Source organism: Idiotropiscis lumnitzeri, chromosome 16 (assembly GCF_059441095.1).
Source record: "Idiotropiscis lumnitzeri isolate Australia: NSW breed Sydney's pygmy pipehorse chromosome 16, RoL_Ilum_1.0, whole genome shotgun sequence".
NCBI lineage: Eukaryota > Metazoa > Chordata > Actinopteri > Syngnathiformes > Syngnathidae > Idiotropiscis > Idiotropiscis lumnitzeri.
The window spans coordinates 3,391,527-3,599,612 of NC_142406.1; the positions used below are offsets into that span (position 1 = coordinate 3,391,527).

At 41.0% G+C, this 208,086-nt stretch overlaps 13 protein-coding genes and 4 long non-coding RNA genes across 28 annotated transcripts; 7 read left to right on the forward strand and 10 right to left on the reverse strand.

The window, feature by feature from the left end:
- Window positions 1-2,102: 2,102 nt before the first annotated feature.
- LOC148320872 (uncharacterized) lies at window positions 2,103-3,624 on the reverse strand. Its single transcript, XR_015846976.1, has 4 exons — window positions 2,859-3,624; window positions 2,676-2,716; window positions 2,477-2,604; window positions 2,103-2,413 (listed from the first exon to the last, which is right to left on the reverse strand). It is a non-coding gene; the product is annotated as an uncharacterized LOC148320872 (long non-coding RNA).
- Window positions 3,625-3,660: 36 nt separating this feature from the next.
- LOC148320873 (uncharacterized) lies at window positions 3,661-5,836 on the reverse strand. Of its 2 annotated transcripts, none has more exons than XR_015846975.1 (3): window positions 4,268-5,836; window positions 3,803-4,187; window positions 3,661-3,721 (listed from the first exon to the last, which is right to left on the reverse strand). It is a non-coding gene; the product is annotated as an uncharacterized LOC148320873 (long non-coding RNA). The 2 variants fall into 2 exon arrangements; XR_015846974.1 differs by having other exon boundaries at window positions 4,257-5,836.
- Window positions 5,837-9,194: 3,358 nt separating this feature from the next.
- Window positions 9,195-12,245, forward strand: btd (biotinidase). 2 transcript variants are annotated; one of them, XM_088318202.1, is made up of 6 exons: window positions 9,195-9,522; window positions 9,828-9,977; window positions 10,054-10,205; window positions 10,273-10,450; window positions 10,662-11,072; window positions 11,784-12,245. In XM_088318202.1, exons 1-6 carry the CDS (start codon window positions 9,298-9,300, stop codon window positions 12,054-12,056), a joined length of 1,389 nt encoding a protein of 462 aa, XP_088174328.1. In that variant the 5' UTR covers window positions 9,195-9,297; the 3' UTR covers window positions 12,057-12,245. The 2 variants fall into 2 exon arrangements, with proteins under 2 accessions (XP_088174328.1, XP_088174327.1); XM_088318201.1 differs by having other exon boundaries at window positions 10,662-11,198; window positions 11,784-12,243.
- LOC148320875 (serine/threonine-protein phosphatase 6 regulatory ankyrin repeat subunit A-like) lies at window positions 12,146-27,261 on the reverse strand. Of its 2 annotated transcripts, none has more exons than XM_088318199.1 (29): window positions 27,050-27,261; window positions 21,407-21,490; window positions 20,662-20,740; window positions 19,914-19,984; window positions 19,614-19,814; window positions 19,451-19,538; window positions 18,804-18,946; window positions 18,629-18,736; window positions 18,435-18,539; window positions 17,914-17,992; window positions 17,727-17,841; window positions 17,503-17,585; window positions 17,357-17,420; window positions 17,208-17,276; window positions 16,998-17,138; window positions 16,804-16,915; window positions 16,634-16,660; window positions 16,296-16,370; window positions 15,814-16,015; window positions 15,574-15,661; window positions 15,351-15,468; window positions 15,013-15,232; window positions 14,842-14,929; window positions 14,677-14,760; window positions 14,301-14,449; window positions 14,149-14,231; window positions 13,375-13,457; window positions 13,205-13,296; window positions 12,146-13,145 (listed from the first exon to the last, which is right to left on the reverse strand). In XM_088318199.1, the coding sequence occupies exons 1-29, from the start codon at window positions 27,074-27,076 to the stop codon at window positions 12,847-12,849; spliced, it is 3,177 nt and encodes a 1,058-aa protein (XP_088174325.1). In that variant the 5' UTR covers window positions 27,077-27,261; the 3' UTR covers window positions 12,146-12,846. The 2 variants fall into 2 exon arrangements, with proteins under 2 accessions (XP_088174325.1, XP_088174326.1); XM_088318200.1 differs by lacking the exon at window positions 27,050-27,261 and adding an exon at window positions 22,861-23,409.
- Window positions 27,262-29,643: 2,382 nt separating this feature from the next.
- LOC148320876 (uncharacterized) lies at window positions 29,644-31,971 on the reverse strand. Its single transcript, XM_088318207.1, has 7 exons — window positions 31,472-31,971; window positions 30,724-30,828; window positions 30,573-30,608; window positions 30,410-30,498; window positions 30,227-30,327; window positions 30,107-30,147; window positions 29,644-29,676 (listed from the first exon to the last, which is right to left on the reverse strand). The coding sequence occupies exons 1-4, from the start codon at window positions 31,695-31,697 to the stop codon at window positions 30,410-30,412; spliced, it is 456 nt and encodes a 151-aa protein (XP_088174333.1). The 5' UTR covers window positions 31,698-31,971; the 3' UTR covers window positions 29,644-29,676; window positions 30,107-30,147; window positions 30,227-30,327.
- Window positions 31,972-31,973: 2 nt separating this feature from the next.
- Window positions 31,974-33,578, reverse strand: LOC148320877 (progranulin-like). Of its 2 annotated transcripts, none has more exons than XM_088318206.1 (5): window positions 33,199-33,578; window positions 32,953-33,117; window positions 32,685-32,867; window positions 32,404-32,550; window positions 31,974-32,216 (listed from the first exon to the last, which is right to left on the reverse strand). In XM_088318206.1, the coding sequence occupies exons 2-5, from the start codon at window positions 33,088-33,090 to the stop codon at window positions 32,079-32,081; spliced, it is 606 nt and encodes a 201-aa protein (XP_088174332.1). In that variant the 5' UTR covers window positions 33,091-33,117; window positions 33,199-33,578; the 3' UTR covers window positions 31,974-32,078. The 2 variants fall into 2 exon arrangements, with proteins under 2 accessions (XP_088174332.1, XP_088174331.1); XM_088318205.1 differs by having other exon boundaries at window positions 32,953-33,090; window positions 33,199-33,570.
- Window positions 33,579-33,937: 359 nt separating this feature from the next.
- fam133b (family with sequence similarity 133 member B) lies at window positions 33,938-37,478 on the reverse strand. Of its 2 annotated transcripts, none has more exons than XM_088318204.1 (11): window positions 37,321-37,478; window positions 36,575-36,672; window positions 36,289-36,367; window positions 36,010-36,123; window positions 35,903-35,932; window positions 35,718-35,792; window positions 35,459-35,557; window positions 35,301-35,339; window positions 35,111-35,182; window positions 34,542-34,592; window positions 33,938-34,452 (listed from the first exon to the last, which is right to left on the reverse strand). In XM_088318204.1, the coding sequence occupies exons 1-11, from the start codon at window positions 37,342-37,344 to the stop codon at window positions 34,357-34,359; spliced, it is 777 nt and encodes a 258-aa protein (XP_088174330.1). In that variant the 5' UTR covers window positions 37,345-37,478; the 3' UTR covers window positions 33,938-34,356. The 2 variants fall into 2 exon arrangements, with proteins under 2 accessions (XP_088174330.1, XP_088174329.1); XM_088318203.1 differs by having other exon boundaries at window positions 35,301-35,342.
- A 2,996-nt stretch (window positions 37,479-40,474) lies between these two features.
- cdk6 (cyclin dependent kinase 6) lies at window positions 40,475-60,306 on the reverse strand. Its single transcript, XM_088318241.1, has 8 exons — window positions 59,684-60,306; window positions 58,530-58,875; window positions 55,727-55,862; window positions 51,932-52,099; window positions 45,634-45,743; window positions 41,326-41,376; window positions 41,109-41,244; window positions 40,475-40,873 (listed from the first exon to the last, which is right to left on the reverse strand). The coding sequence occupies exons 2-8, from the start codon at window positions 58,751-58,753 to the stop codon at window positions 40,721-40,723; spliced, it is 978 nt and encodes a 325-aa protein (XP_088174367.1). The 5' UTR covers window positions 58,754-58,875; window positions 59,684-60,306; the 3' UTR covers window positions 40,475-40,720.
- Window positions 59,988-77,495, forward strand: hepacam2 (HEPACAM family member 2). 5 transcript variants are annotated; one of them, XM_088318228.1, is made up of 11 exons: window positions 59,988-60,643; window positions 63,136-63,220; window positions 71,141-71,228; window positions 74,263-74,622; window positions 74,698-74,985; window positions 75,144-75,443; window positions 76,063-76,188; window positions 76,275-76,296; window positions 76,369-76,421; window positions 76,607-76,680; window positions 76,781-77,495. In XM_088318228.1, the coding sequence occupies exons 3-11, from the start codon at window positions 71,171-71,173 to the stop codon at window positions 76,889-76,891; spliced, it is 1,392 nt and encodes a 463-aa protein (XP_088174354.1). In that variant the 5' UTR covers window positions 59,988-60,643; window positions 63,136-63,220; window positions 71,141-71,170; the 3' UTR covers window positions 76,892-77,495. The 5 variants fall into 5 exon arrangements, with proteins under 5 accessions (XP_088174354.1, XP_088174352.1, XP_088174355.1 ...); XM_088318226.1 differs by having other exon boundaries at window positions 59,989-60,643; window positions 70,969-71,228; XM_088318229.1 differs by lacking the exons at window positions 59,988-60,643; window positions 63,136-63,220 and adding exons at window positions 70,066-70,540; window positions 70,626-70,721 and having other exon boundaries at window positions 70,969-71,228; window positions 76,387-76,421.
- A 1,179-nt stretch (window positions 77,496-78,674) lies between these two features.
- Window positions 78,675-125,704, forward strand: vps50 (VPS50 EARP/GARPII complex subunit). Of its 3 annotated transcripts, XM_088319341.1 has the most exons (29): window positions 78,675-78,844; window positions 79,257-79,325; window positions 83,689-83,811; window positions 84,555-84,626; window positions 86,865-86,918; window positions 90,120-90,190; window positions 90,960-91,077; window positions 91,428-91,463; window positions 91,857-91,939; window positions 95,454-95,496; window positions 96,347-96,445; window positions 98,061-98,201; window positions 101,026-101,158; window positions 104,031-104,122; window positions 104,197-104,291; window positions 104,737-104,835; window positions 105,118-105,208; window positions 105,448-105,633; window positions 107,048-107,166; window positions 109,364-109,470; window positions 110,194-110,315; window positions 112,204-112,281; window positions 112,732-112,812; window positions 118,955-119,103; window positions 119,278-119,374; window positions 120,162-120,320; window positions 122,104-122,225; window positions 124,356-124,545; window positions 124,786-125,704. In XM_088319341.1, the coding sequence occupies exons 1-29, from the start codon at window positions 78,812-78,814 to the stop codon at window positions 124,903-124,905; spliced, it is 2,982 nt and encodes a 993-aa protein (XP_088175467.1). In that variant the 5' UTR covers window positions 78,675-78,811; the 3' UTR covers window positions 124,906-125,704. The 3 variants fall into 3 exon arrangements, with proteins under 3 accessions (XP_088175467.1, XP_088175469.1, XP_088175470.1); XM_088319343.1 differs by lacking the exon at window positions 112,204-112,281; XM_088319344.1 differs by lacking the exons at window positions 112,204-112,281; window positions 112,732-112,812.
- A 2,474-nt stretch (window positions 125,705-128,178) lies between these two features.
- Window positions 128,179-135,202, forward strand: LOC148320882 (uncharacterized). Its single transcript, XR_015846756.1, has 6 exons — window positions 128,179-128,350; window positions 131,022-131,171; window positions 133,789-133,856; window positions 134,292-134,371; window positions 134,459-134,615; window positions 134,706-135,202. It is a non-coding gene; the product is annotated as an uncharacterized LOC148320882 (long non-coding RNA).
- On the reverse strand, window positions 133,969-162,905 carry calcr (calcitonin receptor). Its single transcript, XM_088318192.1, has 22 exons — window positions 162,571-162,905; window positions 147,212-147,276; window positions 145,899-146,040; window positions 145,397-145,498; window positions 144,887-144,972; window positions 144,652-144,781; window positions 144,456-144,566; window positions 144,258-144,370; window positions 143,699-143,771; window positions 143,513-143,623; window positions 142,721-142,833; window positions 141,756-141,915; window positions 141,556-141,666; window positions 141,378-141,490; window positions 140,766-140,857; window positions 139,646-139,772; window positions 137,595-137,748; window positions 137,185-137,245; window positions 137,001-137,067; window positions 136,639-136,857; window positions 136,144-136,185; window positions 133,969-134,900 (listed from the first exon to the last, which is right to left on the reverse strand). The coding sequence occupies exons 2-22, from the start codon at window positions 147,257-147,259 to the stop codon at window positions 134,682-134,684; spliced, it is 2,394 nt and encodes a 797-aa protein (XP_088174318.1). The 5' UTR covers window positions 147,260-147,276; window positions 162,571-162,905; the 3' UTR covers window positions 133,969-134,681.
- A 6,738-nt stretch (window positions 162,906-169,643) lies between these two features.
- Window positions 169,644-171,294, reverse strand: tfpi2 (tissue factor pathway inhibitor 2). The gene is made up of 5 exons (XM_088318193.1): window positions 171,135-171,294; window positions 170,862-171,032; window positions 170,271-170,450; window positions 170,022-170,195; window positions 169,644-169,902 (listed from the first exon to the last, which is right to left on the reverse strand). Exons 1-5 carry the CDS (start codon window positions 171,205-171,207, stop codon window positions 169,832-169,834), a joined length of 669 nt encoding a protein of 222 aa, XP_088174319.1. The 5' UTR covers window positions 171,208-171,294; the 3' UTR covers window positions 169,644-169,831.
- A 1,322-nt stretch (window positions 171,295-172,616) lies between these two features.
- Window positions 172,617-173,501, forward strand: gngt1 (guanine nucleotide binding protein (G protein), gamma transducing activity polypeptide 1). The gene is made up of 3 exons (XM_088318194.1): window positions 172,617-172,686; window positions 172,784-172,882; window positions 173,060-173,501. The coding sequence occupies exons 2-3, from the start codon at window positions 172,787-172,789 to the stop codon at window positions 173,183-173,185; spliced, it is 222 nt and encodes a 73-aa protein (XP_088174320.1). The 5' UTR covers window positions 172,617-172,686; window positions 172,784-172,786; the 3' UTR covers window positions 173,186-173,501.
- A 601-nt stretch (window positions 173,502-174,102) lies between these two features.
- On the forward strand, window positions 174,103-186,159 carry LOC148320886 (putative acyl-CoA dehydrogenase 6). The gene is made up of 9 exons (XM_088319447.1): window positions 174,103-174,324; window positions 179,229-179,349; window positions 183,066-183,195; window positions 183,890-183,996; window positions 184,072-184,239; window positions 184,318-184,491; window positions 184,938-185,099; window positions 185,185-185,335; window positions 185,872-186,159. Exons 1-9 carry the CDS (start codon window positions 174,103-174,105, stop codon window positions 185,960-185,962), a joined length of 1,326 nt encoding a protein of 441 aa, XP_088175573.1. The 3' UTR covers window positions 185,963-186,159.
- Window positions 186,160-186,634: 475 nt separating this feature from the next.
- bet1 (Bet1 golgi vesicular membrane trafficking protein) lies at window positions 186,635-188,255 on the reverse strand. Its single transcript, XM_088319448.1, has 4 exons — window positions 188,058-188,255; window positions 187,743-187,849; window positions 187,586-187,642; window positions 186,635-186,864 (listed from the first exon to the last, which is right to left on the reverse strand). Exons 1-4 carry the CDS (start codon window positions 188,074-188,076, stop codon window positions 186,709-186,711), a joined length of 339 nt encoding a protein of 112 aa, XP_088175574.1. The 5' UTR covers window positions 188,077-188,255; the 3' UTR covers window positions 186,635-186,708.
- A 4,035-nt stretch (window positions 188,256-192,290) lies between these two features.
- On the forward strand, window positions 192,291-199,364 carry LOC148320888 (uncharacterized). The gene is made up of 3 exons (XR_015846826.1): window positions 192,291-192,451; window positions 194,974-195,079; window positions 199,239-199,364. It is a non-coding gene; the product is annotated as an uncharacterized LOC148320888 (long non-coding RNA).
- Window positions 199,365-208,086: the final 8,722 nt, after the last annotated feature.

Below are 208,086 nucleotides of genomic sequence, written 5' to 3' on the forward strand. Positions count from 1 at the left end.
GCGCTTTTGTCTTTTGCAAGCTGACAAAGGTCGCATGTTTAAAGATACATGGACAAGCAGTGGCAGTTACTCCCAGGTCCCAGCTGGCTTAGCAGATAGAGCTGTGGGTTTGTTCACCTGAGATCCAGGGTTCAAACCCCATTAATACCAATGTCATGTATAACTTCATGTAATGTCTGCAACTAACCCTAACCAAGCTGTTCTCTCCAATGTATCTATCACTGTTCAACGTGTGTGAGCTAGAAACAGAATAAGAAGTCTACAGTACATCAATAAGCGGTATGCTTGAAGATCCTTGCAAGTGTAAGGAATGATTTGTTTTATTCCTCTTTGCCATTTAATTAACCCAAACCCCCCAATGTAAAGATTTAAGGTCTCTGCTCTCGCGGGAGATCGAGTGACGTCTCGGGCAGCCAAAACGGATCGTTTGTTTGGAGCATCGACTTTTATATGAACGGACTACCAATTGGACCCTCGCGGCTGAAGCCAGAGGGGCGCCATCTTACGTTGCCACTGCTACTGCCGTTCATTGGCCGATATCGACGATACTCGGAAAATGTCATCGCAATGACTGGGGGCGTTGGAGAGGAGGGACTCATTTCAATTTCTTCCCTGCGCTCCATTTGTTTACCGATTGATGCCCTCTGCGGGCGACACGGTGGCCGACTGGTTAGCACGATGGCCTCACAGTGAGAGATAGCATCGGGCGTGGGTTGTATCCCGGCTCCGGCCATCCTGTGTGGAGTTTGCATGTTCTCCCCGTGCTTGCGTGGGTTTCCTCCCACATTCCAAAAACATGCATGGCAGGCCGATTGAACACTCGAAATTGCCCCTAGGTGTGAGTGTGAGTGCGGATGGTTGTTCGTCTCTGTGTGCCCTGCAATTGGCTGGCAACCAGTTCAGGGTGTCCCCCGCCGACAGCCCGAAGATAGCTGGGATAGGCTCCAGCACCCCCCGCGACCCTAGTGAGGAGAAGCGGTACAGATGATGGATGGATGCCCTCTGCTCTCACGGCGCGTCGAGTGACGTGGATCGACTTTTATATGAACGGACTAGCAATCGGCCCCTCTCGGCTGACGCCAGAGGGGAGCCATCGTGCCTTGCCACTGCTACTGCCGTTCATTTGTCACTGAATACACTTCTCAGTGCGTTTCATGCTACAATCCCCGTCACCGGTAATGAGAGCCTCTCAGAGAACAAATTTGACATCAACCGTTCATATAATCAGTATTGCAAATTATGAGTGACAAAGTTTAGGTTTGCATAGGAGAGGGGATTTGTCCCAAACGATTTTGTTGGGAGTTGCGATATGCAAATCTTGAAAAGGCACAGAGAGAACATTTTTAAATGGTTTTACCGATGGACTGTGCTTATAGCGCTCCTACCATATTTATCGGTCCCGTCAGAGGTCAGCAATTCCATTATGTTAAGAGACGCGCAACTCAATTGCGGGGTGTGTATATATACATACAAATATAGATACATAAAAATAGAGCTGTATCGTATGGCTTTTTTTTCTTAAGCTCATGTAAAGTAACTTTTCTTTTTCAGGAGACTACTTATAGTAAAGTTTTTTTTTTTTTTTTTTTTTTTTAATACGACCAGTCAAGTGATCCATGATGACTGCACGATAATGAATGACAGAGACAACAAAAAAGAAATGATTGTATTTTAAACGGATAGTGACCTTTACAACATATTGCACTTACATCAACTGCAAAAAACAAAAAAAAACTGTCAAATGTAAAATGATTTTTCACCATCAGCTGACTTATTTGTTTTTCAGCCTTCCAACATTTTCCTTTTCGTATAGCACACGTGGTCATTTCTGTTCAAAGCTTCCATCGGCCCGTTTACTTCTTACTACTCATGCTTTATAAAGACGCTACTATCAGTATCAACAATTTAACAAGTCAATTATATTTACAACAAAAAAAGATCATTTTACTATGAATGCCCAACAAGTGTCAATATTGTTACACGTGATTTAAAGCGTAATTAAACATCCTTCAAATGTTTACGTCAATGCCATTTTTGTTAGACAACACATGTACTGGCTGTGCCCAGTTGAAGTACCGATCACTTGAAATCACTTCACAATTTTAATTCAAGGACAAAGGCACATCTGGAACATACAAAAAGGAAGCTTGACATTTCACTTCCAACAAAATCAAATACAAACATCTCAAAATCTTTCGGAGCGCATGGGACTCAAATGAAGCATCGTTGCTTTCATGCACAGCTCAGTCCAAAATGGCCATCATGCAGTCAGTGTTGTCCAAACACACCCAGTGAGTTAGTGACAGAACGGAGACAAAGACACCAAGTGGAAGCACAAAGAAAAAAAAAAATACTCTCCCCGTCGAGTTGGCGTTTTCCACTCCAAGAATCTGCACCTCTTGTGGGGAGAACCCTGCAAAAAGGAAAGCCTCATCTTAACATCCCGTGTCATCCATGTTCAAACTTTGACACTCACCTCAAGAGCCAGGGAGCTGTCGACCTCGTAGCGTCATTTGACGGGAGCGATCCTTCCTCGTCCTCATGATGTATTTGCCATGCGTTTTGTTACCTTTGTCCATTCCTTCCGGCTCCTCTTCTACCCTGCTAAAAAAGCACATGAACGCAGACCATTACTTTTGGGACCGGCGCTTGGAATTTTCATTTGTACTTCGGACCTTGTTCTGGGATTCATGTCCCAACCGCTTCATTCTGCAACCTGCAACAACAAACGTCAGAATCAGAAAGCGCTTTATTGTCATTGCATACAGTGTACAACGAGATTGAGAGCTTCCTTCTCCAGTGCAGATTAACAAAACTAAATTTACGATAAAATAAAAAATAAATATGAAATTAATTACAAAAAACATTATGTTGCAGTTCCTCAAGGTAGAGGTAGTTGAGTGCGAGAGTTCAGCATGAAGATGGCTCTCGGGAAGAAACTGTTTTTCAGTCTGTTAGTCTTTGTTTGGCTGCAACAGGTCAAAGAGGAGTGAGCTCAGGTGAGTATCATCTTTGGTGAGCTCTGCTGAGGCACCGGGTGGCGTAGACGTCCGACAAGGAGGGGAGAGGGCAGCCGATAATCCTCTGCGCTGTTGGGACTGTCCTCTGGAGCCTCACTCTGTCTGCCTCAGTGCAGCCGCCGTACCAGGGAGAGACACAGTCAGTCAGCAGGCTCTCGATGGACGAGTGGTGGAAGGCCAGCAGCAGTTTCCTGTTCAGGTTGAATTTCTTGAGGACCCTCAGATGTGCAGATGCTGATGGACCTTCATCACTGCTGTGGTGTTGTGTGTCCAGGAGATGTCATCGGGGATCTGTTGACTGACTGTCACCATCTTATTTTCGGGTCTTTCGTCCAATGAGACTCATGGTCCATCCTGCAAAACACATTCAGTACAATCAGTTGGACGCGTCTCACTTGGTGTGATTACGACTGTTGTCCAGTGGTTCTTTGTACCGCTTGGGCCGTCCCACTCCACTGGCACCCTGTTAGAAAGGCAAAGTAGAAACAGTGGCAGAAGAAGGCACAAGAAAACAGCAACTCGACTTCTCCCGATCATGCAGTCAGTGCACACCCGTGAGTTTGTGACAGAGTGGAGACAAACATCAAGTGGGAGGGGGGGGAAAAAAAAAAAAAAAAAAAAAAAAAAAAAAGAGATACTCTCCTTGCCAAGGTAGCGCTTTGCTCTCCAAGTACCGGAGCATCTTCTCTCGTCCGAGAACGCTATGGAAAAGAGACTTGTCTTAACATGCGCTGTCATCAATTTGATTGCTAAAAGCCAACAAGATGTTCATCTTGCAGTGCCTTCATTGGACGGCTGCAATCCTTCCTCTTCCCATCCATCTTTGAGGCCAGCGATACACATCGTCATCGTGCACCGCTTGTTGATTTATCTGGCATGCATTTCGTGACCCCGCCTCCACCCTGCAAAACAAGCACACCATTCCTTTGGTGATTGTCGCTTTGCTTCGTCTTCTGAAGATGCAAGTCGACTGCAGGCTCCCTGATGGCCGCTCGCACGCAGCAGCTCCATGTTGGTGATCGCCGCCCGTTAGAGACCTCAACATTTGTGAACATCACTCGGGTCAATGGCGAGGACGGCGCCGACAAAAGCGGTCCAGGAGTCGTAGAAGGCGACTGGAGGTGGGACCCGACTCAGCTGGACAGGAAATTTGGCGAGTACGATGCGCTGCAGTTTAGACAAAAACAAAAATAAATTGGTATGTTTTGGCCACATGACATTTATTTGATTTCTTGCCATTTGTCGACCTTCCAGAGTTTTCCAACCGACTCTTTGTCAACTGCAAAAGGACACTTGCTTTGTCTTCTGACTCATGGTGCTGGTCCAAGTTGCTCTCGGTCGCTGGTCCAGTGCCTCCACAACGCTGAAACACAAATGTTTACGTGTGAGAACATGATAGACTCCGCCCTCGACGCCTGCCGACACCGTCGCCCAAAAACCAGCTTTCCAACCGACATCCTCAATCAACAAAAAGCGGCTCCGCATCCAGACGAGCCAAACAACGAGCTGACCATCTCCAACAATCCTTGCCAAAGAGCACTCAACCACAACCACACCATCGGCTCCAAAAACATTGTTCACGACTGCCCTCTTTGGCATCAGACCTTTCCTGCTCCTCCAACAACTCCAACAAGCCTCCTTCGCTACGCTCAACCGAGGCAAACCACAAAGCTCACAACTCTGTCTCCTCCTGCGCATCGTTTACAAGCACACCTCAAACAGATTATACTTATTTGTGTGCCGCTTGATTCTTCATTTGCGGAACGGCTCCTCTTCCTCATCCCATCCAGCTCATGCCGAGTCCTGCAACCCAGAAAGAAATTAATTGTGCCTGTCGCATATCAATTTGCAGCCTTTCCATCCATCAGGCTCCTCTTCCGCCCGACAAATGTGCTTTTGTGCACGTTTCGTCTTGACACTACACACCGCAGTTCTCGATGTCTCAATTGTTTCACTCGCACGTCTTTGTTGGTTTTCTTTCCCTCGTCTGGTGGCTCGTGATGCCTCTCGCTCATCCCACACCAACGCCACCTTGTAACATAACGTGCAAGAGGACTATTAAAACTTATATTTGCACAGGAAACAAAAAAAAATAAAATACCAAAAGTAGACTCAGTGGCCATGCGTTTCGTGATCTTCGTCCGGCCCCTCTTCCACCCTACAAAAACAATTTCATCTTTTGTGCATTTGCACTTATTACGCTGCTGTGGTGCAACATGGGCGCCGGCTCCTCCTCCACCCTGCAACAAGTACATTTGTAGAGCCCTTTATTCACAAAAGAGTCTCAAAATCTAAACAGTCGACGAAAGGTCGGCGACGTCCCCTACAGAAGAAAACCTGAAATTGAAAGATCAATCCCCTTCCAGGACGGCCAGGCTGCAACGGAGGCCGAGTGGGCAACATTTCACACGCCGTGTTATATATACAAGGAAGAAAACAACACGAGACTTCATTTCATGAGTCAAAACATAGCAGGTCGTCGGCAGAGAAGCGGTTCTGGCCCGGTCGCTCGGTGCACAAGCCACACAGCAACAAAGTCATGTGACGTGTCACCGACTTGATTGGAGAGTCGACTGTCTGTTGGGTGCACTCGCCCGTCCTTTTGAGCACCGTGCAAAACGCATAATGTTAGCAAAATTAGTCGTGTGCTGCTCACGTCATTGTGCGCATGAATAATTCTAACCCTCGTCCGGTGGTTCTTGATGCCTCTCGGAACATCACACTCCGCCGCCGCCCGACAACCTGCAAGTCAAAAACATGGACCGGGGGTGGGGGGTGGGAACAATGACAAGTCATTAAAACAGACTGTAAACAACAAAATGGGTGGATGAGTCATATGCTGATTTATTTTTGGCTGAATGGCCAAACTCAAAATGTCTCAATACCAGCGGAGACAACAAAGTGCAAAGAAATACTCTCCGTCGTTGGCGCTTTGCTCTCCAAGGGCCGTAGCATCTGCTCCTCTCGTCGTCGTGTGTCACTTGCTCATGTTCGTGCTACGAGTTTTGTTACTTCTGTCCAGTCTTTCATTCTGATCCTCCATCCTGCAAACACAAGCACATAAACGCAGACAATTACTTTTGAGACTGTCACTTGGATTGTTTTACTTTAATACGTGTACTTATGACCCGGTTCTGGTTCTCCAAGGTGCCTCCTGTCCCAACCGGCTTCCTCTTCACCCTGCAACAAGTCAAGGACGGAGGCATCGTGGTCAACATTTAACACAATACCGTGTTATATAATAAACCAGATGAGACTTGAACTCGTCAAAACACGGCAGGTCGTCGTCAGAGAAGCGGTTCTGGCCCGGTCGCTCGGTGCAGAATCCACACAGCAAAAGCGTCACAGTCATGTGACGTGTCACCGACTTGATTGGAGCGCCGACTTTGGTGGGAGCACTCGTCCGTCCTTATTAAAACACCACAAAAATCAGTTATGACTTCTCGGCCATATTTCTTCACCCTCCACTTATTTTATTGACGTGCACGTACTTTCTTTACCAAGTCTTTTGTCACCCCAAAACACACTTGTGTATGTCCTCATTAGCCTGGTCCAGGTCCTCTTGGTTCCCCTCAGCAAATCAGGTGCCTCCACAACCCTGAAACGCAGAGAGGGGTTGGGGTGGATGGTATATCAAATATTAGTTATTGATATGATATTATTAGGGGATGTTAGTGTCGATCAATATGCTGAGTCCACCCTCAAAGCCGACACTGCACACTCTGGCCTTCAATTGCCATCCTCTCACAAGTAAACAACTGCTCTGGATCCAGGCAAACAACTAAAGACCATCTCATGCAAGACCACCAGACTCCAACAATCAGCCCACCAAACACTTTCTATGCCTGCCCTCATTTCAAGCCAACCTTTGTAGCACAGCACACAACGAGCATCCAGAACCAAAAGTCAACCAAGGCGCGCCACAGAGCTCAACATCCTTCCCCCTCCTGTTCGCATGCTCCCCACACGTTAACGTTTGCGTGCTGCTTGATTCTTGACTTGATGTGGAATTGCTTGTTCTCCTTGTCCTATTATGCTCCTCTTCCAGCCTGCAAAACACACGTGCATCATTACTTCCGTGCCGGTCACTTCATTTGGGTTTGTACAGTTTACCCGGACAGCCAACTTCATAAACTCCCCCAAAATAACGGACACAAAAACTGTTCATTAGCGCTTTGGCACCTAAATTTTATTGCAAAAATTCACCCCCCCCCCACCAAATGTTTTTGTTTCAAAGTAAATGGATTATATAAATTAGCAAGAACAAGCATTGATGGGGAGATTCTTTAATTGACGTAACAAAGTTATGTACAGGAGTTGCAACCCATTACAGCTATACTATTATAAAAATACAATTTAAAAAAAAAAAGTTCACTTGATAGCTTTCCTAACACTCAGTTTGACTGAACTTTCAGTGTGGACAGCAAGCATCTCACTTCAGCTCACTTGTGGAGTTCACAAAAGCAGCTTTTGTTCAGGCACAGATGAACGTTGCACATTTGGACACAGTCTGGCCTTTACGATTGGGCCAAGACAGAACAAAATAATTCAAAAGCAGACGTTTTTATGCATTTTGTCTGTACAGTTGCATCCAGAAATGTCACAAACAAGTTCCAAGTTGACAAACTTGTTTTTACCTGGTCCAAGGTCCTTTTTATTGCAGGATGCTGTATTCATTTTTAGTTCTGCAGAGAGAAACAACACAAATTACATTCATAACTCAACGTTTTTTTTTGTAATAATTACAAATACTAAGTATGGTGCAATATCCAAAGAAAATGCATCCAAGTATTTTAAATCGTCTCGATACAGCATCAAATTTGCGACTGGAAACACGCCATTGTGGCTGACTTTAGCAAGTTGTTGTCAAACTATCAAATATCTTTTAAAAAAATAGACACTGGTACCCTTTCATAAAGTACATAATTTTATTTAAACAAAACGTACCTCAAATCGGACAGATTGCCCAAGTTTGCAGTCCAAAAATGGCGGCGTAGCACAAGTTGAGCGGAGGCGTCCAAATAAGGAGAAGTACCCCCTCCAACCGTAAACCAGAGAAATGAACGCTCGCAAAAGTTTCGAGGTATTTGTTGGTCGTGTATCAAGAGTGTAGAAATAGTCGCGATTTTGGGTTATATTTGCAGTGGAAAGGTTTTAAATGAGAATTTGTGACAATCAATGCCAAATGTTAGACAAAAGACACTCAAAAGTCTTCAAAACAACAAACATTCAAGAACAATAAATTGAACATTGGCTGATAACACACCAAATGAAATAAAGTAAAATACAATAAAACATTAAATTCATAACTCAGACAAGCTAATTAGAAATAAATGTTATGTACCACCTGAAATAAAGTACAGCATACTCAAACACCAACAATTAGTCAAACAAACGCACAAGAAATTACAGTTTAATTCCAAGTACAAGTCATGGGGTGCGTCATGTTCCAACACTTCAAAAAAAAAACTATGCAAAAAATTAATAAATTCAAAAAAAATAGCTGGCCAGCAAGAAAAACAAATTTAAAAACATTTTAAATTGCGACCAAAGAAAGCAAGAACCTAATGTACTAAATCGAGCAAACATTGGGTGTGTTCAAACCTCAAATGATGTTGGATCCCTCAAGTGTGAAAATCCTGCAAAAAGCAAAATGTCATTCAGAGAAACTGCAACAAAACGACAAACATTGGCTCGTGTGTTCACTTAGCTGAGGAAAAGCCACGCAGTCGGCCGCCATCTTGCCTCACCTGCATATGATGATTCCAGGCGTGCACACCCGTCTCCAATTGACCATTAGACATGACGTCACGTCCGCCAATCGGAGGCAACCTTCTTCTCGTGCTTGTTTCAACGGGAATTGGCACACTTGCGTCACCCGGTGGCCCGTCACGATTACTGCTTCGGTTTAGCGTGGAAATCGTGACGTCATCACATTGCATAAAGTACAGCAACCTGGCTGCCATGACAACCCTACATCGGCTTCAGAAATGGAGATGTCAGTGAAATGCTGTCAGTAACAACTTCCGGGAATCTAAAACAAATGTAAAATCAAACTGTTCTTATCAAACCCTGTATTACAGTATTTTAATGTTCGCGAACCGTTTCAAGGATTTCCTCTGAGACCCTTTCAACATAAAAGTTTTTGTTTACGCGAAAAGGTAGAATGGCCCACCATTTTCACGCGCAACTTCAAACATTAACCATACATTTCCAAGTGGACTTCTGACCTCTCGGTTGCTTCACACGGTGTCAGTGTGAATTAAATGAGCAAACTATGAGTATGTTGCTGGAAGTTGTCCTTTTGGTCGCTTTGTCCACGTGGGGCTTCGGTCAAACCGAGGCTGCTACTTCGGACTCTACATACGTCGCTGCTGTCTACGAACACCGCGTGATCCTCAATCCGGACCCTCAAACCCCACTTTCTCGGCTGGATGCACTCCAACACATGCGCAAGAACCTGGCCGTATATGAGGAGCAAGCCGCCCTGGCTGCCCGGCAGGTACAGAATTTTATATTTAAGATTTTTCATTATTTAGTATATTCATTGCAGCTCACCAAAGAATAATTTAATTCGAGCTGTGTCAGAGGTAAAGATGTATAATTTATTTTATTTTATTTTTAAATATGTCACAACACGTAACATTCCTGTGGGAGTTTTATGAAAATATTTTTTTCTGCTGATAGTTAACGTAAGTTACACTTTAACCAAAATGTGTCCTTACCGTCATTTTAACTACTGTCTACAACCTGGTACACAATGCAAGTGTAATGAGTATATCCCGGATGGCTAATGTTCTGCATCAGGGCGCCCAGATCATCATCTTTCCAGAGCATGGTCTTCAGGGTTTCAATTTCAGCCGTTCGTCCATTTCCGGCTACCTTGAGACCATTCCTGACCCCCAAGAGGAGACGTGGAACCCGTGTACGGAGTCAGGAAGGTTTAATAATACAGAGGTGCGCAACGCCGTTGTTTATCACACTGTAAATATCTTGGTGGTGTTCACTGGAAAATGCGCATTGGGCTTACCAGATTCAGCAGCAGCTAAGCTGCATGGCTCGCCGCCACAATCTTTACGTGGTGGCCAACATGGCTGACGTGCAGCCCTGCCCCCTGCAAACAGACCCAAAGTCTTCCTGTCCCACAGACGGACGCTGGCAGTTCAACACCAACGTGGTTTTCAGGTGCAAAGATTCGATACTCCTTTCCAAATTGAACATGGTTGAAAAACTCTGAAATGTTCTCATGCAGGTCAGACGGACTGTTGGTGGCACGCTATCATAAGCAGAATCTTTATTTTGAGAAAGCTTTTGACACACCGCCACGGCCTGAGATCGTCAGTTTTGAGACCCCCTTTGCTGGGAGGTTTGGCCTCATCATCTGTTTTGACATCCTCTTCTATGAGCCCATGGTCATTCTGCTGCAAAGGGTGAGAAGATGACAATTAAAGACTATGAATGATCTGTAGGTATAAGTGTGAGGTTTCTTTTTTTTTACTGGCTGCAGATCCAGATGTACGCCGGCTCTCAAACTCAGCTGGGACAAGAGAGATCCTTCATAAAAAAAATAAATAAATAAAAAAAAAACTACCTCTACAAAAATTTGCAATCCAAGAACATGCTTTCAATTTAATCTTCCAGGCTGTGCGGCAGCTGATCTTCCCTACGGCCTGGATGAACCAGCTGCCCCTCCTGGACACCATCCAGTTCCAGCGGGCAGTCAGTCTGGGCGCTCACGTCACGCTGCTCGCCGCCAACATCCGCAGCGACCACCAAATCATGACCGGAAGTGGCATCTACACTCCATTCACAGCAACTTACCACCATGCGCAAAGAGGAGACCCAGAGGAGGGCCGCTTGCTGGTGACCAGGATCCCCGTGTTGGGTGTGGCCACGGAATCTGGCCGAGTCAATGAGACAGCCGCAGAGTCAGGCTACTGTCACCATGACAACTGTCCATCCTCTCCGTCACCATCCTCCACTTTCACCTCCACCATGATGCACGATCAGTTTAAATTTGCCCTCCTTGACAACACAGAAGGCAACCTGAAGGTGTGCGACGGTGCTTTTTGTTGCCGCCTACAGTTCCAGCGCTATGCACAAAATAACAGTGATGAACTCTACGCGTTAGGAGCTTTTTCTGGAACTCACACTGTCAATGGGCGTTATGCTGCACAGGTACATTGCAATAACCGGGTTTACAAAAAAGCATGGCGGGGGGAGTAAGATGAACAATATATTATTTTTTTTTAGCTTCATTATCTTCCACTGGAATTCTTTAAACAACTAAATATAGCTAGCCTCTTGCCAAGGAACTATGGCGAAGCGACTTGAGGAGCGTCATGTGGTACCTTGTTAGCATCATGTGGCATCTATACGGCTATAACCATTTAAAAGACTAAAACTAAGAAATAAGAAAAGGAGGGGGGGGGATGTAAATTTGTTAATTTAAGCAAAATGATCTGCCAGTAGAACTAGAAAATTTGACTTTGGAAGATTTCTTGATACAAGTGATAACAGCGTAAAATAAGTCTTAAAACTAGTATATCAGAAATCCCTTTATTGTCATTGTACTCAAGTTTCTCATATTTATGTGATCTGAACGTATTTATGGTATTTCATGATCTATATATCAAGTTAGAATACGGAGAAAAATTTTCAGGAACAAAATGCTTGGAGTAAGTGGAATGAAAAAATTTTGACACACACTCATACTTGAACATGACAAATACTCGATATTAACCCACCAAACTTTGCTTGCAGGTGTGCGCGCTGGTGCGTTGCGCGGGATCCGAGGACAGCTCCTGTGGACAGGAAGTCGAAGAGGCGGAAACCAAATTTGACTTTGTTCTGGAGGGGGAGTTTGGGACCGAACACGTGTACCCGTCAGTGCTGGTGAGCCGTTACGTCCTAGAGCAGCCAGAACATGTGGAGAAAAGCAAAGAGGGAAGAGTGACCATGAAACATTCAAACACGGCAGGCGGACTGGTCACTGCATGCTTGTACGGACGCGTCTATCACCTGGATAACGAATGACCAGCTGAGAGTCTGTCAGGAAACAAAACACAGTAAACATATACTTGGCTGACACAACATGAGAGTTGTGTAAAATCATGTACAGTTAATAAAAACAAATATCTTTATTATTTTTTTTTTTTTTACTTCCTCATTACAAACATTGCACCGTGTAGTTTACATCTCCTACAGGAAAGGCGCTTATTCCTGAAAAGGCAATATTTAATGATTACGCACTCATGCACTTACTCACTCAAACATCAAGTAGTTGGGTTGCTGATTCCACAACACTCCTTCATAAAAAGAAGTTGCATCCACTCCCCTTTCCAAGCATCCCGGTTCCTCATTTAAAATTCATACAGGTTTCAACGGGAACCTCCTCTAGTGGTTCACCAAGATCGATTTGTGTCAAGGTTGCATGACGATCTAATCAGAGAGGCTCGTCATCCATCTGGTCCCATTTAGAATATGCAAGTTTTTGTTCTTTAGTCCTACTTTTGGATAATATTGAAGGTTTCTACAACTGCAATGTGATAGTGGTGGTATTAATTAAGTCAGGTTAGTCCCCACTGAAGGACTGGGTACCAAATGCTCACCACTGGTTAGGAGAGATCTCAAAGAAATATTGTGTACTGTAATTTTAAGAGAATAAAGTAAGCGTTACATTATTTAATATTTAAAGGTTTACTCAAAAGATATACACTCTACTTTTATTCCCCTCCTCTTCTGTGTTTTCTAAGTGTCAGTGATCTGTTAAGGCTCCTGAGTGACACACTGGCCTTTAAACACTAGGGGGGAGCGGTAGCAGTCCTCAGTAGGTCTCAGAATCCGAGTCGTTCAGTTCGTCGTCAGTAGTGACACAGGACAGGGGGCGCTCGGGTCTGCAGTACGACGCGCGGTCCGGCCTCAGAGGAGGAAGGGTTTCAAAGGCCACACCCTTGGCGACGTGATTGGACACAGGGTGATGGTTGATGACCGTGTGCGGGAGAGAAAAGGCGGGCAGCGTTGCTATGGTGACCATGGGCGAGGCGGGCATCATGGAGTTGAGGATGAGCGCCAAGCAGTCGGCCACGTCGCGGGTGGGGGCACAGGCCAGAGCAGGTGTGTAACCTAAACACATTGAGGGCGTGAACACGGAGGAGCTGTTTGGCTCAAACGTGAATGCTCACCATTCTCATCCACAGCTTGCACACTTGCTCCTTTTCCCAGAAGTTCCTGGACAACAACTGTTAGACCGTTTTTGGCGGCAACATGGAGCGGCCTGTGGGAGGGGAGGGAGGATCAAAATGAGCGGAGAATGACTAAGAATCGCTGCCTGTGCGCTAATATGACGACGTACGTGCGCAGTGAGGCGTTGGTGCAGTTGATGAGATTCTTATCTCTGATCTTCTCCAGGATCAACAAGGCACACGTCTCATGACCCTGATGGAGACAAAATGGTGCAAATTAGGAAAGTGTCATGTTCAAGTAAACATGAACCACAACCAAAAGGGATGTTTTCTTTTTTTTAACCAAGCTATTGATGTTCAGCTTTCCCTTGTGAGGATAAGCGGTTCTGATGATGGGTGGATGGAAATAATTAATTAAATTAAAAAAATAAAAATCTTTAAGCCATTCATTTTCTAAACTACTTAAACTCATGTCACAAGTGAACTAGACCCTTTGGCAAGAGTCAAACCATGGTCGTCACCAAAAAGATTAATAAAATAAAAATACCATGAAATATGAATGTTTTTAGATGAGCAGGATAAATAATACTTCGTAATAACGACTGAAAAGGTAATGTATTTCTTGTTTCATGTGAAACAGATGTTTCAATAAGTTAACGCAAACTATGTTTCAGACTTTTTTTTTGTCTCACGTTAAAATGACGTTGAAATGCAGAAAGGCCTTCACATGTTTTTCACAGGACAGCATCAGTATGTTTATTGAGTACATTTATTGAACCGTGTTATATATACTGGATCCTGTAGTTTTTGTTTAATGTCTCCACCTAACCTATCAAGAGTCCAGATCAGGTTCAGTACATTTAAAATCCTGGAAAGCATGTTAGTCAGACTTTAATTCATTACTAAAAGCAACCCAAAACCTTCCAGAATTCCAAGCTCCTTACCTTGCTACAAGCCAAATGTAAGGCTGTGTTTCTGTCGGTGTCCTGCAGAGTAAAATCAGCTTTGCTGCTGCTCACCAACACCTCTGCAACACAACGCAGGAGGAAGAGTTACATAATGCAGTCAAAAAGGTGAACATCGTGCCTGTACTGACCCACGGCATTGGTTTGCCCGTTGAGAGCTGCCATCATCAGCGGCGTCCGACGTGCATGCGTGTCCGCAATGTTGGCATGAGCTCCGTGACTGAGCAGCAGCGAAATGCATTCGACGCGGTCTGCGAAAGCGGCAGCATGAAGCGGGGACCTGCATCAGTGGCAACGTGGTGGACAGTGTCACAACACGTTCTCATTAGAACAGCAAGTAAATAACCACAAAAAAAAAAATTGTAAACAGTTAAATTAGTTCAAGCCTCGCCATTCCCTCAGCCTATCTGAGGATGTGATGATCAATAGTTTCAAAAGCTGCACTTAGACCAGGCAGAATCTAAATGTCATTCGAAATGCCAATTTTGACGTCACTGCTTCGCTCACCTGCCCTTGGAGTCAGTGGAGTCGATGATGTTTGCACCGAGGGAATCGATTAACATCTCAGCCACACCTTCGTTGTCGTTCATACTGAAACACACAACACCCATTGTCACTTGCGCTTGTGACCGCATCAGGCATTCATGTGCACAAATGGAAGTATTTGCTTACACTGCACAGTGCAATGGACTGAATGTGTTGCCTTTTATCTTTCTGAAGACTTCCTGCTCCAACAACAACTCCACACAAGCATCACATCCTGAAGCGAAAAACACCCCCACAAAGTTAAACTTCAAATCAGGATTTCTTTTACGCTTTGAGTTTCAGGTTGAGCTTGAGTACCACTGTAGCAGGCCCAGTGTAGCGGTGTGTAGCCTTTGTTGTCAGTGAGCTGCAAGAGAGCATTTGAAGTGCCGGGCGCCTGCAGCATCGCGCCGAGGACGCCCACACGGCCACAGGCGGACGCCAAGTGAAGAGGGGAGAGACCGCGAATGTCCTTCACACATGCGCTGGCCCCTCGCTGAAGGAGAGCCTCCACACACTCCTCCTGGCCGGTCACCGCCTGTGTCGACATTACATGGTTCAAATGGTAAATGGCACCTTGGTGATACATCACAATGTAACAGCGGCAGCGCATTACGTTAAAATGATGCCACACCCACTAACATGATTCATCTCACCCCTCGGTGGAGGGCCGTCCTGCCCCAACAGTCTTGAATCTGGACGCTGGCTCCTTGACTGAGCAGCGAATACACACACTCTGTGTGTCCATTCAGCACAGCCAACATCAGCGGGGTCCTTCGTACACACAAACCATGACTACTAAAAAGGACTCTGCTCAAAGAGTTTGCATAAATCTTAAAAGGAAGGCCAGGTTGATGAAGCCAGCCTTCCTTAACTCACTGCTTGTTGACATCTAGTGCATCCAAATTAATGTGCTGGTCATTGTTGCTCATGAGGAGACGCAGGCACCCTGAGTGGCCATTTGTAACTGGGAGACACAAGCACACGCACACACAAGTGTGACAATGGATTCGCTGAACAAAAATAAACGTACTTCTATTTTTTTTGTCACGTTTAACTTGAATTATGGTGAAATATGTAAGATTAGCTAAGCATACAAAGCAAATGTGTTTCTTCTACCTGCAGCATGTAGAGCTGTCATTTTGTGGGAGTAATCACAGGCCATAGGAGAGGCGCCACGGTGTAGTAGCAGCGAAACACATTCCTGGTGGCCTCTGGAGCAAGCCAGGCTGAGTGGGGTGCGCCCTTGGGGGTTACGGACGTCCACGTCCGGCATGGAGGACAAGAGGACTTCTAAGGCTCCACAGTGTCCGTGAGAAGCCTGGAGAAATGAAGGGAATGCATACATATGTACACTTTGGTATGGATGGAGTAGGGCATGATTTATATGGATATTTTTGGATCAATGAAATTATGATAACCCATTAATTAAGTAGACTTTTATCCTGTAGTATTTGATTAACTTTCCAACAACACATATGTAATGTGTAAGAAAAAAAAAAAAAAAGAAAAAAAAAACGTTGGCAATAAAAGAGCTAATTTTAAAAGGCAATACCAGCCGATAAAACCCGAGTGAGGATCACAAAAATCCTTGAACTCACCGCCAAGTGGAGTGGACTGATCTGCCCGTGGCACTCAGAGTCACTTGGGAATTCTGTTCCTGATGACTCCATTAGCTGAAATAGACAGATGGAAAAATGAAACATAACTCACGCCAGACTCAGGATTGCATTCCAATGTTATGCCACAAGAGTAAGCCTGATTAAATTTACATTTAAAGTAATTTAAAATCACAACTGAATAGTTTAGTCTTGATTAGATTTTGTACAACAGCACGTCCTTTTGTTTTGGCATTGATTTTTACACTGAGCAATACCTCATTTATCCAACAGAGGGGGCTAGTTTCACTAAAAGGCCCATTAGCACTATATAGTCTTACCGTGTCAAGTGGCGTTTCGCTTGCCATCTAAAAGAAAACAAAAAAGAGCATTACATTAATATCTTTGGGAATTCAGCCCAGCTCTCAGAATACATTTTTGAGGTATGAGGCAGTTCAGACATGTCTGTAATTTTTTATGATTGTTCTACACAATGACTAAAGGGACACACCAGCTCCAGAGAGAGTGTGCGGCCATAAGCTGAGGCATAGTGGACTGCACTGTACCCCTGTTGGTCCCTCACACCTGGCTCAGCATTGTTCCTCAAAAGGTACTCCACACATCTAAGACAATCCGAAATATAAGAGTGTTTATAGAGCAATCCAGAAATGAAGATGTGTGAGGTCTTAAATCAGGATAACGTACTTTCCATCTGTGTCGGTTGCAGCGGCGTAGTGCAGGGGGCCGCAGCCTCGCTGGTCCAGCTCATTGACGCTTGCCCCAGAGCCCACCAGGGCAAACACACAGTGGTAATTGCAGTTGGCTGATGCATAATGAAGTGGAGTCCTATGATGGTGAGAGGGATGGCGTTTTTTTTGCAGTCATGTCACGGCATTATTGTGGCCGCTAGCTTACCTTCCATAGTTGTCTTTTTTGTTAAAGTCTGCTCCTATGTTTAGCAGCAGATTCAGGCACTCCAGGTTCCTGAACAGTTAAAAAATGTATTCCCTTAAATGAACTCTTGCACACACACTGCAAATAAAATGGATAAAATAAGGACTCACCCTCCAGCTGCAGCAGCATGTAGACAGGTCCTTCCGTAATCATCGGGAGTGTCAATGTCAAATCCTGAGACATGTGCGTAAAGGCAATCAATATACTGTCAACCAGGTGACTTTGGGGCGTTACAGAAGGATCCATTTTAATGTACCTGAGGACAGCAGCTTCCTGCAACAATCAGGGAAGCCGGTAAGAGCTGCCAGATGCAGCGGGAACATCCCGTGAATACCTCTCCTGGAGAAGACACTCGGCTGGTAAATTGGACTTTAGGCGACATAATGGTTCAAAATGTCTATCCTTATTTTGTATTTAGTTCTTCTGTCTCCTCTATAACTCCAGACCATTCAAATATACAAAGGTTTTTCCATTACTGACTTAGCAAGGCAGGCTCTGTGTTTGACAAGCGCTGTGATGATGAGCTCATGGCCATAGCGTGCGGCGATATGAAGGGCAGTGTTTCTGTCCTTGTCCACGCAATCAATCTCAGCTCCTGCGAACGCATAAATGTTAGATACACTGCTCCCATTACAAAACACAAGCAAGCATTTGGCTACTTGCTTACCATTTTGAATGAGCGCCTGAGAGCAGGAGAACCTGCCATGCGTAGCTGCCATATGGAGGGGGGTCTTTCCATCCTTACTCTGCACAGACGGACAACAGCATTTGTGGACAGAAATATGAAAGCTTGCTACAGAATCAACAATGCAGTACATGTAGAAGTTCCGTGCAACTGGTTCGGGTTTTACTGCTATAATGGGGTGGAAAATTGAGTGATCTGTGAATATCACCCACACATAGTATATTCCCTGAGTTGCCAGCAGCATTGGGGAGCAGCTAGGCTCCCCCACCATGGCGCATATGGTTGTAGATCTTGAGGCTCCATCTGGCCTCATATCAGTTTCCATCAGTACTACTAATGTGTGGCTTTCTGCTTGCTACTGAGGAGCAAACATACAATCACAAGAGTTGGGAGACACAAGCTCCGTGGGAATTTACTGTTTTCTCAAAGGCGTTTATATTGGTAGGGTGTGCAGTATAAGATCCTGTTAAACCGGAGCTTGTAAGTTGTTGCAAGGAGCCCACCCGCATGTTGATGTGCGCCCCGTGGGCCAACAGCAGCTCTTGGCACAGCGCCCCTTGGCGTGACGATGAGGCAAAATGGAGGGCAGAGAAACCCCTCTCATTGACCTAGAGGAAAGGAACAAATCCTAACATTCAAATCTCATACGCAGCAGGTTTAATTTTATACACAGATGCACTCACACACACACACAAACCTGGTTGACACTAGCCCCCGCCTTGATGAGCTCACTGACCACCACATCTTGCCCGTTATAGCATGCCAAATGGAGTGGAGTGTTACCATAGGCATTCACCACATTTACCTGAGAAAAACACATTTTAATATCTTTTCAACGTCATTACTAAGTGGGAACCAGCGCAAGTGCTGACCTGGACACCGAGGCCCAGCAGGTAGTGTACGGTGCTACTCATCCCGCTGGAGGCAGCTGCATGCAGCGGGGTGTAAGCCTTCTTGTCCTTACAGTCCACCTCAGCGCCACTGTTCACCAGTAACTTAACGACCTCCAGGTGACCTGCAACAAAGGAGGCGCAACACATAATGAGAGGAACAAATAAAAAAGTCTGTATGTAAAATATTTCATTTGAAAAAAAATTTAATCAATAAATAATATTACAGACAGCATATATTAAATAAATCATTTATTTTATATAGCTAATATTACTACCATATATATTTGTATTTTAGTAATGATAGAAAATAAAATAAATAAAATAAAAATAGCTTATTTCATGAATATTTGTATTGTACTATTTACAATAAATCAATTAACCAATTATTTAAAATAATAATATATAAATTAAATGAATCTCAATTAACCAGTTTTACAGGACATAGCCAAGACATTTTTGTAGTATTTAATTAATAATTACACGAAGGTAGTCTTGGACAGTGATACACTATGTATGTTCCGATGTGCACATGAAATTAGGTAACATTAGTGTTGTATGAACGGAACTCAGGTCATAAACGCAGAACCTAAACACGTTATCACAGCCAGAACAGGGTGTAATTTTACCCATGTAGGCAGCCCAGTGGATGGCCCGCCTATCCTTTTTGTCAAATGCATTGATGTTAGCGCCTCTGGACAGCAGCAACTTCACCATCTTCAAACCAAAAGCAAAACAATGATCCGCTACTGATCACATATGGAAGTCCAGTGTGCGGTGTGAGAAGCCAACCTCTATGTGACCACTGAAGGCAGCGTGGTGCAGAGCAGTGCGTCCTGCCCGGTCAGACACGTTGACATTGCTAAGCAGGGGGACTAGCGCCTCAGCACAGCGCACGGCCTTGTTACTCGCCGCTACGTGGAGTGGCGTCTGCCAGTTCTTGTCCCTGGCGTTGACATCGGCGCTGTGCTTCAATAGCACGGCTACTGCATCCTGCACAGTGATAATGAGGATGGCTTTTGAAAGAAAGCTGAACGCCGAGAAGTCGGGGCTTCATTAGAGTACAACAGAATGTGTTTAGAAAACGATTACCTCACTGCATGAAGCCACAGCACGGTGAAGAGGAGTCAACCACTTATTGTCTTTGGCGTTAACTCTGGCTCCTTGGAAGAAAATAGCAGATGACAGAATAGTATCAATGAAAGACAAATGAAACCACTTTCAATAAATCTAAAATATTTGAACTCAAGAATAAATCGATTTCACTGACTGAGAGTGGGAGGGGTCTATTGAGCCAATGGTGCCTGGAGGATTTAAAACTCCCTTGATCCTCATTGACGCGGCTCGGGGGGGTTAAAATAGCCCTGAAACTGCACCTGTTGCTTGCTCTTCCCAATATTGAGGAACAGGGCAGCACACATGTAGGCACGCGTGCACCCTTTCGAGTGTTGAGCCCGTGATGACACCACGTCCCGACGTGTGTAGCTCACTTACAGAAAGCCAAGAAGGGAGGGACAGACCCTCTCAGATGATTTCGCAATAACTAGTAGCATCACCGTGACATCATGTCACAAGGCAATGAGAAGACAGGACTGGAGCATGTGACCATAAAAAGATGAAAAACAGGACATTCCGCAGAAGAGATGTCAAATATTAAATTGAGTGGCTTAATCCCATTTTCATGGATCATCTCAGCATTGCAGCTGAAGCTCTCAAGTCCAAGTTATTGTTGATAATCACATTATTTTTGTCGTTGTTTTTTAGTCACACATGATTTTGCAGTGGATTATGATTGAAGCGTTGACAGAACAAGTTGCAATGAGACATTTACGGTCATTACCTGAGAGAATGAGCAATTCAATGATCTCAGTGTCACCCAGGTATGCTGCAGCATGTAGTGGTGTCCGCTTTTCAGTATCCTGTTCCCACACGCACAGGGAAACATGCATTATTCATGCGAAACAGCTGAGACAAAATGATACAGATTTGTTTGTTTTCACTATTTTGCAAATCAAAATATTAGAAACAATATGAAAAAGCTCCTGTATTGGCGCTTATTGGACTCTGCAGGTGTACATAATGTTTCCCGGCAAGGACCCAAAATCAACTTGGACCCACAAACGGCACTGTACACACTCTCAATTCACTTATTCGTTGCTCCCCTCCATCACTGCACCCTGCCGCAGCACCCACCCGCTTCGGTATTTCAGCAGCAGCAGAGGGCAATCATCAGAGTGGGGATATAAACAAGTGTCACATGACTGCACTAGGTGGAGGCCGGTGTTGCTGACTCCAGGAAGAGACAGTGTGATGACCCCAGCAATATTGACCATCACAGAGAAAACAAAGCCTTAGAGCAGAATTAGGTGGGTGATAAATCCCGAAAGACGGAAACAGGGAAGGAATGCGATAATGTCAAGGTTGTGTCCTTAAACTGGAAAATGTGCTCTTTTTGGCTTTAAGGCAGTCAAGTGATTCTCGTTGGATTTTTGAATGTGATGTGTGATTATCTTTACAAACAATATTATCTACTAAAAAAACAGAAGTGCAAAAGAGCCAAGGAGAGAAAGTCGTGCTTCACTCACCTGGATGTTGACATCCTCTTTCTTGAATATGAGGGACCGAACTTCATCTGGATCAACGTTGAAGATGGCTCGTAGCAAGGATGGCTACAACCAGAACAGCAACATAGAAACATATGTGTGCGAGTACCACCAAAACCTTCAGGTGGCAGGTCACAAATGGTTGCACATGGCAGATTTGTTTATGACAGAAGCAGCTGCAGCATAGTGTAATAAGCAAACCTTCTCACGAGAACCTGACAGGTTGAAGCCGTGCTCTGCGGCCACGAGGGGCAAAGTCAACGTGACTTCACAATGTTAAAATAGTTTAAATGTACCACTACACTAGCAGTGAGAACAAACAAAAGATTTATTTCAATATATATATGCATTCATCTTCATTTGCTAAACTGCATAAAGCATGAAAATGGATACAGAAAACTAAAGACCTCCTCGTCATTGAATGATACGCAAACACCAGATTTCATCCTTGGTGACGCTTTACCAGACTTATACTGCAACTCTTCAGTTCCTGCTATTTCTGGGGACATTTTCCTTTCAGTTGTCCTACAAGTGAAACACATGCTCAAGGCGAGCAATTGTTTGGCCTAAAAAAAAAAGTTTTTTTCTTTTACAGTATGCCTCAGGTCATTATCCATCTGCACTGTGAGGTGCCGTCCAATAGATTCTGAAGCATTTGGGTGAAAACAAGCAATAATATTGCCTGAAACATTTTGGAAAGCTGCTTGTTGTCATGAATAAGGGAAGTAGTTCCATTGGCAGTCATACACGCCCGCGACACGGCATCCCCACCACCGTGCTTCACTGATGAGGTGGTATGTTTTGGATCACGAGCATTTCCTTTCCTTTTCATGAATCCTACTTACCTAAAGTAGTGATGAGCTAGCCTGTCAATCTCAACCAGATCTGAAGAGGCTTCCAAAACCCCTTTCTGCCATTCTCCGAGTATTATCACTCAGCAGAAGTGAGTCAACAGCACGTTGACACACTTGGGGAATCCTGGCTTCTTGAATTGACTTTTACTCCCAATTCAACTCTCACTCTGTCTCAGCTCAAAATGAGTGTGTCATGTTGATGATTGTCGCATGCTCGTCACACAGATGACAAGTCGAACAAAGCAAGTGTGATGGCACATCCTGTGCATCCTCTCAGTACTCTTATTAAAAGCACATTGCTTCAAAGTACATTCTAGATGCATAGCAATGTTTATATGCTGGGTTTGGAAACTAGAATGGCGTTGGCTTTAGTGATAATCTCTACCAACCAGCGGTCATTAAACTGCTGCTAAAATTAGCATGAGCGGAAATGTACTGTATTTTTATACAATAGAGTCAGACAGTAGGTCTACTTATGTAACTCACGTCACGTTATAACTCAAGTGTGACACATAAGACTTGATCTCTCCACACACATTTTCATTCACAAATCCAGTCAGTCATGTAAGCAGACCACCTCACCTTGTCCTCCAGGGCAGCAGCCCTTCTAGGGGCATGATGTGATCTGCGGTCGAGGGTCGATTTGGGCTCAGGGGGTGGGGGTGAAAAGCAAGGCTCATCCTCCTCCACCTCCTCCAGCACCACGATACAAACACGACTAGCCCGCTCCGACCGCATGAGGAAGCAGCGAACAAAAATAAAGCAAGTGCCTCGCTCACAAGAAACACACTGTTCCTTCTTACATATGCGCCTAGTGGGGAGCACAGGGGTCACCAACAATTCCCAAAGACAAAGCCACTTCCACGGGAACAAGCAGTGCACATCTTGATGTGAAATCCAAGCACTCCTAGAGCTCTGCAGCAAGCCTCCTCTCCTCCTCGCTCTCTGCCGCTGTAAACAGAAGCAGCGGAGACAGCAGGGAATTCCTCTGCGTAATGGTGTCGGCAGGCAGCATGCGGCAGAATGACGGCGCTGCCTAACGGCTGACACAAAGGTGCGGGTCCTCGCTGCTGTTATGCAGGCGAGCTTACAAAACAGCACCGGTGCATGTGTGGGGATGCAATGCGCCTTTCAGCCAGACTGCTGAAGCCAGCTCTTTGCGGCGAGGAGGCTGAGGGGGGTGAGAGAGGCACCGAGGGGGAGTTGGGAGGGAGTGAATAATTGTGATCAGCTACCGAGAGCTCCACAATCGCCATAAATCCTGAAGATGAATGGCGGAGCAGTTCAAAGGAACGCAGCTGACTCATTAGATGTAACGTAAACACAGACAAACTAATCATCCAAATTCATATGGCCAGATTTTGTCACTAGAATTTCCAGGTAATGAGTAAGTCGCATAAATCTGCAAAGCTGAGTTAACGAAACCCAGATCAACGTTTCTGAGGATCCTCTTGGGGTGTATTATCAGTGGCATTGCTTCAAAAGGTCTCCTCATTATGAAAAGTGGAACAAACAGGCTCTGTGAGAGACTGCGAGGGCAGCGAACAAGACCAGTCTGTGCGTGTTGTTGTCTGCGTGCGTCACTCTGCCTCATATTCAACACACAACCAGAAAGGAGCAACCCTGCCAAAGCCGCACAAGCCCATTAACCGAGAGGCAGCGCAGATGAGACAAACAGAGTAGTCCCAAATTATGAGTGGAATACACTCACCCTCTGGCACTAATAAATACGTGAAGTAGCGAAACCTAAAGCGCTGGTGATTGCAACGTGAACACATGAGCACAAGCACGGGAGTTCTAAGATGACGTGCGGCTGAATGTATACAATGACCTCTGCTCTGACCCTCTGCCAACATGCAACGTGGGTAATGTGATACTAGCTGGGACTCTTCAAAAGCCAGCATGTTGCGCAATGAAGACAAACTCGCATGCATCTGAATCAAATACTTTTTTAATCCATTCCTCGACTGATTAATCGGCTAAGAATTGCATTACTGATGAACAAAATGTGCATGGGAGTTCACCACTCACCGATATAAAGCAGATCTTGGAACAAACTTACAGTAATTAGCAGTTAAACAACTTGGAAGCTAACCTAAAATTTGTCCAGAATCTGATTAAAAACGGCAAAAAAAGCTTGATTGTGCTGACCACTTCCTTGCCTTCTAGTGCCTGTTTTTTTTTTTTTTTAGTGTTTATCCAATTTTCTTTTTCTTTGTTTGTGCATATTCTACCCTTTTACAAGGGCACCAGTGTTGGTCAGCCAAAAGGGAAATGGTAATGAGAACTACAAAAATAAGAACTTGGCACCAAATTTAAGCTTTACTACATGTTTTGTTTTTAGCTTTTACAAATAACAGAGTAGCCTGGTGAAACAGTGCTCAGCAGGTTCACATTTCTGAAGTTCTGCATTTCAATCTCACTTCAAGCCTACCAGTGTGGAGTTTGCATCTTCTCCCAGTTCTTGTGTAAATGGTGATTTATTAAAATTTGAACCCCAAAAAGGACAAGCTCGACATAAAAATTGGGAGACAACTACAACAACAAGTTATTTCAAATGACGCAATTACAACATTAAGAGTTTTTAAAAGTGTTGCAAAATGCAACCACTAAGTGGCAACAATTTCAGAACCACTGCTCTAAAAAGCCCACAAATCATCATAAAACTGAACAAGCCAGTGAGTAAATACAATTGTGTACTAACATAAACAAGATTTTACACCTGGCTGGCAGGCTCTCTGGCTGCCCGCCATTATCAACACAATACTGTTGTGCATCTTAGAAATGCACAAGAAGCCCTGGGTAGTACAAAATTATCTGGATTTTTTTGTGCACTTTCTCTATCCATATCCTGAGGCTCAATCTCAAGGGGACATAAATACATGTCGCCCTCTAGTGGATAAACAAACATATCGTGACAGTGACATTCGCCCCTGAGTCAGTTCCTGTCCTTCCAATGTCTATTTCCAGCTCTTTGTCCAGTTTTCTGTCAGTAAACGCCACAGAGAACAATGTAGAATGGTGATGGGGAAATTAGTCACGCACTCTTCCGCCTCTTGAATACATACCAGCTGTCTGGAAGAAGCATCACACATGGGGAAGTATTTAAATCTGATATTGATTAGAGATGTAAAGAATTGCGTAAATATAGTGCAAATAAACAGTACATCTAAAACAACTTGGAAGTTATTTCAAAGTATATAGGTCATGGAAACAAGACACTCACGGTACAAGACTCCTTTTCTGACCACAATATGACCCATTTTCTAATAATTAATAAACACTGGGTTGAACTTCAAAAGGATGAACAATACAACACTTGTGTGACAGTTGTTTTGTTGATCTCTTGACAACAGCTGCTGTGATGCTGATAATAGTGTGCAATTCCATGGCTGAGACAAGATCATTTCTAATTGCCTTAGTGGCGGCAAGAGTACCGACAGTGGTAAAAGTACATATTGTGTAAAGACTTAGAACTGAGATGGACAAAATATATTAAAAAATTAACATTTACTCCATTATACATAACAGGTGTTGAAATACAAAACCATTTTGAAGATGACAACACGAAATAATAACGTTAATTAGCTCATGAATGGGGAATATCTTGCATTTCCAAATCTGTTGCTGCTGCTGCTAATGCTTCCTGCACGTCATTGCTGTCCTTGTGTTTTTTTTTGTGTTTTTTTTGCCAACCTTCAAAGACCCCAACATCTCTAGCAATAAAGTGCTCGGCCAAGGTTGACCTTACCAATCTGTATTTACATTTTCTTTCAACATCCAGTGGAGGTTAAAAAGAGGAAACCCATTTTGTCAGAGTAAGGAACACAATGTACAGATGTTTTAAAATATAGGGAGCAAAGGTCACGTAAAAAAAGACCTACATAAGGATACCTGAAAAATCTACTTATATGAATTTTAAGTATTTGTACTTTGCACCTCCAAGTTAACTAAACCTGACAATGTCACATTTAAAAAAGACTACACCCAACTTTGTTCATCTATCTATGCCAGTACCGTTTAGTGTCAGGCAAAACATTATTTTTTTATAAATGTTAGGAGTAAAAATAAAACGTTACGATAATAATACCTTGCAAATCAATTGACGTACAATAACCAAGTATTTGTAATTCGTTACTTCATGCCATTGTTAACATGTGACCGACCCCCACTCCCAGCTGCCAAGTAGACAAGACAGGTGATAAAAGAAAAATAAAACAACTTGTAGACAGGTTCAGAAATATACTTATACATTAACAGTATCTTTCGTAAAATTGTTTAAATGGATGCTAACAAATAGCGTTAAGAAGTTAGCCGGGTGCTATTACAGCAGTTTTCACTGACAAAGGGTCCATCAATAGAAAGAAAACTCAGCATACTGAATTACGGTTGTATTTTAAAATAAAATGAAGTAAATTAAAGTTTCCACTGGTTTTGAAGTGCCACAATGCAACAGGCAGCCTGATGTAAATAGCCTCCTTTGTTAGTATCCGTCCACTGATTTATTTACCGTTAGCCGCTAGCTTTTCAAGCTAGCTCTCGTGTACTCTCACTGCCATGTTTTTTTTTTTGTCTACATTTTTTCCTTCAGATGTAATAACCACACTTGCGTAGCGAGCTGATTCACGTTATATGATTATATTATTCACCGCAGCGGCCAGCCCGTGGGAAGGCGTTCACTGCATAAAAACCAAGCTAGGTCGTCTCAACTTCTAATAAAAGTACAACTAGGCGTGTCGTTAATTTCAAAATCGCAATAACGTGACAGTACCTGGTCTTGGATCTTCATCACAGCCATAACGCCACTGTTGGAGGAAAGGAATCTTGTAAAACTGCCCGGTAATAGCTCAAGAGTAACCGGGGGAAAATCTGAATGAACTTGAAGCCCCCCTCCCTCACACACACGCACAACACACCCCCAACTTCCTTCCTGCCACGGACCACCACTCCACGGCACGAGACGAAAAAATGGACAACTCGCTTTTCTCTACGTGTAGTTTTTGCTCGAGTATTTAAAACATTTAACGGGCCAGCTGTATATACAATATATCTAAAGTATAAATGTGGGCCACACTATCTGAAGCACTGACCTACATTTACACAAGCTAAACTCATGATTTGCTTCATTTTTTTTTTCAACTAAATCTATGCAAGTCATTACATAGTTTTTTTTCTTCAATTAGATTTCAGCCATTATTATGTTGCCATGACAATCAAATCTGTCCAGGGCCTTCAGAATCAGTAACACTGCCTGATGTAATTTTTAACAATATTGACTATGGGACGGTTTCTTTAACCAATCAGATTTCACATTCCGTTAGTATTTTTCCGTCATCTGATCTGCTGTTAAACGTGTAACAACCAGCTTCGCCTTCTGTTTTTTGTCATATTAAATATGTATTCTTCTCCGTTTCCAGTTGTGTGTAAAGTATTTATTAAGCCAAACTACCAAATACAAGAACAGCCATTGTATTTTCTAAAATTGCAATCAGCTTTTTTTTCCAAATCATATTTAAAACATGCCAAACTAACCAGCTCCATACAAGAGCAGACAAGACAAAGGCATGCAAAAGATCTACAGAAATGCAACTGCTAGGATGTTTGTTGCATTGACTTTTTTTACCCCTCCAAAATGTGATTGATCAAAGTATATATTTTTTTTCTTTACTTCATTAACCTTATTAACAAATTGATGTATTGCAATTCAATTTCGAACATTACAAAAAGTGCATTTGTTATTGTCTCATGTTAAGTTATACATAAATACAATTACAACAAGTTATGATCGAGGAATATCGTGGATTTATTGTCCAAAATGCGCCCCCCCATGGTAAAACATCATCATGGAAGCCACATTTATTAAATGTTTTTTTTTAATTCATGTGCCACAAAATTACAGTGATACATTATAAAGAAAAAAAAATAATGTTGCATATCAAACCAACGTCATTACAATAGTCTCCAAATAAATAAAGCTGCAGTAGTTTCCCAATACTTGAGTACAAACACACACCGAGGAAGCATATTTTGTACCATCAATCACAGTATGAAAATTATGAATCATTTACAACGATTCTCATACAATACACAACTCCAAACAATTCATTAAAACATCCAAAATTGGTAAATTTCGTGGCTCAGCTTTTGCATCTGAGCTCAGGATTCTGTTGGATTCGCTTGGGCTTCCTCCCACATTCTCAAAATGTTAAGGCTACACACTAATCCAACTAGCACGTCGAACCGGAAAATGACCGAAGAACACGCCACAAAATCGACCAATCCGGTCCTTCTGCACAGGCGTGAGGAGAAACCCTCCATGCCATCAACGTGGCGCGCTACACCAAACAGACAGCATGTCGCGACTTTCAAACGGCCGAGGTCGGATTGGTGTGTAGAGGCTTTAAAATGTTTTGGTGATATGGGAGGAATGGAGTCGTGTTTCTTCTTTGTGGCCCATCATTGCCAACCTCATCACGACATGACATTCGGAGGATTTCGTCTGTGGAATCTCCAATGATTTTTCAACCGGGTCGTGCTAGAAAATTGCTTGCCGCACAGTCCTTATTTCTTCCTCACCGTATGACTCTCCAGATGTCGCAATAAACTCTCGGCATCCTTTATTTGTCTCCCGCAAATGCCACAAAGGGACTTGCCCAAGTGAGTCCACACGTGCGATTTCAGCGTGTAGATGTGGTGAAAAGTCTTTCCGCATACTTGACAAGTATACACTCTTGCGTCATTCTGAACGGCAGGTTTCTGTTTTCCATTTAAAGTTAAAGGTTTTTTCTTCAGCTTCTTCTTCTTCTTCGTCGTCGTCGTCGTTTTTGACATGAGTGGTTTCAAATCTGAAGAAGGGATTTGAATTTCATTGACTTGATGGGCAGAGGTGTCCACGTCGAGAAAATTTACGGTAGCGTTTTGGCCCCCATGTGGCCCCAGACTTTGTTCTTCACTATAGTGAGCTTCTTCAATTTTCACTGGAAGTAGAGAGAACTTTTGATCCTGGAAGACAAACTCCTGCGGGCCCAAGGTATCAGAGGAAGATGCAACATCCGCTTCAGAAGGGCTGGATGGCACATCTTTTTCTGAACAAGGAAGCGAGGAATGGCTTTCATCATGCTGCAGTTTCAAATTATATATATATTTTTTTTTGCCAAGAATTATTCTGTTTAATAGAATGTGGCATTACGCGATGAATAATTTTTGAAGCAGCGTTTTCAATATGGAACATTTACACATTGTAAATACCTTTCTCATTAGAATAAAAACTGTAATAACTGTATTTCAGCATACTGTTTATACAAATTGTTGTGAGATTTTTCTAATTACCAATGTGTGCCTCAGGAAACACTGTTACGCACATACCTGCCACTCTGTTTGGATGTAGTATCGGATAACCTGCAAAGTGAAAATGTACATTAAAAAAATAATTCATTTAAATAAGCTAATGTTGCAATATTATAATTAAAGCCACAAGTAGTCATAAATGGGCCTTTCATTTATTTAGGTGGAATCCTAGAAATAATTTAAATTTACGCCACGCTCTGGTTTAGGACAGTAGTTACTCCAATTTTTACATTGCACAGTTAAAGTCAAAAGTTCAGTAAAGAAATATAATCTCGGTACCAGGTTGTTTCCAGCCTCTAAATACATACCAGTACATTTTCACCAGGGCATCAATGACGAGCAAAATCACTGAGGTTTTGGATATGTTGAGACCGAAAAACAATTGCTTCAATAAACAGTGTCAAGACCCAAAGCCGTGCACAAACTTAATGAGATTGGAATAAAGTAAAAATGGTGGTTAAAAGCAACAAGTATAATTTACCGTATGCATCTCGTTTGATTCAATGCTCTCACTCGAGACACATTTTTTAAAAGAAAATTATTTTTTCCAATTCAAATGTTACGCCCTTCCTTACCGTGTATCTTAGAAATGTGCCTCACAAAGCTCGATCTCCGAGTTAGAATCCTTTTACAGTAAGCACAATGCCAGTGACTTTCTGCCCTGGATGAGATCTTCGCACGAGCATGGTACAATGAACCTGCCTGAAAAAAGAAAAAATATCGAACATCACTAACTTTCTCAACATCGGGCTACATGCACATACAGTTCTGTTTTGATTCTCACCTATTCCATTGTCAACGAAATGTAATGACAGCGATTGCCTAATGCAAAGTTTAGAAAGTCTGTGTAGGAGGTGAAGGTACCCTCCAATTCTGTAACTAAAAACAGGTTCAAGTTAATCTACATGTACTAATGAATGAGACAATAATAACAAAATGTTCATTACGTGTAGGACTTGATACATTCGGGTCAGGACCAGGACCTGTTGGAGAGAAGACAGCAGGAACAGAAATAATGAGTTGAATGACTACATACCAGAAATAACAATATTGCATGGTTCCGTTCAATATATAGCTGAGTGGTTAGCACATCCGCACCACAGTTCTGGGATGTGCTGGGTAGAATCTGGGCTACAGCGTGCCATTGTGGAGCTTGGAGGTTCCCCTGGTGCTTGTGCGGTTTTTCTTCCGGCACTGCAGCTTCTGGCCACATTCCAAAAACATGTTAGATTCATAGAAGATTCAAAATTGTTATGAGACGTGAATCAACTGTCTATATCTATGATTTGTACTCCGTTATAAAAAAGAATGGGCTTTTTTGAAACTATAAGTCTGTTAAATCAAGATTCCAAAAAGTATTTGTCCAGTTATCATAAAATGACCAAGCATTTTTAAAGTGAGTTATGATTTCTTTGAAGCTATGGGAACATGCTTTGATGGTATAAAAGCTGGGCCCACACTAGCTAGCAGAAATCGATTAAATATAAATTGTTGGTGGCGTTGTGCGAAGTTATCAAAGGGAATATTGACAATAAAAAAAAACTTTTTTTTAAACCTCTGTACTTAAAGTGCATTAGAGCGAGTACTTTTAAAAATTCTTATAGCTATGCTGCAACTAACCTTATTTTTTTCAATTTTCACAAGTTTTTCGCCATACTAATAATGACAAGAATATTAATAACGTCAATGTTGTAACAGTTGACATGACAGTTCGCCTCGCTTCTTATTTAGGATGCTAAACGGGACCATGCTGCTACTTAGTTGCTAAACTTACGGTACTATATTTTTGTTAATTTCTAAATGAAAATCGTAGTTGCATTTTGTGCACATTTAAGGTTGAACCAACCTTCGTTCCGTGGCGACTTCTCGGCTTTGATGACAAGATCCAGAATCGAACAATGGCGTCGGTTTTCTTCCTTCAAGCGGCATGCTTGTTCCTCGTATTCGTTTATCGTTTTGTCAACGGCGCCCAATAGTTCCGTAGCGACTGCCTGAAGTCGCTCGGAGATAAATGCTTTCAGTTGTTGCAGTTGAGCCATCCTTCCACCGTGAACGTAGTCGTCAACATCCATGACAGGAAGTGATTACTTGACAGTGACGTAGCATTTCCGGCCATTCCGCGCTAAAAGGGGGTCCTCGATTTACGACGGAAGTCATCTTTCTATCGACGCGACACCGATCTTTTTTACGTCAGTGGGAGCTGAAAACTTCACACTGCAACAATTAGTATAAAAAAAAAGTTTTAGCTCGTAAAGAAACACACGTAGTACGTAGCTGTCGTCGTAATCCGAGGACCGCTTTATCTTTAACGTACACCCATTGCATAATAACGAGACAACAGCAGAAACTCAAATGGAGAAAACTCACACTTGTATTTTATTATTTTAAAATTTATAACGTATGCATTGATTGAAAAGTAAAATCTAAACGATAATTGCAACAACAACAAAGTGTCATTGGCCATTTTGAGCATGCTCCTGTATCCATGTGGTGGATGGACTCATTAAGTTTCTTCTGCTACATGATAATGGGCGGCTGTTGCAAGTGTATCCATACTCACAGCAGTGCTGACCATCCGCACAACATTGTCCCTGAAAAATCAATGGCAGTCTGGTGTTAAAACTAAATCAGTCTAGGAAATACATATTTCCCCAATTTGGTGGCTGCCTACGTGAAATATAAAGAATGAAAAAAATTGTTGTTCCATTGTGTGCACCATTATATTATTTTTCTGGCAATTTATGAACAAAATTTAAAAAAACAATACCGGATCCATACCAGTGGGTAGGGACAGCAACTCCAAGCTTCTGATGATAAATCGTTGCAACAAGATGTGCCTTGCGGGCAAAAGAACTTGGAACTGCAGCGAATGACTCCTAACTTAGGCTCGATAACTCTGGCATCGACTACATCTGGTACACGTGTCTGCAATAAGATGATTAAACGGTGTATAACATGTTTTAGGAAAAAAAAAATATATATATACTTCTGTGTATCAACACATTTTTCCTGAAATAATGAAAGCCAATAGTTTTTTAACACAACTTCCACTCACTCACCTTCTCAATCTCATTGGGGTATGACATTGGTTGAAGTGGGGTGACGGGAGGTTCACCAGCAGCTTTTTTAAGCAGAAATGCAAAGTCCATCCATGATGTAGAGACTTTATCACACATCTGGGAGGCCAAGTTACAACGAAACCCTTGAGGGCAGCAGTGGGACAAGTCGGGGCAGCACACAGCCTGGAGAATGACAGGAAATAATGCTTTAAAATTGTTTTTTTTTTTTAAAAAGGACAACGCTTGAAATTATTGTGCGTGAACTTACATTGGGGTATGCACAGCAGCTGTACCCCTCCTCAGTCAGGCAGCAGGTTGAGTGATCGGAGCAGATGGTTTCATCAGGACATATGATGCGACAGGACGCAAAGGCCCCCAACACCAACCACACACTGAGCCTCAACATCTGGAGTACACAACTACTAAATCACTCCTAAGTAAACGCCAATCTGAAGCTTTAGTCAACATTTTTGTGAAAAGATAAAAATTATGCCAAGAAAATACGTTGACTTACTTTGTCTTTTCAGTTACCCCAACAACTCCCCGCATGAGAATTAGCACACTTCTGTTTATGTCTTGAATCTTCTCACTTCCCTGCAATGAATCTTGAAACTACCACCCACCACATCATGTGACTTTCAGATCACAGCAAGCCTCCGCCCACAAATGCAGTTCCCAACTCTTGAAATGGACTTTGACATTGAGGTTTTACCTCCATGTTGTCGAAATCAAACCACCTCCTTGGGAGCTCAGAGCCATCGACAAAAGCCTTGACAAGATGTCAGTTACGGTTTAGTCGAGGTTTGTTGTTGTTTAAAATCGCAAAACAACACACCTCATTTTGCGACATGTGATGGAATTTGACACTGACACTATGTTGCAATTCGACATCACTGCAAGGAAGACAAAATCATTCTGGCAATTTAACACCATCTATGGTGGTATCAGTGCCACAACAGAGGCAAAACTGTCATACTAGACATACTTCTAATTATGAAATTACGGACCGCCATGTCCAAAATTGTAGCAATACCCTGCTTCCCTGGGTTAGAGTACGTGTGAAAAATCAAAGTTAAAAAAGAAATTAACACCAATGATTGCATCAGTCAATTTTAACATTTTTTTTCGCAGGTTAAGTTGTCTGTTTAGTAGTTTAATAATGAAAATAAAACATGCGTGGTAACAGTAAAAGCAAATGATGGATGGAGGTAGTTGTGCTAATAAAGATAAACCTTCAAAATGTCATCCTGGAGTAATGGCTAAAATGTGACTTTATTCATGAACTTGCAGTTCATACGTGTGCGCAGTTGTGTAGCAACGAACGGAGACGTGTTTTATCGTACAGGTCCAACTTCAATATGAGGCTGGCGTGACATCAAGCGTTCAGCTCGACATGCGAAGGAGGAAGCAGTTAATTCCTCAAAGAGGGAGAGTTCAGTTAACTGGAACATGGGCGGTGGCATGTGCTGTCAACAAAACTGCTAGCACCCAAAAAAAAAAAAAAAAAAAAGGGATGATGATGCACCTGATTCAACAAGGCTTCACAACATCAGCACAGCACTGCACTTGTCCAAATCTGAGCTGGATGTTTCTGGTGGTTGAGAAAAAAAAGAAAAAAAAAAAGAAAAAAAAAAAGAAAAAATTGCACTAGTAGTGAACAGTCAAGTCACAGCTAGTCCAGCTCCGAGTCCGACTGAGACGCCGCCTTTCTCTTCTTTTTCCTGTTGTGCTTCTTGTGCTTCTTTTTCCGCTTTTTCTTCGATTTGTCCTGTGTTGAAAAGATTTTTTTTCTTCCTGTCAGCTAAAACAGACCAACCATGTTTCTATGTGCTGCAACTTTTGATACTGTACTCTTACCACGATTTTCTCTTTTTCCTCACTACTTCTCTTTTTCTTCTTGGCGTCAGCCTGAAAGGAAGCGGGAAACAAAATAAAATGAAAACCATGGAAACAAAGGAAGTCTTGCAATAAACCCACCACCAAAACAATTATGTTTCACAACAATGGACTTTCTGACTGCGATGCAAATATACTTTCGGTTTCGCTGTTAATGACACTGGTACCTCAACTTGCAAATTTTTGCTTTAAGCCGTTTATTGCCACTCTCAATGTCACCAAACAACCTTAACGTCATCCCATAAAATATATTTGAACACAATTGGCAGCAACACAATACAATTCTCACATGCATATATTCTTTATCCTCTGCGAAAAATGACAAATATTATTGCAGCACATTTGTGTCTGTCTTTTGAATTTCATCAACATTTATGTATGAGTAATTTTGGTCGTCAAGGTGACAAAAGGCATAGTTGACGTTTGAATGAGACTAAGCCTGCCCCCAAGTGGTCATTAAGTGTTCTGTAAGTCTTGCTCATTCGACAATTTTGAAAGGAGAATGTCTGGTGTGGACCTTCAATGCTTACCATTTCCCCTCCGTCTGATTCGGCAGATGATTTCGGCTCATTTTTTATTTTCCTTCGACGGCTTTTGTCATCCTAGGCAACAACATTTAGTATCTTAATCAATATTCATAATGAATGGAAAAAAATAAGCATGCACAACTTCCAAGAATAGGTATTTTGTATTGCAACATTTGAACATGCTTGAAATCACCTTATTGTTATCGCCTTCTTCCTTGATCCTTTTCTTTTTCTTCTTGGGGTAAAAAGAGCGTTCAGGGTGAATGTTGGGATGTTGACAAAATATCAACGTTGTTAATTCTCAAAGTCAGAGTTGTGTTATTGAAAGGTAGATAAAAAGAGGAAAAAGACCTTTCTGTCTGCATCCGAGTCTGCATCCGAGTCATCTGACGCTCTCCTGGCTGACGACTTCTTTCTTTTTCGCTTTTTCTTCACGGCCTTCTTTTCGAGCTGTAAACAAACAAACACAGCAGTTCAGATGAGGTTCAACAGTGGTCACAGATCACCGCTGATCAGTCCCACTTCAAATAGACAAAGTCAAACATTCATAACATCAAATCAATCCACAGAAATGCCACCCTGGGCAACCACATGTGTGGTTTAGACTTACCTCATCTTCAGATTCTGAGGAGGAACTGCTGGAGGAATCAGAACTCGATGAGGAGGAGGAAGAAGATGAAGAATGCTTGAGCAAAACACAATAAAAGCGGGCTTCGTGAGATTTGAGGAAACTTGTTTTAACTTGACTAAATATAACAACAAAAGGTGCAGTGGAAATTGGAGGTCTCCCCTCACCCTACTGGGTTTCTTCTTCTTCTCCTTTTTCTGGACACAGATTATAAAAAATCAACATGAGATATCTAGGATATTAAGAGACATTTTTTAACGCGTGTATACTGCACCTCCTTCTTATCCTTCTTCTCCTCTTTTTCTCGCTCTCCTGCCTTTTTGTCTTTTTCTTTGTCGCTGGCACCTAACAGCTTTTCTCGGTTCTTTGCCAGCTCTTTCTTCCATCTCTGTGCTCATGGAAGAAATTCAACATGAGTCCATGAGACAAATTTTGTAAATCTGAAATTCAAAATGTTGAGTTTCATTGCTGCTTGCTTTGAAAAAAAACAAACAAACAAACAAAAAAAAAAAAACGCAGACACTGTTGTTGATTGAGAGATCCGTTTTCACACCTCATTCATTTTGTCCTCAAAGTCAGCCAAGGCTCGTGAGCCTTTTTTCTTCTTCTCCAGCTGCTCCTTTATCTCTTCCCTGTCGAAGACGGCGCAAATGATTCAAGTATATCAATTGTAAATCACATGCAGTTTTTTTTCCCATCAAATAATCAGTAGGCCGATTATTTTTAAGGGTAATGCTGTATGCTGAGTTCCTCTGCATTCATGGCTAAGCTAATTTTAGAATAAATATAAATATATATATATAAAATTTACAAGACAGTTTTTCCACTCCTATACCCACCATGTCGGCCGAGGTCTGCCTAAATAATCTTGAATGGTCGGTCCTGAGTTCTGTACCGGCCCTCTGGATCTTGCAGCGGCGATTGGATTTACATAGGCCTGGAAAGTCAAAGACACCACACATTGAACAAATCTCATGGAATGTAAAAATAGATACTTTAGTTATCCTGTGAGTGAAATCAAATTGTTGTTGCAAGCAATATTCAGTGATAAAATGTAGTGATATTACAGCGGCATTGTCATAAGTGTAATTATTTGAATGAAAAACTACTCCACGTGCAAAAAATTCTTATGCCGCTAAATAAATCATTTTATTGCGCCCCGTTCGTAACCTGACCAAGTACATTTCATGACAGGAGCATTCTCAACATGAACAAAAGTAGTAAGAAGTACAATGCACAAAGATATTGATATTTCCACGCCATGGTCGTTTTTTAATTTTTTTTAAGGGGCACACCTTTTAAATATTGATTTTGGCCAAAAGTCGTGCTAGCTTTACAGGGCTAAATAGCGCAACACTGCACAAAATAATGAGCTAAGGTGGAATCTTCTGCAGCTAGGCGCAGCCATTCTCGTTCACACACAACGTAAATAATTATTTGTGGCTACGGCATGAAATTAATAACACCACAATAAATGGCCTCACTTAAACGGGGGATTGCTGTCAGTAGTCTAGGCCTATCATTAGCAAGCTAGTGTGCTAGTCGCAAGATAATATTTACACGAAAACACAACCAATTAACTCACCACTCGATTGTCTCTCTTTCCCATTTTGGCTTAATTATAGGGGGGGATCTAACAAAAAACATGAACATTTGTGTTTTCTTGGTATCTGGCTAGTGCCCACATCTAAACGTTTTTTTCGCCAGGCGCTTCGTCTCCTTTTGCGTATAGAAATGAGTCGGGCCCGGTTCAACTGCAAGTGCAGCTGCCACCCTGTGGTCATTTTTTAGATTGCATGTAGATTGATCAACTCGCTAAAAATAAGTTTGGAAATGCTGTTCTGTTCATTTTGACTGCTTCTTTGTAATCCATCATATGGAGAAAAGCAGTGCAAAGTACAAATATCTGCTCAAACAGTCATGATAAAAAAAAAAATCACCGACCCCCCCCCCCCAAAAAAAAACATACTGAAGTTAATTATAGATACCAGGAAAGAATTATAAGAATGATAACCAAGTATTTGTACTCTGTAAATTCCTGTCACAGCCTGAACACTTATTAGGCACACCCGCACAATCTAACGTAGGTTTTCCATCACTGCAAACCAAAAGCACAATAAATAAGTTAAACAAATAGAGTGGTGGGGTCAAAATGGGTATAATCTATGGAAATGGACAGTTTATGTAGGAGTCTTGCAAAAATGTGTTGAGCAACAATTACATGCAATCGCAACGCCCGCCCCTTTTTTGTGGGTTTCAGACATGTCACAGTTGGTAGCTTTTTTGCAGCTCTAGCTTCCTTTAACGCTGCTGTGTCATCTCTGAACACTCTTCAAGTAAAACTTCCAAATGACACAATTTGTTTGCAAGGTTACATTGTAAAAGAATTAGAATCCAACACATATTTCATAAAAAGCGGCTTTTTATTCAGCTGGTGTAAAAAAAAAAAAAAATAAGACACCAATTCTTAAATTCATTCAATAACACCATGATTGTTTTGTTCCGAGTCCCAATTTGATGTGCTGAAAACGTGACGCAGGAACGTGTAATTTGAGTTACAAGACAGGTCAAGCTTTAAGTTTCAAAACAGTGAAACCTCTACAAGCTCAAATGCGGAATTCAGTTTTACTCATGTTTGAAATGTGATACTGTTACTGGCTAAGAAAAAAAAATATACAGTGATTGTATCAAGTTTAAAAGACTAAAGCAGTCATTACCAAAACGTCTATAAATCTAAAATATTTTGAGCTTTCGTCGCAATGTATGTCACAATATCAGATATGAGTCATTTCCAAACAGAATGTTCACACAGTGCTGAATCAAGCAGATAATGATTTGTTGATTATGTTCGCCAATTAGCAATTTGAAGTTGCTTTTTGTGGCAAAACAGTTCATACAGGCAGTTATATTCATACAGTAATGACTACAGTAACATAACGTGATAAATAGAACTGACAGTAGGACATGATCAATGGCATGATCATTGGACAGCTTGAAGAGAACCTGAAGGAGTTGCAATGTGGTCAGTTAGTAGCCGGAGGATGTGCAAACTGTGCGAAAGGTTTGGACACCCATACCAAAAACCTGAGAAAGAATGACTTTGTGTGTATGCGTCAAAAGTGTGTGCGTGTATGTTGTGTGTGTGTGTGCTAGCAGCACGACCAGTTAAGAGAAGGTATACCAGTGTTAAAGTATGTTACTGTTCTGCGAGAACTATATGGAAAAATACACCTCTGCAACTTTTTTTTTTTTGCTTGAAAAAAAAAAATGAAATAAAAATTGAACATAACGATATTTATAAAATAATGGGGAAGGGGGGTTAAGATGTCTGTGCATTATTAAAAATAAAAACACACGCACACATATGCAGCCACTCACAAGCTGAAGGAAATTCAATAAGCACCCGCAGAACACGCCAGACATTTTCAACAGACAAAATACTCTTGCCATACAACATTCCACTGACCCTCGCTTTGCTACCTGATCCGCTTTTGTGACATTTCTATGGGCTGACAATGCAAATATCAAACATTTTCTATAGTTACCGCTGCACTACAAACAGTACAGTATAGTCATCTAGCCATTTATACATTCCTCAGATCGTCAATTTATCCTCACACAGGTTCAGTAATCCTCCATAGAGTTGGTGTATGAATACTTTACACAACTTGATAAAACATGCATATAAGACTTGGCAATAAAATTAAATACAGAGTATTGGTAGCGCAATTCTATGCCAAATGTACTGATGAATCGTGCGGGTGGGACTAAAGCCACCTATTGCAAGCGTGTTTGTTACTGTATCACTTGCATATTAAAAAAAAATGAAAAAGTTATAAGAGACCTTGATGTTTAACTATCACCATGTCAGAAACATCAAGGGAGTGGCAAGAACTTTCATTTTCATCATTGCCGCAGCACCAGTATCAGCCCATGATGGTGATAAATGCCTTTAAGTGTGCTTGACCCCAAAGTTGCAAAGACCATTAGAATCCTGCTACTGGTCTGCAGTTGCTGGGGGCATCCTCTAGATGGCAGTATAACGTTTGTTAGGCGGCAGTTAAGTGGCACTTTGTCATGACTCATTTGTTTGGTGTCTACAGGGGCATCAGTGCACACTTGACGTGTTCATAAATGCGACCGTGCTTGTGCTTCACAAGTCCATAAAATAGCAGAAAGATCCATTTTAGGCATCGGGAACCCCCCGCCCCTTCCAATCAAGAAGACTCTGAAGGGTGTTCAACACTGGTCACACAGTGGCTGCTGCATGGAGTCTACAGTCCGCTCACTGATTAGTCCCAGTCATACAAGTGTCTTTGCATTGATAACGTAGTCAATCATCAACATTTTAGAACCTAAAAGCAGCGATTTCAATCCATCAGTTCACGGAAGGAGGATAGCTCTTGTGCATATCCGGGGCGGCGAGTCCTCATTCCGAGCATTACCGCCTTCTGCGTACTGTCCTCGAAGGGTTTAAGTATACTTTACCCACCACCTGATCGGTCATGCTTTGTTCTGATATACCACAATGAATCACTGCAGATTAATTTTTAACGGTGAACAGAAAAGGTACAAATATAAAACACAAAGTCGCACAAGGATTCATCCCCTTTTCATGATGACTACATTCATGGATGCGGCCAGATGGGTGATGCCTAACTGCTGGTAATTTATACACTTGTATCCACGGGATCTCAAGTTCAACTAGTAAATGAGGAAGCAACACCTAAAACATAAGGCCATTTTTTTTTAGTGGTGGCAATTGCAAAGTTAAATATAGGCAATTTCTAAAAGCTATTTAAGAGATGAATATTTTTCTTGCGTCATTTTGTGTTTTATACTTCAATGTAATCCACTTAGCTAATTTCACTGCACAAGGAGTCATTTTAAAGCAATTTGATTGAACAATCAAGCATGATCAAGACCAACGAGTGGATGGGTGAATACTTTGCACGGACATAGTGAGTGAGTGACAACGAGGACTCTCAAGCAGTCCTCTCTTCAATAGTGGGCTTGTTGCTCGGGATAGGCTGTGCCGCATACACACTTCTACTGAGACTGTCCACACTTTGGAAATACGGGTGGGTAAGTGCAGCAAATGCAGATATTCTCCTGGAGGGATTAAAGGCGAGGAATTGCTGTATAGAGGACAGTAAAAAGAGACAATTGACATTAAAATTAAATAAATAAAAAAACCCTGACCAATAAAGGCGTAATGTGCATGCCAGGCCATTAGTGGGCGATGACACAAAACAAGAGACGGCCACCTCAGAGAAAATCTTTTGAATGCATTCACTTTCATATTCTTCCCAGGTGCGGATAACTACCCCACCGACTACTTTTACTTACAAATCAAGCCACCACTGAACGTACCAATAAGAGGACCCGCCCTTGCTCGTCTATGTCGGGAACCAAGTCTTCTATTGGCTTCGCAGGCTGTGGGGGGAAGGCACTCTGTGGTAGGGCCACCTCCTGGGGCCAGTCCTCCGCTGAAGGTACCCCAACAACACTGTGCAGATGACATAAACGTTCTTTTTCAATAACTTCAAATGACGCCAGCGGACATGCATACAAATATGCAAATACTCACTCAAAAATCTTTCCCAGCTGATCAACATCTGAGTTACCGCGAAATAGAGGTCTACAAATGAGAAAGAAACATTTGAGGGTCAGTCGCTCCTGCTGAACAAGATCAAACGGACTCATCTGCATTTATAAAATAGATTCTAAAATGTGTTCCATGACATTGTATTAATTTGTTACACTCTTTTTATTACAGTGTTTCTCTCAGACACACGTTAAGTGCGCGTTTATTATTTATTATTTTATTGTATTATTTATTTTTTTTGGTCCAGTTAGATTTGTAAAGATACTGTGGTGCACACGAGGCAGTTCAAGATTCTTCTACATTTCATTTGTGTGTCCTTTGATTGGTTAGTCAGACCAAAAAAAACAAAAAACAAAAAAACACACAGTCAAACTTACAAGCAAAACACATCACATTAATATATTTACTAATCAGCATGAGTATGATATTTTGTCAGATTTTTTTTCTTGGTCATATTATTAGACAAATGATTTGCTCCAGATGGTCCCAAATGTACGGCCCACCAAAGAAATCTAAAACTGACATTTGTGTATATTTTATGTAGCTCAGCATACAAAGCGTCTGATTTATACTTCTTGACTGGAAACGAACATAATGCATACTGTATTGATAAACGGAGTTCTTTGGGCCGAGATAAAATCTAATGTGTGACCCTTAAGGGCAGAACTCTCACACTTGCATCTCCATCTCATGCACTCAGCACTGTGGCGCTGTATTGGAAACGCAAGTTAAAAAAAAAAATTTAAAAAAGGAGGAGGGGGGGGGAGAGCGGCAGCAAGACTGCTGGTGGTTCCTGTGGCTTTGGCCCGTCTCTGGAAGCCCGTGGGCGTCCATGCCTGCTTTGGCACACGCACAAATTCCAGTCGTCAGCATTGGACCACGTTTGCCGTCGCTAGCGCGGGACGGAAAAAGCCTAAGCGTCCTGTGTGCATTCGCTCGCTCTCGCTTTCTTTGGTGAATGTAAGTCATAAAATAGGAGGGAGAGGCGTGTGAAAGAAACATGTGATTATCCGAACGGAGAACGAAGCATGGGAACTAGACCTTCCTGCTGAAGGAAACCAGGAGGTGTTGATGTCAAAGGCTTAATTTTAACTATACCCTTTGTGCCCAACAAATGTGGAACTTCTGAAAACATGTAAACATTTTCTATTATTAGCGGGGAACCCAAGATAGAACAATGCACATCTTAACTGCTTTTCTATGCCTCAAAACAGTTGAAAAGTGAAGCTGCATCTTCTCCGATTGCTGTTTCGCGTTGCAAAAGTTTTGTTTTGAGAAAGGTAAGCAGTTAGACAGGGCAGTGTTAATTAACATCACATTAAATAATTACAGAATTTGTTGCATCCTTAATTAAAAAGACTTTGTATGTATTTACCGCTTCTACGAAAGAAAACTGCATCTGAGCCAGCTTCCAAACACTTCTTAACTCATAAAAGATCAAACCAAACCCGTTTCGAAGATTCACCTACACCAAAGCCATCATGCCAAAACAAGTAAGGCTGATAATTCCGAGCGGTCCATTTTTAAACCTGCTGTGGTTTGCTGGTTTGTTAGTGAAGGCCACAGGCATGCGCACACAGGCGAGAGTCCGGTCCGCATTTGCAGACGTGGTGCGAGTGTTCACACTGGAATTGTTTCCCGTTGTGAGATTTGCATGAGTATATACTGCTCGCGACGTATGCCCCCCCCCCCCCTCTGCCCCCACCCCCCATTAGACACACACGGGGATATGTTGCGTCGGGAGAGTCAGCTGAGTCATGCTTCCTTCAGTGCCAATACTTCTCTGTCCCACATTCCCCTGCAGCAACCTCTGGAATGCCTGTGTGTGTATGTGTGTGTGTGTGGTTGCACATGAGTGTCAAGCTGGGTGGGAAATAGAGAGAAAAAGAATCTGACGCGGCGATGCATCTGAACTGATTTTAAATTTTAGAACCCGCACGAGGTGTTGGTGGAGATTTATCAAAAAAAAAATTTTTTTTTTAAATCTTCTGGCGTAACAGACTGTGAGAAAGTCAACATGGATGCGAGGCTTCTGCCGGACCATTAACACTACACGGTCGACCTTTTAAGATGAGAGGAATGTCAACAGGCAGGCGGTTTTCTCCTTCTCGTTCACTCGCATCCATGACTCACCCTGACACTATCCTCGCCATGCAAATGTAGACTTGTATGATATTTGCTCAAATTCCTTTCACAACAATGCAGTCATTAGAAGAGGCATTAAACATTGGAATGTATGAAGATGAAAGGAGAACTTGCCCGAGGGGGGTGATCGCTGACGTTTATGGGTCTTCACATTTTCTTCAGGTTATTTGCATTGCACGGATTGGAAAAAGGCTTGAAAATGTGTCCATAAAAGTCATATTTTTAGTGCATAACGATATCAACCTTTGCAATCTGATGCTCAAAATGGGAATTTCTGCATTCCACCCCCAATTTTCAGTCGCTAAAATCTTTTATTTGTCGCGGGAAGACTGCAAACAATAGTTTGCTCTCCCATTGTTCTGCGCCACTCTTTTACAACATCTCCCAGGTGCCGTTTAATCTCGAACAGGTGGCCTTTAAAAAAAAAGAAGAAAAAAAAAGCCACTTTAATCACCTTGAGAGCGAGGGCGTGTGCACGTGGGTGTGTGTGCGTGTCCATTACGGTGTTCTCTGTCGCGCTCTCCGTCCTCAGGCACACTTGGACAGGATAGTGTGCGATGAAAAGTGACATGTCAGAACTCTTTAGGCTCCTAAACCTGTTGTGCGACAGTCTTCTTGACAAAAGAATTTGGAAAAAAAAGTGGTTGCGCTAGGAATATGCTGAATGTTATTTTATGATCGGGCACATGCACGACTGGACGCTTTACATTTTTTGATGACGCTCCATAGCAAGCGTGGGCAAACTACGGCCCGGGGGCCACATGATGCCCGTTAAACGTTTTAATCCGGCCCGCCGAACTTGAAAAATGTTAAATGAATAAACCTTGTTAATGTTTATTTTCTAAATACTGTGGTATTTCAAAGACATATATTTTGTTGTAATGCTTTTGTTCAATTTCATTTAAAATTAAATGTATTTTTTTTTCTCCGATGAGGTGAGGTTACCAAAACACTCCATCCATCTGCTCCTGGTCCGGCCCCTCTGTCAAATGTTAGAACCCATTGTGGCCCGCCAATCATAAAGTTAGTTACCAAAGCATCTGATCTTTTGAACTTATAATGAATCAGTTGCAGTTTGAATTAAGATGGAACACAAAAGACAAGTCAAGCCGAGGGAACTGGTTGAATACTGCTCCATTCAGATTTCTCTTTCCTGTGCATACTTGTTCACAGTCAGTCACATTTCGCCTTTCCACCGCATCTTGAGCACACACACACACCGCGGGTCAGCGTGTGTGTGGTTGCTGCGTGCGGACGGTTGGGGAAGCAAGTATACGATGGCATTCTTATCTACACCAAAGCAGACTATCAAAGTCTGTTGGTTAACAGACGCATTTTATAATCTTTAATATTTAAACTGCCAAAATGATTATGATGATCCTGAACGCCTTTTATACATGAGAAGAAGCACAGCTTTTGAACCTATTTTACGGAAAATGATGTTATTAGCTTGCGTTGGATTTCGCTGTGAAGTCAGTTAGACCACAAACTGACAAACAGCTAGTGCATATCAACAAGCGGCGTCTCAACTCGTGTGCTGCAACCACAGCGACTTGCCAGTCATTACTGGAATAGTTTGATAAGCCAACTGTAATGACACTACTCTCACTGCACAAAATGCATGCATGACGAATGTCATTTAAGACACCCATCACAAGTTTCGGAAACAACCGATTAGTCAATTTTTATTTTAAATCAGAAAGCTTTGTAGGAGGAAATGAGACCGTATTAGCCTATAAAACTATTTAGCGCTTCAATCCTCACTCAACGGGGGGGTGCAATCATTCAACTGTGGCCGGTAAACACTCCCAATAGGACTTGACAGAAAATTATCTCGACACAAAATTGAACTAAAATGTCACTCAGTAGGCTTTAAATGCAGACATCAACCAACAAACAAAATTAATAAGACTAATTAATTTGACTGACTATTTATGTGCTACGTTAGCTGCTGCTGTTTTGGTTAGCAACTGGGCTCAGCAGTGAACGATAGAATTGTCTACCTAGCAACTAACTGGGCCGCCGGGTCTATTTGAGGGAAATGCTTCTTCCATTTGAAGTGTTGCACCTGGTATACTCGATTAATTAACTTAGTGTTAAGGGGTGTGTTTGTGCAGAGTTCAATTTTAACACATTCAGCCTCACCTTCTTCTGAACATCTCGGCAAAGATGCAGCCGACGCTCCACAGGTCCACTGGGGTAGCGTAACTAGACTGCAGCAGCACCTCTGGAGCTCGGTACCACAGTGTCACCACCTACGAGATTCAGAGGACAGTTCAGAATAAAATGAGGGAAAAACAAAAGCTTTTTTTTTAAATGTACTTCTCTCATGAGAAAGCAGCGACATTGTTACCAGTGAGTGAAAACCCCCTAGTTAACGACGGCATGATTTGTCATCATGCTCTTGCTTTTGTTCCACCTCCTCAGGCATCGCAGCACGCTGATCAAAATCAAAATGAGAGTACCGCGAAGCAAAGTGAGAAGCAGTGAGTCACCAACATGTCTCATGGTTGCATTCAATTTTAGGGGCGAGAGAGCAACCACAAGGTAGCAAGCCCGTGAGGGTCTTGTATTTCACTTGTGTATCATTTATCAAGTCATTAATTAATTAGCTTTAGAAAAATTATCTTATAAATAGTGGATGAGTTTTTTTTTTTTCCTACTGCGCCAGTGAACACAAATTAGCATACCTGATTTAATGGCGCCTTAGGCAAGTTTGCGGAAGCCAATCAAACATATCAGTCACATTTCTACTTTGAAACCGACACTATGAATAGAGTTGCATTTTGCAGATGCGAGATACTCTCATCTCCTGTTTCCTGCTTAAGTGGAAATGACGGAGGAAGCAGGGGCAAGGAGGCTTTGAAGGCCCGGCTTTGACCAAATATATACAGTGAAAACTCTAAATCGGAAGATTTCAGTATATCTTATGACTCTTCAGCTGTGTGAACCTTTTCATTGGGTTTATATAATTAAAAAAATATATTATTATGATACTGTTTAAAATGTACGGGTTTTTAATCGTCTCTAAAGTATGCAGCCCTACAGATATAAAAGTAGTGACGAGCCCACGCGTGCACGTGGAGCCTTCTAAGAAGAACCACAGACCTGGAGCTTGCAGTATATCCGCTGCAGTGACATTCAGTTATTCGAAAACCTAAAATCTTACCCACAAGCGCAGATACCGCTGGAATTTATATCACTCATGTGGTCCCACACACACACATATATATACAAAAAAAAAAAACCCCACACACACACCGGAAGAGAGATGGGTAACTGATGACATGTTCTTGAATGCCATTTTTGTAGCCGTCAATCTTTGGCCGGGTGGTCTCTCATTATGCTTCTGAAGTGCATAACAAACCCGGTATAATAGTTGTTATTGTTAGCGCTTCCCAGATAAGACCCCAAACCATTAGATTGTCTTTCTCAAAAGTATTCCACGGAGCATAAAGTGGAAGAGGAAATTTGACAGTGTTGAAGGCATAACCCTAAATCTTTCACACACCATTTGTCAAAAAAAGTCACATCATTCTTCAATTATGAGTCGTTTTTCTTTGACGCGCAGATTTTATGGAGATCTCTCATGGCATGAAAATTCTGGGGATTTCTCATGCTTTTCCATTATTGTCTGAGTCACTTTCAAATTTGTTGTGCAAAATGTTTTCCTGTAGTTCATCAGGGAATGTTGCATGCAAAAAAATACATTTGGGGGGTTTGGGGCAGCAGGAAGAAGGAAGTTCAAGTTTTGCTTCTATGGTCTGCTGTTCTATGTCGTCAGTATTTCTACCGGCTGCTTTCTTCCTTTCTTCCACATGGTAACACAAACAACAGAAGTCGGGGTGGCAGACAAAGCTGAGGGTGAAAAACCTAAAAAGTTCGTCAGTGTGTGTGTGGTGTATGAGGCTGACTCCAGATTAAAGGACAACATTCTGAGAATTCCTTTCAGCTGAGAGCATCCTCCCCCACACCACCGCGAACGCCGTCCTCCACTCTCACTGCTGAGCTCTCTGCCCCGGAGGACCTCCAGACCTCCGTGGCCGGACCACTTGCAGAGCCTGGGCTAGTGCCACCAGCGGCGGCGGAGGACAATAGGGTGCATGCGTGCCAGTGTGTGTGTTTGTTAGCGAACGTGGGAGTGGTTGCACGGGACTTGAGTGAGCACCTGCGTTCGCCTGGTTGAATATGCTTCAGTGCCAAAATCGTATTCGTGTGAGTGTGTGTGGCTCCAAATGAATGCCAGTTATCTAAAACATGTGTCTGATGTTTTAAAGGCTAATTGTAGTTGATTATCTATCATCCCTGTGGGTAATTTAACATTAAACATACTCAAGATAGTTGATAGCAAAGATCAGTTGAATGCGCGTGGCACAGATTGGATTTATCTTCCACGGATTATAAATAGAGCGGGCACGTTTAATCACGCACAAATGAATAAGATTAAAACTTGAAACTTTTCAATCATCAATTGCAGAAAAAAAGTGCAGTAAGACTTTGGTGTTGTGACGTTTCTCAGCTTGTACACATTATCAGACTTAGGTCAGAATGTGATTACATTCCTGAGAGCAATTCAGCACAAATTAAAGTCTCCCAAAGTGAATCTCAGAGGAAAGGGGATAAAAGGTTCAGGGTGTGTAGGCAGGCCACATATGGGAAGAGCAGAGGATATAGAAATAATTATAATACGAGGAAAAACTTGTCTACTTGTCAGCCCCAACAGCAGTCCTGTCGCGACAATATTTCATGACTCGCTTACTACTTTCCCTCTTGTTCGGCAATTTATAGTCACAACAATCGCACCGCACCTGGCCAAGAAAGGACATAAAAGTGAGATTAAAGGAGATATTGATATATGGCGTGAAGGAAAAGTGCTGGAGCAGCAGACAAACTGTTACAGTAAAACAGAGCGCTGCCAAAGTATGCACAGCATACAGGAATGCAGCATGGGGCCCTCAGCAAGTGAAACAAAGACAGCACAGTCAGTGGCTCTCTCTCCCCTGTGCTACCACATCCGCACATCATTAGCTGGAAAATTCCAGATATATGCCGTCATTTTTTCTTCCCCCCCCGCCCCCCTCCTCCTCCTCTTCCTGCTACGGACACAGCTTCCATATCCCGTTGCACTCTTGTGTGTGCGCATGCACGACTCCCGCTGTTTAGAATCCCCACTTGGCGACCTGGAGCAGCGCCAACGACTGGTGACAATTAATATAGTTTAGGTGGAGTGAGATGCACTGTGCGTGCGTGAATGTAAATCGAAACCAAACCTGCATGTATCAAATCTGTGTGTGCATGTTTCAAGCGAAATCTTAAATTGGGGGGGGGGGGCAGCTCTTTCGCTCTTGGCCACAGTCAAAGCATAGAAGCCCCCCCCCCCATGTGGAGCTGTTTGAGGAGATATCTAAACAATCCCCGGGTGTGCTACACGTGCTCTCCTGCGTTGACCCCCCCCCGCATCCCTGGTGCCTGCCTGGTCTTCATTGTTTCCGTTTACAAATAGCAGAAATGCATTCAAGCAAAACAGATCAATTGGTAGAATACTGCACTGACAGGCAGATATTAGTGCTCAAAGTCTCTTTTGTGGCGCTACCGGATTTAGAAAATGGCTCATGTGGACCACATTTTGGATCATAACTGTCGATTGTGCTCTTGAAAACACATTTAGAAGAACCATTCTTCGGTTTTGAGGACAGGAAGTATGGTTTTAATTTGTGTCGCCTGAGATATGATTCTATTTTTGTAATTGCAGAGGGACAACGTAAAATGGGAAAATACATTTAATGAGGGGGGGAAAAAATCGCTCCTCTGCTTTCACAATAACGATAGAAGTGTCTGCAATCCATCTTCGAGAATACTTTGCTACGTTTAATATGTTGTTTAAATCCTACGACAAAAGCATGCGGTACATTTTGCTTCTCTTAAATATAGCAACCCCTAGGATATTTTGGACTCAAAAAAGAAAAATTGGACAAGCAATAGAATCCACATGACACACATGAGGGTGGAAGATATCAAACCACAAATTCTGTAAAATGAGCAAATACTAAAAATAACCCGACCAGAACAGAAACAAACCTGCTAAAAATGCTGTAATATACACGCCACATAAATAGGTGGCGATGTAACTTTGAAACCCTCTATCAAAATGTTTTTTGTCTTCAAAAAGTGTAAAAAGAGCATGAGCACAGTTTCACTGATCAGTGTGAGCAGATTTGATGAACAAAAAAAATAAAGTAGTTGTGATTGATCAGATTTAAATAAGATTTTCTTGAATCAAGCAAAAACTGCATTCAATGAGCCAATCTTGGGTGAGAAAAATAAAAAAGGTCAACCTCTTTCCTCTGTGGCATGCGGGATGAACCCATCAACTTTGCCCATCTGCCTGTCACTCAAGGCAGTACATTGAAGCCCGAGCCAGACTGGGTCATTAAAATGCCATTAACAAAGCAACTGCCCCCCAGGGACTACCAGAGGCAGCCTAATCGAGGCCTCTGTACCAACCCAATGGGTGGTCTCTCGCTCGCTCTCTCGCGGAGCTCTCTCTCTCTCACTCAGGGAGAGCCAAAATTTGCAAAACTTGACAAAATGGTGATGTGGCCGAAGACGTCAGTCACATGCACCCAGTCGACTTTCACATTTTTTTTTTGTCAGAAAAACTAAACATAAGAGCTACCAGAGCAGCACTGATGAATCTCAGATGGCTTAACATAGGTTTTCTGCTGAACCACTGATTTACAACTACCGGTCACAGCCATAGATCACGAGAATCTTGACTGAGAAGCCATCTTTGTCATTTCCACTGGAGGATACAAGTCCCTTTCAGTGTGACGCTGACACACCAATTCAACCACAGTTACAATGTGTGTAGGCACAAGTTTGATTAGCGTGAAGATGTTAACACTATTCTCGTAACAAAGAGCACAGTATCTTTCCGTTGGTACGACAAAAACAAGGAGCTGGGGACTTTTTAACAACTATATGCAAATAACCACGCCAGACGTTGTTGTCATTTTTAAAGTGTAAAATGAATCACAAAGAGAACTGTCGTGTTCCCTTAAGCAAGAGTAGTTCTCCACAACCCATCTGTCTGCCAATAACGGTGACATTCGGTGACTAAATAAGTAACTGCTGCTCTGTGTTGGGCAAGGCGGAAGATCCTCTTCAGCGATGTGGCGCTTTGTGTGCAACACGTGCAGGTCGGTCTCTCTCTTGTAGATTATCGCGTCTATTAGCCACGAGGAAGCGCAGAATAGCTCAATGAAGGTGTGCGCGATTGGATGGGGGGATTTTAGACACAGGAACATTCATATGGAACCGAAGACTCGTGCTGAACTCTACCACACACAGCTCTAAACTCACACAGTATTATTGTGGCCTTTGCTGTATAGTCAAGGAAGGAAATGAGTGTGCGTGTGTGTGCAAACGAGCTCGAAAGTTAAAAGCATTTGTGTGCACAAATGACTTACGGGTGGCAATATGTGTCACTCATACCTGAAGGTGAATTCCCTTCTTAAAATTCAGCGTTAGAAATCGTACCCTTGCCAGTAATAAGAGTGTTTCAGAAATGAGAAGAAAAGCCCAATTGTATAGTCGAGGCATTATGTCACTTTGAAAGTCATTTCTGAATGCAACATTTCAGATTCTGCATGTTTCGGAAAGCTGCCTAAAATGATCTCTGCACAATTGTACTGTAAAACTTAAATGAAGAACAAATAGATAAATATTCTATTCTTAATACTAACAAGCAGAAACAAAATAGTTTTTGTTAACCATTTGGAAGCCAATAAATTAAAAAAACAATTAAGCTCAATAATACAAACATTCATAATTTTAAGTCTGGTAAGAAAATAGGACTTATTACGGACAATAAATGTAGTGAGGAACAATTTCTGCCTGTGGAAATCTTAAACGTCTCCTCTCTCCCTAATTTCAATGACTACCAAAGAGTCCTTCAGTCTCCGTTTTTATCTGGTCATCGGAGCCCACAAGCTCAGCAGTGGGACATCAAAGTACCGACAGCGGGAAAGGGAGGGGTCCGTGTGTCTCCTCATCTGTTCCATCCCTGTCCTCTATTGCCACTGAGAGATTCCTGAGAAGGGCCACAGGGGCCCTTGGCTCTCACTTTACACTGAGAAACTCGATCATGTGACTCACTGCGGCGGAACTGCCCGCTCATGTCTCGTGAGCGCCCGCCACATCACATTTACATCAGTTTTCGTCTAACTCCCACAGGATGGGAGGGGGATTTGACGGCAGCGTGTCTGCATCTTCATCAGAAAAACGTGAATGAGGCTCCCTTTCTTACTTTGTTGTATTGTTCGATTGGGGAAGAAAAACGGAGAAGAAAAGTAAAGCTTTGTTTAACTAGAAATTTCAAATGGTGGTATCTCCCAAGTTAAGCGTAATATCGGACTTTGGTCGACGTGAGCTACGGACTCACCACAGAGGTGAGCGCCATCTGAAAGCTGTAGATGCGGGCGAGTCCGAAGTCGGCTAGTTTAATCTGTCCTCCGCTGGTGACCAGGATGTTCTGCGGTTTTAGGTCACGGTGAACTACACGGTGGGAGTGCAGGAAGTCCAGCCCCTGGAGCAGCTGATACATCATATCCTGGAAGAAAATGCAAGATTTAGGACGATCGTTGCAAAAAAACAGTATGTCAAATCTGTTTTCCCCATTGAAACATATTGAAATGGCATTAATCGGTTCCAGCCCCCTCCAAAAAAATAGACCAAGCGACTCATAATGAAGTGAAAATTAATTTGTGAATATGTAGCTAATTTGAGCTCAGTAGACAGTATATTAAAAGATCATTTTAAAAATTATATGAGCTTCGCAAAAAGCGGCAGACACAGTTTGGTAGTAAAGGAGTTAACGGAGGAGGCCTGTGTCTTTTCTTGTTGACTGTGGCAGATGTTGGATAACTGACACACACACAAATGATAGAAGGAGGCCCCGCTCTATACAAGCATGAAGCTCTGTTTCATAGCAGCTGCTCCGCTGGAGTTAATTGGCGTTCCTTCTCATTTTATGACCACGGGCTGACCTCAGAAATGGCCATAGGCATTGCATCAATAACGCTTGAGCTCAAGTAAACTAGCACGGCGAGAACGCAACTATGTCAAACCAGCTTGGACTTGTTCCTTCCAAACTGAAATGCTCCCAAAACAGGTCTTGCACCTGTAAACAAGTAACGAGCCATTGATAAAGAAAGCGGTGGTTTTGGCTCGAGAACGGAGCTCATACCAAAAGGGCAGAGCTTCGCTTTTGGATCGCTCTTGGTATTCCAATAAAAGACCAGCTGACGTATCCAAATTCAGAAGGGGAAGGGTTGGATGTATACCATGTATGAAAGCCACAAAAACAAAAAAAGAAAAAAAAAAACTTTTTGGGATGCTTGGCCGTCTTATCCCAGCCTTTACATTCACACTCTCTCCTGTAAATACACCCATGCCCCTTAGCCCACCAGGCTCCCACCCTCCCCAAAAAGTCCCCAGCCAAGACCTCACAAGTGACATGGAGCTGAGCCCACAGCTCTATTCACTAGCTGACCAGCTGGTGAGTGAGTCAAAGAGGCCTGCACACTCAAGCAGAAAACATTAGCAAGTGGCGAGGGGCTGGCTGCTGTGCTGCGCAGGAGATGGGACACCCCGCCGCGAACTGTGGACACGAGGAGCCGAGAGTGCGCGCGTTTGTGTGCACACAAACTGCGTGGACAACCCCCCCCCCCACCCACCCACTGCCCCCGTGTTCACGTAAACACAGAACACAACATTCCTATTTGCGTGCACCTCAGCTTGTCGGGCGGGGGGTCAAAGTTTGTGTGTAGAAAAAAAAACGTGTGTATGTGAAAATGTTAAGTGTGTGTATGTGTGTGGTAGGGGGCGTTGTCGGGGGGGGGTCCTGACCAAGGGCAGGCAGGATGCATAAACAGACCTTCCTTTCTACATCTCCATCCAGCCATGACCTCGCGAGGAGGGCAGCAGACAGACAGGGTCATACAACAGAGGGAGGCAGTTGGTTATTTTATGTGTGTGAGTGTGTGTGCTGACACAATAGCACCCCCCAGTCAGTTCCTCTCTGCTTTAAATAACCATTTCACCGTGCTTCCTTTCAGGAGGATTTGCTAGTAAACACTAATTACCTCAGAAGTGTGACTCTTAGACAAACACACAAACAATGATGCCCCCTTAGCCTCAGCTCTTTCCTCTCCGATATCAATATGAAAAGTGATGAGCAATCCCACGACAGCGATTCTGATGGACAGCATGGCAAATAAAACATATTCAGATATAAAAATGCTACAAAGTTTATAATTAAGTTTAAACTCCCACATTTTCAAGTAATCAGTTCACTTAAATCAACGAGCACTCGAACGCTGAAAAGTCCCGTGGCCAACTTGGCTTGGAAGAGACAATATCACACAAAAAGGCAACAGGTTTGACCCCCCCAAAACAGGGGTAACCAGGGAAAAAAAAAAAAAAGTAGTAAGCCCTTTGCAAGAAGCAGCCACAACATGGCTTTCTGGGTATGCTTCCTTTTCTAATGCAAATGGACCAAAGGCAGCCATATTGTTTATTGTAGCGAGGCACAATATGGGACATCTGCCGGTTAGCGTTAGTGTAATTCCCTCCCCATGCTTCATTAACCTCCCCCTTTATAGGCTCAGAGAATAGAGCTGTGGTCGCCTGGATGATGGCAGCCCGAGAAGGGTGGGTGACACCCAAGCGCTGGCCCAGGCTGAGGTGCACCGAGCCTGGGCTAGCTCGGCTGCTTGATGTCCTTCCAGCTCATTTAATTCCTGGAGGAGGGCCTCTTTCATCAATGAGCATGTGGTGGGTCTTGAAGCCGAGTGGGTGGTGGCGGCGAGTGGGGGCAGAGGTGGACAGGCTGGCAAGGAGTGGGGTAACTGGCTTTATGTTGGTTTAGGGTCAGCTGCATCTGAGCTTTGTTAACATCGAAGAGATTTAATGTGAACATAAAAAGGGAAAAGTGTACCAAATCTGACTGACATTGCAATTTGATTCAAACTAATGAATTCAGGGGGGGGAGGGTAACTTAGCTGTGTCCACTGCCCTAGAAATAACAAGGGATGGAGCCAGTGTCATATTGTCAATCCATCATTGTCCTTTTGTCTTCCAGCTGCATGGATGTTAAGGGAAAGCAAAGCGAGGCGCCCCAAACCAACTCAACAGGTGGCTCGAGCTTCACAGAACTCATGATGGAATTAACGCTGTCAATTCTTTGTGGAATTAAAAACTCAACAGCCATGCGGCACTACATTGCCAGTCGCTTAACGTCCGATAAATCCCTCGGGGCAGAGCCACCTGTTGCGTCTATGCTTACGCAGTTTATCATCAATATTGCAGCTCGACAGAACGTTCACACGTAAACCTGGCCCTGAGGTGAAAAAAAACGACAGATACTCTCGCTTCCACAAGGTCTCCATTTCAAAACTGACACTTAAACTCCGAGGCAGATAAATGGAGCTTGAACTCCCCAGTATTGTGCACGTTAAATCACGGGACCGTGGGGTGAAACACGATTAAGAGTTCTAAAAAAGAAAAAAAAATGAGAGGTTTGTGGGAAAGATGCAAATAAAAAAATGCAGTCACAGAGGAAGGGTTAATGGCGCGTCCAGTTCCGACCTTTAGGCGAATTGTAAGTGAACACTCAGAGGATTTTATCGAGCGCACTGGAGTAACCGATGAAGGGACTTCCTTGGGCTCATAATGGCCCCACAGTTTAAATGTTGCAATTAAAAGTAAAATATTTTGCATAAAACCAAAAACCTTTTTGATTGCTTAATTCACACACTTGTTTTCTGAGCGCAGACTTGAATCTCGCCAAAAGGAGGCCAAGTGAAAAGAAGGAGTCTTTAATTTGGAGCCCATTTACCACATGTGCTGGCCTTTAAAAACGCCCTGGTAAGCTCTGCTGTTGAAGAGAACTGCAGTCTGCCCTTCATGGCAAAAAAAAAAAAAAAAAGCTCAGTCAGAACGAAACAGACATGGCTGTGGTCATACAAACCCTGGAGGATTAGAAGAAAATCTCCTTTTCCATCTAAAATAGAAACTGAAGTAATGACTCAGAATTAAACTCACCCGAATGTACTTTTAGTAGTTTGATATACGTCACAAAATACATTTGAGAAAAAAAACAACGATGCTTTACAAGCAAAACAATGAATATCAACGATCGAAACTTGTTGCTGATCGCCGACTCACTCGTCATTACCTTGATAGTTTCTGGCGGCACGCCGGGGTCAGGGGCTTTCTCTAGGTAGGTGGTCAGGTCTTGATCCACATGCTCAAAGACCAGGGTGAGTTTGGTTTCGCGGTTCGTCCGAGACACTGTACACACATCGAAGAGCCTGGAAGAGAAGGAAAAGGAGCGATCAATATTGTGCTCAGTATAGAAAAAGGATTAAGAACTAGTAAAGTGAAAACCATTTTGTTTGACATCAGCACTGAGCATCTTAAGCAGGCGTGGGCAAACTACGGTCCGGGGGCCACATTGCAGCCCGTTAAACACTTTAATCCGGCCTGCCAAACTTGAAAAAAATTAAATGAATAAACCTGGTTAATGTTTTATTTTCTAAATGTTGTGTTTTTTCAAAGACACATATTGTTGTAATTGTTTTGTTCACTTTCATTTCAAATTAAATGTATTTTTTTTCCTCCGATGAGGTGAGGTTACCAAAACACTCCATCCATCAGCTCCTGGCCTCTGTCAAATTTTAGAGCCCATTGTGGCCCGCCAATCAAAAGGATTAAGTCCACAAATGTGTTTTGTTTTTTTCTTTGTCTTTGAGAGATCGCCGCAACAGTGTGCCGATGATGGCAAAAAGAAAAAGTGGGAACTAGAAGTCGAATTTACTGCAACATAGGAAAGAGTCTGACAGCTCAAAAGCGCCACAGTATTGCTTTGCAAACACCTTCCTGTTCTGTCGCCACGTTTGTGCCTGTCAGGCAAAGTGTGACTAACAATACTTTATTTTAGTGGTCATGTTGTTGAGATTACTTGTAAATAAAGAAAAAAAAAAAACGAAAAAAAAAACCGGGAAAACTATTGAAGGCTATACCAATCCTAAACAACTGCGGTTATGGTCGTGCCAAACTAGGCAACAAGCAAAAGCCAAGAATCCAGATTATGTCAGCAACCTGCCAAATGAGGCTTTGGTGAAAAGCTAAAACAAAAACTATGCAGTGTGTCCTCTTCAAAGAGCTGGGGAAACACAAGCAGCATTCCTCGAGCAGCGCTATGACAACTCCTGATGCGCTTTGGCATGGAATAGGGAACTGCAGCAAGGGCGTCATCTTCCAGTGGACGTGATTGGTTATCGGCATCACATGACCTCATCAAGTATGTCCGACGCAGCCTTTTTAAAAGAATGTCAAATATTAGTGTAAGTGAGCGATTAAATCCAACTTTGCAGACGCCAAAACATGACAGGGAGTATTTCATCTGTCTTTCTCTATTAATAAAACAAATAGAACTTGAAATCCCTTCCTGGCAAGTTAGATTAGGGGAAATATTAAAAATATGACGATTCTACTGTGTCACATTACAAAAAAATTACACTTAAAAAATAAAAAGACTGAATTTCGAGGATTGGAATTGTTCAAGTCAGTGCTGCAAGATGCTTCGTTCAAGGTATTAGTACTGAGTGTGACGTCAAAGAATAGATGACTCCCTCCTCTTGAAGCGGTGAGGTTAAACGCCCCTCACAGCTCGATTGTCGGCCTACAATGGGGGCTCTCAGCAGACACTGAACATATGGAATGAATAATGGAGCTCATTACCAACATCCAGAGGTTGCCGGGAGTCTCACAGAAGGTCCACAATGCACCCTTCCTGGCTTGAGCTGCTTGGTTATATCGTTTGGCGAAACTGGTGGCTCCCCGGCACCAATTCAAAAAAACTTTCAACCATTGCAGTAGAGAATCGAATTTCCGGCTTCCACACTGGCAGATCTGCCCATTAAACTGAACTGACGGAGCTGTTTTAAAATTAGGTTTGTTTGTGATCAAGTTAAAAATAATCCATTGTGATGGTGTGAGAACAATCCTTCATTATTCATTGATGCAGTGAGGGATAATTGTTCGAAGCAAGAATGCGAATGCCATGCTTCTCTCATGTCCGTTGAGGACTTTCCCCCGATGCATAATGCAGGCACAGATAACCAACTGGTGATTGTTTGAAATTAAAAAAATGACACAATGGAATGAATCGAAACCTAAAAGCTCAGGGGTGAAGCATAGGCCAAATGGAAATGGAAATTGGAAGCACACGGGAAAACCAAAAGAATGATTCATGCATAGCATCGTCAAACTTTTAGTGTTTTGTTGTGGGTAGATTCATATGACTGGAAATAGAAACACAATAATGTCACAAAGACCGTCAGATGTTTTGTTTACTGGTTCATAAAAACAACAAATTCAAACCGATTTCCCACAGGTGTATCAAATGATCTGAATGTATTCTTATTTAGAATATTCCAGACCAGGGTTTCAAAATGTTCAATTTCATTTTTTTTCAAAATCCTGCATTTAAATTGCCCATCCCATGTCTATATGTGTTACTCCACCGCTTGTGTTCTAATACCATCTGCTTGAACTGTTATGAGATTGCAACACTAATCTGATTTATCAGTCCGTCTATGCTGTTTTTCATTGTATTCGTCGAGCGAACTTTCCTAAGGGGCAAAAGCTATGTGGTTGTTTGAAATACACAACATGCCATTCTCTGTTTTATGTTTAATTTGCCAGCAAATGTCAACAACAAGTAGCATTTAACAGCTTGAAGCCTCTTATTGAATGACTGTTCACTATCTGGAAAATTGTTGCTTGTTTTGAAGTGAGCTGATTTCACTGTGCTTGCATTAAATATTTTGATATGAGGGAGAATGGAATGACTGAATGACTCCGACCATAACCATGACGAACAGCAAATGAATGTGCACATATTTTATTTTTTTTTAATGAGTGGTTAGGGCCATGCCACACACATTCTCACCTTTTCTCCCCCCCACACTTACCTGACAACATTGGGATGCTCAAAGGCTTCAAGCTGCCTCAGTACCGCCACCTCGCGGATCGTTGAGAGAGGCATCCCCTCTTCCTCCGTCTGGACACGAACTCGTTTTAGGGCAACAAATCGTCCCCCATTCTTCAGATCTCTGGCTTTGTACACTTTTCCATAGGCGCCTTCTCCAATCTCAGCCACGGCCTCATACTGCGTACCGATCGTTTCTTTGTCCATTTTTGCTTATTTTTTTCCTCCTCGTCTCTTGTTGAAAATAGTGCGGGGATTCCCAGCGAGGCTGACGAGCCAGACTTTCTCACCGAGACATATTCACAGGAAAAAGTGGGCACGTGCAATGCCTAGATGACAGAGAGACACGGATGGAGGTAGACACCATCTTTGTCAGAGTTGGTCAAAATGCGCTCCAGGTAGCAATTACAGGACTGTCATCATGTTTTATTCCGACTATCACTACAGCAGACTCGATGCCTCCCAACTTGCACTCCTCCTCCTCCTCCTGTTACGCTTAACATGTCCTCCTCCTCTTAAAACAAAATTAAAACACAAGGAAAAAAAAAACATTATTTTAAGGTCAGCGTTTTTATGCTTGTTCTATGTTAAACACACTGGCTGGTGCGTTCAAAGACTCGCCGCACATGCAAACGTTCCAAGACATGGGCTGTTTTGTGTTTCAGGAAATTTAAGAGAATTTAAGGAGAACAAGCAAAAATGAAATACTGGGCTTACGAGCTAACTCATTTTGAGTGCCGTGTCCAGCTCCTTCACCGTGTCCATTTTTAGCAAACTGGTTATGAACAAAAAGTTTGTCACCGAGGCCACACAAACGTCGCGAGCACGTGGCTGTCTCCTGGCAGCATTGTCTAAACTTCAACAGTTTCAAGTCCTTTTAAAACGCAAAAAAACTCGTCTTTCACACATCAAGCTTCATATTATTACCTCAAGAATTGCATTCGCGAGGTTTTATTCATGCTCTCGTTCTCAATAACGGCTGCGACTATTTTTAACACATACAAATTGATTAAAAATTAAAATAAATTCAATCGCGTGGTTAAAATGCTCCTTTTTGCTTGCTAAATATAACCGGACACCAAGGCAAGGTATTCACACACTTTTGGTATCACATTCAACACAACATTTACTTTTTACCTCGTTTTATGTTGTCAACAGTATGTCGCAACGTCGGCATGTCCGATAAAGTGAGGAGGCACTCGGGTCTCCGAGAGAAAAAAAAGTCGCCAAACGCATCACTGTCCACTGTCCTCCATGCGGGGGCCACACAGGTAGTTGTTGGACGGTGCATGCTCTAACCCCCCATCCCTCAAACTGCACCAGACCAGGCAGGGACACTCAAACTGGGGGAGGAGGAGGAGGAGGGTAGAAGTGGAGGCGGAGGGTTGTTCGAAAGCTACACGCACACACTGCCTACAACTGTTGGTTTGGTGGGGGGGGGGGGGGTTGCGCAGGACAAAGGCAAACGCGTGATACAAGCCCTCCAAAGCCACGCTCCTCTTTAGATTTCCCCCTTTCTCTCCCTCTTTCGCCCCTTCCATGTATCCCCCCAAACAAGCCCATGCACCAGCAGCCCCGCTCGGCCGTGTGAGCTCCGTCCCCGCCTGGCTTTCCCACGCCGGCTGAATGTGGCCTGACCCCCTTCAGAGAGGTTTGACACGGAGCGGGGACATTTCCGCATTCCTCCTCGACTACAAAGGCACACCGCCTCCTCTTTGCTCTCCCCTCGGCCTCCTCGGTGCTTTACCATTCATAGTGCTCCTCGCCGGCGGGTTTTGTCTCCCGTGTCAAACTCGGGAGCGCTGCAGGGGTCGGGGAGGGGAGAGTGGAGGTTTATTGGATGGACGGCCACACTATCTATCTCTGCCTGCAGCCATTGAGGAGATCCTGCAGCAACAATGCAGCAGCAGGGGTTGCAATGTGGCGTGCTCAACCTGGATGGTCCCTAAAGGGTCAGGTTCAAGGCCCGGGGCTTGATCTGTGACATGGGGAGTCCACTGCTCCGGTGGTCATTTGGACTACAGTATAAGTCATGCAACAGGCCTAATTTGTCCAACAGTAACTTGGAGGTGGCGCAAGTACTACTCTCTACAGTATGTAAGTATAGATACCCGTGTCAAAACATACACACATTTTCTAGTCCAAGCAAAAGTAGTTCTTGACCTAATAAAAGTAAAAAAGTACAGTCTCCGAACAGAACCTGAATACTAAATTAAACATTAACTCTGTCAATTGTACACACCGATTTTGATAACATGCCACAGTTCATTTCTCTTTCAAACCGAAAGCTTGCTAGTTTTGATTTAGGTTTTTATGACAGTGGACCTGAAACCTTTTACACCAAGTACCACCTCAAAAATTACAAAAACAATGCAATGCAACAATATGCACAATCTTAACATTAGCACTGGGCTTCAATAATGAAAAAAAAAACACATTAGGGCAGTGCACAAACCAGTCATAATTTTCAGATTGGCGTGAGAAATATGATGGAATGGCTCTCCTTGTACATGTCAACCACAAATTAAAAAAAATAAAATAATCAATGGGTAGATAATGGATAAACAAAAGTTCACACAGGATGTAATGCCATCATGTTAAAAATGGTCACATTGCTCAATCAAGTTTTTCATCATTTCAAAATCACTTCCTTCCAAACAAGCAAAATAAATACTTGGAATACAAATAATTGATCTTAAATCATGTACATTTCTATCATCTTAACGATGTAAACTTTTTTTTTTTTTCAAATGAAGATATCGTGTTTACTTAAAGCTTATCATCAATATTGTAGACTTGATTTCCAACATTTTCTTCTCATGATGGACAAAGTTGAGACATGACAAGCCCTGATGTCAGATTAACACAATAAAAGGCCAGCTACAGGCGTGTAAGGTGCATTATTTAACTACTGGCAAGTATTTATTGAATGAGAAGATAACCAGAAAAGACACACGAGGACATGCAAGTCGCTTGATTGTTTTCTTATGCTGAGTTATTCTTCACATGAATGTCGCTGACCAACTTTTTTTTCGAAAACTTAATGAATTTGCATTAGAAAAGCAACAAGCAATGTGCCAATTACTGTATATGTGCAAATTTACATTTTTTTGTCATCATTGTTTGTGTGAAATCTGCTTTGAGAGCCATCCCCTGGGTTGAATATATTAGCATGATTACATCTTTTCTTGAGCTGCAAAACAAAGCAATTCTATTCGCCGTGTGTGATGAAGAGACCTTCAAACATTTACACAAACACATTCTCAAAGTGAGTGTTGGATATCATTTCCCACATCAACGACCATGTCAGTGTTTGACAAAGTAATATATTTTGTATCAACTTTCCGCAGTCTGTGTTTATCTTGTGAAAGGGAATCACTTTCTGGAGAAGAGGGAGGAACAAGACAGTCATTTGGGAGCACACTGTCTTCTTTATCTTCATCATTTTTGAATGTGTGGAACCTTTGGAATTGGAGATTTTATTGTGAATGATATATTACGTCTGTCTGGTTTTAAGTGGACAGAACGAACCAAACCACAAAACTCAAAGCTAATCCACAATGTGATCCAAATGTAGATAAATCGGCAGAACGGGACTTGACAGAGGTTGCAATCTGCAAGAAGTAATTCCACTGAAGGCGAGAGTGTGCATGGTCAGTCGAAATGTGTCAATAATCGAAAACATTCCCATCCGCAGTTATGAATCACAATGCAAGTCGCTGCAAGGCCTCATCTGGCAAATCAGCCGTGTGTTGTGAGAATCTGCCACTGGCGTCCCTCGTGTGGAGGAATGTTGCTTGACAGAGCCACTCCTTTAGATTTTATATAAACGTAATTTAAAAAATGTGCTGCGTGCATATTTTCACACAGTCAGCAATGTATTAAGTATCATTGGATGCATGCATGCTGCATTGCTGTGATGTCTAAAAAAGAAAAAAAATCTATATATATATATTAAAACAGATTCTGATTTAAAAAAAAAAAAATATATATATCTGCTAATGTAAAGCTTGCTTGGGTGTCATTAATCATTCAGGAATAATCCCGGAGCTTTGTGATCGCCCACTTCATCATCTTAACGGAGACAAAGTGCACATTTTTTCTCAGTTTAAAACAAGTCAAGTTTACATATACAACCCTAAATCAAATAAAGAGTCTCAAAGGGCTTCAAAGGCCCATATTTCACAAAAATCTGCGCCCCGGCTGGAAAAAACTCTCACAAAAAAAAACTATTTACAGAAGCAAAAGAAGATATATTTAGGAGTAAGATAAAATGGCGAGGCGACAGAGGAGAAGCGGCAATAAAAGAGGCAAGAGTGAGCAGGACTATTGCACACAAAGTGTAGAAATAAATTGAGATTAATTCTTTTAAATAAGACGTCTATGACAAACTTTTCGACAAAACACAAAAGGATTGAGAATTTTGATTCAAAATTCTGATGACAGGGCGAGCTAGCGTACATAGCACGTGTGTTAGTTTTTCTCATTTTTAGGCCTGTAGCCTAAAAAGCTTGAAAGTGCAAACACTATATGTGTGTCTTATTGTGTCTGATTGTAACCCTGTTTTTTTTTTTTTTTTTTTTGGGCAGCGTGCGTGTGGCAGCTGCTCATCAGCTCAGCCAAAAGAGAATTACAAGCCTCCCACGGGGGACCAAAGAAGCCAACAAGGGGCAGGTGACTCGCAGTCGTTCCCAGATCTCCTTACACACACACACACACACGCGCACACGCACGCACGCACGCACATGCATACAGACAACAGATGAGATTGATTGTGGGCCTGTCGACCGCTTAATAGGGTCAGGTTTGCGGAGTGGGGATGGGTGGTCAATGCGACAGGTAGTGTGAAAAGCCCGAGGTTTCTGAGCAGACAGCTGTCACAAGTGTGATATTGGAGCCTTTTAAAGTAACACCAACCCGTGTTAATGGTTGATAAGAATCACTTAGTAAAGCGTTTGTTGCGATCAATCGCCTCATTTCATGCCGACATGACACGACGCCAGCCGGCCATCCGGGCTTTTTATGTCTCTCTCACTTGATTTCCCCTCTTCCGCTTTCTTGTCAAGCCAGACTCTCGTCCCAAGTGTGTGGCGCACGTAAAGCCCCGTCTCTCTTCTTCCCTTGTCCTTGTCCCTCTCTTCTCCCCGGCACAGGCCCCTAGACACAAGCCTCTTTCTGTTGGGCCATCGCTATGACAACCAAGCCACTAGCTTGAGGAGGCGACATAAAAACCTGCTCTTTTGCGGGGACACTGGAACACCTGCCGCCTCCAGAGATGGGGAGGGCCGGAGCTGGACACACGAGCGCATGCAGACACACAAACAAATTCATGTGGTCACTAAGGTCTCACACACATTTTCAGTACTGTACATGCACACAAAGTTAGAGCAGTAAAACTTTAATTCCTTCTTCTAATAAGCTGGCATGCGCTCATCGAATGATAAAATTGAAGGGAGTGGAATATGGCATGAGCTAATGATCAAATATAGATCAGGTTGGTCAGGTTCAGACTTCTTTCGGTGAAATAATTGGCATGGTAGTTGAAGGAAATCTAAAAGTTACTCTCGTTTGTCGTTGAATGAGTGCAAAATATACTTTTGGTCATTTAGTAAACCAAACATTTGATTTTACCGCTTGGTAAGCATGTTTGAAATGTCTCGAAAGACTCACTGGCCACTTCATTAGGTACAGATAATGAATGATATTTTCATTGCTTGCTAAATAAGGTAATCAAAACATTGGTAACATTTCTCATATGATGCAGTTCCTTTTTGAGCCACCGCAAATTACTAACAACAAAATAAATAATAATTTCACACACTGGTTAACAATTATTTTTCATTAGTGATGCAAGTAAATCTTTTTTTTTCCGCACTTGTTTTTCCGCTAGCACATCAGGTTTCCATAATAATAATTTTTAATATAGTTATGTATTTAGTAATAGTCATGAATCAATTTTTCTGAAATGTCGTGTCTCAAAATTACAGTTGATGGTAAAATCCATCTTTCACGAGCTTTTATTTAAAAACAAAGCAAAAACAAAAAACAATTGAAATGATCTCAAAACCCGATGTGCTTGAAAAAAAAATTACAAATATTTTTTCCTCTCTAAATGTGCTTCAATCTGAATTTAATCGGAATTACTGAGAAAATCCAGACATCCACTGAGGTTTCGTGTGGTCATATGTACGCGCGTTTGCCTAAAGTGGCGGTTGGAGTTGCATGTCTTTAATTATTTAAACAAACCACGATCCTCCCTAAGTAAACAAAGTGAACTGTTTCAGGAATAAATTATAATTACATCCTCTCCAGTTCAATACAAAAACCAGATGTTAAATGTACGTTTAGGTTTTTTTTTTTTTAAGCGTGACAAATGAATTAATTGCGCCGAGCGCTTGTCATTCATTACTCAGGAGTCTAAATCTCCTGCATCCCCATTAACTCAATCAACAAGTGTCAGTTAAATAATCCGAGGCTGCTGGCTGGCGTCCTCCTGTTACGGGCGGAATATTCTGGAAGGACTGGCAAAAGAACCTCCGGGGCCTAGCTGCAGTTCATTAAGAGTATTAATGATTAACTGAGAGTGCTATTGTCCCCTCGGGTCCAGCTGTCCTTCCTCTGCCTGATCCACTTCGATGCCTCTGGGCCGCTGAACTCTAATTCATGTGTTGAAGTGACAGCTGCTCCTCAATCACCTGCAGATGCGGGTAAACAACAAAGCAAAAAAAAAAAAAGTAGACAATGATGGAGCTTACCTTTTCATTTTCATAAATCCTGAAATACAAAAAAAAATGGGTTTCAGGAGTCCGGAGGGCCTGCCCACCCACTCAGTGTGAAATTATACAAGCACTAAAAAGCCTTGAATTGTCCGTATGAACTGTTGTTAAAATTCGATCATCGTCTTTATGGGGTCTCGTTTTTTTTTTTTTCCGCTTGAAATTTCAGAAGTCGCATAGTAATGAAAAGACAACTTTTAAAACAGTTTGATTTCAACATGACAAAAAAAAAAAAATAAGATGTCACAATCATGTTATCGGGGAACTCATTGACATTCTGACGACTCCTTTAAGGAATTTGTCATATTTCAAAGTCAATCGACCAATGGGTCAACATGGCTTGTTTGATTTACTTGACACCTCTCACTGATTACTTCAGATGCTTGCGGCTTTTACATTCAAAACAAGGAATACCTCCGTCTTATGATATCGCAGCGAGATATCCTTATCCGCTCATCTCCTCCTATTTTCTTACAGGAACTATGGTATCTCTTATCTGAACAATGTGCTGGTGGGAACGACTAAGATGCATGTGGGCAGACCTCCAGATGTGATGTTAGGCTTTGGAAAGGAGCTTGTAGAACACGGGGCAAACCCCAGAGGTTCATGTTGAGTGACGAAAACCTTTAGCGTGTTCCTAGACTGGAAAAAAGGCGCAAAGTAATTCCTTGATGTGTTTTTTTTTTTGTGTGTCTAACTTCCATAGCGATGTGAAAAGCATGCCGGCGGGTTGTGCTTTATTGGAAGGTGGTCAAGTGACATTTATGCCCCGCTTTGACATCTTATTGGGTTGCAAATACAATGTTGTTTTCCCCTATCCCGTGTTTTACGATGGTGTGAAGCGAAAAGGGACCTGAGCAAAGGGAGGACTGATTTTCAGTCTGTGATGGCAGCGTGTCTTAGCAGCCAGTTTATTGCAGGAGCGAAACATAGAGGTGGCTGTGTCCATTCAACTCTTTATGCATGCACGTGCAAACCAGCCACACAAACACATGCCCCTCAGACACCAGGCCAGTTTGTGGCATTTGCACTGAGGTAAACATCACATTTTTCAGAGATGTGTGTGTTGGATGAAAGGCATTTTGCATTTTTTAGTCTACAGGGAAATTAAAGAGTCCAATGCCGTGATGGTTTCTATGCCTGTGGTAAATGTTAACGAAGACATGTCTGGAGTTGACAAATTTTTATTTTTTGAGGCCTGGCTGTTTCCTCATTTCACACGAGATTGAGTGTTACACCTGATTGAAGTGAGAGCATTTATTTTTGTACAAAGCCGAGCCAAAGTGAGCGACTGTCAACACCGATGCATTTTTATCACTGTTCAGAGTCACATGTGCTCGGATTTTTAATAGACAATAACTGAGATTATACGAGGATATTCTTCGATTGACATTGTCAAGTGTGTGTTCGACTGGCGACAGAAGAGGATCTGGGTTACAGACAGCAGGATTTGACATTGGCTTACTTCCTGTCATTGACTGCGGGTCACATGGTGAGTGCGTGGGCGCGAGATAATGGAATGCGTTAAAAGGGTTAGGCTCCTTCCACCAGACACAGTGTCACATGCACACAAACACACACTTCAAACTTCCAGCTGGGCGCATGTGTGCGTTTAATTCTCCAAAGAAGTGAAACTAAGTCACGTCTGCATTTGTTTTGAAACTCACTGCATATTGACTCACACGTCAAACTTCCAGATTATTATGAATGAAGTTCAGTTCCTGTTTAGACACTCGGTTCTTGAGAGCAAAGGAGCCGCCTCCTCTGAGAGCGATACAAAGGTTCAACGGTGCGGCAGTCAACAAAGTGTCATTCCTGTGCAAACTTAAGTGCATAGCATGTACATGCATACGCCCACGCACTGCACAACATGTGCATCCAGCATTCACAGTTTCCTTCTGTTATAAATCTTAGCGTGTGAATGGAGCTTTGCCATCCAATCAAATCACTCGCATACCATGCAAACATCCCCACCCCTTTTCTTTGCTGCCGAGCGACTTCTGTGAAATCTCGAGGATAAAATTTGTGTATGGGAAGCCAAAAAGCATTTTAGGTCAGAAGCGTGACATCGACAACCTCAAAGGCACTGGTGCATGTGTCCACTTTCGGTTTTCATTGACGAGTTGCCTGCGGAGGTGTTTGTTAATGTGCTCGCCCTTTCATGTACAATCAAAGTCCATTTGTTAAAAATATACAGCGGTATTTATCTTCCATACAGCACTTGTCAGAGAGCGAGAGAAAGATATGTGAGCCTGTATCACAGTGGGCCAATGACACCCCATGTGGCCCCACTGTAACGACTGCACCACACACACGCAAATACACGTGCCAATAGTGTGGCCTTGATGTGGGCTGCTGTGCTGTGTCTGCTTTGAGTGCCTGCAGATGGAGGCCAAGGCTTCCAGTGAGAGAAATGGTGGCGAGGGAGGAGAAGGAGTCACAAAAGAGAAAAAGCTTTTCCTGCTAGGGCTTGAACGGCTGGTCGTCGACTACAATATGAAGAAAGGGGAGTTGAAAGCGATTCGTCGATGACGGCATTATTCCCCAGGACAGTACAATCCCAACTTTTTTGGAGCAATCAACTGGTTTCACACAAAAGACATCTTTTGTTGGAAAAAAAATATACCTTGAGTAAATTAAGTTTATTCAACCCTAGTAAATTAAGTTGCACCTAAATTAGCCATGGGCAAACTAAGGCCCAAGGGCCATATGCGGCCCGTTAAACCTTTTAATCCGGCCCGCTGAATTTGAAAAAAATTAAATGAATAAACCTCGTTTGTGTTTTATTTTCCCTGTAATTCTGATGTGTCCCCACTAGGAGGCGCCATAAAAGACATATTTTGTTGTTTTTTTCATTTCAAATTAAAGCATGTTTTTGCTTTATACTATATGTATTTTTTTCTCAGATGAGGTGAGTTTACCAAAAGACCCCATCAATCTGTTCCTGGTCCGGCCCCTCTGTCAAATTTTAGAACCAATTGTGGCCCATGAATCAAAAAGTTTGCCCACCCCTGACCTAAACTAGCCAATTTAGTTAAACTAACCATAATAAATTACATTGACGCAACTAAAGTACATTGAGCGTAATGAATAGAACAGCTAAATGCAATCAAGAAAGCCATTTAATCATTTGTAAATTATTTATATATATTTTTTCAAGCTTCGCTTCACACTGCCGTCCTCGTTCTTTGGCGGCAATCTGCCGATTGGAATAGCCGGAGCTAGCGTGGCTAGCCGCTATTTGCATTCACAGTCGGGCTAATTTTGAACTTTTGGACCCGGGTTGATTTATAAAGACTCCAACTGTCAACTTCAACCTGTGTGCTTGCTAATAGTCCACACTGCTCGTGTGCGATACCTTGACCTTATGTAACAGGGCCAACTACCACGCCGCTAAGATTTGGAAATTGGTTTGGTTGCTTTCTCCAATTTCATAAATAAATAATACTTCCTATGAAGACTGAGGGAATAAATGTGACATTTGACATATGTCAAAAAAAACCTTATACCACAAGTACATAAGCACATGACAGGATGATGAAGTGCTTGATGCTTGTCGTTCAGTCAAGTGAAGCGGTGGCAAAATGTGGCAACAGACAAGGCCCGGGAGACTGGAAATGGAAAAAGTGACATTTTCAAGTCGAGTAAGAGGGCCCCCATTTGAGGTTGTGTCGCGTGTGTGTGTGACTCAGCTTTGGCGCCCTGGTTGTTGGAGAGCTGTCACGCCAGGTCACGTTGCGTTACATTGGATAAAAAGCACAAGAGTCGAGTTTTGCGTGTTAATCAATTTGAGTGGAGTGATGAGAATCACAGAACAATTGAGTGGTTATTTCGGTCGTAATTCATAAGGACAATCCTGACTTCAGGGTGAATTGATGAATTTTTCCAGCGCATCAGATTGAAAAGACAAAGTTCATTATTTTAGCACGATTGTGACCGTATATTGGTATTGTTCTGCTTCTTGGGCTCTCACTCAACTAGTCCAAAGGTCAGCATTAGATGTTATTCGTGTTCCTCCAGTTTTGTAAACATGAATCTTCACCTAAGGACTCAAAAGGAAATTATTCCTCCTGACTTGAAGCATATCTTTACAACAGTTTGAAATTAACCAAAAAGAATGATGGTGGAAGTTTTTTTTTTTTTTACAGTCACATGATGCAAAAAAAAAAAAAAGGAGAATGTCAACAACATGCAATCACAAGATCAGGAATTAATGAAATGGACAATGATATTTATTTTTCAAGCTATTATTGTCTTAAACTCAAATTCCGAGCAGTAAACACTGAAATCGTAATTTTTTGGGGGAAAAAAAAACCCATGACTTCAGTTTGCCTCATAAACCAGTTGGGGAAGTGGTGGCGTACAAGCATGCAATGTCATGTAAAAAGTTGACTTTGTCCCAAAAAAGTGTGAAATAAACAAACACTGAAGTGCTCCAGCGATGACTTGATGGCTTTTTTCCACGATGCAATGACTCCATCTATTGGTTCAGTTGCAACTCGCAGAAAAAGTCATACTCCAACTAGTAAGCATTCATTCTGTCTGTGCTTTTTCAAATATTCACACCGAGTTGCCTTAAATCTGAAATATGCGATTTAAATATGTGCGGACTGCGGCTTTGCTCTGGCGTGGCCACTTTAGAGCGCCTCGTTGTAACGGTGAGATGTGTATATATATATATTCCATATATATTCTAACCACAAACCACAAACTCAAGCATGTCGTTACATGTAGGCACATGAAAGATATTAGAGCGAGTATCATTTATTTTTCCAGTTGAAAGAAGTGGTATTTCAGTGACAGTTGACGGTTGAGTGAGGCGTGGCATGGGAGCAGAAAGAAAAGGCTTGTTGGATTCATTTTAAACCTCATTTTATAAACTTGACAAAATGTTTTTAATCATCCTCATTTGCCACACAATCTTTGTGTGGAGTGTCAACTTTAGAAGTTTCTGTTCATCTTAAAGGGAATGTCAATATGATACCGTCAATAAAAAATTTATGATGGCCTGGAAGCCTTTACGATGATTCAAAAAAAAAATCGCAATAACTCCTGCACCATGTTCGGATTCCTTCATCTCTGAGTGGACTGTGCAATTGTGTGAGCGTACGTGTCGTATAAATCTACTCTCCTGATTGTTCATTTTTCTTGTCCCTCTCTGGTACCATCACCAAATGAGGCGTTCATTTACACTTCCAACAATGGCTTCATTCATGAGGTACGTGCCAAGTTTCATGACCATGCTACCCATCCACTGACAACAAATCCTGTACTGATCTCTTGTTATATTTCTCTCTTTTCAGATTTCCTAAGGGGGTGAAAACTTTATAAAAAATGTCGTCGAGTCACATATCTCTTTCAGCGAGAACGAGGGTCGGTACCTTGAACACGACTTAAAGGTCAGTGATGAGAACGCTTGATCACCAAGGCGTCACGTTTGGTATTTACAAAATCATGTAGCCTGTCTGCTCTTTTCAAACGAATCAAAATTTTAGTGCTCAAGAGCTTTTTTTTTTTTTTCACGTTATAAAGATTCAGCTTCCATTCGGGTGTCGAAACTATTCCTTTACATGTACAAGTCTCAGTTTCTGTGACGAAATGAAACCCTCAGCCTTGAGGCAGGACTATGCGTGTCCTGTCACTCAGTCAGGTGGACCTCTTCTCCCCCCCCCCCACCTGATGTCACGTGGGAGGGGCCCGGCCGGCTGCACAAGCGAGCTCCTCTCATTTCCCTGGCAAATGTAGTCGCCACAACCAGTCCCACTTCTCTCCTCCCTCCTCAATCATCACTCTGCCGCCTCCTTCGTTTATCCCTCAGTCCTCACAAGTCCCAAGAGGATAAGATGCCATGGAGGCCACGGGGGGAATGGTACTTTACGTCTGCTCGTTGCTGGGCCTCCTAACAGGTGAGCGCTGATGGTGTGATTGATGTACAATGTTGACATGGAGGAAGTTTTGCTGATTTTTTTTTTTTTTTTTCGAGGGGGGGGGGAGAAAAGGTTAAGCGCGGAATTTGTCTATAATAATTACGCACATCCGAGATGCATTTTTTTTTTAATTTGAAAATCAAAATATGTCATTAAAAATTCATGAAGAACATCCAAAAGCAAAACTCACTCCAAACTCATCGTCTCAGCTCTATTCACTAAGTGTTATTCTACTCTAATTGGAATATGTTTCAAGTAAATTGTGCGGCCTGTATCTCGTTTCGTTCCACATGCTTTCCATAATCCTCACTGCGTAACGTCGCCTTTTGACTGTCGCCAGGTCTCGAATGATTTTTAAAATGTCAGTGGAAACAAAAAGTGAGCAACACCGTGGCACCGTGACTCATTTTCAGACATTACACAAACACTGCATCAAAACATGTTACGTGTCCCAAGATTCAAATTTGGAAAAACAACTCTCTCCTTAAGGTGATGTGTTTGTCTTATCTTTGAGCAAGATGGTAGGCCACCACTTGCATTTTGACACGCACTGACTGACTTTATTTAGTATCCAAACAACCTTACATGGTTGTGAAGGTGATAAGAGGCAGGTGTGTGTATGTATGGGCCCTCACTTGGAATTGTTTGAAAGTGTGTGTGCACTTCATTACCTTGTGTGTGTGTACGTGTGGCACAATCTTTACCATCACTGCAGCAGTGTATGACCACAACAATGACCACTTTGTTTGGTGACAACAGTCAAGCAGCGGGCTCGGCACACTTCTCCTCATTTTGTCTTTTCAGTGTGTCCCAGCTGGTGTAAATGAAGGCACACACCTGCTTGTGACAACACAGACGCACGCGCACACACAACACACAGAAACTGGCCTGCAGGCCTGGGAGAGTTGAACGTGTTGCAAGGGTGTGGGTGCTGAATCTATTATTTAGTACGTAACGGCTAGCAGAGTGGTTAAGCCATTGTGATAAGCAGCATGGAAACAGGGAGTAACAGGAGGAAGTAGCATTTGGTTGGAAAGGAGGTGTGTGTGCGAGTGCAAAACGTGCTCCTTTTTACACCATATTTATTTGAAGGTTTAGTTATGACAAAGAAGGAAAAAAAAAAAAGTTAAGTTACACAATTTCACGACAGGTTTTTGTTCACTAGGATCCAGAATGACTTTTGGATCCGTATAAAACTTTACCTAATTTTAGCTGTTGATCCTCACCGCCAGCACACAAGCGTGCTCTGATTAGATTCAAAGGACAGATAAACTAAACATGCAAATAGGATTTTCCATGTCAAATTGGACCTCCTGCCTTTTGCATCAGAAACAGGCTAACATTTAACAATTAATAACCTCTTCTCATCCACACGATTGGACAGCTATAATGTTTTTTAATTAATTAAAAATATGATTTTTAATGAATTATTATTATTATTTTTAATTAGTTTTTTTAATTAAAAGTTTTAATAAAAAAATACAAGTTTTAGCAGTGAAAGGTGAGTCTCTCATTCTCTCTCTCTCTTTATTTATTTATTTATTTATTTTACTGTTGAGTGGAATGGGGACTGGAAAAAGAACAGTTTGAAGATCCCGAATGTGAGCAAACAGTAAGAGTCCATTTGCAAGTTAGTGCCTCACACCCCCTCACATGCTGTTTGCTCTCAGCTTGGCATCTAAACAGTAACCAAAAAAAAAAATAATAATAATAATTTCACTTTCCCAACTTACGAGACGGAAATTGTGCCGAGCATTCAAAAGTTGTGAAGAGTCTCTTGCCAAAACGAAATATTAATTGGGTTTATGTAACACAATAAGGGACAGAAACAAAAACAAAAAAACATTGGAGTTGTATTAATTGTGCTGAGCTCACAATACAAGCACGGTTCAAAAGAGAAGTTGTTGAGCATTGTGTTGACAAGCTTCCCTGGCAACTACCCTCAACAGCAGACAGCGAGCTGCTCAACAGTTATCCAGTGACTTTAGATGGCTCGTGAGTTTGTTTGGTGTGTGTGGCGTTAGGTTGAAAGACAGGTCTTGTGCTCGTCAAACAACAATGGCAGCAGTGAGCTGTGTCAATATTAACTCATTACAGTTTGAGGATCTGGACAACTTGGAGAAAAGGATGCAGATAGTCCAAATAACCGCTGAGTCCAAGCCTATATTTGTTGATAGAAGCCCCATTAATGCTTTGACATGAGCAATTTAAACTCTCTAGGTTTATTGTTACGCATTCCAGCACAATTCAATGACATGTAGATCTGAAATGCCAATTTTTTTTTTTATTTTTTTTTTTACAAAGGAGTTCTTGTTTATTTCGGATTGAGGAAATAGCGTGCAGTAATGCAGAAGTATATGCTGATACAATTGTTTCATTGTTTCTCTTCAACCTGGAAATGATAATTCAGATGAAGAGATTGGGTCTAAACTATTTGCATATGGAGAACTAAGCTAATTTGTAATATGTGATGGAAACTTATTTAAGTTTCTGTTTAAATGTAAAAAAAAATACATTTGTCCATTTATTTAAATACAAGTTTTTTTTTTTTTTTTTTTTTTTAAATTAGAGGCCACGTGAATTGGCTTTGAGCGACAGGTGAGACGTAGTAACATGCAATTTTTAAATCGCAAGGGGTGCAATTATGAAAATTATTAAGGTCTGTCACTAGGCTTTATTCATTTAGTAACTGCTGTCTAAATAGGTGCAATAATAATGAAGTGCAGTCCACATGTTTGGATAGCATTGTTTAAAGAAACGTGAAATATTGAAATTGATGAAGCCACAGATTTATTCATTCATATTAATTGATTTTAGTCCAACACATTTGTTTAGTAAATCTGATATTGTTTATTGTACCACACATGAAGTTATTGCTTGTCTGCTAAAAAAAATACATAAGAGGCCCTTGAAAACACTAAAATTATTTTTCAAACTCGTTCAGCCCTGTGTTCAGTGACTTTATGCCAATTTGTCCTAAAAATGTATTCTTTTTCCTCTTTGCCGCTCACAGATATCAGTGCAAAGTTCATCCATGTCCCTTCATCAACCCGCCATGGCATCGAGGGAAAGTCCCTACGCCTGCCAGTTGAGATGTACTTCCATTTGGACGAGGTGGAGATCCAGGGAACGTGGTCCCACACCACCACGAGTGGCATCCGGACCACTCTGGTGACATTTACCAAAGAGTCCACCATCACTGACATGACGTACCGCAACCACATCCTGTTCAAAGAGCCCAATATGTCTTTGCTGATACGGAAATTAAATCAACACGATGAGGGAGATTATCGCCTCAACCTCAACATTGAGTTTCTTAATAAATCCGGGCAGGTTTTCAAAGAGGAGCGGACCGTGCCTGTCACTGTGGATGGTGAGTGTACTCTTATTAATTCACCTTACTTATTGTTGCAATCTGTAAACACACTCCTTTGTATTCTCTTCTCAGTTCCTGTGTCCACACCGGTAATTGAGAAGAGCCCGTCTTATGCGGTCGTTGAGGACAAGGCCAACGTTACGTGGACATGTTCGGTGGAGAGAGGAACGAGGGTTGTGTTTCAGTGGTACAGAGACAATGTCCTCCTGGGTGTCAGTGACAGATATCACTTTTCCAAAAACAAATCCACGCTGCTGATCAGTCCTGTGAAAAAGGAGGACAAGGGAAGTTACCGCTGCGTGGCGAGCAACCCCGTCAGCCAGGAGAGATGCAGAAAGGCCTCGGAGCTCACTGTTTACTGTGAGTGGACATTCGGCTTATTATGTCCGATTTATGGCTTTCGGTGACAGTTGATCAAGTTTCAAGACGGTTGAATTAAAATACGTTAAAATGTCACAAAAAGCACTTCTCACTGTGTATTACTTTTATTTTTCCTGACCAATTTATGTCCTCTCTAGATGGCCCGTACAACTTAGAGGTCAACTCTGACCAAGGCCTCAGGACAGGGGAGGTGTTCACCATCAACCCTGGCGAACTGGTCTTCTTTGACTGCCAGGCTGATTCCAACCCCCCCAACAGCTACGTGTGGATGTCCAAGAAGCGTAACGCAACGCAAGTCATTAGCAAGGGCCCACGATTGGAGATTCTCTCCTACAGACTGGCCCAGGCTGAGGAGTACCTATGCCGCGCCTTCAATAATGTGACGCAAAAGCAAGACGAGACCCAGTTTACCTTGGTGGTCGCCAGCCTGGGAACAGGTGAGTGGAAAATGTCAGGAAGCAAAAGTATGGGATGGTTTGGGGAATTTCACATTATCACGCTAAATTCAGATGAGGTTTTATTACGTGTGGTATTTCCGATTCTGTGCTCGACAGAGAAGTGAAACTTGATTTTGACGACCATGAAACACGACCAGTGCATTTTTATTTCTGTTGCTAGGTTTCACTGCCCGGAGTCAGTATTAAAGTTCAGCATGTGGGAAAGTAAACAGACCCATACCAGCTGTTGTATTTGTTGACGAGGTTTTATAGCATGCGGAGGTACTGTGTGCTGAATGGAACGTTGATATGTTGTCACGGTGATGTAGAGAAAAGGCTCAACGATGGCTCCTGCTGATTAGTGGTTAGGGTTTAACCAGTCTTCACAAGTTGCGGTGACTTGAATTTTTTGTTTGTTTTTGTTTTTTAATAACCACACACACTGACTAACCACAATAATTTGGATTACAACATTTTTAATTCTTATTAAAAATCAATTATGTAATAATTTATTGCTAGTTATACTAACCGTCTCGCTCTCGCCCTTACAAATTACGTGGCAGTCCAAATGCAGTATCAACTTTAGTACAAATATATCCCTCCTTGTGTTTGTTTGCAGGAAAAGAGAAGCACACCCAGCATAATAACGCTGTAAACCCGCTGGCTGTTATTACTGTGTGTTCTTTGTTTATCATCGGCAGCATGCTGCTCGTCTTCTTTCGGAAAGCATGCCACCCAAAGAGAGGTTCGATGGCCGTTTCCGTCATTTTCCACATTTTTCGCTAATGCCTTCTCATATATGGATTTTTCTTTTTCCCATTGTATCTGCAGTGCTCATGAGAATTTATAAGAGGTAAGAACAAAAGCATACTATTAATTTAAATGATGTGGTTTAAATACAAATTCGGTGTCATCTTTTAATCAGAGCAACTTTTTTGGGCAGACCTATCTCTGATCAGAAACGACCACATCGATCAGGTAAGACACTGCTTCTGTAAATATGTATTAATCACTGCTAAATAAATAAATAAATAAATAAATTAATTAAATAAATACGTAAATAAATAAAAATAAATAAATAAATAAAAATCCACTATTAGAACTGTTTTAGTCAAATGAGCCTATCACCTTCGAATCTACAAATAGAGTATATTCATCAACAGGCCATGAGGATGCAACAGAAGACTTTGGAATCTATGAATTTGTCTCCATACCCGGGAAAATGGAATCTGCACAGGTATGTTTTTTTTTCCCCCTTGTTCAAATATGATACACAGATTTTTCCCAAAATTAGTGAGAGCTGTTAAAATGACATTTTTCTTCCAACTGTCCTGCAGGCATCATGCAGATCTCTAGCTCGCCTGGAGTCAGTTCAGGATATGCACACCACAATCTACGATGTGATCAGACATGTTCCTGAAACCCCTGGGCAGAGTTTGCTCAAGTGACTTTCAAGTCCTCAACTTAAAAATGCTACTTGTGTATGTTTTTAGACTCTTGTCAAAGCCCAAGGCACTGCTTTTAGTGACTCACTGTTTGCATAAGAGCTGATAGAGACCTGTGCGAGTACACAATCTCTCGGACAGATAATTTATTAGATTTTTTTTAAATAGAATTTTCTTACTCTTTCTTCAAGAAATATGTACAGTAGTGACATGAGAGCAAGAGAGGAAAAATCATATTTAAATTGCTTGATTATTGCTATAAATATTGCTTACATTTTTTTAATCAAATAATGTTATTATGTTTGTAAAAGACTGTACGTTTTATGAGACAAAGTGTTTTATTTAGTATTTTTGTAACTTATGTTAATTAAATGAGATGAGAAGTTGTAAATATTGTACATAGGCTATACTGAGATTCATTTATAATATGATTCTATTTCTTTGTTGATGAGATCTATTTATTATTATTTGAAACCCTTAACCCCTTTTCCATAGATGTAGCATGGATTAAGATGAATACTGACTAAGGGAAATGATTGCTTTTTAAATTAATGTACAGTTTGCATTTTCATCACTGTTTTATATTTGAATAAATATGACAACATTAGTTTTTTCAATTGAATTCTTATAGACTTCCATGAGCAGTTCAGGCTGAAAACGATCACGTTCGCCCTGACACGTGGAACAGCAAGAGCCATTGTCACTTGTTCTGTCACTTACTAGAGACTGCAGACAAGTCTGCTTGGTTGTAGACATGATGCATTAGTATGCAGAGGACTTGCTGTGAGGGTGAGACACAGTATGCTGAGCGCACTCCGCCTGCCTCGGCTGGCACCTTGTCATGAGAAGATGAAAAATGAAGTCTCCGTTGCTGGTGTATACAGAATTTGAGACAACCAGACGCAAAATACTCTCAAATCTTACATTTTGGATATTTGCGATGGATTATTTAAAAAAGTTCTATTACTTTAATTTGACAGAGAAATAACCAGGAGTATCATTAACCAGTAGCTATAGGTGATTGTGTCTACTGATTTTAATCAAAATATTGCCCAAGGGCACAGTTACAAGGTCATATGTATAGTGGCTCGATTGTTGCGCATGTAACGTATTGATGACGATAGGATGTGACTGCAGGTTGAGTAGTTCACCAGGAGAGGGCGCTCGGAGATAGATTATGCATTGGGACAGATGAGAAGGGTGATGAATAAAGAAGATGGTCATTAACTGAATAACTGGATTGTGCTCAGTTATTGAAGCGGGTCAAAAAGTAGTTGAAATATTTGACATGCTAACAACCATTCACACCTCTGGACAAGAATAATCTTCAATTAACTAACATGTATGTTGGAAGAGCCACAACTGTTGTTTTGGTTTGCACCACCGGAGGGCGCTATAGCAATTCATTTGCTCGATTTGTTTGAAAAAACGCCATGCCCATTTGATCAATACCTCAGTAGAGTAAACAAATGTATTTTTTCCAATAGATAATCGACAGAAGGAGGGAGAGAAAAATGAATAAGCATATTTTTGGTATAATTTACCCTGATGACAGTATGAATGAGTTTGTCACGCAAATATAATTTGTACAATCAATAAATTAAATTATAGGACATTTTCGCGACCACATCTGTATAAATAAGATTGACGTAAAACTAATGATCTATTTGTGTCAGATATATTGACATTTACTGTTGTTACGTTCTAATATAGGAACCAGTTACTGGAAAACGCCTGTAAATAAAACAAAAACAACGTTTCCCATGATGCTTTGGAACGTGTAAGGCTCCTCCTTGCTCCCTGCCCACGTGACTGCAAACTATGGCGTCCCTCGCCGTATTGATGTAGGCTTATCGCTAAGATGACAACATAGGTGGAATAATCACTATTTATATATCGAATTGGTCACATTTCAGCGCCGCGATGCAGAAGATCAAGTCTCTCATGGCCCGGCAGGCAAGTGAAGTGAATCTAGATAAATGATTTCCCTGCCATTAATTGCAGACACAGCTGGAGAACTTGCTAGCATCACGGCTACAGTGCTAATTTGACAGGTGTCAATTGAGTAATCAAATCGAGTGCGCGTATAGCCGGTGTAACAACGGTGTCTTGACATTAAAACATACCTACGATGTGTGAAAAAAAAAGCTTATGAAAAGTGCTGCACGTTCGTATATATTGGACAAAATGCCATAATATAGTATTATTTACTGTCCTTGAAATAGAAGTGTAACAACCAATCACGGCTAAGCGTGTCTACGTTTAAAAAAATATAAAAAAAATAATTAATAATTTACTCAAATACATTTTTAAGAATTGTATTGAATTGCGAGCCGTATTGGAATGTAACATTGTTTATTTCTAACAGGGTCTAAAAAGCCCTCAGGAGAGCATGTCAGACCTCAGTCCTGTGGAGAACTTGAGGATCCCAAGCAAGGTAAATTTAGGCAATTAGGATATCTTAATGTGGGGCTACGTGTCTAATATTTATTTTTTCTTATTTTACCCCTGGTTCATTCCAATTCACGCCCAAGAGGTTTCTAAGAGCATAAATGAGACGGCCAACATTTATTTCAGTTAAGGACTCCATCTCATTCATCACAGAACCCAGAGTGTGAAATAAGTTCTGCTCCAGTAGATCAATCTTTTTTTCGATGGTGCTGGAACCGTCAGTCACGCTTGATTACATGAGGCGACTCAGCAGATTGCAACCCTGTAACATTGTTGGGTGTTCATTTTAAATGAGTGCGCTCCCTTTAGGATAGTCAGCTTTTTATCAATTTCTCAGTGAACACAAGAGCAATTATTAAATTTTTTCAAGATGCTTAGGGTGACTCGTGATTGAATCTCAGCAATTCTGGGATCCTGTACCTGTTGTTCATTTTGCCGTTCTGCTCTATGTTTGAGAACACCATCAATCACCATCTTTTCTATTTTTTTTTAATTTTGGTCTGAAAATAGTCCCAATTGTCCGTGCATAAAGTCGTAATATTGCAAAAATAACGCTGCATCATGTAATGTAATATATATAAAGTATAACCAGACCATTTACTTCTTTCTTGTTTTTTAACAAAATCACCATCAGTATGATCCCATGACTGTAATTGTGGCTATATTTGATGACTTTATTGATGTTGCATCATATATCATCACGCTCACTGCTTAACACCATTTATGCATCATGAGTCATGATTCAAATCATTTGGCTTCCGCCAGGAGCCGAGAGCAACATCTGGCTCGCTGATGGTTGATGAATGATGCTGCATCACCCTCATCGAACATGACTTGCAAGTTTAAGCAGGGTTGTTGTAGTCAAGGTTAGAAAAAGGTTGAGTCTTCCTCACATAAGTCATGGCAAGCTTAGAATAAGACAAAAAAAATGTGACGATATATATGGATATAAAAATTCTATACACCCATATTTGAATGCCAGGTGTTTGTGAAATGAAACATTTGACCTCGATAAATGTAATCTATTTATCATAATTGATCATATTTTAGACAAATGTAGTTATAGAGCAATAGAAATGGAAAAGTACACGTGATGATTAAATTTTAGGAAGTCCAGTTGCTCTGCAATAATTCGGTTGGGTGAAATGTGCTCTAAAACCGCTTTTTTGCACGTGGAAATTCATTCCCGTTTGCTTGAGTCTACTTTGCAAGATGCGTTTACCGTCTACTACCAGCAGGGGGCCCCCTTGATTTATTCATAATGCAGCAAGTCGAGTTGAGACAGTTGTATGTACTCTACAATTATCTTTTTTTTTAAACTTGATATGGATGATTTGGACAGGCACTTTAATTATTATGCATGATGAAGTAGTGGTCAGTGCTTCTGCCTTACTGTTGATTTCTGAGGTGCAAGTGCTTGACCTGTGCACAAGAGTGTAAAAGTTGGTCTTTGTAAATAATTTTGCATTTATGCCTCAAAGCCCTTTTCCATCTTGGAAATAATTATCACTCTCATCATGCTAACCTAACCTTCATCTCTGTCTCTCGGGATTTTCCATGAAGCTCCCATTGTTTAGAAACTCCTGCTGGTTGTCAAGGTCCATTTTTATCCTCCATTTTGTCCTGGTTCTGATTGTCAACATTCAGCGAGCACTCGAGACTTTGATATTCCCTTTGATTCTTTGATAGCGCCTGTTCAGTGTCCTGCAATTTGAATGCAAATAGATTTGTAATTTCCGCCCCCATTAGAAAAGAGACGTGAATGTCATTGATTTGCACCCAGGATGGAAATTTTGGGGTTTTTTCTTTTTTGTAATGCCTCGTTCAAAGTGAAATCTGATCAAAGCATCGTCGCACGTGTGGCACAACATTGGTTAGCCTTAAAATATCCGACTGACTCATTCAGTTTGACGTATGGAAGTTGGCTCATTGCGGCAAGTCTAACGGTGTCGGACTACCAACGGGGAGAGAGACATATTTTGTTTTTTTGTTTAGCTCATTCATCTGTCTTCTCATCCCTCCGTTAGAACTTCCACCAGCAATGAGTCATTCAACCCCCATCCTTCTTCTTCCCCTCCTGCCACCCCCTTCTCACTTTCTCTCACATTCGACTTGATTTCCCTCCCACCTTTCTTATGGCGGACCGTGATCTCCTGTGCCTTCACCCCTCGTTTCCAATCTCAACTCACCTCACCCACACATTTTTCCCTTGGGGCTCCGGCTCTCTTCTTCACCTGAGTCAAATTGCACTCAGTGCTTCATTCACGCACTTCGCATCATCCATTCACATTATATGAATGTTTTTCTACTGCATCATTTACATTTATGATACAATGCTTTGGCTTTCTTACTCAGCATAATTGTCTTATATACTGGAGATGTGAGTGGGAAACGCATCCACTCACACTCGTACACACATAAACTTGGAGACAGTCACATGGGTGGCACACTTGGCTGCCTCTCCGCACACTCCTGACTGATAGCAGTGAGGGAACTATTTGGTGCTTGGTGGGTGTGTAACAAGGTCCTCTTGATCAGCCTCATCTTATGAGGCCTTGTGAGCTCAACTGTGGACGAATGAGCTGAATTCGAATCAACATTACAATGTAGTATGCAATTCCAAACCGTAAAGTTAGTATCATTTATTGCTTGTGTTTTAAATAAATAAATGGAAGCGGACCTTGGAAAAAAATAATTGCTTATTAAATCGTAAAATTGGGGAAAAATTAAATAGGACATGCTTTAATTGCCGACGTGCGTATGGATATTATATTCATCCTATAATTCCACATCCAACCTTGCCAAGTCTATTTTTAGTTGCTATAGATTTGAATGTGCTGATGCCTCAATGTATTGATTCGCCACATAAAAGAATTCACAGTCAGGATTACCTTCCGTCCGGTACGTGAGATGTTTTATTTATACGTGCTCTCAAATACAGTATGTATGTATGTTCAGGATGTGAATTCAGATGTGGCTGTTTTTGTTTGTGCTTCGCTACTTTATTCATCTCATCAGCTTCACCTTTTGCAGGCTGACATTTTTGGGCTTTTAGTGACAGTTGTTTGATAGATTGCCATGGGCACAGCTACCCTGAGAGTTTAGAGGATGAATCCAAATTATTTGGAAAATAACTTGACCTCTCTTCCTGTGCCAAGTCGTGTATTGTGCTTGTTTGGAGACTCACTCATTATTTAAATGGAATGATTCTGACTGGTGTGAAGTTCTTAGATATTTTTATTTTTTTGGTTCGTTGGTGTTTTTGAGGTCCCAAATGCATTTCTTTACATATTGCTACCTTAAAAAATCTTGTAAGAATATGTCCCACTAGTCAAAACCTGACATTCTGATTAATATTGCGTTTGTGGAATATGAGTTAAGCAGTAAAATCCACCCGTTTTTGTACATCTCAGGGGGCGGGCATTTTGTCAACTTCTATCGACTGAAATTGACTTCACAGTTTCTCAGGGCTCGGATAAAGACCTTCAGAAAATAAGTAAGCTGTGACCAGCGCAAAGAGCATTAAATTGCAAATATTTTTTTTTCTGTGTTGACTTCCCCTTTAATAAGTTGAGGGCATATATCTATCAAGGCTGAATCATCTGAAACATAATAGTGCTGTATGTCGGACTCCAAAATTCAAATGTTCAGGTCCTGTAGGTAGCAGCAATTCCCTTTTCAAAATATCACATATGGAGACCTTCAAAGTTCCGTATCATGCATTTGAAGTGATCTTCATACGAGCTCTTGGACCTTTGTTATGCTGTAAGCAATTGTTAATCAACATTTGCCTTGTTCTGAACAGCAAACTCAAGCATTTCATCACTATGTTATTGACCTGCGACCATATTCCTGCTAATTAACATTGTCAGTGGAAAAGGGTTCAAATCTGAAAGATTGTGCGGCTGCAAGCCTTGGCGGATGCACTGCATGCTAATCAAGAACACTCTTACGGTTCTCACAAGTGCTCTGCGGGGAGGGAATCTCCTTTTTGCTATTCTTTTTTCCAGTCATTCATTTCCTCGCTTTGTTCCTCCCAACCCTTACCGATATCCCCCATGAGAGCAGCCCAATGAAATAACATGTAATCTTCTCCCAACGCGCATTCCTATTCCCTCTGCTTTTCTTCTCCCTGCCTCTTGTTATCCATCTAATTTTCATTCAACCACTTTCTCACTTTGTCCTTATGCCCTGCTTGCGTGTTGAAACTCCTCTGCCTCTCTGGTTCTTATAACGCTATCTGTACCGCTTTGATAATTATTTCCCGAGGTTTGCTTAATTGTTTTTCACTTTTTCCCCGTGCTGGAGCTTTGTGAATGGCAAAACAAATTGTCTGTGGGTTGTTTCAGGAGGAGCTGCGGGAGCTCCGGGAGCAGCCCATCGACCCTCAGGCCGAGCAGGAGATCATCGACAGTATCGAGGAGATCTACTTCTCTAACGACTCTTTTGACATGGTGCAGCATGAACTGCAGGTTGTATGAAAATAGCCTCAGTTTCCGAGCGCTTGACTAACTGAATGAATGACAAGTCGCTCTCCTGTAAAATTGATGCCAGGGCCGGCTCTCCGTTTCTGCTTGCCCTCGGTACGACATTAATTCCATCAAGTCTGCGGCGTTGCGATGGCAATGCAGTATTTGCAATACTTCTGGAAGTGTGCTAGTTTTCTGCGCTTCCTGGTTTCTCATCTGAGCTGCTGCCACTTCCTCTTCTCGTTCCATTGACATCCAGACTGATGGATCGTATCCACTGAACAGAAGGAGGGTGTGAAATCTCATTAGATTTATCTTGGTCTCACCACACCACCTGAAATGAGACTCTCAATCAAGGGGAAAGTAATTACCTATCATCCTTTGGGGCATGGAATTGTAATATCTTCTTTACCCAGCTGAGTTTGTTTGCTGTTTACTAAATATCGTCCTCTGTCCCATCCTACATATGATCTTAAGCTATAAATTGAGGTAATCATTTCCGTTCCACTGCATATCAGCGCAAGTCAGATCAGTGAGACAATCTTGAACCCATCTGAATGCTTCATGGGATATATTTTAAATTAAGATACTTAGCAGTAAATACCTCCTCTGCGCCTCCGTGCTAAGACGTCTCTCCCTAGTTCGAACTTTTTCTAATGAGGATTTGTTTTGAAGCAGCAGGATACACAACTTTGTCATGCATCTGTCAGTGGCTGCATTGCAAATACATATTGTTGTTTGTTTAGAAACTCCCAACCGAGTTGAACCTGCAGGAGTTGGAAGAGTACCGAGACAGACTGAAGAGACAACAGGCAGCTGTAAGTCAGACACACTCACACGCACGCGGAGAACCGAGCTGTAAATAATAACAGCGATACCACATTGAAATTAATGCAAATAGAAATCGTTTATTCCAGGCTCACACTGTTGCCGTCATCTTGAACAGCACAGGGAATTTTTAAAATTTGGTGCGGCTTTTGGGAGAAAATCTGGGTTGAATTTTGAAATGCGCAGCCTTTTTCTACCGCGACTTTTATTTAGTTATCCAGCCTCTCTTTTGAACATAGCCACTCTCCCCCCTGTGGGTATGACACGTTTATTCGCCAAGCAGCCGATAAATTGAGAGGACCCCAGACTTTATGTGGCCTGCGGCGTGGTGAAATCTCTATGTTTGTAAACACTCGGAGTACATCCTGTATCTTTCCCCCTAATATGTCACACTTAGCTTCCAGGCACCTCAGGGGAATAGCCATGGCAACTGTTCTCGTGACCAGTCACGCCAAAGCACTGCAACCGTGTTGTTCAGTAACACCTCTGATAGTGTCCTGGGGCATTTGCAAAAAAAAAAAAAAAAAAAAAATTCAGGATATGTGAACAGCTTGTGAGTAGCTGCTCACCTGTAACCCTAATGAGGACAATCTGTACAGAAATTGGTGGATGGAGAAAAATCTAATCATAAAACATAAAGCAGTTGCTTGTTTCAGTCTGTCGGGCTCTGAAGTTGAATAAACAAATAGTATGACTGGGCCTCGTGCCTAAATGTTTTGTGTGTTTATTCTTGGAGCACAAAGCATCAAGAGGGAAAATTTTAAAAAAAAATCCTCGTGGCATTCATAAAAAAATAATAAATAATAGAATAAATAAATAAATAATAGAATAAATAAATAAAAGAATAAAACGCTTCTTGGATGCTTGCGTATGGTAATCAATTGCTTAAATTGGACGCTTGTGCCAGGTGACGTGCCGTGAGCTTCTGGAAACACCCCAGTAAACAGATTGAAAGTTAATGTATGGGTTGTGTGCAAACCTAAAGTCAAAGAAATGTCTTTTGAGTCACCCTACCGTGAACAGATGGGCTCAGATATGCATGCAGTATTATTTTTTTTATTTTTTTACACCACATGAGAGTTTCTGCGCGACATGCCAATAATGCACAGCCCTAAGGAGCTGATGAATGCTTTTTTTTTAACAGGATTTCACCAGCCAGCAAATCATCGAATGATTAATTTAGAGCCGGCAGATAAGGAATAGACTTATTGTGCCGTGACGTCATAAACGTGAGCAATATGCGATACGGTTCATCTCACCACTGGTGATATCCTTCTGCCAAGAATGAAAAGAGCATCTCGCCTCGTGGGTGGTTTATGTGTGTACATTCACAGAGTACACAAGCAGACTCACTGGCCGCACACATCATTACTTCCGAGACGTGTAGTCGGTGTGTGAAATGAAGCTTATCCCTGTGCAGAAGCAATGATGGTGCTTTAATGCGCTCGCCACAGGGGTATCCTGTGACTGACTTCCTTTTTTGTCAGAACTGAGATGCAATTATTTCTGGTTCATAATGAGATGACAGGCGGATGCATAACCTGTACGTATTAGCTGCTTTACCCGAATCCTCTTTGCCTTTGTTGAATAAGCATTTTGTGTCATTTTGGGAGAGAACATCTGCTTTGTCTGTCCGCCACTGCATCCGAGCTTAATTGGCATCTCTGACTCACTCCCGGCAGAGGTTCATCTCCTAGCTAATTGCCTTTGCGCACGGTGAGACCTCAGGCACTGTGAAATCTGGCGTAATCCAAAGATGCACTTTGACTTACTCCACAGAAGCAGTCGTGAGCGAATACCAGAGGAGGCCATGTTGATAACAGGACAGAAAAGCCGATCATCTTCTCGTGTCGTTGAAAACGTGGATACCTTTGCTTAAACCCCAACTTGTTGCTGAAATTCTCCTTGGGAATGGACTTTAAATTTAGTGTGCGTGCATGTGGTGCTGTGAGAGGCAGTGAAGTGCCTTAACGCCAAATGTACAATTTAGGGGAGCATATAAGTCATTATATGAAACGAGTGTGAACCACTGAATCAAGAAATTACACCACTGCTTCAAGACGGCTGATGCACTCTTTGTTTTTTGTTTTTTCCTTTTTTGTTCTTGCTGCATTCTTGATTTTGTGATAACGCTGCCCAAGTTGTTTTATAGCAAGTCGTTTGGGAATAAAGTTTCTCTGTTTTAACACAACAGTTCTTATCTTTGCTCTCTCTCTCTATCTCTGTAGGTTTCCAAAAAGGTTGCTGATCTCATTCTGGAGAAACAGCCTTCTTATGTCAAGGTAAAAACAAAAAATATCTTATGTTTAACTGCTGCCTTTTTTTTTTGTCATCACTCGAGGACATTCACTGAAATTTCTGAATTGTCCATTCAAATTGTTGCCGTGCTGTATTAGCATCTCATTCAATATCCTGCAGGTTGACCTTGTGAAAGGACAGTATTTAGAAAGATCAAAGAGGTGTGAGAAGCTTTTTTTTTTAATTCAAAATATCATCCTGAATTAAATTAAAACTTAATCCCAGAAAATCCCCCTTTTTTTTTGCTCCTTGGATGATGTTGCAACGACCTGAAATGCGTGTTCGAGATTTCCTGTTTGTGTGAGAGGGACTTAACGTGGTAAAATAAGTCTCTTTTGGCCGCGTCTTCGTCATTTGCTCTCTGCCTGGTCATTCTGCACCAAGAGTACAGACTTTGAAATCATGACCTGGGAGTAATTATGGTACGCGGCACCCACATGCACAATGAGATTAATTATTATTAATACGTTTGGTATGCTTGACTCAGCTAAACATCACAATATTTCCTGTGTGCGTTTCTTTCAATATGTGCCATCAATCTTTCTCCGAAGGATATATGCATGTTTCTTGTGTTACCTTAAAGTAGATCCAATAAATTGGTCTCATCACTAATCTTGGTGGGTATTTTGGCCCTGGAAATATGTGGCAGATTGCTTAAATGCAATCGGATGACTGCTGTTCTGAAGCCATCTGAAGGTCAGTCTGTGAATAGTAAACTGGTCATTATTCCCGTGACCCTCCCGGTGACTCTGCCGCGTCCAAATGACAGCGGAACTTATTAGCCGGGGCATTTGCCTCCGCCCATCTCAGCCCACGTACACAAGTTGGTCTGCGAAATGCCCTTTGCAGTTCAGAGGGCACTTTCCATATCCCCTGCATTCATGTCATAATGAGTCAAAAGAGAGAATGAATTTTTTTATGATTTGGTAAGATGACGATTGAGATGCATTAAGGGGCGCTGACATGAATGACGGAAAAGGCTGCTCCCGCCCGTCTACATTTTGTTCTCGTGTTGCATTTGTGTCCGGCGTGCTGTATAATTTCTGCCTCCTCCACCGCTTTGATTTTTTTTCACCATTTTTACGACGTAAACATTGCTGCAAAACATGCTGCCCCAATGCTCCCTCTCGCCAGTGCTCGCGTGTCGTCTATCGCCCTTCAGTGGAAACATAATTTGTGCAGACATAAACCCCTGGCTTGGAGCTTAAGATGATGGTCTGGTGAGCATCTAATGTGATTCATAGCAAGAGAGGGAGCAGCCTTCTGCCGGAGCTTGCGTCTGATCACTGTTGACACCCGCTAGCTGCGCATGGCCTCCTCTTGCACTCGGAAAGGATGGAAGGTTACATGAAGGCCACAGTCGTTGTCATTGTTCTGCTTCCGGTGTTTGACTTTCATGGGTGTCTATTCAAGGCACCTGCAGTTATTTGGCCATCTTATAGTTGCTTACTTTTGCACTCGTAAGCAATTTCAAAAGTCATGTCATTGAAAATAACTTCTAATTAGCAAGAAAAATATGAAGGGCGTTTTGGAATTTGACTAAAATTATCAAGCCACAAAGTTTTGGAGATGATTTATATGGAATGATGACCAAAGTTTGGAAAATTGTGATATCTGTATGCTTGAACTTTTCAAGCATCTTTTCCTTGGTGGAATTCCGAATCATTCGACATTCTGTTGATGCATGATGACCTAACTGCTCCCTCCAAGTCAACTTCGAAGTGGCTTGTTTTCCGAGATGTAATGAATTTCCATGGGAGGAGCCTTAACCAGGTCGCTAAACACAATCAAAAAAAGAATGGGCATGAGGCAACGATTATGATACAATTATTTGTCCACTGGAAACACATTCATTAGAGTTAGCCGTGCGCCTTTCTTTGTGCTTCCTCAATGCTGCATTTCAAGAGAAAGGTTCATTCAACCTCGGTGGTCAGACCTGCCAATTACAATTGAGGTCTCAAGGCTGTTTCGCGAGGGAGATTAGAAACTGACAGGAAATGGATCTGTCGGGGAATAGATGCCTAATATCAGCTAACCGTGTTTGCATGTGGATTCTTACGAAATGTCAACTCCAGGGGTCCCTGCGCTCTGTATCGTAAATGTCATTCATTTTTGTTTGCTTCACAATGAAACACATTGAAGTCTTGATCCAAACACAGCGTCATTATAATGTATAGGCGTAGTTAGTAAAAGGAGCCTGTGCATAGCCAATGAGTTGGAGGGTCAAAGTGAAGACCTCTGATGAATATATGAATAACAAGGCATTGAGAGAGAGAGAGAGAGAGAGAGAAATATCTAGTGAGGCTCAACATCTTTTTGCTTGACCTTTACTTGCAATTGCTGCTTTTCCAGTGCTTGTTTGTGGACATAGTAGGAGTCGGTTTGCACAGTGCGAGCTCACATTTCCTCGTTTTATGTTTAGAGGATGTGCAGGGCATTCATGTCGCTTGGACATGAACATGGCAAGCATTAATTTAAACGTTTCACAGATTTTTTTTTTTTATTTCATTTTTCCGTGCATTCCCCCCCCCCCCTTTTTTTTTGGATAAAACAAAAGTATTACACAAATAAAAGTTAAGAAATGTGAATTAGGATACAGTAACAACATGACCAAAACTTGAGATAAATTTAGATATTTTCTTGTTTACCTTTTTTGGGTTTTACATCACATGATTCAGGTTTCAAACTTAAATATGTGTTCATTGTGCTGGTGGGCGGAGCTACAGCGTCAGGATGCGCCGCAAGTTTTATTGTAACATTTTTGTCAACAGATTTATGTATATTTCAAAATGTACACTACATATTGTAGCTAAAGTGGATTTTTTTTTGTTTGTTCTCTTCAGAGGTCTTCGTACATCAAAACTAAAAAAATAAAGTGCTCAATGTGCCTTTGTATAATAAAAATACTGAAAGAAATAACGCGTTGTAATTCGTGTTTCTGCTCTTCTGCGCTGTACTTTATTTATGCCGATGGCGTCAAGTCTTTAATTTCATAACACACTCACAGCAGGAGCCGCCTCACCCAAATGTGGGCTTAAATTGCAGTTGATGTGTGCGCGGTTCAGAGTTGAAGAAGCGATTTGTTTGATAAATAGCTGCCTTCCGAGAAATCAATCTTTGCCGCAGGCTCCTTTTTAACACTTGAGAGAAATTTAACCATGAAGTGGTTCGGTTCATGTTCACAGGAACTGGAGAGAGTGACGGCGTTACAGACCAACCTGCAGCTGGCTGCTGTTATTTGCACAAATGCGAGAAGGTAATCGTGTGCTTTGTTTGCTTCAAGCTGATTAATCTTCATATTTTTGTTGCTTTTCATGTATGAACACACTCTTGCTTGTTTCTTTATCACTTCCAATTGAGTCGTGAAGCTTCAGATAAGATTATCCTTTATTGGCCCAATGTGTTAAAGCAGCAGGTCGTTGAATAAATAAATAAATAAAATTTAAAAAAATGGTTGCGATGATTTGTGTTTTGCTTCTTTCTGTCGGATGCTACAGTATGTTTTTGTAAGGCAAAAAAATAAATGCTAATTGCACTGTTTACTAGAAAATGGCGCTCACTTCAGCCTTGCAATCAAAGATCTTTTACTTTGAGATGGGAATTTGTTGTTCAGGGCCAACATTCTGTCTGATATGCAAATATTTCTTTCATTTCAAAACACATTTATCACACCGGCCTACCTAAATATAGACTTTGTACTTTTTAAACCTTTGAGAACTGTGGATTTATTCCATCTGCCCTGTTTTTGGGAATAGGACAACAATGAAATCCTCATTCATGATTCATTATTTGTCTTTATTTATCTCCTGACCAGATTTAACATTTTCAAGTTAGTGAATGTCTTCAAAAGGTGGTTGTCCGCACTCCCGAATATCATGAAAAATAACTATATATGCCCATGAGAATATGAACTCGTTTACTGCCATTGACGGCTTAAGACGTCAAAGATTATTATTATTATTATTTATTTATTTATTTATTTATTTTACTCGGCTGGTAGTGAATCGTTGCTTTGCTCTGCTTAGGCAACTGAGTGTGTCAAAGGAGGGATTCACCGAAGCAAGCTTGGGCCTTTTAGCCAATCAGAGAAGGCGGCAGCTCCTAACGGGCCTGCTCAAGTCTCTTCGGACCATCAAGACTCTGGTAAATATATTCGCTACTATAATTCCGCGCTTAATCACATTGAAATCTTGTGAAGTTTGTATTAATTGCAACTAAAATTGGATTGTCCTTTTAGCACTCTTCCGTATTTCCAAATGGTTCTCTGCAGTGTTTTTCAGTTATTTGTACAAAAAAAAAATTCTGCTCAGCATTCCAAGTTACTTTCTTTGAACTTTCATGCCTTTGGATTTCGTTCTTAGACTGCAATGAATCAGTTTGATTACACAGCATATCTGATCTACAGTATGTTAAATGATAAAAAGAACCGACACACTGTCATAACAAATGGTTTGTAATAGTTCAGCATTCAAGTGTTGCTCTTCCCCTCACAGCAAAGGACCGATGTACGACTCAGCGAAATGCTCGAGGTATTGTAAAGCCCCCTGCACACATTGATACACACGCTGATGACTGACTCGAAAGGTCGAATATCATTAGAGATTGTACATTGAGAGCTGCACTCATAAAAGCGCTTGACCCGCCTACAAATGCTTCGCTTTTATGAAGATGCGCTGGAGAAAACAAAATCAATATGACTGACACTGAATTGAATGCCTTATGTAAAGAGTACCTAACAACCACCTTGCAGAACATCATTCGTTACGTGGTGACTGGGGAAATAAACTTATACTTGGTAACATCATCTTTTATGTGATAAAATAATAGAATAAAATATTTTTACAAATGTGTATTTTTACCACCATCTGAGAAGAGCTTATGAATTCTGTTTGTAATTACTGACGTTGCTTTTATTTTTCCAGGAGGAAGACTATCCTGGTGCTATCCAGCTCTGTCTGGAATGTCAGAAAGCCGCCAGCACATTCAAACACTACAGCTGCATCAGGTGCGTTACAGGGCGTCCTGCAATCTGATATAGACTGTCGGAAATTTGAAAGTTGTGTAATTCAATTTGTCGGGTTTGTGAATTCTCGTTTCACAAAAAAGTGAGGAGTTGTTGTTGACTGCTCATTTACTCATTAATATTTTCCTCGATGGTGAGCTATTTTTATTCATGATTATTCACAAGGGACATGATTTGATTGAAATATATTTTGCCAATGAAATTATCGTAGTTTGGCTTCTATTCTGAAGGCTAATTCCTGCTCCGTGATCTTCGTCAGGTGACACGTTTTTAAACGCTAAACCTCTCATCACCTGTGTTTGAACTCAAGGTACCAGAAATCCCTGTCATAAACACAGCAAATGTCTCTTTATATTGTATCACACTTGATGCACCTAATTCACATCAATGCTTGAACTTGTGCCTTCAAATGAAATACAAGAGCTGCTAATCTGACACAAGGAGCATTTGAATCCCACTAACAACTATCTGCAGTTAAGCAAAGTAGCTCCGAAAACACTTTGATGCTGAAACACTCCGGTTGTAACAATTGGGCTTAAGTGACAGGATGACTGATGATCAGTAAGCACACATTATACACTGGAAATTGCAATGCTGAACACTCCGTCTTACTCCTCCCCTTGCATCTGCTCTTAATTTGCTTGGATATCACTTCTGTCTTCACCGTGACATTAATTTGTCATTATTGGCATTGAATGCATTTGGGGATCGTTGTAGAATATATGACAAAGAGGTGGCTGCATACAAAACAGTCCGGTACATTAATGGCCACCAATTACGTTTCCTAGACATCTTCAGATTTTTTTGTTGACACTAATGTGATTAATGTCAATTTGTCGCTGATTGTTATTGATATTTCAGTGCAGCACTTATGATTAAGAAAAAATCCCAGCACTAAAATGTATTCACTGGCAATAGATGGCTCAGAGGCCAAATGTACGGAGAATATATGTCGCATGGAAGTGGGCTGGGTGAAGCCTGCTGTGGCGTGACGGTATTTCCAGCCAGAGATAAAAACCTCCCGCTCGTTGTGCTTGCTACTGGGACGGTCACGTATTCCAAAATCCCATCTGAGCCCTCTGAGTAAAGTGAACAAGTTGACTCGTCTGTCCAACCCTTTCGATGATGATGGGCAGTCCTTCTCAATATGGTGTAGTCATACCACTCAATCGTAGCTTTCAACATTGGTGACACGCTTGCGAAAGACCGTTATCGTGCACGTTTTACTCAAGCGCTGACAGCATCACCCGCTGTCGGCAGCATGTTGCCGGCCGGATGCACTTTGATTTAACCTTGTAGCGACAGTTTGCCACGCGCCAGCGAATTCCCGACGTGGGGGTTTTCTTTGATGGCCCTTCCTCTTGTTCATGTCACTTACCTTTTAAAAGCCAATATTGTTATTTGAAGAACACTGTTCTGTCCCGATGCATTTTCATGAAGTAGCTCACATCGGTGGCTGTGGGGCGGCAAGACTGCTCCCTGAAGTCAACAGAGTGAACACACCGTGAACCCTCTTGTGTCAAAAGTTAAGCTTCCCGCCTTAATGCGGGTTTGTGTGCTCGCAAAATGAAAGTGAAACGAGGGAACCATAAAATAAGGTGTGATGGATTGAAACCCGCCCCAAAAGGTTTATACTTCATCTTAATCAATGCCACGAGATGGACGGTTCGCCCACCCATGGAATATTTTGGAGAGAGTTCAATGTTATTTGTGCTCAGTGTTTGCTTCACTTAATTGGATTACTTTCCCATTTCAATAGTGTTACCATTCATCTCATTCAGCTTTTCAGAGCGGTCTGAAAGCTTTACGGAGTTTGTTCTGCAAAACAAACACAAATCAACCCCAAAACATTCTTTGAGGTGTTAATATGCACATTGTGGCCGCGTTTCCATTTTTCCCTTCATGCTCTTATTCACTTTTCAAAGCCACTTTGGGGCCTCTCTGCCTGCTGCGTAACAGTGGCTTTCATGACCACAGCAAAAAATAAAATAAAACACAGCATTCCCACTGAATCGGAGCTTCCGGGCCGGACGCTTGAAGGCGCGGATAGTCTGTTTATCCAGTCAGCAGTCTACTGCGGAGGGACTTTCCTCGAGGCCCCGTGGGCACCTATTGTCACTTCTAATTGAAAATGAGGTGTTCAAAAAAACACTCTCCGATTCCCTCCTAACCACATTTCAATCCTCGAGTTCCCTGCAGGGAACAGGTTGTTAATTAGGTTTTCCTCCTCATTTGTTATTTATGTATTCCGTCTGATCACGGAAGGGTGCCAGTATGATTCCGCACTCCAACGCATAAATGCTGGCCAATGTGTTTTGCCACACGCAACCCGATATTCGTTCACATATTCTTCCAATTCTGTTCAGTTTGTACGTTTGCCCTTACTCACGCTAGCACACGACAGCGTGGGTGTGTATTAAAACGATGTAAAGACGAGCCGGGCATTTATCCAGTTGGACCGCCTGAACTGAAGGCTGTTAAGCATTCTCCCGAGTGTTGATTGTCGAGACGAGGATGCATCGCGGCTTGGTTTTATAGATCGGCACACCTGTTTGTGCTTGAGCCAAACTTCCTGCATTGTCGTGTGTTATGTAACGACTCGTTAACCTTGACCGCTCTGTCTGGATTTTGGCAGCAGAGCCAATGTCGCGTTGGTGTTGGGCCGACTGCTGATTTTTTGAGGTTCATGAGTGTCCTTGTCGTGTCAACAGTCTTCTCTTCTAATAGCTGACAACTCTGACCAAGTTGCAAACTGTCAAACTATTTTTGCCCTATCGAGGTCTATCATTTCGAATCTTCTCAGTGGTGGATTTTCTATACGAGCAACTCTATTTTCGCTCCTCTACTCACTTCTCCTCATTCTCCTTCCGCATTAAGCAAGGATGCTTAATTAGCAATTTTATTAAGGACTCTTTCTCCCTTTGGGCATCTTGCTGTCTCATAAGGCCCAACACAAGAACGGGATGACCCGGTAAAGACCCCAAACAAAGCAGGGACAGAAGCAGGGAGACGATGGAACAAAGGAGGATTACGGTTGGGTGCCGCACAAGGGGAAGCCCACGGGAATTGGACGGGTGTCCTGGGATGAGCAAAATAAGATGCGAATTCTGTTGTTGCTTCTTTGCATTGCGGTTGAAAGAATTTCCTGGCATGAGATAACATCTTAAGATACTTCAAGGTTGTGTGGGTCTTTTATGTTAGTCATAAGCAAGCATTAGGAGTGCTGTCAACTCTTGAAATTGGTGTTGGAGAATTAAATTTGTATTTACGCAACGCCATCATTTTTTGCCCCACCTTTTTGTTTCCCTATTGCAATTTTCATTAATAATGAATATGTTTTTTTGTTTCATAACTTGAGGAATACTCTCTAGCCTGTTGAAAATAAAATAACAGATGACTGTGGAGTTATTGTTTTATTTTTTTAAATTTTTATTTATTTTTTCTTAGTTTGTCGTAAAGGAACTTAAACACAATATTCAACTTTTTCTCTCCACAGTGAATTGAATTCCAAACTGCAAGACACTCTGGAGCAAATAGAGGTACGATACTCTCTATCACGCTCTCTCACTCTCTGCCTTATCTGTAATTGAGTTATTGAGAACCTGAATATGTGAAAATACTTTTAACGTTATTTAACGTTTGGGCTGTCTGCTTTAATTTTACAAAAAAATATTTATTCAGACGGAAGTCTGACTGTTTAATTCTGCCTCTCTCCAAATATTGACAGGCTGAAAAGTCATTATGAATGCAAAAGAACGTAAATCATATCCGTTTCATCTAGAGCTCTGTTGCGATATTCTAGCGTGATAAAAGGTACGCAAAGCAATTTTCTCTGCACCGCCGCCTCTGCGCTTGAATAGATTAATTACTTTTGTCTGTCTGTACACAAGAAAAAGCCATGCACGCGTACACACAAATATTGCAAAGCCACTGGTGAAAGTGCTCGCTTGTTTACCTGTCAGCTTTGGTGATAAACAAAAGAAAATCCTCTCAACGCATTTTACTAATCACTTTGTGCAAAGAGCAGTCCTCCATATACAGTGGCGTGGAAATTCTAAAATCTTTTTCCGAGTGTTGCAGTGCGTTATCATAATATGCGACTTTATAACATGGGAATAAGAGAGCTCTTTCAACATCCTGTTCTAAAAGCTTGAGACATTATGGCAAGGTCGTAATGCATCCTACTTCCTATCTTACAACCTCCTTCCTCACATCTTTATGCTTCTTTGTCAAAAACATCCAGTCTCATCCACATCCAATTATCGTATCCTCTGCTTTGTGTATGAGCCGCGCATCGGCACATCTCCATCGAAATCCCTGGTTTTAATGTTGATAATCCCCCCCCGTTTCCTTCCCCACCTTTTGTCATCCATCTGTTTCTGCCTCCAGGAGCAGCTTGACGTTGCCCTGTCAAAGACTTGCAAACACTTTGATGTTGCGCACTACACCAAGGTCCAGCTGGCGTACACACTTTTGGGGAAGACACAGGTGAGTTGTGGCGCTCTTGTTCAAGGTCATGGAAATGATCCAATGCTGAGAAATGTGTGTTTGCTCTTGCCTTAATCCAAGACTTTGCCCAACATTTACTCTTTCTACTTGAATAAGGGTGCAGGGCATGCATGTAATTTAGGAGCTAATGACAATCACAAGGTTGTGCTAATTTGTCGCTATAATCAGCCAGTAGGTCTTTATCAATATTTTCTGAATAAATATTCACTTGCATGCACAATGTAACGCTAAGCTCACAGAGGTCTCTGCAAAATTGTTTCAATTATCTGTATCAATATTTGTTTCAAAAAATTACCGTAATTTACGGACTATAAAGCGCACCTGCATAAAAGCCGTTGCAGCTCTTTTAAAAAAATAAAAAAAGAACTAAAATAAAATAAATAAAAAATTAAATAAAAGAACAATATACAAACCGCACCAGAATATAAGACAGTTTTCTACGTTGAAAAAAATGACTTTTTTGTATTGTGAATGCACATAAAGGTACATAAACAGATTCTCAAAACAGTGCCTTTTAACACGGCAACAACCTTTTGGTAATTAAAACAGAACAGACCAAGAAAAACATTTTTAGATTTATTAAGCGTATTTTCTGAACTGGAGTCCACAGAAAAGCTACACCGTTGTATGTGCGTAGGTACCGGCTTATAGTCCGGAAAATTCTGTAATTAAAAATCAAATTGCCTTTGTGCCAAAATGAAATGTTGCATTTACCCAAGCCTGGTTTCATTGGTGAGTCATATAATATGAGTAACACACATCTAAATAAACTGTTCAAAAAAAAAATCTTAAGCAAACCCTCAGCTCCTACTTGTCGAGAATTCATCCTAATATGCAGCTGGTCGCAAACTAGACTGGAGTTTCGGCTCAATACTCGGCAGCACGTGGGTGGGAAACAGCCTCAAGCCCACTCAGTGTAATGAAAAACATAAATGTTTCAAAATGGCTAATGAACTCTTACCCTTAATGTAACTCTTAAAAAGCTCAAATCCTGTCACAAAAAAAAAAGGCTCGGCGACTTTATTCGAAGAGAATGTGGAGGACTATTTTTAGCTGTGTTCAGTTAGAAGCTTATTAAGTATTTACAACGGTGTACTATAAGGAGATGGCAGAAGCTACAGAGCTCATGTTCATCTTAATGAAGGAACATGTCACATAGAGCAACAGTGAAGCTCACTGATGACTTTTTAATAGATCTCGGACAACAATGCATCTTTCTGTCATGGGGAAAAAGCTATTAGGCATTGACGGAAATGCCGATGCTTGGTAAATGAGTAGGCACCACGGAGTTGCCAAACATTTCTCTAGCCCTCTATGTAAAAGTTTTTGTAATTTGTAAATGTGGAAAATGCTGTCTTGGGTAGTGTATTTGTATTTAAAAATATTTGTGACATTGATGCACGTCCGCCTCACATTTAAAGGTTCTGTTTTCCTCAGACCTTTTTGTTTTTTTTCTCGGGGTACTGCCAGCTAATGTCGTTTTTGAACTTTGGCTTGCAATATTTTCCATGAGACTTTTTTCTTCACAGAGCCTCATGGGCAGATGAAAATGACGTCTTGATCTCATCATTTTCATGTTTGGCTTTCTCTGCAGACGGCTATGGACCAGCTGCACATGCACTTCACCCAAGCCATCCACAACACTGTGTTCCAAGTGGTGCTGGGATACGTCGAGCTCTGCGCTGGCAATGCCGATACCAAGTTCCAAAAAATGCAGTATAAGGATCTGTGCACGGTAAGACACTGACCCACGGATGTGTGCGTGTAAAAGAAATGTGTACCTCTTTTATTATTATTTATTTTTTTTAATCTGCAGACATGACAATGGTGATGTATGGAATCGGTGACGGGTGGTGGAATAACAAAAAGCCCCATTTCAGGATTTTTTATTTTTTTTTAAACATTAACTAGGCCCAAAATTTAGTACTCCCTCGAACAAGTGCATTTTTATTTTCAATTCGCATTGAATAGTCACTGGCAAACAGTATTCATGATACATTGTTTGTTTCTGTTAATGTCGTTTGCAGTGTCACAAAGCGGCACTGTAACATTTTCTCGACTAAAATGGGAAAATTAAGATCTGTCCTTTCCTTTACTTTTTGCTCACTTTTTTAAAACACCTCTTAAATCAAAGTGGGCACTTCCATCCTTCTTTTTTTTTTTTTGCTCGGTCGAAAAAGCAAACGTATTGATTCTGCGTTCCCATGATAAGCAAAAGTTGAATGATGTGAAAGACCCTCTGAACTCACCTTTTTTTAATTGTGCAACTTAAAATTCAAGCGCAACGGGAACTCCCGGAGAGGTCAGTTAGGATTACGTTAAGGCCATATTAATTTTACATCAGCATCTCATCATTATTGGCCACACTTTCATTTACTTGGTCTGTTGGACGCCTCTTACTGGAATTTTCTCATTCCAGTCATGGGAGGTGAAGTGGCTGGAAATTTCTTACTCTTCTGTGTCATACTTTAAGTGATGTATTTATTTCTATCCTTCATATGCAAGAATCCTGGAGAAGAACAGGACAAAAAGCGGATACATAGTCCAGTGATCCCAAACTCTCTCATTTACTCGAATCTGCCTCGTGTGTCAATATTTTAATAGGTTTGACCCCTTTTTCTCTCTTGAAGTTACTCCAAAGCTTTTCTGTTCATGTAGGTGGAATTGTTATTCATATTAAACAATGCAGAGCTTCGACATCAGCATTTTTCCAGCTTGATGGAAATTGATGTCTTTGTTTTAAGTGCTCTCACGATGATGAACCTTCGATGAACCTGGCTGCTTATGTGGCTTGTTTTTGAGAAGATGCACGTTGAGGCTGCTCCAGACTGAAACGGGGTGTTCCAAACTGTGTTCTCACGGGAAATCCCCGTCTCCTTGCCAATTCCCTAATCTGGTTTGGGCTTCATCAAAGCACTTTGATGATGAACTGAAGCTTCAGGTTATTGAATAATCGAGAAACTTTTACAATCAATGCCTTTTTTTGTTGGGTAGACGAAGAAAGAGGTTTTCAGTCACAGGAGGACAACCCCGGTGCCTCCAGTCCTACTGTCTGATTTCGGATCACAGTTCATTTGCGATATACATGAACACAAAAGGACTCTGATGATTAAGCAATTGAGTGTCTTTTAAAAAGTTGAGGTCATCTTATAATTTCCAACAGTGTGAAGCTCTTCCAACCAGTGGAGTGACTCATGTGTCACTCATTTGTATGCTATCAAAAAGCTGTACCAGTGCCATGTCGTTTTTTTTGTTTTTTTTTATATAACCTAAGAAAAAAAGGAAACAAAAATACGTCACATTTTATCCATCTGATCCCATTTGCTGGAGGGAAGGCTTTGGATTATAGACTGCTTTTAATCTATTGTATCTTAACATTGTATTAAAAAAAAAGAAGAATTTAACGGAATTCATTCAGTTTTATCTAGTTTACTCCTATAACAAATTTACTCCTCTGCTTACACATAGGCACCCATAAAATCAACACTGACATTTATTATGTATTTTAAAATCTTCATTAACACATACAACATGGTCGACATGCCATGCAAAACGTCAGATATTTGTTTTCAGAAAAGCAAACAGTGGAGCTACTGTGGCACTTCTATCAAGAAAGGTTGATTCCAGCAAGAGTGATTTAAACAGCGACATAGATGTTGCACCCCACCCAACGGCTCGCTTGGTACCGAGCCGTGATTGTGTGTTAGTGTAACTGAGGTTGTTTTCCTCATCAAACCCCCAGACCCACTTCCACTCACACATCTTCCTTTCCCCTTAGTTGCTTGGCAACATGCTGCTGACATGCTTGACGTGTGGAAATTACGAAGCGTCAAATGTATGGCACATCTGGTTCTTTAAGCTGTCTCTCACGTTGCATAGTGCGTCTGGACGTGAAATGTTGCAATATTCTATCTATCGTATATGCTGGGCAAGGTCGGAGCACATCCAAGGTTTTATTGCTATTCTTCATAAGATTTTAGCACATAAAGATTTTAGATTGAATGTTGTGTGAGCCTGCAATTTTCACATTTTTCCATGTTGCTGGTTTTATCTCGAGTGACACTCACTTACCATTGACGCCTAATTGCTCATAAGATGACAACATAAATTCGTTGATTGTTTTCCTCATTCTATTTGTACAAAAAATATCCCTTGAAGCCTAAATGTGGTTATTATGCGTTCATTTAAATCTTATTAAAATGTACTTTATGAACAGATACTTGAAACTCTTAATTAGTTACCCCACCAAAAGAACAAATCAGATAAGCAGTAGGTTCATTTGGCACCCTTTTAAACGCTAATTACGGTACAATTTTTCCAACCAGTCCTCGCATTAATTTGCTCCTCCATCAGTAAATTTCTTCTGACACAGAAGTTAAATGCTTCCCGACAGTGAGCCTAAGCATTAATTAGATATAAAGCACAGCATCTTATGTTTTAATTTAATTTTAACTTCCATTTAATCCATTTTCGTCTTTCCCTCATTTTCTTTCCAACTATGCCGAAGTAGATTACAGAACACAAAACGGCTTCAGTGACCGCATTATCTCTGTTTGCAGCATATCACCTTGGACAGCTACATTCCGTGCCTGACGGATCTATGCAAGGCATTGTGGGAGGTGATGTTGAGCTACCACCGCACGATGCAGTGGCACGAGGAGCACGACAAGCAAGCGACCGCGCCCACTCCAGGTACTGCACTGTGCCTACGCCGCCATATGTTCATTTTTGTTCTGCATTCGAAGCCGACTCATGCTCAACATTCACAAACGGGACACGACATATGACGCAACCGCTTGTCATTTTCAGCCCCTTAATCACATCTCTTCCCTTCGCTCCCCGACTGTTTTTCTTGAGTTTTAAGTTAGTCGTAAATGCGGAAATCTGTTCTCAGTACCCTGAGATGAATAAATAAGTCCCAGAATCAGCTTGACTTGAAAGGCTCGGTGAAAATGGGGTCAGGTTTCCACACTCTCGGGTGCACTAATCTTTTCTGGCTGTTTGCTCACCGCGTAATGCAGCTTGGTCAGGTCTGTAGCTTGCAGGGAAGAATCACCCAACCTTGGTCAATTTATCGTCTATTTGTTCTTCGTGTGCTTTATTGGGATGTAGCTGTAGTAGTTTATGACAAAATAACCCTAGGTATTATTCTCAACCACCGACTGTCACAGTAGTCCTATTTCTGATCATTTAAATAATGTATCATCGAGTTAGAGGTGTGGGGATTTGCCAAATCGAGTCCAATACAAGTCGGCAAGATTCAGAGCATTTTTCTGCTCATGGGGAAACACTGCCAATTTTTAATTGTTTTCCTTAGTGAATTCTTTCTCCATTAAAACCATTAATTTGCATTTTGGATTTTTCTACCTCTTTTGTTTAAAAAAATGCTTCATTATTATGGTATAAAATTGATGAAGATGTACGATTTCATCTCGATATGAACTGAATGATTGGAAACATGCAAAGTCCTTTGAATATGTCATTAAATACCATCTTCCCTATGAAGGAAAGGACATGCACCTTGTTTCCTGCCAAGAGTGCCATCAATCATCTCAAGAGTTGATTGGCTTTCACCCCTGCGTAAAGGTGTCCCCGGCCGTAGCTTTGTCTTGCATAAGAGTCTCTCCTAATATGGTGTCGTGATTTACTGTGCATGTGCCGTCTCATTTGTTCAACAGTTTTTTGAGGTGACTTTGACCTCCAGCTCACACTAGAGGCCACCTGGGTCGTAACAGTCAAGCCTGCTATAGATCGCTCTTCCCTCCATTGTGTGTGTCCTCTTCAGTCTAACTCTGGCACTTAATATATTGAGTTGTTCACTGTATCGTTTCCTGAATTAATCTCATACCTGGACATATTTCATTCACACTGAAAGCCATCAAGCACAAAGGTTAAGAGCGTGTAATAATACATAAAAATGGACAGTTTGCCTTTACATGCCTTTACATTTATTTTATTTATTTATTTTATTTTGCTGGTGGCCTGCTCCATTTTTACGCTGTGGTGAAAGCCAATCAGCTATTGAGACGATTGCCAATTATCTGACAATGCATGAAAAGTTAAAATGATTTCCAGTTGGCAACATTATGATCCTCATCACATGGCCTTTTACTTATTTAACAAATTGGTTCATGCAGTTGCGCTCTTCATACAGGTTCTGCCGCATTTTGCACGCCATATGTATAAATCAACGTCTTTAAATAGTAATTGACTTTCTTTCACATGTACATAAATACTGCCACTGTGCCATTATTATAACCATTGTTTCTCATGATAAATGGCGGCGCAGATAACATAAAGAGATGTGTGTAATTTCCATTTGATTCATGCACAATAGTGAGTGACAGCCTACCTAAACATGAACCAAAACACATTACTCCTCGTTTCATTTGTTTCGAGAATGATTGCAATCATGGGTCAAGAAGAGGAGGAGGATGATATATTGTTGCTCAGACATTTACAAGGTTATTGTTGTTGGCGTCTTTGCAGTATTTATTTTTTATCATGATTTTTTTATTTTTTTATTTGTGTAGTATACATAAAGTGGGTTTAAACTTCTTATTTGAATATTTTGATTTATATGGCCTATGATGAGAAATGTGGAATGGCACAAATTAGGCACCCTTGATGTTAAATAGTTTCATTTATCTCAGGAGGTTGTTGCAACAGACATGATTCCTCTTGTGATTCCCTCCTCCTACTTCTCTTGGTGTGGTAATTTGGTTTGAAATCCATAGTAAGACGGAGCAGCTGTTAATTGTATTCCTCACAGAGAGATTAACTCTTGTCCGGTGGGTATCACACTGGTGTGCTCACACACGATAAACTGCAATGTGAACATATGTGAAGCGGGAGAGAAAACCTGAACGTTTCTTCTCTACGTGCTTGATATCAAGAGCATTTCCAATAAAAATCCCGTTTCCCCAGATGACGGCGAGGTTTTTATTGCACACGATATATTTATGCTTTTTTTAGGGCCGCAATTGATATTTGTTTTGTGTATTGGCGTGAAAGAACAACCTCAAAGGCGCCGATGGTTTCCTGTGGGCTTTGACAAATCCATACTCGCTGATCCCGACTGAACCAAGGTTTCAGCGTATTTCTTTTGTCTGCAACTTTCTTTGTCGATTGAAAATGACCTTGACAGGCGCATCTCCAGGTCCTCTCATCAATCACTCTTGCTCTCCATTCTGAGCGTGCTCAGACGACGGGAGGTGACGGGCCAAACGAAGAATTTGGTTTCATTGCGCCACCTGACAACATGCTCGGCAGACTTAGGTGACTGTCATCAAGTGTTGAGCATTTCAGTCAGGAAGAATTCATAACATGCTCCCCTCCATTGCTGAGTGACAGCTAGCTTTGCTTATCGCGCAATTTTAAATTGTGACTTTTTTTGCAATTGAATGCACAAGAAGAGATTGGCAAAAAAAAAAAAAAAAAAAGATTTTCACTGTCATATCATCGCCTAATGCATTCATTCAGTCGTGTTGAAAAGACAAAACCAAACAGAAGAAAAATGGAAATGTGTTTTCAGCCTTTCTCTATTCTCTTTTTAAATACAAAGAGGATGCAGCGGCGACAGCGTCCGATGAGTTGGTGATCGACCGCAGCTACGTAAAGAAAAAGCTGGAGCACGGACTGACTCGGATCTGGCAGGTTGGCTGCCAATTCTCTGCAGAGGTTGAATTTCTGTCCCAATACATGACCCACTTTTTTTTTCTTTTCATCAGGATGTCCAGTTAAAGGTGAAGGCCTACATCCTGGGGACCGACATGTCTAACTTTAAATATGATGACTTCATCGTTGTATTGGATGTCATCAGCAGGTAATTTGTAATTATTTGTTACTTAATCTTAATTAGCTTTAACTGACGCCAAAAAAGAAAGGCACATCGGAAACTAATCAAGCACGCGTGTGGAAGGAGTCAACATTCTTTCGAATGCATTTTGGATTCAATGCAGCTTTGTTTCTAAAGGCGAAGTCAACCCAAAATTTATTTTCAAGAATATGTTCAATGCAGGCCCATTAGTCAAAACATGGCATTGTGATTAATATTGTTTGTGGAATATGAGTTAAGCACTAAAATCCACCCGTTTTTGTCCATGTCGGAAAACAAGTGAGCCGTGATTGGTCGTTCCCTGAGCCCTGAGCAACTGTGATGTCGTTTTTGTCCTCAGCCCCCCCCCATGAAATCCAGTTGCCAAATCATTTTCCTTTCCTCCCATTTCAGTTGTTGTCATCAGTCCCGAACTCTCTGCCTTGTCTCCTAGGCTGATGCAGGTTGGTGAGGAGTTCTGTCGCAGTAAGTCGGAGGTCTTGCAAGAGTCCATTAAACGCCAGAGTGTCAACTATTTTAAAAACTATCACAGGTGGGATAATTGTTACTGTCCATCTATGACAAACGTTGTTGTTGCTCGCAGTGTTGTGACTGGACTACGCTGGACTTTGTTTTTCCACCTTTGACCCATTTGCTTTCTCTTTCTGCATGGCCTTCAAAGTGCATTGTGAAGTGCTTTGAGATAATTGAAAAATTGATGAATTGAATAACTTTTTTTTTTTTCATTTGTGCCCCAGTCTGGTTATCATTTTGACTGTAAAGGCTGTTAAAACGTTTTGAAAAGCTGCGACTCATTTCTTTTTCAATTTCTTAGGGCACGGCTGGAAGAGCTGCGTATGTTTCTCGAGAACGAAACATGGGAACTTTGCCCCGTCAAATCCAACTTCAATATCTCACAGCTGCATGTGAGTTTAACTCTTTCCTTGTCAACTGTTGCACACTTTGTGTACTGCTCTCATCTTAAGATCAATTTCTTAAATAGAAACACTTTTAGATGCACAGTACATTTATAGGCCAGATGTTTTATTAAAAAAAAAAAGTAAGACTTGCACTGCCTGCTCTCAGAATAGTAAAGTGAGTTTCTCATTTTTACGGACTTTCCTCAATGCTCCAATTCTTTTTTTTTTTTTTTTTTTTTAACCAGGAGTTTAAGTTCATGGACCAGTGTCGCTCCCCTCCACTTTCCCCAAGCAGACCAGGTGCATCCTCTGCCATCCCAATCCAAGCGGATCTGTCTCTCTTCCAGCAATACCTGCAAGATGGAAACCCTTTTGAGATGCACATTGAGGAGAATGAGGAAGAGACAGATGATGTGCTGGCATCTAATGGAGTGAGTGCCAAAAGGGTTGAAAGGGTTCTTTCTACGCCTCTGAAAATAACATCCTCAATGATAGAATAATTAGTTACAATCATATACTTTATTTACTGTACATATGTCAAATTATTGCTCATTATTCATTTTGTACACTATACTGTATATCGACATTTGTCTTGTGTTGACACTTTACAGCGTCTGCCCTCTGATTGACTCAAGTCAACATCAGTGAGATGAATATGACTAATTAATGAGGCTACCTGTCAAGATACACCACTGTGTTTATAAAAAGACAAGTTGATTAATTGTCACACAATCACCGTGGGGGTTTGCATCAGCCACCATCCGCCCATTGAAATTTTAAGTGACATGCGTGTTTATATTCTGTATACGGACAAAGCGTTTATGCTTTAAGCGTAAAGGAACTCGGAGATAGAATTCAAGTGAACTTCATCGTCGTCCGTTTCATTCTAGGTGTTCGCCTACATTGTCATGCTGACTGCATGATTTTGATGAGGACACCGACGACACTTTATCACGATATTGACCCATAAGTGATGAAGGGACAGAGCAGTTGTCCTTCAGTGTACAACACATTCAAACTGACAGCTCCGCTAAAGAGCCAGGCACACGAGTGGAGTGATTGGTTCCTTGTTCATTCTCTCTCAGCCCGAGAAGTGTTGGCCTTCTGTGTTTGCACCCATACATCACACTAATGGCGGCACACAGGTCCAGCGTGCACAATTTTCTACCGTCTCTTTAAAAGACAAAAAAAAAAAACATTCAGTTGTTCTGTCAAGGTCTATTTGTGAATGATACGCCATTTCTCTTTCTATTACACTGGTTATTTTTTATTGGCTATATTATCCTTTTCAAGCCATATTGCCTTATCGAATGTGTCAGGCTTTCAAAGCCCAAGCGTTCCTGGCGCTTAAGCCTGTAATACTCGAGCAGTTGTGATGCCTGAGCTCACCATTAAGGAGGACAAAAAAAAAAATATATCTATATATATATATATGTATATATATATATATATATATCTCTCTCTCTATATATATATATCTATATCTATATCTATATATATATCTATATATATATCTATATATATATCTATATATATATATGTATATATTATATATTATATAATTATTTCTTGGAAGCAGTGACCAAATTCTTCTCTGTCAAATGAATAGAACTTTTTCACGTTTGTGGTTGTGTTATATTGTGTATTTATCCTTTTCACTACCCGGAAGAGAAAACCCAGAAAATTTCCATTTCCACCGAGTTACATGCAATATGGTCGTCTATATCAATGTGATTCGACTTTCCAAGTCTTCCAAGTGTTATTCCTTCAGAGCTCCTCAACAGAAGGTTCTCCTTGTGTACTGATCTTTCGCTTTTGTGTCACATTCTTTTTACGCTTTTAAAGTACGAGTCTGACGAGCTGGAGAAGAGCGCTTATCAGGATTACGACAGCGACAGTGACGTCCCCGAGGAGCTCAAGCAGGACTACGTTGACGAGCAGACGGGAGATGTTCCCCTGAAGAGGTCAGTCGCGCCGTTTCATGCTGTGCGCTGACACAAGGGGACTTTCATAATAAGTTCATGTGTCTGTCATTTCTGCTACCAGGTATTTGACATTTACTTACACTCTAAAAAAATAGAATGATCAAGCTCACCTGTAATGAGGATAAGTGGAATAGAAAATGGATGATTATGTTGTGACTTCAAGTCGACAAAACACCCACTCCTTTTTTTTTTTTTTTTTTTTTACATGCTGCATATGCAGAATTTGACCTCACCTCCTCTTAACCCTGCTCTGTCGGCAGAAAGCTTACCATGAAAAGAAAAATCCTCGTTGGTGATTATGGACCAATTACTGTCGTTGCTATAAGGCCTACCAAGATCCGTCGACTAGTCACGACGCCGTCGATGACCAAATCCGTCAACGGCTAATTTTATGATCATTGTGCATCAAGCTAAAGAATTGGACGATTGCTGATTTGATTCTAGAGCAATATCAATCCAAGCAATATATTATATACGTATATATTATAAGCTTTGATGGCATACTTACGAAATCAGCTCTTGTATTGGACCCTTATAATGCAAATGTATATCACAATCGGCTCATTGAGTTTCGATTAGGGCTGGGCGATAAACCGAAAATTTACCGTTACCGAAATTTATTGCAATGACCGAAATCATTTTGCCCATGTCGGTAAATTCGGTGTTAAAAAAAAAAGAAAAGCCTTTTCTGTCTGCGGCAGTGTTCATGCCCCTTTAAGACCGCAACAGCGCTTCTAGTTACGTGACTCTACCAGTCTGCTCGAGAAAGAAAACAGACGTCGCTGTCGTAGCTGGGATTCAAATCCAGAAGCTTTTTCACCACCCACAACACAACCATGCTGTGCTGAAAGTTCAAAGTGAGAAGCAAGGTTCGACAAGTAACAACAGCTCATAACGGAGGCGACACCATACGAGAGAACGTCCCAGAGGTGGACGTGATAGCCTAGCACAGAGCTAAAGATAGAGCTCCTCTAGTTACAGTGGCGCGCACAGGATTTAAACGCTTCACGAAAGCCGTGTTTCCAGATATGGACTACATCGGGCCGGGAGTTTAGACATGTCAAGCATTTTGTATCTACATCCGACTTGTGGTCGGGTCGCAACATGGATCCCTGTTTGAGCCTGACTGTGCATTACATAGATGACAAGTGGCGACCGCGCGCACCAGAGTACTCGAGACGGCACATTTCCCCCGATGCTGCACACTTATTACTTTATTTGGCTTGCATTGACATTTTCTTTCATTTTACTTAGCATTTTTTTTATTTGGCTTTTTTTACATCATGCGAGCATCTTGGCGCAATCTATTTGCAGAAAAAGATTTTGCAAGAGGGACCCTTTTTCTTTGTGACATTGTTCAAGTCATGCAAAGCAAGCTATTTGGAATGTTTATTCAAATGATTTTTGTACTTTTATTTTTCATTGAAAGTAATGTGTACCAGTTGGTCAATAAAAAACATTTATGTTGATTTTAGTCCACGGGGGAAATTTATCGTGCATTTATCGTTATCGAGGTAAAATTGCTCAATTTCTCGCGATATTGATTTGAGGTCATATCGCCCAGCCCTAGTTTCGATCCATTTTTGTTTTGATGTAAAAGTTGAATTACATGGCATTTAAACAGACTTACATTGCGCAATACTATTACTTATTCAGGAGCTTGTCAGTTCAGAGGCATTGTTATGGTATGTTAAATTGAAAATGTCCTGTCAGGAAACGCAAACTCCTTTATTAATTGCACCATTATGAATGTGCTCGGAGTTGAACCTCATTCTTTCACAGGCCCGGGCGCTCGCCGTCACTTAACCCCGCCCAGTTTCCGTTGTGTGTATTGGCCTAAAGCCCCTAAAATGCTAATATTCCGTTATTTGAAGCAGGAATAGCTAATGGTTCATTATGAACCGGGGCGTGTGGTCACGGCCAGTAATTAAATGCCCTTTTGTAATGATTGCTGGTTAATGTAGCTCAATGATGAGTGTCAGGGGTCCAGTTCCTCATGCTCACCAGTTCAGAGAGCTCAGCCTCGGGGTCTTTCTGTCTTTCCGGCATTGTGTAATGGGTTCTGATGGATCAATTAGAACAATTTCTAACCTCATTGAGGTTGGTGTCCTGCTCTTTTGCAAATAATTAATAATATTTGCTCTTTTGTCATGACACGTCTTCCTTTCTGTAACAGTGTGTCTCACGAGACTATACGAAGCAAGAAGAGGTCAGATTACAACTTGAATAAGACCAATGTCCCAATTCTTACCAACACAACTCTCAATGTCATCCGACTTGTCGGTGAGTGCCTTTTCTGCACCCAGTACACATACTATGCTTGGCATGCTCTTGGGAGCGGGAGTGTGGACAGATCTATTTCGGTACTTTGCGCTTCTCTGGCCAGCCGCATTGCCACTAATGAAGTCTTTGGCACATGAGCGCCTTGCGCTTTCTTGCGGCTTGTGTGACTCAGAAGCATCAACAATGGTTAACCTTTGCCCTGAGCTCTGCCCCTGCACTTCTAAAGAGCTCCTTAGATGTCCGGGTGACATGACTAAGTACAATATGCAAATGTAATGTGATCCAGCGACGGCTCTCATGGTTCAAACGGGAAATCATTTTTTGTAATTTCACACTTTTAATCTCCTGCAAATTTGATTGAATAACAGGAACTTTTCATTTATGAGAGACTGTCTTGGCTATTTGATACTGGGATATAATATTTGGTTTAAAGTATTGGGACACTGCGGGAAATGGGTACAGCATTCATAGTATTAATATTTTCTCTTTTCCTACAATATTTTGGATTATGTAATATTTTTACACAAGAAATTGCTTTGTAGTTTTTCCTCACAAGGTTCCCTCAAAGCTAAAAAAATCATTCTTGGTGACCTGAAGCTTTAGGATGCAAAAAAGATGACTCCCTGTTTGATGATCTCCATCATCGTAATATCAACAATGCAAAAGGAAATCAAGACTCAGCCACTTTCTAATTGCTGATGCTTTTGTCTGTCGTCCTGTCAGGGAAATACATGCAGATGATGAGCATTCTGAAGCCGATTGCCTTTGATGTCATCCACTGTGTGTCGCAGCTCTTTGACTACTACCTCTATGCTGTTTATGCCTTCTTTGGACGAAATGACATGGTACGCTATTACAGTGACTCCTTTTTTTCCGGCAGTTCTCAGTGGTAGGGGACATGCACAGAGAGCCCCGCTGCGTGAATTGAATATTCTGCACCACTGACTGAGATTTTGACAGTGTAACCTGAAGGCTTTCCTTCATTTTGACAGATTATTTTGCCATAACAGCAAGAGTAGCCCCGTTTGGGAGTTGAATGCTTGCAGGAGAGAGAAAATTCCCTGGTCAGTCTTGTAGATTTATGATCTCACGAGTGAATTATTCCCTTATTCCAAAACTCTCTCTCGCTCTGAAATGAAGCTGGTGACTCCGGTCTGCATTTTGGCTCGGAGCACAGGTTCGACAAAATTCAAATGGCCTCAGCACAAACACATTCACCCCGGCGTGATTATATTTGACTTCATGTATGTTGTTGTCCGCAGGTTTGCGTGTGAATGGTTGTGTGTCTTTATATGTTCTTGACTCCACCTGCCCGTGACCCTGAAAAGGATATGCAGAAAAAAAAAATGGATGTAGGTTTTATGTTCATTATCTCTGCGTAAATTCCATCGGAATGATAGTTTGCAGTCATTTTATTTGCCGTCACCCTTGAGCGAAAATGTAATGGTAGCAAGAGGAAAATGAAAATTCCATCCTGTTGAGTTGAAAAAGATGAAGAGGATGAACGCTCCACAGGGGCTGCTCTAAATACAAATTATTAACACTTGTATGCTTATTAAAAGAAGCTAACATGCTAGTCGCACCTTCAAACTTCTTTGTCATTCTTCCGCCCATTGCAACACATGATTTGTTATTTGCCATTTTGGATTTCATGAACCATCCCATTTCCTTAATGGTCTCACTTCGAGAGGCACCTACAGTAAAATGCTAATCACGCCATGAATCTTTAAAAAGCCCTTATGCGATGCACATATGCTGCTATTTTGACCCAGGAATTACTTTCTTTTTTTTTTTTTTTTTTTTGCTCTGCCGTAACCAAGATGGATCTGTTTGACTTCTCCGGTTGAAGAGTCAAGGTTGATTAATATTCAGAAGGGTAAATACCTCATTATGTGTTTATATTGGCTCGGAGAAACTGCTGGACTACGTCTGTCACACATATGCGAAAGATGCATTATTTTCCCAGCACTGACTTCATAAATAATCAGGCGTTCATCTGTTTGGACTTAGTGGAAAGAAAGTTTTGGCCTCCACATTTCAGATTTGGATGAGTCACTGAAATATCTCCTTTGGAGAGAGACAAACTAGAGATTAAACAGAGGGGATGAGCATGCATGGATGTGTAGTGTGCAGATAGCGATGGCGAATATGAACTGAATCTGACGATGTTGCCACTTCAGAATGAAGACTTCAGAATTTGACCGATTCCTTCATACATCTATTTGTCATTTATTTCTAATCATTGATTAAATTGTGAAATCAAATTTTTCCTATAAAAATAATAAATGATGTCAAATGACAGCTTCTAAAAAAAATGGAAATATTTTATGGTAATTGTTGAAGTGAGACAAAAACGTTTTCCGGAATATTTTTGGGCTCATTAACTACTTAAACGGGGCTGACAATGTACATCAAAAGCTTCAAAAGTTTTTTTTTTTTTTTTTTTAAAACTAGCTAAACTGAACCGACTATGCCTTAGTATTCTCCATCATCCATCCAAGTTTTGTGCTCGATTTGAATCATTACGTAACTTCACATAGTTGGCTAACTGTCTTTTTCTTTTTTTTTTGTGACTGTCACTTCTAAGGCACATCAAAATTTAAATTCCTCTATTTAATTGCCTTTGGAGTGAATTCACTTTTTTTTTTGTTTTTGTTGTTCTGACTTCATCCTCAATGTTTTAACGTTACTTGTCTCTTTTTTCCGTTTCTGTGGTCCCCATGTCATCTATAGCCTGTCCCAAGCCCATCTTTGCCAACTCATGGTGGCAGAGAGTCGGGTACGGTCCGAATGGTGGGCCCTGCTTGTTTGGTAAGAGTAGAATGAGCCCTGCCTTGCGAATCCGTGCCCTAGTTAGTACTTGTGTGGTGATTGGAAGTTGTGTGTGATCTGCTTCCTCAACTGACACCTTGTGCATCCTGAAAGTAACTTCAGAGGCGTTTGACTTTTTTTTTTTTTTTTTTTTTTTTTGTAGTGCTTCCAGTCTCTCCACCCTCTTCTGTTTACCTCCATCATCTGCAATAGTTGGTGTGAATCTTTTATTTCAATGTGTGCTCCTTTTTAGTTCCCCCTGCCCCTGTTGAAGTAGGGTCAGCTTGACACCCAAACTAAAGATTCTCCCTTCTCGGACAACATGAGATGAGCGCAGATGTGTACGCGTGTGGCATGCCTTCACACTTTCCTGAAGTGTGTGCTCTCATACAGCAAGGTGTTGCTGACACTAACATTGTGCGATTGTATGTGCGTGTGTGTATTTCACAGTATGAATCATCGGGTCTGGGCCTTATCAGCAGCAGACTGCGAACCACATTGAACCGGATCCAGGAGAGCCTCATTGACATGGTACGACTGCAGCACACAGTCTCCTCACTCTCGTGCTTCCTCTTTCTCCTTTACAATTGCTCATTACCTCATTGCCGGGCTCATTTTCTGACACAAGCATGCTCCCTCCTCTACGGCCTCTCCATTTCTCTCCTTTTAATGCTTTTTTTCCCCCCTCTATTCTCGCTCACCAGCCTGGCCATATGCGTGGCCTTATTGCCGAGAGAGCCCGCAGCTTATGCTGCCACCAAATACATTATGGGTCGTCATTATGTGGCCAGTGGTCACACGCCCGCATAGCTCCCTCTCTCTAAGTGACCAGAGCTGGCCGGATTCGTACGTGTTGTTCCATTAGGGCCTTCAATGATGACAATTAGTCTGGTGCTGGCCATGCTCTCATGATACCATAGCTTTTTTTTTTTTTCCCCCTGCAGTCTGGCTCGTCTGATCCGTGATGATCCCAATGTCTTTTTCACTTCTGCTTTTCAGTTGTCTCCATTTTCCGGGTTTTAATCTGGGCTGGAGCTGCATTACTCCTGAAGTTTGTTTTTTGTTTCCCCACAGGAAAAAAGGAACTTTTGATAGCTTGAAGTTTGTGCAAATTATCTTCACTTTGTTGTCAATATATTATGGAAAATATTCAAAACTCGAATTACCTTTTTTAACTCATTCACTGCCATTTTGGCTTCTATACCCGTCAATGGCAGTGAATGAGTTAAGTGTGTGTGTGGAGGTGCCGTTCATCGCCTTTTGTGAATCTATGGGAGCATGTTTTATTATTTGAAATATAATTAGCATATATATATTATGTTAAAAAAAATTGGAAATGTACAAAGCTCCTGTGTTAGAACTTTTTAATCATAGGGGCTGTGCCATTTTCGAACTTGCAAGAGGCAAATAGAGGTTAAAATGCAACCTGTATAAATACAAAGATACCACAGGGAAAAAAAAAACATTTGCTTTAACCGAAGGTTCCTGCATGCATGCTGAATGATAGAATGTGACATATCCTGCAAATGCAAGCACTAAAAAAAAATAAAAAACCCAAAACATATATTTGACAGTGCAGCACAATGGCATTCTGCTGTGATAGCAACGTGGGCTTTTTCACTGCAGTGTTCACAGCTTCAGGGATGCCCTGAGGAGGAGGCTGTAAAAAAAAAAAAAAGAGAGAAAGAAAAGAAAAGTCAAAATGGCTGAAAAAAATTAAATAAGCGCTAAAACCTCAGAAAGGGGATTAAAATAACTCGGTTCAAGAATGAGAAGACGCTTTCAAATCATGGTACATAGTTATCATAATGTAAATATTTCTGAATTCCTGCTTTAATTGTTTTATGTCATATAGAGCACAGATTGTCTTTTTTTTTTAGTGCAACATAGTGACTTCACTTCCACCCAACTGCGGTTGAGTCCACAGGCGCAGTCTTGCACTTGCATGCAAATGGACACACTATGTACTCCAGAGATTGGCCAGGTTGGACCTCATTTGTAAACAGATTATAAAGTTAATTATACACTGCATTTCAATCGAGCTGTCAAATCCTTGCGGTTGTGCTCCCCTGATTTGACGTCGCAGCAGTTTGATTCTAAAGCCAGTGTGCTGGTAATGACTCCGAGTCCCACATGAGCGGTGGCAAGGTACCATCTCATTTCGTCTCAGGTACGAAGTGGCCTCACCTTAAATTGGAAGATCCGCAGGGAAAAAGAGTAAAAACGTCATCCCCTAGTCTTGTTTTCTTTTTTTTTTAAATCATGTTTGCCTTTATTGTAGCTTGTTTTTTATTTAAAGCTCACTCAAGAGAAGGGAAAAATGTTATGTCATTGTACGAGGCACATTTGCTGATTTGAATTCCATTTTCCTCAAAATAACTAGTCCTCTTCGGATTTTCGATGATATTTGGACGGGATCAGCTGCCCAGTATAAACTAATGGTGTCGTAATGATGTTTCTGGGGGAAGATTTGATGACACCACCATATCAAATTCATGGCCGAGGCCCATCTGTGTCCACGGTGTCCCTGGTTGAAAGTTCAGCTGTGACAGATGTTGAGAGCCTTTTGCTTCAGGCAGCATTTAGAGCCGTCACACACTTGGATTTTCAATGAACTACAGATTTCATATTGTCTATTGGCGGAATGGCCATCTTTTTGTTGTTCAATGCTAGACGTTAATGACTAGATGCTTTTCTAACTCCATTAGCAGATATTTTGTTATTGTGTATAATTTCATTTATGTTAACGAACAACCTAGATAAACTGAACATCCCGGCTGGGTGAGGATGTCGCTCCCCTAACATAAACATCGGTGCACACAACAATATGGAGCAAGCACATGGGAGACTGGAATGCAAATCACAGTTAAACCCTCTCCTCATAATGCAAAGTCCTTTAACACTGCACAAGGAATCCATTTGTCTTCTCTGAGTGGCAGCGTTTAAGACTCTTCACTTTAATTCCTCTGAGATGCTTTTTTTATGCAATAGTTGGTGCTTCTGTTTTGCTTTGAAAAAAAAAACGTTCTGTTTGGCACAGCAGTTTTTATTCTGTAAAGAAATAGTCAGTGAACATTATTATTGTTCTTATTATTCAGTCATATATTGTACTCTTCACCTAGTAATTGGATCGTCGCCTTTCAGCGCACATCACTGTCGAGTGTCTTTGTTGTGGCCTCCTCACTCGCTTCTAGTAAATGGTCCAAAAAGCCAGAAGGGACCAGCCTTTGACAGCGGTTATGGATCATGATTAAGCTCGACGGTACGACTGCGTTTGTCAGAATATCCAAGTATTGACACTTTTAGGCGGGTTTTGAGTGGAGTGCGTAAAGCGTGCTCACTGAAAGGTTCAGCAGTAGGTCATGTTCCTTGGCTGTGATAAGGAGACAGTTGATCCCCTTGGAGACACTTTCCGTCGCTTCAAAGTTCCCCAAATTTCCACTGGTGACTCATCACGGTTCCCATGAGAAGACCGTATTGCATGCATGAATGCACCGGAATTTAAATATTTTCGACGTTCACTCGTTAAACCTTGGTTTTATTCATTACGACAGCTGGAAGGATCAGGGTCAGCGTTAGACATCCATATGTTGAAGTCCCTTTGCAATATTGAGATATCGTCTCTTCTTGAAATAACGCTAAACCTAAGGACGCCAGTTCAACTAAACACTGTGAGGAATATTAATGTTTAACTGTTGTCTCCAAATCCCAAACAAGTCATTTTCTTCATCTGATCCCATTAATATTTGTCAGCCTCGCTGGCTCCAAGGGGCCTGTGGTTGTCAAAACAAAATAAATGAAGGCTTTCATTTAACATGTTTGATGAGAAGAAAATTTCAGGTAATTGTGTGAGAAAGAGGTGCAAAAAGATCCACTTGACAGTAATTGCCTTGCAGCCGGTCCACTTGAGCTGACCATGACTCCTCATGGGATGCACTGGAGACGACTCAGCAGTCAATCACGATAGATTGAGACCTTCACCTCAGAGGGCAGGTTTTGAAACCCTCGTTCCTGACAGCTGTGGTAAGACGTACTTTTCGTACTCCTGTTTGTAACTTTTTATTGGGAAATGGCAAACTGTGAGCGAGCGGATACCACGAAGCACTTCGAAAGTCGTCGTCTCCTCGTATTGCACATTTGTTATTTTCAAGTGAACAAATCCTGCTGCTTTATCCTTTGATCGGTTTTAAGAGAAACAACAAGCATACACTCTTATCCCATGCCTGATCTCCCTCCTCATTCAGCGCTTTACTCCTCGCTGGTTTGAAATTGATAGCGGCAAATTCTCCGTATGTATCCTTTATTTCCAATGGGAATTCAACCCTTTATTTTGAAATCATTACGCCAGGGTAGATAAGCTCCCAAGCTTTGATGGCCTCGTCTTTTACCGAGCTGGAGGTCCACATGGGAAATGTGTGCGCGCGCGCGTATGTGTTTATGTGTGTATGTGTGGCATTAATACCAACAGACAGAATCAAAACAACTTTCCTTTTTGCACGTCCACTGAATATGAATGGCCTTCAGAATATTGACGCGATATTCCGCCAAGCTCTTCCTTATTACTCACCGACAGGCTCAGGTAAAGAATTCTTTACAGAAGCTTTGAAAAGGATTTTTACGCGATTGCCGGAAAACATTTTCCGTCTTTTCAGGAGCTGCTCTGATCAAAGATGTATAAATTCATTACATATACCAGGAGAGGAAAATGTGTCTGGATGAAGGGGAAAAAAATGGATCATTCTGTTTGTTCGACAAGATAAAAGAGGTTTCTTCCTCTGAAAGTGTTTTAAATGACAGCAGACTCCAACGTAACCACAAGACATTTCTTAATTGTTGTTCTTGTCAGTAACAATCTCGTGCTACTCCTTGTTCTGATTAGATAATTACAATAATTACATCGACATCTCTGGAACAGAATACTTCATTATTAATCTTGTCTGTACAGTAATAATTCTTACCTTTTAGTTTTTTTTCCCTCCCTGTTTACATGTTTGTTTTCAACCTACTGTGCTTATTGTTTTTTTTTAGTACTTATACTCGCAAAGGAAAAATTTGGGTCAAAATTAGATTTATTCTTGTCGAAACACACAAAAAAATCATCTAATTAACTTTGTAAACACCAATTAAAATCTAGGAAAGCAAAATTTTGGTTTAAATTCCCAAAAGTTCAACCACAGGTGAATCTAATCCTCAGGAAAATTCTGAGAATGTTTCTTGTCTTCCCTGAGAAATGAAAAAAAAAAAAAATCAAATGGAGTGTATTTGTTGAGCATGCTCACACATAAAGTGGACAGATCTGAATAAATTGGCAATGTACATCTTTTATGGAAAAAAAACTAACTTGTATCTTACTTGGAATGTCATATTTTGAGCAGATGCCTAATATAAATCAAGTAAAGTTGGCATCTCTTTAAGTGATGCTCCATAAAAAAAAGATTGTATGTTTTGTGTAAGCACCACTCATAAATATAAAGGCCACATGGGATTATTTCGGTGATGTATTTCTGTTTTAATTTAGGCTTTCAAAATAAAATCTGGGCAGTTTCAACTCATAGCCGTTATTATTTATTTATTTTATTTTTTTATGTGTTCCTGAATGACTGAATATTGCACTTTCACATTTTTCTGTTTATATATATATATATATATATATATATATATATATATATATATATATATATATATATTTATTCTGTAACTACAGAGAAGAAAAAAATAAAACACATTTCAAGCCCTCAAAAGCTGCACTTGAAATTTGCCAACAACCACAAAGACGATTTCAATCGTAAATTACACAGGATTAAGAAACATTGGATTATTAATCTTTCATCTGCTGGAACATTTTATTGAAAGTAAAATTATATTTGCAAAAGTAAAGCGCAGCACATGATTTGCGTTGGTCTATAAAATGTTTAACCCTTGAAAGGACACTCATTGACATTCCACATTTCAACTCTCAACTTTTATTCTTGCGCCCAATAAAGATTGCTGGCGGTTTTAGTGTCTCATGAGTCGTGACTTTGAACACTTTAGATACTAATCTGTTTCCTGCCTGGAAATGATGTTATAAGATGTTTCTCCTGGCGGTTAAGGATAAAGTTATGTCTTAATAACTAGTAACAAGAGAGAGATTAATAGTGGATAATGGATGTTGTTTTGTCAAACACTGGCTCGCAATTAGCATTTCAGTATAATTAGAAGCCACGCTTTAATTATTTTTACACTCTTTTTGTTTGAAAACCCTTACCATGTGGACTATTAATGGCCGTCCAAAGCATTAGAGCTACAATGCCCCGGAGGGTGTTTTGTGTGAGGATGATATGGAACACCACTGATAGCAGCGGAGCTCACAGTCATTTATTAGTTGCGCGATTGCCATCGATCTCCTCGAGGCCGTTTCAGAGAAGCAAAGCGCGAAGGTTCGCACACGGCCGTGTTGCTTCACATGGACATTTTTTTTTTTTTTTTGTGTTACACTTTGAATTCATGTTTGCTTGTGAGTCTACATTTTGCAACGTTAACATTGTTGTCATATGAGTCGAATAAAAAGATAATGTTCCACAGCACAGTTTTGTGATTTATAAATATTGTATTGCAGTAACTAAAAAAGAGAGGCATTAAAAAAACCTCCTGTTTGCATGTTAACTCCTTTATTCATCTCTTTGTCTTGCAGGAGGCAGGCAGCGAAAATACAAGTCTGCACGCTCCCACGGAGGACAGGAAAGAAAAGGTGCCGAGCCCCCACCTCAGCCAAATGGTGGTCCTCACCAACAGCGACACGCTTTACGGGCTGGCTCAGAGAGTGGTCGCCACTGAATCCCTGTAAGTACCACCTCAAAATATCAAAGGTAAATGTCTACAAAAGCACTTAGCACATTAAAGACAGTCTGCTATAAACTATCATAAATATTGTCGAGTGATTTTATAAAGCAATGTTCCCGTTTGGTGGTAGATTCAACTGCATTTTATCAGCAACATTTCTGGTCTTTTTCGCAGCGTGTTTTTGGCTGAGCAGTTTGAGTCACTTCAATCCCATTTGGACACAATGATGCCAGCTGCCAAGAAGCCCTTTCTGCAGCAGTTCTATTCCCAGGTAGAACACACAAAACCTGGCAACCTTTTTGTCTAATTACGTGAAATGTTATTTGTCACTGTCGGCAGCAGACGACTCGATCCAAATCGCTAATGTAACTGTGGGACCGACAAAAGCTGCTGTTGTGATCAAATGTGACATCTTCGACATTTAAATATCTAAGCAGCGTCTTGTTACATGTAGTTAAAATTATTTATGCTGTGTTTTTGTGCCATAAGAAACAACTTGGCGATGGTTCCATTTTTAAAAACTTATCATGATGTACTTGTTGTTCTCTGTGAAGTATTCTCGAAGCACTCCTTTGAATTTTCAACGCGCACTGACTTAGACTTCTTGAGATACCTATTTCTGCCGCGGGAGCAACGGCCATGTGTAACCCATCAGTGTGTGCAATTCCTCTCAGCGTTCTGCAAAGAAAATGATCTGTCACTCAAAATTCTGCCAGCTGCTCTTTCACTGGCTCTTCCCTTTTGCAGGAACTTGACATTTGAGATGTTTAAATGATGATTGAATGCCATGTTATGATAACGTTATCGCATACATGCATACCGTTTGCCTGCATGGAGAGAAGGCCTTGCACTGGTTATATTTGGAGTTCCCAAATAGTAAATAGTCAATATAGTCATATAGTCATGATCTACTAGAATGGCATCAAAACAAAGCTTTTTTTTTTTTTTTTTTTTTGGTACCAACTGATTTAAAATATTTAGTATGATCGTATTCTACAAGATGCACAAATAAAACTTTGTGCACGTACATATTGACAATAAAGTGTTCCTTCTCAAAGACCGTCTCTACGGCCAGCGAACTGCGGAAGCCCATTTACTGGATCGTGGCAGCCAAGGCCATCGACTATGAGCAGATGTTGCTCCTGATGTCCGGCGTTAAATGGGACATTAAAGAGATCATGTCCCAGCATAACATCTACGTGGACGTGCTCTTAAAGGTAATGCTCCTCCTGGAATGCGCATGTGGGTGTTGTGACCTTGGTTTGTTTAACATTCAGCCGGAATGTGCCATACTACTTGATTTCTAAATCGTTTGGCGTGAACATTGTGCTGCATGGCATTCCTCTAAAATTTTAGACATTTTGGGTCAGTCTCTGAAGTGAATGCAATCCACTAAATATGCACCTCTATGCATGCTCATCATATATTTTGCATGGGTAGGGGGCCGAGGGGTTAAACGGAGAGGTCAGGAAAGGTTAGCGGTGTGTGCAATTGTGAACAGGACCCACATTCCTGTTAAGGAATGTGTCAAATCACATATCTGCCAAAGAGTCCTTCGATTATGTATTTATGAATGGAGTCATGCATAATAAAAAGTATTCAACTCAGTAGCAAAAGTATTTTGTCCTGAAAAAGAAGTTCAACTCACCTCTTGAATTCTTCCATGGCTCACAGATCTTTGTCTGTCTCTGGCGCTGCTGCGCTTAAGCCTCACTTATTTAGTTCATGAGCTAAATTGCAATCCCCGAGTCACTGGCCGGGATTAAATCCTTACGGTGTCAAAAATTGTCCACTTGAGGGAGTGACATGGTGCATATTACAACTGGCATGTACCTTTCCCCGTCGGGCGCTAATAACCCATTCTAACAACTTGTCAGATACACATAATGCAAGTGCATTGTGCCGTGTGCATTGATTGAAACGAGCGTGCCACCATTTTTTTTTTTTTGTCATACTGCACGCAGCGAGATATTTTATTCATGAATTCAGGTTTATCACCGGCATTCAACAATGACATTGATTTGCATATAAAGTGGCATGGAGATGCCGTAGCCTCCAAATGACTTCATTGAGAAAATGCTGAAGTAAGAAACTATTGTGGGGGTATTTAAAACAGAATAACATTTTATTCTAAGATACCAAATTAAAAACATTTGTGTGTGCCAGCTATCGAGGTTCTCAACTCTCGCCTGTGTGCGTTTTCTCCAAGCGCTGTGGCTTAAATGAAGACTCTAAATTGTCCTTAGGTGTGAACGTCAACCCAACGCTTGTCTATACATGCCGTGTGGTTGACTGGCGACCAGCATTTTAAATTAAAGGTCAAACATCCTCAACAACCAAGAAAAATCCCCTTACCTCGATTCAACTTTTGTGGATTCCCATGACGTGAATGACAGAAAATCTACATACCCGTGCTTTCATATTGCGCTGCATAGCCTTAAAAAGAAGTGACTAGCGACTGCCAGATGTATGTATGAATATATAAATAAATGGATGAGGATGTGCGCACAGTGAGCGGACAGCAGGGGTTCTTTCTTGCAACGGAACACATTATTCTGCCGTAAATGTTGTAATATTTGTAGATGCTGATGTGCACCCAACTGCTTTTTCATAAAACTGGTTTAGTTGTGCGAATACGGGTAAATATTCCAGTCACGCCGTAAGCTGCACACTCTGGAGAAAAAAAAAAAAATATGTATGCCTTATTTGAACTGCATTGTTATACTGCTATGTGTTACCAAGTGCAGAAAATAGCAAAAATCGATGAAAAATGATGCCACAAGATGGCGGCAAAGCACAGCTTTTGCCAAAATGAAGCTCCTCAACTCACTTCAATAAAATTCCTTGGAATCAAGGTGCCACAAGATGGCGTCAAAGCACCACGTTTGTCTAGAAGAATGTTCGGTTCTCAATATGATAATGCAAAAGGAGCATCCATTACAATGTTTTGTCTGTCGGCTTATGCTGATGTCATTTTTTTTCCTTTTACTGGCACGAAAGGAGTTTGAGATGTTCAACCAACGACTTGGTGACGTCTCCAGACATGTGCGCATCCCACTGCCTGTGTCCAATGTCCTGTGGGAGCACTGCATCCGCTTGGCCAACAGGACTCTTGTAGAGGGGTAAGACGGTCGTTTTGTTTGTATCATCGCAATAAATAGTTGCAGTGTTTTTTTTGGTTTTTTTTTAACTCCCGTCAGTCAAGTGTTTCTGCTCTTATGTACTGTGTCGTAGTGTATAGCAGACCACATTTTTCAATGCATATACCTTTCACAAATTAAATAAATAAAATAATTAAGGGGCCACTCCGACTGCATTTGCGGTCCGCTTTTTGGCCCGAGGGCCACCAGTTGCCTCATATTATCCATACCTGTAAGCTATTCCAAGAAAGCCTACACGTACGACAAAAGAGAATGCAACATTTACATATTTTGACATCCACATAAATCCAACAATCCTCCCAAAGATGAGACTGTCATGCACCGAGAAGCGCAAGCGCGTACAGTATACGTCCAACCCACACAAGAGTGGTGCGTTCCTTTGAGATTACCCTTTCACAAAACAACTCTGCATTCATCTCGTCTCCCTTGCTTTGCTCGGCTGCCGTCTCTTCCAGACTCATTTGGGAATTGCATGACAGGGGCCACTCGCGCGAACTGTAAAATGCTCTTGACACATCCCTTTGCAATGCATTTTATCACTTTTTTGCTTGTAAGCACCAGATACGGCTTTTGATAGGTGACAGGAAGGGTCTGTGTGTGATTTTTTTTTTTTTTTTCCCCACTACCACTACCTGCGTTCTTGTGGTTAAGTGGACGTGTGGAGTGTCCTTTTTACATCGGAGGTGTAATCAAGCCCTCGCATGCCTCACAGCATTTCTGAGTCCGTACCAACTTGATGATGATCATGCGAGGTTACAGTCAACTTTATTTCGAAGGGCTTATGTCATCTGGTGACGGGTGCTTTCAAATGTTAACAAAAAAATAAAAATAAAAAAGTGGATTAGTCATATAGAACCACTACGATATTGGACACAAATTCACTTTTAAAGCTGGCACACCAATCTCTTTGTCTCTTTGTCTGCCTGCCATCACATTGTCTCCCCAGCTCTTTTCTTTGCTCACATTTCTCTTTTTTATCACAATACAAAATACTGCAAATGCATTTCCTGCATATATTTGAAACAGGTAGGTGACCATTTTGCTCCATTTCCCCTTCAGCTGATCAAAGCTCTTCCTTGAGGAGCGTTAAAGGGCATATGCTGATCAAAGATAACACTCAGTGATGCTCCCAGCAAGGTCAAAGTCGTCCTGACTTATTTTAACCCGAGAAGATAAGGCAGCAGTCCTTAAGCACAGATCATGTGCCGATGCCAGGCCGTGGTTCTTCATGAAATTATAACCTCCTCTCCCCGTCGCTATGGTACCTTTTCCCTCACCTGCCTGTTACAGTTTTGATGGCTGGCCATTTAAGGTAAATAGAAACTCAACTAAACCTTAGTAGAATGAGTAAGAAGCAAAAAACAAAAGGTTTTTTTTTTTTTTTTTTTGGAGCGTTGGTGAGAACACAGGAGATTTTAATACAGTTATGAAAAATTATGCATTGATGACAAACAATGATTCACATGCTGCAAACCCATTCTGTGTTGTATAAGCTGCAATGAGTCCAGTCATAAGTATTTTTTAGTCCCTGCTAAAAGGATGGATAAAGTGTAAATGAGCATAATTAATAAATATGTAAATATAAATATGTATATGATGATTATAAATCTTTAGCTGGCGCCAACTCACTTGCAACACTAATGAGGAGAAGCTGAATCGAATGTGGATGGGTGGATGGATACCTAATACAAAGTTAAACTTTAAAAGAACATTCACCTTCCTTCAAACTTTGTCCTTTAAACTTTAAATCCTCTGCATTTGTCACATTTAAAAGAATCCATTGGAATTGTTCTGCAGTCAAGCGCAGCCATTCCACGTTTGGCTAATGTCGGCTTTCTGATGAGATTGAGCAGCAAGTTTCCGAGCACCATTTGGCTTGTGGCGCCTCCGTGGCACAAAGGGGGTCTGTGATTTGCCGCTTGAAAATGAAAGCAGCGGCGTGCCATCTGGCAACGCCGGCTCCGCAAAATGCGGCTGGCCGCTCCGAATGGGGTCTGCCCACGTTTAGGATGGCACGAGTAAAATAATGAGATATTCACCCGTGGCTACACAACACGCGTGAATTTCCTATTTCCTGCCCTTTTTTTGTAGTTATGCTAATGTGAAGAAATGCAGCAACGAGGGCCGAGCCCTGATGCAACTGGACTTCCAACAGTTCCTGATGAAGTTGGAGAAGCTGACCGACCTCAGGCCCATTCCTGATAAAGAGTTTGTCGAAACCTACATCAAGGCCTACTACCTGACGGAGAATGATATGGAGCAGTTCATCAAGAACCACAGGGTGAGACATCTGCCGTCATGCTCGTATACGTAGACACATTTCGCACTTTCTTTCTGAGAAGGATTGGCGGTTTAACTCAAGGGCAGCGTTGCTCTTTCTTTTTGTCAGCAACGTGCTGAAAATTGACACTCTCGTAAACAGGTTCATGCTGAAGTTCGACTGTATGGTCAAAAGTATATCAAATGTATTCATTTTTTAACAAACCTGAAAAAATAACTAACCCTTTTTTTTTTTCTTCAGGAGTACTCCATGAAGCAGCTAGCAAACCTAGTGAACGTTTGTCTGGGCTCCCACATAAACAAGAAGGCCCGCCAGAAACTTCTGGCCGCTATTGATGACATTGACAGACCCAAGAGATAGACGGCATCCAAATGTACCGAACAGCTTGATGAGATATAAAAACAGTAAAACAATGGAATCCTCTGACATTAACCAAATGCTTTGTATGATGGATGTAGTAACTTAAAGTTCATATCTATACCACGTTTTTTTTTTTTTTTTAATCATCACTTCTCTGCAGTTTTTGTCTTTTTTTTCCAGCTGCCTGCAAGAAAAACTGCAATTCACCATGTAATAAATTAGGTGAGTACTGTGTAGCCATTAAAAAAAAAAAAATCCCGTTTCAATTTTTTTTTTTTTTTTTAAGATCATGTTTTACTTGTTCTTCATGCACTCCGGCTAATAACAACTAGATAGTTGTGCCCGTTTGTTTTGCTAAAGACTCTTTAATATAATTGTAATTTACGGTTAGATTGTATATGTGCACCACCTAGAATTGATTGTGTTCCTTATTATGTGGGAATGATGTGATTATACCTTCCAGGCACCATATTATGACTTTGCAATGGAATACTGCAAATAGAAGGAAAAAAAAAACCCATAAATGTACACATTCCTGATCGTGCATCATCTTCACAGGAAAATAGTGCAAATGTGAATGTTTTCAACAAAGTCTGTATTTATTTCCGGCTCTTTGTCTTGTTTTTGGTGTTTTATATAACAACCAGGATGCGTGCTGTGCCGCTTCACTCTTTATCATAGAATGCATCAAATGTAATAAATCCAAATAGTTTTTAATCCATTCATCAATTTGTCAGTGCTGGAATTATGTTTGAATAACAATAATTGAACCATAATAAACACATTAGTGATGCACACACGCTGGAGTGAAATGTTTGCTTATATTTATTGAACTGCCTCACATGAGCTTTTTTTCTATTCAAATGTGCTTTCCGTTTGTAATTAAGTCATTAGCAGCTGCGTATGCTATTTGAGAAGCACCCTGTGATTAATTGAAGCACGACTGGAGCGGCGGCCATGATACAAGCACACGCTTCACACGGGGAACTTTAATTTCTTTCTTCTTCCACTAGTTGCTCTCCGCCCACACTGTATTTTCCATTTGTTTGCACAGTCAAAGCTTTTATCAGGCTGGAAACGGGAAGAGGCATGCAGAGGACCTCACATCCATTATGCATGATTCATGGTGCACATCTTGAGAGGCTCACCAAGTCATCGCTTGTGACCCTCATACTTTCAATCTATACTCAGGGAAATATATATATATCGCGAGATACTTGCCGCACTTCACCCACTCTTTATCACGGCTCAAAGTTCAGCAAAATATAAAAGGATGATTTTTTTTACGCCTTCTTCGCAACAATAACTGGCAATAATGCATCACTTAATACATCATTCCGGGAGTTTATTTATTTATTTATTTGCACGCCGGTGTTGACTGCACACATTCAGATATTGGTGATTTTGGGCCAGGTTTTCTGCCAAAATAAAAACAAGAATCTGGAAGTAGACATTTGCTTTAGTGTGCCACAAAAACAAAAGATCTGGCTTCCAGGCCTTGAATTTGATTTCGTGTTACAGTGTCACCAAATTACTGCGCATTCTTCCGATGATGTTGCTTGCGCCGCTTTTCATAATGCGCCCTTCTTTGTTTAACTCTATGGGCTGACGAATGTGAACGTCTGACCTTTAGACTAAGTGAAGCCGCTCAACAAGCTGTTCAGAGTGAGGAAATGATGTACAGTATACTCTCTCGTACACTAGTTCAAGTTAGACACAGACACAGCTCTGGTTAATTAAATAAACATTTATTAGCTGTATTTAAATAACTTAATGCCGGTAATTCCCTATCTTGTTGACTGGCATTAGAGATGAAGACAGCTAATTGGATGTGCTGCTTCAACTGTGAAAACAGCGCCTTGAGATTGTTGTTCCAGCAAGCAGCCACTGCTAATTTGCTGCCTGACTAGCTGAGCTCGGGCGGAATAAATGTTGTGTGTGCTCCATGACATGAGGTGAGCGGCGAGAGCGCTTGAACGCAACAATACGAGTAAACACACTCGAGGTTCAACTGGATAAGAGATTCCTCAGTATTTGTCAATAGGGATTTTTTGTCCACCTTGAAGCAGCTTTATATTTATATTCATTTTGATGAAGTGTTTTTATTGAGTTTCACTAGATCAATCAATCAATCTATCAATGGCCTAACTGCAGCGCCAACCTTTTTATTATATATATATTTTCTTTTAAGAAACACATGACTCACACTTGTGAGTGAAGGTGAGAGTGCATAAAACTCACGTAGGCGAATATGAATCGCTCTATTAGGCCGCTAAATGGAAAAAGAAATTCTTCACAAATAATAATTCTGCTTAATAGTCAGAGTCCTGACCCCTCGTCCTCATTGAAAACAGGATAATAGAGGCAACAAATAGCTCTGTTGTTCAATTGTGTTCCCATCCAGCAATCTATTTTCCATTCACGCTTGTCCTGATTCGGTTTACGAGTAAGCTGGAGCCTATCCCAGCTGACTTTGAGTGAGAGGCAGAGAACCCTTTGGATTGGTCGCCGGCCACACATATTTGAATATGTTTTAAATTAGGAATTATATTAAAACAAATTCTCTGTTTAAACTTGAAGTAGAGAAGTGAAAACACAAGAGTAGCTGAAAAGTGGTTTGCATTTCGTGTGGATGGCAATGTAATGAAAGCAATACATCATCATAAACCGTACACTAAGGTCGCGTACCAAATCTCATCATGTGTTGAAAATTTGCTTCACAAGCCAGAATTACCATATAGACTAATAATTCACACACCAATTTATGCTGAGTTTTCTCATGCTGCTCTTATTATGTATGTGTATGTTGTATGCGTTATCGTGGGAAGGCCGGGCATGTTCCACACATTGTTGAAGGAAGCCTAAAAGTAGGCTTGAGTGTCATTTCAAATTTGAACATAACCTGAGCCCACCTGCACTGAGACAACTTGACAGTTAATGCAATAATTAATACCATATTAAAATATATAAATTTAATCCTGTTTGTCCATGTATATGTTTTTGAAAACTAATTATATTGTGTGAATGCTGAGAGAGAAGCAATCTTCTAAAAAAAAAACATGCACACTGCACGTTTTTAAAAATATTCACGAGCAAATAAAAGGAAAGTAATTATTATTTCTTAGTGTGAATCATATAGAAAGAGATTTGAGCCCAAAAAAACGTGGTTTTGTTGAATTCTTTATTATTTTTTTTAAACTTAAAAAAAAAAAAAAGTTTCCCTGATTCTTATTTTGACACAAACATCTTTCCATAGGATTACTGACCAAGTTCTCGCGCGATTCACGGCAAAATAACGTTTGGTGCTTGGTGGCGAGTTCTCGCGCGATTCACACCTGTGCTTGATTTTAATCGAAGACTACGAATGTGGGCACACGCTCTTCGCAAACAAAACAAAACAAAACACCAAAACAGGAACATCGTACTTCACCACAAAGACATTGTGGTAAGTTAACAAAAGTTGGTTGAACTGCTCGTCTGCTCCAACAATAACGTTGAACCGCTGCTACCTAATTTACTATCTTATATGCGTCTCGTAGTCTGACAAATAGCCACTTTTGTACCATGTCCAAATGTTTTTGTACCAGGCCTCATGCGGTCTATTTTTGTATTTTTCTCATTCAGTTTTTATTTCTGAGCCAGGCAAGATGAGGACTTTAATACGTGCACATTGCAAGGTGCACAAAAGAAGGTACGTGTGAAGGACTGAAAGTGCCAAGTTCACCATCGAATTTAATTTCAACTTTTATTAATTAATAGTATTTTTGATTCATTCGGAATCAAATAAAGAAATATATGCACCTTTGAATAATTAAAAAAAGTGTTACAAATTAAATATTTCATTTATGATTATTTTTTTGTTTTATTATTATTGATAATAATAATTAAGCCGCATCATCCATTCTATTTGCAGTAAAAGAAAAAAAAAACATGGTCGTGTTGTGTTTTTTTTTTTTAATTTAAAATAATTGAAGTGGAGAGTTTAATGGCAACCCAAGCGCAAACAGTTATTTTATTGAAACTCCCACCAACAAGCTCGTGCTCCAGGGCCCAGATAATTAGCATTTCACATTACAAATCTCATTAAGGGAACGAGTGCTGAAGAAAAGATATGATTGAGGAGGTTATCCCCTTGATAAAGTACAAGGTAAAGATTTTCTGTTTTTGGGCAGAAAAAAACAAAACATACTCAGGAAAACAGTAACAAATTAAAGAATGAAAAATACATTACCTCTAAAAGCTAGGCTGTGATATGTTGTACATACTTTAAGTACTAAATCACATTATCGTGCAAGGTCATTTGTCAACTTTCAGCAACAAATAGATGGACCTTTAGCAACAAAATTAGATGGCTTCACTGCAAGCGATGCATGTTACACTAATGTAGGTGCTGCGGTGCAAAACTGTGCGTGTAGCACTGCGGATGACACTTCACTGCCTCAGCTCTCCTCCTTAGATGGTTGTAAAAATACCCAATTTAACAAACCCTCTTTTTTCTTCATTTCTGTCACATCCACTTTGGGACTGAGAATGCCTCGGGTCTGTCATTCCTCCACTCCATCGCAGAATAAGATGAACATGGCAAATCCACGATCCGCTTCGGGGCATCATAATATGTTCATAATATCAAGTTTTAGAGAATGATTATACAGAGAACATTCCAATAATACATCAAAGGGCGCTTGGACATGCTCATTTAGGATTATTATTAATGAGTGTCGCCACAAAATACTGATGGAGGAGATAGTTCATGATGCAATCTATGCCGCGATCTGCAGACTTGTGGGATCAAGTGCAATTCAAAGAGCCAGTGAAAATATTGATTGTCACGTGCTTTGTGGATTTGACATTTTGACGACTAATGAATCTGCGTAACATTCACGAGTGAGCTTGTCGAGCAACAAATGATGATTTATCCATGGGAACAGTGAATGCACTTTATAGGTTTGTCTGAGACCCGTACATTTCTATTATTTGAATTAGCCGAGCCATTATTGTTAAGTTCACAGTCAGTCGGGCTAATCTCTCACGAGCAGAGAGGCGGCTGTCCTGCAGATTAAAGCGAGTGAGAGACGATTTTGACGGTTTGATTTTGTTTTCTTTGAAGTGTCTGCACAGAGCTCAGTAGGGGAGCCCGTCTCTCACATTATGCAGGCGACCATACGTTTATGTATAGAAGCCCATTCCCGGCAGTAAAAAATCTGCGAGTGGATTTTTTTGGGGTCAGTTACTGCTAGTTCAAACAAACAAACAAACGGAAAAAATACATTAAAAATAGTGTGAATGGGCTTCCATATTTATGCATAATGCCTCTGGACAATTTATCTCCAACAAATTAGTGTTCATAAAAGACTCTAAATATATAAGACATCTTATATATGCACCACAATTATAAATTTATCTGTTATCTATGCATCAGCCTACCGTTTAAGTGTGCATAAGACGCTGACTTGAAACCCATTGAACTCATTTGTGCTTTTCCCTCATTTCAATTCTTGGCCATCCAGTGTCTAATTAGTTCTGCAGGATATTGGAAAAGGTCATTTAGCTTGTTGGCACAAATTATGCTCACGGAAGATGTTTCCTGCAAATGTTAACTTGTTTCTTTTCATTGCGATGGCTGATTAGTTATCACGTTGTCCCCAAAAAACTAATTCCTCTCGTGCAGGGGTGGGCAAACGTTTTGATTGGCGGGCCACAATGGGTTCTAAAATTTGACAGAGGGGGCCGGACCAGGAGCAGATGGATGGAGTGTTTTGGGAACCTCACCCCATTGGAGAAAAAAAAATGCATTTAATTTTAAATGAAAATGAACAAAAGCATTGCAACAAAATATGTCTTTGAAACACCACAGTATTTAGAAAATAAAACATGAATAAGAATTTTTTTTCAAGTTCGGCGGGCCGGATTAAAACGTTTAATGGGCCGCGTGTGGCCCCTGGACCGTAGTTTGCCCACGCCTGCTCTAGTGTAATATAGTATTCATATTGATGACATTTTTCAGACAGCATTGAGAAGTCAGATACACACCTGCATGGTCATTTTTTTTATTTCCAGTTTGAAAGTTATTTTTTTTTTACTCACTCAAGATGACTTTTATTGGCAATTTTCTGCAGGTTGCTGCCACTCTGAAGCCATCAGGATCCTCCATCAAACATTTCACCAGTCCACCACGCAGCAGCATGGAGCTTATTCTAAGCTGTGACTTCCTGCAGAATGCGATTCCGCTCATCCATCCGTCTTGAGCAGAAAAACACGATGAAGGGGTATGTGCATGCAATTATGGAGATTTCCTTCTCATTGTGTCCTCATTGTAGCACAAGTCCTCCATCTAGGCGCTCATAAGCGAAACACTTTGCATACAATTTGACTTGAATATAATTATATAAGATCGATTCCGTTTTTACTTTTATGGAGAGAAAAGTGACAATATTTATCAAAGGAATAAAGATTCAGCTCCACAGGCATCAAACTTCATCATTATCGTCATCATCATCATCACCACCTCATCAAGCTCATAGGACCAGTGAATGAATTGAAAGGAGGACGTTTTTTTTTCTTCTTCTTTTGGCGTCGTCATTAGGATGCAGCCGAGCCTGAAATTGCATATTTTACACCAGCGTCTCTAGCAAGGCAGAAATTATTGGCATAAAAGGAGTGACTGCGGCACCCTTAGTTCGATAACAACTGTGACTTCAGGTGTTTAGAAGAAATGTCAGTCAATTCTGAGCCGCTTCAGCCATCAGAATCATGCGCTGATGGTATGAAAAGAGCCTTTAGTATGAAAGTGGTCGGCTATCGAAGTAGAAATAATGAAATACAGTGGTGCCTTTAGACACGATTGACTCGTTTTGTGGTTTTTTTCTTCCCACCCACAACAAGCAGGACTTTGGCACACTATGCATAATTATGTTGGAAGTTTAATGTCAAACTAAAGATAAGACAATGAAAATGACACATCGTGTATTTAAAACAGCCACTTAAATTTACCTTAAAGTCCGCTATCTTAGTGCAAACACGTGATCGGAAATGCTACCATCATATATTAGCATTAAGTTAGCTATATTTAAATCTGAATGCGCTAAGGAATAGCATCTGTATGGCAGTAAGCAACGGATATTTGAACACAAACCCACAGCGACACGTTGACAGATTCTATAACAATACTCACAGGCATATATTCTTTATCCTCTGTGAAAAATGACGAATCATAATGCAGCTCACTGAATATCTTAGAGTAGTTATGAAAATCTGAGATTGTGTCTTTCTGACTGTATTATACTGCTTATAGTGTCATTGTGTTTAGTAAAACCAATTTTTTCCGTTTGCTTTTAGGAGGAGGCTAGAACAGCTTAAAATATCATTTCCGTTTATTTCATTTGGAAAAAAATGATTTGAGATACAAGTACTTATTAAACTATTATCTGAAGGCACCACTGCATTGTGGTAGAAAAATGACTTTCTGTGAAAAATAGCCCTTCTAATCTTTATCACTGTAATTTACACTACATATATAAAACCCTAACCACAAAAATGCAATCGTTCTTGCGCCAAATAACCCTAAATAGGATGGAAAAACATCACTCAGTCAAGCTTTTACAAAATTGTTTTTTTTTTTACATCACATTTGCAATGATGTCCGTCGAAGCCGAGAGTGACAAGGAGACAAAATGAACCACAGGAATTCACCAAATTGGTGTCACAGTGCAGAAATTATACAACTTCCACGTATACAGGTAATGTGCACAGAAGCGCTCACCTCGGTCGGATCGTTATTTTAAAAATGAGTGAGAAATATACTAAAATAAATACTTTAATAAATGCACTGTACTTGATCATCACAGAATGAACATCATTCGCTAAGATTGATTGTCACTATCTTCTTTCTAACCTGCAACAAAAGACATTAGAATGAATATTGTAAAAAGAGCAAATATTTCCATGATGTGATGAATGATAAAGCTTTTTCCTTTTTATTTTTAAAATTTTATTTTATTTTTTTTACTGCTGGTTCAAGCAAGCGCTGCCTCTCCTTAATTTTTTAGAAGTTTGTGTTTGATATGAAATGATGAGTATGAGTCAAAAGAGCAGCAATTCAGCTTTGTGGTTATTTAAATCTGGATTTTATGCGCTTTTTTTTCCTCTCTCAGCCTTTCCATCCCTTTGGTAAAGGTTCACCTTTGTCTCATCAGCCCATAACTCTTTGGCCCATAATTTCTGAAGCTCGTTCGTCTCTGTACTTTTTGGCACATTCCAGCTTGGCCTTCCGATTAAGTTTGGATCCAGATGTAAATACCTGGAAATAAAAGCTGGGCTTTTTTTTTTTAAAGTCAAAACCAATCGTGCTCAGCGTATACCAAAAATAAAGACATTGACCTCACTTTTTCAGTTCTATATTTTATGTATGCTTTTTTTTCTTTTTTGCACATTAAGCTTCCACTTGCTTCTCAGCCCTGTGATGTTGAGCATCTGCAAAATGGCAAAGCAGCTTTGTGTGCAGCATCACAGGATAGCAATGGAGTACTATACTCAGGAATAAGAAATGATGATAAAATATTCATAGGAAACAAAATATGTATTCATTTAAAAAAAAAAAAAGATTTCTATGTACACAATTCCAGAGCTTCAAACATATATGATAATTGGTATTGTTTCGTGGCACGTAACCAGACTGGTGATGCTGGTATATTGTTGCTGTTTGTGTTGTGTCTACAGTGGAAAGTCTACACACACCTTTTTAATTTCCAAGATAAACCATTTCAAAACTTTTTATTTTATTTTTTGACTTTTATTCTGTGCAACTCAAATAATTATTGTTATTTTTTTTCATTTAGATAAGGGGAAATAAACACAACTGAGATGTGACATTTTTTTTCTTTCAAGCTGGCAACTGAAGGATTCTGACTGCTATTTGGAACTGCTCATAATTCCCTTCCACCTTGACAAAGAAGGTATGGTGTTCATTTGGTGATGCTCAGTGTTGTGTTCGCACCTTTCAAAGTTATGGCCAAATATTTCACCTTGGTTTCATCGGACCAAAACACATTTGTTTGTTTTTGGCTATGAGCAAAAGCCTACCAGAACATCTAAACTTTATTTCGAGTTATTCCAAGGGTCTTTAAATGGGCTTAAATGTGATCGGCTAATTCTGCAGTTGTGCTGCCTTGCCAGGGTGTGCGCACTTGTGCAACCACATTCTCAGTGGCTTATTTGTACTTCTCCTCTCGAAAGAAAAAATTCTCCACGTGAAAGGTCACAATGGTGGAAAAAAAGTTTTGAATAAATTGAACTTGGTCTCATTTATTCATATCACAAAAAGCTGGCATTTCAAAAGGGGTTTGTAGACTTTTTCTATCCACTGTATGTGTGTTATTGTGTGTTGTCAGGTGCCTCATCGAACCTCATTCGGACTCCGTCTCAATCTAGTTTTTGACCAGCCTTCTCTTTATACCCTTTTGTGTAGTAGGTGAGATTAAAAAGGATTGTGACGCTCACTTGCTGTTGATAACCATCATGATCACATCCTCGCTAACAGATTACATTGTCATCACAGTTATTTCCGTCTCCTCGCCACCAGCGTTGAAACGAGTGACAAATCAAAAGTCTCACAAGCATCGGCGTTGTCACTAAGCAGCTGCAATAAAGTGATAGAAGTGACTTCTTCTCCTTCCCGGTCGCTCGTCGAAGCCCTCGTCCACATTATGGCCCAGGTGCTAAACCTTTGAGATTCAGTACCGACCATGTAGCGTTTGTTGCCATTTTGTCTTGTGTACCACTCAGGCGATCTCGCCCACTTTCAGCGCAACCACTTCAGAGTCGTCCGAGTGGCGCCCGTTCAAGTGTTCACTGTTGCCGCCTTGATGGTACATAAAGGGCGGGACTTCTGTAATGGAGGTGGCCGTGTACGACGTGGAGCGCATGGAACAATGGTCCTTTCGCCTTTGACCCCACTCGGTCTTGTACTGCATCCACTGCCTCTTCAGGGTGGCTTGCACCTGCACACGAGCAGATGATTGATTTGAACAATATGGCTGCACCTCCTGATGGTCGTATGCAAAACATTTGGACTCAAGTGACCCTAATTATAACTTTGCTCCATGAGAAATCGGCATCATTGTTTGATCTTGATCTGTGAGCAATACTTTGGGATTTCATTAAAATATTTGAAAAAAATCTCTTAAATTAAATGTTTTTAACCAATCCTCCAATTAGTGGAAATGTTCATTACTTTATAGTGTGTGTGAGATACTCTTAATGCTGTCATTTCTGATGATGCATGAACACACTAATTAAATTAAAAAAAAAAAAAGGAGACAAAACTAATGGTCGTTATGAGCCAAGTGCGCGACGAGGACGTCCATGTAGAGCATTGCGCTTGGCATCACAAAGACAACGTGAACATTTGTTTTTCTCGCTGACCTCGCGCTACAAAGGAGCCATTGTGGACGTAATGCTGGTTGTGCAGTTTGGCCTTGAAATAAAAAAAAAATAAATAAATAAATAAATCAATGAATAAAAAAAAAAAAAAAAGCCCGAATGGACCACAACCCCAGAAGCCCATGTCCTGATTAAGGAACCGCAATTGGTCAGCTAAAGCAAACAATGGCGACGGTTAGTGATGTTTGATCACCCTCCTTTAGGGTCGACGTTCTGGAGACGCGTCTCTCCAAACATGGTTTCGCACGAGCCGTTTGGAACATTAGAGAAGATGACAACCTGGCCTCGTTTCAAATAAGAGCACAACCGCTCTCTTGATGAGCTTTCGCTACTTTGTAAGAAATAGTTGCAGCCCTGCACACATAAATAGATCTCAATTTTGTAAACGTGTCAAGCAAACACCCACGCACTTCCTGAGTGAAAAGTTATCACCTCTATGAACTAGTTTATGGCCGCATTTGACTTTCGGCTTGATGTTCTCAGGATAACAAGCAGAATTTCTGCTTACTTTGTACTGACTTGGTCAAACTGAAAAGGAAATATCGTTTGAAAGATTATTCAGTGAGAGGATGCTCTTTGTCTATTTCCTCTGGCGAATGATCTCCTGCAGTCACTTGGCTGTTTGATTGCTCGATTACTGAATGCAAAATTGTCTAATATACTTTTGGTCTTTTTATTGCTTCCTTCCATGAGTTTATCAACAAAAAAAACCAAACGTTTTTAATGTAACATTTAAGTGGACAGTAGTTGGTCATTTTTGACCAATTCATTCTATTTTAGTTCAGTAAGAATATCACTCACCTCGCCATTGAAGAAGCAAAATATGGTTGCCACCAGTAAACCCTGCAAAAACAATTACAATTGTTAAATATTTGACAGCTCAAATCACAATAATATGCTGGGGCTTTTCTAATTATATTCAGATCACAATACTTTTCATAGAATTAAAGGTTTCTCCACCACCTTATAAATGTGCTCAATTAAGTTTAAGGTCGACTGGGGGAAACATTATGAACAGTACAATTATGGCCAAGTTTGTTTCAAGCATCATTTTCAGCACTTTCCAAATGTTTATCCACCCTGGATACATTCAAATTAAATTTTCAAGCATGCCACAAGGTTCTAAATTTAACACGCTGTCACGGGCGTGAGGACAGAATAGATTTTCTTCCTAGATTAATTCACTTTCACACAACTTCAGGCACATCGCTTAGTGGTTGTTCCATCAATTAATCATCATTTCGAATCCGAAACTTTATCGCAGCGTGGCTTTTCCGCGATGTGAGGTCTACGTACCTGGTTGTGCGTGAGTATGTGCATGATGTACTCGTAGACCTCTCCCACCAGCCTGTTCTCTGGCCTCCAGGGAAAAATAACAAATTGTATTCCCAGAAGGGGCACTAGGATCAGCGTGGCTCTCACAGCCTTCATGTACATGTTGGACTCGGCGCGGTGGGTGTCTCTCAGCTTGGTGACCAGCACTCTGATGATGTTGAGCAAGAAGAAGAGATTCACCTGCAGACAGACGGCGGGAACATTCACAGAAGGATTAATGGGAAATGTCAAAATGCAAATGAGTGGCGTCATCGTAAGATGGTCTGCGTTTCTTTGACAATGTACCGTGACACAAGGCTATAAATAGAACAGCGTAGACTTACAAGGAGCGCTGCCACTATAGGACCGTGGACTGCATAAAGCAGATGAGTTTCCACACTCATCCAACAGCTACAAAAAGAGTCAAATAACACATTAGTCAGTGTTGTCTGAAGTCCAACGCATACATGGATGCTCTCACAAAAACAAGCGCGTCCGTATGTTGACAGGTTTGGCAAATATACTCACTTGTCATCAAAAAATTTTGTTCTTGCTACAGCATGGATGGATGCGGGCACGAGAGGAAAACCTTGGAGAATGAAACAATGGCAGGCTCAAGGGAAGCGCTTCTACTTTGTCACGAAGGCAACAATAAGCAGTGAGTACTTTTCATGCATCAATGCTATGTGGTCGAGGAGTTCTGTGGTTCTGCTTTCGATGGAAATAAGGAAGCCTCCCGGAACAGGTAGGTCGATTTTTGATGTTCCCAACCCAACAACACTTTATTTTTCATTTCATCATAGTTTAAAATAAAGAAAATATCAACTGAACATTCCCTATTGTAAAACCGTCCACAACATTCCAAATCGGGCTATTACCAATTATTTGTATGAGCAGCATTTGAAAATGAAATCAAAACGCACACAAGGCCGACTCACCCCAGCCAAGTAGGTAGTACCAGTGCAAATGCTGCTCCTCTGCAAACACAGCCACCACGATGAGCGTGTGCAGGTAGATCCCCTCACAGAGCATCCAGAAATAATTGCACCCCAGCATGTACATGTGGAAGAAGTGCAACACCTTGCAGCCTACCTGCAAAGATGGCCCACCCAGGGACGTATGAAGCATTTCATCTGCTCGTCCAGTTGAAACATAGAATGCTTATCCTCATAAGTGTTGAGGGTTTTATGGCCTAAAAGTATTTTTCTTTTTAATTATGCCTTAACACATGTTTCCACATGCGTTTAAAAACACATTTATTTCAAAGTTTTATTTCTTTCTGTTGAGTTGTACAGGATGTACAATACATTTGAACAGGGGTGTGTAGACTTTTCCTATGCAGTGTAGTACAAGTAGATCACTATATTGTATTTTTCTTCCTATGTGCATGCCAATACACAAAAAGAATGGCCGGATGGATGTTTTGATGTCCACTTTGAGTAAAGGTGCATTCCACCTTTGTGACAACACAACTAATTGCCCGCCACAGTATTTTTTTTTTTTTTGTCCAACGCAGACAACAATTACTCACTCTGCTCCAACCTTTTACACAAATGTCCTCCTCACTTAATCACATTTCTGTGGACTCCAAACAGAATGCAGATATTCCCTTTCGAACCTTTTTTGAATTGCAGATGAGCACGATTTGTCTGCAACCACCGACAATGTTCTGCTTTGCAAATCAAGCCGCGGTGGCTCATGTAGATCTATTCTCCTCGTGGCTTCAGAACGGCTTGGAAATTGTGAAGGATCTCTCGCCGCAAAACAAAGCCAAGCAAAGGAAAATGTGTGCTGCTGCAAATCAATAGTTCTCAAGTCACAAGCAGAAAAAACGGGCCAATTAATTCCAGCATTTACGGAAGTTTGTAATTGCAAATAGGTTTGTCGCAGCCTCTAAAAATAGTGCAAGTGATTGCTTTGTGTGATTCCTCTTGAAAACTAATATCCCCTTTCACGGATTGAATACTTTTGATGAATGGCAACGATTTTTTGGAACTGGCGCTTCTCTAACTACTGCAGAGGTGATCCTAAGTGCTTCCGGTATGTTTAGAAAAACATTGCGACTAAAGATATGATGAGAGTGTAGCAGCAGGTTTTCGTTGCAAAGCCAGATACATGTGCTGTCAGGTTGTTGGTCGTCGTCTGGCCAAAGGTTCTCTGCCGGCTAATGTTTGCAGAGATTCCACTCCAAAAATTCCACTCCTGATTGCTCAAATCTGCATTCATGATTTTAATTATTATTATTATTATTATTAGGAATTACACATTTTTTTCATTTCAATTCGAAATGGGGGGGGATAAGAAAAGGGAAGATGATTTTGAGAGCTGACTAACATCTTTTACTTATTCCAACCAGGATTAGTTCCTAAAATGTTTATTTATGTTCTGTACTGGCAGTGAGGCATTCCTGCAAGACAGATTTATCATCGGGTACTAAGACGACTTTGGACATTTGAATAACTCATAAAATATCCAGGGATTCTCTAAAACACCCCAAAGAAAAGACAGTCCAATGACACACAGCTGAAATATCAATCTTTGCAGGCGAGAAATAATAAAACAAAATTCCAAATATAGACAAACTACTCTGCAACGCTAAAATTTTATTTGCCCTGAATATATAAAAAAAAAAAATGTCACTTGATATTAAAAGTCTGCGCACCCACCCCTGTTCAAATGGCCGATTTTTTTTTTCTAGTCTCTAAATTGACTATTGTTATGAATTCTAGAGTTGAATGGTTGTGTGTCTCGCCTTTTGCCTGACAAGCTCCAATTATCCACAACCATAACGGTAATGAGGACTAGCAGTACATAAAATGGCTGGATGGTTTTATAACTTAATTTTGCTTTCATGCATGGATAATGAATACGTTGCACCTAATTTCCCACGGTAGAACTAATCTTCCTTATCGACAATGCCATTCATTTATTGAACAGTACCTGCAGAAAAATTTCATTGTCACAATATTGGCTATCTGGTGGAACTCACCGGGTTTCTTCCCACTACTTGCGGATTGTTGACCACACCGACTAGGTAGATGATGGTCAGGGCGGAATTGAGCACATAGGAGCAGAAAAGGTTCTTGTGCAGCGTGATCCTTTGGCAGCTCAGACTCCTACGCGATGAGATCATTAGGATTGATAGGTCAGCGTGATGACATTTAAGGACAGCATTATGCGGTTGCGGCAAATGATATTGCAGTGATGCAAGCTTATCGGAACCTAAAGCGAAAGCTGAGAGATGTCGCAACCAATCCAAATTAACAGCCTTGCAGGCCTAAATGTTTTACGTTTGTATTGAAGTAACTAACTGTATATATCTTATATATTTATAAGAAGCATGTAAAGAGACTTGTGGCTGTGCACTTGATGACAAATTTCCACCTAAGACACCCGACATTAATGATGTATACGTTGTTTAGCAAACTCGAGCCGTCCACATTCCCATGTAAGCCTCACATCTGGATCCTCTTCCGTCACATCAAGCCTCCGATACTTGAAAGGATTCCGCTCTAAAGAAAGCCGAAGTTAGAAGAAAGCAGAAACAAGCCGAGCTCCAACTTGTCAGCTTGATTCATTTTCCCTCTGCAGGTCCAATGATTAGTGATCCTGCTTCTGCTAAAATATGAATGATGGTGTCGAATGTTTTGCAGCACACCGAGTGTGTCGGGTTGGATTCAGACTCCATAACCACTGCTTTTAAAATGGCAACCAACCCTGTTTATAAGTGTAAAGTTCAATAATAGCTGGGCCACTGGAGAGCTATTACAATTGTAGTAAAAGTAACCCCAGTTGATGTGCAATGAAGCAGCTAAATACAATTAAATACAGCCAGTGAAGCAGCATGTGATTTGGGTCGGCTAAAATGAACGGTCATTAACCTCTTCTGTCAAACATCATAATGTACTTGGAAGTAGGTGAATATAAAAAGACCCTGGCACACAACACAAGTCACATCCTCGCCCGGGAAGCGACAAGCAAACATTTGAGGTCAAAGCTCCCATTATCATCTCAGCGTTATGACAAGCCGTGTCTCGATAGTGCCAGTGCTGTCGGCGCGTTCCTAAAACAGATGTGATATTGGAAGGCGATCAAGAATGTCACAGTACCTGAAGTAGAAGAAGATGGCCAAAGAGATGAGCAGGGAAGCGATAGATATGGCGTGACCGACAATAGCCATGTAAAAGAGGATGTACGCTGACTGGGAACAAACAAATTCAAACAAAATTCATTGTTACAACAGTGAAGAAGATTTGTGTTCCCCAAAAGCGCAAATCACTCGATTTTTGGTCGTCATTTTAAGTCACAGTAAATTATAGTCCTTTTTCATTTCATGTTAGGGTATATTATTTTAAAATATGGAGTTCTGACTGATGGATAATTTTTTATGTTTCACAGTGTAAAAAAAAAAGGGGCAGAAGTACTCATATAGACTGCAGTAAAATAAAAAAATACTCTAAATTGTACCATGTAAAAAAAAAAATATTTACTTCTTTACTGTCAATTACATACAATAATTGTTGTGCCATTAAGAGCTCGCTATCGTTTATGCGATGTTCCCATAACTTTGCTAACGTGAGTAAAAAAAAATGCTAATTAGCATTAGCTTTAAATTAGATATCTGGAAAAACGGTCTTTCTTTTTTTCACATTTCAGATCTGTTGCTTTGTCATAGTGCTCCCTTCGTTCTTGTTTCTTATTGTTCACAATTTCAACGTTACCTTCAACTTTGCTTTCGTGTTTTCATTGCACTGTGTATAGTTTGACCAGGTTCTGTTGGTGTCCGGGTGGCGAAACCACTGCCCATCATCCCCACAGTACTTGGTTGCCTTTTCTGCACAAAAATATTGTTTCATACAAACTCAGAATTAGAATTACTGATACTGGCGCACTGCTTACCTGTCGGGTCGAAGTCAACAAAATAATTGGGGCAGTTTTGGGAGGTGTAGGTTCCTGCCGGCGTATCCCCCCAGCACAACCAGCCATCCCAGTTGCGACTGCAGTACACTCCTGAAGCACCAAAGAGAGAGTTTAAAAAAAAAAAAAAAACTTGACTGAGGGTTTTTCAAAGGTTACCAATGTTGAAATGAGGTCATTACTTGATTTGTTATAAGGAGGATCGCTCTTCATTTTCTCAAAGCATTTGTACTGGCTGTCAAGGATTTTATTCCTCCCAAGATCCTGCTCCTCTGGGTCTACCACTGAAGTCTTGTCTGCAAAGTCTTGCTCCGCGTCCCCTGGGAGCTGCGCACTTGCTCCCTGCATCGTCAGACAGTATCACACGTGTGTATACGCAGAAGGTACATTTTTCCAGTCAGTATTAATAACGCCAGTTATGCTTGTCAATATTTTCATTCATCCGGATCATTTTAGGTCATCGATCGATCTGTTCTGGTTGTCTTAGAAGCTGTTTTGACTCTTATCCTAGCAGGTTACAGTTAATTCATTCACTACCCGCCAAGTAAAAAAAAAAAGGATTTTTGACGTCTTTAGCCGTCAATGGCACTATGAGTTGATGCCTGTGGACTGTACAGCGATCTAGGCAGACAAGACAGATGGTTTGTAACGCGAGTGAGAGAGGCAGTCGAAACCATCTCGACAGAGGCGAGTGCTAACGACACGATCTATTTTCTGCATACAATGCCATCCTCGATAATTTAGCCTGCAACAAATAACAAACAAACAGCCACTTTTGGCCTTCAGGTGCCTCCACAACCAACAACAGAATGGGAAATTAACGAGGCTAATTCCACCGAAATGAGTGTTGTTGGTTGGCAGAGGCTCTCTTCAGTGCATTTTAATGACTTCTTCCCGAAAGAGTGATGCCATTTGTAGTTTCCGAGTGTGCCTCTATCTAATAATCTGTTGCCTTTCCACACCAACGCTCAGACGAGAGTTGTCCTATCAAGCCTGTTGCATGAGCTGATGAAGCCTGCTCGGATGAGAGTCAATCTGTCGTCAACTACTAGCACAGTCCAGTTGCAATCGATTAAATGCCCTGTGAACCTCAGTTACAAATCTATTTTTATAAAAAAGCGCACCAAGTGTCCTCTTCATAAATCACCTCCAAGTTTTCCAGAATGTCGATGGCACAGAGTGTAAAGTTGGTCCATGTGATGTTCGACTCTGGGTGGCGATACCATTGCCCATCCTCACCACAGTACTTGGACGCCTTTTCTGAAGAGAGTGCAGTCATGCATTAAACATGTCGCACCACGTTAGTGAAACTTGAAATTAAGAATTGCCCTCAGGTCGTATTATTCAGAATTCAACCAACATCCTCGGGCAAAATGCCTCGTATGCCTCGAAAGGCAACTCTTGTGAGACCTCGGTTTAGACAATCAAGGATTAACCCTGGGTGTGTGTTTCTTTTTTCCTTTTTTTTATCATAATCCTACCAATATACACACCAGCTCACCTCAAAATATTTTCAAACCATCAAAGCCCGGTCTCTCTAACTTTGTCTCTCGGATATCTCACCCGTCCTGTCCATTTGATGAGTTAATTTCTAATCTTATTATCCTCCCCGGTCAATACGAAAGAGAACCTCAACATCTTCATCTCCACCTGCAGCTTTGCCTCATGTCATCTCTTCGGTGCTACAGTCCTCCCTCCCCCTCTTTCTTTTAAACTTTCCCTTCATCCTTGAACAGAAAATCTTCAATCAGACTGAGCACTTTCCTGCACCTGTTCTAACCTGCTTGTATCTGTTTTTTTACTTCAGGAAACTAAAAAAAAAAATATTTCCCGGTAACGCTCAGCCTGCCAATTACACGGTAGGAGGACTTGGGATCAGAGGTTAATACTCGTCTACAGTATTTACGAAATGCCGGTGAAAAAGAAAAACATTGCTGACCAGTGGGTTCTGCATATGATAAATAATCTGGACAATTTTGGGTGGCGTAGGTTCCTGCTGCAGTATCGTCCCAGCACAGCCAGCCATCCCAGTTCCGCCTGCAGTAGAGCCCTGCAGCACCCACAAAAACAAACGTGCAGTTTGTGCTCTATACGTTAAAACCAACAACACATTAGATCATGTTACCTGATTCATTAAAGGCGGGATCTTGGCTCATTTTTAGAAGACATTTATATTCACTCTCAAGCAGCTTCTGCTTCTGTTGGATTAAAAATGGAAGGTTTACATCTTTTAAAAAGTAGGGTCAATTCCTTTGGAGCTATTTTTGGTCATTTACAAAGCTCGGCGAATCAATAGGTCCCTGGAAAGATAATAGCTCCCTGAAAAAGTGCAGATTAAAGCAAATGCACTTAGACTATCATTTTGGTCTCTGACCGGAAACATGACGTCAAAGTCAAACAATGGGAACAAAAAACGATAGCAAAAATCAATTTTGGTGGCCGGGGACAACGTATTTTGTCTTTCCTCTTTTATTTCGTGCATTTGCGCTACGGTAGTTTTGTATGTCTGTTATGTGCTTAGAATCCAAATGGACCTTGACCTACTACTTCAAGTGTATCTGGCACTCATTTAATGGGCTTTAGAACTGTGTCCTGTCCTCACACATTGTGCAGTGACACCTTGGGTTTGCATTAGCAGAGGTGACCTTAAATGAAAGTACAGTCTAAAATGAGCAGGACATCACCCTTGTCGTCTTCTCATAGTTACTGGCGCAGAGGGTGTAGTTGGTCCAAAGTCTGTCGCTCTCTGGATGGCGAAACCACTCTCCGCCCTCTCCACAGTACTTACTTGCCTTTCCTTAAGATTAAACATTTTTGGAACTTTAAATTCAAGATAGTTCATATCTGCATACTATTGACGAGTATGAAGACATCAAATTTACCTGAGGGTTCAAAGTGGGGAAAATAATCAGGACAGTTCTGCGTGGCATATGTTCGCGCCGGGGTGTCTTCCCAACAAAGCCAACCATCCCAAATATGACTACAGGACAACTCTGTAACATTTGAACACTCAGGTCAGAACTCTCTCATGGAGATATTGGTTGCATCGTTGTTTGACGTACGCCACGAATACGTTACCTGTTTTATTGTGAGGTGGATCTTGTTTCATTTTCTCGAGGCATTTTTCTTGAAGTATTTTATTCTCGAGAATTCTGGCATGTTCTATAGTTGGTTCATCTTGAACATCCTTGAAGCCATTGTAAATATACTGCAGGCACAAAGAAAATAAGACTTAGCAAAGGAACCGTTTTCACATTATGACAGCGGCTGCTTCTCTCAGTACTTTGAAGCATAACAACTGGCGAGCAAACACCTCGGTTATGTCCTTTGCGGCTTCTTGGCAAGTGGATCCTGTTTGGATCCATTTACCCCTTTGGTCACAATATTTAGTTACATTTCCTGCAAATTAATACAAACAAAAATGGGTGATTACTGAAGTCATCAAGGATTTCTGAACAATTGTCTTATCTCCTAAATAATGATTTTCTCAAGTTGTCTCCATCTTCTTTGACAGCCTATCAGTTGTACGGGAGTAATGCTCCATAATTTTAAAATTTCCACCAAGCATTACTAATGTAACTCAGTAGGTGCAACTGAATGCGTTTGAAAAGCATCTTTTGTTCTTTCCACTCTCTTTCTGAAGTGATGATTCACCACCCTAGCTAGTGTGCTGCAGTGTGTCCAACTCCTCCCTTTACCACTGCAAATGGTTCCCTAACTGAAGCATGTCTAAAGTTGGTTCACAGATCAGCTACTCTTAGAAACACGTATAGTAAAAATAAGTGTGATCTATTATTATTTGAACCAATGTGAGAAATCTTACCAGCGGGGTCGTGACTGGGACATCTCTTTGTTATGTATGTACCTGCTGGTGTTTCTTCCCAGCACAGGAAGCCATCCCACATTTTTCCACAGAAGGTACCCACTAAAGAGAGAAACAACTCAAGTCAGCATAGAGGACTATCTCGTGCCATTTGAGTGTTGGAATAGACCCTTAGTCACAATCTACTGTCGGGGTGGCAAACTGCAAGGGCCTCATTCTAGCTTTGGTGACCCATAGGGTGCTGGTTGGCATGTATGAACTTTGGGGGGGGGGGGGGGGGGTCAAGGTACGTCAAAAAGGGGTAGTTCCACTTTTTGTTCCCAACCAAATATGTAATGACACTGTAATAACCACCATATCATATTGAGTAGTTGCCCCTTAGTTACTATCAAAATTGAGGTCCAGATCTTGGCCTTGAGTTTGACACCAGTGCTCTAATGATTGTCACCAGGAGGAAATCTGGATCCCCAGCCTGATGGAGCAGTCAATTTGGGCCTCTCACCGCTTCTGTTTTGCTGACTGGCTTTGTTGGACATATTGAGACATCTGTATCGACTTTGTCTCGCCTCTTCCCATCTCTCTTTGCTCATTCCCTGCTCGAGTGGTGATTCCGGAACAGATTCGGTGCCAGCTGACACCTTGCACTGTAGGGACAGTATGAAGGAATGAGAGCAAGGAGAAAGAAAACATGTCTTCATGGGATCCATGTCGATATTTAAATGATAGCAAAAACGATGTTATCTAAATGTGTCAATTTCACACATCTCTGATCTTGTGTAATCTAAAAATTCAAATGGGATATTTCAAAGCTGATAGAAGAATTTCTCCACTTTGAAACTTTCATCATTTACCATTTATGATACTCATCCAAATATGTTTGCCAAAGAAACCACTTTCCTTCAAAGGGTTCTTATCTTGGCTTGTATTGTTTGCATTTGAAGGTAGCAATAGATGAAAAAGCCTGCAGGGTGAAATACTGATTTTGATAATGGATCTCACTGACGGAAAAAAAGCCATTTTCTTTTGACTTCTCTTGCAAAGTTCAGTCTGGGGAAAAAACTTCTTGAAGGACTAATCAAGCACTTCTTTTCTCTCACATTGTTGTGAAATTTTCAGACTTTGCCAGACAGTCTACACATCCCTTATCACAATAGGGACACGCCGCTTCATTGTCTTCGGTTTGGCTTTTCATCGGACGGTCATGTGTGCCGCTTGAATTTTGATTCTTGCCAGCGTTGAGCAAAGCTGTCACCGTACGCTGACGTCCCATGTAGCAGTTTAGCAGCCGTACATATGATGTCACTCCAATCATTGAAGTAAATGACGTCATACATACGACCACCAGGCCACCACCAAGATCAACTGAAGCATCGACTGAGAGGGAAAAGTACCCAGGACTCTTTTTACCAATGAAACAAATGCAATACTTAAACAAATGCAAATGACAGAACAATTCTGGATCGCTGGCCTTTACTTAAACCTTCCTATTTAAAAGCAACCTCATTAAAGTGTGAACCAAATATTCTGCTGTTCAGAAAAGACAGACACACACTCCATGTTACATAAGCCGACTGCCTCCTTTTGTTCAAATATTTCAATGTTACCCTCTAAGATTTAAAATCGGCAGCTTTCTTAAAATGAAATGCGACCTTTTGCTTGAGTAGGAAAGAAAACAAAAAGTTTGGTCTCAAATTAATGTGAGATGTAAATACCATGATATGACCTATTAGTTATTAGTCGTCAGCTATGAGTCACTAGACCACAATAAAAATTCAAATATTTTAGACAATGTCTGCATAGAAGACTTTTACTTACCACTAAGAGACAGCAAAGGACCCAAGGGCAGTAAACAGCTAATTTCATATCTTCCCCTGCAATTTCTGTAACAGGACAAGAAGGACAATTGCCGTGTTCATCAACCTGCGTGTGAACCGTGAAAGTGACTCACTGAGCAAACGTAATGTTGTTTCAGATCAGGATTATGGCCGCTCAGGAGACTAGTGTAACTGGGAATCATTAATCTGAAATGCAAAGCAGTGGAGTCGAAGGGGTGTGTGTGTGAGACAGAGACAAAGCATATCTATCATGAGGTGGGGGAAAACAAAATTGTCGCTAACAGAGACATGTTGTTGGCAGGTAGTTATAAATCATGGGGAACTTTCTTCGTGTCACACGGATTCACTACAGGAAGCCCATCAGTCAGCCGGGGAGGAAACGGTTAAGACGATCAGCGAGGTTATCAAGTGTCCGTGGCGACCCACAAAGCAGCCTGTAGACAACTCTTGTAAGTCACCGTGAAAAGGCCACTCCAAAGAATGTTTTTGGATTGAAGCCTCTCAGTCATAATAAAGCACTTAAGGATGACAAAAGAAAGACCTCGGCCAAGGTCTTTGCCCCACAGAAAAGAATTTCTTAAAAATGTTCCTTTCTCTGCCCCTAAATATAAAAGGGTTTGCCCTTTGCAGGTGAATTATCTGGAAATCTCTTTTCTGAACAGATTGTTTCTCAAATCTTGGAAGAATGTTAGAAGTGGAGCCTTATTTAAAGAGAGGTCCAGAGAGGGAATGTCTGATGACCAACAATTTTCTAATCCCTTATTTCTAATGTCCTTAAATACCAAGTAAGGGACTGGACATACCAACACTGTTCTTATATTTGAGAGACAAACCTGGGTGAGCCAGCTTCTGCCTCAGCAAGCATAAGAGTGTGAGATTGACAGCCTAATTATTAAGAGCTGAGCCCAAAGGTGAAGCTCAAGATTCTTACCGGCCAATCAACAAAACTGCTCTCACGTTAAGTCACAAGTCGGGTAGTGATTGTGAGCACAAGGTCTGAAATGTGTTTTCACCCTTAGAGACAAGCTGATTTGGAAACCGGCAAAGGTGCTGCCGGCATCTTTTATGCATTCCTCCTGGCGAGTGTTCTGGGAAACTGGGAGGAGACCTTGGGGTAACCCAGGACACGTTGGAGGGACTTTGTCTCTCCGCTGCCTTTATAATGCCTCAATGTTCATCTCGGTGATACTAGAGGTTGAGTTCTGGTCTGGACCCGGATAAACGAAAATCAATGGATGTATAGGGAACTGTCAGCTAAGGCACTCTTCACATGTAGAAAACATTTGATACCCAAGTATTAAGATCTCTGTTTTTAGCTTTATGGGCAATTTAACACTGGAGAGTGCCGATGAGATCAGGCATGGGTGCATAAAATCGCTCAATACGCATGGGGAGAATCACTGTTACATAATCTCTACAAATTTGTCTGTGTTGCTGTTTTGACCCGACTAAATTGTATCTTCTTGGCGAGCATGTTGGATTTGTGACGTGTGACTGTATTGCCGTGATATATTTTCCCCACCATCTTACTTGCATTAATTTCTGGACTTGTTGAGTTGTTCAAATACAAAGTAAATATTGTTGTGCATGGGATGACATGACGATAGTGACGGGTTGCATGTGAATAGAAAGATGAATCGCAAGGCAGACCCCTCATGGTGCCATTAAAGACGATGTAAACCTAGACATTGAAGCCAAACATTTGTTCGGAAAGTGGCGGATTTAACTGAGGATGACAAAGTGAGTGCTTTGATGTAATCAGACATGACGTCAAAGACCATTTCACCGTCTGCCTGTCCCCGTCATTGTTTACGCCATGAAGGTTGTATTAGAATTCCCGGTAAAGGAGCAGATTTGGCTCATTTGATAGCATTGATCTTTTCACGATTGAGGAAATGTAGCAGTTACGATTTAAGAATCCGGGAACATTCCTGCAATGACTCACTCTCGGTCCATCTATAATTTATTATACTCGGCATGTGACAGTTTAGCCAAAATGGTCCTCTGCAATGGCCTGTCCCATCACAATACTCTTTTTTTATTCCATACGTCTTGAACGCTGACCCGAGACCACCTTATCCCCAGTGTGCTATGCATGAAAAAAATGTGAGATCCATTCAGGAGGACATATAGGAGACAACTTGTAATTAAAAAAAAAGAGGTCAGTCATTTCAGAATTGTAGTTAACTTTATTCCGCAACACTTTTTTAAATCTTGCACTTGGCAAATGCGTTTAGTGAAAGGGAAAAAAAACTAAAATGATACTAAAACTAATAAAAACTAAACTAAAATGAAACATTTTCACCAAAATAAGAAACAAAATAAAAATTAATTGTAATAATAATAAGAATAACAGTTTTATTACCAAGGCTTCCTTTCCCCTGTCAGGGCTCGCCACAGCAATTCACTCACACGATACGTTGGCACAGTTTTTACACCGGGGATTACCTTCCTGACACGAGCCACCAATTTTCAATAAGGAATGTTTCGTTAAATCCGCTCTAAGTTCAAAACACGACATAACTCCAAAATGACCAGCTTCAGCCCTGCTGGGTCAAATTAATTAACCCAACCTTGGGTAAAAAATATGCCAGTCCGCTCTAAATCCATTGCAACCCAGAATTTAGTTTTTTTTTGTTCATAATGACTGCCTCATCCGCCCCAACTAAGTGACCAAACAGTTTGTGATATTAGTTCATAAATCCGGCTTTAATCGTTCTGTAAATGGACACTTTTCTAGGCGCAGCTACACAACATGCTCTGAGATAAAACAATAAAAGGGCTATATGAAAAATTCCATTCAACACAAGCAGAACACCCCATTTCGGTGTGAAGAGGCGGTTTTAATGTTGCTTGAAGTGGAGACTATTTGCCCGCCCATTTAATTTTCATCTCTCGAGCAGCAACACACAGCAACGATGCATCAATACATTTTCATATCCTTTTCTATTCCATCTCCTTCGTTATGCTGACCAAAACAGACAGAGTCACTCATGCATTTTATTTCGACTCGCATTACAGCGTGCGCTGACATGCACCGTGACAGCCCATTTGTGTTCCCACTGCAGCAAGGTCTCGCATCCTGCGGCTTGCTTGTGTCGCTATCACAACCCCATCACTCTGGATAAGGTCATGTGACATCACCTTTCCAGGCTGTGTGATGAAGGAGTACAATTGAAGAGCGCTCGGATTAGTTTGATGACTGAATGAACATTGACAGATTGTGGTTGGCACCCAAATGCGTGTCGCGTGACTTGCGTGTTACGGCCGGACCTTCACGCTGTATCGACTGAAGAGCGCCTCAGAGTGACCAGCTCAATTTGTAAATGTTCCATTAGACTCAATAGAATTGTGCGAAGCATGCTATTTACATATTTATTTGCAGACAAAGGCTCAATTGCCCTTTTTTTTTTTTTTTTTTTTTTGGGACAGATATTTAATCTTTTCTATTCATTGTGACACCAAGTAGTTAAAATGCTGACCTATTTTCACGAGAAGCAATGTGTTGGAGTTCGGTGAACTCATTTTGACCTGCTGTGTTACCGTTTCTTGTCTTTGAATGTTTTTTTTTTTTACTAAGAGCCAGGCTGTAGCAACTCTGCTTCAGTGGCAGGGGAGGCAGCAATTCTGCTGGGTTGGTTCTATGCCTACTAACCAGCAAAAGCTATTAATAAATAAATACATTAGATGTGTTTTTTTTTCAACTCACATTTTGTCTCTGCGTTCCATTTCTTCCTGCCGTTTGTCCTTATCGTGATCTTGTTTCTTGTTCATTTCTCTCTAAGTTTTTGTCTATTCACGACATGTTGCCTGCTGTGGCGAGTCTTCCCCTTGAGTCCCCAACTAAGCTTCTTTGTTTTTTGGTCTTTTTCTCAAATAGTATCGATCCTCCCGCTGCAGTACTTGTCGTTTTGTCTTTTGAGAATAAATTAATTTTTGGCACTCCCTGCACTTGGGTCCTCAACCATGTAACACGTGTGACAGTGAATTCTCGTTCTACAGACTTTTTAAACACTTTGTTTTAAAGTACAGCTGTCAAGTCAAGGCTGACCGGTGAAGGGCGATTTCCAGGGAGTACAACTCAGTGATGAATAAATATGATGAGACTGTGCCCTTTTCTGTCTGAATTTACCGGACAGTCATCCCCTCCAGCGGAATGTAACTCGTAACAAGAACCTGAAATGTAGTTTTTATTCCGTTTCCCAAGGGATTGCTGGCTCCCATGGCACTTAAAATTAAAAGCTACTGCTCCCGCTTTATTTGTTATGTCGCTTTAGGGCACTCTAAAGGAAAACATTTTCTTCCAGCATTTGCGCATCCTTAAAGCCTGTCGTTTATTCTCTGGTGAGCACCAAAGAGTGGTTGGGAGCGCTGAAGCAGAAGAGCCTTCTACGCTTTTGTGTTCCAGATGCTCAAAATGAGCCTCCTGTGATAAAAGGACTCTCTTTGGTGGCTCAGTAAACACTTGATTTATACCTCTGTTGGAAAGGAAAAAAAAAAAATTAAGGACAGATAGAGCGCTTGTTTTTAAGGGATTAAAGGGAAAGACATGGATGTGGTACAGAAACATTCTTATGGTTGTCTACAGGGACCTTATTCAGATCCATTAGTCAAATGTCCATGTTGGTGTTGTGCCTTTTTTTTTTCTGAATTCAGCTGTCAGTCTCATCCAGTGCATCAAAAGGCAGGCTAATGTCGCTTCTCCCCATTTTGAGCACGTCCCAAGCCACCGTCTAACTCCAGCAGATGAATGCGCTAAACACCCGAAGGTGTGCTCATTTATCACGTGCGCAACATGCCAAAGTGAACACGCTGTTTCTCATTTAATGCAGTTGAACTTAACGGCGCCATGTGTGGTTTATTCTATAACAACAAAAAGCTTGGCTTGGACAGCTGCTTCTCAGACAGCGCAAATGAATCGCGTTGTGAACCTTTCAAAGTGTCACATGTAAGAGTGATGATGTGGGTCACAAGTCAAGGAAAGAAGGAGGCGCCTTCAGGGGGCAGAGAGGGGGATCACTTTTTTTTTGTTTAAAAAAAAAAAAAAAGGACTAGTTTCATGGATCAGTCTGTTGAAAGATATTGTAAATGATCATCTGCAAAGCTTCATGAAGAATTTAGATTTAGAAGAAGAGTTTGACTGAGTGCGTTGGGTGTGTCAGAATAACGAGGAAGAGGTACTGGACCACACGTAAAGTGCCAAAACCAAATCCATGTGTCACTTTCAAAAGTGCGTCAAATTACACTTCATCAAAATATCTTAATCAGATGTTTTGTCTTGTTGTGCTATTTATTTATTTATTTTAACTACAATAATCTACAAGCTGCATCCGGGCTATATTTCCTTGGTAGAGGCCACCTGCTCAACGAATCCTTTAATTTATCTAAAAACATTAAAACACATTTCCAGCAAAGTGTGTCAGAGTCCGCAAAGGAAGTCCTTTCATGTCAAAACAAAAGCATTAGTTCTCTGACAACCTTTCTTCTCACCAATGTCCACTCAACCTTCCCCCGATTGCACCACAAGTCGACTAAACGTGATTGTCGCAAAAATCCAATTTCTCTCTGTTTTCAGGACACGTTGACATAAAAGCACATTTCCCGGCCCAGGGATTTAAAAATAGAAAAAAGGGAAATGTATTCTCTGCCTGTCAAACTCTCGTCAAAGCAACTGGTGGCATTATCTCAGCTACCTGTAACGCCATTTTAGCAAATTAGAAGCCTGAAGCAATTAAGTCATTACGACAAAATGAAACGGTCTCATTTAAACCGATTGTTATTCAAAATAGAAGTGGCAAGAAGCCAATAAAATACCTTTACATATTATGCTGCAACAAAATGGGTTGTCCCAAATTCTAAAAGAACACAAACATGCTGTCGTTGCACCAATAAAGGTGTTTCTTTTTTAATCTTCCCACCAATCAGTCATAAAACGTATGAAACTCTTAGAAGCGTATTGACGAGAAGTGTTCCACATGCGAGTGTTGGCAGAGATGAGAGCTATTGTGCAAGTTGGAGATAAAAGAGAGCCCCTCTGGCTCAAGGACGACATTCAGGCACAAAATGAATCCCGCAGGGGGAGATCAGATCCCCTGAAGGCAGACATCCAACCACATCCTTCGACTCAATCTTCATCTTAAGCAGGGCAATTGAAAACCAGCGGTGAGAAAAGCCTTATCCGCATGGAGCATGATGAGCACTGAGGGGAAAACCAATAGTTTCCAGAGACTGGAATGGAGCAAACAAATTGAGCCACCTGGGAGGAAATAGTATTGCACTCTCCAAATCTTATACAGTATGCTTGCTGTTTGTCTGCTGTTATTTGTTTTTCCTCACGGTGGTACAACTCATGTGACTCCTCCCCGTACCCCCCAAAGCTTCTCCAAGGTGTTCTACGCTTGAGACATTTCTGCAGAGCGTCTGATAAGACCAATTGCGCGGTTATACCCATCACCAGAGAGTCACACGCAGCACACGGCAGTGGTGTATTTAGACAACTTGTACTTTTGAAAAAATCAAATAAAACGGCACTCTTGATAAGTCGAATACAGACATTTGCATGGCCTAAATTCAGGATCTGCTCTCTATTAATTATTTTTATGAGATAGTCACATGGTCAGTGTAGAGATGGAGGCAAAGCACTACTTTAATCTAAATGAAGCTCCTTAACTGACTTCGACAGAGTTCCTTAGCTCCAACGGCCACAAGATGGCAGCAAAGCACTATTTGTGTCTAAATGAAACTCCTCAACTCACTTCAGCATCGTGCTTTGACTCCAAAACGCCGTATCGTTTCTTGGCTCCGAGATGCAATAAGATGGAATTAAAGTATTACTTTTATTCCTTTGGCAAAAAGGCACATTTTTCAGTGACTAATGAAGTGCAGATTTGAAAACAAAAATGCTGAACCACAACTATGCAGGGATTCACTGTACTTGTTTAGAAGCAAACATTTGCGGGAGAATAGAGAAAATACAAAAGTCCGAATAATAATAATGCCTTATTTGTTGAAAAGGTCAATTTTTATCACGGTTGTGTTTGTTACACCTTGATCATTTTATGGGAAAAGCCAGGAAGCAGCCAATAAATGGACATTTGCGGACCCCATCATTGAGCTAATTTCCATATAAATTGTTGTTGCTTCATTCATTCTTTAGACTTGGCGACAGGAAAACGACAGCAAAGAACTGTAATTTCCGTGCGGAATTGAAATGGTGCTCAAAGAGTTTGAGGTGGGTGCGCTACCCGTTACAAAATAATACCTATTTAACTATTTAGAGGCAAGAGTGTGAAATACTCATTTTAACCCGGGACTTTTGTTGGAGTACAACAGAAATTTGATTACCTTCCAATGTACAGTGTCATAGAAATAGGCCTAATTATGCATTGCAATTTCATATTTACGTCATATTTAGTAATTTCTTTACTTATTGATTGGCTGGCCACACAAACAATCAATTAAGTTATCTGGTGCTTCAGTTTGCAGCTCAAAACGGTCTTTATGGTGTGGAACACTGCATGTACGCGCTGCACAATCCCATTGCTCTGTACTAAAAATACGGAGTAATTGTTGGAAATAGCACAGGATTATTTATGTGCAAAAACAAGCATTTTAAATCTGCCCTGGTTCTGTTTATCTATATTAAAAAAAAAGGCTCCATGTGGGGGTGTATCTAAGCCATGTTGTGTTTTCTTCGTGTTCTCGCAAGTGAGGAAAATAAACATATTTCCCCAGATGCTGGCATTCCCATAATTTCTAGAATCACATTTTACTGATTGAATTTATTATTTTTTTAATATTATGGAAATTGTTTAAGAAGGGCAGAAATAACGAGCTGATGGATTTAGCAGCCACAGCAGTCATTTAGAAATCTTAGGGCCAAAACGTTATTTCAAAATAATATGCAGGAAAAAAGTTAAATTATTTACTAAGGCTTTATATCCTGGAAACAGCGTTCATGCTGTTAATGTCCTGTGAGTATCTCTTGGATGACGCAGCTGGAGAGACTTTCGTAATGGGCCTAAAGACTTGATAGGTATCTTAAAACCAGAAATTGATTAAATCGAATTGTTTTTGCCCCAAATGGCAGGGGCACTATAAAACATTGTTCCAGTATTAGTGTTGCGGCCCACACTGATGAGATTTCACAGGGATCCAAATTTCTGTTGAACTGATGAATAGCAGAGCTCAGACATCTCTCCAACTGTCTCTTCGTGCATGCCATAATTGCGAGCACGCCAATTCTAATGTGTTTGTCTGAATACCGTCACTTGGCAAAGTGAAGCGACAATAACTCCGAGAAAAACCCTGGCACTAGGGGGACAAATCGGTAAATTCTAATTCCATCTTGATTGGTGTTGCCCGAGCTGATTTTATTTATTTATTTACCATTAATGAAATGTGAGTCTCTCAAATCATTTCCATACACCAGTAAACCGATTTTTCATTTCCTCTGAATAACAAATTTAATTACGATCACTGTGGATGCATGTCTTTCGCACAAGTACACGTTTGTTTTCGACAAACATAATCTGTTTTCGTGGTGTTAGAACTTGCATTATTTTCCAGTAAGCCATATACAGTACATGTGTAAGAAATGGAAACAGAGTAGGAAGTGTGGTATATCCTTTTCATTCACATCACGCGTTCAGTCCGTTTTCACACTGCATTTGTCAGCCTTACTCAAACCTAACTTGTTGTAAATGTCACGCAAAACAAATGAGTAAGTCTCTTGTAGCTTACGTTGTCATGCCCTTGTATTTACAAGAAAACCAGAATATGTTGTCTTGAGCAAAGCGTGGATTAATGATTTGAGTTCCGAGTGGTGACGATGATGTACCCTTTAGAAGTCCTTCAATTTCGAACATTTATTTTCACTATTCTCCCAGATTACGTTCAAAACTGACCGCGCCACAAATGTTGGTGAGACATGGTCTTCTATCAAAAAAAAAAAAAAAAAGGGGTTGACATTTGAGGACATACGATAATTAACTTTCAGTATCGACTTAATGGAAATAAAAAGCGTGAGACATTTTTTATTTCGGAACACTGAGCATTGAACAGATAATGTCTGCAGACTGGCTAAAGGAACAAGCCTGAAATTGTCCGCACGGTGGTCCCAAGTCAATGTCCCTTTTTTTTTTGCCCCTGTACAATCATATCCCATTAATATTGATCATAGGTATTTGAATTTATTATGATGAAAACTTCATGCTAGAAAACAACTAGGTCAGATTCAGAATCAATGCGAAAAAAAAAAAAATCATCCAAAAAAGTTCACTTGCATCTCTAATTAAAATATTGACCAGTATTATAGGATGTGTCAAATCCTCTCTAATCCTGCTTTTTACGCCGACAGAAAACGACAGCTATAGGTACATCTTATAATGTCCTCCTTCGGAATTAAATCCGTTAAAGCACTTGATGAGTTTCATCTCTTTAACATCAGCTGCTGAAGGGGTTCAATTGCACACCATGTGCTCTTTAATGGGCGCACACAGCCTCAGGTGTTCCCCATTTCTGTGTAACCGACAGCTTTACCATTCAACGTGTCATTTCCATGACAACCACTTAGATTGCTGAAGACGTCGGGCTGGGGGAGTACACTGAAAATGATGGCACTATTAACTAATAAGTGAGGAGATGTGCACAGGCACGTAATTAATATTCGCTACTCTTACTATCACAGCCTGTTTTATCGCAATCTATCAGCACTATTGAAATTAAGTTTCACAATAAAGGCACGCTCGTTCCCAACACACTGCTTCGTCTATATTAATTATTTAGAAGCTCACGTTGGTCGTCTTACTTTTTTCTTTCATTCTAAATGGCTTTGAAAGTGCTTTCTTTGTTGAATGGTTGAAAATCCATTACTTGAGATGGGGCTCTTTTCTTCCTAAAAGCAGAAATCAAGTCCAGAATTCTCTTTGCGATATGTTCCGTGACCCCACGAAAGAAACTGTTTCTATTTGTGGCAAGAACTAACAAATGCAACAATTCTTCATGCTTATTCGGCATTGGCATTTAAAATGATCCCTAATGTGCCCACTGACAAAAATGCTAAAGACAAAAAAAAAAAAAAAGAAAAAATCATCCATTTACCATTTCATAATCTCTTCCGAATGTTAAACCTAGCATCGCACCGTTCTGTGCCATCATAGTGCTTCATTAAACAGACATGAACTGCCTGTTGCATTTATTTTGTTTTCAGCTGGCGGCATCGTTAGTACAGAAGTCAAATAGTCCACGAGAGCACAACGCTGTCTGTGATTTGGTAATTTGAAACTAATTGTGGAGGGACTCTGGAGATTAGCGCTAATGCTATTCAATATTCCTTTTTAATGTCATATTCTGTGCTCGCTCTCCCTGAAATTCCTGAATAGAAATTTTCAGAGCCTCTTTGGAATCACTTGCATTTTTTTTGTGTTCTTTAAAGTGATAGATGACTTGAATTAAAACCGGATCATTCGCATCATATGCAAGTTTGAAATTAATAATCTACAGGGTCCGTTATCCACTGAGTCCTTAAATGATAGTACCGTCACTGAACTGCAGAGCTAAACTATGATTATGAAGGCAGATTTTACTGGAGAAAGAAAGGCTCAGAGTGTGCTAAGACAGATGGGCAGGGACCAGGTTGACTTCCACTGTGTGCATACTGGATGTTAAAGGTAATACTTGCTTTTTATAGAAGCTCTCAGATCACAGTACGGGAGTGGCTTCCCCTTTTAAAAGGCATGCACTTAAGTTCACATTTTGTCGAGCAAAAAATGGTTCTGTCTGTATACGACCAGTTTGTAACGTATAACTCAACATTGTAGCCAGTTTCAGTAGCCCGTCTATGGTATTTTGCGTTGTGTGCATGAAGCCTTCGGAGGTTATATGGATTGGGTAAATGCATAATTTGTAATTCACTTTGGTTTATGTTTAAAGTTGGATGAATCTTTTTCTTTTTTTTTTAATGTTTTGTTCAATTCAAGACAAAAGTTCTATCTCGAAAAACATGCACGTTGAGGTGAATGAAGCATCTTTGTAGTTTTGCTCCTTAATGTGTTTCTATGAAATATTCAAAAGATTGGAGACAATTGGATAATATTTTTTTTTTTTTATGTTGCATCTTTCGAAACAAAATTACAAGATGCTTCACAATAAAAACAGTCAGTGAGCAAATTACAACTATTTTGCTAGCTATTCCAGTACACGAGACTACGAAAAATTTTAATAACTAAATATATGGATACTTTTGAATCTCAAATGTTCTTGTACTGATGCATGATTGTAATAAGATAAATAACGATTTATTTATTTATTTTTGACTCAATGCATCAACAATTTCGGGCAGAGTCGCAGCATGAAAACAAATCTGGAACACCCTCATCAAAAGCTTGGCATTTCAGCTCCCATTTGCACCCTCAACATCGTTTGTCGCCAATTACATTGATATGCGATTGGAACAGAGACACAGCAGCGCTATGGGAACGCAGCGAACAAAGTATTTTTGTTGCTGGACCCGAGCCGAACGTCATTAACTATAGTTCCCCTCAGACGACTGTGTACAATCGACTGGGTCAGAGGGGTGGGACGGCTTCTGGGTCTGGCGGTTACAAGCTGCAGACAGACAGCAGAATGCACCGTCAACAAGGGGAAGGCTCTAATCGTACAAGCTCTGCAACACTAAAATATTTGAAAATGAGGGAGAAAAAAAATAGCAACCACAATATTTCAATTAGAATTAGGGGAGAGATGAGGGACAAATAGGAAAAAAAGCACATCAATGGAAATAAACGTAAGCAAAAGATAAAGCATAGTGAGTGAGACAAGCTTTTCAAAGAACACTGCTTCAATGCTTTAAATGTAAATTCATCTCTTGGCACAAGAACTCTCAGAAGTGTCTTTTGGAGTGCCTTTAGTCAGGCATAAAGACTAAACATGTTCCACTGCTGCCGTTTTAAATGTATGAATCACAAGCAGCACATTCTCTAATCTTTAGATGGAAACCAGAAATGTGGAAATAACCCGGAAAAGACCTGTGATAAAATGAAGGGTTACTTTCATTTGGATTGTTTTTCTCCTTTTTGATTCAACCCAAAGATGAGAATTGAGGACATGGCTCTTAATATTTCCACAGCTAACTCGTTCAAGTGTGCCTTTAGAGAGATTGACTTTTTGCACTAGGGAGTCAAAGAGGGCCTTCCCGAGACTCTTCCCACAAAGTTGGCAGCGAAGAATTGTCCCCAAACTATTTGGTAGGATGACAAATTGAGATGCAGGGAGGGCATTTTTCCAACCCCAGATTGATAACCCTCTTTTTTTTAAAGACCATTGCATCCCGTGTCAAAAGTTATTTTCAATAGATGCCGCTCAAATCGAGTTGAAGGTAAGACTGCTCTAGGTTGGAAATAATTTGATCATCATAGCTCTGGCCTTGGCTCACATCAGCACATTTCTTTTCCCTTTTTTTCTTTCTTTTTCTTTACTGCTCCACACTGATTGCTTTTGGGAGGCTGCACACTGTCGTCTGCAAGTGTTTTGAAAAGCTATGGCATTTATATCCAACTCGCGCAAATGTGCCTCTAAAGTTCCAGACGAAATTGCCAAATGGCCAAAGCAGCATCTTAGAAAGTGGCGAGATGACTTCTTAGAAAGGCAGCTCAGCAGTTCCCCCGGATGCGAGCAATCAATCCTGCAATCCTTAACACACACGTTCTACTTCTGTTGACCCGACTAGTGATAGCGAGTGGACAAGAAGAAGCTTAAACGATGAGGAAAAAAACAAAACAAAACAATGAAAGACAGTCGAATGGTAAAGGAAATCAATAAGCTGTCTGGCTGTGAAGGGATAGTGTACTAAGTCAAAATGACCAATGTCTCTTAGCGCACACGCTGTGCTGCCCTTGGGGGAGGAACGTTAGCAACATTTATTGCTTCCTTTCATTCCATCCCTCTTCAAAGGTCGCCTGCAATTTAGACGAGCCCATAATGTCACTTTCTGCAATATTCCATCGAGCCACAAGATCAGTTCTGTTTGTCCTCCAACTGTTGTATCTCCTTCTCCATTCATTCTCCATTACCCTTTTGTGGTGAAAGTTATTTCAATGCTTGGATTATTTTGGTCAAAAGCAGGCAGATTGATTTGCTTTCTGAGTGGAAGTCATGTTGACAAAGCCACGGTACTCCAACGCCACCTTCATGCTGGGAAGTTTTCACATTCTCACAAAACAACGAACATTTTGGGCTTGACTTCCACTTTAATGCATGATGCAAGTTGGTAGTCGGCCCCTTTGGGTGGATGACTATAAACGCGTGACCTTGAACGATCATCAAAGTTGCAGAGAAAGTAAAATGGAAGAGAAGAAGGCAGATTGTTTCTTCCCAGTGGTTCCATCAGATTTGAGACAGGATCGGACAATAGAGAGATTAATACTTGAGAAGTAAAAGTGAAAAAACAGATTTTTGTGTCAGGAAGGTTTGCATTAATACCGCAATTTAAATTATCTCTTGAACTTTGTGAATATAAATCCCAACTGTGCAACACATTTTTCTCTTAACTCACAGCGCATTAAAAAAAAAATAAATCAATAAAACCACACATCTGTCAGTTCTGTTCTAGCACCACCTATTGAAAATTCTGCAGCAGTTCACCGCACAGATGATCTTAGTGAGTGATACCACAATTTAATGAATCTAATGGACTTAAATTTGCAGTGAGTTGAAGCACAAATCACTTTTCATCCCCCCCCCCCCGTCCAGCACCAGATGTGACAGACGTATTCGGACAATATTTAAGTAGAAAGATGCCCAAAAATTTCGAATTCCACCCACTGTCCAGCACAACTTCTGAGCACTCCGATAACTGCAACATCTGACCATCAAATGCAAGATTAGGACAGCAAAGCTTCCAGGAGATCATTTCCTTTGAATGAAGCCCGTAGTTGAGTAACATGACGGCTGGACAAGGTCTGCAGATGTTGCACGTGAAATACCAACAAGCAAGTGAGGTGTTCACTGTGCTCTGTGAATTGCTCATTAGTATGGTGAGGGGTCAAAGGTGAGGGCTCGTGTACTGTGACGCGTTCTCGACGAGCTGCGATTTGTTCTACAAGTCGTAGCTATGGAGTCAATTAAGCCACGCGTCAATCGAGCCAATTAAGATGGCCGCGCAGACAGGAAGAGTGACATGCGGCACCGCCGATGAATAAAACATGCGGCATTAGCGCGATTACTGGAGTGAAATAAGAACAGGCAGCAGGTAGTCTGCTGACCTTCGCTATTCGACGGATCTCAATTACAAATTTGTGCGAGCGTGTGCGTGCGTGAGCGCATTCCCGTCCTTTTTGTCCATTTCTTACATTTGAGTGCCACGGAAATGTATCACATCCTGTGTGTTTTTTTTCCCTTCTTTTTATTTAACCTCGCTAAGGTCTCGTTGTCTGACCTTTCAAAGGCAGACAGATGGGGAATGATGAATGACAAAGTGAGCCGCGAGGCACCGAAAGCAGCGAGACACGTTGGCAAGTCTGCAGGGCGCTGCACATATCTCAGTCTGCCTGTCAACATGGATCTCCTCAGTGATGTCTCCCTCATTCTGAGCTATTACTCTCATGTTCCTCCAACAGCCTGCCTCGGTCTGTGGCTGTTATCGTCTTCAGTAGCGCACACCCGTGTTCGGGATCTGCTTGAAACGCGCACTTGATTTTTTTTTTTTGTTGGATGTCATGACAGCCGCCAGTTAACACAGTTGAGTCCCCCACACAGGAGGCCCAAATGTAGCCACACATGACGCTTACGGGGACAGGTGACAGAATCCCTTTGCTTTCTCTATTTGTAAATATGGCATCAGTCTAAAAGTGAATGCAACGCATGCTGTTGGATTTGGCATAAGATTGATCTTTTCCTGCATGCATAATTAATCTTATAGCGAGGTGACGCTCATTATTTTAGTTTAGTTCCAGTATTCTTTGAAAAGCGAGGGATGTTCTAAAAATATACTCTGATTTGCATATTGCATTCCACCTCCGAATGTAGTTCCTTATATTGGCTGGAAACAAATCGGCACAAGTCGGCTCGAATATTTTCCAATTCAAATACACCCAGATCAATACGAGTCGATTGCAAAACCAATGATTCCTGCAGGACTCCCCCTGTGTGAGTTTTACTCCTCCATCCTCATGTATAAGGCACAGCACGGTTAATCGCATTATTTACTTTGCTAGAAAAAAAAAAACCTGCCATGTAAAATGAAAATAAACAAGCGTGGGATGCTGTTGCACAAAAGATAAGCAGCAAAATAGTCAAACAAATGACTTCACTTTTATTTGAACAATGTAAATAACGACTTACCAAACTGCAATAGATATAAATAGCAGCCCCAAGAATGCTTCAATCGGGAGTAAAAAGCCTCTTCTTCCAGCAAGTCGGCAAATCAGTCAAAACTTTTTTCCTCCAAGGATGATTAAAAGCCCCAATTATTACGCAATCTTGCAATGGTTTTGCAGGTGTGTGTCTACCTTTCACCGGGCAGAGCCTGAGGTCTATGTGCACGAGCAGTGCGCCAATGTGTGGCCGCGAGGAGCCGTGACAGCCTGCTGACTGGCCGCTCCTCTTGCACCAGCGATCAGCAGCCTGCGCTTTCAACGGGAGCTCCTCCTAGTCTCCCCGCTCCCAGTGCGCGCTGATGTCTGTGTACGTGCATGTGCGTGGGTGTATGCGCGTCGTGGGCAAACCCCCCCACCCCCACCCCACACCCCCTAGCGTTTAGTTTAAATAAACCTGCAGGGAGTGAGACGAGGATGGCATGCGTCGATGTGCGAATGCCACTTCACAGCTAAATTAAATATCACTGGCTTAGAAATGCCTTACATTCCACTGTGATGTTAAGCAATTGGCTTGCTTCATTTATACAATATTGTAAAATATTTCAGTAATACATGCATGAAACGATTTTTATCAGGTAATGGAATCGAGGTGTCTTTGGCGCTGCCGATACCAACCGCAGATACTTAAGACATTAAGACCTCCTCGGCAGTAGTTGACCTTATATTGGCCGCAATTTGAAACGTCTGGGAATCATTTGCTTCATTAAAAAAAGGACACACAGTCGTCTGTGCAAAGTGATCTCCGAAAGAGTGAATACTCGTCTGCAAAAATTGATAGAGAACCTCCCCAGGATTGATGGACAGATGGAGCAAGGGAAGGAATGATCACGCCTTCCACTTAATGGACAAACTGCTGGAGCGGATGCTTAATTTGACAGATGGTTTAGTGGACAGACACGATGCATGGATCTTTGCGTTGCTTCATTGAGGGCTAGTTGGATGATTTAATGGTTGGCTGAATTGTTCGTTTTGATTATACACATATTACGCACACAGGATGCTTTTTTTGCACACGGGGATGCACACGTATGTCCCCTCGGGCAGCTGCGAGGTTGTGCAGCATCACCAGGGTAGTGGATTTTTCATTTTTTTTTTTTCATTTTATTTTTCTTGTGTTGAGTTGCGCCGACGAAATGAAGAATCTTATTGGCCAGAACAATAAGCCCACGTTTTTTTATGTTAATGGATGACAAACGGATGGATCGATGACTCAGTTGACTCAATTTAATCGATTAATGATGGCTGGAGGATTGAGCACTTGTTGGATGGATGATAGATGATAGTTACTGATTTATAGATGAATGGGGTGATTAGATTTCCAAGAGTAGGTGGCTTACACAAGCAAGTTGGTTCAATGGACAGATTAATTGATGATAGATGGATTTTTTTTTTCCTGATAGTTTTCCATATGATGGCTCTGTGGTTGGAGGGATCCTGATCAGTGTTGCAAGAAAAGTTAACTCATCTGACTTTGGGCAAAGGCCAGACTAGACTCTTGAACTGGTCGCCAAGCAATCTCAAGTCGACAACCGTGCACATGCACAATCACACCGTCGCTGAGTTGGAACGTTTCTTTGCCATCTTTGACTAGTGTGAATATTTTTAGTTTATGTTGTGGCCAATGGCAGCAGCTCGGTTTTGCGGAGAATTCAACACTTTGAAGGTCAAACATCTGACTAAAGTACTCTTATGAGGGTGAGATGCTTAAAAGACATCGAGAAAAGACAAGAAATGGAGAATCTGCCTTTCCTGTGAATTTGGAAGGATTTTAGTGCCACATGGTGTTTATTTTTCATCGTTACGATGAGAAGTAAAAACTGCGGTGTGACTAAAACTAGTTGAGATTCATCAATCCTGTCAAATATAGCATGTGTGTGAAGTGCCAAATCAACAATCTGGACAAAAGTCGAGTTCGAAGATCTAAAATAGGTTGCGTGTAATAACAGGATATTTTTTTTTTGTCTGCTAGTCCATTGTGGAAATGAGATTGCGAGACAAGAGACAAAGGCAGAGCATCTGTTAAGCCAATATTTGAAATCTCATCTGTCTGTTGTCTTTTTTTGTTCCCCAACTTTACACCTAATGACTTTACAATCAGGTATTTTTCCGTCATCACAAATACAGCATTAATCCGTCTTACTCGCATGCACACGCATACACAAAGACTCTCTCACAGATGGACACCCACACGCACGCGAGTGAACATGTGGCCGCGTGTTTATGTTTTATAACCGCACCAGCTCTGTAGCCGGCTATGATGAGCAATGATGATGAGATAAGGGGGAACGCTTGCTCATCTTTCAGCAACTCTGAAATGGCCCGAAATGGAAAATGGCTTTTCTCTTAACTTGCTTACATTTTCCAACTTTTTGCAAGTCTTAACACTAATAATATTGTGTCGGGAGCCATTCCATTATTTTCTGCTTGTCACTACGGAACCTTTTAGCCTTCCGTCAAATAAAAAATGGCACGGTCCTTGCATTCTTCATGGACCAGGAAGTAGACGGACGACGAACAGATTTGGGGGTGAACAGTTGAACCTCGGAGGAGTCTTGCACTCCACTGACTGCTACTTTTATTTTTCCTGCTCCTCGAGCAAAAGTCACTCGTATCACGCAGCGCCATTATCTCATTAGCTATGCCTGCTGGCATACCCCCACTCAGATTAGTCACAGTTGCCGCCGGTAGTAGTCCAAAATCCCTCATTACTGCTCATTGTTGACTTGATGGCCGGTGGATCAATGAGGAGAACCGCGCCGTTTTGTGAGACACAGTCTTTGATTCGGGGGGGAATAACGATGCACACGAAATGACTGAGTGAGTGCGCCGGCAGCTTTGTTTTTGCCGCTTTCTGGCATGAAGAATGCCTTTTTTTTTTTTTAGGGACCGGAGACAATCCGGCAGATGGGACGTGACGGATCGTGCACGTCGATGATGAAACGATGCGGTGCATGCAGTAGATGTGACGCTTCAATATGTATTTTGAAATTGACCTGCGGTGGAATATATAGTCTCTTCACCTATCTCCAAGTCTCGTTAAAAAGCCACAAAGGAGTTTGGATTGCTGAGCGTTTGCCTTTGACACAATGCCTGGTTTGAATGTTTTCAGTGAATAGGAGGATGTTTCCATGTCGCAGCCGAATCATATCATTGCTGTCATACACACTTTGAGAATTTGTCACGGTAACAATCACGTTATATTTGTTTCTCAGGCTTTTGTGGACTTTCTCTAAGCTGTTTACCAAAAGAAAATCCTGGCTGGGGTTTTAGGCACAGACAAGGAGATCCATGGGGAAAAAAAAAAAAAAAGGGTACTACTGATTTAGCCAGTCACGCTGGTGTTGTTTTTGTGTTGTAGCATATATTTCGTCTTCTGTTTTTTTTTTTTTTTTTTGTCCAGCACTATACGAACAAGTATGTCAATTTATAGCCACTTTTCTAACTATAACTTAACATTAGTAATATTCATCCATCTGTTTTCTTCACTGCTGAACCTGATTTGTGTCATAATAGTAAACAATGCATTTGTTCACCCAGCCAAAAGCTGACGAAAAAGTCAATGAATGAACGCACTCGAGGCATTAATTGTAAATGATAACTTGAGTTGAATGAAATGTTGGCCCCACACCACATTCAGTGATATGTCGTTGCCATGACAACTATTTTTACCAAACCAATTGTTGGCGAATGGCAAGTCGTTCAAAGCGCACAGAAAAATCTTATTGGGCATTGAAAACTTTGGAGACGTGAAATTAAATTGACCTGTGAAGGTTATGCGTACTGCAGTGTTAAATATTTCTAGCTTTTTGTGAGTAGCGTAACACGGAGCAGCTGGTGTTTCCACTAAACAATATACGGTAGATATGTGCATTTCTGCTCCAACGGTTTGCCACCTGCTGTTATTCAATTCAGTTTCTGCTGGCGTGACAAAAGAACCATTCGTCACCTATTTAAACCTCAATCTGTTTGCTGGCGGAATCCTTCTCTTCAGTCAGGAGCGTCCACTTGTTTAGAACACTATTGAGCTGTCAACATGCATGAAAATTTGAAAAAAAAGATGAACCTTTGATTATCATGAAAATGCAGGATATGTCATGGTTGTCTACTGGCATGCATTATTTATTTATGCATTTATTTTATCCGAACAGTTTTCCTTTGCACCGGTGAGTCTGACTGATCTGACTCAAAGAGTTGCAGGCCGACTCGGTTGTTTCATTTTCTTAGTAGTCTGATGTAAAAAAATAAATAAATAAATAAAAGAATCCTGACACCTGAGTGAAAGCAGTGGATTTTCTCGCAACCTCAGGTTGTCTGCTATAGTATCACAAACAAACAAACAGAAGGAATTTTGCAGTCAAGTCCACAGAATGCCGGGAATCAGATAGAATGCACGAGTCGGAATTGCTGGAACTTTGATTCAAAAATCAATTGCTGCAGCAGTATTGAAGGCAAAGCCGGGTGTAATCACTTCAGTATTTAAAAGGAGGTTGCAGCTAATGGGAAGTTCAATAAGCATTGCATAAAGGTACTCACGCATTAACAAATTAAATTGGAACCGCAAGCAATTTTCTGGTAATCATTTATTAATCATTTTTCCTTAAATGTGCCTGGAAGTTGGTGTAGTGAGCTCGACGACATCATTTTGGAAATAGATGAGGAGTGAAGAGCGCGGTACATATACAGTTTTATCACCAGATATATCAATCATGATGCTGTGATCGGATCTTATTTACCCAGAGGAGGGTTATGGATGCTCGGAAAACATTGATGCTAAGTTTAGGATCACATGTCTGCTTGAGGGCGAAATGTCATTTAAAAAAAAAATAGCCAAACGCTGTCAGGCAGCAATTTATTTCATATAAAATTGTCAACAAACCACCCAGGAAAAAAAAGCAAAATGGGAAATTTCCATTAAAACTCGTAAACATTCTGGTGGATTTTTTTATTTTTTTTGCCAAAGCGATGAAAACTCAAGGAGAAAAAGAAAAAAAAAAATCCTCCTACAAACCACATTGTTAAATAGCTGCAATGAGTCAGCACTTGAGAAGGCTTTTCCAGTAACTCCATCGTGCAAAGTAACAATTACTTACACATATGATTGCATTAAAAAATAGTCGTGTAATTAAAAGCAATGTAATTAAGCCTGCATTGTAATTGAATGGAAATTCTGTTGCAGCGCTGAAATGTCATTCAGTTAATCGAATGCTTTAAAAGTGCCACCAGGGGTCAGCAAGGAATCTCTCCCATTTTAAAAGTGCACAGTATGCTGAAGCACTTCTCAAACTTCAACATTATCACCATTTAATAAATGGGCAAACGCGTTGCGTGAATATAGAAACTCAATGCTTCATCATTCCACCCGTTCATGCTTTTTTTTTAATAATAATAATAATAATAATATTCCCTTTATTAGTCCCACAATGGGGAAAATTCGAGATTCGAACCCAGGCCTCCTGGGGAGACTGGGTCCTGAACGCGGCTCCTTAGACCACTCGGCCATTAGATGAGCAACCGCTTGGCCTCATACAAACAGATACAAAGTGGAGGACAAGTTGTCAAAGTCAACATTGTGCTTGCAATTAATCTCCATTTCAAGAAGAAAAATGTTCCACATTGCAAGTGTCGATTAATTACCTCTTAAGAAGTACTACACTGTGCTGCCTAATGCAAGTGGGACCGATTCATCACAACACCCGGAATCCACGCTGCATCTTTTGTGATCACTATCAGACGAAAGTGGAAGACGGGGCTGTGTACTCATCCCATGTTTTGCATTTGTCATTAAAATACAGTGGAATTGTATTGCTACCGGCTTACGCACTTTATTTAAAATTTGAAAATACGGACAAGGAAGGATATGTTTTCCTCACATGGGAGGAGTCTAAATCCGTCAGACACTTGAAACACGATGGCGGTGTTGAGGAGCCGAGCATGATGGGGAAACTCCTTGTCTCATGATGTCGTCTATATAAATAGCTTAGCATTGTTTTCTAATGCCATGGGACATTTATGATCAGATATTACTATTTATATACCCAGTAGAACAAGGGGGAGGAGGTTCCTCTCCTGGCTTCTATAAATATTTGTGGCAATGATAAAATCTCACAGCCCTTCAGAAATAATGATGGATGTATCGGCGCGCTGGGGAAATATTTCCCTTCCATTAATATGACGTTTCCCATGCAGCACAGCTGAAAAAGATCAAATATTATAAAAAAAATAATAAATCAAGTATGTATCTTCATAGCGTGTCCTCATAATGTTCTCCATCACTACATTATCAAAACTTGTGGCGTCTGTTTTTTGTTCCTGCAGCCGCCTCCCATCCAAACAAGGTCCGAATGACCAGTCATGATTTCTTCCTTCCTCATTATGCTGAGGTGACTAAGTGCCTAAGAAAGTGCTAGCGGGAAGGAGTGAAAGTCACCCAAAGCCCTTTCAACTTTTTGTGTTCCGCTTTTTTAAACATAATAAAGGGTCTCGTTAAGTTAAACACACTAAGTGACTCAAATACAATGGAACCTAGTTTAAAAAAAAAAAAAAAAAAAGTCACACTGGTTGCCTTCGGGAAATATTGTAAATTTAATTAATTTCTTTCAAAGGTTAAACTGTAACCATCATTAACGGTATAGTATCAAGCGGCTATAACCGGTGTGTAGAAAACTAAAGTAAAGTAAAAGCACTCACCCTTTAAAGATGCTGATGTATAATTACATTAAATTTGTCATGTATTGTGTACAAAAACAGGCCGTAAATTTAAGATGAGATCAGCAATATTTCAATATGTAGCATTTTTGTAGTATTTTTATTTTGGTGCTGTGAGTTTATTTCTAATGCAAAGCATTTACATTAGCATCTGCTTGGCCACATTTTGTAAATTAAATAAATAAATAAAAAAATAAAATTGCCTTATGGTAATATATAACAATTGTTAAATGTCCTATTCTATGGTTATCAGTATGTTATCAACCCATATTTGCTTGTCTGTGTGTAATTTCATGCAGAAATTTAATAATACCAAACTGCTATACAAGCATATAGAAAAAAATACTTTATAAAATATAGATATTTATACAAAAATTGTGCTTCAGACAGTTTGAGTCATATAAAACATACATTACAATCATACAGTCTCAAAAATGCAACAGAGCATGTTGTCGTCGAAATCTAAAGACAGTAATACTTATTGAGGACAAATACAGATGCGCGTACAGGAGTCAATCAGCCTACGCTTGCAAGAAAGTGATGCGGTTTCGTCTCAAGCGTCTTATTTTTCCTTTGTTGCTCTTTTTCCCTCCTGAAACAAAATGTTTTGAAACATTAGTAATATACTCGCAAAGTGGCTTTCCCTTTTGAGCCCTCGATCCACGATAACCGAGCGACACTCCTCGAATTTCTACCAAAGCCTGCTCACACCTTTAACACACACGTCCATGCAGCTGTGCCTGGAAACAAAATTGTTGCTGCTCCCCCCGCAGCCTGAGTACATGAACTCCTCGCACGTCTTGGTGGTCTTGTTGTAGTAGTAGCGTGGGATGGAGGCCGAACATTTGCCTTTGTCCAGAGGGTCCAGGCACAGCACAGGGACCGCTGCAAATTAATAATGAGCAATTACTAAGAGGAAAAATCCAAATATACTCGCTCAAGCCCTCTGATATTACTCACTTTTTCGAGGGCTGCAGTACTCGTTGCAGGAGGTCAGATCCGGGAAGCGGTTGTCATTGCCCTGGCAGCCGCCGTAGTAGAAAAGCTCACACTGCATGCTGGTCATGTTGAAGAAATAGCGGCTGAAGAGGGCTCGGCAGGGCCCCTCCTCCATGGGAAACCTGCACATCTGAGGGATCTCTGGTTGGAGGGGAAAACAACGAGAGGTTGGGGTCAATCGGAAATTGGTTTTAAATCATTGGCAACATCTGCGCAGTTCCATACAAGAGATGAACGCTGTACAAAGCTCAACTTAACGGTTATTTAAATTCTTCTCTCTTTCACATGAAATGCGGCAAAGTCAATTTTAACAGGAGCAAATCTTAAAATATTTAGTTGAATTGCCAGACTTCAAATTTTAGCGATTTAGATGGATGGATGTAACCTTGAAATTTTTCAAAACATACAATGTTTAATTTAGAACTATTAAAATGACGGTAAGAAATTTCTATAATCATAAAATAACAATATTAGAAACCTTTTTTCTGATTTTATTCAATTAAATTCTCTCAAACAATTTGCCAAAACTTTAGCCAACATATATGAACTCACTTGGTATTCTAAAGCAAGTTTTGTGGCACTCGTGATAAGTCTTGAAGTTGTTGGCGTTGCCTTGGCACCCTCCGTAGTAGAACAGCTCGCACTTTTGCGTGATGGTGTTGTAGTAATAACGTCCCATTTCGGCTCTGCAGGGCCCCTCGTCGACTTGGAGGAGGCACACACCTGAAACAAGCGCACAAAAACACACATGCACATTCCAGTTGAAATCTACACAGCGATGCGGAAAAGTGCCCAAAAAAAAAAAGTTGCACGTTTGTGTCTTACCTCGGGGACGCAGCGCCAAGACTTTGTAAAAAGAGGACAAAAAAGCAAATAAGGCCAACAAGCAAAACTCCATTGTGCTTCCAGTGTGTTTCGCTGCTGCGTCTCTCCAAGCCAACGCCTGTTTTATAGTGTTGTGTTTCCTCAAGGGGGGGAAGCTCAGGGGCGGAGATGCAGTGAGTCAGTGCGATCCCACGAGCAGCTGGTTTAGTGCCAGGAGAAATTCATAGATGACATCACGTGGATGTTGCAATAATTACGAAAAGTGCAAAGTGACTAATTGCGTTTTTAAGTTACTCAGTAGGAAATGAAATGATCGAAAGTTGATTTATCCTCCGGGTGGTTGTGGCGGTGGGGGGGGGGCATCTAGACCCCCAGGGGGGTGGGGGGCCAAGTAAGAAGGACCATGTATTATGTCTCGTTAGAATTTATTAGCTGGTCTGCATTCTGATGCTTTGTGCTGGGACAAACTGTCATCATTACTTTTTTTTTTTTTTAAATAGATAACACATTCCTACTTACTGTCGTGTTTTTCCTTGTCATCCTCTTCATTTTTTTTGTCTTTATACATGACAGACCCAGACTAACTTTCTGTTTTCTTTTTTTTTTTTTTTTTTATCAGTGGCGCGGGGGAAAATCCTAATATGTCCAACATCATGACTTTTTAAGAGAGCCCCAAAATGTTTTGTTCAACATTGCATTTTCAAACAAGCCATTTTTCAACACTTTAGATTGCTCTACAACTTGGAAAAAATAGCACCCACACGTGTGAATTGTCCTTTTTTTTTTTTTTTTAGATTTATGTAAAAATATAACATTTATTCAATTGTTACAAAACAATATAAAATATATAATTATTAACTCACAACCACTCACTCCGAAAAATAATTTTCTGCTTTTTTTCCGTTGACTGTATCCTTTTAAAACAAGTCATAAATGTCGACTCATGATCAGGATTTGTTTTCTCTGGCATGCTTGCTTTATTGCAGAGAAAGTAAGCACCGATAGTCCTCATTTCCGTTGTTCATTGTTTGCAACGCAGGAACGATGTTGGGGTCCAATTCTACATCCTTGTTGTTCTTTTTCTTTCGTATCTGCCAAAATAACGATGCAGTTGTTAGTCTTTATTAATTTGCTTCCAGGCTGTTGGGAAAGTACCATGCAGCCTTGCCACAGACAAGAATGCACCTTGACGGGAGAAGGTTAAATACTGATAAGCCCTTTTATCAAGGTGACCTGATAGAAGGCACACCACCTATGACTCATATCTGGCTGGTCCAGAAATTAAGTTTGCAGAAAAGATTGGAGAAATATTTTGCAGCCTTTACATCTCATTCTAAGAAAACTCCCCAAAATAAACCCTGAATGATGAAATTCACTCTACTGTCAAAAACACCCTTAAAATCCAGGCTTGTTCCCACCGGGGTCTTCTTTCAATCAGATTAGGAGATTAGGATCATTTATGAAGATTACTTTATAAAGCAGATTTAGCGGAGGAGAAGAAGGATTCTTCTGCAGGACTGTCGCAGTGAACGACTGCTGCCTGCAAGCAATCGTGAGTAGCATTTCAAAGATTATTCCTGGATGCTTTTCAATGATTTATCTTGTGTAGAAACTTTTTCACGTTTTCTTTTTTTTTTTTTTACTTTTAGACAATGCCGGTCATAAATGTTGAGGACCTGACAGACAAGGACAAGGCTCTGATGGAAGTTAACCAACTTAAAATTGAAGTGAAACTTCAGAGGTGGTTGGTACGTTTTTCTATTTTTAATGGACTAAATGAATAATTCCGTGCTTGCTCGATGTGATGTGGCAAAGCTTTTAGTATTTCAGACCATAACGGCATTTGAGAGAGACAGAGAGGAGTGGTTGAAGTCAAATAAATTGTTGGATCATATGGGCTGATATCTGCTACGTGTTCCCTTTAGACATCTAAATGCTGCGAGGAGATCAAGGACTACATTCAGGCCGGAGTGGACGAGGACACTCTTGTCAAAGGCATTTCAGAGGAGAAGAACCCCTTCAAGGAGAAAGGTGGCTGTGTCCTTTGTTAGACTGAACATGAAGTGTTCTTCATATCTGCGATTAGCCGCCAAGGACATTTTTCCTGATCTCCCAAGACGGATTTGCAGACTGAGAAGACTAGAAGGGAATAACGGATGAAAGAATTGATAAGTCTTTGTAAATTACAATCCCCAGCTTCTGGCCACAACTATACAATTTTTTTTCTTTTCAATTTCACTGAAATTTTATGTATTTTTTGCAAAGGTTATATTTAATGCTTCCCTCTCATATGTAAACAGGAAACAAATAAGCCAGTGCGATGCCCATACAAAGTCACCTCATTAAATGTGCTTGTTTATAATTCAACCTGACTCCATCAATCATTTCTGAAGGTTACATCTTAACAGTGTGGACAAATGTAGAAAGTATCAGGTCTACATGAGTCAAATATTCTAAAATATGCTTAAAATAATATTAAAAACAACAATTTTAAAAGAAAATGTGCAAAGTACCATTAGCTGCAGTTGTGCATCATTGATGAGGATTGGGTCAGGGGATGTGGATGAAAGGAATGGCGCATTTTGAGGGTTTGATTTGCTGCCCCTTAATAGACGATTGTCACTTGTGGGGAGGGGTTTGGCAGCTGGAAGATTTTCATGGTTGATATGCATCTGGTGTATTGCCTGGCAAAGATCTTTTGCTGCACTTTTCATTTTTTCATCAATCGGGGGTTATAAGCCCCGTCAGTCCTCCCCTTTGCACGCACACTATTTTGCATAGTGGTTGGGCCACTCATTATTATTACTAGTAGTAGTATTTTTTTATTGTATAATTATTCTTACAATAATAATTTTTAGTAGGATATTTCTTTTATATCCATCTCAAAATGTTTGTTTTATTTTATATTTTATATACTTTCCGAAGCACAGTATTGCGTTCGCCTCAGCGCCGGGATCTGCTTCTGCGCATGCGCAACAAAACCCAAACAACAATGGCGCTCCGCTGTGGCTCTTTGCGTTTAAATGCGCTTGTTAGCGTCCGTCCTTTCTACAAATATGCTTCGTTTGGCGTCCGCGCGTTTGCTGACCACGTGTCATCCCAAAGGGTAGCAAGTAGCGGCTCGGAGCCCACGACCGATCATGTCCTCTTCACACCAGATCACTTTGCGATAAAGGAATCTCTTAAAAAGGTACGACTGTCTGCTAACGACCATTAGCAAGCTTTTTCGCGTCATGCAAGCAAAGGTTAATATTAATGTGACACTTTATGTCCGTGAGTGTCACGACCATGTTGTGTCCAAATCGGCTGCGGCGCATTAAGTGGGTGAGGGGTCAAAGTGCAGTCACTTTTAACAATACTGTACGCACTCGCAGATCACTTAATTAGGTACACCTGCACCAAGCACCCTTGCAAGCATTCTGCCTGACTAAAATAATGCACCGTAAGTATTGATTCGAATATATACAATGGAGAAATAATTTATTATTTTTTTTAGCAATGATTTGGGGAAGAGTCGGGGAGATTCCCGAATCCCAATGTGTCATTGCAGTGACGTTGATGTGGCCCAATATCGGCTGTTTCCTCAGCCCCCCTTCATTTTAAAACCCTTGCTTGAATTGTATGCCCTGTTGCAATGTCTCTGCTTCGTGGAGAAGTATCTGTTCGCAGCTATAAATCCATTGTGATTCTCAGCTGCCGCTTGAAAACGCTAAAGTTCCAGCTGTGAACGAGACCGCTCCATGAGCTTAAACTTTTTCTTGAACCTCTCATTTGTCATCCTATCGGTTTGCTTTATAAGCATGCTTCTTGCTGTGGAAATGAGTTTCTTCACCCAATATTTTACAGTAGACAGCCCAGTTCATTGGCCCCTCAATGTGATGAAGACACCTGGTATCTTTGTGGGAAAACAGGCTTTGATTTTTTTATTTTTTTTTCATCCTCTAAACAATGCTGGTCTAATTGAGGGCAAATTACTCATTTGACCGCAATACTTTCGCCTCAGCTTTTTCTGAGTTCAGACGTTCATTCAAAAACATAAGGCATGCCTGTACATGTTCTTTCTCAAGCAGACGCTGCCTTGCAAGATCATGCACGAATCTCCAGACTGACGGCACCTAATGGGTCATTTTCGGTCTTCTACTTCATCAATAAGGAGCAAATAGAACATTCACTAGAGGATCAAATTATTATTTCCCCCGCTCTGTGTATTGTTGTAATGCAGAATCTATGGAGAGCTGGAACGAAATTGTTGAATTTGTATCACTATTAATGCAGATTGTTTAATACACAGGTCGAGCCACCGACTTCTTTTTCAGCAATGATCAATGCTCACCGACCGGTTACAACAACGCAAAATATTGCATCACTCCTCCTAACAGGCATCAGTTAACGTGCCTTCCAGCATGTTGCGTTTAAAAAAAATATGACTGCATCCAAATACATGTTTTGCAATGTTCTCTCATGGCTCCAGCTCCACCAGTCAACAAAATCATTTCACTTTGACCGAGGTTTTGACTTTGTACCGGAAAGGGGTTTGAATTTAGCAATCAGGTTGTGTGCGTGCTCTCGTCTTTCCGTTGTCTGCTGAAAGTCTCACTCCCCAGATGCTAACTAAAATCAATGCAGTGTACAGTACATCATCTTAAATGGATGGCAAAGCAATAGTATGTTGTTTGCTTTCGTTTTCTCTCGGAGAGATGTTTGTGTTGAGTGCGTGGGACTCTGGGTTTTGTGAAGCTGCCCATCAGATATTGCAGATAGTTACGCACAACATTTCACAACTTTTTGTTTTTTTTATAAGACTCGGAAGGAGTGGTTTACGCTTCAATCTTCTTCTGGTTAACCATTTTTGTAGAAGTTATTCCAAAAATAAAACCCACTGTGTTAGTAATCAGTCTATTTTAAAAAGCACACAGATATTTGTAGATTAGACGGTCAAAAAATAACAACAGCAGCCAAATTTAGGGCAGACAGCCGAGACCTTGCGGTAAATGGAGGGAAGCGTTCTGTGTGACTAAACCTTCAAAGGATGTCGGGAGGTTGAAAATAAACTGGCGCAGGGAATATGGGAAGGATGAAAATGTGAAAGGGAAATACAGAACAATATGCTGTTAGGGCGGGAAAAGGAACATGAGGCGGTGTGGTTTAATAAAAGAATCTGCCGAAGCATAAACGGAAGTTTGTAAAAGATGGTCCCGTATATAAATTGTCATAGGAAATCCCTCAGTGAGGATTCAAGGTCCGACTGGCACCGTACCAACGTTTCCACTGCATGTGTTGTTGGCACTTGTGTGTTTACTGAATGTGCAACAAAAACAAACCATAGATGTAGTATTAGAACCACTCTTCTTGAGTTAGTCGTCGTGCTTTATTACGTCAAAAGAAATTTTTATATATATATTCCAAGCCATTTTGGAGTTGGCTTGTTTTTAGAAGGCTGAACTGTTAACTCATTCACTGCCAATGACGGCTATAGTCGTCAGAAATCTTTTTTTTTTTTTAGCTTGGCTGGCAGTGAACTGTTAAGTTAGCATAACAATTTGCATAGAGAAGGTCACCGTTGTGTTTTGTGATCTTGCTGCAGGACCTGATAATGCAATGTTCTTGACCCTGGCTTAGCACAAAAGTCTGCTGATGTGAACGCGTCCTGGTATGTAACACAATAACCTTTGTGAAAGCATGCAGCATCCCTCCCCAACGTGCCGTTTGTTTCCCGTTCCAGCGCACGGTTGTCCCTCCCTTTCCCTCCTCAGGATCTGAACTTTGAACACGGATGACTTAACCTTGGAATAATGGCGGCCATTGCTTGTGTTTTACTGTTTGCTCTCACGAGCGCAACCGCCGCAGCTTTTCAAGGTTATACTTTGTCTCGCAAGTGCAAACTTGTCTTAACGGCTTAATGAAAGAACAATAAAGGAGGAAGTCCATAATCCTTCATGAAACGGACGCCTCATTTACCGTGTGTTATTGGTTGAGGCTTATTTGATGATTCCCATCACCGCTAAATATCGTTTCCGTGTAAGCAAGGCATTGCTGATCATCGAGAGCATATCGTCTTTCGTAAGGAACGCGACGATAGATAAGGAATGCGACGATAGAGAGTTTTGTTGCAGCTACTAGGACACCTTGTTTGAAATGTTTCTGCTTGGAGTTTAGAAAGGAATATTACTAATAAATTGTATAATTTTGGTGGTGACCCAAGGAAAATTTTGACAATGTTTGCCGTTTTTAAACATGGACATGCAATGAAATTTTTGGTAAATATCAAGAGCAAGTTATGATGCGTTTAAAAATAATGTTTTTTGTAACGTCCTGTTTGGCACCTAAAAATTGTATAGATCCAGTTTGATAACTAAAAGAATTTACATGAACTGGACTGAAATATTCCAGACTGACCCACGCCTGGTCAGGCTGAGCCGAGTGGTTTATACTTTGAGTTCCGAGTGGCCACAAAAATAGTGCTGTAAGAACATCACAATGGGTTGGTCATTTCTAAGCACTTCTCCAGCCGCTGACCACTTCCCGATTCCCAAGATGAGTCATGTTGCCAAAGTTTACCCGCTCGACAGGTCATTCTAAAAAGCAATTGCCCACCTGCTCTTCACTCTTTTCAGACTTTTGGTTCGTGACTCACAGAATCTGCTGCTCCGATGAAGACGAGATGAATCATAACGCCACGTTACCACTGAAATGTGATTGCTCTCCATTTTGAAGAATATTATAAAAAAAAAAAAATTGGTGGAATGATTACAAGAATCCATTGTTTCCTCCACCTTTGTGAGTCAGTTGTTTGATATAATTATACAAGCGAACATGACGCTGTTCAGTTTGACTTTTTGCATGTTGACCTGTGGATGAGAAAATGCAGTACTTCCACCCACCTCCTACTAGAGACTGAATACTTTGGATGAGGGTTGACTGGAAACCGTTTAGTTGAGGATGTTTTTATGTACCCATTGTGGAATGACAAAATATAACGGAATTTACTTGATCGGTGTGGGGAAAGGAAACAATATGAGCATTGTCGTTTAATCAGCTCAGCAGACGTTATATCCAGTATTTTCTCTGTTACAGGAGTGTGTTTGATTGACGTGATGATTTTTGTTCATCAGCGTGAGTTAGCGGGTGTCTTGATCTGGGAATGCATTTCTGCATGTGCTTTAGTTGGATTTGCAGATAGATTTCCCATTTGTTTGTTTTTAGCGCGGACCCACCACCCTCCTCACCTCTTACCTTGTGTGAGGCATCCGAGTTGTTAATGCCACAACATGTAAACTCTAACCGTTACTGTGACTGTCGCCCTCGCCTCCAAAGTTAACTGCGGTAGGATCCATTTCCCTCGCGAGAATCAACAGTTAGTCACTGATTGCGCAACAATCATTTGACTTGCTAAATATTCAAAAATTCCGCCAAGCTCTTACCACAACATATGTTTTTTGATCTTCATTTGAGCGTCAAACATGAACTGTTTTGATGTTCTTGTTGCTAAAGCAAAAGAGATTTTTAAGCACTTTATTGGAACATTTTGGGGGACACCCATGCGTGTTCCAGCATGACTGTGCTCCAGTGTGCCAGGCAACATCCAGAATGACATAGGGCAAGAACTTGAGAGCCTCAAATCTATTTATTTATATTTATGGAACTTGTTGACCATATGTGTATCTTGGCTGAATGCCTCACGATCTCTGTTTTTTTTAAGCATTTATTTTATACTTAAGTGTTCTGCATTGGGATTTGCGCCAAATCACACATCTGCTTTTTACCATTTTGTATGTGACCAGCCATGGTGTGTAAAAAGTACACACAAGGGGGAATACCTATGTATGCTGTCATTGTATTCCTCACCACCAGCGTTCTCGATTCACCGTGTAATCCATTTTCCCAGGCTGCTCTCTATTCATTGATATGTAATGCATTTTGTTGCTGTCTGCTAGAGAAAGATTACATAGCTTTTAGGGGGAGATGTGTAACATATCTTTGTATGTGATGCCGTTGCATTTATTTTTTTCTCTTGTAAGGGAGATCATTGCACACACGTGCAGTAAAGATATCACCCGATCTGAATATTCACGCAAGTCCGCCTGTTTCCCATAGATCATCGACCAGGAGATCAACCCATATGTGGATCAGTGGGAAGCGGAGGGCAAGTTCCCGGCACATAAAATCTTCAAGATCCTAGGAAGTGCTGGTTTTCTTGGCGTCAACAAGCCCGTTGGTGAGATGTGCTTGTTTGTCTGTCTCTCAGATGATCAAGTCTAAAAATTCATCAAATTATTATTATTTTTCTTTTTACTTGCACCTGACCCAAGTATCATTCCTGCTATATCGCCATTTTTCTGTGAAGAGATCTAGAAAGGCATTAGTGGTCCACCGACGTCTTAGTGGCACATTTGAACAAGTAAATGATCGTAAACTCGTTACGACATGTTTGTCCGCAAAGTGAAAACATAGATTTGAACCAGTCGAACTGCTTTTCAAATGCAACCTGGAGCTTGTGTTTGTTTGTTGACATCGAATGCGTCCATCACAAATGCTTGGGTCCGCAATAACACTCAGACGTTCTCCGACACATAAGTTGCACATTGATTCAGCCGGAATGATTAAAAAAAAAAAAAAATGTAGTAGTAATGAATGAGAGCGATTACTCATTGAGGCCTCGATCCCACAGACGTGTGTTGTCTGGATCAGTTGTCATTTCCATGATTAATGTGCAGCATATCAAGTAACTGAAAAGGAGCCAACATGAATAACACATTTAAATATTTCAATCAAAATCATGTTAGAAACTGATAACTCGGTATTTGATTAAAAAAAAAAAAAAAAAGTCTTGCTGTAGTTGAGCAGCTCACTCGTCCTTGTATTTTTTTTGTTTCTTTGTGATTGTCAAGCATTCTGATGAGTATCGCTTTGAAGCGTGGCACGAACGTCCTGCAACAGCTGTTGGCTTACATCGAAACCAGATGTGCACCCAGATGTGTCGGTGATGGATTTGCAAAGTATTTCTTTCAGATTTTTTTTTTTTTTCCTCAAATGCTGAAAGTCAAGCGTTCACCCCACTGCTATTCTGCAATAAAAATGTTTCACACTTTCACAATGTTAGTCAATGAAATAAATCTTTCAAAATATTTAATGTCTAAATAATTTCAATTACTTAAGATCATAGTCAGCATAAGATCTAATTAATAATATTTGATCTAATATTTTACGGGGAGCTTTTTTGCAGCCCTTCTATTTTCTTTTGCTGTAATCGCAGACATTTGTTGCTTTCCATCATAACATAAACGGTAAACAATCCACGCACTTTAAGTCGCTTGAAGATTTCACCGGCAGTGTGTAGGTCAGGCAAGAGGGCGGGCGAGGGAATTAAAATGTGCTGAGTACACACACCCCGAGCCTTAGTTGACAGGATTAGAGAGCGATGACCCGGGGGACGACTGTGCAAAGACTCAATTCAATTATCAGGTAGCAAAGAGTCTTTGCAGTGATACACCGCACAACAAACACGTCAAAATATTTTATGTATTTGCCGTGGGAGCACAGGTAAGCAGGAATTAGATGAGTCTACCTCTCAGGGTGAATGTAAACACGGTGACGGGCCAAGGGAAAGCAGCGGTAACAAAAATAGTGTACGTGATTAAACAATATCTTGGCGGACTCTAATGACATCATTTGTAATTTAATCTAGACAAAAAATAGATCTATGAACAGTCTACAGTAGATGAAATATTTTGAAGCCTTCGCTCCTCCCTGACTGTCACTTTAAGAAACAACCACCGGCGTGTTGACATGACCTACATTTTCTCATAATCGAATTTAAACTGCATAGAAAGTCTAGCTTGAGCAGACTTGCCCGCTTACGTCCCAAAAAAATCTGCACTGACGTCCCAGTTTGGAGGTGATGAATCTGAGTTGACTCTGTTTGCAATCATTTTTGTGGGGTTTTTTTTGCGGCCTTGGTCGTGTGATTCCAAATTTTTTAAAATTGTCGGCCATCCAAAAGGCATGACTTTTGCAGCCATGATTTGCGTGAGCACGGAAAGTCCACCTTACCTGTCAAAACATAGGAACAGGAAGTTTTCCTAAGACAGCCGCGTCAGGGGGAGAGGACGGTGATGACCTTTGGCACCCTGCCTGGCTTCCTCTGTCCTGACAGGGAAGAACTCGTCTTTCACACCATGGCAACGGCAACTTGGTTGACGGATAGGGAACTGGCAGCCAAAATTGTTTCCCATCCGTTTCGCTAGAGGAGCTTGCATGATTGCTGCTTTAGTAATCGTCTGACGAATGGATTTCGTTGTTTGGTTTTCCCCACGCATATTACTAATGGCGTGATGTTGCGTATTTGATAGGATTGTGATAGTGATGCATGCAATTTATCCATATTATCCATTACTACCAATTGGGCTGTGCTTTTTTATATATATGCTTTATGTTCTATGGGTACTGTAGTTTTGAGACACCGCAGTCGGGCGAAATATTTTTATGAAGTGCTATGCTGACTAATTCATTAATAATAAAGACAAAAATATTTTGCCCTATTACAGTTATTATTTTTGTCCTCTTAAGGGCCCGCTGGCCTCCTGTTCCACTGTAGTATCTGTGACTTTCAGAAGTGTTTAGCTGGCTGCTAACGGGCTAAGCCACTCAGTGTGTTTTCAAATATATTTAGAATATTAAATTTTCAGTTTGTCAGCACAGCCGGTTCTCAATGTTTATTTTATTTTTTTTCCTCCTTATTTTTCTCAAGCTGCTGCCCCTCCCCTGAAGTCGTGTTCCCCTGCAGGGTCGCCACGGGGGAGGGGACCTGCAGGCTCACAACCTCTGTTCTAGTTCAGCCCGATGGTGTCGAGTCGGGTTCTTCAACACCAAATTGGCCCGTTTCTTTGTGGACGATTCACATTTTTTTTTTCTTTACAGAATAAAATTATGATAACCAATAAATGGATTACGTAATTAAAAAAAAATATCAATATAATGACTAAAATTACTTATTTTTGGTCCGGTGGTCCTAATGATTGAGCCCCACCATCAAATACAATACACAAAACATTATTTAAATTCCTTCAATTCACATATTTGTTTGACGGTGGAACTCGAGCAGATGAGGGCCAATGCTGAGGAACATCTGCTGCTCAGGAGAAGCATGAGAGTATCGGATTGACTTTTGAGATTTGAAGCATACTTGTTTGTTTTTCTTTCGCATGTTTGTTCAACTCGACAGCCCGCTGTTGAGTTTTAAGCGGGATAAACCTCGGCGCTTCCTTCTGTCCACATGATCCACCGCAGGGTTTCCAGCGTGCACTATCGCGCTCTCGCTGCACCTGTTTCCTCTTAGTTTTGGCGAGCTCTCTTCCAACCCCCACACTTGAGTTTGCTTGGCCTACTCTCGCTCACTCGTGCGCTTGTCCCCAATTTTCCCTATTGTTCCATTTATCCTTTGTCTATCTGCTGACTGTGCTTTTTATTATTTCATAAGTAGTCAGGTAGGTGGTACGTATGCAAAGTTTGCAGAACCGTGTATTAAATATTCCCCTAATTGTTCATTGTGAGTAAGTGCCAAAATCCATCAAGCACTGGACCGCTTAAGTTCGATTAGTTTAGTGCCAGGTTGTATGTAGCAAGCCAGCACGAGTTGATGATGATGATGTCAATTTTTGTCGACGGTGGCCTTGTGTTTATTCTGGATGTGGATGGCTGCACAGTGACACAAAACGAAAGCCCGATTCATTAACCAGGTGCGAATATAGTCCATCCATCTATTATCTGAGCGGCGTTTCAGAAAACGGGCTCTTTAGTTCATGTGAGGTGCTTTGATGATGAAAGGAGCCAACGATAGAAATGCACATTTTTGATTTGTCTCCATGTGAACTACTCTTAACGTGAGTCCAAATGAATGCTTTGAGTTTTTTCGCATGGTTTTATTTTTATTAGATTATGGAGGCTTGGGACTGGACTACAGCTACAGCGTCGCAGTGTCCGAGGAGCTGGGTCACATCCGCTGTGGAGGCATCCCCATGGCCATCGGCGTTCAGACCGATATGGCTACGCCTGCGCTGGCCAGGTAACAATTCCGTCAACATCCTGCATTGCACGGCTTAAATGCTTTGTTCTCGCCGTCCGCCCACGGCTTTGGCAACGCGTCTGTAAGGAGATGCATATTTAGCCTTGGAGCTAATCTGCCTCCAACGCTGGGATTCTTTTACCTTGAGGATAACAATACTCGGTATGTCAGCTCTTTTTTTTTTTTTTTTTTTCCTCACAACACAAAGTAGTAGCCTAAACCTACACATACAGATGTGTTTTAAGCAACAAGTAACACCTGTGTCAAAATTGCTTTGAAATTCTAACGTATATTTTTTTCTTTCTCTTTGGTTTTGTTTATTGTACTATAATTAAATCTCCCTCGACTTGTCAATGATATACTGAATGTGTCTCAGTGAAATTTCTCCCTCATGTTGCCCCTTTTTTTTTTTTTTTTGTTCTTCTCTCGCAATAAAGTGACTTGAGGTGACATGAGACAAAGCTCAGAGAAATAGATGAGTACGTCTCATGAGTTTAATTAGGGGAACCATTCTTGCCCGAAACAAGGTTAAAATAATCAAGGGCATTGGGAAAAAAAAACTGGATGCAGCTGTAATTGCCTTAAGCATCGCAGGATTGTCTTAAAACTTTTTTTTTTTTTTTGCCTGAATGTCAGTTTTGTTGATTTTCTACGCCAAGCTCGTTTCTTGTCAATTGTGTGTGTGCATGAACAGGTTTGGTTCGGCTGAGCTCAAGAAAGAGTTTCTGCTTCCGAGCATCCTGGGGGACAAAGTTGCCTGCCTCGGAGTTAGCGAAGTTGGAGCAGGTTCTGATGTCTCGAGTGAGTTTCTATCTTTCCGTCTTCCGGTCATAAAGTAAAGTAGACCACCTTCTAACACAACTGGCATTGGTCCAGACATTAAAACCAAGGCAGTGAGAAAAGGAGATGAATATGTGATCAATGGGGGCAAGATGTGGACGACCACCGGCACCCAGGCGGACTGGATGTGTCTCCTCGCCAACACCAGCGACGGCCCCCCACACAGGAACAAATCTCTCATTTGTTTGCCCATGAACTCGCCTGGTACGGTCAACGTGTAACGCCGCCGCTATCGGAACAAGTTGGCATCGGTTATCATCTTTGCTCACTTCTCCGTTTTAGGAGTGCACATCGCTCGGAAGATCGACAAGCTGGGCATGTGGTCGTCAGACACGGCCGAAGTGTTTTTCGAGGACGTCCGTGTTCCCTGCAAGAACGTCATTGGCCAGGAAGGCATGGGCTTCACCTATCAGATGCTCCAGTTCCAAGAAGAGAGGCTCTGGGCTGCGGCCAATAGTGAGAGAGCTTTCCTCCTTATTTGTCCTTTGCGCTTCATGTCATCCATTTCCCACGTATGTTACTGTCAGCGGTACATTTTTATGAGGATTTCCTTTGCACTGCCAAGCAAATCAACAAGGAGGTTGAGTTCACTTCAGGTCAAGCCATCAATCTTGTTTAAGGCGGTTTGTTTGCGTTTAATTTTGACAAGCGTCAGATAATGTTTGGCAAAAGTGATGATGGAATTTTTTAATTTAGTTGTGTTTATTCAAGTGTTATGCGTGTGGTGTGGGAGTGATTTAGTACTGCACTGTGTCATATTCAGAGGTGTTTGTGACATTTTGCAACTCGAGTTAGCTACAACTGAACATTTCTTTGATGAATACATTTTGGGCGTCATTATTTCTTGCTAATTGCAAGTGTTCAAATCTCTCCCCTCATATCTGGACTCTGAACGCCTCTAGTCTTGACCACAATGGACGTCATCATTCAGGAGACCATCAACTACACTCGACAGAGGAAGATCTTCAATCAGCCGGTCCTCTACCACCAGGCGGTCCATTTTAGGTTGGCCGAGCTGCAGACAGAAGTGGAGATGCTGCGCGCACTCCTCCACCAAGCCACAAGTAAGGTTGAATTGATTATCCTCCAAATGCAAATCTCGAATATTGAAGAAAACACCTGCATTCTCTTGCTCTGCGGCGTGTTCAGCGTTGTATATCAAAGGCAATGATGTCACCAAGATGGCGTCCATGGCCAAATTAAAGGGGGGGCGTCTGGCCAGAGAAGTGAGTGACAGCTGTCTCCAGTACTGGGGAGGAATGGGCTTCACCAGTGATGTGCTGGTCAGCAGATTCTACAGGTATGCACCTGGACTGAATTGAATACATATAAAATGTACTTTTGAATTAAATTCATAATTAATGGGATAATTATTTTAAGTTTCTCCCCTCTATATTTAGGCGCACTGTTGAAACTGTACACATCTGCTTAAATGCTATAATTTCATTTAATATTTATTTTATTAATTTTTTTAGGAATAAAGCGTCTTCCTTTTTTTTTTGATGAACACTTGGGCCTACTATGTTACTGTAATGTTGGTCATTATGGTGGTACTTGTTGATTATTTATTTTTTTTTCTCTGTGTAAAAAGTTTGAGAACCACTGTCCAATAGCATTGATTGACAGCATACTGTGTAATAATCATGTTGGTCATCGTTTTTAACATTTTTTACACTCCATTAAAGTTGACCTTGAGGCAGCTTGTGCAAAGCACTTAATACGAAAAATGACTGCAGTGGCCGTGATGACACTTTACTGACAGATCAAAGTGCGCGTTACACGGTACGTGGGGAGAAAAAATAGGAGAAAAAATAACTAACTTTGCCCTTTCCGCAGAGATTCCAGGTTAATGTCCATCGGCGGAGGGGCAGATGAGGTCATGCTCGGAATCATCTGCAAATACATGGACATTCTACCCAAGAAGTGATGACATCAATGATTTTCTCAATATCATTCACTTGGTAACAGGAACTTCTAAAACAAATTTTGATGAGAAACAAAGCTAATCACCCAAGTGCATCTTATTTCTTGATCATAAGAAGTTGGGTAATTTAGTCTGGATGACGTTCAAAGGAAATCCTTGCATTAACATCCGTTAATAATACAGTGAATGTTTTATCAAGGCGCCCAATTTGCATTTTGTTTGTATTGATTTCTCACTTTTTTTTTGGGAGGTGACATTTTTCTGTCAGTCGATTGAACAAATACAAAGTCAGTTTTAATTGAAGGAAATGCCTTATAATTGTTTATGAGTTAAAAAGATCATAAAATGTTTATTTACACATTTCACATTTTTGCCCCCCTCCCCCTCTCCCGCCCCAAATATGTCATATTCTCTAATACAGTTTACCCTTTGTCTGTGAGCAGATAAAACATCTTTCAGAGAGAATTGTATAATTTAGTTGCGCTCAGTGTTAAGCGTAAAAAACAAGATTACATACACAGACGACTCATTTGTCCATTTGCGAACTCTGGCATTGCTCAATTCGTAATCAAGTTATCTTCTATGTCACAACGCAAAATCTCATCACATCAGTCCCTGTACGCACATCTAATTTTACAACATGTGTATATTTGGGGCATGGAATACACAGGATAATATCATTGCAGAGCATTTTTAATAAACTTGAGTTATTCGGAGGTGTGCGTTCAAAGTCCGACAAGATCCAGTTGTCACCTCAACTTGATGAACCAGTAGAGTACAAAGAAGACAAAAAGGCAGAATAGCAGCATGTAGCACAGCAGTTTGGTCTGACTGCCTCGGGACAGCTGTTTGACTCGGCCGATGGTGGCGCCGAGCAGGCCGCCTGTTGAGTCAAAGTCCGTGTCCTAGTGGGAGAATTGGGGACAAGAGAAATCCTCAATTTAAACGATTCACTACCTGTAGGTGAAAGTAACTCCTGACAAGGGCAACTTGCCACCGATTTGGACATAGTGAAATTTTATTACACGAATAATCCCAACGATTTAAAAGTTCCCCGGATGTTGTTTGTGACATGCTTTCATCATATACATAAGAGCCGCCTTGTCTCAAAAGTGAGTGTGGACAATTTTAGCATGTAAGGTTACAAAGTATATTGGTATTAAAGTACCACGATATCTTGCAATCAAACATTACCACTCTTTGTTTCTGTTTGACACAGAGCAAACAGTTCTCCAAAAACAGGTTTTTGTGTATGTGAACTAATAATAAACAGCTTTAACCTAAAAATGTGGATCGATTAAATGCTCACTAACCTCTTTTTGGAATCAGGTAGGTCACAATGGGTTTACTTGGTTGTTTAATTTCACACTTGGGCAGACACTTCAGTGACAATTAGTCTTTTTTTTTAATTTAATTTAATGTTCTAAAAAGTTCTAAGTGTGAACTTGTATTTACTTACACATTATTTTTCCTAATGAACTAATGCAGTGACATAATTTTTTATACTATAATGTTGCTAAAAAGTATTACGTGTGAACTACACATTATTTAGATTTCATGTTGTCATGTTAGGTTTCATGTTGCCTCATCAGGTGTGCTTTCATTTTAAAAACAGTATAAACTCACCATCTCATCCAGCATTTTATTCTGATGCTTCACTTCCGTCCCAATATCGATCGACAGCTGAAAACAAACGTGCAAGTAATTACGTTTGCATGTTGAGTCAATCTTGAAGCGATACGACGGGGAATTGTTGAAAACGGCGACTTTAAAAAATTCTTACACTTTTCAAAGCGCTGACTTTGGCTCTCAGTCCCTCCTGTAAGTGTTCATTTTCCTCTTCGTATACACTGTATCCACTTGCAACATAATTTCCAGATGCTCCATCACCTTGATGACATTAAATCATGAGTACGCGTTTATTTGGATGATATGCGTTCACAAATATATTTGGAGACTGACTATATGATAATGAAAAAAAAATACGTTTACAGTTAATAAGCAAAGCACCTGCTAGCTAGCTAGCCGATGCAAATATCCTCATGCATCGCATTCTGTCATGATTTCTGCACTTAAAACGTTGAAAGGCTTTTCTTACCCAAGCCGGCGCGCCTCATTGTGAAACACGGACGTTATCGCTGTCAATCAGTCTTTGTGTGAGTAATGTATTTTAACAAGAGTCATCAACATCACACCACAGACGAATTTTGTAAAGCGTTGTCGCTGTCAGTCTGTTGCTTCCTGTACACGTCAGCAGCAGCCACGTCATCCTTGTCGAACGGAGGACGACGAAGACCAAAAAGCTAGAGGGAGCTATAGCAAATTTTTGTTTTTGAAGTACTTTACTACAGCTGAAACGAAGGGCTGGATCAGGGGTGCCCAGGATCCTCGAGAGCGCCCTATGCAGCCTGTTTTGGATATCTCCCTCCTCCAACACGCCTCTTCCCATTGATTAGCAAGTCATGCTTAAGTCTGAACAATTCTGATCATTTGAATCAGCTGTGTTGGAGGAGGGAGACATCTAAATGAGGCTCTCGAGGTCTGGACTTGGTCACACGTGCCTGGCAACTGGAGATTTAAGAAGATAAAACAGATAATTTGTCTTACAATTACGTAATTGAAGAACAACAAGGGCTCATGTAAAACAAGCAAGAGATGAGAGGACGCTTCATTTTTATTAGTTTGAATTAAGGAACTACAAATCATTACTGTATAACACTTGGAACATTTTGAAACGTGACTACCATAAATTGGGCCCAGATATGAAAAAAACATTACTGGATTTAATAATGGGGTTTAAGTGCACATGCATTTGTGCTGTGTGGAATCGAAACAAGCTCCTCTGTATTTGCAAAATCCTAGAGGTGCCACTTAGTACTGTTTTCCTTTCCATAGCCGTCCATACATTATCCCCCACCTCGCCTTGCACCGATATTCCAGAAGACAACTTTTATTGATATGGGAGATTAGAAGGACAGTCATGACGCAGATATTGAAAGCCACTATTTCATAAATAAAAATCTCTAAGCCCCTATCTACCATAATTGTTGTCAATTGTTGGCCGCCCAGCCCTTTGGAGGCCGACGGGAGCTATTGCGGTATGCATGACCTTGACACGGGTGTCAAAAAAATAGACAAGTATTGATTGAACTGTGAGCGTGAGTCTCACTTGCCTTTGTGGATCTGTGAGGATTAAATTCATCAGATGGTTCTTTAGGGTGGGAAAGGACATTTGGATCTAATCCCTGCAGAATCTCACTGGATGCAGAGTGCCCCCTAAATGTCGGATGTGGCAAGAAAGTATTTTCCCCTCTATACATTGGGCGCTACATTGCTTCGAATAGAAAATGACCACCCAGGCAGCAAAATAACTAGAACTAACTTTTATATCATAATACAAAAAAAAGCCATGTCCTCCATGGTGCTTTGCAAAATATCGTCAGGGTGCAAAGCATATAGAAACGTACTAAACTAAAATATTTTGTTGTATAACAAGGTGTAAGAGTTTGACAAGTAGAGCGCAACCAGACCATGAAATGGAATTTGAAATTGAATTCTAGCTGGATTCATGTTGTTGAAGCAGAACAGGACTGGCGAAGGTGACGAGTCCTAACCTGTGTCGGGTTTTCCATTAGGGATCGCTTTTGTCCATCCATTCACCCGTTATCTATATTGTTTGTTCTCCTTAGGTTCACTGGTGAGCTGGAGCCTGTATCCAAACTGATTGGGTCAAAGGTGGGATCCACCCAGGACTGGTTTTAATGCTCCTCTGATCTTCATCTAATTGGAATAATTCTTTCGTTTTTTTTTTTTTTTTTTTTTTACTCTGAAATGTGTAGGGCCATTCAACTGGATCATCGTCATTTGCATCCTTTAGAAATAAAATGAAATGTGAATTACATTGTTTTTATTAGTCAAAACGTTTGATCGGATTGATACAATTTAAGGTAAAATTGAATGTGTGGCTACAATTTCCTAAAATAACACTTTACAATGAAATGTCATAATTTAAATGCCGTTACTTTTTATCACTCACACAAATCACACTATACACGACAGGATAATTACACATGATAATCTTTGGAAGCATCCGATTCGTGCGCTCTTGCTGACTTTGTTCAGAATGGAGGCAAAATGTTCTAATTCTCTAATTATCCCCACGTGTGAGAACAAAAAAAAAAATCCCATCCTGTTGCTTCAAGTGACTTTGGCACATTCATGCCTTAGATACATTGCGTACAAGGTGTACTAATACTCCAGGTCATGAAAAAAGATGGGGTTCAGAAATGGCCATGATGGAGGTCACGTCATTGTTAATAACAATCTTCAACTCATCCATTATGCATGAGGATCTCCCCAGCCTGTAAAGTATGGCTGCCATCTGGCAAGACGGGGCTGTAATTAGCTGAAAATGAGAAGTGTTCACCTCTTACTGCATAGTACTGCAGATTTAGCAGCCTAATTTCTCCAGAGGACGGAGCAATGAATGAGTCAGGAGGAGAGGTGTAAGGGAAACTTGCCGTGAGGAAAGATCAAAAGGATGTTATTGCGCTTCTTATTTGCTGTCTCGGGAGGGAGGATTTTTGATTCGCACTCTTAACGCAGCTTTGAAGCACCGTTAAAAGAAGTCCGCGGACTCTTTGTCCGGGCTGCAAAATGCTCTGACTTGTAAATTGTCATGAAACGAGGATTTGGATATGGGATGGAATAACGCGTGGTTCTGTGCAGCCTTTCATTCATCCATAAAAAGGTTTTATGAGATGGGAAAGGAGAATGAAATTGTGTTATTGGATGAGTCACAGGATCGCATAATATCTGTTGTAATATCACAATAAGCATTTTTTTTTCTGAGTCGTATGTGCAGACTAGCCATATCCTAGAAGAGATAAGAACGTTACTAACAAACACAAAAAGAAAAAAAAAAAACATTTTCCTTGTGTACATTTAATCATTCAACTAAAGCGTTTGAAAATTGGCTTAAATGCGAGACAAACGCAGCCATTTAAAAGATCACATTTTATCTTCTGTGTTGCTGAGTCCCCTCAGAGCATCCGCGTCACTCCTCATGAGCAAGACTATAACTCAGAGTAAAATAAGACGTCGCCTCACTGCCACCGTGTTATTATTCACTTCTATCATCGGCGTGCGAGCGTGTTCGCGTGCAAGTGTGTGTCTCCATCTTCAGTATCTCCTTCAATCCTATTTAAGTGCATCCAAAATTCTCACACGTTCGCATGCTCAAATTGAACTTAGATTCGCATTTTGATGCTAACAGGGCGTCCCTCGGCGAAGATTTGAAATGCCACTGACGACTGAAAAACAACATTATTGTTGACATCAGTTTCAAATCACTGTAAAGTGAAAATACAAATTAAAAATCATGACAAATTAAGCAGTTCTCTCCCCTCTGCTGAATGTGCTGAAACCACATGGCGCTCATCTCTCAGCTGTCAGTCAAATAGCATCAGCCCAAAAGCCCTGATTCATTCGCTGACTGTCAATTCAGGCTTTAAAAAAATATTTGTCTCACTTTCTCCCTCTTCTATCTGTCTTTGTGTGATATGTGCACACTCATTGCAAGCGACGAGGCACTCTAAAGTGGCCATGCCAGAAGACTATCGAGATGCATTTTTGGGATGTAGGCATAGCTGGCTAATTGCAGGTCACAAATGCGCCGGATAACGGCTGATGTGAACAAAGGCCCTGAAATTCCTGAATAATAGGAGAGAGGTGACTCGTGCTGTGTCACGGACAAAAAAAAAAAAAATTGGGAAAACCAATCACGACACTGTTTTGCTTGCCTTTTGTCATTTGTTCATTTCTTTGTAAATTAGTATGATTATGTAAAAACTACGAGGAGGAGTGGCACCCCATTACATTTTTGGCAAGGATCAGAATAACAATGCGCCATTGTTACGATCCACTTGCATTGGGGCCAAATGCAGCGCTAATTCCATTACAATTACTTGTGCCTACATAGTCCCATTCTAGTTTGCACGCTGTGTGAGACTGGGACTGGCTGAGAAATCATTAAAACAACTGGTTATTTTTCTATTATATATGCTGCACACGCAGGCGTCCCAGGCTCTCAAACGAAATAATCTGTGCCTTAGTTTTTATCAGGGGGTTGAGGCAATCTTCTAATACTGACTAATTGATTAACGAAGGGAATCGCAGCAGTTCCCAAAGGGAATAGCAGCACTATTATTCCAGTCACTGAAACAAAAGAACTGTTATAGTTGCAAATCTAATACAATCGATGAAAGCTTTTACCGAAATGACGTGTTAATGCTATCCTGTTAACCTATTCTTTTTTTTTTTTCTATCGGCGAGAGGTGGAATTGAGATTCAAACCCAGAACCTCAATACTGTAAGGCAGATGTTCTAACCACTAGTGTTCCACGCCGCCTCATGCTGCTCCTCTTCAGCCTTCGGGTTTGTCACGAGGGGAATAGGTGCTGCCCCCTGCAGGGATGAATTATAAATGACAAGGTTAGTGATGACACACCATAAACGTACATTGAACTCCTTCTTTAGCCCATTTTTTCAAGCAATCACTCTTTGCTGCAAAATTTGCATGAGAAAAGTTCTGAGCATAAAAACAGCAGATTTGCAAGAATGAGTCATTGAGCAGCCAGGAGCAAAAATATGCCTTTGATCATGCAAAACAAAAAAAAAACAACTTTTTTTTTTCCCAAGCAAGATAACATCATCTGTTGTCCTCCTCTTAACAATTTTCACAACTTTAAAAGTTGAGGATGTCATTTTATGGCACCACTGAGACATTTACAAACAGCCCTGTGAGCTAACACAATTGTCATGGGCGCAAATTCTTCCAGCAAACGAGCGAAACAAAATAATACGACCCCGATGTGAACTCAATTAAAAAGCATTATATGAACATAAAAACAGTTTATCACACGCGTGTCGCCAGAGTTGTGGTCCAGTGCACTTTGCTCACTTCTCTGCTCGCTTTGACGCGCATTAATTGGCTCAACACCTCTGCATGACAGCCTTTGACAAATAATTCATTGTTCTCTGAGAAGTGCATTGAATGTCTTTATGGTAATCTGTCTGAGTGGATTTGTGGCGCTTATGGAATACCTGTTACAACTTGAGTGGAGTTGACCGTGGAAACAAGCTGCAAACAGACGCAAAATTTAAAAGTGTGTATAGATCTTTACACTACGTAAGCTAGTCTCGTTCTGTGAAAATCTAGGGCCAGGATTAGAAATTTCCACCTCAAGCCGCGCTTCACTCTGAGTTCACGCTCTAAAAGCAGCCGCTATCTTCCGAAGGAGAAAAAGAAAAGAGACGAGTCAAGCAGCCAAATGTGAATTCTGTTTTTAACACTCCACATAACACCGTGACCCACTTTTCAACCTGCAAAGTGCAATGAAATTTAATCTGATTCTAAAGGAAGGTGCAGGGGATTATTTCTGGTCCATTTTCCCTAATTTTCTGGAATTTGTTATGGAAGGTGTGAATACGGGAAGGGGAGGGCTGCGCCGCTGTGGGAGTGGCCACACCCGACTTTAATCCCAGCCAATCAAAGCAACTCTTTTCAGTGCCTTGACATACATACTGGAGTCAGTGCCTTTATGTGGGCACTTTCAAACTCAATCTTAAACTGATCAAATAAAAGCAAGAATAGAACAAATATTTGTAAAATTGCTTGTAAACTGATTTTTGGCTGCAGTACATTTTGTAAACTTTGCCCTCTTTCAGCACAACAAGCCCGCCAACTTTTTCCATTGATGTTTGCGCATTGTTCAGTGATTGTGTTCTTTACCCACATTATGCTTTTCCCATTTTCAATAATGACAGTTTTGAAGCCTCGAAACATCTGCTCTCACAGGGAGCTGCTTTATTTCTGCAAAAGCATCCTAATTAGTCGTAGGCCGGCACTTGAGCGACTTGTTGGGACCCAAGCTGACAGCATGCAAATGAAGTCCCGTTCCCCATCGCAACACTGCAACAATGAGTCATTGCTTGATGAGGCCCAAACAAACATTTTTTTATTTATTTTTTTTTTATCAGTGGGCCTTCAGAGAAAGATGAGCAGAGGTTTAATGAAGCTTCAAATTAGTGAAACTGAATGAGTTATTTAGGAACTAATGTGCTAAATTGTAACAGATTGCTTGAAGCTGTTCGGCTTATGAATAATGCTTGAAATCTATTCAATATCTGTACACCATGTTGGGCAGAAACCAAAAAACCCTGACGGAATTAAATACAATGATGCGCAAATGCATCTGATGGCTTCCAGTGAGACAGCGAGTGGAACTCCTCCGCGTATCGCAAATCTTCCACGTGAGTCTTATCATTGCTGTTTGTCACCTGATTCATCATCCAAAGCCTTACTTTGAACTCCAAGATAAATAGAAAGATATAGATGCTTGAAAGTGCACAGAGGTGCTTTGAATATTTTTTTTTTCCTAGCAGTTTATGTAAATAAGCAGATTTACTTGCACCCAAATTTAAAAGTAAAAAATCAAAAACTAGTCAAGTGCAGATACCTGCAAAATCGACTATAAATGAACTCTTTGTGCTTTGTTATGTCGCACTCCTGCAAATCGAGACGATAATATTTGTGTTTTGTTACCCCATGCTGTGAAGAGAACACCAAATGGACACTAATCACTTTAGGGGCCGCTTGTGTCATGCTCTCACAATTACCCTCGCAATCAAGTGTTTGCAAACAGTGTTAGCGCTTGGCTGTGTCATGGTGTTGCGTGTTACTGCACCAGAATTAACCTGACGCGATTAAAGGAGTAAGAATCCTCCAATTATTTTCTTATTTTTGAAGTGGTTATGGATCATAATTGCAGAATTACGAAAAACACTGTACAATCTGATGAGTATGGTTAATTTGTTTAACAAGAAGAGGGGCTAAACCTCAATCAGTCACACCTGTGACATACAGCTCTTGTGTGTTCTCAGATTTTGCAGGTGTGCAAGCAAAAATTATGTTGCTAATGTATTTTCTCTTTTACTTTTTTTTTTTTTTACAGGAAGTGCAATACTGTACTCTAGTGGTGTGGGACTACAATACAAGAGGTCCTCAGTTTACCATGCACAGTCCAAATTTGCCCGGCAATCGGCCCATAACCTGTAAAGGTAAATATTTGAATAAAAAAAAACACTTCTAAGCTATGACTATAAATATATATATATAAAACATTCATACTTCTACAATTCTACATGCTTCTAATATAACCAGTTCACAAAACATCTTTTCTCTCAATATGTTGTACTTTGCCCATTGAGAGTACTTCTGTTTTAGTTTACTAAACACATTTATTGATTTAGAAATGAAAATGTATTCATACACATATGTGAAATTGACACAACTTGTAGTGCTAAAAGGTGCAGAGTTGTATTTTTGTTGAACGTTTTAGCCAGAAGAGGATGCTGCAGTCTCACTTATGAGGCAACATAAACAAAGGGACAACCTGCAGACGATCAAATACTTTGTCTGAAAACTAAAACCAGGGGGAGGGGAAAAAAAACTCAAGAGTGGTTAGTCAGAGTTCATAAACAACCAAAGAAATTTATGGAAGATCCCACAAAGTATTTCTTAAACAAAAGCACCCACAACAAAAAGTGTAACAAAGTGAGAATGAATCTTTGATACTTTTTAATGCTGCATCCAAGATTATATTTACATTTTAACAGTCGTTTTAAAAGTTGACATCAAGAGAAGGTCTTCCCCCCCCCCTCTCCTTTTTCTTCTACAGATGTTTGAGGCAGTTCCTCAAAACGATTGTGAGAGGCGTTTTGGACTATGCGTAGCTCTCAAATGGCAAAAGGCATTTGAGTTGATTATAAAATGATGACTTTATATTTAATAGTTGGGATGAACCGGTAGAGTGATGACCATCCAAAATCATTACTAGACTGCAGTCTCAACGATTACCGGCGCTTTACTTTTTACATTTCAATAAAAAGCTTCCGGAAAGCTATTTTGAGAAAGTTGTCTTCGTCGTCGCAGTGCAGTAACTGTTAGCATGTCGGCCTCACAGTGCCAAGAGGAGAAAATCTCGACTCGGTCTCCCAACCACTCCAAAGGAATAGGCTCCAAGTGTTATAAGAAAGTGCATTGGTGTTTTATTTATCTCAATTTATATCTATTTTTAAATAATGATCATGCATGTGTATTTTTATGACCATATTAGAATTTTACCACATAAACCAAAACCGCCTTTAATGTCCAGTTAACACATAATAGTTTGCGCAAGAGACAATAAGAGTGTATAGACCAAAGGTGATATAAAGACAAAAAAAATAAAAACAATAATCAAAAAAATAAGAAAATATTTTAGTTCTAATGTGGAGAAGCATAAACAGAAGGCCGAAGAAGTAGAAGTGAGAAAAGTAGAGCGAGGGATTGAGGACGAGTCCTGGAGAAGAGAGAGAGAGAGAGAGACAACGTGGCAGCCGCTTGTGTCTCATCGAGGAGGAGAGGACTTTGAGTTCACATGAGCATGACTGCCCTATGTTGAAAATATTATGAAATGCTCTCAAATATTGTTTGCACTCAACTCTTATTTGTATCATCAGATGCACTGTAATCATCACCACCGCAGAAAATCAATCGATGTCTAATATTGGACTGACGTCCGTGGAGAAAGCTCTTCCACAATGTTTTCCACTCTTATGGTAGAAATTAATTAGTCTAGAGAGGCCAAACCGAGCTTTTATCAGACGAATCAGGCTGTCCCATTTAGATGGCACTTCCTGTTTAGTTCAAGAAAAGTACAATTTTGCCTTTTCAAGAGTCTGGGCACGATTTTAAAATGAGCACAACAGTAGTTGTTGTCCTGTTAGTCACTCGAGGACATGGCTGGGATCAAATGGATGAATAAATATTATTTGTAGTACATGATCATTTTCAGACTTTATCTTCATAAGTCTACAAAGGCCATATTCATTTATCTCATTCCAAATTATCGGAGTGTTGAGGAAGCGTGTCAACCCATGGAAACATTTTCCTTTTTCCTGCAGGATCCTGTACTTTATACTGGCCATTTTAAATCCATCCCCGTTGTTGTCCGAGCCTCGTCCTAGCTGGAATTTCTTATTAGTCGGATGTCGTGAATGTGAAGCCACCAAGACATTCTGCCTCAGGAGTGATAAAATACCGATCGGATGTTTGCCAAGTGATGGTGTCCTTTAAGCTGCCTTTAAAAGGACGTTCAGCATGACCCACTGAGGAAATATCAACTTGCCGCCGAGCAGACGGCAGGTAATTGAGGGCTTCACCTCTCTTGGGCAATTGCACGCTTTATTGCAGCCCAAATGGGAGGGGGTGTTCTCTCAACAGGCAATCACAGGACACGCGCCTGTAAAGACGAGCTCGAGCTGGAGAGCCGCTGTCGGGAAGGACGGATGTCTTTGTGACTGCGTTCGTCTTTGCACACTGCGGACATGCATGATTTTATTTGTCTATGATTTCAATTTATTTATGGGCCGTAGAGTTAGGTCAGCCATCTATTAATTTTTTTAGAATGCTTGTCCTCAGTAGCTGGTGCCGATTCCCAGTAAGATTCCAAATATTCTATTGTTAGCGACAGCGCTACTGCTAACCTGGTAACCAATTTTGCAGTCGCTTTAACTCAGCACAACTTTTTTTTTTTGCACCTTATTGGATCCAAATCTTGACCCAACATGCTGAATTAATGCACTGCGTACTGATGACTCTGCATTAGCTCAGCCCCTTTTGGACCCAGTGCTGGGTTAGCTATTTCCACCAATTTGGGTTGCCTTCAAGCAAGCAGTTTTAAGCATGTGACTAGAGGCAGACTGGACTTGACTCGAATGGATTACTGCATTGTATTTTCATTTCAGTTATTCTATGGGGAAATATGTTCATCTATGTGTATCAGTCTTATCGAACCTTTCCCAAATTGTTACTGTATCAGTAAACTCGCTAATTGCATCCAGCCAATCACAAACTCAGGATGAGAAGCACGCGTCAGGGTAGATTGGAGAAAAGTGAGGGATGGGTGGGAACATGGTGATGTAGCAAATTTGAGGAGGAGGAGTTTAAAGGGGCATTTTTTTTTTCTTTTCTCCTCTTCTCTTCGCATTGAAAGTTAGAGAAAAAAAATAGTTACCGCCTTTTTTTTTAGTGTCCATCCACACGTTTGTAAGTGTGTTTCCACCCTTAGGGCGTCACCTTGCGCATACGCCCAACTAAACACACCCAAGATGGCACCGGACTCATCCCTCATTCCGCCCCCGCTCGCCTTCCCTTTCTCCCCCTTCCGACCACCAGAGGTGCAGGACGTATACTGAAAACAAGCCTTTGGCTATGGAGATTCCACATGAGCTTCATTCCTTCCCTCAGCTGAGTCTTCCCTCTATTGGTGACAAACTCTGCAGGCTGAGGCAAACCAGCGGGATCGGGGGGGGGGGGGGGGGGGGGGGATGGAGTTTTAACCTTTTGAGATGTCTGTGGAGAATGAATCATGGGGGCCTGCACTGGGGGGGAAGGGGGGGGGGAGCCACCAGAGAAACACATCTGGTAAAGGGGGGGGGGGCAAAGATAACGGAGGGTGCAGCAACGCAATGAAATTTTCACCTTAACGGCCTAGAATCCAAATCGAATAGTTTATAAAGCAGATTTCAAAAAGGATAGACGAGAACCTTTCAGAGTTCTCTAGATGCAAACGGAGGAGGCTGTAAATGAAGCAGATGTCCCTCCCTAAACAATGTTGGAGCTCCACGTAGTAGGCGGGCAGAAGCGGATCAACGCCAGCGCTCCAGTCGCTTTGGCTGCTTTTGGCCTTGCGATGAAGTTTTTCTCTTTGCTTTTACCAAACGGTTTTGCGCCACGAGAAAAGCTCAAGCGAGGGAGTTCGACCCAGCCACGTCATCTGCTAGTCTTTGAGGAGCACCAATGCTCCAATTCAAGCATCGCATTATCTAACTAAATCTTATATCGAATCAAGAGAGGAATGCTCTGAAGCCAGTACTATTTTAGAAATTTAAATGAATATACATATTACATTCTGACTAGTATTGCAGTGTTTTGCAATTGCATAAACTTTTCAAGCAACACTTTGTAAAATGTTAAATGTCCAAACTTAAAACATCGAATTGTCATCATAATTGAGTATATGCATAGAAAAAGTGGAAAGCATGTTGGAAGAACAAATTAATGTGGTTGTGCATTTTGGACCGCACTAAGACTAAATTGGCATCTTGTCTTTGGTCACATAAATATAAAAACAAAACTCGGATGATGTGTGTGTGTGTGTGTGTGTGTTTGCAGTGGACAAAGTTGTGAGGAAGCTCCCCTGATTCTTGCATTGTGGTCATGCTGTCTGACACAAGCTAAGAAAATATGGCGACGTGGTGTCGTTACACACAGGCGCACACTTCACCTGAGGGTGTGAAATATCTTTGCTTCTGTCAAGGCAAAGACATTTACCATGTTTGTTGGTTAGTGTGAAGGGCAACTTCACACATATATTATTTTTTTAACCCTTTGAAGATGGGGGGTCTTCTGTCAAAATACAGACAGGATAAATATAACTATTCACTTGTCACACTGCTTGAAATTATTCTTATTCGGGAGCAGTGGGCAATTAGTATGGTAAAGTCTAAAATGAAATTCATGCAGTTAGCCACCAACCTCAAACCTCACAAATATATAGAGAATTGAGATATATAATATTACTGAGAGTGCTTTATAATTATACAGTTAGAATGCATCTAATAAATACAATATAAAGTGAGCATAAATTTGCCAAGTGACTGTTGTACTATAGCGGTGCATGAAATTAATTCTAGCTCATGGTTCTTGGTCTGCTCAGTGCATCTTTGAATAACGGCTTTTTCAAGAATAATAAGAGGAGCAGAAAGTTTCGGAAAACCAGACATGTTCTCTTCCTCCCCTCCTCCACATCCAAAGCTCACAGTGGACACGTGGAAGAATTTTCTGGTCATCATGAAGTTCAGTTTGGAAAAAAAAAAAGAACGAGAGAGAAAGAAACAGAAGAGGTGGGAAAAGAAAAGAAAAAACGTTTTTCGTTCCTTGCTCAGACTCCTCCCCTGCATTATGAGTGGTTGCTGGAGATCATCTGGTCAACAAAGCAAAGTAGGTGGGAAAGGAAGAAGAAAAAGCAGAGGCTGTAAAAAAAAAAATGGAGATGTGGCAGGATGTAATAATAGCATATCGGAAATAAAGGATAGCAAAGGAACTGAAGAATTGAAGTGAGTGCAAGGATTCTTAATGATGACTCTTTTCAACGGAGACTCGTTTTCTCCTTCAAGAGTCTGTGACGTGTCCATACTTGCTTCAAACAAGGAATGACTCCACGTCAATGAGCAAGACCCCCAATGTGTTTATCACACCTCCATTCGCCGTTTGTGACGACCAATCAAAGCAGAATTTTGTCATTCCTCGCTTTGTCCAAAAAGGACGTAACTAACCACATGACATATATTAATAAACTTTTGAAAAAAAAAAAAAAGCTTATTTCGTACATTTCTTAAAGTTCTTCTTTGTATTTGAAAGTTTGAGAAAAGCTCAATTTTGTCATTTGTCGCTCTGGGAGATTACACAAAATTTTTATCAGTATGTCGTAACGCTAAAAGAAACTTCATAAGGTACACCTGCAAATGTGAAGCAATGAAAAAAAAACAAAAAATTTTTTAATGTGGTCATTTAGCAAAATAAAACAACCAAAAATCTTCGAAAGTAGTTGCTTAGATGTCACTGACAGTTGCATCTCTGTAAAAGCTATGTTTTTATTATTAATCTGACTTTTATTAAATGTAAATTGAAAAAGTAAAGAATATTCACATGGCGCTTTTGCATGTCTGCATGTGGAAAAACTACCGTTAATCGGATGGAGCCTTGCAGAAAACAAGATGGCAGCCTCTCTCGCCTCCACCATTTATTTATTTATTTTTTTAACTCTATCAATGAGTTTGACAGGGAGAAAAAAACTGAAAGGAAACTTGGAGCAGGCAAGCAGATAAAAAGGGCATGTTAGAAAAATAGAGAAAATGTCCCTGTTTTCGAGATAGGCTCGGATGCGAGGGTGAAGACGAAGGACAGCGGAGAGCAGATTCTAACCAGATGCAAAACGTTCACAGTGGATGTCAGCCAGCAGGCATGTGCTCATGCTTTAAGTATGTAATGGGCCGCCTGCTCTACCCTTAAAGCGCCCTCCTCCATTAACTCCCCCTCCCCTCTATTTACTTAAACCAGCCTCTCTGTCTTTCTCTTCTACATGTTTTTTTTTTTTTACACTTCCCCAAATCATGCTTATCCAATCTTCATCTTTCACACCTCATTGTCTACAAAAATCACCTGCAATTATTCATTCAAATTGATATGTTTGGGAAAAATAGCACGCCATGATGATAAAACCATGTATCTTTTAGTCTATTCTTGTTTCTACGTCTTATGATCCCAGTCAGCAGTCCACAGGTTGCGTTTGAGCAGACGACTTGCAGTGATGGTGATTTTCCATCGAGCGGTCGTCAAACGCAAGCGAGACCGAGAGAGAAAATCCAAAAAATAGGAGGAGCGATCCTCAAGAGAAAGAAGGGGAGGAAAAAAAAAAAAAAAAAACATCTGCAATTCTCAAATGGAATTTCTTCCATCATTGTCCAACTCTCTGAAACCACTCACACGACTTGTGTTAGGGGCCTCAACGACGCACATCGATAGAAATCGTTTTCCGTCGCTCGATTCATTCGTGTTGCCATAGGGTCAGCTGATTATCATTTTCCTGCATTAAAAAGAAATTATTGTTCTCAAAGTTGGATTTCGTGAATCAATTTGTCCCAGTTTGCTTTTTGCCACTTTCTATTGAGCCTTGTTTAAGAATAGAGTTATACACATACAAAAAAAAAATACTAATAATAATTTTGAATTTACCTACAGATGGTCTCGGTGGAAGACACCAAGGGGTTTGACTCAACCAGCCTTCAGTGATGTCATCAGGCCTGTCCAAATGGTCACAAAGATTTGGGCGTCTGACTTTCGAGCTTTCTTATGATGAAGACAGCCCCAACAAGTGAAAGACTAATATGCCCACCATGGATCTAATGTCTTCCAGGTGCCAACACACAAACAACCTCTCGCGCTCATACCTTATATAAAATTGTTACGATCCACACTCCTAAATTTTGATAAGTACAACTTAACCTGAGACATATGTAGGCCTTGCGATAAGACAAACTCATTTCACGGGCAATGCAGGAAGTAGTTCCAGCTGAGCAGCAAGTTCCCATAGAGGAGTCAGTTAGTTATTTAATTGCATGCATGCGCACTAATTTACGCTAGATCCTTTTTTTTACAGCACTCCTGCAGTCTTGGTGAATTAATTTACAAATAGAGCGCAGAGGACTCTATTGTAACGATAATCGGGCATTTTTTACTTGGGCCTCGTAATCTGGAATTTGTCTTCATTTCCAGTGCAAAAGCAAACTTTATATTTATTATATTTGTTTATGAAGATCCATAATTGTCGTAAGGAGGTGCAATTTTCCTAACAACTGTTTTTCGCTGAATGTATGATTTGGCCTTTTCTAATTTAGATCAGAGGTGGGAATTAAAGTAGGCCTGATCATTAGTTTGAGTGTCGCACGCGTCACAGTTAGCAAACAAATTTCATATCACACTTTGCTGATGATGGGATAGGCTGTGAGCCCCCCCCAAAAAAAATCTATTTTACACTTTCACAAGGTGAGACTTCTCTTTGCACATTTTCTTACAGTCTGATTATAACAAGTTCATAAATCAGTCATCCGTGTTCGTCAAAGTCTGAATTGTCACCGGTTGCTTTTTCCACCCCGAACGGGCGACGTCTTCCTCCCATTGCGCTTCCTTCCACTGTGAAAAGAAAGCCTCCTCCCACAGGCTTAGCGGGTGGAAAAGATGACACAGCAGCCGACTCAAATACTTGAGTAAAAGTGCTCACAGACACGCAGATCCAACGGAGGGGAGAAAAAAAAAATTGGGGTGTTTTGGTTGAATTTTTCGGATTTGTTGATTCCTGTGGAAGACAACGCAAAGACATGAGCTCTTCACGGAGTCGTGGAAAGCATTCAACTGTACACGCGTACATAAACGCCACTTTCTGTTAATGCTCACAGTCATTTTGATCGTGCCAAGTTTGAATTCATGACTCCATGACGATATAACCGAAGGAATAGAAAACGCCTCTATTTTCCTCATGCCGTCTTTTTAGCACACCTTTGTGGAAGGGAAAAGAGGCTGATTGACCTTTGCAGACCCCCGCCAGGTGTTTTATGGGGCAGGTGGATTTTAGAAAGGTAGCAGGTGTCAGTCACCTTGACTCATCGTCTTCAGGCACAAGAAAAAGCGCAAACTTGTGAAGGGGTTAATTTTGTCCATCTCGAACTATAAAGCATATTAGTCAACAACATAGAATTGACTCATTGTGAGAACTTGATACGACAAAACTAAATAAAAATAACTTCTTTGATGCGCGACAAAGTCTCTGCCTGGGCTATACCAGAATCCACCTTTTTTTTTCTTCTCTCCATCTGTGAAATCATTCAAGTGGTGAGGCCGTCTGGAGCAGTCGTTTGACTTCCTTGTTGTCACACTGACTTCTGCCATGAGTTGAAAATGGAGTCTTTTTATATTTTATATATAATACTGTACTTTTTTCAGTTTTTTTATAGCAAAAATATATTATCAGAACTACTAGTAGTAGATTTCAACTAAGTTTGGGAAATCCCTCAGGCTGGTCTCAGGTTGTTTATATCTTTTATTAGATTTTTTTAATGGTGAGGGGGCACTGTCAGCATTTTAGGCCATAGCTGAATCCTCAACATAAAATTAGCTGAATGTCTCTCAATATTAATTCCTGGATTCAGGCACAAAATGGAAGGTTCAGACGAAAGGGAAATGTGAAAAGTCCAAGTTTGGTATGTGAAACTGAAGAGAAAGCAGCAACGGGTTTCCTCCCTTCGTGAAAGCTGAGCCGGTCCACATCGATCGCACCAAAATCAAAGGGGCGGGGCTAACTGTGGGGTGGGAGGAGCGAGCTAATGCGATGTCTCTCATTTCTGTTTATGTTCGGCTTTGAAGCTTTTTCCTTTTCACGTTTCCTGAAACTTCAGTTCTATTTTCATTGGTGCTTCATATATATTTTCAAACTCCTCTGTTTACCACGCAGGTTAGTTACAAATAGAGCCCGTTGTCTCTTTCCCACTTCTTGTTTCATCCGGGTCTCAAAGTGCATTTTCCCAGATGTGAAATGATATATGGCTGCGTTCAACTTCTCCACCCCGAACCAGCCAGGGAGAAAGCGAAATAGAGAGAGCGAGAAAGCAAGAGACTCCACACAGCTGAACTCACTTAAATGTGTTCCTCATGTGCGCTGTAATATGCGGAAAAGATTTCACTCCCCCCCCCCTAGTTAAGCTTAACCCTTCAGAAGCCAACACCCTCTGAACTTTGCTTGTTTTCCCGATGTTAACACTCTTGGCTAACTTCCTCCACCCCAAAAATATCAAGTAGGGTCAGACTTTAATTGTTCATAGGAGTGAATATGAGTGTGAATTTATTCTTTGAGGGTGTACAAATGGTCGTTTTTTTAATTGCCGTTAAAATGACGAGCAAGTCCCTGGACCGAAACGTTTGTAAAGTTCCCTCCCAACCTTTTTCAGAGTGTCACCAGCCTGTTGTGCGATGTCAGCTGAGATAACAAGAACAACTGCTCAATTAAATTGACGGTCGGTTGGACACATATCTGGACGTTGAGCAAATACTCTGAGAGAATGAGTGGCAATCACTCCTTTGCTTGAAATGAATTAATGAGTTTGTAAGCATTTCCTCCCTGTGGCCACCATTGAACTTTGGAAAGCCCAACGAAATGCCTTAACAGACATTCTCTTGCTCTTCCCTTCGTTCCCTCTGCTGTCAGACCACAGCGCAGCACTATGTAGCAATTAGTTGCCTGCCTTGGACTCGGGCAACATTGTATAGGGATATTTCTGTCACGTTTATTATGCCTTTGCTGACCAGACTGAGTCATGTGGACACACAGGCAAATCTAACCATGGGTTTCGTACAGCCAAGGGAGGTTCCTGCTTTGAATCCACCATCCGGACTTTGACTCTTCGCTTTCACTCACATCGCTTTAGCTTTTATACTGAAAGAGAAACTTTTTTAATATTGATTTCTCTTTTCACAGTAGCTTCACGGAAAAGAGGACAATTACTGTGTGCACTTGCTTGTATTTTTTCCTTTTGTTATTCTAAAAAGCCCTTTGGCAACATTTCTGCTCACCCCGACTTTCACCCTCTGCAAAATTGACCGAGGAGCAGCTCTTTAATAATACCTCCTTCCCTTTATGCATCCCTCCCCCCGAGCCTGTCGATGTGTCGGTGACCCGATACAGACGTAGAGGAAGAGAGGGGAGGGAAAAAAAAAAGAAGCAGCATTACTGTTTAAGCCCAGTCAGTCTGTCATTGGGCGAACGCTGCTTTCGGTCTCAGCATGCTGATATGCGCTCAGGCCTGTCGGGAGGAGGATTCTTTGACTCGGTCTGCCTATGTGACGGAGCTTCATCACTCTTAACAAGTGTCAGAAGCTGCTTCATGTGAGAAGGTTGCTTCAGTGAAAAATCTTTAAGACTGTGTAATGACTAAGTTGAATTAATTTCTGTCAGCTCAATTAAGTGTCCTGAGACGAGACGAGACGACAACGAAGACTCCAAAAGAGAAAGCATATTATCCTCAAAAATACTGACAACTCTGATGACAATAATAAGACTGGTCAACAGCAAATTTCAGATGGCTTCATGTGCCCCTAAATATAATTTTGACCATTTAAATAAAAAGTCATTGGCTTTTTTTTTTTTTTTTTTTTTTTTACACACATCAGGTTTTTGAAATATTTTCCTTTTTTTTTTTAATTTGACCAATAAAAGCTTGCACTTTATGAAACCAAATGTGCTAGCAAAAAACGAGGGCAGATTCAATCAGCACAAAAAAAACATCTGCAAAAGTTTACTTATCCCTGATTAAAACATTTTGTAAAAAAAAAAAATAAATAAATAAATAAAGAAAAATAATATAATGTCGACCAGGGGATCATAAGAATGGACTTTATTTGAATGATTCAATATCCCATACAAGATTTCAGCCAATGTAAATAAATGCATGCTTAATTTAAAAAAATATGACACTCGGAAATAAGACTGTTCAGACTAATAATGAATATTTTTAATTTAGAATCTGAATGGCTGAATTTCCAAACTCAACATGTTAAATGTAGTGGTGGATAATCCAGCCAGAGACCAAGACATCTCAAGATAAGATTCAAGATCAAAATTGTTCGAGTAAGGTATGAAATGTTTCTCCTTTGCTGTCGAGACGTATCACACAGTTTCTCCTCCTTTGTGAAAACTCCACTGCCGAGAGAGAGAAAAGAAAAATCTACCAAGAATACAAACTGTAATTTGAAAACCTCAACCCTTAAATGTCTGCTGTGCATGTGTGTGTGCGCGCGCATGCGGACGTGCAGGACCCTCTTTAATTAGCGCCTCCCGAGTCAGAGAGGGCAGAGTGTCTGAACCTTCTTATGCATCCCTCTCTCCCATTCCCCGTAGCGATTTTGGATTCCCTCTGTCCTGTCCCTCCTTCCTGTGAGTCAATTCGGGACATTTTACGATAGGTACGTAAGTGAACACTATCTACCATTCACCGGCAGTCACTCCTCCATATGTGGTCGGCTGAAATATTGTCAAAGTGTTGCAATCAAACATGCTTGAAATTCGTGATCCCCTCACTCTTGTAGTGAAAAGCAAAAATACACTCTGCAAATAGTATCGGAACTGACTCTGGAATCCTAAAATAAGTCCTTCAGAGCATACCTTGTGGGACCGATGTGGACCCCTGTTGTACTCCATCACTAAATTATATGAGCCCAATTCAAGGTGGATGATGTAATTTAAGCATCTGCCATTCCCAAAAGGGTAAGATAAGGTATGTCGCTCGCTAGAATGTTCCTTTAGCCATCACGGAAAATTAAATTCATGAAACATGCGTGTATCAAAGCACTTTGAGAGATAATCTGATGACATTCGCGCTACCGTTTCAATTACAGAAATGTGATTATTATTTTGGCATTATTTTAGAAGCCAGCTTGCCAGCCGTTGAACTGCCACCTCGGACGCACTCCACCAATCATCCCCTGTGTTTCCCTCGGCTTCTGATGAGAAATATGAAACCCAGAGACTTGAAGTTTGGTGGTGGGGGGGGGACGTCCAATCGCAGTGCAGCACATCTGGAGGAATCTGTCTGCGAGACTCAGCCCACAGCATTTACAATATGAGGTAAGAAATGTAAAATGGACCTTTCTACGCCAAAGATGGGGAAAATCACATTTTATTCATGATTCTAAATACATACTGTGTCTAAAATTGACTTGTGAGGTTAAAGCTTGTGTTGAAAAGGTGACGCTGGTTATTGAAGAGCATTTACTCGCAAATAACTGAGCTTCAAGCAGGAATCTGGGATAACAAGCTAAGTGTCAGGTCACGTAAGATTGCAGTCATGACCCACAGGACCCCGTCTCATTCTTTAGAGGAGAAAGGATGGCAGGGACAAAACTGACGACTATTCAGTTTGAAAATGCTTACAAGTGTACGCATGACATATACAGTATATGAGGGGCATTAGTGAATTTATTCAAGTTTACTTCGCACACGTAATAAAATGCGCTCATCCAAACAAGTGACTTTTTTTTCAAGCAGCTATGAAATGCTTTCATACAAACAATGTTTTTGCTCAAGTGTTAGTTTTAGAGTAGATTTATTTAAAATTTATTCTCCCTTAGTTTTATTAGTTTTAATATTCGTTTTAGTTTTTTCCCCCCATATGTGATGTATATGTCGAGTCCAAGATTTATTTTTTTAAAAGGTCACTGTTGCATAGCAAAGTCAAATAATCTATAACTTCTAAAAGCATTTGGTTTGTGTATGTGACTAATAAAAATTATGTGTGTGTGTGTGTGTGTGTGTGTGAGAAGTGAGCCTCATGACTGTGCTGAGTTCAAGTCTGATGATGTGGAGCTTCGCCGACATCTTTGCTCTCCTGCGTCTGGTCCATTTTTTTCCCCCCTC

What these genes read in the sequence shown, in the direction of transcription:
- btd (XM_088318201.1), top strand. Translation starts at nt 9,298, where the DNA reads ATGAGTATGTTGCTGGAAGTTGTCCTTTTGGTCGCTTTGTCCACGTGG. An exon ending in AACACCAACGTGGTTTTCAG is followed by an intron (nt 10,206 to 10,272) that starts GTGCAAAGATTC and finishes GTTCTCATGCAG; the next exon opens with GTCAGACGGACTGTTGGTGG. An exon ending in ATGGGCGTTATGCTGCACAG is followed by an intron (nt 11,199 to 11,783) that starts GTACATTGCAAT and finishes CTTTGCTTGCAG; the next exon opens with GTGTGCGCGCTGGTGCGTTG.
- LOC148320875 (XM_088318200.1), bottom strand. Translation starts at nt 23,016, where the DNA reads ATGCGGTCGGAGCGGGCTAGTCGTGTTTGTATCGTGGTGCTGGAGGAG. An exon ending in TGAATTGCTCATTCTCTCAG is followed by an intron (nt 19,985 to 20,661) that starts GTAATGACCGTA and finishes TTTTCTTCCAAG; the next exon opens with GAGCCAGAGTTAACGCCAAA. An exon ending in GCAACCGACACAGATGGAAA is followed by an intron (nt 16,916 to 16,997) that starts GTACGTTATCCT and finishes GGATTGTCTTAG; the next exon opens with ATGTGTGGAGTACCTTTTGA.
- LOC148320876 (XM_088318207.1), bottom strand. Translation starts at nt 31,697, where the DNA reads ATGGATGTTGACGACTACGTTCACGGTGGAAGGATGGCTCAACTGCAA. An exon ending in GAAGTCGCCACGGAACGAAG is followed by an intron (nt 30,829 to 31,471) that starts GTTGGTTCAACC and finishes GAATGTGGCCAG; the next exon opens with AAGCTGCAGTGCCGGAAGAA. An exon ending in CAGCACATCCCAGAACTGTG is followed by an intron (nt 30,609 to 30,723) that starts GTGCGGATGTGC and finishes TCTCTCCAACAG; the next exon opens with GTCCTGGTCCTGACCCGAAT.
- LOC148320877 (XM_088318206.1), bottom strand. Translation starts at nt 33,090, where the DNA reads ATGTTGAGGCTCAGTGTGTGGTTGGTGTTGGGGGCCTTTGCGTCCTGT. An exon ending in GCTGCTGTGCATACCCCAAT is followed by an intron (nt 32,868 to 32,952) that starts GTAAGTTCACGC and finishes GTCATTCTCCAG; the next exon opens with GCTGTGTGCTGCCCCGACTT. An exon ending in GTTGCTGTCCCTACCCACTG is followed by an intron (nt 32,217 to 32,403) that starts GTATGGATCCGG and finishes TTGATTTTTCAG; the next exon opens with GGACAATGTTGTGCGGATGG.
- fam133b (XM_088318203.1), bottom strand. Translation starts at nt 37,344, where the DNA reads ATGGGAAAGAGAGACAATCGAGTG. An exon ending in TTGAGGACAAAATGAATGAG is followed by an intron (nt 36,124 to 36,288) that starts GTGTGAAAACGG and finishes CCATGAGCACAG; the next exon opens with AGATGGAAGAAAGAGCTGGC. An exon ending in AGAAGAAGGATAAGAAGGAG is followed by an intron (nt 35,933 to 36,009) that starts GTGCAGTATACA and finishes ATCTGTGTCCAG; the next exon opens with AAAAAGGAGAAGAAGAAGAA.
- cdk6 (XM_088318241.1), bottom strand. Translation starts at nt 58,753, where the DNA reads ATGGACAAAGAAACGATCGGTACGCAGTATGAGGCCGTGGCTGAGATT. An exon ending in AGATGGCGCTCACCTCTGTG is followed by an intron (nt 45,744 to 51,931) that starts GTGAGTCCGTAG and finishes TGAATCTCGTAG; the next exon opens with GTGGTGACACTGTGGTACCG. An exon ending in AAGGGCGGGTCCTCTTATTG is followed by an intron (nt 40,874 to 41,108) that starts GTACGTTCAGTG and finishes TCCTCTATACAG; the next exon opens with CAATTCCTCGCCTTTAATCC.
- hepacam2 (XM_088318228.1), top strand. Translation starts at nt 71,171, where the DNA reads ATGGAGGCCACGGGGGGAATGGTACTTTACGTCTGCTCGTTGCTGGGC. An exon ending in GGTCGCCAGCCTGGGAACAG is followed by an intron (nt 75,444 to 76,062) that starts GTGAGTGGAAAA and finishes GTTTGTTTGCAG; the next exon opens with GAAAAGAGAAGCACACCCAG. An exon ending in GGAAAATGGAATCTGCACAG is followed by an intron (nt 76,681 to 76,780) that starts GTATGTTTTTTT and finishes ACTGTCCTGCAG; the next exon opens with GCATCATGCAGATCTCTAGC.
- vps50 (XM_088319341.1), top strand. Translation starts at nt 78,812, where the DNA reads ATGCAGAAGATCAAGTCTCTCATGGCCCGGCAG. An exon ending in TATTTTAAAAACTATCACAG is followed by an intron (nt 104,836 to 105,117) that starts GTGGGATAATTG and finishes TCAATTTCTTAG; the next exon opens with GGCACGGCTGGAAGAGCTGC. An exon ending in TCTTTGGACGAAATGACATG is followed by an intron (nt 110,316 to 112,203) that starts GTACGCTATTAC and finishes TGTCATCTATAG; the next exon opens with CCTGTCCCAAGCCCATCTTT.
- calcr (XM_088318192.1), bottom strand. Translation starts at nt 147,259, where the DNA reads ATGAAATTAGCTGTTTACTGCCCTTGGGTCCTTTGCTGTCTCTTAGTG. An exon ending in CAGTCAGCAAAACAGAAGCG is followed by an intron (nt 145,499 to 145,898) that starts GTGAGAGGCCCA and finishes TTCTCTCTTTAG; the next exon opens with TGGGTACCTTCTGTGGAAAA. An exon ending in CTATAGTGGCAGCGCTCCTT is followed by an intron (nt 136,858 to 137,000) that starts GTAAGTCTACGC and finishes GTCTGTCTGCAG; the next exon opens with GTGAATCTCTTCTTCTTGCT.
- tfpi2 (XM_088318193.1), bottom strand. Translation starts at nt 171,207, where the DNA reads ATGGAGTTTTGCTTGTTGGCCTTATTTGCTTTTTTGTCCTCTTTTTAC. An exon ending in CTTGGCGCTGCGTCCCCGAG is followed by an intron (nt 171,033 to 171,134) that starts GTAAGACACAAA and finishes CGCTTGTTTCAG; the next exon opens with GTGTGTGCCTCCTCCAAGTC. An exon ending in GTACTGCAGCCCTCGAAAAA is followed by an intron (nt 170,196 to 170,270) that starts GTGAGTAATATC and finishes ATTAATTTGCAG; the next exon opens with CGGTCCCTGTGCTGTGCCTG.
- gngt1 (XM_088318194.1), top strand. Translation starts at nt 172,787, where the DNA reads ATGCCGGTCATAAATGTTGAGGACCTGACAGACAAGGACAAGGCTCTG. An exon ending in TGAAACTTCAGAGGTGGTTG is followed by an intron (nt 172,883 to 173,059) that starts GTACGTTTTTCT and finishes TGTTCCCTTTAG; the next exon opens with ACATCTAAATGCTGCGAGGA.
- LOC148320886 (XM_088319447.1), top strand. Translation starts at nt 174,103, where the DNA reads ATGCGCAACAAAACCCAAACAACAATGGCGCTCCGCTGTGGCTCTTTG. An exon ending in GCTCTGGGCTGCGGCCAATA is followed by an intron (nt 184,492 to 184,937) that starts GTGAGAGAGCTT and finishes GAACGCCTCTAG; the next exon opens with TCTTGACCACAATGGACGTC. An exon ending in ACTCCTCCACCAAGCCACAA is followed by an intron (nt 185,100 to 185,184) that starts GTAAGGTTGAAT and finishes CGGCGTGTTCAG; the next exon opens with CGTTGTATATCAAAGGCAAT.
- bet1 (XM_088319448.1), bottom strand. An exon ending in AAGTCAGCGCTTTGAAAAGT is followed by an intron (nt 187,643 to 187,742) that starts GTAAGAATTTTT and finishes GTTTGTTTTCAG; the next exon opens with CTGTCGATCGATATTGGGAC. An exon ending in ATAAAATGCTGGATGAGATG is followed by an intron (nt 186,865 to 187,585) that starts GTGAGTTTATAC and finishes TTCTCCCACTAG; the next exon opens with GACACGGACTTTGACTCAAC.